Source organism: Rhinatrema bivittatum, chromosome 9 (genome assembly GCF_901001135.1).
Source record: "Rhinatrema bivittatum chromosome 9, aRhiBiv1.1, whole genome shotgun sequence".
NCBI lineage: Eukaryota > Metazoa > Chordata > Amphibia > Gymnophiona > Rhinatrematidae > Rhinatrema > Rhinatrema bivittatum.
In genome coordinates, this window is record NC_042623.1 from 143,618,637 (window position 1) to 143,906,994 (window position 288,358).

General features: G+C 42.5%; 1 protein-coding gene and 1 long non-coding RNA gene across 3 annotated transcripts; both read right to left on the reverse strand.

Annotated features, from left to right (window-relative positions):
* Positions 1-33,223: 33,223 nt before the first annotated feature.
* On the reverse strand, positions 33,224-211,437 carry SLC25A36 (solute carrier family 25 member 36). Of its 2 annotated transcripts, XM_029615153.1 has the most exons (8): positions 211,224-211,437; positions 210,969-211,125; positions 154,364-154,534; positions 107,540-107,617; positions 97,651-97,751; positions 56,045-56,111; positions 48,164-48,456; positions 33,224-38,309 (listed from the first exon to the last, which is right to left on the reverse strand). In XM_029615153.1, exons 2-8 carry the CDS (start codon positions 211,007-211,009, stop codon positions 38,116-38,118), a joined length of 945 nt encoding a protein of 314 aa, XP_029471013.1. In that variant the 5' UTR covers positions 211,010-211,125; positions 211,224-211,437; the 3' UTR covers positions 33,224-38,115. The 2 variants fall into 2 exon arrangements, with proteins under 2 accessions (XP_029471013.1, XP_029471012.1); XM_029615152.1 differs by having other exon boundaries at positions 210,969-211,437.
* Positions 211,438-240,622: 29,185 nt separating this feature from the next.
* LOC115099484 lies at positions 240,623-253,383 on the reverse strand. Its single transcript, XR_003858797.1, has 4 exons — positions 253,267-253,383; positions 245,642-245,830; positions 243,158-243,273; positions 240,623-240,758 (listed from the first exon to the last, which is right to left on the reverse strand). It is a non-coding gene; the product is annotated as an uncharacterized LOC115099484 (long non-coding RNA).
* Positions 253,384-288,358: the final 34,975 nt, after the last annotated feature.

Genomic DNA, 288,358 nt, shown 5'->3' on the forward strand with positions numbered 1-288,358 from the left:
CATCCATTCTCCTGCTCCTCCATGTTTTCCAGTCCTGCAGCCTTCAAAACACATGCGGCCAGTAAGTGCTCTATGCTGATCTTGTGTATCACAAGATCAACATAGAGGACATGCTAGGCCCGAGAGTTTTGAATGCTGCAGAAAGGCACATAAGGAGCAGCAGCAACAGAATAGGCTTCCCCTTTTGCCTGTGTTTTGTGTTTGTCTATGTGTGTGTATGTGAATGATAGTCTGTCCAGGGGAGGGGGGGGGGGAGGAAATGGGAGTCTGCTTGGGTGCAAGTGTGTATGTGGATGGTAGCCTGCCTTGGGTGTTGTGAATGGTAGACTGCCTGGGGGTGGGGGTGGGTGTGGGTGTGTGTCTGAGAGGGGTGGGGGTGATGAGAATGGGAGCCGGCCTGAAGAGCTGGGGGGTGTGAATGGGAGCATGCCAGGGGATGTGCATGCGAATAGAAGCCTATTTGGCCCGGGGGGGGGGGGGGAATGTGAATGGGAGCTTACTGGGGAAAGGGGTGAGAGAGAGAGAGTATGTGGGAGTGGGAGCCTGCATGTGAGAGTGGGAGCCTGCAAAACAGAGTGAAAGCCTATGTGTGTTTGTATTTATGGAAGTGGGAGCAGGAGCCTCCATGTGAGATAGAGCATGTGAAAGCCTGTGTGTTTGTGTGGGAATATGAAGCTGTGTGTGAGAGAGCATGTAAATGCAAGAACCTGTGTGTGTGTCTGTGAGGAAGAATGGGAGACAGAATGTGAGAACCTATGTGTGTCAGCATGTGAGAGTAAGAGCCTCTGTATAGAGATGTGAATCGTGTGATCGATCGTCTTAACGATCGATTTTGGCTGGGGGGGGGGGGGGGAATCGGATCGTCGCGGTTTTGTTTTTTTTAAAATCGTGTAAATCGTAAATCGGGGGAGGGCGGTAAGTGCTTGAAGTAATAGAATTAAAATATTTTAAAATGTCACTCATGATGGCTGTTGCAGACTACTCAGAAATCCAATGTAGGGTGCATGCTAGAGGCATCATTTATTGATAAGAATACAATTAGTAGGGCCTAGATCTGTATGTCTACTGCCCACTCATGTTAACCTTGGACCCCCCCCAAGTAGCTCCAGTCATCAGGGCATCAACCCTGGCTACCGTCCATCCGCAAATCTTTCATTAAAAAAATACTCATAATTCAGTTACCTTTCATACTTATAAAAAAGTTAAAAAAAAAAAAAATCTTACATCCATTCACCTCACTCACTATGTCTGGATCAAAATAAGTTTCTAAAGACCGCTGTTAGGAAATTTAAATATCAGTGGAGTGTGGAGGCCTGTAGGGGAATGTGGAAGCTGGCTTGGGGAATGAAGCTAAAATCATAAAATTACTGTAAGTCCATACATTACTACTGAGTCTGCCGTGATCCCCATTCTATATTTCTAAACTTGTCTAATTATATTTTAGGCTTTTTAGATGGTTCAGTTTAAAATACATTTCCTGGCATTTTCAAAGTCACATGACCAGCAAATAATGACTGTTTGATACTTTAAAACTTGGTTCAGTGTGCCAACTGTGCCCTGATATAAAACAAAAAGGTTTGAGAAGCTCTGCTCTAGAATAGGAGAAGGAGTTCGACAGGGTGGCTCATGGAAATCTGCAAGGTCTGGTTTCCGCCCATACTTTGTGGGTCTTCTCTAGTTTCTGTACAGCTCTGCAGAGTGCTTTCTGAAGGCCACTTGGTCCCTGATGGTGCCAATAGCATTCAGGCAAGGAGTATATCAAGGATGTCCTTTGTCAGGACAACTGCATTCATTGGTGATCAAGCTTTTCCTGCATGTTCTATGCATGAAACAACTTCCCTATGGAGGGGGTGGAGACAAGGACAGTATCTGAATTCAGGAGATCATTGGATCTCTGTAGGGAAGGAAGGACTATAAAGCTGAGCAGGAGATTTAGATAGGGCCATATGATCTTTATTCACGGTCATGTTCAATGTTTCTATGACCTCAAAATTAGTGCTAAAAATTTATTGCTGATTTTTACCATGGTCTTCTTTTATCAGCCTATTATTGTTGTAGCAATTCTATTGACAAAATGTTCCAGAATTTTAACATTCTTTCAGCAAAGAATCCCTTCTGTGGAAAGTAATAAAATCTATTTCCCCTTGTCCTACAAGATGTCCCTTTTATCTTTTTCATTGCTGCTGGGTTAAAATGATCATCTGCAAGAACATGCATTTTCGTAATTGAATTTTCCCCCATTGTCTTTTTTTCATAAGAGAAATATCCCTAGTTTGGATAAAGTCTCTACATACTAATAATAAAAGAAGCAGAAGGATTAATGTATCATTTTCATAAATCATATTACAATTATTCCTTCCTCCAAAAAATTAATTAAAATATTAATTAAATGCAATTCAAGCAGAAACCTGTGCAGGATCCAGACTGTATGTGCTATTAAATATGGCCCACAGGTGACACTACTCCAGCTGCTTTCATACCCCATCTTCCTTAATTTGAAAATCAACTTTTCTGGAGACACTAGATGAAAAGTTATAGTAAAAATTATAGTAGACTATATCAAGAATATCCTGTAACAAGTATGGTGCTAGCATTTTTGAAAAACCCATTAAGGCTGACCTGTCAAAACTTGATAATGCTTAATCCATGCTCATTCTTCTTAATCATATCCTAATCTACGCCCTGTAAGTGCACAATCTCCTCCATTGTATTGCCTTCCAGTACTTTACATGGAATTTTTTTAGGATAACAATAGCTTTGAGAAAGGTAGCAATAAAAAGATATATGGTAGAAACTGCACTAAAATCATTTAACATGTTCCATCTTCTGTCAATAGATCTTCAAGGATAAACATATATAATCCTTCTGAATACTAAAATCAAAAGCTGCTGTAACAATAGTGCTTCCAATGTGCATTTTGCTAGGAGATGTGCCCTAACGGGAAGAAGTAAATTTCATCAAGGGCTTTTAACACTGTTGGGACATTACTAGAAAACAAATGATGATTATAAAGATGTGATGATCGGACAATGAAGATTTATTGTTATTTTGTGAAGATTTATTGTTGTTTTAATTCAGAAAATTTCAAAACACTATCCCCTAAGCAAAAATTAATTTTTTTTCACAGTTTTCACATTTGCATGCACCATCAGGAGATTAGACTGTCACGGTTATCACAATCAGATTCAGAAAGCATCTTCAAACAATGGCTTTGGTTTATTATTAAGGCATAATGGCTATAGGATGACAGATTTCACAGGATAATGGTCTTCTAATACAACAAAGTGCCTAGGCAAAACCAAGGCTATAAATAGGAAATAAATACTGAAACAAACGCTTGAGGCATCTTGACAATGCAGGAGACCATCCTGCCATCTTTGGATTTTCTACTGGTATTATTTCTATGTAGCAATTGACTTTAAGCACAAATTCTCACCAAGCTGTTACTGATCCACCCTTAAACTTACACAAAGAAAAACTGTTTCAATGCAATGGCTGATGTTCACCATCACTATTAGAAATGTGGATTGTGATTAGCTTAGAATATATGAGATTTTTAGTCATCTAACAATCTGTCTTTGATAACAAAACAGCGTTTTTGTATTTTTATTGATGTTCTATTATCAGATAGGTTATGCTTGAATTTTATTGTACTTTTATGATCCAATTGTCTTCTGCTTGAATAAGAATTAGCTTTTATGAGAGAATTAATGATCAGTAACTTAGTAGTTTGTCTGGTAGATTTAATTTAGTATACGTCACAAGAAGAATTTAAAAAAATATAATGAAATGAGGGTTTATGTAAAAGAGTATTGCCCCATAGATTTTAAAAAAGATAATAGACTTTCTTCCATTTTTTTTATTGATACCTTAAAATTATCAATAAAAAAAAAGATAATAGACTTTCTGTGAGCATAAGAACAATCTTGTTATTTTCAAAATCTCTTCTTATCACTGAATAAGAGAAACAAACTTTCATATATCACAGCATCTAGTTTTAGCCTGTTAAACTATGAAGCTCTTATGGCTGAAAGAGCTTTGTTTCTGTGAATAATACAATTAAGAGAATCATAAACAAGATTTTAACTACAGATATGGTATCTTGCTGCAGTTCTATACAAATCTATTCCCACTTGGTACTGAAAATGCTAAAAATAAAGACAAACTGAATTAATCTCATATTATGAGCAAGAAGGCAAACCAGTCGCCCACACCTCAAACTGTAAATGAGCCATTTTCCCTTCGAGGCTTCTTGTGGTCAGCATTAACATTTTCAGTCAATACCTCTTCATACTGACCTTAACAGCAGCCTGCAGTCTTGTTTATTTAATAGATTCGCAACAGTGGTAAATAATAAATTACCTTTCGTTTCATTTGGAAAGAAGTGAGGGATTTAAGGATCATTTCTGAAATGAAAGCCAGCTCAAGTAAATGAATTTGCAATGACTAGTTAGTTTTCATAATGCTGAATGTTTCAAATTTCAAATGTGATAAGGCATGATCAGCAGAGTGCTCACCATTGTTCACAGACTTTACTAGGAATGTGGATTTGCTTAAAACAAATGTACAAAACAGGACAAAGACGACCATTTTTGGTTCGTTCCAAATGGAACGAACCGAAAATGGCCTCTCACAAAAATACCCCCAAATTTGGGGGTATTTTTGTTTTTGTAAGGGCGAAAAAGAAAAGGGCCTCTTGGAGGGCCCCCTCGCCCCAATACAAGCCTCCGAGCCCAATCCAGGTTGAGCTAGGACTTTGCTGGGCCCCTAAGAACTCTCCTCCTGTCTGCCAAAATACCTGCTGAGGTCAGGCCTACCTAGCTAGTCTTAGGTGGGCACAGCCAGAGCCTCCCTGGGCCTTTTTGATTCCCCTCCAGCCTCTTAAAAATGTTAATGGGGCCAGGGATCTCCATAATCCCCACCTATCCCTTCCGTGGGGACTGTGAAGGGCAGAATCGATGATGTCTCAGTCTGTGTTTAAAACTGGTGGCTCCAGCCCTCTTGAGGTGCCATCAACATTTTATGTTGGAAATTTTTCTCCTGGTCAGTGGTGGAGTAAGGTTTCCAGCGCTGGCAGTAGTGTATGGGACTGATTTGAGTTCATGATGCGAGGGACCTGCACTCTAGATTTATGTGATAAATCTTTCCTTCCTCTCTTTTGCTTCTCACATCAACCCCAGATTTAGTGCCCTGCCTAGAGCACCTTCTCTCCAATGCCAGCCCTGCGAGAAGAGACAGCTGGGATGAGAGCATTGTGAGCCTCCCCAGGCATAGCACAGAGACAGCAAGAAATATTATACCCATGTTTGCCTTCCCTCAGCACCTTCCCTCCCTGTCCAACCAGCATTTCCTTTTTCTTCCTGCCCTCCCCCCTCCATGGAACACACTAATAAGAGTTGGGGGGGCCATGGGCTGGTCCATGCAGTGCCATGAGGGAACATTTCCATCACAGGATCGAGCTCTACTGGGAATACCATGGCTCCTGCGAGTCTCACTAGGAGACCAGGTCCTCAGAGCACCTGGAGGTGAAGAGGCAGTACAGCTTTGTGTTGTATCAGCGTTGCCGGCAAGCCAAGTTAAAGCAGGCCGGCAAGCACCGGCAGCAGTCCTCAACCCATGGCAGGGCTCAGGAGCAACCTTGCGGTAGGGGGTGGGGGAGGTGGTAAGAGGACAAGGTGAGGGGTTTGTTACTGTGGGAGATCAAAATTAGGAGCTGGAGCTCCCCCCAATCCCCCAAGTTAAAATGAGTGCTCATCCTATGCAAAGGAATGTGTTACGAGCGCGCGCGGGCACGGTCATCTCGGGCGGGTGGTGAGCCCTTGGGCCACGGCAGGACCCCAGGAGGAGCCCAAGGCCACACCGTGGGAGGTGAGCTGAGCAGGCATGGTGAGCGAGGCAGGCAGGAACAGAAGCAGGGAGTCCGACCCTCAGCCGGACCTGCATGCCCATGGTAGCCAACACGGGGAAGTTGACTAGTGAACGGTCCTCCGACTGTTCCCGACCCTTTCGGACCTGCCGCAGGGAATGGCAATGGGCAGCAGGCCGGACAGAGGCGAGGGCAGACAGAGTCCTTAAACTGAAGACATCAGACGGGGCAGAAGCAGGCTGAAGCAAGACGGAGACATCAGGACAAGGGCTGAAGCGAGACACAGGAAAGGTCCAGGCGAGCAGGAACTCCGATGCTGGGATACTCACATCCGAAGCCCCCTCGGCTGGCAGAAGCTCAAGAGCCCGTGGGATGAATCCCTCCTGTTGGCCACTCCAGGGCCCAACAGGACAGAAGGCTCAGGAACCAGGTCAAGGCAGAGACAGGAAGACATCCGGGCAAGGGCTGAAGCAGACACTGTAGACAAGGCTGGACGGAAACATTGCACTGTCCATCAGGGCGCCCTACTCAGCCCACCCGTGGGACTGAGTCGCGGACCACCCTGTCCCAGACGCGCCCTACACAGCCCAGGAAGGCTGGTCGCGGACCACGCTGAGAAGGAGGGTGCGGGGAAGACCCAGGCGAACAGGAACTCCGATGCTGGGATACTCACATCCGAAGTCCTTACGGCTGGCAGGAACAGGAGCATACATCTAGGCAGAGACACTGGACAGGGATCCATCAAGGCAAAAGTGATCACGGAAGACCTGGATCAGCAAGGATACAGACGACTGTAGGACCTGATCCGCAGCCCTTTGCAAGTGAACAGGCAGTCCTTAAATACTGGAGGTAGAAGGCAACTCCCTGGGAGGAGCTTGCCAGGACCGCCCACCGCTGGTCCTATAACTAGGGTAGAGAGCTGCGGGCCAGCCCCTAGGGAAACGGGCGTGGCTGGAAAGCAGGAAGTCCAAACGCAGAGGCATGCAAGCCACAGGCACAGCTAGGCCTCTCAGGCCCTGGAGCAAGTCCTGGATGATGCGCAGGCGAGGCCCTGGCTTCAGAGCGGCCTCCAGAGGAAGGTAAGAGACCTCCTGTAGCGCAGTAGCAGGGGGGATCGCAACAGAATGAGCACATAACTTGGGTTTGTGTGCAAATGTTTCTGTTAGCACACATTTTTAACTCCTGCTGAATTAGCATAACATTAGCTTACTGCAACAGGAGTTAACATTTTTTAACATGTTAAACTGCACTGAATTTCAGTGAGCAGTTTTAACATACGCATTATTATATCAGTTCCACAAACTGATTTGCCACACCTCAGACTGAAAATGAGCCATTTTCCCCACAAGGCTTCTTGTGGTCATCATTAACTTTTTCAGTCAATACCTCTTGATACTGAACTTAGCAACAGTCTGCAGTCTTATTTATTTAATAGATTCTCAACTGTGGTAAATAATAGATTACTTTTCATTTTATATGGCAAGAAGTGAAGAAATTAAGCATAACTTCTTATTTTATTTATTTATTTAATGGTTTTTTATATACTGCGGCACGTTAGAAAATATCACCTCGGTTTACAATGAACATTAAATTAGCAACAAGCTTTACAATCCAACAACTATAGAATGGTACAGTAAACATTAAATTTGCAACAAGCTTTACAATTCAACAGCTATAGAATGGTACATAATGGATAAAATTAAAACTGTAATATAATTAACATCAAATAATCTATAGGAGGCACATTTAGCCGGTGGATAAAAATAACAATAAAATATTTACACTTTGGGAATATATGGCAGGAAATGTAGATTACTTTTGAGTCAGGAGTTAATTGACAGATTAGAGGATCAATATAGACTTTATAATATTGAGATTATTGCAAGTATATAGGTCAAATAGTCTTTATAATAGTGAGATTATTGCACGTATATAGGTCAAAGAATGTGTTTAGCATTATTGAATAATAACTGTTTTGTATGGATAGATAATGTTGTATGTGTGTCATATAAAAACTTCTGGAATGAAAGCCAGATTAAGTAAATTTGCAATGACTGTTTATTTTATAATTATATATTTTAAATTATTTTATATTGAATATTTCAGCTTTTATGGGCATCTCAGCATATGTTTTGATGAATATTACAAATGAGAATTTCAAGTTTGTGAACCAAAAATGATCTAGAAGAAGAAGATCTTCAAAAATGTAATCCATGGATTAAGTTAAAACACGGATTGAATCATGTATTACCCCTGTATACTGATGCAACAAGGAAAAACCTCTTCTGTTTACCCTTGAATTATTTTCTGCATCCTTACCCCCACCAGCCCATCCCTGCAATTCTGAGCAGGCTTGGCTGACCCAGGCATGAAAAAGAGAAAAAGGACAAAAACTGATGGCGAGAAATGCAATTGATGGACAGTAGAAAAGGTAAATAAGGAAAGAAAGAATAGAAAGGGAAGGGCCATGTAAGCCAGACACACATACACATCTAATTTGTCTGAGTGAACATGTTGAAAAGAATGATCCAGGCCAATTTAAGAGCAGTGAATTTGTTTACATATCCTAGTGAAGAACCGCTGGTATTGTGTGTGCAGCTGCAGAAAAGAAACAGCTACTTCAGTCAGTTAGCAAGTGATGTAATCTTCCATCAGCTAAGATCCATACATAAACAGTGAGTCAGAGAAAAAGAAAATAGAGGAGGATGGTGTGTGGGAAGAAGCATGATGAATTGGCCTTTCAGACTCTAAATTAATGTAACGACCAATAGGATCCATTCTAGGATATAGTTCTCTTGTAGAGAGGGCATGTTACTGAGTAGATAGGTGGACTGAACCATTTGCCAAAGCACCTAGCCTTCCCCATCCCCAAACTTAGAAGTGATCAAATATGGATATCTAATCTAATCCCCCTTTTATACCCCTTTCCCCTGTCCTTAAATCCTACCTTCCCAATAGCAACCCCTGCTAGACTATATATATATATAGTTGCCTTTCTGAACGTAAAATTGTAATGTCATATATAGTGTCTTCTGTATGTACTAGTTAAAGATAATGTATATTGTTGTATATAGTGCTTTTTGGAGTGTATAACTTATATATAGTGTATAAGGTTATCCACAGTCCCTTTTTGAGTGTATAATTTGCAATGTTACATATTATGTTCTTTGGTTCTTTTTCCATCAGGTACTGTTCCTATTCTCCTCTTCCTCTTTTTCCCTCTCTTCTCTCGCCCCTTCTCTCTTCCTAGCTGCATCCCTCCCCCAACCCTGGTTTTTTGTATTTTCCTCCTTCAGTTATATTGTAAACCGGCATGACGTGCCCACGAATGGCGGTATATAAAAGCTAATAAATAAATAAAGTAAATAAATAATCTGATGGACTGAGTGGTGTTTTTTTGCAGGATGGTATCTACCCAGTTTAGTTTAGCATCATAATATCCAGAATTATCAAGGATTATGCAGAGGAGGAGGTATAGGCTAATGGTTAGAGCAGGGGCAGCTTGAGACAATCTGCAGCCTGAGGCGAGGGATGGGATGCTGCCCCCCCTCCCCCTCCCCAAAAGAGCTAAGGAAGAGAGGGCAGGTTTCAGGGTTCCCAAAGGAGTGGCAGATAAACCCTGCCACACTCCCAGGAACCCTACAACCTGCCTCCCACCCTTCTCCAGCATCTGCGGGACATGGGTGAATAGTGGAAGTCTGTGTGTGGCACAATCTTAGGCCCCAGTGCAAGTGTATTAGGGAACCTGGGTGAATCTTACAACCTTGTGCCTTTTCCCCTCTCTGGCTCTCCCTACACACAATTATAGACCCCGAAATCAATCTGAAACAACACATATCACTAAAAGTAAAGGAAGGTTATGCAAAACTCATGGTACTCAGAAAACTTAAACCACTACTAACTCAAAAGGACTTCCGAACAATACTACAGGCACTAATTTTCTCCAGCACAGACTACTGCAGTGCCCTTATGCTTGGACTACCAAATACGACATTAAGACCACTGCAAATACTACAGAACACAGCAGCTAGAATACTAACCGGAAAAAGAAGGCGGGACCATATAACTGAAACCCTAGCAGAGTTACATTGGCTACCAATTGAACACAGAATTAAATACAAAACACTATGTATCATCCACAAACTAATTTATGATGAGAAATCAGATTGGCTAAAAACAGCATTACGGGTACACACACCACACAGGAATCTCCGATCAGCAAATAAAGCACTCCTAACCATTCCATCAGTTAAAACAGCAAGACTGACCCAAGTGAGGGAGAGAGCCCTATCACTAGCAGGACCCATAATCTGGAACACAATGCCTCCAGAGATCAGACTACAAAATGATCTAAAGACATTCAAGAAAAGTTTAAAAACATGGCTTTTTAAACAAGCATTTTACATAGAGACGAAAGAATAGAGAGAAATTATTCAGGAAAAACAGAAAGGCACAGACACACAGTAAGTAGAATTTTACAATAGATTAGTCTATGAACTCTACACCACAACAAACATAACTATAATACTATGTGTGATAAAACTACCCGTGTAAGTACCTTTGGTACAACTGGTCATGAACTACTTCGCGAAATGTCTATGTCTAATGATATATTGTAACTGAACCTTTAACGGCGCCTGTTAGAATGTACTATAGTACGCTTTTACCCTCATTAAATATGTGCCTACATGTAAACCGTTGCGATGGTATTTAACTTAGCAATGGTATAGAAAAGTTTTTTAAATAAAAAAAAAAAAATTAAAAATTATGCATTTATTTTAAAATTTCTTAACCACTTCCCCTACCCAAAAAAGGAGATTTTATAGGAAAAAGGGCATTCAAAATACGGTCTTCTGAGATAACCCCCACCCTCCCATCACTTACAATGTAGATTATATTTATAGGCACTGCTGAGGTGCCAAACCAGAAAACCATGCAATAAAAACACTTGGAATCCTTATGGTATTAGGTCTATTTTAAAGCATGTTGGGTGTAGGCTTGGACTTCAGAAAGCCATGAGTAAGCAGAAATACAATAAAATAAGCCTCACATACCAACATAGCACTAATTGCAAGCACTCAAACAGCAACAACCCTAACTATTAAAAGGCAAAACTGCAAATAATAAAACAAGCTCCAAAACACCAAAACACCTCTTATTAGGAAAACAGAACAAGCAGGGCTGCTATAAATCTCTACACAGAAACTACATGATGGACAGCCGGCGCCATCTTAAAAAAATGGCGTGGGCCATCCAATGCTCCTACCATGTGACAGGGGCCGGTCAATGGCACAGATAGCCCCTGACACATGGTAAGGACAAAGGGCCATCGGCGAGATTTTGATTAGTGGCAGCCGGCGGCCCGAGAGGGGGAGATCGCTCCTGGGACCCCCGCTGGACCACCAGGGACTTTAGGCAAGTTTTGCAGGGATCAGGAGGGTAGGGGATTGTAATTAATTAAATCTGAAGGGTTGGGGTAGATTTGGGGGTTTTTTTGTTTTTTTTTATGTGCCCTTTCTCCCCCCCCAAAAAAAAAACAATAAGAAAACCACATGAAATTTTGTGGGTTTTTCTATTGTTTCGGTGACCCCCCGAAACACGATGAAATAGGAACTATCGTCTATATTTCATATTTCATCGCAAACGAATGCACATCCCTACAAAATAGAGATCAATAGGTATAAATAGAAACTTGTAGCCCAAAGCTGAACTGTAAATCACAAGCCAGCCCCTATATGTAGTGCAACAATGGAAAAACAGAAACATCACCATCCCTCATAAAACAAAATCAAGAAATATAAAATATTCATAATAGTGAACCATATTAATAAAAATGACTTTCAAAATAGCTAGCAAACTGAATAACATCTACTAATTAAAACTAATAAGGAGAAATAAAACTTTGAAATTAAACTTTTAAAATTTCCCAAAAACCATAAAAATATTTCAAGACAGTATATGTATCAAATATTTATATACACATACACACGCATACATACTCTTCCTTTCTTCCACTCACCCCCTTCCCCCTCACACCTTTTTCCCCCTTACTCAAACACCCTCTTTCTTTCCTTTACTCATCCCTTTCTTTTTCCTCCCCGCCCACTCTCTTCCCTCTCAGTCATTCCTTCCCTCCCTGATCGGTCTTTCTTCCTGCCGGCTGATTACCATTGGGCCCATCGGTGTCTTCTACAAGTCTTTCATTGCCAACAAACAGGGGTCTCTTATTGTTGGTGAGGTATGGGAACCCCACCAGTACCTCATCATCTGGCGCCACCACACAGGGACCTCTTTTTGCTGACGAGATAGGAGAAACCCCGCCAGCATGTCAGTTTCTGCTGCTGTCACAGCCACAGCCACCACCGTGCAGGTTCTTTTATTGCTGGCAGGACATGGGAACCCCACTAGCTTCTCATTTTAACACTTGCTGTGCTGGCATTTCAATATAGGTAAAAAGGCATTGAGGTGGCCACCGCAGTGATATTTGGGAGGGGCATTTTCTGCTGCTCCAAAATGTTGCGGCTGCCTCACCCTACCTAATTATAGAATCACCCCTACGTTAGAGATTGAGAACCAGGGAAGCCACAATTTGAATCCTGCTTTTCCAATAGATATGACTTCTGTGGCCCCAGTTTGGCCACTAGGTGGTAGTAAAGTGTAATCTATTGGGAAGTACAAGGAATCTTTCAGCCTGAAGGCTTCAGAAAAAGAGTTAAGGTATTCTGGAGGATGTTCTATCCTTTTAAATGTTGAGGTTTCTGGTTGGGAGGGTTCACTAAGAAGACAGAGGTGTCTTAAAGCAATGTTTCCCACTTCCTTGCCTCCCAAGCAAGGCCCTTCATTCCATGACAAAGCCAAGACTTGGAGAAAATAACTCCAAGGAGAGGTGGGATGGATTTTATAAGGATTGACATCCTCCTGTCCATCAGAGAACCAACAGTACAGGTAACTTTACTTTTTTCAAGGATAAGCAGGATGGCAGTCCTCACATGTAGCGATTTTCAACTACATACTGCCTCAAATAAAAGGGAAAAAATAAACAGTGCCAAAAGCACTACTGTTTTGCGAGGCATCAGGCCCATCTCTCAATATGTTTTTCCTCTTTTTTTTTCTTTTTTGTGGCAGTCTGAGCTTCTAACCACTGTGTGATGTAAACTCACTGTTGGAGGATTTGAACTGTTATGATTTGATGTTTTTACCATATGTCTATCTAAAAAAATAAATAAATAAATAAAAGCAAACCCCTTCCAACAGAAGATTCTCACATGTAGTTGAATTATTCTTTTGTTGCTGCTAGAACAAACCGTTTCCCTGCCATACGTCCAGAATTTTTAGTCTCTATTATCCAGAAGAATTTTTGCATGACTATGGAAAGTCCAAAATCATCCAACTAAGTTATCAGCTACATTAGTTTAGTAGCTTTTTTGAAAAGAAAATAATTATGAACTGTATTTAGGCGCTAAGTCAAGATACACCTTTCTATAACAAACATAAACCCTAGCAAGTGCTATAGTCTCTGTGGCTTTGGGTACAAACAAAAACAAACATGCAACAACGTAGTTTGTTTGTTAGGACAGCCATTCATTCATCCATATCTCATATATATATACTGGCATCTTCCATGTGCAGCCTTGGTGACATGCCTAGGTGAATGGAGTGCAGTGACCACACATGCTGGATGGAGATCCAAACAATGGCCTTCCTCCACCGTGGTTGGAAGATGACAATGGAGAAATCAGCAGCAAAGGTCAGCACAACCAAAAAACTGCTGCCCCTGCAGGCTGTCAGATGTATTAAAACAGCTGTGATGCCTGCATTAGTCTGTGTGGGATGCAGGTACAATGAGATGATAGCTGTAGAAGTAGAGAAACTAGATGACAGTGTTGAGATGGAGAGAGCACAGAAGTAAGGCTGTGCAGGGTGGGGCGGGGGGCTGTGTTTGCTGTAATTCAGCTGAGGCTGTGGAGAGAATGGTGGTAAGCTGGGCTAACAGGGGAGAGCATGCTGGGGAGCTATGGAAAAACTGCTTCATTTGAGCTGGTCAAAAAGGGGAGAGCATTATTTTATTTTATTTAACAGCTCTTATATACCGACATTAAAATACACATCATATCAGTTTACATCTTAACAGTAGGTGGAAATTACAAAGAACGGGGGGGGGGGGGGGGGGAATGCTGAAATCAGACTAGAGAGGGAAAAATATCAATTATTTTCAATAGGTGGAAGCTAGTATTATATATTAAATCAAGGATTCCCAACTGCAGTCTGGAATGGATACAAACATTTCTGATTTTCATGGTAATCAAGCAATACAAATTAACCTTGGTCTTAAACTACATTTGATAAATTCATTCTGAATATCCTGAAAAAGCAGACCTAGTTGTAGCCCTTGAGAACCAATTAGAAACCCTTGTATTAAACAATTTCAAATCAAGATGACCTATGTAGGACCAACTAGGCCCCACTATACTGTAAAAGGATGAACATTCTGGTAAGAGGAGAGGAGGGTCCACCTCCAAAAGGGTGAATCAGTCTGAAAGGAGTATGAAGGCTGCTTCAATGAATCACTAAACGGAGTTCCTGAAAGGAAACCAATGAGATCAACCAAGAGGCTGTGTTTTGCTCAACTCTGGGATATTTTTCTTTGGAACTGCAGGAGATTGTGTTCTCCACTCTTGCTAAAGGGTGCAGAAAGAAGATTCCAAGCCACAGATCAAGGAGAAGAATGTTTCTTGCAAGTGGTCTGACCACCAGATCATTTCCACAGCGCTGGAGATCAAAGATCACCCACCCCAATCCTTCCCTAAAACAATCCAATTCAGAAAACCCTGCTCCTTGGACTACCTCAGCAATCAGCTCTCTAAGGAATTATTCCATCTCGACCTTTCAGATGCAAGTACAGCCACCACTTCCTGGATCAGTATCACCGACAAAGTTGCAGACCAAACCTGCCCAACCATCACTAAAGTTCTACAACTTGCTCTGGACAACAGGAACCATGGTTCACCCCTGAACTGAAGTCACTCAAACAAAGACCTTAGAAGTAAAGAACACAGATGGCGGAAAAATCCCTCCATTTCGACACTAGCTGCTTACAAATCCCTCCTAAACTCATACAGGATCGCCATCCTCAAAGCAAAGAAAGATTTTTTCGCAAAAAAAATCCACCACTCATCTTTGACTCGAAAGCTCTGTTTTTATATGTCGCAGCGCTCACCAGACCTTCCCCACCCATCATTCCGGATGACCAAGCACTAAACAAAGCCGACAAAACTCGCCATATACTTCGAGAAAAAAATCACCAACCTAATCGACCCCCTTACTACAGCCAATTTCTTTTCTACTCTCCCTCTCTCACCCTCGCCTCCAAAAAATTCAAATATTGAAGCTTTTGAGCCCACATCATCGCTGGAGATTGAAAATATTCTCAAAAACTGAAACCTGCCTCACATCCGTCGGACCCAATACCGTCTAACCTTCTCATCGAAATCCCAAATACCATCTCAAAGCCAATCGCGGAAATCATAAATTGCTCCTTAGCTCAAGGTCTAGTCCCAGACCAGCTAAAGCTCGCTATTCTAAAACCTCTACTAAAAAAACCAAACTTGTCCTCAGAGGACCCAACCAACTTCCACCCGATAGCCAACCTGCCTCTGATTGCTAAAATTATGGAAAAAATCGTCAACAAGCAACTTTCGGAATAACTAGATGCATATAGGGAAAAATAACTCATGCTATAATTACACAATGTTGGGTTCCATATTAGGTGCTACAACCCAAGAAAGAGATCTAGGTGTCATAGTGGATAACACATTGAAATTGTCGGTACAGTGTGCTGCAACAATCAAAAAAGCAAACAGAATGTTGGGAATTATTAGAAAGGGAATGGTGAATAAAACGGAAAATGTCATAATGCCTCTGTATCGCTCCATGGTGAGACCGCACCTTGAATATTGTGTACAATTCTGGTCGCCGCATCTCAAAAAAGATATAATTGCGATGGAGAAGGTACAGAGAAGGGCTACCAAAATGATAAGGGGAATGGAACAACTCCCCTATGAGGAAAGACTAAAGAGGTTAGGACTAAAGAGGTTAGGACTTTTCAGCTTGGAGAAGAGACGACTGAGGGGGGATATGATAGAGGTGTTTAAAATCATGAGAGGTCTGGAACGGGTAGATGTGAATCGGTTATTTACTCTTTCGGATAGTAGAAAGACTAGGGGGCACTCCATGAAGTTAGCATGGGGCACATTTAAAACTAATCAGAGAAAGTTCTTTTTTACTCAACGCACAATTAAACTCTGGAATTTGTTGCCAGAGGATGTGGTTAGTGCAGTTAGTATAGCTGTGTTTAAAAAAGGACTGGATAAGTTCTTGGAGGAGAAGCCCATTACCTGTATTAAGTTCACTTAGAGAATAGCCACTGCCATTAGCAATGGTAACATGGAATAGACTTAGTTTTTGGGTACTTGCCAGGTTCTTATGGCCTGGATTGGCCACTGTTGGAAACAGGATGCTGGGCTTGATGGACCCTTGGTCTGACCCAGTATGGCATTTTCTTATAACATTCTCTCCCCTCATCAGTATGGCTTCCGCAAATCTTTAAACACAGAAACCCTCCTTATAACTCTCATGGACACCATCCTTTTAAACCTGGAAAAAACCCAAACAACCATATCTGCTGGCACTACTAGATCTTTCCGCCACCTTTGACAAGGTGAACCATGCAATCCTATTAGATCGGCTCTCAGACATAGGCATAAAGGGAACTGCACTCAATTGGTTTAAATCTTTCCTGTGTAACAGGTTCTTCAAGGTTAGGATCAACAACAAAGAATCTCCCCCCGTCCGCGCCAACCTGGGAGTCCCCCAAGGATCTTCTCTCTCTCCCACCCTTTTCAATATCTACCTTCTCCCGCTCTGCCACCTTCTCACAAATCTAAGGCTAACTCATTATCTCTACACGGACGTTGTACAAATACTCATCCCGATCACAGAATCTCTTCATAAAACCCTGATCCACTGGAACAACTGTCTTCAATCAATTAATCACCTTCTTGCCAGTCTTAACCTAGTCCTCAATAGCAATAAGACAGAGATTCTTATCATTTCTCAAAACGAAAACAACACCAATCTCAACTCACCAATATCTTCTCAATCAGCCAAATTAAATTTAAATCACTCACCTTTCGTGAGAGACCTAGGCGTGTTCCTGGATAACCAGCTTAACCTAAAAAAATTTGTTAACACCACAAAGGAATGCTTTTACAAACTGCAAGTCCTTAGAAACCTGAAACCACTCCTTCACTTCCGTGACTTCCATATGGTGCTGCAAGCCATCATATTGTCGAAAATCGACTATTGCAATTCCCTTCTTCTCGGTCTCCCTGCTAATACCATCAAACCGCTACAGATGGTTCAGAATTCCACTGCCAGGATTCTTACCAATGCCAAAAAAAGAGAACACATCACCTCCATCCTTCAGAACCTCCACTGGCTGCCGATTAAATCCAGGATTCTCTTTAAAGTCCTCATGATTATACACAAATCTGTGCACAACCTCACTCCTCTCAATTTAACCATCCAGCTACGTCCGCATACTTCATCCATACCTATCAGGAGAGCCTACAAAGACACATTGTATGCCCACCAAGCTAAAACATCTTTAGGGAAGCGCGCCTTATCGACAGCTAGCCCCTCTCTATAGAATACTCTCCCCCCGGACCTTCGACAGGAACCTTGCCATTCGGCATTAAAAAAAAAAAAACACAAAACATGGCTATTCAGCCAAGCTTTTCCTGAAACTTAACATACACTCTTTCGCAACTGACATGTCCATTCTTCACTACTTTCTGCCTACGACCACTTTCCCACCAGTTGGTTCACTTCTCCCAGGGGTAGATTTTATAAATGTACGCGCGGGCGTACTTTTGTTCGTGCACCAGGCGTGAACAAAAGTACGCTGGATTTTATAAGATATGCGCGTAGCCGCGCGTGTCTTATAAAATCCGGGGACGGCGCGCGCAAGGGGGTACACATTTGTGCAACCTGCGCGGGCGCTGCCTGTTCCCTCCGTCTCCCTTCACCTACCTAACCCCCCCCCCCCCCCCGGCCCTATCTAAACCCCCCCGTCTACCTTTCAGCTCAATACTGTAAAGTGCGGCTGCGTTTACCCCGCTCCTAACTCGCGTTCTACTCACTTTCCGGCCGCGTTAGCCCTTCCTGCGATACACTATCCCCTTTAACCTACTCCTATCGCGTCCTAAAATCCCCGGGCAACCCCTTCCGCACGCGGCATGTATATTGCATGTAAACGAGCGAATTAGCTATTCCCTACCATCCAGTAACGCGCGCCCCGACTATCCCTTTTTTACCCTGCCGTTTTGCCGCGCGTTTAACCTGCTAACTTACCGCCTACCCCTACCCCTGCGTTAGAGGCAGGGGTAAGGGTAGGCGGCAAACTTTCCCCCAGCCCCCGCTCTCCTGCCCTGGCCGCGTCCATGGGTGCCGGTCTCCGGGGCAGCCCCAGTCCTCTCCCCTCCTCCCGAAGCAAAAAAAAAAAAGTGAAAGAAAAAAAATTGCAAGAGAGAGAGGGGAGAGGACGGGCAATCCTACGCTCGGAATTGCCAGTCCCCCATTCCCCTCCTCCCGAAGCAGGGCGCAAAAAGCAGCCTTGCTCTGGGAGGAGGGGGGAGGGGGAAGGGGGACTGGCAGTATAAAGCGACTTACTTTTTGCAGCCCCCCATCCGGACATCGGCGAAGACGACCGCGGCTCCCCTCCCCTGCCTCCCGGCAAAGATGGACGCCTGCATGGGGGAAAGTGGCCCCTGTGCGTGCAATTGGCAGCTCAAGACGTGACGTCACATGCCGTGACGACAAATGTCGTGACGTCACGTCTTGAGCGGCCAATTGCACGCACAGGGGCCGCTTTCCCCCGTGCAGGCGTCCATCTTCGCCGGGAGCAGTGATCCGTTTCTGCTGATGGCCGTCTCCTCCAGAGGGCTGCAAAAAAAAGTAAGTCGCTTCATCGCTTTACACTGCCAGTCCCCCCTCCCATCCCCCCGGAGGAAGGCTGCTTTTTAGGGATGTGCAGAGCAAAATTTTATGTTCATATTTTTTATGTCCGAAAGGGGGTCCCACTTGCGGCCAATATGGACATAAAAAAAATCCAATGAGTTGGGTATATGTACATATGTGCAAAAAAAAAATTAAACCCCCTCACCCTCCTTAATCCCCCCCCCAGACTTACCACAACTCCCTGGTGATCGAGCGAGGAGTGAGGACGTCATTTCTGCAATCCTTGGCGAGAAGCATGTGACGTCGGTGGCACGTCGAGTGACGCAGCGTCACGTGATTCCCGGCTCGTTCGCGCCGGACGGCTCGTTCGGCCCAAAAAGAACTTTTGGCCAGCTTGGGGGGTCAGGAGGCCCCCCCCAAGCTGGCCAAAAGTTCTTTTTGGGCCGAACGAGCCGTCCGGCGCGAACGAGCCGGGAATCACGTGACGCTGCGTCACTCGACGTGCCACCGACGTCACATGCTTCTCGCCAAGGATTGCAGAAATGACGTCCTCACTCCTCGCTCGATCACCAGGGAGTTGTGGTAAGTCTGGGGGGGGATTAAGGAGGGTGAGGGGGTTTATATTTTTATTTTGGCTCAACAATCGCGATTTCCCACATATCGAACATATCTATGTTCGATATGTGGGAAATCCGATCGTTTATGTCGAATCAATTTTTTAAGTAAAAAAAAAATATGAGTTGCGTTTTACTAATGCGGTCAATCCGAATGCACACCCCTACTGCTTTTCGCGCCTGCCTTGGGAGGAGGGACTGGCAATCCCGAGCGTAGGATTGCCCGCCCTCTCTCCCCTCGCTCTTGCTACTTTTATTTTCGCTTTACACTGCCAGTCCCGTCTCCCCTCCTCCCGGAGCAAGGCTGCTTTCGTGCCTTGCTTCGGGAGGAGGGGAGAGGGCTGACAATCACCCGCCTGCCGGCTCCCACCGCCGCCTGGATAAATGCGCGCCCGCCGGCTCCCGGGAGGGGGGGGAACCATCCACTTCCTGGTACCTGTCATTTCAAATGTCAGTTGAAATGACATTTGAAATGACAGGTACCAGTGCACCCAGGATACTGTATAGGCGCTGTATTAAGCGCCTATACAGTAAAATGGGTTGCGCGGGCCTAACCCTTCGCCTAACGCTTCGCAGACGCGGCTTGCATTTGCAAGCAATTTGAATAGAGTATCGAGCGGTATGTGAGCAGGACTGTGCGTGCGGGGAACGAGGGTGCGCCCGGCACTGCTGCACTCTTTCTAACGCGGCCTTGCTGTATCGACCTGTATGTTGGCAGATTTACACCTGCAGAAAGCAGGCGTAAATCTGTGCGCGCCAGCGGGCTGCTGGCGTGCTATCACCCGACCCGGGGGCTGGTCCGGAGGCCTCGACCATGCCCCCGGGCCGCCACCACGCCCCTGGGCCCGCCCCCAAAACGCCACATCACTCACGGCACGCCCCCGACACGCCCCTCCATGCAAGCCCCGGGACTTACGCGCATCCCAGGGCTTGCGCGTGCCGCAGAGCCTATGCAAAATAGGCTCTGTGCGCGCAGGGGGGTTTGAGGTAGGTTTTCGGGGGGGGTACACGTGTACCCCTTTGAAAATCTACCCCCCAGTCTGTAAAAAAAAAAAAAAAGTGGTACTTAAGTTCTGTTATGTCTAGCAGTTTACAAGTCGTTGTTCAATTCATAAACTTGCAATTTCATTTAAGCTCTCATCTAGCTGTATACTAGCCGCTGCCAAACATTATCTTGCAATTTTATTTAAGTTTGTATTTTAAGGATGGGCTTTATCATGTTTGTTTACAATTAAGGTTGGGCCTTTTCATGTTGCACTCAAAATGTATTTCTTGTCCTGCTATAGTTAAGGATTGTTCTTAGTTTGTTGTCTCTGTGAAGATTTTATAGTTCCTCTCGCCAGTTACTTGTATTCCTTGTATCCGCCATAGCAAATTTGCAGTTTCATTGTAAACCGGTGTGATATGTATTTTATACAGGAACGTTGGTATACAAAAGACAAAAATAAATAAATAAATAAGAGTGAGAAAAGGAGGTGGGGTGTTTCTACAAATTTTTTCCCCACTGGCACAGAAGAGAGATCTTGCTGGGAAAGTACCCAGGAATCTTAGAATGGCTGAAATGTACTTAAGCAGCATAAGGGGAGGCGAACCGGGCTTGTCCCGGTATCGCCGAATATAACGCGGGATCGGGCGGGAGGCAAGGAGACAGGGAGAGTAGGAAAAGGGGGGGGGGGGGGGGGCGGGCGCAAGCAAGGGGGAGGACCGGGGGACCAATGGCAGCGCGGCAATTCGAACTGCCGCGCTGCCATTGAACAAAGACGGGAGCGAGGACAGTCGGGAGCGGGCACTGAGGATTTAGGCAGCGAAGCAAGTGGAGGTGACTTGGTTTGCTCTCCGTTGTTTCGCTGTCTGAGTTCCTCGTTGCTGCGCTTCCGGGATTCCCCTGTTGTGACCTGCGGCTCGGGACCCTATGCGGCGCGCAAAAACGCGGAGTGCGGCAAGGCCAGCCTCGACGTCACGATCTCGCCCGCCGGCGAGGCCTAGGATGCCCCGGGTCCCGGCTCTGCCGGCGGCTTCGGGCCTAAGCGCCGTGAGTACCGGTGCCCTCGTCGGCACACCTCCCTCCGTCCTTCCTCCGGCCCCGCCTATTGCCTGCCTCCTTCCGTACCTCTCCGACTCGGGGGAGAGCGGCCCTGAAGCAGACGCGGGCCCGCCTGCCTCCCCACCTCCTCGCCCCTCCCTTCCTGGCCGCCTGACTGTGCCCCCCGAGTCCGCTCTTACTTTTTCTTTTTTGGGCCCCCCCCCTCGCGACTTCCCGAGCCCCTCAGCCATGCCGGCACTGCAGGCTCCTGCAGCCCTCGCCGCTAGCCTCCCGGGCGCCCGTGTCACTCCCCCCCCTTGCCAGGCCGGCGCTGGCGCACGTGGCCGCCGCCTGAGTACCCCCCAGGCAGCCCGTGGTGGCCGCCCTCCTGCCTCCCCTAGGGCCTCGTCTCGGCGCCATCAGGTGCTTTCAGCCGGGGGTTCAGCTGATAGGAGCAGGGGCCCCCGCGTGCCGACAGGCAGGACTGGCAGGGCTCACACCGCTCGTTCAGCCCTCCCATGCTGTGACCTCAGCATGCACAGCCCCCGTGGCCCTTTGGGTCCTCGCTCCGTACCCTTAGCCCCTACGGCCCCCCAAGAGGCAGCCGTGGTGGAGGCCTTTTTGGAGCGCATGGCTAAGGCTGGGTACGGTTTTTTCCCGGTGGCCGATGCCCCGCCGCACGCGGCTGCTGCGCTGCCACGTGACTGCTTAGGCTTGGGGGCCTGGCAGGGGGGCCCAGCCCCCCTCCCCTCGGGAGGGCTTATTTTTCCCCAAGGTGGGCACCTAGCCCCCTGCGGAGCATCACCCATGGCAGGCAGCCAGAGGGCCCCCCCCAGAGTTGCGGGGGGCTTGCGCCGGGCCGTCGTGTCAAGAGGCCTGGAGGGACCGTGACCCGACCGGTTTCCGCGGAGTCTGGTCTGATCTTGGCGGTGATCCTGCTATTGGTGGTGATCCTGGTGCCGGTGTTCGTGGAGTGTTGCCCGGCCCCCGGGACGGGGAGGTCGTCTGGACTGCGGTGGGGGCAGGTAAGTCTAATGTTGAAACTGGTGCTTTGGGGACGAAAGTTAGGGCCAAGAGGTCCCGGGTGCGTCTACCACCTCGGATTCGGACACCAGCGAGGGTACTGAGCGCTCGAGTTTATTTGCCGCTGAGGGCCAGCAATGTGACGTCGGCCCTCCCGCCTTGGCGTCCTTGACTGAACTGTGGGAGGAAGTGCCCCGGCGGTTGGTTAAACGCATCCGAAAAAGAAAATTTGTCAATATTTTCCGGCTTTTGGAGGGTCGTCGGGGTGGAAAGAAGGGATCCAGGAAGGCCAAGAAGCGTAATCGCCGGCGCGGTGTTGGGCCTCGCATTGCCAAGAACATCGTCAATTGGGTGCGTGGGTTCTTACGGCTGGCCAGCGTAGTTAGCCATTTCGATGCTTCTCAGTATGGCTCCTTGTTATCTTATGCGGATAGTATTTTAGGTGCCTTCAGGGACTACGATGGTTGGGCGTGGCTCAACTACGATGAGAAGTTTCGTGATAAAATGGCGGGTAATCGGTTTATGTCCTGGGGGACTCAGGACATTCACTTGTGGCTCACACAAATGACTAATAAAGGTGTCGTGTCCACCAGGGGTGGCTCGGGGGCGGGAGGCGCGGGCAGTGGCCCCGCGCGTATGGATTCCGTCGGTGTAGCCGCGGTTCAGTCCTTTCGGCCCGGATCCGGGGGCAAAGGCGAGTCTGGGGTCAAACTTGGGGGGGGCGGGTCCAACGTTTGCTGGAGATTCAACAAGCTTACGTGCTTGTTCCCCGAATGTAAATTTCGACACGCGTGCACCACGTGTGGGGGAGCCCATTCCGCCCTTAGATGCCCTCAGGGCCAAAGCGCTGGGGCCGGTAAGGGAGCAAAATGATTTGTCCCTTTACTGCAAAGCCGATTCACCGATACTCTTGGACCAGTTGGAAGCGACGTTACGGCTTTACCCGGATCGTCGGGCGGCTACCCTTTTAGCCGATGGTTTTCGTTATGGTTTTCTCATCCCTTATGTAGGTCCCGGGGTTGGGGGGAGGGCAAGGAATTCTCGATCAGCCTCCAGATTGGCCGCTGTCGTTCGAGACAAGCTGGCAGATGAGCTTGCCTTGGGTAGAATAGTTGGCCCCTTTTTGCGTCGGCCTTTTGAGGCCATGCACCTTTCGCTGCTCGCGGTCATACCAAAAAAGGTTCCGGGCAAATTTAGACTCATACTTAATTTGTCCTCCCCGGATGGTTCTTCCGTCAATGATTTCATTCCCTCGGAGGCTTGTGCCGTCACCTATGCTTCATTCGATGATGCCGTTGCCTTGGTCCGTGCTGCGGGTCCGGGAGCGCTTTTAGCTAAGGCAGACATTGAATCCGCTTTTCGATTGCTCCCCATTCGTCCATGTTGTTTTCCGCTCTTTGGCTTTTATTTTGAAGGTCACTATTTTTTAGATCGCTGCTTGCCCATGGGTTGTGCTGTCTCCTGTGCGTTGTTCGAAGCGTTTAGTACCTTTGTTCATTGGGCCACGAACATGCATAACGCTTGTGAGGCCTCAGTGCATTATTTGGATGACTTTCTATTTGTAGGGCCGGGAACGGACGATACGTGCCGACGACAATTAGATGGTTTCCTGTGCACAGCTGCGCGTCTTGGTGTCCCCATAGCTCCCGATAAGACTGAAGGTCCAGTTACCAAATTAACCTTTCTTGGCATAGAGTTGGATTCTGTGAGCATGTCTTGTCGTCTGCCGGCGGACAAGCTTCTTCAGCTCCAGGGTTTGATCGAGCTCGTCAAAGGGGCGGCGAAAGTCACGTTGCGTCAGATGCAAGCTCTAATCGGCTCCCTTAATTTCGCGTGCAGGGTCATTCCGATTGGTCGGGCATTTATTCGCCGCCTTTCGGCGCGGACGGCGGGGGTCAGGGCGGCCCATTATTTTATTCGGGTTACTAAGGCGGTACGGGATGAGTTGGATATCTGGGCCGCGTTTCTGGTCTCTTTCAACGGAGTTTGCATTATGCAGGAGCCGGAGGTGTCGAATGTCGATCTGGAACTGTACTCGGATGCGGCGGGGGCGGCGGGTTTGGGCCTCTATTTTCAAGGAAGATGGTGCGCCGAGCGTTGGCCGGCTACTTGGGTGACGGCTGGCACGGTCCGGAATATTACGTTCCTGGAACTTTTCCCCATTTTGGTAGCCTTGACTCTGTGGGGCAAGGACTTAGCCAACAGAAGAGTGGTTTGGTGGTGCGATAATTTGGGTGTTGTGCAGGTGGTTAACAAGTTGGCGGCGAAGTGCCCACAGGTATCGAAGTTGGTTCGGGAATTAGTGATGTTATGTCTCCGCTGGAATGTGACCGTCAAAGCGCGCCATATGCCTGGCACTCAGAATTGTCTTGCTGATGCTCTCTCTCGTTTTAAGTGGGATGTCTTCAGAGCTGCGGCTCCACATGCCTGCCCGACGGGGGAGAAGGTGCCCGCTGGCCTCTGGAAGCTCGGCATCCCCTGACGTGGGACCTGATTCGGCACTCTGTGGCGCCAACTACCTGGAACTCATATCTCTCAGGCAGACGTTATGTGGCTGGTTTTCTGTACTCTTCCGGGTGGACGGGGGGGGGGGGGGGGACGTGGGAGTGGACGATCTCGTTCGGTTTATCCTGTGGGCGAAACGGTCGGGGTTTTCGGTCGCCTCGGTCCGGAGCCAGTTAGCGGGCTTTGCCTTTTTCCAGCAATTGGCCGGGTTTGGCAGTCCTTTTCGTAGTTTTTTGGTACGGAAGTTATTGGCGGGCTGGCGCCGCGGTTTGGGTCGCCTGCCAGATCGGCGGCGGCCCATCCGGTTTCCCGATCTGCTTCAACTTTCCGCGGGCCTGCGGGGTATCTGTAGTTCGCCGTTCGAGTTGGCCTTATTCCGGGTGGCCTTCGCTTGGGCCTTCTTTGGTGCGTTTCGCATTGGAGAGCTTGTAGTGCGATCTGCTCGGCCAGGGGGTATGGGGGGGTCTATTAGTTGGGGACGTCTGTTTATACGAGCATAGCGTGACGCTGTGCCTTCGGATCTCTAAAACGGATCAGAGGGGCACTGGGGCGTGGATATCCCTGCGGCGTGCTCCGCACATCCTAGCGTGTCCCGTCCAGACGGCGCTGCGCTACGCGGCTTTGCGGCCTCGCGTTGGGCAGCAATTCCTGGTGCATGAGGACGGGGCCCCGTTGACACGCTATCAGTTTGCAACCGTGCTGCGGAAAGTCGTGGCGTCGTTGGGGTGGAATGTGGGACAGTATACTCCGCATTCCTTCCGAATAGGGGCTGCCACGGTGGCGGCTGAATTCGGGTGGCCGGCAGATCGCATTCGGGCGTTGGGTCGCTGGAAGTCTGCCGTTTATCGCCGATATGTCCGGTAGAGGGGTTCCTTGGCGGTCGCGGGTTTCCCAGGTGGGGGGTTCCGGGGGTCGGCGAGCTCGAGTGGTAATGTATGTGTTTTTCTTTCAGATCGGCATGGACTCGAGTCGCCTGGAGATTGTGCTTGGATCGTGGGCCACTCTTTTGTTCATCGGGCTCAACGTCGAGCTCGGAAGCGCCCGTACGGGGAGAATCTGAACGTGGCTGCACCCGAGGGACTTATGTGCTGGCTGGGAAAAGGGGGAATGCGCTGGGGTAGTCTGTGCGACTTCTTGCAAGGTCAGGTTGATGTTTTGGGCGCACCCAGGTTCATTGTCGTTCACCTGGGCGGGAATGACATTGGTCACCTCACCTGTCGTGAGTTCATTAAAATTATCCGTAAAGACTTTGCGTTTCTCCTGAATCGCTTACCCACTACGAAATTGGGGTGGTCGGACATCATCATTCGCCTGCGCCACCAGGAGGAGCCCATGTGGCGCCATGGCGTCAAAAAATTGAACCGCCAAATTGGCAAATGGTTAGTCCGGGAAGGAGGGTTTTGGATTCGGCATGACTGGTCCTGGGAGGTTTTAGACGGGTACTTCTTGGGTGATGGGGTTCACCTTTCCGACATTGGTATGGATCTCTTCAACAATGCCTTGGAAGAAGGTCTTAAGTTGCAGTTGCAAGTGTGGCCGCAGTGGGGGAACAAGGCCATTTAATTTGCCTTGTTGGTGGCGGAAACCCGAGCCTTATTTGTTGTGTATTATGTTGAATTGGGAAGGGCACGTTGAAAGGGGGGGGGTAATGCTCGTGCAGCTTGGGGTTGCTGCACGGGAAGGCCTAAAGAGCATGGGGTGGACCGATGCTCAGGCCGCAAGCCTACCCTCGCTGATGACGCGGCGGGGTAGGGGTAGGGGGGGGGGGGGGGAAGCTCCAAGCTGCTTACCATTGGGCCGCGATGGTAAGTGAAGAATTGACATGCGGCAGAGGAGGTGGAGGTGGGGGGAGTTGTTTGGAACATTGTTAAGTTGGCTCGGGTTAGGTTTAATAAACTGCGGCCTTTATTTTGTATCCAATCAGTTGTAGTGTCTAATTTGTAATGGTTATGGGGGGCAATGTTGTGTGAGTGCCTGAACGACTGGTCCCGAGTACCTGCGTTAGGGGAGGCGAACCGGGCTTGTCCCGGTATCGCCGAATATAATGCGGGATCGGGCGGGAGGCAAGGAGACAGGGAGAGTAGGAAAAGGGGGGGGGGGGGGGCGGGCGCAAGCAAGGGGGAGGACCGGGGGACCAATGGCAGCGCGGCAATTCGAACTGCCGCGCTGCCATTGGGTAATGAACAAAGACGGGAGCGAGGACAGTCGGGAGCGGGCACTGAGGATTTAGGCAGCGAAGCAAGTGGAGGTGACTTGGTTTCCCTCCCTCCCGCCCTAATGTCGTTCGGCGCTGTTTGGTGTTGTGTTAATGGACTGTCGCAGTAGGCGGAAACCCGAGCCTTATTTGTTGTGTATTATGTTGAATTGGGAAGGGCACGTTGAAAGGGGGGGGGTAATGCTCGTGCAGCTTGGGGTTGCTGCACGGGAAGGCCTAAAGAGCATGGGGTGGACCGATGCTCAGGCCGCAAGCCTACCCTCGCTGATGACGCGGCGGGGTAGGGGTAGGGGGGGGGGGGGGGAAGCTCCAAGCTGCTTACCATTGGGCCGCGATGGTAAGTGAAGAATTGACATGCGGCAGAGGAGGTGGAGGTGGGGGAGTTGTTTGGAACATTGTTAAGTTGGCTCGGGTTAGGTTTAATAAACTGCGGCCTTTATTTTGTATCCAATCAGTTGTAGTGTCTAATTTGTAATGGTTATGGGGGGCAATGTTGTGTGAGTGCCTGAACGACTGGTCCCGAGTACCTGCGTTAAGAACTGCAGCTGCTTTTGAAAGTCAGGAAAATCTGCTCTTAGTCATTGCAATCAGAACTGTATTTATTTTTTGTACCTGCCTAGAATTAAAAGTTGAAGCAAAGACTATTGTTCTGTTTGAAACACATTTTGCAAGTGTGGGCTGTTCGTGATCCCCACGTTTATCCTGTCTCCATCACCGAATCTATGTCCCCCAACCCTGCGCCAAGGGGAATAGTGCTCAGCAAGGATTAGAAGTGTGACTCCCTTGGAAAGGGGGGGGGGGGGGGGGGTATACATTTTTCTTACAAGATTAAAAATGTGAGGGAAATTCCAACCTGGCTACTCTATGACCGGAAATACTTTCTTTATCTGCCCCATTTTTCTTATCACCTGCTCGAGGGAGTGAATGGGCTGTTTGCAAAACTGTTGTCTCTCAAGCCTTTTCCTACCACTGTCCTTTAACTTTGTCCCAATCTTGAATGTCACAGTAATAGTTTCCACCATCTCTACTAGTAAGTTATTCCAGGCACTTATCACTCTTCTCAAAGTGTTTTCTGTGTATGCTCCTTGTCCACCTCTATAATCATGGAGTATTGGCCTTGCAGTACAAGATCTGTGCAGCCTACAAATTTTGAAAATGCATATAGAACTAGCATTATTTAGCAAGCAGTGTATCAGGAGGAAATATTTTTCTGTGCTACTGACATACATACCAGGGGTTGTTGATCCTTGAATCAGAAATGTCTTGCCACAGGCTTTCAAATGTAGTAAAAGCCCAGTTATAGAAACATTTTGTTAATAATTATACTCCTCACACAAGATGTTTAAATTCTGCATAACCCAACACCACCTTCAAGGCAAAATATTTATCCTTATTCCCTCCTAGTCTGTCCCCTCCCCACTCTTTGGTCTCTCAGTCCATCTTCTCTAATCTCCATTTGCCCCATCACTCTTCCTCCAGACCATCCCTATCACCTGTAGGAAGATCAAGGTTTGTTCTGATCTATTACAAAACTGTATAGGAATTGAGCTCAGCCTGTATCAGTGGATTGCCTCCTTCTTAGGGAGACTATTGTCCTGTCTGAAAAGCTTGAATCTTAGCATAGTATGCTGCCACCTCCTGTGAAATTCCTCTTCTTCACCCCCTCATCTTTCCTGGTCTCTTCCATTTATAACAGCACTATATCAGCAAAGGCTCTAGCTTTCCTTGAGAAGTGTATCCATCAGCTATATTTATCTGCCTTTACCAGGAAAGGACTTTTGACTTAATTTTAGCACCATAATTATTGCAGCTTCGAGAATACTGTTAAGTGCTGATATATATGAAAATGTATATGACTTCTAGAAATCAGGACTAAACTTTTCTAAGGAACTACTGTGCTAAGTTTTAAATCCTGACTATAGCTTACAAAGCCCTCAAAGGGAACATCACTCGTCTCACCCAATGTATGCCCTCTTACCCTCTATCAAAGCCATGATGAACTGTACTGGCACCCAAGGAACATAATCTTGCAAACAGAAGAAAAAAAAAAGGTTTTCCTATGTTCAGTTGCAACCTTATGAAACTCTCTACCACCAAATATCAGACAAGCCCCTGATCTTTTAGTTTTCTAAAAACTATTATTAAAATCCTGGCTCTTTCAAGTAGCCTTTGTTCCACAATCATAATTTGAGCAATGATCTAAATTCCCTGCCCATGAACATTACACACTATTAGGTATCCATCTGATATATCCCATCTTCTATCTTAATAGAAATTCTGATGTAATGGGAATCAATCAATATTCTCTATACTAGTTGCTTACTGGCAATATTAGATTGTGAACACTGGCTGTTAATATATTGTGCCTTTTATTTGTAAGATTATGAACGGACTGATGTTCTCTATGTCTTTTACGCGAGTTATTAAAACTGGTACTTTTGTCCTGCAGCAACCTTGTCTCTTACTTTGTTTATGAGATTTTGAATATACACATTAAACTATACCTTTTATCTTATTTGTGAGACTATGCAATAAAACTGACCTGCTGTAACATGCTTTGAACGCATCGACTGGAAAATTGTAAAATAAATGATTAGATTTTTTAAAAAGTATTACATCTTCAGTGCATGTGGTGATAACATTTTCACTTCTAAACCATTTTAGATTTATGCCTCAGTGGCCCCATTACATTATAGAAACTAAAGAGGATGGAACAGCTCCCCTATGAGGAAAGGCTGAAGAGGTTAGGGCTGTTCAGCTTGGAGAAGAGACGGCTGAAGGGGGGGGGTGGGGATATGATAGAGGTCTTTAAGATCATGAGAGGTCTTGAACGAGTAGATGTGACTCGGTTATTTACACTTTCGAATAATAGAAGGACTAGGGAGCATTCCATGAAGTTAGCAAGTAGCACATTTAAGACTAATCGAGAAAATTCTTTTTCACTCAACGCACAATAAAGCTCTGGAATTTGTTGCCAGAGGATATGGTTAGTGCAGTTAGTGTAGCTGGGTTCAAAAAAGGTTTGGATAAGTTCTTGGAGGAGAAGTCCATTAATGGCTATTAATCAATTTTACTTCGGGAATAGCCACTGCTATTAATTGCATCAGTAGCATGGGTTCTTCTTAGTGTTTGGGTAATTGCCAGGTTCTTGTGGCCTGGTTTTGGCCTCTGTTGGAAACAGGATGCTGGGCTTGATGGACCCTTGGTCTGACCCAGCATGGCAATTTCTTATGTTCTTATTTTCAATGTAAGATGAATTTTGAACCCCAGTTAAAGGCTGTGGTAAAAAGGTGTTTTTGTTTTTAAGCTGCAGGTACTGCTACACATTTGTACTATCGACATTAGATTACTGTAATGGATTGTATATAAGCCTGCTAAAAATATATTACTGTTGAATGCAGCTGCCCGAATGGCGGCCAGTTGTTCAATGTGTTCCCTTATTACCTCAGTGTTAAAGAATTTGCACTAGCTCCCCATTGAGTATTGGGTAAAATTTTAAATATTGCTCTTGGTAAATTGAATATTTTACGGTGTGTGTCCACAGTACTTGAAATAATTAATGATACAATACAAACCAGAGAGTACTGCACGCCGATGGTGAAATTTATTTATATTCTTTTACTATACCGATGCTCATATTACTAGTTTTGCCTTCTCCAAAGTCAGTAAGAATAGTTTCTACTATGAGGCATGCTTTTTTTCAGGTGGTGCCATTGCTCTAGAATGCCCTCCCAACAGGTCCATGTACAATTACAGATTATGTATATTAGGAAATCTTTAAAGATACATTTTTTAAAAGAAGCTTTTAACTGGTAATGATATTGTATTGCTGTAATTTTTTTTTTTTTTATATATGACACGAACAAGAATGGGCAATGTAGTGAGCTATAAATTAATGTAAATAAATAAATGCCAAGCTTGCTGTGTGCTACCCTGCTCTTGGCTTTCTAGTCAGTGGCTCTTCTCCTAGAGGAGATTGCTAATGCTGTAAGAGTGTCTAACCACCACATACCTTCCCCTGAGTGGGAGTTTTCACTGAGCCTGATTTCGCAGCAATTGGCTTCCATTGCTCTGCTTCTCCTCTGCTGCAAGAGCAGCAATGTTTGTAATGTCCAGAAGCATGTTCAAAACTTGTGGGCTAGTTTTGCTTTAATTTCATCTATTACCAGGGCCAGCACTTCCCATTAGGTGAACTAGATTGTCGGCTCTGGCAGCACACAGGAACTGCTTCCCCACCAGCTCGGGCCACACTTCCACTGCCATTGCCTCTCCCGAAGACAGCACACCAGCAGCCATCCCCGTTTTACTGGGGGTAATCATGCACAGCGGTGGCGCTGGAGACTGCAGGGGACAGAGAGGTCGGGAGAGGGGAGGGTAACAACCAGCTGAGATGCTGCAGGTTTCGGCCCTGTGCCTAATACCCTTGCACCGGCCCTGTCCATTACGAGATATGGAGAGCAAATTTGTTCAGCAGGCCTGCAAATTTTGAATATGCTCTCAGCATCAGGGGCCCTTCCCTACAGCAGCTTCACTGTCTCAGGACCAGGGAGATTTCACAGGAGCCATAGGGTGGGCTCTGTAATACTGCTGCTTCCTCTGGCGCTAAGGAGGCTTCAGTGGCAATATGAGTGCTGCCAGGCCACCACCACTTATAGGACTGGTGGGACTTCAATAGTGGCAGTAGTTTGGGCTCAGTGGCACATTGGTTAAGAAACACTAAATTCTTAGAGGAGTCCTTGCTGTAAAAGTAACTTACTGTGTTGGTAAATGTAACACATTATAATAAATGAACAAAAAGTGAAGATCGGGGTGGCCAGCTTCGGTCAAGGGCCACAAACAGGTTGGGTTTTCAGGATATCCGCAATGAATATGCATGAGATAGATTTGCATACAATGGAGTTAGTGCATATACATTTATCACATTTATATTCATTGCGGATATCCTGAAAACTGGGCCTGTTTGTGACTCTTGAGGACCGGAATTGGCCATTCCTGGTAAAAATAATCTATACAAAAACACAAGAATGATTAGTTTTTGTGCACAAAACATAAGGTAGGGTAAAATGTATTTAGCTGGGACAGAAAACACCCAAGATTTACAAGTACACGATACTGGATTTTTGATATAATTTCATATACTGAAACCAGTGATATTCTGAAAACCCAGGAAATAAGAAGACATACAGTTTTGAGATTCAAGGAAATAATCTAGAGTAAAGCAGGCCCCTAAATCTGAAGCAGATTGTGTCGAGCAGCTACATCTGGATCATATTGATCATGCATTAAACATCTTTTCTTCCCCCATTTTATGAATGCCAAAACAGTATGGTTCTCATGTTACTATAGGAAATGTGTGGTGGTATATGTGAAATGAGTTGTGATCTAAACTGAGTTCTCATCACAATTTGGTGTTTACTGGCAAGTCTTGAAGGCAATCTCTATAAAGGACTAGGGCTAAACTGGCATGAAAACAGAACTTACATCAGAGGTGGCCTATACAGAGCAGTGTAGAGAACCTTTGGCAGTCTGGTTCCTGTGTCTTCCAGCGCTGGGATAGTCCAGCACTTTTCAAACACACACAATAGACAAGAAAAATATAGATGTGGCGCTCATATGAATGGATTAATGGGAGAGATAGAATTGGAAAAACTGTTTATTATAAATTGTTTCATTAGGCTTCCAAATGCAATCTGAATATTAAACACCTGCAGAGCTTGGTAGCACTGTCCATAAGAAAAAGTCAACCCATAGTTTACATCCATTTCTACCCTTCCACAGCATTCTGGTCACTGTCACACACTGCCTAATTTGTAAGCCATTTAAAGTAAGATCTGCTATCCTCTATACCCAAGTATTGTTACTTTGCAGACTGGTTCTCTTGACTGTATTTTGTATACTAAAGTTTCATATCAATATATTTAAAAATGAGAGAAACTGCAATAAATATAGAGCAGCACAACCATGTTTGCATATTGGCATATTTTAATTTTCCAAGTTTTAATACATCAAAAGAACAAAATGTTTATTAGCTATTTAATATAAATACAGAGTAAATGCACATAGTTTACAGCCACAACCTCACAGATGTGAAGAACTACTGTAGTTATTTTCTTGTATACAACTATAATAGCTATGGCATAGTTAATTACGTTCACATATGCAGGGCAGGCAGACAAACAGAACTTTAAAAACAAAAAAACAGCTTAAGATTTCAGAGAGATGAAATGAAAATAAAAATGGTAGTGTATTTATTCGCCTAGGCACACTTCAGTGTTTCGCTCAGTTTTATTGTGACAAACTCAGGGGGCACATTATAAAAAGGGAAAAGTTTTCACAGAACACCAAAATATAGAATATTCTGCACACAGCCTTGACTGGAAGGGCCTTTTTAATGGAATAGTATTTACTGAGAATTATCAGTTGGTTAAAACTGGTATTTTAGCATCAAATCCCATTTATTTTGAAATTCTAGTTAACTGTGATAATGTTCAGCTTTATTTTGGGAGCTCTCATCTATAGGCATTGCATTTGTTACAGTCAAAGGGAATATAGAATAAGAATGATAAAAACAGATATGCACAGGAAGATAAATTCACAGCAGAACATTCTTTCAGTTTTATGCTGGCTAGGTTTAGCCAAATCTGCAGAATTTAGACATTGAAAGAGAGAGCTTCACCACCGATATTACTCTCTGCCCTTCAATGCACTCGATGTCAAAGTCAGAATGATATATAATAGAAGTTTATATCCTACAATATGCTATCCAACTTACACAATAAAATTTTCTAAATGTCTTTCTTCCTTAAAATAGGATAATCAAGTCACCTATTGAAATGTTACGATGCACACTAAATCCCTTCACTGTTGGTATGCCTTGTATTTTAAACTGTGAAGATTCACACAGATCAGACTGGGTGGTACTATGGCTTTTGCAAGCAAGATAACCCTGAAAAGAACAAGCAGACTTCTTATATGCACCTCTGCAGTTATCGGGTTTTACAAAAAGTACTCTGGCTCCACCTTCTGGCTTAAGACACTGGTATTATCAGTTTGCAAGTTTACTCAGCAAGAACTGCTCTTTTCCAGTAATTAGTCACTGACATTGTATATCAGAAATGAGGAGAATTAAACTGTTTCATAGAAATATAGTTTTATATTCTTCAGCTTGTTCCTTGTGTTCATGAAAAGAGTTAAACCCTAGGGAACAAAAAAAATTGGAACAAAATTTGAAAATTTAGCCTCTGGGAAATATTCCTATTTAAAAAAATATGTAAGTCTAATCACATTAATTCTAAAAGTTTAAGATTTCTCAGGGAATTAAAAGGCTTTTTACTTTCATTGCTGGAGCATGCATTAGTGCTGTGCACATTTTGTCACACTAATTCTAATTTGCAACCTCTGTGGCTGTAGCAGCTATGTGCATCTCACTGACAAACTGGTGATTGTGTGGTGTGATTTAATGCTATGGACAAAAGTGAAGATGAACAAACTCATTCCACTTTAAAAGAAAAAGAAAAAAAAAAAAAAGAAGAATCTGAAGCAAAGTGAGTGTTAAATTTTTTTTAGAAAATTTAAGTTTTAAGAAATGGTCCCTTGGCAGCCATCTTTTTTTTTTAAAGGAACTTCTGCCTACAAGGCTTATTTCACTGAGTTAAGTATTAGCAAAGATTGTGTCTATTACATTTTCCTTATAATCTGAATAACCTACCTAAAAAAGACTAAAGCAAAATTTTTAAGCATCAGTAACTTCCTCTGTCAGTAAATACCCTGGTCTGGGTAAGGATCAGCTCCCCCACATAGCACAGACATGAACAATTAAACCCTATCCAGCAAGGGTTACTGCTTGGTTTAGAACAAGAATGGTAATTTTGTAATCTCATTAGCTAAGGACCCCACCCAAGAAGTGGTTTACATTATAAGCCTTTGACACGAAACATAATTCAGTTTTTAAAATGAATTTACAGGCTGTAAAAAAAAAAAAAAAAGATAAAGTATAATTAGCATTACTGTTGATTTTGTGAGGGCCCACTATTTTCTTATTTCTTTTTAAAATTAGATTCAGATTTCAGTACTGGAAGGCAATGCAGGTGGTGTTTAAGAAACCCAGCTGCAGAGGTGCAAAAAGAAAACATTTCCAAAATGTCCGACAAACAGTCTGAAGTATGTGCCAGAGATATCTGTCTGTAGCAGAAGGCTTTATAATGGAACAAGAAGGCTAGATAACATTAAAAACACTGATAGCGGTCCTTTTTGTCAAGACATGAAACCCCCATTCCCCCAATGTATCAGGCTTAAATAAATTCACTTAAAAAGTGAAGACAAGATGAAATACCCCATTATCTTGAACATTTAAACCCCTCAGGAGTGCTTAAAATTTATGCTGAAAGGGCGCTAGCAAAGACCATCATCCACATATGGAAGAAGTGATCATTTTTATGGAATACTTTTATGTCAAGAAGTCAAAACATTCCTTAGATGATATTGAGTGCCTTAGCAGCAACCCCTATCTTTCTCTTAGAGAAATGCTATAGAGACATCAAAGCATACATAACTGATACATTTTCAGTATGCTTTCCGAATTCTAGAGAAAACTCCAAACCACAGACAGAAATCTTATCGATCTACCACATCTACTCTTCTCTGAAGCAATCTATACACTAAATTAAAACACAGAAGAACCCTATACAATGGTCCTAAAATAAAAAAGCATGTATTTGCTTGCAACGTTATTAACTAAAGCCCTCTCTACACATGATGAATATCTAAAAACCTAAGGGGAAGTTTAAAAAAAAAAAAAAAAAAAAAAAAAAGGTCACTAGCCATAAAAGGCTACAAAGTGCATAAGGAGACATTCTTAAGGTAAAGCCATTTGCACGCAATGCACAGTCTAATATTATAATTAAGGAGCACATGGGTAACTGCAATTAAATTGCTCACATGGGAAAATGTGATGAAATTGCTTTGGATCCCAGTGTGTACCAGCATCCATAGGTAGAAATTAAATGCCACAAATCATTTATGAATGTCTCGCATGAGCCAGTAATGCAAACGTTCTAGAAATATGACCAGTATAAGATGTTTCCTAGAGAGTCTGTCATACATCTAGTATTAATATAAGAAAAGAAATGCAACTGTTTGCCATTGCTCTGAGGTGTAAATGTCCTCAAAGATTCCAGAAAAGCAAATTTTACTGAAATTACTGTTAAATGCATTCTAATACACATTCTAGAGTCAAAGGGAAACAAAATCAAACTGAAAAGACAACCAAGTTAGCAAGAATGGCTCATTCCTCAATGGATGGCAATGTTTTTGTTCCTGTTGTACAATTTTATGCATTGCTTGTGTTGTTTCACTTGAAAAGGATACAGCAAATTGGTAAGGGGAATGCTTCAAAACCATGCTTCTAAATTACCATTTTCTCTGAAATTCCAAATATTTTAAGTTTTCAGATACACATAGACTTCAAATTGTATTGCACATGGGCCTGATTAAAAGAGAAAGGAAGTACAGTAAAGAAGTGGAAAGTCAGGTGGTGGTCCTAAAACTACTACATGTATTACCTAGTCATTTTAAAATCAGGGTACTCAACTATTTCTAATACTGCAACTCATTTTAGGCCATCAGATTAGACTAAATGTAGTCAAGTCACAGCCCTTTCCATTTGAAAACAAGTTATTGCAGAAAGGGCAAGATTATCCAGCATTGACACTAGACTCATCTGCCAGGCCCTTAACAAAAACTGGTACTTCATTCAGTAAAAATACTAGCTATACAAAGCAGATATATTTTTGTATTCCCTTTCATGTGATTTTTCTGTACATTATGTATATCTCCAAGAAATTTTTAGAGAATGCTCCATTCTACTGTGCTGAAAGGCAAGTGCAACCCATACCTCTATAAATGATCTAGCCAAAGACTAAAACAGCTAGATGCGTCCTTTTGATCTGTGCAGCTTAGATTATTATTTTAAAAAATAACTACTTAGTAAAAATGAGTTTCCTCTGGTAAAATTTTTCAAAGAAATCTCGTTTCAAACCTAGCCTGATCTAGCGCTGGTGGTCACATGATTGTCACTGTAAATGCGCCATCATGAAGACCATTTGTAACCTGCTGGGTACGTTGAAACTATTTGCATCAATGTAAACAAATGTAACTGTCAAAACTGACAAAGGGCTTCAAGGTCAGTTACTATACACTGACAGCCAAAGCACAAAGATTCACACCCCCCCCCCCTTATTTTTTAAATAATTTTACCGCCTCTTAAAAAAAACCCATCTTAACCACAGTTCCACAAACGAAGGGAGACACTCAATGCTCTCTTTTAAGTTAATTTTAGGGGGATAATATAGGCACTTCTACACATTAGAGTTCAAAGCCCAGAGACTAGAGCTCTATCCAATAATCCACCAGCTGCCCTCTGCATGTTTCTTGAATGTAAATCCTAAGACTACAGGGGAGAAATCTCATAGTTTGGATAGAAATGTGCTATACATACTTAGCAATGACAATATAATTATTCTCCACAAACAAAGATTTTAATACATTATATTTTTAAGTACTGTGTCGGGTAAGAGAAAATAGTAACTCTGAAATAAAAGGGCATTTGAAAGCATTCCCCTGGAGGCATCATTTCTGTTCTCTCTCACCTGGGGCAAGAGAGGCCACAGAAGTATGACTGCACAATCCCCATTTTTTTTTTTTAAGTTTTCATCTAATTTAACTCTGGCTACAGATTCTTAGTTCTTTTTCTCCTTCCCCCTTAGTTTCTTTAACCATCACAATGTATTTGTTGGTGTTTGGTCCATTGCAATCCTTTGGCCTCCCATTTTCTTGGTGCGACAGCAATAAGTTGCTATCCATTGAGTAAGTAGACTACCAGTTCATAGGTGGACATCATTATAGCTGTATTTGGAATCTGTCTGATCAGATGTGTAGTTAAACCCCGATACAGGGATAAAGACCCTTCTTCCTTGACAACCAATGACAATGTTTGGAAGAATGACCTGTATTTTGTTCCTTCTTCTCGTAGTCTAGTTCGCACAACCTCTATACAGAGAAATAAAACCATAATAAGTTATTAGATTTTCACTTTACAAAGACATCAGGTCATTCAAAACATTACCAAGTTCATCAACTTTTTCACAAACACACTACCAACTACTAAAACGTTGTAGCCCATTCTCAAGAGGTCAGATTCTGCTTCAGCACAGATAAGAGGAAGTTTCATATGGCTTTTAATGCCAAGTCTTAGTGCAAAAATGAGATGACTGTGCAAAAAGGGAAAATTTTTAAAAAGATTTACATGCTTAAAACAGAATTTATGCACATAAATGCACTTTAAATGCATTAATGTCTTTTGAAAATCGCTATGATTTATGCACATAAATACTTTTAAAAATTACCCCATAGTTGTTTTTCAGTTAATTTTGTGTTATTTGTAAAGTAGAACTGAACACCAAATCAATTAAATATATTATCTGCAAGTATTACTAGAATTATTTACCTGTCACTCAATTTCAAAATGTTTTAGTTTCATGGACTCACACTGATGGGTCTCATGACCTGACCTATACATTTGGGAGGCATTGCCTAAGTATACAGTTCAATAATTTAGAGAATTCTTATAGGACTGATTTCTTTAAATGGTTAGATTCTTTTGGGGTACCAGAAGAGTATAGATTTGGAAAGAACTGAGTGTGAAGCTTCCAAAAATAGTTTAGAGGAATCCATTAAAATACTACTGGAGAACAAATTACATGTAAATTATTCTTTTCTCCACAGTATTGCAAGTTTGCTTACCTATATGAATGGTTTTCCATGGACAGCAGAATGAACCAGCAATAATGCATTGGTGATTTCATTCAACAGAGCCTATATGGACCCAGCAATCAGAGCTCAGTAAATACTTTACTAAGCATGTGCAAGAGTTCCAGTGCATGCACACTGCCTCGTGAGACCCTCAGTCTCTTTCAGAGCTTAAGCATTAGGAAGGTAATTGACTCGCCAAGGAGGCAGACTGGTATTAAGCATGGCTATTTCATCCTGCTGCCTATGGAGAACCTTTTTTACAGATAAGCAGAGTTGCTTTCTCCATTGACAAGCAGGCATGAATTAGCCAAAACACGTGGGGTGTCAAGCTGAGACTTGTATAGCAGAACAATTAAAAACAACCTGGCCCCATCAAGTGCAGAATGGACCATTGGGTGAACAGGCTGCACAGAACTACAATGTCCAAAGTTACTGTCTGCTCAGGACATGCTGTCCAGACAGCAGTGACACTTGAATGTGTGAACAACCAACCATGCAGCAGCTTTACAAATTTCTTCAATAGAAGTGGTCCTGAGATAAGCCACTGAAGTTGCCAAGGCTCTCACCTGATGAGCCTCGACAGAATCTGCAATCTAAGCCAGCCAGTGTGGACAGGGGTGCTATAAGGTCTGCCAACTAAACAGTTTGTTTGGTAACTGCCATTGTCAATCTATTGGAATTAAAGGACATGAACACCTGAAAAGCTTGACGGTGAGGTTAAGTCCTCTTTAGTTAACACTCCAAGGCTCTCTTACAGTAGAAAGAGTGAAGAGCCCATTCTCCTGTGTATACATGTGGTCTTGTAAAGAAGCACAGATACACCTTTTGGAAAGAACTTGGGGTGACCTTGTAGAAACATCCTATTAAAAAAAAACCTTGAAAAATATGGTAAATATGATACCAAAGCCTATGGTTCACTTGTTCTTTGGACCAAAGTGGCTTATGAAAATGATACTTTCCAGGTGAGCAATGCCAAGTACACAGATTTGAGAAGGTCACAAAAGAAGAAGTCCTAACATGTTGGAAGTTTACTGACTAGAGATTCTGAATGCCACAGACCTTTCATGAACTTTGATACTAAAGGATAGAGAGAAATCGGAGCCCCTTCCATCTGCTGGTGAAACATTACAATGGCACGGAGATGAACTTTGGTTGAAGCGGTACTATGGCCAGAAGACAACAGGTAGAATAAATACTGAAACAAGTCCCTTGGGCTATAGGAGAAAGGATCTAGCTGGCTAGTACTAAACCAAGTCAAGAACCTCTTCTAATTGAATGTTTACGGTAGAAATCAAAATATCCTCCACCTCCTTGTGAATGAGTAAGGAGGCTACTGCATGTTCAACATTCATGTCAGGAGGTCCAGCAATGGCAAGTTTGGATGGTAGAGCCTGCCTTTCTATGCGATGAGAATCTGAGATGTTACCGATGCAGTCAGAGACTCGAATGACAGATGAACAAGATATGGATACCACCAGAGCTGGCGGAAGTACTAGGTGAACTAGACGGGGGTCTAGGGCACCAGAGTCCCAGGAGAAGAGCCGCAGCATCAAGAGAAGAGACAGCCACTGCCGGTAGGTATTGCTCCATCCGTTGTCATGCTGCCCCCTACTGGCTCGCGCCACCCTCCAGTATAAAGGTACAATCAACTGTTTTAATGATAGGTTTCAAATTACTAGTAATAGGACTGAAATTTCATTTTTTAGTTCTTTTGGAACCCTAGTGATATAATCATCTGGTCCAGGTGATTTGCTACTCTTCACTCTATCAAATCTAGACTTCTTCACCATCCAGATTCACCGTGATTTGGTTCAATTCATTTGAATCATCAGCCTTGAAAACTGTCTTCGAAATGGGTATCTCCCTCAACAGCCTCAAACAAAACAAAAAATTCATTTAGTCTTTCTGCGATGGCCTTATCTTCCCTATGTGCCCCTTTAACCCCTCAACCATCTAACAGTGGAACCAATTTCCTCACAGGCTTCCTGCTTCAGATATATTTTTAAAAGTTTTTATTATGAGGTTTTGCCTCTATGGCAAAATTATTTTCAAATTCTCTTAGCCCGTCTTATAAATGTTTTACATTTAACTGGCCAATGTTTATGCTTTTTCCTATTTTCTTCAGATGGACCCTTTTTCCAGTTTTTGGAGGAAGTTCTTTTGGCTAAAATAGCCTCTTTTACCTTGCCTTTTAATCATACCGTAAATCATTTGGCCTTCCATGCCATAAATTGTTTGGACTTCCTTCAATCTTTCTCAATGCGTGGAATACATCTGGACTGCACTTCTAAGATGATATTTTTAAACAATGCCCGCACCTATTGTAGGCTCTTAACCTCTGTAGCTGCTAAACCCTTCCCCCACACATGGGATTTCTACCCATAAAGATTCTACTGTGCACTTAGTCTCTTGTAGGATCTTTATCCTGTTGACTATTTAATCCCGGACATAAATCCCCACCCAACTAAGTTGATCCTCATCATTATTGTGATACAATTTGTACCCTGGTATAGCACCGTCCCACTGGTTATCCTCCTTCCACCAGGTCTCTAGGATTCCAATTATGTCTGTCTCATCATTCACTGTTATACACTCAACTCTCCCATCTTCCTACTTAGCGCCTTCTGGAATTGGCATACAGACATTTCAAAGCATGTTTTTTGTTTGTATTAATAATCTGCTTTTCAGTTGACAGGGATAATTTGGAATCTTTTAGCTCAGGCAATTCTTCACTTGCAGGCACAAGGACTACAGTTACGGAAAGCAAACTTGTTTTTTCTGTTGACAAGCAGGGCAGAATTAGCCATGATATAGGGATTCTCAAGCTGATGGATGCAGCAGAGAGATTACTGAAAAAACAACCCAGACCACACCATGGAGAGAGGATTAGATGAACAGGCTGTGCAAAACTATGAGAGACTTTCCAGACATTAATGGGAAGTAAAAATGTTAAATGACAACTAAAGTTAAAACTTTGCAGATATCCTCTATAGGCACAGCTCTGAGAAGAGCCACTGATGAAACTATGGTTCTCATCTAATTAGACTTGATAAGAGTTTGTGATCTGGAGGCCAGACAGAGCATAGCAATGAGCAATGCAATCTGCTAGCTAGTTGGACAAAATGTGCTTGGCTACTACTATGCCTACTCTGTTAAGATCATAAGAGAAGATAAGCAGTGAAGCCTGACGATACTATTGTTAGAGAACTCAATGAAACCAAGGTACTTTTGCAGACCAATGAATGAAAGGACTTTTCACTTTCATGTCATGTAAGTCTCAGAAAGAACGTGACCAATATGCTAGCTTGATTTATATGAAAAGCAGACACAACTTTTGGAAGAAATTTGGGGTAAGTGCAAAGCACCATTCTATTGTGGAAATCTGCATGTACGGTGAGTATTGCACCAATGCCTGATGCTCACCAATAATTCTAGCTGGCGTAACTGAAACTAGGACTTGTACTCTACATGTGAGGAATTTCAATAAAGCTGACTACAATGGTTCATTAGTATGTTTCATGAGCTGGGCCAATAACACATTAAGGTATCATGGCACTGGTGGTTTGGCTACCGAAGGCCTCATATTCCATAAGTCCTTCATGAACTTTGATACTAAAGGATGAACAGATAATGATTTTCCATCCACTTGAACATGGTAAACCACTATGGCACTGAGGTGTACTTTGACCGATGATGTACTGCTTTAAGGAAAATTCCCCCCCCCCCCCCCCCCCCCATATTTGATTCCTACTCTCTGATGTGGATTAGTAGGGACAAGATTTTACACAAGATTCCTCTACATGTGAGCAGTGGGGGCAGGTTCCCTCCTCTCTCAGCATCCCCCCCCCCACCTCCTTAATACCCCTCCCCCAACATCTTTGCCTATGTCTCGTCTCCTCAAACCTTTCTCCTAGTATCCTGTCTGTATGAGTGAGGGTGGGTGGGTTCGGTGGGCCAAAAGGCCCAATTCTGGTCTTCAAGATGGAGGAAGGGTTAAGGTCTAGAGGGCCATGTTAATGTGGCTCATATAAGGCTGAAAACGTATTTATGCTTCATAAGCCTTAATTCCTAATGAGGGATTGTAAGGCTGGATTTACAATCAGATGAGGTACGAGAACCACACTTGTCTGAGCCACATTAGTGCAATGAGTATCAAGCAGGACCGATACTTGAGCACTTTTTGCACTGTTCTCGCTAGTAGTGGAAGTAGAGGAAAGCAGAGGAAAAAGTTTATCTGCATCTCATTTGAGTAGAAAAGCATGGATCTGAACTTGCTTCGCAGAATGAAGCAGCAACTTTCTACTTTCCTGTTTGCCTATGACGTGAACAAAATTGTTTGGCAGGCGCCCCCCCAAAGATCAATTATTTGATGCAGAGATCACTTGTGAGGGTGGAATATTCTGCTGAGGCAAGCCACCAAGGTGTTGGAGATCCCAGGAAAGTATGTTGCTTGAAGGGCAGCTTTGTGGCTGCAAGCCTATTCCCAAATTTTCAGGGATTCTTGGTAGAGGGTGCATGATCCACTTCTCCTTGGTAGTTGATGTACAACATTGTTGGTTTGGATTAGAATTCTCTTTCTGCAACAGAGATGTGAAAAAGCTGTTAAGGCATATCTGCTCGAATTTCCAGAAGACTGAACTGAAACAGTTATTCCGCTGATTACCAAGTTCCCTGGGTTCAGAAAAGACCAATGTGTGCACAACCTATCCCTGGTGGAGGCATTCGTTGCTACTGTCACTGATGGAGCAGACACCAAAGGAGGGGAACCCACCCTGCACCAGTGGAGCAACTTCTGCATTTCTGCCATGACCCCCACCAAGGAGTAACTGGTCTCACCGAGTATGGAGGCCCCACTGAAGAATCCACATGTGGAGGCAGGTTAAGGGAGCTACATGAACCACTGCAGTCATGTGATCAAGGCAGCCAACACTGAAACTTGAGCCCTCTGTATCAGCTGTTGGACCATGGATCTGAGGCAGCATGCTTACTCATATATCGGGTGGCAAATTTGGTGAATATTTTCTGTGCCTCCCTAGCAGTTAGAAACTGTACTCTTCATCCTCTCCTGTCCAGGGTGTCAGATGTATTCCCTCAAGTGGGGAGTCCCTCTTGCCTCCATGAGGAGAGATGTTCCATCAGAGATTCCAAGAGTGGAAAGGCTTTTTCCTGTAGAAAGTCTATCCATGCTCCTATAAGCTTGATTTTTTAGATTGGAACAAGTATGATTTTTCAAAATTTATTATGAATCCCAGTGACTGATGAAGATGGATCGTCTTCTGCAAGGAGTGCAACACCTCCGCTTGGGAAGTTCCTCCCACTAACCAGTCGTCTAGAGAGGGTAACATTCAGACGCCCGAATGATGAAGATATGCTGCTACCACTGCCAGGCATTTACTGAAGACTCTCAGAGCTGCCTAGAGGCCATATTTGACTGATCAGGTTCATAAAATCAGAATTAACAAAACTTATCAATGGTATAAAAGATATCCACCTGTGTCCTACAGGGTTCTGCTTTATCTTTTCTTTTTTAACCTTTATCTTGTTTCCAATTGGTAAGATTCTTGCAAGACTCTGCGAGGGTTACTGCATCTATATGGATGACATTCAATTTTTCATTAAATTACAGTCTTCTTGGGCCAATACCATGGGCTTGTTTACCCTCTATTTATGACCATCAATGATTGGCTGTCACATATGAGGCTGTCATTAAACTTGAGGAAAACCAAACTTTTGGTCATTCATTGTTGATTTAATCATGTAATTCCTTCTTATATTAAAGTTGAGAATGTTGATCTGTCTATTTCTCCTTATGTTAAAAGTTTAGGCATATGGATTAACTCCAAACAGAGAACTATCATAAATAATTGCAATTTAGGGAGACAGAAAGCTAACTGAAAATAGGCTTATATTGGATTGTATTAGCTTCAAGCTAGATATGCCGAAAAGTTAGGAATACTGTATTAGATTGTTATATTGCTAAATTTTTATTGTAAACTGTCATGATTGTTCACATTTTTTTCTATTATACTGGCATGTTTTTAAGTCTTTGCTGTAAACTGCTGTAATCGATCACAGACCAACTGTATACAAATAAAATAAATTTCAACAGCAAGTCAAGTCTGTTTTCAGATCTTGGTTTCATAAGTTGAGAGCTGTTTAGGGCCTGAAACCTTTGTACAACTTATATGAAAGTCAAAAGCACCGAATAATCTGTAATGCATCCTTTGCTAGACTTTTGTAATGTGGTCTTGTTAGGTTTGCTTGCCTAGATAATAAAAACCATTCAGTTCCTACAGAACACTGCTGCTTGTCCTGTAATTGGCACAAGCCTAATGTGAACTCCAGTTAAGATGTCTTTACATTGGCTGCCGATCCAGCTGTATGGCTTTATAAAGTTGTGGTTTTGGTCTTTAACCTACTAAGGCTGAACTCTTTTCCATGGGCTAATGCACTCGAAAACACCTGTTCCCACCAGATCTTTTCATTCGGCCCATAGGAGGTTACTTGATGTACCATCACCAAAAAGTCCATCTTGATGAGACTCGAGAGAGGGCTTTCTCGGTAGCTGCGCTTGGAACTGCAGAATTCTGTACCAACTGAGATGAGGCAGATTACCTGCCTTAAACAGTACAAGTCTTCATCGAAGGCTTATCTTTTCAAGCTGGCTTATAGGTAGTCTTTATATCAGTGTAAGGCAGATATTAGTTTACTAATATGTTAGCTATGCATTGTAATTTTTAACCGATTTTTACCTCTAATTTAAGATATTTTAATTTTTGTGTGTTTTATTGTCTTATGTTTTATTTTGTATGTTTTTTGTAAACTGCCTAGGGCTTTGAGCATCAGATGGTATATAAATTCCTAACAAACAAATAAATATACAAAAGGAAGCACCTTGTATTGATTATGAGAGGAATCTACCATGAAACAAAGATCATCTTCTTTGCCCTCATCAGCACAGATTCCACAACAACTGACTGGTGTGGTAGCTGCACCTAAACCTCGAGGTTTGCTGAATTCTGTACTTAAGGTCTAGCTTCCTGGCTACTGGAGGACAGAATGCCAGATTTTCACACACATTCTTGTTTGTAAATCCCACAGGATCGTGTGCACTGGGATTGCTGCGGGTTTGGCCAGTGTCTCCATGTTTCATAGAAGACCTCAGACCTCAGCATAGGGGTCTTTGTCCTTATGCATGTCGACTCCCAAGGCCTTTCCAAAGTTATCCAGAAACTTGGAATAAGAGAAGTCTTCGAGCAGTGAAGAATGTTCCAGAGGATCAGATAGGGAGTCAGCGGAGATGCGATTCAAGGGGCAAGGGAACACTGGCCCAGGACCCCAATGGTGACACAGGCAAAAAGGTTCTGGATCTTGGTCACCTCAGAGGGGAATATTTCTGGGGAATGTCCTCCAACTGGCTGGACTCTGTGGACAGACTGGCAGGCACTAATCTCTAATAGGACATCCCTCAGTGTGAAGGCATGAGAGAGTCCCCATTGAGGGAACAAATCTGACATCCTGGACAGGAGAGGGTGAAGAGTGCCTTCCTTGTGCCTAGCTGCCAGAGAAGCAAGAAAAGTGTTCACCAGCTCTGACACCTGATCTATGAGCTGTCTTGCCCTTTGACTGGGAGCTGGAGAATAAATGTCTTCTTACAAAACCATCATGGGTTCATCCTGTGACTGGGTTTCATCTGGACTCCAGGAGGTGGCCTCTTCCTGGAGCAATTCAGCTGGGGTGCATGGAAACCAGTGGCATCATGGAGCAAATTGGATTTGGTGTCTCCAAATAAAGACCCTGTCCAGAAGTCTCCAAGGAGCCACCACCACCTATCTCCAGGGTGGTAACTGAACTGAATCCCCCCTTAAAGCCTCCTGCCCCTGTGTGTAGAAAAAAATCCAGGAACAAAGCACTGAAGTGACAAAAGGCTGCATCGGCTGCACAGAGATGCATCTCTTCAGTGGAGACAAATGTTTGTGCACTGAGACCTAGAGCTCTGGGGCTGTGTGCCAATAGAGCTAAGGGTTGATGCACTGACAATGCCAAACTGTGATGCATCAATGACACCAGGGCTCGATGTGTCGGCAGTACTTGGTGTGCCGGAGTGGAACTAGACTTCTGCTTTGACCGCCACCAGCTCTGACATGTGGAGCTTTTTCTTCTGGTCACCCCCGAGTCTCATGTTGCTTTCATACCTTGCTTGAACCCAAGAAAGTAGAAGGCTCAAAGAGCTGTACCATGGGATGGGGATACCTGCTTGAGTTGCTCCTGCTTAACTCAAAACGAGGAGCCCAAGGAGGCTCCACTCCGGGAGGTGGATCAGCTGCAGCTCTTTACCAACCAGCTCAACACTTCCATTTTCCAGGTTCTGGACCTCCGCATCATCTGGCCACAGAGTTAAAAATTTGATGCGACAAGGTCTGATCATAGACATTGATGGCAATCATCATGGGAATCAGTGATAGACATTTGCCTGCCACAGATGCAGTCCTTAAAGCTGTTGGAAGCGGTCTACTTTGGGCTGCACATGTTGATCTTCAATCCTCTTTTTTTTTTTTAGTAGCATTGTTGTTAAGGGGCTGCTGAAACAGCAAGGCAAGCCAGCAATAATGCTGGAGTAAGTAAAGAGTTAAATAGGTGCCATGTCTCAAATTTTTAGTCACCATGGCAACCTGATGCCTGGATTTTGTCGAGCCCTGGGTTACACTGATGGTATTTCAAAAGAAAATTTTCTATATTGACTATCAAAAGTATTAAAGTGTAAAACCTTGGCCACAAATCAAATGCTTTTTCCTTGCATTCAAAGATACAAGTGTGTTACTAAGCTGAAACACCAGCTGCATATATACTGTTCAGTAATGTGATTTGGTTGTATATGGAATGCATTATTTATAGCATTAATATAAAAACAAAACACAGATTGCCTTACATTTTAAAGGCTTTAGACTTTTATAACCAATCTTTTCTCTGACCGTTTGAAAATGTACAGTATAAACTATGCATAAAAAGTCCTACTCGCCTTACTTCTATGTATACTTTCAACAACTCAATATGTACTAGGTTCATCATAGAAAAAGGGAAATAAAACTAACCATGTGGATATGCTATGGAGGTGGCACAGGTTTTAGAGGTGGCAGCAGCCATCATCATTCCAACAAAGTCTGATGCCTCTTTCACAGACTCTTCTTCATTATCCATGTTAGCAGTAGAAGTCTTATATTCCAGTAGTTTCCTCTTAATAGTTTCATAAATAACAAAATGAATAACAGTCTCAGAGATGCCAGCATATGATGCAGACATTCCCCTGTAAAAGCCTTTAAATCCATCCACGTGATATACTTTACGTATACATTCAAATGCACTCATTCGCTTTTCTCCACGATTCCTAGAAAAGAGGAAGAACAGTTTAATTGGTTTGCAAGCCCAAATTTAAACTTAAATTAGCAGCTAGACTTCCTTGTAAGCTAAGTAGATGTGGAAATCACTAACAAATCATTACTGATAAAATAATGCTTATTTATAAGATCTTAAGACCTCTGGCAACTGATTTCTGGCTCTTTTTATTGTTCAAAGTCAGCCTTGACCAGAATAATTACAAAATCAATGTGAGCAAACGAAAGGCAAAGATATTCCTGACAGAAAAATAGAATTGAGAACTGAAGTCATCAGATAATGTTCTACATCAAGGAACAAAATACAATTGCTGTAGAGATCAAAAACTGCAAACAAAGTCAAATACAGGCCACTATTAGTATACATAATAGATATACAATTGTATCTGTAGTCTATCTACATATAATTGTTTGCAAGTCTGCAATTGTGTATCCTTTCAAGGCAAAGTTTTTCATTTCCATTGAGATTGCAAGGCAGTATCAAATCATTTGTTAACAGATTAAAACAGAATGGCATTAAAATACCACTTTACTGACAATACAAACCTAGGTAATAAGAGCTGCGCTGAAATCCATGGTGATTTTTCTGCAAGACCAGTAAGGCCTCTTGTGGAAGAATGGTGGCTTGAAGGCACAGAAGTGACATCGTGCTGTGAACTGTTCAGGAGCTATTGAGAGCAATGGCACGGCTGTATTTTGGCCCTTAATCTGGGTGACCATCTCACAGAGCTTTTCACCAAAATGTCTGCTGCTTAAGCAGGGGAGATTCACTAAGTTTTTTTTTTGTAGATGTCCTCATGGATGCTACTCACTCAAAGCCACACCATATATCTAACCCCAACAGAGGTGGATATAGTATGTGAAACAGAATCAAAGGATTCACATTCTGATTAGAGAAGATGGCAGATGCCCTCTTCCACGTCTAGGAGTGATTGTGGATTATAATTACCATGCTCCATGGCAGGTAAGAAAGACTTCAACTTTTGAATGCAGTCATGTATATACTGCATCATGCAGAATTGATGGCTGGCAATGTAAGCACTTTGAAAAATGTTCTTGCCAAAGTTATCTAGATGTTTGTGGTCTTTTCCAGGAGGAGAATTTGAATTAATGTGTATTTTCTTCACTTTTTCATAGTAGAATCAACTACTCAGACAGGTGAGGCACCTGAAGACACCAAAGCCTGGTGATTGTTGGACTCTGAATTTGAGGTCTCTAACTTCCTAGCATTTGGGGTGACCGAAATCGGAGTTTCCCATATTCTCATTTTTATAGCATTGAGAATGTTGTGAACTGGAAGGGCTGCTGGTTCAGTCTGAGTATTCACTATGAGAAGAAGCCCCAGGAGCTCTGATTGGGGGTCTCTGTAGACATGGATACCCAGTGCATTACCCATCATTTCCACAAACTTAGAAAAGGTCAGATCCTCTAGTGGTGAGGTGTGGTCCAGAGGATCTGGAAGAGGTTTGGAGGGTATGCAAGTCCCTGACCTTTTAAGGCTGTCCGAAAGACAGTTTGCTTCAGACTTGGGTACTGAACATTCCATTAACCCTTTATGTCCCAAATATTTTAAGAAGCTGTCTTCTAAATAGGACACTGGGACATAATGGGTTGAAGAGATATTCACTATCTTACTCAAAACCTCAACAAAAATGTCCTTAAAATCATATAAGAGCCTAAAAGTACAAACATCAAGAGGTCCATAATCAAAAGCATTTAGCCAGCTAATTCAGAAGTTAGCCGGCTAAATGAATATTGGGCACTTATCCAGCTAATACAATAGATGAGAATTTAACCGGCTAAGTTAAGGACATTCTGTGGGTGTAACTGGGAGGAGCTGAGTTAGCCAACTAATTCCGATATTCAGAGTTAGCCGGATATTTTAGCCAACTATGTCTGGGCAGGCCAAAGACATCTATTATAGTTAGCTGATTAACTTTAAGATAGTGAACTATATTCAATAGTACAGCTGCACTATTTAATATCCCTCCAAAGTTAGCCTGATAAGTTTATCTGGTTATCTGGACTGTGTCTGAATATGGACCTCCAATTAAACAACCCCAGGCTTTCAACTTGGTCATAAACCTCCTAATCTCTTAAGATAGGCATTGAAATTCAGTCCAAATAATGGGGCAGAATCACTGGAAACAACAGCCAATTTAAAGACGACTGAATACGAGAATTAAAATAAAACGTCTATTTCACAAATTCAGAAATTTACAACTAATTTTGGCCTGAGTTAATGCAGCCTTATCTATACTATTAAGGATTTGCACCATCACTGTTCATCTCGGTGCAATTGTTTTCTATTCATCAGTTCTATATTTAGCCATGGCACACAAGGATGCTTCCACAACTTCTCCTTGCTCCTAAGTGGTGGAACATTCTGGATCACATTAGCCAAGGCCTCAAAATGAGTCCAGTAAAGCAGCACAAAATTTAAAAAGTGAAGACATTTATTCCAATGTTCCCTAAACCTATCCAAATCCACTATGCTGTTGCTGATTATCAGAAAGGGGAATCTCCAACTTAGCTAAGCTAACACAGAAGTCAAATGTAATGAAATGATGATGAGACCATGAAACAGGTTCAATTCACAACCCTGAGACTAGTTGCGGGCTTACCAAACCCTTAAGAATAATCAGCAAATCTAAAATTTGCTCTGCCCGGTGCATGGGAGTTTCAACAATTTGTTCTAAATTCAGGGCTATCAGGAGAGCCAAAAAATCATCCCATTGATTCTTAGGTTTACAATCACCATGTACATTCAAATCACCAATGAATACAATTCTTATCACTTTACATACACACAGTGGTGGTAAAACACCTGCATCAACCCACTGTCCTTAAACCATGGTGGTCAATAAACGGGGACAAAAACCCAACCCCAACTTTAACAGGTATATTACATTTAAAACTAATCGGAGAAAGTTCTTTTTTACTCAACGCACAATTAAACTCTGGAATTTGTTACCAGAGGATGTGGTCAGTGCAGTTAGTATAGCTGTGTTTAAAAAAGGATTGGATAAGTTCTAGGAGGAGAAGTCCATTACCTGCTATTAAGTTCACTTAGAGAATAGCCACTGCCATTAGCAATTGTAACATGGAATAGACTTAGTTTTTGGGTAATTGCCAGGTTCTTGTGGTCTGGTTTTGGCCTCTGTTGGAAACAGGATGCTGGGCTTGATGGACCCTTGGTCTGACCCAGTATGGCATTTTCTTATGTTCTTATCACAGTCATGCGCAGTCTCCATAGGGAGGAACCAAACAGATAAAACATCCTGATAAAAATAACCTCACCCCCTCTTTTACTACACTGCGCTTAGTGAAAATGAGCATAGCCAATAGGAAACAACCTTTTCAATAGCGAAGCATTGGCAATGCCAAGACATGCAGAGTCATGCATATGGGATGCAGTAATCCAGAAGAACTGTATGTGATAGGGGGTAAAAGACTGATGCACACAGACCAAGAGGGATTTTGAGGTGAGAGTGTCTGGCAATCTGAAGGCAGCAAAGTAATGTGATAATGCAATAGGTAAAGCCAGAAGAATGCTGGTCTGCATAGAAAGAGGAATAACCAGTAAGAAAAAGAAGGTGATAATGCCCTTGTACAGGTCCGTGGTGAGGGTTCACTTGGAGTACTGTGTTCAGTTCTGGAGCCCATATCTCAAGAAGTATAGAGAGACAGGATGGATGCGGTCCAGAAAAGGGTGACCAAAATGGTGTGGGTCAGTATAAGACGACTTATGAGAAGCTGAAGGATCTAAATAGGTATACCCTGGAAGACAGGAGGTGCATGGGATATATGATACAGACCTTCAGATACCTGAAAGGTTTTAATGATGCACAAACGTGAAACCTTCTAAGCTGGAAAGAAATCAGGAAAACAAGGGGTTATGAAATGAAACTCAGAACAAACACCAGAAAATATTTCTTCATGGAGAGGGTGGTGGATGTCTGTAATACCCTTCCAGATGAGATGGTGAAGATGAAAACAGTCAAACAACTCAAAGTGGTATGGGATAAACACTGTGACCCCTAAAGACTAGAGAATGGAAATAAAGAAAAGGGTGCATGGGAATAACTTGCTGGTGTGGCGGTTACTACCCTTAACCAATAAGCCTTGATGATTTTGATGTAACTGCAACATTGCTCACTTCAATGGCTTTGGAAAAGGGGAGTTGGATTCAGACAACAACCTACTAAGGCCCCGACTTTTACAGTCTGGGGGACTGATAAGAATTGGAGGTAACCTGCACAGAGCAGCAATCACTAACCTTAACAGAAAGCAATGGAGTATTACCCTTAACCAATAAGCCTTCATGCAACTACAACATCACTCTCCACTTTGATGGTAGTGGGGCGTAGAAGAGGAATTGGATTCAGATGACCACCAACATGGGCCCTGACTTTTATGGTCTGGGGTACTGATACGCAGACATAAGGGAAAGTACAGGACTGCTTCTAAGAACAAGTCCATAAGCAACCCACACCAGCACTGTCTGACAAATAACTGCACAGCAGATAGTACCATAAGAAGCTGACTGGGCAGACTGGATGGACCATTTTGCCCTTTTCTGCCATCATTACCATAGTACTATGTCTCAGACAACAATAAAAGAACCAAGGGCAAACTGAGAAGTAAAACATTATCCTCCTTGTTAACTGAGCAAACATTAAGATTACCTATGGATAACTATGTAAAGCCCTTACACTTGAAGTTAGGATCAAAAGACTTGATCGAACATGGGGGTAGGTTATCACATCAGAGGTCCAACTCCAGGACTGACAGGACTTCCTCCTAGGATAAAAACCATACCTCTCATACCCTGAAATCATAGGAAGAACATCTTTCCTTCCCCTTATCCCAGACAGCAATGAAGTAATCCCAAAGCCCAATTTCTCCCCAAAAGATGCTCAAATAAGATCAACAAATGATTCAAACAATATAACCAAACAAACTAGATAAAATAATCCATCTGCCAGGTCAAGAGAAGGGGTAAAGTCCATTGCCACAGTCCTTCACTGGCAAGCTGTCCCCTGGACCCTAAAAGATGATATGGACAAGGCATGGGTGGAACTGGCAGGCTCCATCAGCGACACAGGAGTGAAGCAACTCACAAGAGAGATGCAGGGGATGCTGCAATAGACTCTCAAACCAGTTCAGCAAACTGGAAAGACAGACATCAGAGCAGGGCTGGTAGGTAAATGGGAACTTGTTTTAGAATAAACTGTCTGAATGGCCAGAAGACCAAGGTGCTCACTGTTAGAAACAGTGATCCACTGATGGTGTCAATCTCTGAGTTTTGATTTCTGTAAAGTGTCTATAGATGCAATGAAATTCCTGGGATTCATTGACTTGACCCTTAATTTACAAAGATGTGACTCAGGTGGTGCATATTGCATTTCTCAAGTAACACATGGTGCATCAATTAAATCCATTAATTTATCTAAAATCATTTAAGAGTATGGGTCATTCTCTAGTAGCATCACACCTGGATTACTGTAACAGCCTGTGCAACCGCCTCTCGACTAACGCGCAGGCTTCAGGTGGTCCAGAATGTGGCTGTGGGAATAGTGCTGGGCTGCTCAAAAGGCATACCTGGGTCTCCATTGTTACACTTTATGGACTTCTGCTAGATTAAGCGTGCAATTTATAATCCTAATGCTGGCTTTGAGTACTGCGAGGAAATGGGCCTTTCTACCTCAGAAATAAGCTGTACATCCTGTTAAGAGTTATGCTCCAGTCAAGCTGCTTTACTGACTATTCCAACTTTCAAGACAGTGGGGAAAACTAAATAAAGAGTTTTCTGTGGTAACCCCTGTATTGTGGAATAAACTCCCAACGGATATTACGACTGGAACGTAACTGAGTTTCCGTAAGGAGGTGTAACCCTGTTTCCCTAGGATGGCTGGTAAAAGACGTAATCTCAGTTTTCATTTTGTAGTCAAGTATGTTTGAGATACAAGTTTCTGGTTTTGTTACCTAAACACAGATTACAAAAACAAATAATGTTAGCTGGATTTATTTTATAATTTTGATGAATACTGGTATGCATTTTTTTATCTACTGCATTTGATTTATATTTAATATTGAACACTGCTTTGGGCAACCTGAAAAGACTGGGAAGGAGGTATAGAAATCTTTAAAATAAATACAGTTTATACATTTTTAGTTGGAGTTAACCAGACCCATTTTAGGTCTCAGCAGGCACCTCCTCTGAAATGAGATGTAACAATATCAAAACAGTTCCTTGTTGGACATAAAATCTGGGTTATTAAGCAGATAGAAGTCAAAATTACAAATTCAACACTTAAAACAAGTTTAGACTTACTACTAAAACAATAATGATCAAGTGTGATTACTAGCAACAAGTTGCCTCTTAAGGGCCGATGTAGTAAGACCTGCGCTGAAAATCGGCGCTATTTTTCTGTGTGTATTTTTTTGAGCATGTGCAGCAAAACCCAGTGGCTCCGCAGGATGTAATAAAGGAAGGGAATGCAAATCAAATACACACTCAAGGCCCTATATGTAGAGACTCGCGCAGAAATCCACACAGAAACCCGCATTAATTATCAGCATGTGGAGACTCACAATTGATTCTTGGGGCGAAAACCTTCCCCTTTTACACAACAATGAAATAGTTAGTAGTACGAGAGTGGGACTGAAGGTGGGTAGAGCAATGTCTAACCCTTTCGTGATCTGACTCTGATCAAGTGGGAGCTATAATGGCGAATGCCTGGTGAGCGCAGGAAATGCAGCAGAGGTTCTTGTCTGTTTAAAGTGACATGTGCTAAATGGATGTGTAAGGCTCCAAGAAGCTTGTAAGGCCTGGAACGGCACATCCACAGTCTTGTTAGAGGATTTCTTCATACAGCCCTGGAGCTCAGACTATAAGTACGCACCAACCCCAGCAGCATTGTCTTCAGGTGGAATATTCATTGCCTGTATTCCCCCTCTGCGAGCAGCTTCAGTCAAGACAACCTGCTCCTCTCAGGCCCTCCCTCTCCTCCTCAGCAAGAAACTGCATTCTCTCAGCCTATTCTCCCCTCCGACCTCTCTCTTCTGCCACTCTGTAAGGCTTCTGCCACTGTTATTCTTTGCCTCCAGACAGGCACTTTAAACTTAACTCCTACCCTGACACAGGCGCTAAAATACCTGCTTAAAAAAAGCCCTCACTAACCATCCTTCCTGCTAGCGTGGCTCCCTGCATTGCAAGTTACGTACTATTTTCACGCACTCATGCTAAACCTGCAACGGTTTTTTGAGTGGATTTGTGTATGCATTTCACACTAAACGTGTTTACATACACACGTAAGCTTAGCACAGAAAACCACACGCAAATACGCATGCAAAAACCTGCGGCATGTTTACCACTGCTTATTACGTCGGCCCCTTAGAGAGGTAACTGCAAAATGCACTGTAGCTGAAGCAGGATTTCCTATGCAAGCAGCCTCTGCTCAAAGCCTTGAAATTACAATTACTCTCAGTGAAATACAACTGGTAATCACCTCCATTTAAAAAAAATAAATAAAAAAAATAAATAAATAAAAAAGATATATATATGTTGTGCGTTACCTTGCATCAAGTTGCAATCTGGTCTTTATTAGCCAAATGGGATTGGTCGTTGTTATCGCAGTAAAACCTAAATAAATATCTCAAAATTAGATTTCACATAACAAGAGGAAAAAAACATAAAATTGAAAAGCGTAATGTATGATGCTGGTATAACAGTAAAAGAAAGAGGAAGATCTTGATCTCGACAGTTTTAAAAACTACTGAAATGCTAGTAGTTGTGCAGATCTCCAACATTTTATGACTTTTACAAGTCCACAGAGCCAATGAACCCTCTTGCATTTTTACCATTTCACATGTTAATGAAAAAAAGAAATAGGATCCCAAACTATTAAAATTCTTCCCGTCAACCTTAACTCCCCAAGATTACTTACAAGAAGTCCAATTTTAACACATTTTGACAATAGGATTCTAGATTGATTTTACCAAAGCACAGTTTTATGATTAAAAGCACATTTAAATGCAATTGGAGTAACCTGAAAACAGTACAGGCTTTTTATTAATCAGATACAATCTAAGTAAGTGAATAAAGTTATAAATTCATATCTGCTGCAAAGTGGCAGCAAAGAGGCACTAATGGTATCCAAAAACCTTTTAAAATGTGCAACTTATGGATATGATCAATTGGAGAGCTTAAAATTTTAAAATATCAATAAAATTGATTTAGATATGAACAAAGATTGTCACTTGGCCCCATGAATACTTGTACAAGCATACAAACATTTCTAAATGTTATGATACTATGTTATCACATAAGTCAGTATCTATGTTGCAGTTAAGAAAAAATGATTTTGGTCTTCCTCAAAACAGAAGAGCACCTCTTATACCTGGCACAACCATCTGAGACAGAAGAGCGAGGTTAAAGGGGGCCCTGCAGTACCACAGAGGGAACTGATATCATCACATAATACATGTCCCACTTCACAGGTGGCAAAACCTGAGGAAGAAAGCTGGGAGGCAGGGAGTATATGGCATTTGCCAGGCAGTAAATACCTCTAAATTGCAAATGTCCACAGTAATTACATTTATATACCTCCTAAGACAACATACATTGTCTGCAAAACTGTTCAATCTTGATGTTTTATTTGGGAGTCAGACACCATCTTGATTTGGCATGGTCTTGAATGTTCAATTACAAGAAACCAAATTTCTGCATGCTTGTTCTTAAAGTTCCTTCAGTTATTACAATAATATAATCTTAATAAGCACAGCTTGTATACCAGTTACTTCTGCTCAATGCACAAGTATGAGAACAAAATAGAAATGGCAAGGGATCTTAACTGTTTTAATGTTTATCTAATGTGGAAGACTAGCAGCAAGATAAGAATATTATGGATTTAACCAGTTTAACTCGTGCCATGAGGTATTGGTCAGTAAGTGCATTTATGCTTTAAAGTATCTGAAAAAATACGGACAAACTCTGCAACCTCACTCACTCTGCACCCCCCCCTCCCCCTACACGCACACAAAGTCAAACATGACAGAAACAGGTCCTAGTTTAAAATGATCTGCATGCATCTATAAAACTTAGAATCTCATAGGTGATCTAATTAATTTTATTCCAAGAAAAAGTTTAAACCAAAATAGATATATTCTCTATATACAAATGCTTGTGTAACACTGGAAGGGTTTCAATGAAGCATTAAGCTCAACATGTAACAAATGTATTCTAGTGGTGTGCTATGTTATTAGTGAGATTTAGCATTGATGACTTACAAAATATATCTGCCATGGCTATTTATGAACAATGGCAGAATATAGGATCAATCAAATTGGACAAAGGGATAACTTGCAGAAGTGAGGAAAAACAGAGTTGCTTACATGTAACAGGTGTTCTCCAAGGACAGTAGGATGCAAACCCTCATACATGGGTGAAATCAGATGGAGCCCAGCAATGAAGCTGGACTTCAAAGTTTCGAGAAACTCTGAGCATGCCCTACTGCAGGGGGTTCGGTAACCTGTGGCATGTGAGATAATATTTACTGGCACAGCAGCAATGGCACAGCATTGAAAAGCTTCCTGATCCCAAGACCATCCCCGCCCAGCAGCCAAAAGCTTGCTGCCAGTTCACCATTCTGCCTGTAGATAGACTGGAATCTTACCTTGCAGCATGCTGCTCATGCCAGCTCCCGCCGTTGTGGATGTTGCAGCTTGCAGCACTTTGAAGTTCCCAGCGACACAGCCTTCTCAGGCTTCAGGAGGGACTCTGCTGCTGTCCAATCCAGAGGGGCCTGATTAGAGGCCTTGCTTACCAAGAAAAGCAGAAGCCTGGAATTCTGCTGCTCCCAGCAGCTGCTGCTGCCATCACTGACTGTGGCAGATTGCATAAATCAAAGGAAAAATGCAAGTAATGCCGATACTACCCTGCCTTTCCCTTCTCCAACATGATGGGGGAGGGGGACCTGAGCCAGAGGTTGAACTTTGAAGAAGAGGAGGCACACTGGAGAGGAGAAAATGCTGGCAGTGGCATAGTGAGGGGGGCGGGGGAACCAATGCCCCTGGGCACTCGCTTAAGTGGAGGCGCAGCAGCAGCAGGAGAGACCCCGGGGGCCGCCGGCAGAGCCCAACCTGCCGGCAGCCGAAGAGGAAGAGAGACCATAGGCCACCAGCAGAGTTCAACCCTCTGGCAGCCAAAAGAGACCGTCATGTTCTCTTTTATCTGCTGGGGCACAGAAGATGTGCACGCCCACGGATAAAGTTGTGCCTGGAAGTGCAGAACTCTGCTTCCCCACCCCCAGCTTAGGAAGGCCGGCAGGCTGTGGTGGAGCTCATCCCACTACAGCCTGAAGTCTGGAGACCTGTGGGGCCATGGTGGAGCTCATTCTACCACAGCTTGAAGTCAGTAGGAAGCCATGTGCATGTGTTTGTGTGAGAGCCTGTATGCATGTGTGTCTATGTGAGAGCCTGTGTATGTGTGTGAGTCTGTGTGACAGCCTGTGTGTCTGAGTGCCTGTGTGCATGCACCTGCAAGAGCCTGTATATCACATATAGGCTCTCATAGGAATGCACACACACGCACATGAAGTGTCTGTGAGAGAGAGAGTCTATGTATGTGAGAGATGTGTGTATGTGAGTATAGGCATGTATATTTGAGAGGAGTGTGGCAGCCTGAAAGTGAGAGCACGTGTGTGTGTGTGTGTGTGTGTGTGCTACTAGTGAAGACAAGACTGTGCCATGGCCCACCCATTTTGGGCTTAGGCCCATCTAATCAGCATTGCCCAGGGCCCAAGACAAGAGGCCCTGTTGCAGGGCCACCGCGGAGCCCATTCCATGGCGGACCGAGAAAAGGAGGCTATGTCACAGGGCCACCGCAGTGTTCATCCTGCAGCAGCCCAAGAAGAGGAGGCCATGCCACAGAACTGCTGTGGAGCTCATTCTGCGGTAGTCCCTGAGAAAAGAGGCTCATCCCAAGAAGAGGAGGCCTTGAGCAAGGAGGCCTGGAAGAGAGGTAGAGTCCCTAAGAGTGTGTGTGTGTGTGTGAGAACATGTGGGAGTGGGAGCCCTAGTGTGAGACAGCATGCAAAAATGAAAGCAAGAGTGAGAGCATTGTGTCTTTGTGTGAGAATAGGTGCCTACATAAGAGCATGTGAGACTAGGAGCCTGCGTGTAAGAGCATGTGAGAGCGTGTATGCGAGAGTGGGAGCCTATGTGCATGTATGAGGAAGGAAGGAAAGAAGACAGGAGAAGAGAGAAGAAACAGAGAATTAGAGAATAAGAGTCCCTGAGAAAGGAATTGGGAAGAGACAGACAAAAAAAAAAAAAAAAAAAAAAAGAGACTGGGACCAACCGATTAGAAAAATAAGATCAGACAATAAAAGGAAAACAAAATTATTCTGACTTTGAGCAACTGGAATATGCCATCTTTAGGCATGGGAATGTGCATTTCTTATACATTTGAATTTTGCTTATTTTTTTTTTCCAGTACTCCACTGTTCAAGAGTCTCTGGTTTCTTCCATTTCAGTTTTGTCTGCATGTTTCTGTTTCTAATTTGTAGACCTTTACTCTGTATTAGGTAAGAATGGATCTGTGCTCTGCGTGCGAGACTGAAATGCAGTATTTCAGCTAGCATGTAGTTCCCTGTAGGAATTTGTAGCAGTCCAGCTTGCTGTTTGTCCACTAGGTGATATATTAGTGTTTTAGGGACTCATATAATATTTGTATTACTGTCTTTTCATAGGTTGTATATTAGTGTTTTAGGGCCTAGAGAATATGTGCATTGCTGCCTTTTCATAGACAAGGCTGCTGCTGTTTTGAGTTCTGAGTTACTGCTTTTATGGCATGGTATGGCAAGGTTCTAGGTGGTTTTATTTATTTGTAGAGGGTGTGTGTTAGTTAATAAAGTGTTTGGCAATAGAGGGAGTTTGTTTTGTTACTGAGGTGACATCAGAATTTGAATATATTTTTTTTGCATGCCCTAGTTCTGAGCTGCACCCATTGCACAACTTAAATTCTTACAATTATGAGTGTTTCTGTTTTGGGAAAAAGGATTCATAAAAAATACATTCATATTTGTTTTATTACATTATTGGATCTGCTGTTTCTCTTAAATGTTCTTTGCTTTTTACATGATATTGTGTATTTATAAACTATAATAAATGAATATACAGATTAGTAAGTAATTTTCAATATTGGTAAGTGCTTGAAATAAGTTGTTAAAATATTTTAAAGTGTCACTCATGATGCATGATGGTTGTTGCATGCTACTTAGAAATCCATTGTCAGGTGTATGCTAAGGCACTATTTAATTATTAAGCGTATAACCGTATGCCTACTGCCCTCTCATGTTAAACTTGGGGGCTCCCTTCCACAAAATCCAGTTCTGGTTACGCCATTTGGCAACAGGCTCCTGCAGGTGGGGTCACTGCTCATGCGCCTGAGTTCAACTGAAGTGAGGGGAGACTGTGGTGACCGTTTTGGCCTTGGCTTGTGGTACTGGGGTAGGGAGTGCAGTACTGCTGGGCTTAGCCTGGGGGAGAAGGGACGGTATAGGTATCAGAACGGGGTGAATCATCTGTGACCTGGCCACACAAAGTTTTCTAGCTGCCAGGCTGCTGAAGATCTTCAGTATTTTGACCAAGCCTACAAATCACTAATGCTGGCATTGAGAAGCTTTCACCCCATAGGCTGTTCACAGCAGTCTCTCGGTTAATTTCTTTTCTGGGGTTTGGTATTAGTGTGACTTTCTGTAAACTTAATACAAGAAGGTTGGAAGTGGGAGGGGGAACAAATGCATTGGCCCCTGGATGCCCTCGCTATGCCACTGAGTGCTGGGTTTGGAACTGGGAGGAGAAGGGAAGGGGGTGTTGGAGGAGGCATGCACTGGGATTGGCTCTGGGGAGGGGAGATGGGGACAGTACTACTGAGGTTCAACCTGGGGGAAGGGGGAAAAAAAGAGTGCTGGGGTTGGGCCTGGGGAGGGAAGGGAAGAGTACTGGCTGGGATTGTAGGGCTGACTTTTTGAGAGAGTGGAGATATGGGAAGGGGAAGGGGAGGGAGAAAATGAGAGAGAGTGGGGAATAAACTAACACAAGACATGAGAGGTGTAATGGTGAGATGCCAAGTATGTGTTGTGCTAGGGTAATGTAAACTGGCACAAACTAAAAAGGAAAACAGCCGGAGTGAGCCAGAGGGTATCTGTGCGTGTGTGTGTATGTGTGAGACTGTATGAGAAAAAGAGGGTGTGCTAAAGTGTTGTGACAGTGACTATGTGGGAGGATGAAACAGAGGAAGACAGAACTTGAGAAGTGTACTTGAGAGTGAGAAGCAAGTTTGTAACTCCTCCATCCCCCCCCCAAAAAAAAAAAAAAAAGGAAATCCACACACACACCCTAAAATAATCTTAAAGTGACTGTAAATCAAAAGCTCACAAGAATGGAGAACAAGGGACATTTTTATCCTGATTAGCTTTAATTAATTATTGGGTGTTATTTGATATCTGATTTTTAAAACAATATTTTATTGGTGTTTTTCATTATTGGATGTTATTCATTTGTAAGTTTTGAAATATTTATTAGTATGATTTTACTTTATAATTGATGTTTTATATTTCTTGATTTTATTCTTTAATGTTTTATAGGGAATGGTATTTTCATTTTTCCATTGTTGCAGTGCACACAGATTCTGCTTCAGTATTTGCTTGCATGTTTTTATTTATATTTAACTTTATGGCCACTTTTTTTTGGTGAGGGTTTGGCTATGTTGTGCATGAGAGACTGGGCTGTGGTAATTCAGCTACATGTGTAATTTCTGTGGAGGGATCTACAGCAGCCTGGCTTGTTCAGTTTTCTTAATATGAGGGGTATTGATGTTTTAGGGGCTGGTGTAACATTCACAGTGTTGCCTTTTCATAGGGAAGATTGTTACTGTTTGAGGACTAGCAGTTAGGGCTGTTTTGGTATAGGTCTCAGTCATATTTTACATAAGAACTTTATTACTAATTATGACAAAATGGCAATTAAAATATTTAAAGTGCTTATGTAAAAATTGAATACTATACGTTTCCTCACATGGTTACAGTACGTTTTTGTGTAACCTGCTGCAAATTATAGGATAGTGATGATTAACAAATGTTGAAATTAAGAAGAGTGTGTCATGTGTGAGAAATAATTATTTTAATGGTTCCACCAAACCATACAGAGAGAAATGAGGCAGACCGTGGGATTCTGTTTTCAAATGGCCCAACCTGAAGACATGCAATGTGTGCCGCTGACCACATTTTTTTACACTTAAGTGGAGGATCAAACATTTTACAGACAAAATGCAGCATTAACAATGATGTGAGCTTCTTAGAAGGCATTCAAGTAATCTCTATGGACTGGAGGTTACAATCCTAAATAGCAATGGTATAACTGAATTGAAACTTCATGAAAGTGGGGTTACCTGTATGGAGGGGCCATGAATAAAGCCAAGGTTTAATGAGTATGGAAAATCTGGATTTTTAACAGGAAGGGGCAGAAATAGTGGAAGCCAACATTATAACAGATTCTGGATGAATATGGAGTGATAACAAAACAGCAGGGAAGTCAATTAAAAGATGTGGGAAGAGGGAGTTGATTTGCATATAGGAACTCATACACATCTACATAAGTGTAGAATAATCAAATGGGCATACTAGATGTGCCATTTTGGTCTTTATCTGCTGTCATTCTCTGCTGCTAGTTGATTTGCCAGAAAACTTTTATGCATGCCATTGATGACATTTTTTACACTTTGGTGAAGGATCAGCCATTAGGGACAAAATGGCAGTTCCTAAGAAAGCAAAGCTAAATATGCGACCATTTTGGCCCTCTTGGAGAGACCAATATGAATTCTTTCAACATAAAGATCTCTATGAGATGCAAGTGCTGCTTGCCCCACATCAAGTATCCAAAGACATTTTCAGAGGAAGCATAAGAAACACCAAGGATGAGGCAGACAAGGCAGAGTCAAATGAACCACTGCAAGAAATAGAAAGCAAAGCAGTACCTTTACTGACGTCTGTGACTTTAAAAAAAATCAAGCCACAGAAGGGAAGTTATAGAATTACACTATGTGTTCTAAAACATGCAGGGCCGGTGGAAGAAGTGGTGACCACCTAGAGCAGCACAGTCCCAGGGGCAGCAGCAAGACCCAGCTGGCAAGATAGAATTCATTGGGCCAACTCGCCGGATGATGAGACCGTTGCGGCAGCTCTCAGGGTATTTATATATCTATCATTTCTTATATACCGCACATCAGATTCCAGATCTGGCCAGAGAAGTATACAATATACAATAAAATATATTAAAAATAAAAGTTCAAAACATTAAAAACTCCCAAATCTGCCTGTACCACTCACAGCGTAAAATTTGTCCAAACTATGATGGGAAAAGCCAGGCACCTTTTGCTTGAAGCTGAGACAATTCTGTTCAGCCCTCACCTCCAAAGGTGCCTCCAACTGAGAACATCCTTTTCCTATTAGACAGTTCACAGATATCCTGTCTAAATGGACCCAACACTAACGCCGTTGATTTAGAGCGTAAATTATGCATAGGGACATAACATATGATCTTTTCTTGTAGGTACCCTGCACCCCTCCCTCCATTTATTGCCTTAAACATCAGAGTAATTAATGTCAAATTTGCCCTCACTTCGATAGGTAACCAATGAAGGTGCCTTAATAATGGTGTCGCATTCTCTCTTCGTCAAAGACCAAAAATCAAATGCGCAGCCATATTTTGTACAACCTGTAAGCGTGACCTGACTGCTGATCTAATGTTTCTCTCTTCTTGGCACCTCCCCCACCCATCCCCAGGAGAGTGGAGTAGCTGCCTGTACCGAGTGGAACAAGTGACATCTAGGTTGAAGGCTGGGAGAGAGAGAGAGAGAGAGAGAGAGAGAGAGAGAGAGAGAGAGAGAGAGATCAGGAGGGTCTGGACAAGAAAGGCTGGGCCAGAGAAAGGGAAGATGTTGAGAGAGAGAGCGAGCAGTTCTGAGAGAACAGGGATTCTGATAAAAAAAAAAAAAGCTTGGGGAGATGGCATGGAATGAGAAAGAAATGGCTGGAGGAGGGATTGAGGGATTAACTGGGGGTGGAAATTTGGGGATTGAGGGGAAGAACAGAGACACAGACTGGATGAGAGGGTGAATGAGGGAGAGAGGGAAGGAGAATGGCCCCAGGTGGAGAGAGAATTGGAATTGGTGGGAGAGAAGCCTAGGGATGGAACAGCAGGGGTTTGGCCTGGGGAGTGGGGACATAACATGAGCAGGAATTGGGAAATTGAGTGGGATAGCAGGAATATTGGAAATAGAGGAAGGGGGAACAAGGATTGGACGATTGGATGACGTGAGGAAGCCCATGGAGGGGGCAACTAAGGTTGTGATTTTGTTATGTGTACAGAGATTTCCATTTTGCAAATCTTTCCTTCTCAATGCAGCATAATATCGAAACATGGACTGTGTCAGGGGATTCACTGTGATTACTGAATTTTAAAAAGTGCATTTTTCTAGTGGAAGATATATTTCTAGACATTTAATAAAGACTCATTCATATTATTGGGACTATATATGAAGATTTTTCCCTCACACACTGTTTTGATACATTATATCAAAATATGAGTTGGTGTTTTCATCTACTAATTGTATTCAGTGATTGGAATGTGTCACTTTGGGAATGTGCATCTTATATTTGTATTTTTTCACAGTATAAAAGGAAATGTTACTCCTGGGACAACATAAAAGTCTGCCTGTCGCCAAGTCAGATCTTCCTCCCCTTCTCAGACATCTTCCCCCCACCCACACAGGCTTGACCCCCTCTACTCCTCTCCCAAACTTTTCCTTGTTCAAATTGACTCTCTGCTCTCTTCTTCCTTCTCTAGTTCTGATTTTTCATTTTTTCTCTCCCTCCCTTCTTCATCTCTCTCAAGCGGACTATTTTCTTCTTCCTCCTCTAGGTCTGAACCCTCTGCTTTCTCTCCCTTTAGCCTTTTCCAGGCCTGGCCCCCTCCATTTTTTCTTCTATCCTTTAGACTGTTATGGGCTCCATTTCAGTGTGTGTGGGCCACTGCAGACACAGCCTCCTCTTACTTACAGCCTGCAAGGGCCAAGGCAATGTGCTGATGCTTCCTTCCAGTCTGCACAGATCATGCTTTCTTCACTATTGCCTACCCACGATTGCAAAGTGTGTGCAGAATTTTAGAATTCTGTGCGGGAGAGGAATTCTGCCCAAATTATGCAGTGTACAGAATTCCCTCAGGAGCAAATGTGTTACTCTTTTTTGAGTGTTGCACTGCTTACAGAGTCTGGCTTCTTGTGGTTTCAATTTCAGTTTTTGTATTCAAGTTTCTAATTTGCGGTTACTTATTTTGCATTTGGTAAGGTTTTGTCTCCATTATGCATGTGTGACCAAGGTGAAGTATTCTGCTATTGTGTCTTCTGTGTAGGGATCTATAACCATCTAACTTGTTCTGTCTTCCAGTAGCTGGTGTATTGATGATCTAGCTAGCACCTGTTGTAATATTTTTCATAGATAGGATTGCTGCTGTTTGAGTCCTGAGAGTTAGTGCTGTTATGGTATGGCATTTTTCCTACATAAGTTCTGAGTGTCTATTTGGAGGGTTTTCAGCATTTAGTCTGGTTGGCACCAGAGTAGTGCATTTAAATGTAATATGCATATCATAAGTGACAGTTATCTCAGAAGCCTGTACTTTGAATGTTTCTTTATTTGTGTGCTATATAGATAAATATGTTTATCTAGAAAAAATATCTATTTGATACAAAATTTAGATTTTTCAGTTGACGTGACATGTAGCATCATGGCAGAGAGAAAAAAACTGGCTGAGGCACTTATTGTAAATAAAGGGTTAAAAAGGAAAAACAGGCGAAGCAAGAAGATTCCTTGCTGAAGTATTTTTGTCCACAGTATCAAGATGAAGGTAGTTCAAGGGATCTGTCTGAGACTGAAGCAGAGATGACAGTTTTGCCTAGCTTCACAGAATGAAGTAGAATTTGAAGAGCATAATATAGAAGATGAATCAGTTGAGGTCCAACAGGATCAAGATTTGAGAGGATGTGAAGAAGAAAGTGCCATCAGTTGAACTATGGTAACTGCTACTTTGCTACCCAAAGGTGATGATCATGTGAGACAAATCTTGGTGGAACATGGACCAGAACAAGTTCTGCAGTTTGATTTCCCTAAAGATATTAATCAAAGAACATTTTCAATAAGTCATTATAAAAGACGACTTGCTAATGGAGATGAAATACACCGTCTGTGGCTTCAGTACTCTGTCTCAAAGGACTCTGTTTTGCTTCTGTGTATACGGTTTACCATTAGCACAATTGGTGCAATACCTCTATTTGATAAAGGTTCCAAAGAGTGGAAGAACATATCTACAATTTTAGCAGCGCACAAGAGAAGCAATGAACACTTTGAGAATTTCTAAAAGTGGAAAAAACTTGAACTGCAAATGAAAAACAAGAAAGTTGATGGAGAAAATGTGCACCTTATTAAACAAGAAAAGAATTGGCAGAAAATCTTGAAATTACTGATTGCTTTAGTGAGAGCTCTTGGTATGCAAAATCTGGCCTTTCAGGGAACACAGAAAGACTACACATCCCTCGTAATGGAAATTTCCTGAAACTTGTAGAATATTTAGCTTTGTTTGATCCACTTATGCATGAGCATCTTCGTAAGGTAAGAAATGCTGAAACATGTCTACTACCTTGGCAAAGATATACTAAATGAACAGATTCAGCTTGTATTCAACACCGTCAAAGAGGAAATCCTAACATCTGCTCATGCTGCCAAGAACGTCTCAATCATTTTAGATTGCGAAGTACCAGATGTAGGCCAAGTTGAACAAATGACCATGATTCTTCACTTTGTTGACACTGATTCAGACCCTGATAATTATCAGTCTGTAAGCATAAATCCAGGAGACATCTGGGGCTGGAATGAGACACTAACCTTCAGTCAGAAGATATGTCATTGCCCATTGAAAATGTATGTGATCAAGACTATGACAATTGAAGCAATATCAAAGGGAAAGAAAATGGTGTGCAACAAAATTCTGGATTTTAGTCCATGAGCTTTGTTTCTTGCAGTGTACATGCTTTGAATTTGGTTGTAAGTGATGCTGCTAAGTGTTGCTTTGAGGTAATGGCTTTCTTTAACTAGTATAACATGTTTATGTAGATTTCTCAGCGTCACAACATCATTGGTAAATTCTAATGCATCATGTGTTTACTCTTAAGGTGAAACCACTGAGTGAAACAGTATGGGAAATTGAAATTCATGCAATGAAACCTCTTCGCGACCAATTAGGTGATATCTATGATGCCCTAAATTCAAATCAATGATGACACTACCCTAACAGGATCATCTAGCAATACCTCACTGGTAAATGTACAAGTTGTTGTAAAAGGTTTTTCAAGCTTCAAATTTGTGGTTTCTCTTGCGTGGCATAACATTTTTTAGATCACTATGACTAGCAAACAACGTCAGGTGAAGTAATTTGACATATACACAAGGCCACTGAGCAAATGAGTGCAACCAAGATGTTTCTTTTAGACTGCCAGATTGATGAAGGGTTTGTGAAAAAAAATGGGAAATGCAGGTGAAGTTGCTGAGGAGTTCGAAGTACCTGCATGTGTTGAACCAGAGCCAGTCTGTATTAGGTGAAAGTAGTTCACATATGAAGCTGATAAGCCTATTTAGATTGCAGAGGAAAAATTCAAAGTAAACTTATTTTGTAGTCCTTGACAGAGCAAATACAATCAGTTGAAGAAGAAAGAGTCACGCAGATGCATCAAATTAGTTCTGTGTTTGGCATCCTCTATAATATTCCTCTATCCTCTATAATATTTGCAAATTGATGTTCTAAATGAAATTCTGGAACAATGCTTGAAACTGGAGCAAGCTTTACAACACGGGGACTCCAATGATATTGTTGCTTCAGATATGTGCAGTGAATGGAAGCCATTGCAAGACTGATTCAAAAGAGACCACCACCATAAGATGTATTATACTTTATATGCAAAGTGACAGATAGTGTCCCTAACATTTACCACCCTTTGGTTTACATTCTCTCATTGTATTTTGTTGAGCAGTAACCAGCCTCATGCCAGTCCAGATAGGGGGGAAATTAAGTAAAAGTAATAGATAATGTACATTTATATTCTCTTTTTCATGAAAAATAAATATAGACTTCTTTATGTGTCTGTGGGTGTGGGTGTGTGTGTGTGTCAGGCACATGGCTGAAGTTTCACATACAGCACCTAATTCCCTTGCACCGGCCCCGAAAACATGGAAAACAATTTACAAATGGACAATATGTAAAAAGGTTTTTCTCAGTTCTTCGGATGTTTTGATTCAGAATAACATTTATCTGTATCTACCAGATCAGTGGAGAGACACAGAAGTGAAACGGCAGAAAACGGACAGTGGCATTAAAGATGTAGTGGTATTTAGTGTGGCGCTTGATCAGAGTGTGGATATAAATCACATACCACAGTTATCAATCTTGCAAGATACTGCGACTCAGATGAAATTCGAGAAGAACTATGTTGTCTAAAAATCCATACGTGACAACAGAAAAAGATGTAACCAAGACATTTGTTAATTATTTTGTAGAAAGAGGAATTGACATCAGAAAATTATTTTCTGTGACAACCGAAGGTGCCCCTGTTAAGGTTGGAATAAAAAAGAGTTTTATAAAGATCATAGAGGATCAAATTGGTCATCTGATGGTAAATTTTCATTTTATTAAGAAAATCTTTTGTACGAAGATTTCTAATTCTGACCTGAACAATGTGACGAATAGTGGTAAAAATAATTAATTTTCTTGTTGCAAATTCAGCCTTGACACACAGGTAGTTTCAAGCACAGCAACATTCGTTGACTAGGCTGTGGGAAGGTTTTGGCACACTTTGTGGACTGTCTTTATGAATCAATACCTTTTTGTCAGAAAAAGGTCAAAACTACCCTGAACTGGATGACGACAAATGGGTTGTGCAACTAAATGCTTCTAGGTTACATCACTATACATCTAAATGAACTCAACCTCTGTCTGTAGAGTACTGGTCAAACTGTTATGGATTTTTTTGAAACATGGAAGGTATTTCTTGCAAAACTTGCAATTTTTTTTTCTCAGGACAATGTTTCTTTAACTTTCCACTATTTCCAACATCTTAATGACTTATTGAAACAGTGCACAGTCAGAGTTGTTGAGATTAGAACGTAAATGTAAGAGCTCACATCAGAATTTTGTCATATTTTATATTTCTAGCATTTTAGCGCAATGTTTTTCCTTTCTAATCAAACTAGACAACATTGATATCAACCTCATGATTTCACAGTTTCAGTGAGAATTTGGAAATACAGCTCGCTGAATTACAATGTTTGAACTTATGAGCCTCAAAGAGTAGGGATCTATGGCACATACTTAAAAATCTCAGGGTTCTCAAGCATGATTTGTTGGAATTCTCCACTTGTGAAATTTTACAGTTGAGAAAAAGTAATATTTTCATTGCCCTCAGCATTTGGATCTACATATCTCTGTGAACAGGTATTTTCACATATGAAGTCAAGTTTTATTCCTCCAAAAGGGTGAATGCTCAGAGGCTTGTGTGCTGCTTAAAGTGTCAAAGTACAAGCCCAAGATCAGAGAACTCAGCAAAGGAAATCAAGGACAAGAATCACACTAAAGAATGGCAAGATAGGCATCTTTATTTATTTATTTTTTTTCATGAGGCTCCAAAATGCAACTAGGGCTATTAACATAGAAACATGACAGTAGAAAAAGACCATATGGCCTAGGTCTGCCCATTCATACCAACTTTATTTAAAAAGTATCAATGGTACGCAGATCTATCAAAAGAAATGAATATGCACGAGATGTATGTCCATGCACTACCTTCTTTCACTGTGTGCAAATATATTACATTGAAATAGTCGGCTTTTTTGATTGCTGTGGTAATCAAAAAAGCAAACAGAATGTTAGGAATTATTAGGAAGGGAATGGAAAATAAAACAAGAGGATGTCATAATGCCTCTGTATAGCTCCATGGTGAGACCGCATCTTGAATACTGTGTGCAATTCTGGTCACCGCATCTCAAAAAGGATATAGCTGCACTGGAGAAAGTGCAGCAAAGGGAGACCAAAATGATATGGGGCATGGAATGGCTGCCCTATGAGGAAAGGCTAAAGAGGTTAGGGCTGTTCAGCTTGGAGAAGAGATGACTGAAAAGGGATATGATAGAAGTCTACAAAATCATGAAAAGACTTGGTTAGTGTAAATCGGTTATTTACTCTCTCAAATAATAGAAGGATTAAGGGGCACTCCATGAAGTTAGTAAGTGCTCATTTAAAACAAACTGAAGAAAATTATTTTTCACTCAGCACAGAGAGAATGTGGTTTCAGCAGTTAGTGGTACTGAGTTTAAAAAATGTTTGGATAAGTTCCTAGAGATTAAATCTATAAATTGCTATTACAGTAATTAATAAGAAATAGTAGCTTGTGATCTATTTAATGTTTGGGTACTTGCCAGGTATTGTGACTTGGTTTGGCCACTGTTGGAAAAAGGACGTTGGGCTTGATGGACCCTTGGTCTGACCCAGTATGGCATTTCTTATTTTCTTATATCTCATGCATATTCATTGTGGATAACCTGAAAACCTGCCCGGCCTGCGACACTAAGGGCCTCATTTTCCAATATCGCATTGGTAACGCATTAGGGGGCGTTTCCAATGCAAATGAGGCTTCTTTCGTGCAGCGGGGAAACATCGCGTGCGGTGATGTTTTCGCCGTTTGTGAAAACATTAGCGCCATTCGCAATGTTTTCCCGGTGCGCGAGAAACACCCGAAGAAACATCGCAGCACACGATATTGTCGGTATCCGAAGGGGGGGGGGGGGGGGGGGGGAAGAGAGAGAGAGAGAGAGAGAGAGAGAGAGAGAGAGAGAGAGAGAGAGAGAGAGAGAGAGAGAGAGAGAGACTTACTATAGTGCCTATGCCCTAGACAGGTATTTGAATCCCTATGGGAGGGCCACCTACTAACTCGGGGTGGGGATTAGGTAAGAGCGTCGGGGGTTGGGGGCCACTTTCGCATTCCACATGAGATGTATGGAAAGAACAGTGGTCCCTAGTGAAGATTTGCTGGCCGTCGGAGTGAGGACGCTCACTCCAAGAAGGCTGTCCGGTGATATCGTGGACCACGATAACCCTTTATTGGCCCGTAGCGCACTCCGTAACGCAAATCAGAGGGTTGTAGTTATCAGCCGCGCTACCACTGCAGCTGTTTCGCCGCACACGATAAACTGGTTCCCGTTTTACATATGCTCCGCCCCAACTCCGCCCCCTGACTACCAAATTACTAATTTGCATTCGCAAATCGCGTTAACGGCTGTTAGCGCGATTTGCGAATTTATCGCACGCGGTAAACTGCTTGGAAAATGAGGCCCTAAGACTGGCGTTACCTACCCCTGAGTTAAATCTTGGCAAACCACTTCAAAAAGATTGCCTATTTCTGCCCTACTGGGCATGTGCAGCATGCTATACCTCCACAAGGGGCCCTCTTCAGTCCTTAATTATGGAGAATCAACTCCAACATGAGACTAGTTTTGTGAGGGCTGACACCTCGCTGTCCTCAGATAACACTTGATATAGGAAGAAATTCTGCTTTCTGTGAAGACAAGGAGGATGGCTGTCCCCACATATGGGGAATTCAGACCTATAGACGAAACTAAAAATGAAAAATAGGGCAAAATCCCAACGGTGCCAGACCAATTTCTGCATTTTCTGGTTTTGTTTTGTTTTTTTTAAATGAGGGAAGCTTGGAACCAAAGTAAAAGACCCTGAAGGAATGGAGTTGGGTTCTACATCTCAAAGAGCCTCCTCAGGAAAGACTGATCAAATGTACTGTTCTGTCCAAGCAACAGTGCAATGTCAATGCGTGGCAATAACTCCTTATCATAGTCTTGCAGATCTCCTCCATGAAAGCCAATCTTACATGGGCTAACGCTGCCGTGGCTCAGACATTTGATGTGACACAACAAACTCAGGCCTGGGCATAAGAGAAGATGATGCAATATTCTAGCCAATTAGAAAGGGTGTGCTTGGCAATGGCAATTTCAGGTTTATTAGTGCCTAAAGAAACGCAGGAGGGTATACTTTCAAGGCTATCGTCTGCTCCAAACAGAAAGACAAGACTCTGCAGCACTTTTTCACCTTTGTGGACATGTAATATGGGAAAGAATATTTAAAGGATGACTGACTGGTTATGGTAAAAATCTGACACCACATTTGGCAGAATACGTGCGCTGAACCACCCTATTGTGAAAAAAAAATGGTATAAAAGGTGGATAAGTCATGAGAGCATGGAGCTCACTGACTGTGAGCTGAAATGACTGCCACCAAACATGACCTTCCGGATCAGGTACTTCAGTTCACAAGAGACCGTAGGCTCAAAGGAAGCTTTTATCAACAGGACTAATGCCATGTTCAGGTCCCATGACATAGCAGAAGGCTTAAAATGAAACAAGCTCACATGAAACAGACACCAAAAGGCTGTACAGAGATGGGTTTACCTAATATATGGTGACTATTAAGTAGCAAATGCACTGAGGTGAACAGAGTGTCTTAAGACCTGATTTGGAAAGATGTAGAAGGAAATTAAGCAATTATTGTGGAGCAGGAGAAAGGATCTAAGGCCTTTTTCTCACATCAAAAGGCAAACTAAGCCCATTTTAACCCACAGGACTTCCTAGTAGAATCCTTCCTCAAAGCCAGAAGAAAACAAAACATACTCAGGAAAATCCAGGCGTTGCAAAGCTACCCTCTCAACATCCAGGTTGTGAAGGCCAGGGATTTTATGTTGGGACAGTGCAACAGATCCTGATCTTACATGATGAGAGTTGAGGAATTCCTCAGCCTGACTGGATTCCTGATGGACATTAGCCACAGAAGTGGAAACCAAATCTATTTTGGTCAATTGGGCACTCTGAGAATCAAAGTTCCCAGTTTGAGTTTCAACACGGACTTTATAACTAGAGGAATTGCATGATGCATGTACAATAGACCCTGACCTCAATTCAGGGTAAAGGCATCTGAGACTAGCTTACCTTGAGTCCCATGTCTGGAACGGAAAAGCAGGACATTTCTGTTCAAAGGTATACAAACAGATCTACCACAGGTAAGTCCCACTTGTGGAATATCTGGTTTGCTAGTCTCTTGTATAGAGACCGTTTTTGGGGTCCCAGGCCCCAACTCAGTCTGTCTGCCAGGACATTCTCCTCTCCCACTAGGTATAAGGCAAGGAGGACCATCCCCTTCGAAATGGTCTTCTGACATAGGAAGTACGATCCTATTCCTCCTGGCTGATGTAAAACATCACTACTTGATTGGCCATCTGGATGAAAATCATTTTGTTGGCTATGCCTTCAAAGAATACTGTACCCTACTTAGGTCTAGGAAATTTATCTAATGAAACTTTTCGTGAGCAGACTAAAGGCCCCGAGTGTACAATACCTCTACAGGGGCTCCCCCACTCAGTTTGGACACATTCATGGTTAGAACAATCTGCATAGGACGAATTTCGAAAGATACTCCCCTGACCAGACTGCAATGAATGAAATCAGCTACTAAGACAATTCTTTAGAGAGTGAGTAATGTGGATGCTGTCTGAAGAATATGAGTGACTTGATTCCATAGCAAGGTGTGGCGCCACTGGGCTCTTATGTGATGAAGTGCCAAGGGAATAACATGCACTGTTGATGCATTGAGGCCAATAACCACAAAATGTCCCGTGCCTGCAAACTCACTCTTCTCTCCACTGTGGATTTCAACATGATAATCTTGTCTTGTGGGAGGAAGGCTCTTGACCAAGCCATATCTAGCAGTACTCCTATAAACTGCAATTGATATAATGGACTCAAGTGGGACTTAGGGTTCTTTATGATGAACCCTAGTAATTCCAGCTCCTGGATGATTTTGCCCACTGACTCTGTAGCACAGACTTGAGAAGTGCTCTTGATCAGCTAATTGTCCAGGTAGGGAAAAACTTCCAATTTGCATAGATGCAGTGTCACCACAAGACAATTTGCAAATACACATGATATGCATGCCAGACCAAAGAGCAATGCATGAGACTAGAGGTGGTGGTTCCCTATTACAAATCAGATTTTCTGTGACCTTGAAATATTTCCATATAGAAGTAGGCATATTTCAGATCTAGAGAGCATATCCAATCCCTCTTGTTGAGAAAAGGAATCAAGATGCAGAGGTAAACCATCTTGAACTTTTCCCTTATCAGGTACTTGATCAAAGCCCTCAGGTCTAGGAATAGTGTGAGGGAGTATACAGAAAATTCTCTCAAACCACCATAAGGGACCAGGCACAGCAGTCTCACCTGGTCCTCCTTAAGGTTCAGACCCACAGAGAATCCTGGGTGAAGGAAGGAGCCCTTCACCAGAGTAATAGGACCTCAAGTCCTAGAAGGGTTAAGTGGGCCCCGGGGAACAGTCCTACCCTATGCTAAAACCTGCTACGTTTAAGATTTGAAAGTGACAAAGTTTAAAGACCTGTTATGTTTAAAGATTGCGCATTGCCTGAAGTCAAGGTTAGCTTCCTATATTGACAGTTTTGCTTGCACTGCTCCTTTATTTGTGAGATACCTGAATTTCAAAGAGAGCTGCCTAATTTATTTTCTTGCTTTGTACTGCAATTTCCACTGTAAATAAAATGCACTTAAGGAACAGCCAGAGGCTGCCTCCTTTTAACTCTTGCTGTTTCCAAGCTGCTACTGCTTGAGTTACCACAGATGGAATGAATTCCCCTGTTTTCTATGAGAGTAAAACTTCCACTTTCTTTCCTCTGATGGAGCAGGCTTGATCACATTTTCCTCTAAAAAGGAAATAACCTTTTGTAGCAAATTCTTCATGCTGAGAAATTGACCAAGTGGGATTCAGTGGGAGATTTGGAGAAACATCCAAAATGTGTAATCTGCAGCCTTTTCGAATTATACAAAGGACAAATGTCTAACGGCATTCTGGGCCAACAGTTTATGTAAACCTCCAACAGAAGTTCCTCTGGTACTGATACTGGGGCCTTTTAATCAGTTGCCAAACAAAAAGAAACTGTCAGAAGTCTCTCACGAGGTACTCTGCCAAATACCTTCTGACAAACAAGGCATATTATAAATTGACTGACTCTCCTCCAGCCATATGTCTATTTATACCTTAAAAATTCCTTATAGATTGGTAAGGCACGCTTCCATTACTAAACCCATATTGGTGATTCCCCATTAATGCATGGCTATCCATGTGTTTGTAATTTTGTTCTCAATTGCTTCCACCATTTTGCTTGGCATCACTAATATGAGGTTTCCACATTGGTTAGAAAACAAGAGATAAAGGAATTGTAGAAATGATTCTTATTCCCTTTGCATGGAAAATAGGCATATGGGGCTCTGTTCCTCAAAGTTATAAATTACCTATTTTGCTACAAAGAATTTTCTGTTTGAAACTTCTGAAGAAAATCCCTATCAATACTGACTTAACTACTTCTGGGGTTAATTTCCAAGGGCTGCTCTGAGGAAGCTGTTCCAGAATGCCTCATTTCAATCATCTTCAAGAAGGAATTAGGGAAAGCATATAGGGGAAGGAAGAGAGAATCTTAGAGCAGTGGCTAAGAAGCCCTTTTAAGCAGAGATGCTTTTTATATTGCTTTTGCAGTATGTCATTTATTATGTGAAGTAAGCACTAATGAAAAGAAATAAACACTTTAAAATGTAGCTCCAAAAGATAAATGAATTTAAATAATGCATATTAACCTTCAGGTACAAATTTAGGGCCTTATTTACTACGCAATAAAAACACAAATTTATTGTGTATAAACGCTGTTTATCGCGCAATATTTAGAGCAAAATAATGCTCCCATGCAATTAGCTCATTTGCAGCATGGTAATACATGCACAGTAGCTAATACATAGGTAATCCTATATAAATACAATAATGCAGGGGTTATGTGGCTGGCCAAAGCCATATTATTTCCTGGAAAGATAGTGACAACTCAGGAGTTGTAACCAATGTTTGGCGGGAGCAATAGGTGTTTAACACATGTCCTGATGCTCCCAGCCTGAAAATTAAAAGACCAGTAGCAACCCTAAATCCCCGCCCCTCCCCCCCCACCTGTTAAAGCGGCTGAAATAAAAAAAAAATAAAAAATGTTGCATAGCAACTCCCCACCCCCTACCTAAACCCCTCCCCTTTTCACCAGAATCTGTGCCCCCCTCCAAATCCCCCCCCCCCCCAGTAGTAGCCTTTCCCACCTCCAACCCACCCTCTTAAACACAACAGATTTCCTGGTAATCTAGTGGTACCCCCTGGATCTCCCCTTAACTAAAAGGAGACAGCCTTGGTTTAGGAATTTTAGTGTGATTATTTTTAAAATGTTTACTATTTTGATGTAATTTTAACAGCTAATTTATTTCTGTGCTTCATCTTTTAGTATTTTTAGCTGTTATCTTTTTTTACGAAGTGATTGTATTTCTTATCTTAAACATAACTGTACGCCGTTGTGAAGGCTACAGCTGATGCGACGGTTTAGAAAAACAAACCATGAACTATCTGGTGGTCCAGTGGCAGCCTGGAGTGCCTTACAGGCCTTACGCCGGTTGATGCCATTTTCCAAAATGGCATCAACCATCCTTTGCTCTATCATGTGATAGGGTAAAGGCGGGCTAGCGCCATTTTGGAAAATTGTGTCAACCGGCCTGGAGCCTTGGGAGTGTGGAGGTGGGGGGGGGGGGGGGGGGGGTGCTCCAGGCCAAGAAGACCACCAAGGTGTCTTCTTTTAGGGGGTGCTGGGAAGAGTGTTTAGATTGAGCAGAATTTACTAAAAAGGGGAGGGGTTTGAGTAGAGGGATGTGGCATCACCTTGCAACCCCATATTTTTAAAAATTTTTTTTTCATTTCAGCCACCTCGACAGATGGCAGAGGGGGACAGGGGTCTAACGAGACCCCTGGAGAGCATTTTGACTATTGGATGGGGGCGGGGGGGGGGGGCCCACACGAGTTTCAGTATATGGAGGCTCCGGGCAAAAGCGGGTCACCAGCATGAGTTTTTCAGCCCTTCCCCAGGATATTTTTTCTCATGGATTGTTTCTGTAAGAAAAAATATTGCAAGGAAACTACTGCAATATTTTCCTAGGGAAGGGCCAGGAATACCCACCCCTTCCCCCCGGCATACTTCACCTCTCCTGTGGTAAAATATCACAGTTTAGTAAAAGACCCCCTTAGAGTGTAAGCCCTGTGAAGAGAAGAAAATACCTACTATACCTGAATGTAATGTGTCTCGAATTACTAAATGAAAGGCGTGCATAAAATATAAATACATTGAAAAATGATAACGAGTAAGCCACGTCAAGGGAAAGCAAGTTTGTTTACTGTAAACAGTGTTTTCTGTAGACAGCAGGATGGATTAGTCATACATGGGGAAACATCATCCAGTGGCACCGAACAGACCCCCCTCTCATAACTAGTAGAGCTGTTTGTTCTACTAAGCATGTGCAGGAATGCCCCTGTGAGCCCCTTCAATTGATTTTATAGCTAGGTAGTCGACTCTCCAGGGAGGTGTGTGGGTATTTAAAATGGCTAATTCATCCTGCTATCTACAGCAAACACCGTATACAGTAAGCAAACTTGCTTTTTCTATCAGTAAGCAGGGCTGAATTAGCCATTGCACGTGGCGAGTTCAAAGCTAAGGACTTCAGAGGAGCGTTTCATTAATAAACAACCCAGTCCCCATCATGGAGAGTAGACTACTGAGTGAACAGGCTACGCAAAACTGCTTGTCTGAATTTACTGTCAGTCTTTGAGAGATTGTCCAGACAGTAACGGGATGTAAAAAGCGTGAGGCATGGCTTGTAGGTGAGCTACTGATACAGCCATGGCTCTAATTTGATGAGCCTTGAGTCTGTAATTTGAATATCTGCCAACTTATAGCAGTGCGCAATGCAGTCTGCTAACCAGTCAGGCAATGTATATTTGGCCACTGCTATGGCCAGTTAGTTGGGATCATAAGAAATTAATAGCTGGTAAGCTTAATGATGAGGCTATGTTCATCTTTTATGGCTTAATACAGTCCAAGATGTGAAGGACTCTCACCTTCATGTGTATGTGGTCTTGGGAAGAACATGAGTAGCATGAAGGCTTGATTAATGTGGAAAGCAGACACAACCATTGGTAAAAACTTTGGGTGGGTGAAGATCACCACTCTATTGCAGAAGAATTGCTAATAATACAGATGAACTAATGCCTGAAGTTTGCTGACTCTTTTGGCTAGCTTACTGCTAGCATGTTAGAAATGTGAAAGAAACAGTCACCAACTGTTCAAAGGGTGGCTTCATTAGTTGTGCCAGAACAATGTTCACATCCCAAGGAATGGGAGGTTTTAGAACTGGTGTTTTAGTATGTCCCAAGTCTTTCATGACCTTGGATTCTAGTGGATGAACAGAAGTAAGCTTACCCTCAGCATGTACATGGTAAGCTGCTATGCCAATGAGATGCATTCTTACTGATGAGATAGCAAGGTCTAAATCAGAAAGTGAGAGCAGGTAATCAGTAACTCTTGGTTTGTATGCAAATGGATCCAAGCAGTTGTGTTGACACCATGTGGCAAATCTTTTCCACTTAAGTCCATAAGCTGTTTTAGTTAATTGTTTTCCGGCAGCCACTCTTATATTGTCTTCAACTTCTTTGAGTAAGAACAATTCTTTATATCACTGAGCATGCAACATCCAGACCATCAGGGTTAGGGAGGGAAAGTTTGGGTGGAATAGATGTCCCTCTTCTTGAATTAACAAGTATGGATCTGAATTGGAAGATGGCTGGAGAATGGAACTAGATTTACATACCAGACTTGTTTGGGACACACTGGAGCTATCAGAATTAGATGAGCCTGGATCTTCAGTATTTTTTGTACAGAGATGGCATAAATGAGAGCTGCATTCCAGTCTAGTACAAAAGCATCCTGGGCAGATCTGAGCATATTTTATGGCTCTTAACTTGAGGAAATTGATCTGGAATTGTTTTTCCTGAAATGACTATGTCCTTTGAGTTTGAACAGGGACAGTTTAGATCCCCCAACCCTTCGTGGAAGTATCCATTACCTGATGAGGAGATAGTAACAGTAGTGCTTCTTCCTGTAGAATGAAGAGTCCAGTCACCAACTCAATTCTTGTTTTAGGGGCTAACGTAATTGGTCCCACTGGAAATGAACGCACCACTGAAGGAAACAAATGTAGACACAGGTCAGCAATATTAAGTAAATTGTTGCTGCCATGTGACCAAGAAAATTCAGCACTTCTTTGGCAGTTGACTGATCTTTGTTCAGCCAATGCCTGCAGAGTTTGAACTCAATCCGAAGGAAGGAAAACTCTTCTGTAGAGAATCTATACAGATAATCTATTTGATTTTTTTGGATGGGAATCAGAGTCAATTTCTCAAAATTTACAAGGAAGCCAAGTGACTATAGGAGATGTATTGATTTCCTTAGGGAGGTGAGAATGCCCTTTGGGGAATTTGCTGTCACAAGCCAGTCATTCAGGTATGGGAAGACCTGGATGATCTAGTGGCTGAGAGGCCAAAGGGAAGCACTTTGTACTGATAATGAGAAGAATCCACCATAAAGGATATATATTGACAAAGGGAGGGGGTGAATAGGAATGTGATCATGAGCATCTTTTAGATCCAGAGCACACATCCACTCACCCTTCTGGATAAAGGGGAGGATTGCATTGATATAATTCATTTTTAATTTCTCTAGAGTATATGCTTGTGCAGGCTTCTTAAATCAGAATTGGTATCAGTACCCTAGATTTCTTGGAGATGAGGAAATAGTGACAGTAGAACCCCTGGTCACAGAGATAGTGAAGAACTAGTTCTATCACCCATTGTTCGAGGAGTGAGTCCATGTTCCGATGGAGCTGAGTTGAGCAAGACTGATCTGGATTGAAGGCTGAGTGATGAGGACGTGTGGGAAGCTAGGAGAAATACAAGCAGTATCTAGATTCCATAATCTTGAGAACCCAGCAATCTTTAGTAATTTTGTGCCACTCTTCTAGGTAGTGATGGATTCTTTCCCCAACAAAAAGGATAGTTGCTGGTCCTGAAGGCTAATCAAAACTTGGCCCAGGCTTGGGCTGGACTTGCTGTGCTACTTTAGGTTGACAGCATTCACACAATGAGCACAAGTCAGAAGCTGCTGCTGCAGAAGTAGGGACAGCATCCAGTATCATTGGAGTTGCTGGAAGGGGAGTCCATGGAAAAATGGTCTTTTAAAAGCATAGAAGGTGTACCTTGCAGAAGACTGCTGTTCTGGTCCCATGAAGAGGGACTGCACTGCCATTGCTGTTCCTTTGTTTCAGCCACTTTTTCTCTGAACTTTTCTCCTAAGAGGTTATCCAGGCAGGGCACACTCGCCAACTTACATAGGATACAGACTCTCAACCAGGCCATGCGGCAAGCTGCAATGGAGCTTGACGAGGAGCATGAGGTAGTATCAATGCCTCGTAGACATAAGAACATAACATAAGAAACTGCCATGCTGGGTCAGACTAAGGGCCATCAAGCCCAGCATCCTGTTTCCAACAGAGGCCAAACCAGATCACAAGAACCTGGCAATTACCCAAACACCAAGAAGATCCCATGCTACTGATGCAATTAATAGCAGTGGCTATTCCCTAAGTAAGCTTGATTAATAGCGGTTAATGGACTTCTCCAAGAACTTATCCAAACCTTTTTTGAACCCAGCTACACTAACTGTACTAACCACATCCTCTGGCAACAAATTTCAGAGCTTAATTGTGCGTTGAGTGAAAAATAATTTTCTCCAATTACTCTTAAACGTGTTACTTGCTAACTTCATGGAATGCCCCCTAGTCCTTCTATTATCCAAAAGTGTAAATAACCAATTCACATCTACTCGTTCAAGACCTCTCATGATCTTAAATACCTCTATCATATCCCCCCTCAGCCGTCTCTTCTCCTTCCTCATAGGGGAGCTGGTTCCATCCCCTTTATCATTTTGGTTGCCCTTCTCTGTACCTTCTCCATCGCAACTATATCTTTAATGAGATGCGGCGACCAGAATTGTACACAGTATTCATGGTGCGGTCTCACCATGGAGCGATACAGAGGCATAATGACATTTCCCATTTTATTAACCATTCCCTTCCTAATAATTCCTAGCATTCTGTTTGCTTTTTTGACTGCTGCAGCATACTGAGCCGATGATTTTAAAGTATTATCCACTATGTTGCCTAGATCTTTTTCCTGGGTGGTATGTTCGTAACATCATGTAACTACAGCAAGGGTAATTTTTCCCTATGTGCAACACCTTGCACTTGTCCACATTAAATGTCATCTGCCATTTGGATGCCCAATCTTCCAGTCTTGCAAGGTCCTCCTGTAATGTATCACAGTCTGCTTGTGATTTAACTACTCTGAATAATTGTGTATCGTCCGCAAATTTGATACCCTCACTCGTCGTATTCTTTTCCACATCATTTATATATATATTGAAAAGCACTGGTCCAAGTACAGATCCCTGAGGCACTCCACTGTTTACCCTTTTCCACTGAGAAAATTGACCATTTAATCCTACTCTGTTTCCTGTCTTTTAACCAGTTTGTAATCCATGAAAGGACATCACCTCCTATCCCATGACTTTTTAGTGTTTTTTTTAGAAGCCTCCCATAAGGGATTTTGTCAAACACCTTCTGAAAATCCAAGTACACTACAGCTACTGGTTTACCTTTGTTAGGCAAGACTTCCCTTGGGTAAATTCATGATGACTGTGTTCCATTAAACCATGTCTTTCTATATGCTCTACGATTTTGATCTTGAGAATAGTTTCCACTATTTTTCTGGGCACTGAAGTCAGGCTCATATAGAAACATAGAAATGATGGCAGAAAAAGACCAATCGGCCCATCTAGTCTGCCCAGCAAGCTTCCACACTTATTTTCCCATACTTATCTATTTCATCAACCAAGTTCCGGGCCCTCGTTGGTAACTGTTTGATTCAAATTTCCTGCCATCCCCTGTCATTGATGCAGAGAGTAATGTTGGAGTTGCATCAAAGGTGTGCATAAGGCTTAATGGTTAAGGGTAGTAACCGCCGCATCAAGTAAGTTACCCCGATGCTTGTTTACCCAGCCTGCACAGATGAATGCCTTGTTGGAAGTTGTCTTAATGTAAATCCTGTTTTCCACATTTCCCCCTGCCGTTGAAGCAGAGAGCAATGCTGAATATGCATTCAAAGTGATGTATCAGGCTTAATTGGTTTAGGGTAGTAACCACTGTAATAAGTAAGCTGCCTCCACGCTTATTTGTTTACCCAGATTGTGAAGTTCAGGCCTTGTTGGTTATCTGGTCTATAGTTACCTGAATATAGTCACTGGATCACCCCTGGAGCCCTTTTTAAATACTGGGGTTACATTGGCTACCCTCCAGTCTTCAGGTACAATGGATGATTTTAATGATAGGTTACAAATTTTAACTAATAGATCAGAAATTTCATTTTTTAGTTCCTTTAGTACCCTAGGATGCATACCATCCGGTCCAGGTGATTTGCTACTCTTTAGTTTGTCAATCTGGCCTACCACATCTTCCAGGTTCACAGTGATTTGGTTTAGTTTGTCTGACTCATCACCCTTGAAAACCATCTCCTCAACATCCTCATTATTTTATTTATTTAAAACTTTTCTATACCATCGTTTAGTGATATACCATCACAACGGTTTACAGATAGGCACGTAAATAAGTTTGTATTGGTTTCTAAATTATCTAGTAGGTGCCAATAAATTTTCGGTTATATGATTCAAATAATATTGCTATATGGAATGTGAATTGGAAAACACGAAGCAAATAATTCATTTAGTCTGTCTGCAATGGCCTTATCTTCCCCTAAGAGCTCCTTTAACCCCTCGGTCATCTAATGGTCCAACCGACTCCCTCACAGGTTTCTTGCTTCGGATATAATTTTAAAAAGTTTTTATTATGAGTTTTTGCCTCTATGGCCAACTTCATTTCAAATTCTCTCTTCGCCTGTCTTATCAATGTTTTACACTTAACTTGACAATGCTTATGTTTTATCCTATTTTCTTCAGATGGATCCTTCTTCCTATTTTTAAAGGATTTTTTTTGGATAAAATAGCCTCTTTCACCTCACCTTTTAACCGTGATAATCGTTTTGCCTTCCTTCCACCTTTCTTAATGCGTAAAATACATCTGGACTGTGCTTCTAGAATTGTATTTTTAAACAATGTCCATGCCTGTTGAACACTTAACCTTTGCAGCTGAACCTTTCATTTTTTTTCTAATTATTTTCCTCATTTTATCAAAGTTTCCCCTTTTGAAAGTTTAGTGTTAGATCTGTAGATTTACTTATTGTCCCCCTTCCAGTTATTAGTTTAAATTTGATCATATTATGATCACTATTGCCAAGTGGCCCCACCACCATTACCTCTCTCACAAAATCCTGCATTCCACTAAGAATTAAATCTAAAATAGTTCCCTCTCATGTTGGTTCCTGAACCAATTGCTCCATGAAGCAGTCATTTATTACATCCAGGAACTTTATGTCTCTAGCAAATCCTGATGTTACCCCAATATTGACTGGGTAAATGTAACTGAAATCTCCCATTATTATTGCACTGCCAAATTGGTTAGCTTCCCTGATTTCTCTTAGCATTTCATCATCTGTCTGACCATTTTGTCCAGGTGGACGGTAGTATACTCCTATCACTATACTCTTACCCAACACACATGGGATTTCTACCCATATAGATTCTACTGAGCATTTAGTCTCTTGTATGATCTTTATCCTGTTGGACTCTATACCTTCCCGGACATAGAGTGCCACACCCCTGCCAGGTTGATCCTCCCTATCATTGCGATATAATTTGTACCCTGATATAGCACTGTCCCATTGGTTATCCTCCTTCCACCAAGTCTCTGTGATGTCAATTATGACAATCTCATCATTTACTACTATACACTCTAACTCTCCCATCTTACTTCTTAGACTTCTGGCATTGGCATACAGACATTTCAAATTGTGTTTTTTGTTTGTTTTAACAACCTGCTTTTCAGTTGTTTGGGATAATTTGGAAATCATTAGCTTCGATGAATTTTTACATATAGGCACAGATCAAAGATGGTGGCATATACACTCTTCAGCATCCGATAGTGGCTGAGGGTATGTGAATCCACCACTGCTGGTCCGAAGAAAAAGTTTTGGTTTTTCTATACAATTGTATAAGTACTGAACCATTTAGAACTGATGAGCAGCAATCCGTGCATTAAGAATGGAGTTTTGAAACATCTTTTTGCCAAAAGGGTCCAATAGCCTGGGATCTTTCCCTGGCAGCATGTTTATTAAAAATGCTTATATTCCACAACCTCCAGAAATCTGTTCGGTGTGGATTACAGTAAAACAATCATAAAAATGACAATGTAAGATACATGTACAACATTAAAAAAAGAACAAAAAAACACAAAATGTAAAAACTTTTTTTAAAAAAATATGATACTTCATGCGAAAACTTCCTCAAAAAGCAATGTTTTAATGTCTTTCTGAACATTTTGAAGTCATGCTGCAATCGAAGATTGACTGGCAGTTTGTTGCATTCATTTGGAGCTATACAGGAAAAAACCCACCCTCATTTGGACCCATATAAATCTTTTAACTGGAGGGATGACTAATAATTGGGCACCTTCAGATCTCAGAGCGCGACCTGGAACATAAGATGCAAAATAGTCTCTCAATATACACGGGAAAAAGGTATTCAAAAGTTTAAAAACAGTTAGCAGTCTAAACCTGCCCCTCCATTTGATTGGGAGCCAGTGCAAATCCTTGAGAATTGAGGTTATATGTTCCCTTCTAGAATTCCCCCATTATAACTCGTGCAGCTGTATTATGCACTAACTGTACAGCACGCAACAATTTATATGGAAGACCTATATAGAGGGTACTACAGTAATCCATTTGAAGATTGGACGATTGACCTGAAAAATATCGGAGGTAACAATTTTTAGGGGTTGACCAGCTTGAGTTTATAGAAAGCAATCTTCATAACATGACAAATTTGTCGTTTCATTGATAAGTGAGAGTCTAAAAAGACTCCTAGACTATCTCTGATTGTAATAGAATTGAAAGCATTTTAGATAAACTTAATTCCTTTTGATTCTTGAGCCTAGCATCTTTTCCTACCCACAGGATCTTTGTTTTCTTCATATTCAAAAATAAAACAATGATTGAATATATTCTTATTTTCGTTGCTCTTTTAAGAGCCGATTCCACCATTACTGAATGAGGTAATTTTATGATTCTAAAACCTGGTGATTTCTGTACTCTGTATTTGAAGCCAAATTTCCTTGCTACTAGGGTAGAAGAAATGGGATTTTCCCACATTCTCATTTGTACATCTTGAAAAATATAATGGACCGTAATAACTGCTGGGTCTGCTAGAGGAGGCAGGACCAAGATGTCTGCACGAGTATCTGTGTGTTTACATACATTTATTTTAGCGCTTTCCCTAATTTGTCCAGACACATGGAGTAGAAAAATTATTCTAGGTAGACTGGTACACAGGAGATTCTGAAGGAGAGTTGGCAGGAATTCCCATTGATCACTCTTTGGAGCTTACGAGTGAGGGAATACTGATCCAGGACTCCAGCTGGTGACTAAGGAGGAGTCCTTGCTCACCTCAAAGGAGTGCACTCCTGGACACGCTCAGAGTGGCTAGAATTAACTGCATGCAAATGCCACGGGCTAGAAGCACCTTGTGGGGGATCTGATGGAAAATCCACATGGATTGGAGATGCTGGGACTTCCTCTCATAGAAGTAAAGATGACATCATGGAAAAGAAAGATTGCATGATTACCTCATTAGAGCCTAATAATGATGAAGTTAAGAAATTTTTCATCAACTCCACTACTTGGATCAAGTGGCTGACATGCTCTCTGACCTAGTGTGAATGGTGGAACATCTTCTTCTGATACTAGAATGGAATCTTATACATCATCTGGACTTTGCAGAATTTGTACCAGAGGCAGACTGAAAATAAGAGGCACCAGATAGCAAACAGGTTCTGATGTTTCTATATGCAGCTCTTGTGATAATTTGTTGGCGAACAGTGCTCTAATAATTGGTAAAGGAAGAGGGATCATGCCCTCTTTTGCTCATTGACCAGCGTATAGCTGCATAGGAAGATTTGTTGTGTGACGCAATGATGCTTCCAATGGCAAAGGCTTTGAAGATTGATGTTCTGGGACTCAATGCTTTGAGGACTTTTGCATAGATAGGGCTCTGTGCACTGGCAGTATTACGCTTGCCGCCCGCGGTAGCCCCACGGTGCAGCCCTCTCACCTCTCTACACAAGCTTCAGGCTCCAGCTCCTCGTCGCTGGCCCACCAGTCTCGACCTCTGACTTCCACCAGCTCCCCTGGCCCTGCTCTGCTTCCCGGGATCACCAGCCAGGATGCCTCCATTCATCGGGCCTCTCCGCAGGGTTCGCGGAGAGACACTACCGGCAGCGCCGCGTTCCTCCCTAGGTGCGTGCGCACCAGTGAAACCTTTGAAGGGCCCACGGCGGGAACCTGGCCACGGACCCGGATGTTGATGTCAGTTCCCTCAACATATAAAAGCTCGGCAGCGCTCCTCAGCGTTTCCTTTGCAACAGGTCACCTTGGTCTCCTGTTCTGGTTTGCAAGTTCTAGTTGCCTTGCGCTTGTCTTGCTCCTGTGATTCCTGGTTCCTGTTCCTTGTGTTCATCTTGTCTGTCTACTGGATCGACTACCTAGTTCTGACCTCGCCTGCCTTCTCCGTGCCTTGACCACTGCCATGCCTGCTTTCTCCGTGCCTTGATCATTGCTATGTCTGACCACGCCTGCCTTCTCTGTGCCCTGATCATTGCTACGTACGACTTCATCTCAGACATTCTTGAGTCCAGAGTTCCACGTTGTTTACTACACCTTCCAAGTGCCACCAGCTTCCATTGAAGCTTGACAGCGACGCCTCTATCCCTATCCTCTGGACACAGACCATTATAAGGCTTCGGCCTTCCTTTGCTCGGGCACCTTCAGTTCTTTGTCCCTTGGTGCTTGAATCCCTGTTCCACATCCCATCCAGGATAGGACCACACCACCTGCTGGCTGCTGTCTCTGGGCTGAACCATCTCTTACCTGTACTCAACCTTGAGGCCCACCTGCCGGCCCCGGCACCTGAAAGCTCAACCCGAGGGGAACGTGTGCTGGTATAGGTGAAGCTCCAGTGGCCTCCAGCTTCAGCCCACTCTGCCTGCTGACGGTGGGGACCCGTAGGCCCTCGCCTATGGGTTGCATCAACCTCACCTCAGCCCAAGGATCCACCTCCTATGCAACAGGCAGCACTGATGTACTATGCATCAATGGTGCTGGTGCCCTCAAGCCTCTATTTCTTTGGTGATTGCTGCTCCAGCAGTTCCACAGAGGTTGCCTCCTTTTCTTCGACACATGGGAGCTATGCCTGACTGAGGATTCAGCCTATTCCAGCAATGGAAGAGAGGAGCTAGTGTTCAACCCTATTCCTTGTGAGGCAGATGTTCCACTTCAGGAAGAGGACAGACTGTAGCTTCTCAAACTTGCACAATTCCTCCATTTTCCAGGCACTGGACCTTTGTGTTCGTGGGGATATCTGTCCATAATTATAACAATTGGCTTGGTCGTGGTCTAGACCCAGGCAACAGTAGCTTAGTTCATATCGATCTGTAATGGACATTTTCCTGATGCAATAAAGTTTTTAAAAACACTTATTGCGGCCTTTTTCTTAGTAGACATTCTGCAGAAATGTTTTTTTTTTTTTTTGAGAAAGGTAGCACTGCAAAGTGCTGTTTGGGAACTGCTGAGGCAGCACTTTTATCTTTAAAGTTTGAGGAATTTTTCAGAAAAACAGAGAGAAAAAGGTGCATAGATGGAAAAAAAGACTGAAGGGCTCAAGAGTTAATGTCTGCGTGGGAATTCCTGCACACAATCAATAGAGAAAAAAGCTCTACTAGTTATGAGAGAGAGATTGTTTTGATATCACTGGATGATGTCACCCCACATACTATGGTTAATTCAGTACTGCTTAGCGATAAAACGTATGTTAAAGTATTTTCTATTTTCAAAACATGTTTAAAAAGATAGAATATTGGTTGTCAAAACATTTTTCATACTTATTTTAATATAACATAGTAGATGACAGCAGAAAAAGATTAATTGGCCCATCTAGTCAGCCTAGTTATCATTCACATTGCTAAGAACCTACCTCTGCTGCCAGAAGGATATCGTTCCTTATTCAAGTCAGTTTTGTTGGCTTCTTCTTTGGTTCTGTACCATTCATCATGGGTAGATAAACATACAAGTCCCCACATTTAATGTACTACCAACCCCCTCCCTCCATGGCATCATGTTTTGTCACCAAGACTGGAATAATCAAAACAGCTACCAAAACTAAACTAGCAAGTCTGTTGTCCAAACATCCTGTCTCCCAGGCTCTCAAGGCCACCTGGACACAATCCCAATTTGTTTCTGGGAATTTGTAGCCTAGCTATGATATTGCATCTTACTTTTTCTGAACACCCAACATGTATGCAAGATTTACAATGCTCCCAGCTATCTGGTTAAAACAAAATTATTTACAAAGCATGCATATTTAAACTATTATATCAATAGTGTAGAAAAGCAACTGTTTTGCTGCAAATACCTATTTGTATTAAAACAAAGAATAGTGTATTTAAACTATAAATTACATATGTAATTTTGAATATTTGAAAATGGTTGATTTATGCATTTTGTACTAAAAGAAGAAAAACAGCTAAGATCCCAAGTATTCCTATTCTGGATCATTTAACATTAGTTTAACCAGACATATGTGTATATTACAAAGTTTGCTTAAAGCTTAAGTGACAACACAGAGGATTTTAGTACAGAACAAACATATGCCATACAAGCTGCAGCATCTTAAATTCTGTTCTAAATTCTGTTGGTGAAAAATGACTGGCTATGATCAAAAAGGGCTCTTCATAATTAGCCAATACAGCTCAATCCTAAGCAGTCACCAGTGAAAGGTATTCTCTACCTTTCCCTGAACTGCAATAAAAATACAATGAACTGAAAAAAAATTATACTTACTACTAAATACTTTTACACTGCATTAAATATAGAAAACAAATTGCTTTACTTTGTTTATTTACCAGATTTTATTTTATTTTTACAAACCCAAAGTGCAGTTCTTACACTAGAGGCTGCAAGAGATGCTCAGTTCAGTACTCACGAGGTTTAAGTTAGTCCATATTTCTGCAGGAAGTGACCTGCGGATGGGGAGCATGAGATGATACGATCTCACTCTTTTCACGGGAGAAATGTACAGTAAATGCCTAAAATAGACACAGGCTTTTCTGTATCATAACAACAAGCAGTGACCTCAGACACATGAGTACAAACAAATCCTACGAGGAGGATTTTCTGAATTTGTTACTGCAAAATTTAACTTTTCCAGGTTACGAATTGTGTGTGCGCTTATTAAAAAAAAAAGTTATTTAGAAAACAAAAATGCTATCAGGCCACAAATTCAAATATTTGTAAAATTCTGAGTACTGAATTTTCTGCCATTTGCAGCATATAAAGCTGTAAATCTGAAATACTTACCTACCTTTTTTTTTTTTTTAATTCCCCCTCACCCCCCAAAAAAATGCTAACCTTGTCAAACATTAATGAAAATTAAACAAGTCTCTTTTTGGTCCAAGAGTCATTTTCTAACTTACATTCAAAATGTGTCAATGATGGAGGCAAAAAAGCTTAAGGGCAAAAAATGTACATTATTTTACAGTCACCCCAGTAGGGCAGAAGAGGGTTTTTTTGTTTTAAATTTTAAAAGTATCCTTCCCATTGTACTATAGCAATTTCAGCTCAAATTTTATACAATATAATAGGGTAGGAATGAAAAGTTGATCTAGGTCCTCTGCATCCTGCCTTCCCACAAGGCTGTGCCAACAATTAAACAATTTATCTTGGAATTCTATTTGAAAAATTTATATGGAAGGAACCTATTTGCATTCTGTCAAAATTAAATGCAATAACTGGACAACATAATATACCAAGCTCTATTTACAGACTGTGCACATTCTGCTTGATATACATACTAAAGCTTGAATTATTTTAGGTTTTGGAATGTGAAGCATTTTGTGGGGCTCAATTTCTGTCTCCATGGACTGCATCCCTTCCTTGAACAGAGCCTTGACATTTGCTATAGTATATTTTTTAACACATACATTTTAAGTACTTCATACAGTGAACCAGTCTAATTTTAAACCAATACCTGGGAGATATCCTTCAAAAAACAGCTTTTGACATGAACAGATCAGATATTCCAGAAGCTAAATTTTGTACTTTGTTTTCATCAAGATCAGTGGTTTTCAACCCTATCATGCAAACACCTAACCAGTCTAGTTTTACAGATATCCATAGTGGCTATGTATAACATTTGCATACACTGGGTTTCAAATGTATGCCTCAGGGATCTGTTTTGGGACCCTTACTTTTCAATATATTTATAAATGATCTGGAAAGAAATACGACAAGTGAGGTAATCAAATTTGCAGACGATACAAAATTGTTCAGAGTAGTTAAATCACAAGCAGATTGTGATAAATTGCAGGAAGACGTTGTGAGGCTGGAAAATTGGGCATCAAAATGGCAGATGAAATTTAATGTGGATAAGTGCAAGGTGATGCATATAGGGAAAAATAACCCATGCTATAGTTACACAATGTTAGGTTCCATATTAGGTGCTACTACCCAAGAAAGAGATCTAGGCGTCATAATGGATAACACATTGAAATCATCGGTTCAGTGTGCTGCGGCAGTCAAAAAAGCAAACAGAATGTTGGGAATTAGAAAGGGAATGGTGAATAAAACGAAAAATGTCATAATGCCTCTGTATCGCTCCATGGTGAGACCGCACCTTGAATACTGTGTACAATTCTGGTCGCCGCATCTCAAAAAATATATAATTGCGATGGAGAAGGTACAGAGAAGGGCAACCAAAATGATAAAGGGAATGGAACAGCTCCCCTATGAGAAAAGGCTGAAGAAGTTAGGACTTTTCAGCTTGGAGAAGAGACAACTGAGGTGGGATATGATAGAGGTTTTTAAAATCATGAGAGGTCTAGAACGGGTAGATGTGAATCGGTTTTTTACTCTTTCGGATAATAGAAACACTAGGGGGCACTCCATGAAGTTAGCATGTGGCACATTTAAAACTAATCGGAGAAAGTTCTTTTTCACTCAACGCACAATTAAACTCTGGAATTTGTTGCCAGAAGATGTGGTTAGTGCAGTTAGTATATCTGTGTTTAAAAAAAAGGACTGGATAAGTTCTTGGAGAAGTCCATTACCTGCTATTAATTGAGTTGACTTAGATAATAACCACCGCTATTACTAGCAATGGTAACATGGAATAGACTTAGATTTTGGGTACTTGCCAGGTTCTTATGGCCTGGATTGGCCACTGGTGGAAACAGGATGCTGGGCTTGATGGACCCTTGGTCTGACCCAGTATGGCATATGTTCTTAAATATACTTCACAAGCATATTCAATAAGGATATCCTGAAAACCTGACTGGTTAGGTATATCTCCAGAAGATTTGAAAACCATTGATCTAGCAGTATTAAATAATTTGGTTTTCTTTTTAAAAAATCATTTATAATCAAAAGGAAGCTAATTTTATGTTACAGATTTCAGTTTTATTCAACATAAAATGCATTCAAGATTTTCTATAATAATTTAAAAACTAGAGGAAATAAAAACCTTGTCGTTAATTGTGTGCTGGGGCAGTGAAAGTCTCAATATTTTTCTAGTAAATATGAGACAGTCATGTGGGCATGATTAAATACAGCCCTATAATATATATTAAAAGGCTGGCACATTGCTTGCTTTTAAGAACAAACTTTTTGGTTGTCATGGGAAATTATTTGATTTATATTCCACTTGAATTGTGTCTCATTTTAATTAAGAAAAAGTTAAAAGATCATTTTTACATGGTGTAAGCAGAAGCTTTACCTCTGATGTAATTTAATGTTAATAAGCTGTACACCCTTAAACTATTCATTTTATACAGTTTTCTATTTAGTTATTTCTTAGTTTAATTTTTTTTTTTTTAGTTTTATACACAAGTTTAATTATAATCAAGGCTAAAAAAAAAAACCACGACCAACATCATAGGATTTAAAGTAACCCCACTGGAAAGGAGTCATGTTGTAAAAATATGGATCTTTGAACCATAAATTAAGCACATATAAATCAAGCAGCTATAAAGTCAGAGTCAATATAATGGTTTTGTTTTTACAGTGAGTCAAACTACTGGTACTAGCCAGCCATCCTCAAAATATCAGCTTGCCTGTTTAGTACATCAGACTAAATGTCACAGGATTCCAAATAGCTGTAGCTAAATAGGAGGAGCTTTTAAAAAAAACCCCCAAAAAAACCTTCTAAATTCAATAGCCCCTCAGGAATGAAAGAAAATTAATTTTTCTTCTGAATTACAATCTTTTATTATTGCTAGCATTGATGTTTTATAGCAGTGGTGTTCTCCACTTGTAACAAAAACAAATTTGATTTCAAAAAGACAACCCTTTCTACCTCAAGGGTTAAAAGCCACAAGAATTTTTTTTTTTTTAAAGAAATCTGAAAGAAAAAAAAAAAAGAGAGGCTGGTGGACTTTCAAGCTCCCAACCCAATTATGCTCTTATGAAACAAATGCTTAATCAGTCATCTAGAATATAAATTAAATTTAAAAAGTGGTGAGCTTCCCAAACAACTTTTTCTCATGCTTCTCAGTCTTTTTCCATGAAGCTCAAACATAAGCTTGAAGTCATGAGCTAAGACCCTCCTTGACCACCCACTGGTTTCCAATGGAGTTAACACCCTACTAAAATCAACCCCCATTGTGGACATGAAGCCATTTGGATTCTAATTAAACTGAGAAGGTTTAAATCTTTTGTATAAAAATACAAAACTAATGTCCTAATTTTGTTTTTAAAGTGTTGCTCCTTCAATATACTTATTTAAAAAAAACTCTCACCTTTTCTACAGTACAGGCTGTTTTCCTACTTATGACAGAAGGCACTGCCATTAAGGACACGTGATAAGAACATTTCATTAAGTTTATGATTATAAACTCCACTTTCAGCAATGTGGTGCAAGTGAGATAAAATGGGAGAAGTCCTTTTGAATAGAGAACGCTATCTTTAACATGATAAACATTTTGTTATTAATTTAAAAAGTTTAACTCATAAGTTATAATTCTGCATAAAGCCCGTGTTGCCTCTCACATGTAATATACTGCAAATAACCTACAGTAAAACGGTTTCAAGCGACTGCCAGGATTCAGGTAGCAATTATATTAAAATGGCCAGCCCCAGTGTCAAAGTTGTTATTCAAGCCTTGTATATAGCGCAAACCAAAAAAAGATCATTGGATTAACAGTCAGTATCAAGACATTTAAACCTGAATTTCAATCTATTCATTTCAAATAATTTTAAGCAATGAAACATTAGAGTAGTGCATTATTCACAGAGACTTGGTTCAATGTATTTTTACACTTTTAAAACAAATACATTGATTTATGGGGGAAAAAAAAAAATCAGCGCACGGTCTATATATGAAGGTTTTGAACGCTCAATTGTTAAAGAGATTAGTGATTTTAAAAAAGTCAATTAGAATTAATATCAATGACAAGGTTAGCATTTACAATATCTATATTAATTCTTTAAAAAGCTCTTCATTAGTTACTGGACTATATATGCTCAATTCTAGAGATAAAAAATTATTTAGATTTAGTAGAGAAATAAGTTCTAAGTAGCTTTTAAAAAAAAAAATCTACAACCTACTAGTTATTTGGATAAGGAAATTGATAGCTACCTGCAAAGTGAATCTGTGTGGTGTATTCAATTTCACCAACCTTGTGGTTTGGGTCTATAACTGCAAAGCTAAATGCCAATTATTATCAATGTTGCAAGGGATCCTCTTGTATCATACAAAAAAAAAATACATCCCAGGAAATATGGACATACTGTTAACATAACTAGTGCAAAAGATGTTGAAACTAAACAAAATTTATCATGCACTCCCATGTAAATAACAATTATTTAGCCTATACAGCAGGGCTTCTCAAACCTATTTTAGGGGCCACACACCTGGTCAAACTTTCAGATTATCCAGAATGAACATGCATGAGAAATCTGTATGCACTTGAAACAGTGCATACAGATTTATCCCATGCATTTTCATTAGGGAACCCTGAAACTCAACTGGCTGTGGGGTCCCTGGGAGAGGTTTGGGAAGTCCTGCTATACCACCATTCCAACACCTCTATTAGTTTTAACCAGAGGGTAAAATATCCTAGACAGTAACACGTAACTGCATTTGCCAGCAAAGAAATAAGTCCACCCGTTAGCTGCAGTGTTTCTAAATAATCCAACATTCACAAGAGCACTGAGAAAGGAGGCTTTTTTTTCCTGAAATATCTATACATTTTTTTGCCGGCAACTGTACTTACTCATATAATTCTGTTGAGATTCCAAATAAAACATAGCAGATTCAGTAGGCTGTACAGGCATAAGACCCAAGTGGCACCAATTTGCATTCAATAATCATGAACACAAATCAGTTCATTGACATTCAAGGTAACAAAATTAAGAAAATGTGTAGATACAGCACTCACTGACAAACCAGGAGTCAGCATCTGCACTCATCAGTACTACATGTCTTCTCAGCACAGCGTTCTGTGGTGGAAAAGTTGACTAGTGTGAATGACTAATCTATCTCGTTTGACAAAATTAAACTAAGTGCAGTAGAGTGGCTCTGAAGGTGGGAGGGGAAGAGGTAGAAGGCAATATACTGAACCCGTATTTATATGTCAAGTATGGAAAGAAAGAAAAATGTAAAAACTATTTTAAAAAGCTGTGCTTGTAAATGGGCTGTTACTTTCATTTTCGTGTCCAATTCAATGAGCAAATTTGGCAAGAAAAAATAAATGAAAGCATGAGAAGAAAGAGAATTTTTGCATTAGCACAATCCTTGAAGCAGTTAATTGACCTAGATGAAGTTCAGCTGAAAGATTTTACTCACACTACCATCTAGCATTCTGATCTTGAAAATGTTAAGTTTATCAGGGATGGTAAATCTTGATAACTGCTTTAACATCTCATATTTCCAAACTCAATACAGGCATTACTGTATGTCCTATTATTATCTGAGGAGACTGACTCTCTCATCTGTGGAAGATTATTAGGCATTCAGTTTTCCCAATGGCATTTTCATTACCAGTCAATTATTTGCTTCAGGATACAGTGTAAATTACACAGTACACTTAATAGCCTGCAATATTAACCACTATAACAAGATATCATCTGACATTTATTGTCTATAGGACCAAGTATTTTAACGGATAGTAATGACCCAGTTTCCCCAATGAGGCATGGGTCGAAAAGTTCTTTGCTAGATCATATACAGGGAAGTTAATGTTCAAAAGCATTTCCATGGTTAAAATGGTGCATTACTACAGAAACGGCCATTTGCAAAACTGCCCACCCGATATGCAGGTAAACTTACGTGCATACGTCCTGTCTGTGTGTAAGTTTACCCGACTGAGAGGAGGTGTTCCTGGGGGCCAAATTTGGGAGGGGTTTGGACTTATGCACATACATTTGCATTTTCGAAAGTATGCAGGTACGTTTTCCTGAAAAAAAAAAAAAATCTGCACACAAATTAGCAGGTTTAATTGTGTGTAGGTTGATTTGATGGAATAATTTTCAAAGTGAACTTACGCACACCAAGTTAACTTTGAAAACTGGTGCAACTTCTTGCATGTATTTGTTGTTAAACTTAGGAAGGTTGTTACAATATTACCTGCTAAATGGTCAGTTCTATGCAGTAAAATTGATCAAATTGGTTCTTGCTAAATTGGTGCATAAGATTTCACAACAGCTCCATTTTATGGTAAAATTAAATACCTACTCAAACATTTTCATAGGAAAAAAAATATTTGCTAAAACCTTTAAGCACAATTCAAACAAGTCCAACATTTTTCAGCATACAAAAAATTGCATAAAACAAGAAGTGATGAGCGAGAAATTACCATCAGTATCAAGTTCTGTTTTAAGGTAAAGCTGAACATTATCTCAAGTTCCTAATAGGAATTCCACTGAGAAAAAAACAAACAAAAAATAAAAGATGACTGCATGAAATGTTTTTAAGGGTATAACTTTACATAAAATTAGCCTGTCTGTACCAGTCTGAGAAGGTACAGACAGGTGTTGTGGGCTAATACCTATATGGTCTCTTTTCTGTATGTACATGAGGCTGCAGAATTAAGAACTACAGATTACTGTAGTCAAGTGTGCCACGTTATGATTAATAGCTAACAGAAGCAGATACAAACAGTGAGGCTACTGCAGAAGTTAAGTGGATCTTCTCTGCCAGGGTTTGGAATCTCAGACATGAGTATAATGGTAGAGGGACTTTTTCATGAACCAATGTTTAAAAACAAATTGTGGACTGTTGAAACTTAAGTATCATTAGGAAAGGCTACTTGTGTAAGGGAGATCCATATATACATAGGGCTCATGTATTCAATCTCTCTTTATAATAAGGCTTCTTTACCTATAACTGAACAGTTAATTCAAGTGCCATGCTGGTGTAGGGGGCATGAATAGGAACAGGAGTCCTGTAGACATAGCACCTAAAGCTTAAATAGATGCAAGCTAAGGTTCTACTTTGGTGCATATTAGTATTGACTTTCATGGCCCACTTTTAGGACCATCTTATCAAGACAGTGTTAATTTAACAGGACAAACAACACACATTTCTCCTGTATTTTAAATTAGCTTCAGAATTACTAAAATATAAAGTTAGTAGCAATAAATAAAATGGCATTCCAGAAATCTATAAAGGTACTTAAATCACAGCAACCAGAAACAGGAAAACACACATTTGTTTATTTTGTTCGCAATTTTGCATTCATAACCTATTTAAAATGCAGTCAGTACAAAGCCATCAATCCTTACCTGCCACACCAGCAGAGACCATGTGTACCGGAGTAGAGTCTGCTGTCAACACATGGTTCAGCCGTTCCTTGCAACCCGAGTAAGCAGCAAAGTATATCGCTCTGAAAGAATGACAAGCTCTTTATTGAAGATCTCACTCTTTTCCCACAAGCACATTATGAATAGAATACTTTCCATTCTAAAAAGATTTACAAAATGCTGCATATAAAAAATAGTTTTAGTTAATAAAATAAAGCATATGTTTATATATTTAAAAAAAAAAAAAGGAAAAAAAACCCTTTTTCAAACCTAAATTTTTAAAGGCATCGAAGACAATATAGGGAAAGTTTTATTGAAATCAAGAGTAAAAAAGTTAGGTGGAAAAGATAAGGCTTGCATCATAGGCTGCACAAGAATGGTGGTATGTATGAGATTTCCTGAGCAGCAAACTTTTTTTTACATAATATATGGGGATCAATTTTCAAAATGCCAACAAGCATCTAATTTAGCTGGCTAGCTAATAACTGGCTACGTTAAAGTGAAATTTTCACCACAACCTAGCCTCTTTGGTTATGGTTGAAAAGGTTCCTCACTCTAGCCAGCCAGCTAGACATAACTGGCTAGGTTTATCCCAGCTTTCTTGGTGCTCAGGGAGAGCTTTAGAAGTTAGCTGACTAGGGAAGCCTTCCTAGGAGAACCGTGCATACCCTTCTGGTGTGCCGGGCTAAAGGACTGAGTGTCGACAGTGCTGAGAACATTTAACTCTGTCGCTCCCCTTTAACATGACTCTACCCGCCTGCTGCACCTATTTAAAGCTTTGTGCAGCGGCGCACAGCTAAAGCCGCATGCCAAAGGGGCACGCCCCGGGTAAAATTGTGGAAAAGCTTTTCTCCTTTTTTTGATGTGAAGAAAAACGAAAGCTAGCGTCATGACTTCAACGCCAGCAGCAAGGGGCTGTGAAGGGACCGATGGACACAACTAGAGAATTTATCCCCGATATTTCTTTTTCGTCAGGGGCTTCTGCTAGTCCTGGCCACAACCAGTCCTCTCAACTCTCTTCTAGATTTACTGGTGCTACTCCACTAATTAATAATCCAGCTGTAGTGGGGATGACATCTCCGTTACCTTCTATCAATGCAGAGAGTTTACAATCCCTACAACCTGAGTGTGGCTTATTACCATCTGTTAACTTGCCATTGGAGTCAGGCACTGGAATAGTTGAACCTGACAAGGTTACCTTAGTGGATGTATGGAGAGCTGTTTTGAAAATGGAAAAGCTGTTATCCCATTCAATATCTCAAGCTGCTAATTTTGCTAAAGAGACTAGGAAAACACTTAAGGATCATGGTAATCAGCTTACACAGCTAGAGTTGTCCACCTTAACTCTAACATCAGAAATTACATCTGTACAAAACCTGTTGGAATGTCTTTATTAAGGACACTTTAATCATATATAAGCAGCTTGAAGGGCTAGAAAATGTTATGAGGCGTAAAAATTTGCCGTTCTTGAATTTCCCCAATATCTAGATCATCATCAGCCCAGGAGTTATTTAAAAAAATATGTAAATGAAATTTTGTGTATTTCTAGTGACAAAGAAATATTAGTTTCAAAAAATGTACTATGTTCCTAGGTTTAAGAAAAGTGGTCAAGGCCCCGAGGGTGATATGGATAGTTTGCAGGCAGAAAGCCCTAATTTAACATCTTTTTTTTTTTTTTAGGCATCTGTCGATGACATACAAGCTAGAGCTACTTTAATAGTTGCTTTTAGTTTAGAGCAAGATAAAAATGTAGTGCTCCAAAAATATTTCAAAAATAAAGATTTTTGCTTTTGTGGCCAGAAAGTTCAAGTGTTTCCTGATGTATCTAGGAATACTCAATCCAGGAGGAAGCAGTTTCTAAATTTGAGGCAGAGAGCTATGTCCCTTGGGGCCACTTTCTTCCTCAAATTCCCTTGTAAATGTTTGATAACATTTCAGAAGAATAAATTTGTGTTTTTAGATCCTGCCCACCTGGAAGTTTTTCTTTCTGACAAGGGTGCTTGATTAGGGAACTTGTAACAGATTGTTAAGGAGAATGTTACTGGTATAATTGTTTACATTTCTCCCTTAATTAGTGCAATGGTTAGTTGTACTTTTCTATTTTATTTTTCCTTTGTTGATTAGCTTCCCAGTTTTAATGTGGACTGTAACATTGGAAATATCTTGTGACTTGGGAATTCTTATTTCTTGAAGTTTATCCTTCAAATAGTCCAATTTGTTTGCCTTTTTCTTTTTCATTGTATAATGGATGGTAAGAATTTAATAAATTGTAAATAAAAAAATAAGTTAGCTGGCTAATACTGAAAATCAGCGATAACCGGTCAACTCTCTCCCTGCTCCAAGCCCAAGCCACCCACATTTTTAGATGTTAGATTTTTATATGTTGAGTCTGGCTAGGAAATAGCCAGCTATTCTGCTTTGAAAATCTACCCTAAATATTTAGCAATTCTAAGTTATACATTAAAGGGGTAATTTTCAAAAGGATTTGTAAATGTAATATACTATCGTAGCAACTTTCAAAAGCCATTTACTCAAGTAAAGTGCACTTATGTGAGTAAATCCTATAGACAATTCAATAGCATATATTGTAACAATTTTCAAAACCCCACTTATTGGCGTAAAGTGCATTTACACGTTTAAAACTCAATTTTAAGTGTGTAAATGTTTTCTAAATCAAGCCTTGAGAGTTCAGTAAGGCAAAAATAAAAAAGCCAATACAGTAATGCAATTTAAATGGTTTTTTTTACTATTGCATAGGCAGACGAGCTACTATAATTTCTCCATCCCTACGGCCCCCAAATATAACCTGTGTGTGAAAAAAATTAGAAGAAAATAGCAAAAATACTGGTGCAGGTATAGGTGATTTCCCTGGGGTGGACAGGCAAGACTAGAAAGAGCTGCCCTTTATAGAAGGGTACAAAATATTATACCCATCCTCTCAAAGAATACTTGATTTAAAAAACTAAGATTTTATTTCACTAAGTTCCCATATAGTGCAGTGACTCACTTAGTTTAATGTGGAAAACAATTTGTATCTAGATTTCAAGGAGAAACGAATGCTTCCGAAAGTAGCTGCAAGTCTACTTCCATAACACATTATTCTTCGATTTTCACTACAAATGTACTCTTATATGCCAACTGTGGCAACAAGGAACATTTGGTTATCCAGCATTAGCTCTGTCCACATATTTGCACGTGCCAAATAAAGTGAAAAATGCTGTAGGTGATGCCTGCATAGTAACCACATAAATGATTTCAGAATTAATCTACTTGTCACATGCTGAAAAATGCACAACTTATTTTGTAGGATACGAACACCACTGAAGCAGCAGAAATAAGATTTTAAGTCAGCCTGAAAATAAATGTTAAACCACCTACAAAATCAGTTAAAAAACAAACAAAAACCATAACAGAAAAAGCAAAACTGAACATCTCAGAACAAAATTACATGGTGATTCATGAGTAGACAATTGAGAAGAGTTAACAGATCTTTTTAAAAAAAAAAAATCCTCGTGCTGAAAATACAGCCTCAATTTCAGGAATGAATAGAAATGTTTGAACAGATATACTACATTTGCTTACATGAAAAAAAATGGAGAAATTACTTACCTGATAATTTCATTTTCCTTAGTGTAGACAGATGGACTCAGGACCAATGGGTATAGTGTGCTCCTGATAGCAGTTGGAGACTGAGTCAGATTTAAATCTGACATCAGCAGTACATATACCCATGCACTCTGTTCTTCAGTTTTCTCCTCGAAAAGCAATTATGGATATATGTTTGGATAATTTTGATTAATTTGGTTAACTTGATTAACTTGATTAACTTGATTACTCTGATTGGATGACTAGGTTTCTAGCTGGAGACCGCTAGGGCATTCAACCAAGAAGCACCGACACCTGGTAATATGGGTGTCTGAAGTAGAAATAAGGTTTGGTTTACCCATGCTTGTGTTGCACTCAGGGGGAGGTTCCCCCAGGGCTTCTCGATTGCGAGGCAGCCATGGGCGGGGTGCTGAGTCCATCTGTCTACACTAAGGAAAACAAAATTATCAGGTAAGTAATTTCTCCATTTCCTAGCGTGTAGCAGATGGACTCAGGACCAATGGTATGTACAAAAGCTACTCCCGAACCGGGTGGGAGGCTGCCCGTGGCCCATTTAGTACTGCCTTTGCGAATGCTGTGTCCTCCTTGGCCTGAACATCCAGGCGATAGAATTTCGAGAAGGTGTGGCTGGAGGACCACGTTGCTGCCAGACAGATCTCTGCGAGTGACAGCATCTTGGTTTCTGCCCAGGACACTGCCTGGGCCCTTGTGGAATAGGCCTTGACTTGTAGGGTCAGGGGCTTGCCTGCCTCTACGTAGACTGCCTTGATTACTTCTTTGACCCAGCGGGCGATGGTTGCCCGCGAGGCCGCTTCCCCTTGCTTCTTTTCGCTGTGAAGAACGAACAGATGGTCCGTCTTTCGTACAGGCTCCAATCTTTCCAGGTATCGGACTAGGAGTCTGCCGACTTTCAAGTGGCGAAGAAGGCGTGAGTCTTCTGAGTCCTTATACTCGTCTGGAGATGGCAGAGAGATGGTTTGGTTTAAATGGAAGTGAGAAACTACCTTTGGCAGGAAGGAGGGTACAGTGCGCAGCTGTATGGATCCCGGCGTGAATCTGAGGAACGGCTCCCGGCATGATAGTGCTTGAAGTTCGGAGATTCGATGGGCTGAGAAAATTGCCACGAGGAACGCAGTCTTCAAGGTCAGAAGCCGTAGGAACAGACCGCGAGTTGGTCTGAACGAGGCTCCCGCTAGGAAGTCTAACACTAGATTGAGATTCCATAAGGGTATCGGCCACTTTAGAGGTGGTCGAATGTGCTTGACCCCTTTTAAGAAGCGGGAGACGTCTGGGTGGGCTGCTAGGCTGTTGCCGACCAACCTGGGTCTGAAGCTCGCCAGGGCGACCAGTTGTACTTTGATGTAGTTGAGAGACAACCCTTTGTTCACACTGTCCTGCAGAAATTCCAGGATCATGGGGATTTTGACTGTCCGTGGAAGGATGTCGTGGTCCTCGCACCAGGCTTCGAATATTTTCCATACTCGTATGTATGTTAAGGAGGTGGAGAACTTGCGCGCTCGGAGCAGTGTGTCAATCACTGGTCCTGAGTATCCACTCTTTCAGGCGAGACTTCTCAATGGCCAGGCCATAAGCAAGAATCTCATTGGGTCTTAGTGGAGGATCGGTCCTTGCTGGAGTAGATCCCTGTGTGGAGGTAGGCGTAGAGGGTTTCCCGCCAGAAGTCTTTGCATATCCACGTACCACGGCCTTCTTGGCCAGTCCGGGGCCACTAGAAGTACCAGCCCTCTGTGGTGTTCTATCTTGCGGATGATTCCGCCCAGTAGTGGCTATGGAGGGAAGGCATACAGCAGATCCTCCTGAGGGCCAGGTCTGGACGAGGGTGTCGATTCCCTGGGACATCTGTTCCTGTCTTCGGCTGAAGAACTTGAGAACCCGGAGTTGGACCCGGTTGCCAGAAGATCCATGGCTGGCGTTCCCCAGTGGTTTACTATCTGCTGGAAGGCTGTTGTCGACAGTGTCCATTCCCCCGGATCCAGACTCTCTCTGCTGAGGTAGTCTGCTGTGACGTTGTCTTTTCCCGCGATGTGGGCAGCTGATATCCCTTGTGGGTTCTATTTCCAGGGACACCTGCTGGCTCCTGGTTCCCCCCTGGCGGTTGATGTAGGCCACTGTTGTGGCATTGTCTGACACGACTGACTGATTTACCCCAGAGTCTGTGACTGAACCGTAAGCAGGCTAGTCTGACTGCTCGGGCTTCCAGTTGGTTTATGTTCCATGACGACTCTTCTTTGTTCCATTGCCCTTGAGCCATTAGCTCCTGTCAGTGGGCTCCCCATCCCCGCAGGCTTGTGTCCGTGGTGAGCAAGGTCCATTTCGGTGGGGATAGGCTTGTTCCCTCGCTCAGGTGGTCTTCTTGTAGCCACCATTGTAGATGGTTCCTAACCTTCGCCGGTAGCCAGAGGGGGGGCGGAGTAGTTTTGAGACATCGGGTTCCATCATGACAGTAGGGAGTGATGTAGGGGCCCGCATGTGGGCCCTTGCCCACAGGACGACTTCTATGGTTGATGCCATGAGTCTGAGGACTTGGAGATAGTCCCATGCCGTGGGGAGAGTGGAATTCATCAATGCTCGTAGTTGTTCCATCAACCTCCTTCTCTTTGTGTGTGTGTGTGTGGGGGGGGGGGTGACTTTGTTCCCTTTGGTGTCAAACCGGACTCCCAGGTATTCCAGGCATTGGGAGGGCTGTAGGTGGCTCTTGGGTGTGTTGACAACCCACCCAAGGTTCTGCAGTAGTTCCTTGACTCTGGTGGTTGCCTGCTGGCTTTCCTCTGGCGATTTTGCTCTGATCAGCCAATCGTCCAGGTATGGATGCACGAGGATTCCCTCTTTCCTCAGTGCTGCCGCTACCACCACCATGATCTTGGTGAACATTCGGGGAGCCGTAGCCAGCCCGAATGGTAGGGCCTGGAACTGGTAGTGATGGCCCAATATCGCGAAGTGTAGGAAACGCTGGTGGGTGCGATGGATCAGTATGTGGAGATAGGCTTCTGATAGATCCAGGGAGGTCAGGAATTCTCCCAGTTGTACCACCTTTATGACTGCACGCAGGGTTTCCATGCGGAAGCGGGGTACCTTCAGGTAGGGATTGACTGTCTTGAGGTCCAGTATGGGCCAAAATGTTCCCTCTTTCTTGGGCATGATGAAGTAGATGGAATAGTGCCCCGAATTTTGTTGGTGTGGAGGCACTGGTGTTATTGTCTTTAGGGCAAGTAGTTTTATTAGTGTGGTTTCCACTGCCTTCCTCTTGGAGGGGTCGTGGCACGGAGAAATCACAAACTTGTACAGAGGGATGCTGTGGAAGTCCAGGTAGCATCCCTCTCGAATGATGGCTAGGACCCAATTGTCTCATGTTAACTCGACCCATCTTTGGTAGAAAAGGGCAAGCCTGCCCCCTATGATCTCTTCCTGTAGATGGGTCTGCTGATTCTCATTGCGTGTTGCAGCTGGGGCCTGGTCCTGAGCCGGCTCCTCTTTTGTTGTGTCTGTTCCGAAAGGACTGCCCCTTGCCAGCTGGGCGGGGGGCTTGGTAAGTGTTTTTGTATGGTCTAACGCTGGGATCCTCTGCCCTTGGGTGCCTGGGGAGAGGGGCATTGGTTCCTCTTGTTCCTGTCCTCCGGTAGACTGGTATTGGGGACTTGCCCCATTTGTCAGCTAGTTTGTCCAGGTCGCTTCTGAAGAGGAGTGATCCTCTAAAGGACATTCTCCTGAGCCTCGACTTAGAGGATACGTCGGCTGACCAGCTTCGGAGCCAGAGCTGTCTTCTGGCTGCCACTATGGACGAGAGGCTCCTGGCTGAGGTGCGCACCAGGTCTGAGGTCGCATCCGTGAGGAATGATATTGCCGGGTCTAATGCCTCGACTGGCGTAGTTGCATCCCTGGCCATCGCCAGGCAGGCGCGTGATACCACGGCGCAGCAAGCAGCGATCTCTAGGGTCATAGTTGATACACTGTAAGTCTGCTTGAGGATGAATTCCTGCCATCTGTCATTGGCATCCTTGAAGGAAATTCCACCCTCGACTGGTATGGTGGTGCGCTTTGTGGTGGCGCAGATCAAGGCGTCGACCTTGGGAAACCTCAGGAGTTCCTTCGTTGCGGGGTCCAAGGGTAGAGAGCTTCTATGGCATGACCCCCCTTGAAGGTGGCCTCTGGGGCATCCCATTCCAGGTCGATCAGTTGTTGTACTGCCTGTAGTGTATGGAAATGGCGTGAGGTTTGGCGGAGCCTGGCCAGGAAGAGGCTCGCTTTGGACTCTGCTGTGTTGCATGTGTCCGGAATGGCCAATGCCTTCAGACTCGTGGCTATGAGATCTGATAATTTGTCTTTTGGGGGAAATGGCGCCAGCGACCATGCGGGCAAGATGGCGGCCCCCCCGGAAGGTATCCATGTGGGAGGACCCTCGAGCCAGATCGGGGGTCTAGCTCGGACGGGGCTGCTCAACCCGATTAGACAGACACCGGAGGGACGATCTGGGCGGTTATCCGAGCCTTGGAGACCAGAGACTTAGAGAAAAGTTTTCTACCTTACCTTGTCTCGGCGCTTCCCGGTCTCTTGCCAGGCGGTCTCCGGCTGCGGGGGGAGAGGGGAATACCTTCACCGCCGCATTCGGTCTTGCGCCCGCTGCCTCTCAGCCGCTCCCTTTTCAGGGGGCTAAGTTCATGCCGGCTCGGCGATCAGACAGAGACTGCCTTTCAGCCACTCCCTTCACCGGGGGCTAAGTCCACGCCAGGACCGAGGCTTACCTCTGAGGGATCTCGGAAATCACCTCAGGAATTCTTGACTGGGGGAGGGACCCTTAGGTATCACCGCAGGAGAGCGGGGCTCGTCTGAAGGTAAGATTCTCTCTCTTTCTTTCTTCTTTGAATTTGGAGTTTGGTTTTCAAACGCTATGCAAGTGTGTGTGAAGACCAAAACTGCTATGGAGACAGAAAAAAGCGAAGAACAGAGCCTCGTGCACAGGTATATGTAGTGCTGACGTCAGATTGAAATCTGACTCAGTCTCCAACTGCTATCAGGAGCACACTATACCCATTGGTCCTGAGTCCATCTGCTACACGCTAGGAAAGGGAAGTTATCAATACTGCATGACAGAGAATGACTTAAAGGATCCAAGTGCATGCCTCATACTTTTTGCAGGGTGTTTTATATTCTCCCCACCCTTTAATTTCCCTTCTCTGCCCAGCATGAAGGCAGCTGCAGAACCCTCACAAATTCGAAGGCTGGCAAGGCGCCGTTGTGGCCTCTGCGCTGCTCATTGGCTGGAAGGGGCCACCATTGCAGCTACAGCCATCCTTCCCTCCTTGGCAGCACAAGAAGCCAAACCGGAGAAGCCACAAAGGTGAGGGAGCACATGGCTGCAAGGTTAAGGAAAGGCTCTTTTCTAAAGGCCAATGTCAACTTTAAATCAACTTAAGTTTCAGAAACGCAAGAGAACACTTTGTTACTGCCTGGTGCATCCTGATGGAAGAATTGTAAGAATAAACTCAATCTAAGAAATCATGCTATCAAGTAACGGAAACGAACCAATTGGTTACCCAGATTAATGGTGTCTAATCACAAGCCCCAATTTCCTGTGGTAATTAAGGGGTAGATTCAACGTCATATTTTGAGATTCTGCAGCAATTATGTGGCACACTAGCATACATTTGCATATGGTTTTTCACATTTTACTTTTTCCAATTAAAAACAAAAAAAATCAAATAGCTTCTTCACATTTCAGTGTTTAATGTTCTCTCCATATCCAACTTCTTTACTGTAACTTTTCATTTTCTCCCCCATAGTTCCTTGCTTTTCCTCCCACATCCCCTTGCAACCTCTTCCTCTCCCAAGCATTCTCTCTTCCCTCTCTACCTAGTCTCTCCCATCCAGCAATCTCTCCTGCCTTTAACCATTCTTTAGTTTTTCCTCCCTTCAAACAATTTTCCTGTCTTGTTTTTCCTCACCATTCCACCCCCACCTAGCCTTTTCCCCTCCTATGCCTTCCAACCTTTGTCTGACCTCAACGAAGTGTATTATGCAACCCTCCTATGCATGTTTCTGCTCACCATGGCACCACACTGACAGGGAAGAGGGAGAGAGTCAATCAGGAAGGGATACAAATTTTAAAAAAGTTGAAGCATTGGCAGTATAAATGAAAGCCACGAAGGAAGGTACCTTCCTGCAATGTCACATCAAAAACCAAATTCTGTGGCAACTATTGTGGTATTAATCTACTGCATACACTGAAACAAATCGAATTTTGGTTTACCTGGAAGGGGCCACGCCTATCAAATTAGGCCCTAACCCTCGGAACAGAGAACGGGGACCTTCCTTCTGCAAGATCATCCTATAAGAAAAATAGAAAATATCAACAAGACAAAAATATTGCTTTGAAATGTGTGCAAAAAGACAAGTGTTGCAAAAAACATAATGAATGAATACCCTTAGAAAAGTTACTGCCAATCACATATATGGTGCTATTATAATGAATTCCAATTCTATTTAATGGATATTTCAGTTCAGGAGGAGGATTTTAAGTGTTCATCAACCAATATTTGAAAATCTAGAAAAGATGCACAGGTTTATGGATATGCACAAGAAAAAAATATTGGACTGTGCAGTATGAGGAAGTTTTTTATAAATATGGGGATTTTTACACGCATACAAAATATACAATAGTACCTGAAAACCAAAGACTTGTGAAATAACTACTATTTTAGTTTCTCCTATTTGGTATATAATATGCTTTTATGCAGTGACAAAATGGACCAAATTATACTAAAATGGAGTACAGTTGCTCCTGTGCCAGCGTGCAGCACTGAAGAGTCTCTTTAGATGCAAGTCCACCATTTGCACAGCTTGCAGGTGAAGAGGAGCCTGACAGGCAAACTGCAGACCCTCACTGCCCATCTGGAGCATTATGAAAGTTCCACGTCACTCCCAAAAGGCTATACCATGGGGGAGCTGGCACAATGGTTCTATTGTGAGTATGTGTGACTTATAGTTCTCAAGTTACAGACTTAATAAACTCATGGAGTTGGAAACCTATCAAGGCAATTTCATATCCCATTTTAGGATGAATGTGTCATAACCTCTGGGAGACCTTCACATACAAGTTAATTGCTTTGTACATTTTTATCTCACTCTGCATGTAAAATTGGCCCCAAAACCCTACACCACCACCAAAACCTCCCCTCGAGTTACTAGCTGGTTCTCTTATAGTGATATAAATAGTTAACTACTATGAAGGCCTATTAAAAAGAGGCTCTCTCTGTTGTTATCAGGCTAACTCCAATATTCAGAGTTAACCAGGTAACTTATCCAGCTAAGTCTGGTGAGGCCAAAGAGCCGTCCTAAAGTTAGCTGTCTACTTTTAAGATAGTGCAGCTGCATGGCCACCATTTGAGGAAGCCACGTGAGAATGCTCTTGCTCCTTGAATTTACTGCTTACCATTTTCCTTAATTCCCATGCCTCATACCAAAAGGAAGGCTAAGGTAAGGGAGATTTCTTCTAACTCTCCCTTACAGATTCTACATCAACCTCGGATTGAGAGCTTCTTTACGCCTATGCCGGTCTCTCTGCCGAGTGCAAGTGCCATTGCGGGAGGAGCTGTGGAGCGGATGCCAGTCCCGCTCCACAGCTCCTCCACACCAAATTCATCATCACCTCCCCACTGGGGGCCATCGGAACATCTGGAGTCTTTGCCTACTTCATGGGACGAGAGTCCAGCAATGCCGGCATTAGAGTGGATAGCTGAGGTGGAAGTTGGAGGTCCTGTATTATCTTTGGAGACAACAAACTGTCTCTGTTGGAGAGAAGAGTCCCCTTTATCGGGGATTATCTTGTACGGCTGGCCCCCTGGCAGGAGTCTCGACTCCAGGCCCCATTGAGATTTTGAGGCAGACTAGTGCATTGAGACTAGGGGCTATTGCCCAGTAAACCACTGTTGTGAAATCTTTGTTATCAAAGCCTTCAGTTATAACTATGGATGCCCTATGGAACGCTTTGGTCTCTCTTGAGACTATTTCCTCATTGACAAACATTTCCTTAGATACTAACCATTGGATTTTGGCTATGGAAAAACAAGTTCAATCCCAGAGTGGGAAAATGGAAATTCTGGAATCTCATATTGCTTCAGTAGAAAAAAAAAAAAATAGAGTGGACTGGTTCAATCTGACTTGGTTTATGCTTAAAAGTTTGAAAATACTTAACATTCAACACTCCTTGAGAAGTTTAAGTCTGAGAGTTCTAAACTTTCCTTTTATTAAATTGATATCACCCATAGAGTTCTTTAAGAATTATTTATCATCTATTCTTAAGATACCAACAGCTGTAATGCCATTTAACTGCAAGGGCTTATTTTCTGCCATGAGTTCAAGAAGCTGTTGATGGGAATCACTCAAAATGCTACCCTTGATCTGTCTAATATTCTTGAATCACAAGAATTAGAGATTACCAACAGAGCTACTTTGTTGGAGTCTATTGCCTTTTTGGCTGATAAGAATACAGTATTCAGATACTATCTTTGTAACAGATCATTGACTTTTTATGGTCAAAAACTGTGGATATATCCTGATATAACTCGAGAGACCCAAGATCGCAGAAAAAAAGTTCTTGATCATGAGATCGGAGAGATTGTTATTGAAGGGTGTCCAGCTTACCTTACGTATCCTTGCAAATGTTTGTTCCAATATATTCATAATACAAATATTTTCTTCGCACCTTCGGATTTTTCTGAACTCTTATACTTAAAGAATACTCTTGCATGTATCAGCTTATTGATGTATAGAGGTGTTTGCTTCCTCCTATGCCTTTTATTTTCTTTCTTAATTGACCACTTTTTTTCTTCTTGACTCCCCCGATTTCCTTTAATAATTTGGGATTTATATAGAAATAATTTCCCTTATTTAATAATGCAATTACTTTATATATATACCTCTGTTTCTGTAACAAGACTCGAGTTAATTGTAAATTTCAGGGGAAAAAAAGCAAGTCTGCTTACCATAAACAGTGTTTCTGTAGATAGCAGGATGAATTAGCCATGCTGTCATGGGACCATCAGTCAGGCGTCTGAGGCAGAGCTTTCTCAAAGCTAACCACAGGAAGGCATAATCTCCTCAGTCTGTATTTTAGCAGTAAGACAAGAGGCTGTCCAGGGAGGTGGGCAGGTCAGCATGGCTAATTCATCCAGCTATCTACGGAAACACCGTTTACGGTAAGCAAACTTGCTTTTTCCCGTCGATAGCAGGGCTGAATTAGCCATGCTGTCATGGGAATCCCAAGCTCCCAGTCACGCTAAATGGTATAATATCTTTTCTTTTCTTTTTTTTTTTTGCGTGACATGCCCGATGTGGACAGCCAATTCTAGAGTTTTGAAGCTAAGGTATCTAAGACTGCTTGTCCTAGTTTCGCATCTTGAGATGTTTGCTGGTCTAAGCAGTAATAGGATGTGAAAGTATATAGAGATGACCAGGTGGCCACTTTATCAGAGGGATTGGTGGGAAGGCATACATCAGGCTTCTCGATCATGGGAGTAAGAAGGCGTCCTGAGCCGTGCGGAGATGACTGGGAAACAGCGAGCAGAACAGAGTTACTTCCATGTTCTGTTCGGTGGCAAAGAGATCTATGGATGGTGTGCCTCAGTGATAGAAAATGTCGGCCACTTGCTGGTGCAAAGACCATTCGTGAGGGTGAAATATTAGACTTAATTTGTCCGCCCGCGTATTGGCTATTCCTGGAAGATAGGTCGCTTGTAGATGGATTGCATGACAAGTCGCCCAATCCCATATGAGCAGTGCTTCCCTGCAAAGTATTCATGAACCTGACTCTCCTTGTTTGATGATATAAAACATGGCTACCTGATTGTCTATGTATACCATGACTTCTGCCAAGCAAGCTTGCATGAAAGGTTTTGAGGGCATAGCGAATTGCTCTGAGTTCGAGAAGGTTGATTTGATAAGACTGTTCACGAAGGGTCCATAGGCCCTGAGTTTGTAAGGTGGTCGAGGTAAGCTCCCCATCCTTTGTGGAAAGCGTCTGTTGTGAGAACTATGTTGTGAGGTGGCATTGTGAAAAGTGCTCCTCTGTGAAGCACTTGCAATCTTAGCCACCAAGTCAAGTCCGTGATCATGCCTGGAGTCAAGTTGAATGTCTGAGACAGAGGTTGGAAGTGTTGTAACCAATGGCGCTTTAGTCCCCATTGGAGTCGACCAATATGAAGGCGGGTGTTCGGAACCATGTGTATGGCTGCCGCCATATGTCCCAATACAGACAGTATTTGGCAGGCTGTCTGTCGTGCCGTTGACCGTAGGTGATTGGTAAGAGTCTGTAGCAATAACCTTCGGTCTTTGGGTAGAAAAGCTCTGCTTTTGGTTGTATCCAACAATGCTCCTATAAATTGAAGTGATCGGGAGGGTTGAAGGTTTGATTTTTCGTAATTGCTTATGAGGCCTAGTTCTTGAAGACACGAAATAGTTTGTTGCAGGTGGGTTAGTAGGGTTTTGCGATTTGATGCTATTATTAATCAATCGTCTAGATAGGGAAATATTTGGATTCCCTGCTTTCGCAGGTGAGCCACCACCACTGCCATGCACTTTGTGAATACACGAGGGGCTGCTGAGAGGCTGAAAGGCAGAACCTTGCATTGGTAATGATGTTTCTTGTAGTGGAAACAAGAGGTTTTGCCATGAAGAGGGGTGCATTGGAATATGTGTGTAAGCATCCTTCAAGTCGAGTGAGCACATCCAATCATTGGGTTGAAGAAGAGGAAGGATTGTTTTTAGGGAGACCATTTTGAATTTTTCTGTGACGAGATGTTTAACTCACGTAAGTCCAGAATCGGGTGAAAACCCCCCATGAAAACCCCCCCAATTTTTTGGGAATTAAGAAGTACGGGGAATAAAAACTTGTTTGTGCAGGTTCGAGGGTAAGACTCGAATTGCTTGTTGATGTTGAAGGGTTGAAATTTATTTGGTCAACTGAAGGTGATTGGCACACATGCCTGTGCTTGGGATGATATGTAGTAGGGAAGGTCTGGATAGGAAGTGTAGTTGATAGCCTTGATGGACTATTTCTAGAACCCAGCGATTGGTTGTTATTTGTGACCAGGCTTGACTGAATGCCATGATCCTTCCTCCCACCTCTGTGGGGGGTGGTGGCCTGGCTGAGGTTAAAAAGAGGGTGGATTCTTTGCGGTAGTAGCAGCTGGTTGATTTTGTGGATGCTGCATGAGTGGCCTCCCACGGCGTTGTTGGTGTTGGGAGGATTGTCGAGGTGGTGGAGGATAAGGAGGCAGTCTATACGATGGGTAGTTCCTGAATGGTAGTCTGTGATAGGAAGCTCGCCGAGCAGGTGCAAAATATCAGTGAGAGAAGGCTCCGTAGGTGTGAGAAGATGTTAGGGCTTGAACTGCTAAGTTCTATTTCCTGGAGACGATTTCCAAAAAGGTTATCTCCTCTGCATGGGAGATTTGCAAGCTTGTCATGGACATCTAACCAACAAGGACTGAATTGCACAGGCTGGGTAAACAAACAAGCATGGAAGTAGCTTGCTTATTGTGGCGGTTACTACCCCTAACCAATTAAGCTTGATACACTTAAGAGCATAAGAAATTGCCATGCTGGGTCAGACCAAGGGTCCATCAAGCCCAGCATCCTGTTTCCAACAGAGGCAAAAACCAGGCCACAAGAACCTGGCAATTACTTAGATGCAGCTCCAGCACTGCTCTCTACATCAATGGTGGGGGTGGAAGGTGGGGGTGGAAGGTAACTAGAACCAAAAAGTTACTAAAAAGGGCCAAGAGTAACAGATAAGTATAAGAAAAAAAATAAGTGTGGAATCTTGCTGGGCAGACTGGATGGGCCATTTGGTCTTCTTCTGCCAACATTTCTATGTTTCTATGTAAGCACTACCTTGGAGCCAAGCTAGGCGTCTGGCTGCTATAGCCGATGTGGAGGCTCTTGAAGACGTCTCGAATCCTTCATATACTGTTTTCAGAAGATGTCTAATGCCTTCCTCCATGTCCTATAAGGATTGTGGTGGTAGGGTTGTGGTATTCATATCTGGAAGGAGACCTTTTAGTTGTTGCAATGACTCATACAAATATTGTGCAATGCAGAATTGATGTTGGTGTATTTTCGCTCCCAAAATTGATGACTGGAAGATCTTTTTTCCCAAATCTAGGTATTTATTATCTCTCCCAGGTGGTGTACTGGAATGCAATCTGGATTTTTTGGCACATTGCATGGTCAATTCCACTACTATGGATGTGTGAGGTAATTGAGTTGATGAATAGAATGTAGATTGCTGCATTTTGTACTTCATGTCAGTTTTCCTAGAGACCGGTGTGATTGAGTATGGTGTTTCCCATGAATTTTCAAGTACTGTGTCTAAGACACAAAGATCTTCAAGAGTCCCATCGTTTCTGATCTCTGGTCAGGCATTTTGTGGACTTCCACGTTGAGAAGTGATCCCACCTCGTCTATAAATTTGGGATACGATAGGTCTTCCGAAAGAGAATAAGGTTCTTGGGGACCTTCTGGCGGGTCAGAGAAATACCCTGTAGAGGAGCCCGGAGGTGACGGAATGGATTCCGATTGTTTAGGAAATGGGGGCGAGTTGGTTGGCCCAGGTAACGTGGGCTGGGGGGGATTGTTGGGTTGACAATGAAGGTTCCTTTGCTGGAGATGGTTGCGGGAGTACTGGTAATGTGTCAGGTGAAGGTTGTGGTAGTTGTAGTGATTGTCTACCAGGACTGACTGGGACCTGGGGGGGGGGGGGGGGGGGGTTTGAGGTAACCCAACTGTAGGGAGGCTAAGAAGCCTGAAAACACAGATAATTGGGTGATGGCTTCTTGTGTTCCTTCCGGTATTTGTGTACGGATAGGTGGGAATGATACTGAACTGCTGCTAACAGTATATCAGTATCTGGTGGTGCTGGTTGGTGTTTATGTAGTTCCAGCGTAGTTTCAACTCTCCTGCATTTCGCTAAGGGTTCTTGTAACTGAGGCAAAGTGCGCTTTTGTCTGGAGATCAAAGAAAGGTCTGAGAAGACCTGACATGAAGAAGATGATGAAGGGGAATACAAGGAAACCCCTATCCAGTCATCTTCCGAGTCCAGAGGGGATTCAGGATTGTGAGTGTCTGAAATATGGGAGGCTACTCCTGAGTCCGAGGGTGAAGTAAGTTCCTCTGGGCCTGATGGTATGGTTTGCGTCTGAGAAGGGGTTTTGGTGGTAACCCTCTGGGAAGACGTCTGAAGCATGGACTTGTGCTTGTGTCGTATGCATCGGAGGATGTTGCTTCAAATGAGGTGATGACATGGATATCCGTTTTGCTGGTTGTGTGGGTAAGCGTTTCGAGGTTTTCATCGAAGAATGCTTCGATCGAGGGATGATGTCTGCGTCTTGGTTCGTGGTATTATTTGAATCGTCTTGTGCGTCGACACCTGCGAACCTGCGCCAGTGTTTGTGTCGAAGCATGCACCGTATTAATTGGCGCACCCTCGTCGGGACTTGCATCGAGCGTTTATCCGGTGCTTTCTCTGAAGCATGCGTCGAAGGTTGCGGTGACAGAGGCATGGGTGGCTGATCCGCTCGACGATTTCAGGGATGCTTCAAGTGCATCGACTGGTGCTTCAGGCGAACGTGCATTGACGGCGCAGCCTCAATTAGATCAAAACTTTTTGATGTGGTAGGCCCTGGTGTCGACGCAGACAGGGAGTCCTCAGAGTCCCTGTGGCGGTGTCTCAATTTTTTTTTCAAAAACTTTCCCTTGTTTTTGGGCTATTTTTGAAGAGCCCAGTTCTAGGGACACTGCCCTTTGAATCAAGAGGGGCAGGTTGCAGCCTCGGCCCCAGAAAAGAGTGAGCCTCTGAAGGGGGCGCATATGAGCCGGCAAGAGAAAGTTTTAATTTCTCTATTTTTGCCATCCTTTGGCGCTGAGCTCGAGGCGACATTCGCCCACAGTGCCTGCACATTAAGGTGTCGTGGTCCAAGCCTAGGCACAGGTAGCAGGCCTCATACCCGTCGGTAATCGACATGATCTTTCCGCACTTACACGGTTTTAAAACTGGATGGCTGGGGGCATCTTCAAGGTGCTGTTACCCTATGTCACCTTTTTATGTTTTTTCTCTTTTTTACTTCCTTTCTGTTGATATCTGTTTGTTCCTGAGGAGTGATGAAGATCCACGTGTGATCCTGCTCGCGGAAAAGACAGACAGATTCTGCCTTCCTACATGGGAACACATGCGCAACCGCACAGAGCTAAGCTCTGTGGTTAGCTTTCAGAAAGCTCCGCCTCAGACACCTGACTGACAGTCCCATGACAGCCTGGCTAATTCAGCCCTGTTATCGATGGGAAAAAATGATAATGCAGCTATACTGAACATACCTCCAAAGTTAGCCAGATAAGTTTATTCTACTAACTTTGCTATATGGACAATGACTGACTATGGATCTAGTGGTATTTAATTTTAGATTTTGATTTTAGCTCTATTCCCCTGGAATGCATCTCAACTACTAAAAATAAATAAAATGTGCTTCTTGCCCAGCCCCCATCTCCTACCTCTCCACACCCATTCCCTGGACAAATCATATGCACCTACTAACTTGTTCACTTAATATTTTAAATTTCCCAAGGCAGTTCCTGAAGATTTACTTCCTCAATGCCATTTCAAATCCAAACAGGAGGTAAGTAAATGAGAGAGAAACGCTATCTAAAGCAGAGGGTATAAGACGATTAAATTATGAATATATATTGAACAGAGTAGCCAGGGTTGAAGCCTTGATGATTGGTACTACTGTTTACAAGTTTCAAACCTGTGCTAATTAAACCCCTTTATGTGTCTGTATTACCATATGTGCAATACAGGTGCACATTTTTCTGTGCAAATTAGCAGAAATACCCATTGTTTGCCCAGGTAGGAGGTTTCTACTTTCTACTTCCTCTCTTCCCTATCCCCTCCCTTCCTATTAAAAGGCAAGACCATAACATATTCCCTACCCAGAGAAGGTGGCTCAAGCATGGACAGACAGCAATTGATTGTTTTTTTTTTTTTTTTAGAGGGAATCCAAGATGGTGAGAGGCAGCTAGAAAGCTGATCTCACTGTATATGTTTAATCTTTGATTTGCAATGGATTGGAAAAGAAAAGGCAAATTAGTAACTTCTTCTGCTGCTCCACTTGCCTCTACCCCGGGGGCACAGCACCATTGACACAAGAACTGTTGGGGAGTTCTGGGAGGGATACAATTACACTGGCTCCCAATCTCAGAGAATCTGGTACAAAATATGCTGTATCCTTCATAATGCAATACACGAACAAAAAACTGATTGGTTGAATTTTTCGATCTGATTACACACTCCACATAGATCACTGAGATTGGCAAATAAAGGCTTACTTCACATCCCCTCAGTAAGCATGGCCCATATGACCATGGTACACAAGAGAGTCATCTCGATTGCAGGGCCAAGTCTCTGGAACACCATGCCTGCAGAGTTAAGGCTTGAAACCAATGTTAAAAAATGTAAAAAAGACCTCAAAACCTGGCTCTTCAAGCAAGCCTATTCAGAACATCTAAAAAAGGTCACAAAATAGAGTTTCTTTTGAAATATTTTTTCATAACTTTATTTTTAACCATTGTTTTGCTTTTTAGATTATAATGTACTCTATATACTATTATGTTTTATCTCCTCTTCCTGTTTAATGTCTCCATGTTGTGAACCGTTGTGATGTATATTCGAACGAGGGTATACAAAATCTTTTAAATAAATAAGTAAATTGCTCCCATCTACCCCAGGCTCGAGGCATCTCGCAGATTGGTGGTTAGAACACCTCCAATTGACCTGGCGGCTACACGGCTCCTTTCTTGGTAGCTGGGGGAGTTGCAGACTGATGATATCAACATGACTACCAGGTGCTGGTGATGCCAAGAGGAGCAGTGCTGCTCTAACGACCAACATGCTGGCCAGTTCAATCCTGCACCCTGACTCTGATGAATATAAGGAGTATGTTGGAAATATTGTAAATTCTGTTCATGTGGCCAGTCAGATTTTCATGCAGAAGAACCTCAGACTGGTGAGACCCAATGCATTTACCTTAGAGTCCAGCTGGGAAGCCATAGAGAGTTTGGGGACTGCCATTATTTCTCAGGTTTCACCTTTATAATCAGAAGAATATGAATTTGGAATCTTATATTTTGGTCTTAAGAGAATTCCAAGGATTTAATGGTTATACAGATCTCTGATATCCAAACTAATGTGACTCATGTTTAAAACTTGCAAGAAAGATGTTTAAAGACCATGTATATCTTTCCAACAAAGTAGAGAGAATGGAATGTTTTGGGTTTTTTTTTTTTTTAGAGATGTCAAAATTTGTGCTTTGTGAATTTTCTGTGTGCCCTTGGTCACACCCAGGGATATGTTTAGAAGATACATGTTGGAAGTACACAAGATCCCTGAATCCGCACTTCCACCCATTGCTAGAAGATTGAGAAGATCTCAGGAACTATATCTGACAATGTCTTGGATACCAAGATGATATTTAGATTTTTAAATTCCGCTTTTCAGCATCACAGCAGATTACATTCAGGTACTATAGGTATTTCCCTAGTCCCACAGGATTTACAATCTAATGTTGTATCTGAGGCCCAAGGTCACAAGGAGCGACAGTGGGATTTGAACCCTAACCACTAGAATGTGGCAAGATCAACCTAAAAGAAAAAGGAAGCAATTTCTTTTCATGAGACCCAGGTTCTTGCAGTTGGGGGTTCAGTTCTCTCTTAAATTCCCCTGCAAATGTTGTATTAAATATAATAGTACTATGTATGTTTTGTTATTTTTAATTGAGCCAACTCGTTTTTTTTCTTGCTATAATTTTGAATCTTCAGATCCTCCTACTTCTGCACCTAGAGTTTCAGTGCAGGTGTAAATTTGCGTTTTTCATTATTTGAAGCTCAGGGGTTAGCTGCCCTTTTTATTGTTTCTTATATATAGTATTTGGGTTAACCAATATCCCAATCTAAAAGGTTTCTTCACATTATGGTCTTGATCTATAGCTGATTGTTAATTTGTTCATGTGCTACAGGATATTTCTTTATATTTTTTTTTATACAGCTTATTTTCTTTTTTCCCCAATTTCTCGATACATGTAATTTGAAACTGAATACATAAAATTTTTTAAAAAGCTATTTTTTATTCTAATCTTTAGGATGGCTGGGTTGTTTCTTTTAGCTGCTGCTGCTAGAGGCACACGTGGCTGCCCAAGGGCTGCTATAACTGCCCAACCCTCATTCAGGGGGAAGTTGGCTGAGGATCTGCTATATCTACCGCTTGGGCAGCTTTGCCCTACTACTACATAGATGTACACATCACATACAGATACACATAAGAGACAGGCTCTACTCCATGATCGTATAATCTCATAAAGACAGACAAAAAAAAAAAAAAGAAGATTACAAGAAATATATTTATTAAACAAAGTCTGGAGAATCAGGATTTAAGATTTAAAAGTGGCCTCACAAAGATGGATTTATAGGTGGGATCTGAATATATCCAGCAAGGCAGTGTGATCTGCCAACTCAAAAGCTACTCCAGGATACAGTTCTACACTCAGTTCTCAGGATGTTGTCAGTCATGCTTTGCTGAAAGATTCAGTTACATGTGATGTTTACTCCTGAAAATTTCAGAAGAATGATCTCAATTTAATCTCCCTGCGGCAGCCTTTGTGGGTGAAATGTAGAGCAGGTTAGAGCTCTGAGATGTGGATGATGGCTCTTTAGCTGCAATTTTTGGAACCTTCAGTTGATATGCACCTGCTGTAGTCATTCTATTGCTGAGAAGTTCATTTATGGGCGGATTTTAAAAACCCTGCTCGCGTAAATCCGCCCGGATTTACGCGAGCAGGGCCTTGCGCGCCGGCGCACCTGCTTTCCATAGGCCGCCGGCGCGCACAGAGCCCCGGGACGTGCGTAGGTCCCGGGGTTTTTCGAAGGGGGCGTGTCAGGGGCGGGACCAGATGATACGGCATTTCGGGGCGGGGCGTGGCGTTTCAGAGGCGGGACCGGGGGCGTGGTCCAGGCCTCTGGACCAGCCCCCGGGTCGGAAGACGGCGTGCCAGCAGTCCGCTGGCGCGCGTAGATTTACGTCTGCTTCTTGCAGGCATAAATCTAGGAACAAAGGTAAGGGGGGGGGGGGCGAAAGAGAGTTCCCTCCGAGGTCGCTCCGATTTCGGAGCGGCCTTGGAGGAAACGGAGGCAGGCTGCTCGGCGCGCACGCAGGCTGCCCAAAATCGGCAGCCTTGCACGCGCCGATCCAGGATTTTAGAGGATACGCGCGGCTATGCGCATCTCTTACAAAAGTACGCGATCGCGCTTTTTTTTTTTAAATCTACCCCTCTGTAAGAAAGCCATCTAGAGAAATTAACGTATAGAAGTGCACTTCTCCATATACATTTCACAAGGAGCTTTTTAAATTATACAATTTTACAGGATTCTGAAATATAAAATGATACAGGTAAGTGTTATATCACTGAAAGTATCTTTTTTGGGGGGTATGTAATTAGGCTAAAGAGATCTATTCTTTTCTCAAGCCTTATGGTTGTGACAGGTTCATGTGAACATTTTTTCATAAATAGTTGATCAGAGGATATTTTTCTTGTTACCATATGCTGTTTTGACATTCTTTTAACTTAATACTCAACATGTGCTTTTTTGAGAAGCCCATAAACCATTATGAGCCAGGTAGATTTAGGAAAGCCACAGATTATCCCCGGGGAATAAGCAATAAGGAATTAGATCTGCCAGGGCCTTGGGACCAGGATTGGGTTCTGGAAAAGACAGAATGATAGACTCTATAAATCTTTTGCCTGACTCAATATGGCAAATCTATGTTCTTATCAACTCCAATTAAAGGGAAACACCAGTATCTCGTTAAAATGAAAAATAACTGGCTGGTGCAACGAGTTAATGTTGCTAGTATTTAATACAATGTATCAGAGAGGAAAAGACCTCAGCACTGGTATCGACTGATCTTTACCTGCATATTTTTTTTAACCAGTAGTTGCAATCATGGGTCATAAAAACCTCTCTTTTTATTATTTTCCAAAAGATTTTTTTTAATTATTTTTAATTTTATTAAAAATGGTTTGTTAAACTGGTTTTATATTTTCCATTTATATGTGGCTATACGTTATTTCTCTTGTTGGGTATAGCTCAAAGGTAAAACCAGATTACAATTGGATATTATCCTAATCAATGTCTCACAAATGTTGTTTTATTATAAGCAACATATTCGCCCGATAGAGACCAATTTTTCACTTTTATCTTAATGTGGAGATTTCTTTGAAGAACCTTTCAGCAAATGCCAGCGATTAAACAGTTTATATACAATGTTCAACCAGTGCTGCTAACAGCTGCTATTCGAGATGCTGATAACATTTCGCCAATGCTGGGTCAGGGAGATGTAATCCAGAAATAATGATATTCTAGGTAAATTAAAATATGACATTGTATTATTTCAATGATAAAAACTTCATTTACTTACATCATGTTTGAGACATGTTGCTTGTAAAGATTCTATTGGACTGTAGCAGTCCTGGCAAAGGCTTACTATTTAAACTTGATTCAGCCACTCACATTGTGTCATGTCATCACGCTTTTGTGTAACCTCGTATTATCCTCTATTCTTTTAAAAGATCACTATCACTATTAAAGTAAGTTATTTCACTCTATTTTACTATTCATCCCATATGGTTCTTCTGTTTTTAATTTAAATATCCACTTTTGTTCACGTAGATATAATAACCACGTGCGATCTCCTCCCCTACTATGAAATTTGATCATATCAATCACAAACCATTTAAATTTGGAGAAAACATGATTGAAGTCTGAACAATGTGTAACTAGAGGTGCATTCTCTCTTTTGTTTAGAATACAGTTTCTCTGTTCCCAAATATGCTGTCTAAATGCGCTAGATGTTTGACCAATATATATATATGAGAACATGGACATATTATGGCGTATACTACAAAAGTTGAAGCACAAGTGGTAACATTTTTGAGTTGATATTTGTATCTGGTAGTAGGACAAATAATCTTTAATTTGTAAAGTTTGGCTACAGATAGAACAATGTCCACATTTGTAATGACCTCTTACTTCCTTGCTATCTATCAGTGTACTTTGTCTTGAAACCTGTTCTGGAAGCATTGCCGGACACAATATGTCTTTCAAGTTTCTATTCCTAGAAAAAGCCATTCTGAAATCCATATCTTCAAATCCCTCTATTGTTTGCACTATTGGCCAATGAGAGTGTATGCTTCTGACAATCTGTCTACCCATTGGCGAATATCGGGTGACACAAGTTGCAATATTGTCATTATTCATAAGTGATGGATCTCTGGTTTTTAATGTCTCCCTATCTTGATATAAGGCTCTTTTATAACCATCTTTAATACATTTCTTAGGATACCCCTTTCATTCTGAATTGTTTTAGTTCTTCTGACTTCATTTTAAAATTTATTTTCTCTGTGCAATTGCGTCGGTACCTGAAGAATTGAGACCCAGGAAGGCTGTTTTTAAGAGGTAGTGGATGAGCACTGGAATAATGGAGGAAAGTGTTCTTATCTGTTAATTTCTTATGAATGCTGGTGGTGAAAATGGAGAAAGACAGTTAAACGATGAAACCGCATATCTGAAATTGAAACATAATCCTACAAAGTCACTGCTGAAAGCAATTAAAGATATCACCGATCATACTAAAGAACAAGGCTATTTAACCAATAAGGAACATCAGTATTTGAATCCTAAATTTCCAAGAACTCCAATCATGTACATATTACCCAAAGTGCATAAGTTTAAATCAACCACCTGGCAGACCTATAATCTCTTCCAACAATTCTGTTTTAAAATCATTGTCACAATATAGATTGTCATCTTAGGAATTATGTCCAACAAGGTACATCATATATACATGATACCTCCCATTGTTGCGGTCCCGGTCGCTAGGCTAGCAACCGGGTCCTTAAGCCGCGAAGGGGAAGGCCTGCCTGGCCGCATGGCAGCGGCGTCTCCCTCGTGGAGACGCCGCCGAGGCCCGAAACAGACTCCTCCCCCTGCTGGGGAACGCACGCGCGTGAGGGCGCACTCTTTGTAGGTCCAGCACCCGGAAGTGCTGAACCGCCCTCTTTCTGATGTCAGACGCCGGCAGAGTATTTAAGCCAGCGTCTGCCTCTCCTACCTTACCTTGCAACGAGGTCGCCCCCAGTGAGTACTTAGTTGCTGTTCCCGCCTGTTCCTGCCTTGCTCTGGTTCCTGCTTTGCTCCGGTTCCAGCTGTTCCTGCCTTGCTCCTTTCTCCACTGTCCCGGACCCGCTCCCGTCCTTGCTACTCCAGTTCCTTGCTTTGCCTTCAGCCAGCCTCGACCACCGGGCCGCATCTAGACTCTCCTCGTCTTCAGCCAGCCTCGACCACCGGATCTCCTAAGTCCCAGCGACCAGGACCCCTACGGGCTCCACCTGGGGGGGGGTCTCGGGTTTCCAGGGCGAAGACAACGTCATCCGCTCCGGCTCTGCTCCACCTTCCTTACCATCCTCTGGAGCCCACGCTCCATCTAGCCGGCCCAAGGGTCCACCATCAGACTCTTTTCACAACACCCATTTTATATCCATGCTTGAAAGAATTGAGGTTGACATCTCGTTTCATTATTTAGTTATGATGGACATCCAGTCCCTACACACTTTTATTCCATAAGATGGTGTTTACAAGTGTTAAAAACTTTTTGGATAATCGAGAACATCCACACAAAGTACCAACGTATTTTATACTTAAGTTGGCTACTTTAGCACTACAAAAGAATCATTTCAAATTTCAAAATGATTATTTTCAACAAATATCAGGTACAGCCATGGGGGCAACGATGGCCCCAAGCATAGCCAACATGTATATGATGGATTTCGAACAGTGGTTGGAACATTCTCCATTTTCAGAAAAAATAACATTCTACAAACGATACAGAGACATATTTTTGATATGGGGTGGTTCAGAACAAGAACTTACTATGTATACATGTGATGAAAACATCAAGTTTACTATGAATTTTGATTTTCAAAAAATTCCATTTTTGGATATATTTTTTTTTTATTTTCTCTTTATTACATTTTTAATCAATAAAATAAAGCATAATTACACACCTTAAATTTCAGGCTGGGCTTACAGGGTTATCACCAAGAAAATCAAGCATTTAATACTAAAACTTTAAATTTTCACAAATTTAAATAATACACTAGAGTATTAATCAATACTCTAGTTCCAAAATTATTATCTCTCACTACTCCTTGCCTGTATATACTATGTAATCAGGGAAGAACAGAAATGGCAATTGGAGCAAAAACTTTTTAACTTTGCTAATACGATGAAAGAAAAAGAGTAGCAAGGTTAACTAAATAATACTGGCATTATTAGATGATCTGCCCTTAATTCACTTCTAGAATCCAGGAAAGCTTCTAACTGATCTGGTTCCATAAATACATATCTATTATTTTCTATAGTGAGTATACATTTGCATGGAAACTTTATCCTTATTTTCACACCAATCTGCCGAGCTCTAGGACAGAGATTAAAACATTTTTTCCTATGCAATTGCGTTGTTCTAACAATGTCCGGATATATCCAGATCTTCCCACCAAGGTAAAGATTCTCCCTATTACAGAAAAAGTTCTTTAGAACCATGTCCCTTTCAGCAGAAATCAGAAACTTCACCAGCAAAACGCCTCTTCTATTTGTTCCTCTTGAGTTGTCTCAAGAAAACCAGATAGATCTTCAAGTGGGGATAATGACTCTGGGCGTTCCCCTCATTCTCCATCACCCCCCTGTCTCTCCACCACTTCTCTGAGGAGATCCAAATAGGAAATCAGCCTTCAAAGTCGTAGGCATTTCTCCACTAGAAAGGGACAATACTTCCTGGAAATATTTTTTTTTTAACTGTTCCTTATGGGAGATTAATTTACATTTGGGGAAATTAATTATCCTCAGATTATTGTATCTGAGGTTATTCTCCAAACTTTCCAGTCTCTTACCTGACCTAGAGTCTCCCTGAATCAGACCGGTTTGAATTACCTTCATCTGATTAATTTGTGAGTCCATTTCCTGAATTTTGGTTGAATTTGCTAGAACCACCGGATTCACCATGTTAATTTGTTCTTGAGAAACCTTTATAGTTGTTGTCAGGGAAATTATAGCTTTTTCAAGTATAGAAATTCCATTCCATAAGGCATCTAATGTAACTACTTCAGGCTTATTTATCAATTTTAATTAGAAACATAGAAATGATGGCAGAAGAAGACCGAACGGCCCATCCAGTCTGCTCAGCAAGCTACGCACTTTATCCTTTTTTTTTTCCATCTTTTACTCTCTCTCACCTGTTACTATTGGCTTCCAGTACCTTCCAGCCCTAATTCCCCTCCACCCCACCACCAATGAAGAGAGCAGCGCCGGATCTGCATCCAAGTGAACATCCAGCTCAATTAGGGGTAGCAACCACTGCAATAAGCAGGCCACACCCCTGCCCCATACTCTTACCCACCCCTGTTTTTTTTTTGGAGATGGCAGCCCTCCATCCTTCCGCTCCGTGAAGGTGGGACACCAACCACTGGCATCCCGCTCCGTGAATGCCTCTGTGGCTACTGCCGCTCCGTGCAGTGTTTTCCTGCCTCCTCTTTATTCACGTCCTCTAGACTTGACAGATCCACGGTGTTTATCCCACGCTCCTTTGAATTTTACCGGTAAATTTACCAGAACCTCGAAACCCCCCCCCCCCCCCTTATGCCTACCCCTGTTCAGACAAAAATTTGTGAGTTCTTCTCCACACCAGGGGATACTCTAGGAGAGTCAACAGGAGTATGAGAGGAGGAGCAAACATCCGTATCCCTCGACAAAACATCTCTGAGCCCTGGAGCACCGGTTACTCCTTCCCCGCTTGCCCATGTTGGTGGAATTTACCGGTAAATTCTGGTAAATTTACCGGTTCATTCTGTGCTGTATTCTCCTGGGCTGTCTGGTCCGCCTGACTTCTTCCTTGAGCGGTAGTAAATGGCAGAGAACTGCCCACCCTGCTCAACACACCGATGTTCAGTTCCTTCAAGGCAATTAAGGTCCCTTCGCCTTGAATTTGCCCCGTCGTGCCTGCAACTGTGCCTGCCTTGAACGCTTCCTCCATTTGATGCAACTTCGGCATCAAGGGTTCCATCGGCACTAGTGCACCAACATGGGCAAGCGGGGAAGGAGTAACCAGTGCTCCAGGGCTCAAAGATGTTTTGTCGAGGGATACGGATGTTTGCTCCTCCTCTCTTACTCCTGCTGACTCTCCTAGAGTATCCCCTGGTGTGGAGAAGAACTCCCGAATTTTTGTCTGAACAGGGGTAGGCATAAGGGGGGGGGGGGTTCGAGGTTCCCGCCTTACCTTCCCCTTTCTTTTGGTATGAGGCATATTGGTAAAAAAGGCAAGTTGAAAACAACAGTCGGGAGCTCGTCTATACGTGTCCTCTCTTCACGACGTCATTTTTCCCTCCTCTCCATTTTTTGATGTAATTGTCAACAAAACAGATGAAGAAGGGATTGCCACCAGCACCACCTCTTAAAAACAGCCTTCCTGGGTCTCAATTCTTCAGGTACCAATGGAATTGCACAGAGAAAATTAATTTTAAAATGAAGTCAGAAGAACTAAAACAATTCAGAATGAAGGGGTATCCTAAGAAATGTATTAAACATGGTTATAAATGAGCCTTATAGCAAGATAGGGAGACATTATTAAAAACCAGAGATCCATCACTTACACGATATTTGCCAACGAGTAGACAGATTGTCAGAAGCATACTCTCTCATTGGCCAATAGTGCAAACAATAGAGGGATTTGAAAATATGGATTTCAGAATGGCTTTTTCTAGGAATAGAAACTTGAAAGACATATTGTGTCCGGCAATGCTTCCAGAACAGGTTTCAAGACAAAGTACGCTGATAGATAGCAAGGAAGTAAGAGGTCATTACAAATGTGGACATTGTTCTATCTGTAGCCAAACTTTACAAATTAAAGAATTCATTTGTCCTACCACCGGATACAAATATCAACTCAAAAATTTAACCCTTGTGCTTCAACTTTTGTAGAAAACGCCATATGTCCATGTTCTCATATATATATATTGGTCAAACATCTAGAGCATTTAGACAGCATATTTGGGAACAGAGAAGCAGTATTCTAAACAAAAGAAAGAATGCACCTCTAGTTACACATTGTTCAGACTTCAATCATGTTTTTTCCGAACTAAAATGGTTTGTGATTGATATGATCAAATTGCATAGTAAGGGAGAAGATCACACGCGGTTATTATATCTATATGAACAACAGTGGATATTTAAATTAAAAACAGAAGAACCATATGGGATGAATAGTACAATGGCTTACTTTAATAGAGTGATAGTGATTTTTTAAAAGAATAGAAGATAGCACATGGTCACGCAAAAGTGGCTGAATCAAGTTTAAATAGTAAGCCTTTGCCAGGACTGCTACAGTCCGATAGAATCTTTACAAGGAACATGTCTCGAAAACATGATGTAAGTAAATGAAGAAGTTTATATCATTGAAATAATACTGTTATGTTTGTGGCATTGTGGACCCTTGGTCGCAATGCAGATGACTCCGCCCATGGGGAGGGGCCCCGTGGGGAGCCACTGCGATAGGCTGAACTCAGACACAGTATGGATAGAGGCTTTATTGTACTGCTGTAGATAGATGCTAAAAGCAGGAAGGTAAGGCACTGATCCAAGAAGTACCAGTACGTTCAACAGGCTCAGATGTGAAGGTTTACCCGGATGTTTCACAATAGGTGGAAGCCCACACTGAGGGTAAGATCGCAGCTGGTGGGTGGAGCACCAGATCAGAGAGGTACTCTCAGGAATGATGGTGTCTTCCTGATGGTAGAAAGTTGGGACCGAAGGTCCATGGTGCAGGATATAATGGCTGGCAGGCCCTCAAGGAGGGAGTACCAGATGGTCCGATATCCTGAAATGTAGGAGAGAGAGAAAGACACCCCCCCCCCCCGAGGAGCAGGTATCTTGAGCTTCTACTGGAGCAAGGCCCTTGGAGTGAAGCAGCGTCTAAGCGTGCAGCTTAGAGCGGTCAGAGTAGTTTAAACCGAAGTCCTTGCTAAGTCAAGGTGGTAGCGGAAGTGGAGGCTAGATATACCCGGAGATACTGACGTCATGCAGTGGGGCCGCCCCCGAGGTTCCCGCCATGACGTGTATTTCAGCGTAGGAGATGTGCGTGATCGCGCCCTAGGAGGCCACGGGAGTGAGCATGGCGGATGGAGATGTGACCGATGGACACAACAAATACAATGTCATATTTGAATTTACCTAGAATATCATTATTTCAGGATTACATCGCCCTGACGCAGCATTGGCAAAATGTTGTCAATGTCAGCTTCTCGAATAGCAGCTGTTAGCAGCGCTGGTTGAGCATTGTATACAAACTGTTTAAATCGCTGGCATTTGCTGAAAGGCTTTCCAAGGCATTTGCTGAAAGGTTCTTCAAAGAAATCTCTATATTAAGATAAGTGTGAAAAATGGGTCTCTATCGGGCGAATATGTTGCTTAGAATAAAACAGCATTTGAGAGACATTCATTAGGATAATATCCAACTGTAATCTGGTTTTACCTTTGAGCTATACCCAAGAGAAATGACTTATAGCCACATAAAAATGGAAAATATAAAACCAGTTTAACAAACCATTTTTAATACAATTAAAAATAATTTTAAAATCTTTTGGAAAATAATAAAAAGAAGAGATTTTTTATAACCCATGATTGCAACTACTGGTTAAAAAAAAATCTGACGGTAAAGTTCAGTCGATACCAGTGCTGAGGTCTTTTTCTCTCTGATACATTGTATTCATGTTAAGGATTCTCTGTATTAAATACTACCGTAGCCACATTAAATCGTTGCACCAGCCAGTTATTTTTAATATCTATGTTCTTAACAAAGATGCAAGGGTCAATAGTATGGAGATTGCTAAAGATAGTGGTAGTGAGGTAAGAGGTGGGAGGTTGATTAAAGTGTGAAAGTGATCAGTTGATGGCGAGAGAAGGAATGCAAAAGTAGCATACCTAAAACCAGTGTTCTCAGAGGACACAGGATATAAGCCTTTACAGGTGGGCAATGCCATGTGCTAGAGCCCAGCTGGTGACTTAATACGAAGCTGCTAGAAAGACATTACACTAAGCATGTGCATAGTCGTCTGCATCAAAAATGCAGGACCCTACTCAGTTCATAAAATAGATATTGAAGATAGAATCAAAACTCCTGGTGGATGTGGGTGGATTCTGGAAGGACTTGCATTCTGCTGTCCTTAGAGAGCCACCATTACAGTTAAGCAACTTCTACTTTAAACAAGGACGAGCTAGATGTAGTAGTCCTCCATGTGGAGAATCCCTAGCTACAGGCAGAAATGAGAAAAAAAAAAAAAAATCAATCAATAGGCAGAAGTACTTTTGGGGCAACATGTCAATCTGTAATTATTTATTTATTTATTAAGGAGACAACCTAGAAATAATAGGCCCTAGGGGGGATAGAGGTGAATTCTAAACCTCAAATAGACTCCGCAGTACAGATTAATGAAACCTGTCAGACTGGGAGACTTTATTTAAATACAGTACCAGGATGTGAATGTATAGACTGAGTTCCAAGTCACACAGCTTTTCAAATCTCTTCAATGGAGGCTCATGACAGGTTGGCTCTAATGCTATGAGCCTTGACATGGCTATCTACAGTCAGATGTGCCAGGGCATAACCACCCCCCCAAAAAAAAACAAACAGCAATACCAGGATTGTTTGGGGGGAGGGGTGCAAAAGAAACAAAAAGCTAAGTGGGCCATCTCCAAGCTTCAGTTCATTCCAGACCTAAGGCCAAGGCTTTTTTGCAATCCAAACTGTGCAAATCATCTTCACTTTTGTGAACATGTGGCCTGGGGAAAAAGGTTGGTAGGCTAACGGAATGGTTGAGGTGGAAGCCCAAAATTATGTTAGGTAGGAATTTTGAATGTATTCACAGAACCACCCTACTAAAAAATAAAATAAAATTTAAAAAATAAGGCAGATAAGTCATGAAGATCTGGAACTTATAGGGCTAAACTTCAAAAGGTTGCTTGGAATCAACACAAGGGGGGGGGGGGGGAGGTTCTGGGGTTAGAACTGTTGAAGCCTGTGTGTATTTTCAGCTGGCTAAAAAACTCTCAAAAGTGGATATAAAGTATGTGCATTACCTGCAAATGAGCATTTTAAAGTCAAGCATGTGTATAATTTTCTTCCCTGAGCAAGCTCTGCCCCTTGGAGGGCCTCTATTTATGGCTGCTAGAAGTACACATTTTGTAAAACCACATGCATACTTTTAGCTAGCCAAAAAGCACACAGATGTTGAGTCAGCCATTCTACGCATGTAGTAACGATTACGGCTTGAAAAATGTAGCTCTACAAATTGTGCAAATCTAACAGTAAAAGTTCTGACCTGGCAAATGCAACAAAACTGATATCTGTATTAATTGAAGTTTTTTGCCCCACATAAGAACATTGTTTCATGTAAATGTGGCTAATTCTGAAATTTTTGATTTATGCCAAGACTATCACAATTTTTTTTAGTATCTGTACATACTGTGAAATGGGTTATTTCTTATGTTTTTTTTTAAACACAGGTGGAAGACAAATGCAACAGAAAGCTATCACATAATGCTTCAGTTCTTATTTATCGCTCATGCAAGTGTTATTAGTGGCAGAAATGTTACAAGTTATAGCATTCTGTAGCAAGAAAGCTAGTGTTTAAGAGACAACGGACAGTTTGATTTTCTTAAATGACAGTTCTTCCCAGGCTTGTTTTCCTAGGAGACTGGCATCAACCACATTTGATTTATATATCAACTAATGTTGGTGTGCGAGTTTAAATATATTGATTCCAAACAAGCCAGTATCTGCCATGGGTCATTCGTGATAAGGTACACAGGTTTATTTCAAGAGAAAAGATAAGAGAACACTGGTCAATTCAGTAATCTTTATAATCATTATGTAAACTGACCTAAGGCACAATTGTTGCAAGCATTGTTTGCACTATAATTTTACAATAGTGAGAAAGGTCAACTGTCATGCTTCATGCTTTGAGAAACTAGTAAACTGCTGTTGATTCCAACATGCTTCCACAGCAAATTTTAATTAGATATTGAGCAGATATACAAGGACTTCAAGATTGATCAGACAATAAAAGATGTCACAGAACAAGGATTTAAGTTATTGCATAAATATTTGTTGAAGATGCATCTAAAATGGATGTTTTTCCTGTTATTTCTCACTTTTAGTTGTGTGCTGGTTACTTCCCAAAATAGCATTTCTTAGCAGGCAGATAGTTTGCTTATTTTATTTATGTATTCTGCTTTTTGCACTTCAAAGTGTACATCAGAGCGGATTATATGCGGGTAATATAGGCATTTCCCTATCACCCACAGTGCTTATAATCTAATGTTGTACCTGAGGCAATGGAGGGTAAAGTGACTTGCCCAATGTCACAAGGAGCGACAGTGGGATGTGAACCCTGGTTTCCCTGGGTCGTAGCCCCCTGCTGTATTACTAGGCTACTCCTCCACTCAGTTATCAATTTTGTAGAATTTTTAACAAACAAGTAGATCACTGGGATTGGATAACATATACCTCAGCATTCTGAAATTGCAGACATATGACTAACAATCTAACTGCTCCTTCACATCAACTACAGTGCCTGAGCACTGGAAAGCAAGTTAGCTTACTTGTAAACAGGGTTCTCCATAGACAGCAGGATGAATTAGCCATGACAAGTGGGTGACATCATCCAATGGTGGTAAAAACAGACCCAGCTCTCCGAACTCATGCACGGTGGTCAGGGGCGGATTGGCCTATCGAGGGATCGGGCATCCCCCGGTGGGCCGATCGCTCCAGTCACGTGGTCTGCCGTGCGTGGCCGTGACAGAGCCACGCTCGGCAGACCACGTGATGTGTCCTGGGCGGCGAATACCAGGGCCAGTCCGACATCGTGAATCTGGTTCCCGAACACTCATGCTGCCTTGGAAACCTTGCTGTCAATTTAAATACTTTAACAAGGTAATCAACTCTCCAGGTTAGCAGACAGATAATAAGTATGGTAATTCTTCATGCTAACTACAGAGAACTCCATTTACAAGTAAGAAAACTTGCTTTCTTCATTGACAAGCAGGGCTCAATTAGCCATGAAATGAGGAGAATCCCAAGCTGAAGGTTGTACAGCAAAGTGCTTATGAAAGACAACCCGGTCCAAATGCTGAAGAGTGGATTTCTAGGAGAACATGTTGCAAAAATACTATTTGCCCAAAATTACTGTTAACACTCAACATGCTGATACAGTCAATTTGACAGCATTCTTTTGGCAACTTCCACTCGTAGTCTATTAGTCACAAAGACCCAAACTGAGAAATCTTGATAAGATTGAGTCCTTTTTGAACAGTAGGCAAAGTAGTCCTGGGGGAATTCTGTGCTACTGAGGGAGAGCGAGAGGGGTGTGAGAAAGGGGAGGGAAGAGTGAGAGAGCAAGCATCGGAGGGGGATGCTTGAGTGTGGGTGCCAGAGAAGGAGCCTAAATGAGGAGATGGTGAGGGAGTGTGTGTATGAAAAAAGGGATTGTGTTTATGTGAGGGTGCTAGCCTGTGTGAAGGGATTGTGTATGTGTGAGACAGAGCCTGTGTGAAGGGCTGTGTGATAGAGAGACATAGATAGCCTGTGTGAGGATGCATGTGTGAGAGAGAAAGGGAGCTTGTGTGGGTGTGTAAGTAAAAGAGAGAGACCATGTATAAGGGGATGTGTGCATGCGAGAGAGTGAAGGAGCCTGTATGAGGGTGTGTGTATGTGTACTAGAGAGGGAGCATGTGTGTGAGAGAGGGAGGAACAGAGGGAGCCTGTGTGAGGGGCAGTACTGAGAATGGGGTCAAACTCTGGGCGTGGCGACAGAGTGGAAGGGGTTGAGCCTAGAGGTATAGGGGAGAGATACTGGCAGGTGAAGGGGTTGGGGCCTGAGAGGGCAAAGTGGCCAGGGGAGTAAGGAAAGTGAGTGGAAAGGACACTTACAGTGAATTTCTAGGGAAATCCTGTTCAAAATATTTAAAGTTCTACATCTTTAAGTAATAATTTTTTTCTGTATTAATTTTAAATGTAAAAATGATGAGATGGACATTGAAATAAGAGAAATCAGGAAAGCTAACCAATCTGGCAGTGCAATAATAATGGGAGATTTCAATTACTCCCAGTATTAACTGGGTAAATGTAACATCAGGACATGCTAGAGAGGTAAAGTTCCTAGATGGAATAATTGACTGCTTCATAGAGCAATTTGTTCAGGAACCAACAAGAGAGGGAGCTATTTTAGATTTAATTCTTAGTGGAATGCAGGATTTGGTGACAGAGGTAATGGTGGTGGGGTCACTTGGCAATAGTGATCATAACATAATTAAATTTGAACTAATGACTGGAAAGGGACAGTATGTAAATCTAGAGCTCTAACATTAAACTTTCAAAAGGGAGAACTTTGATAAAATGAGGAAAACAGTAAGAAAAAAAAAACAAACCTGAAAATTGCAGCTGGAAAGGTTAAGAGTATACAACAGGCGTGAACATTGTTTAAAAATACCATCTTAAGATGCACAGTCCAGATGTATTTCACACATTAAGAAAGGTAGAAGGAAAGCCAAACAATTACCTGCATGATTAAAAGGCAAGGTGAAAGAGGTTATGCTAGCCAAAAAATAATGTCTTTCAAAAACGGAAAGAAGGATTCATCTAAGAAAATATGAAAAGGCATAGCATTGTCAAGTTACATGTAAAACATTGATAAGACAAGCAAAGAGAATTTGAAATGAAGTTGGCCACAGAGATAAAAATTCATAATTTTTTTTTTAAATATATATGAAGCAGGAAACCTGCTAGAGTCTATTGGGCCTTTAGATGATAGAGGGGTTAAAGAGACTCTTAGGGAAGATAAGGCCATCGCGGAAAGACTAAAATACTAAATGCCTCCATGTTTACTAATGAAGATATTGGGGAGATACCAGTCAAACTAAAGAGTAGCAAATCACACCTGGAGTGGATGCTATACACTTCAGGGTTCTGAAAGAACTAAAAAATGAAATATCAGATCTATTAGAGAAGAGGTTGGTGTTTTGCTGTTCCTGTCACCGCTGGTTCAAATGACAGCTCTGCCCATGGCCATGCCATGCTGCTGATGTCAAAAGGCGGGGGCGGGGGGTGTCAAGAACCAGTGAGACACGCCACTGGAGAACTCATTGTTCCTATCTTTTCCCCTCTCTCTGGACTAACTGGCTGCTCTACACCTGCTGGCCCTAGTGAAAGAGATGAGGTTGGCATTTGGCTTTTCCCACTCAGATGACAGCTCAGGCCCATAGCCACGCCCCCCACTGATGTCATCCGAGCGGGTGGGGGTCAAGAACAGGTGAGCAATGCTGGGGCACTACCCACCAGTGGTGCACGCACTGTTGCGTACACGAAGGAACACAATTAAGGAGCTTTTTTGCTCCTTCGTGCACGATAAGTGCTGATAATGCACTGAATTCTGTTCAGATGTCTCCAGACTTTCCTATGACTTTAGTATCAATTTCAGTTATTACTGGTCAAGGCCATTATGGGGATCTGGTAAGTACTAGATGGCACTTCATATCTCGTCGGCCATCTTGTAACATTGATATTACTTGTTCTGCTAATTTGTTTGCCCTGTCTCTGCTAACTTTATCATGTTGATCAACGTTCAAGCTGTTAAGAGGAAATTCCAGATAATTTTTGATCTAATCACGATGGAACAACTAGACTTTTTCTGTATTACTGAAAGTTGGCTTCTTGATTCGGATGCTATCATCCTTAATCAAATTTGCCCATTTAACTATTCTTGTTTTTCATAGCCAAGGAAAAAAGTGCAGATGATGGGGTTTATAGATCATGTTTAAGAAGATTTGGAATCCTAAGTTTGGGCATAACAGAAGGAGATGCAATCTGCTAGCCAATTGGGTAGTGGCTGTTTGGCAACGGCAATGCCCAACCTATTCCTATCAAAAGAAATAAAAAGTTGGGTGGCCTGTCTATGGGCTTCTGTCTGCTAAAGATAGAAGGCTAAGGCTCACTTGCAGTCCAAACTGTGCAGTGCTCATTTGCCTTGGTGAGAATGGGGCCTGGAAAAGAATATTGGCAAGATGACTAACTGGTTAAGATGGAAATCAGTCACCACTTTAGATAGCAACTTAGGGTGCGTACGCAAGACCAACCTGTCATGATAAAACTAAGTATAAGGTGGATAAGTCACTAGGGCCTGGAGCTCATTGACCCTGCACTCTGAAGTGACTGTCACCAAAAATATGACCTTCCAGGTCAGGTACTTCAGGTCACAGGTGTGCAGCAGCTCAAAAGGTGCTTTCATCAACTTAGCTAACTCCACATTGAAGTCCCAAGACACAGCAGGAAGCCTTTTAACTGAAGCAGGCCCACATGAAACAAAGTGATAGATAAAGGGGTAGACGTTAAAAAGGAGCATACACATGGCCATGCTGATCTTATAACATACGTGCGCAGGGGAGGAGGGGGAATTTTAGAAAATTATGTGCGGCGACACAATCAGACCTTCCCCAGTTCCCTCTCAGTCCGCTCCAATTAAGGAGCGGACTGGAAGGGAACTTACCTATCCCTAAACCTACTCTTCCTATGTCTTCCCCTCTCCAGCCTGACGCCTAGCCTAACCTTCCCTATTTTTTTTTTTGGGGGGGGGGGGGCTGTTTGTTTTTACTTACTGCTCCATTGGAGCAGTAAGCAACTTCTGCATGCTGGTCGGCTGCCAGTACACGCTTTCCCAGAATAGCAGCTAGTGGCCAATGTCCCGGCCGACCTCTGTCCCACCCTGCCCCGCCCAGACCATGGCCCCCAGTCTGCCCCTTTTTCAGGGCCTGGCACTTGTGAGCATATCTGGATTTACGCCCATGGCCTGGCCTTTTTTTTTTTTAATGCACACAGCACGCGTAGGACTCGGCCATGCATGCAAGTCCCACTTTTTATGCGTGCGGCCCTTTGAAAATTCGCCCAATAGTGAAGAATAATCCAAACTATAGGTACAAGATGCTGGTTCTGTATTAGGTGCCACCACCCAGAAAAAGGATCTTGGAATAACAGTGGACAATACTTTGAAATCCTTGGCTCAGTGAGTGGCGGTGCTCAAAAAAAAAAAAACCCAAATAGCATTTTAATTATTAGTAAAGGAATGAAAATAAAACATAGGATATCTCAATGCCTCTGTGTCGAACCATGAGGAGACTGCACACCTTGAGTAATGTGTGCATGTCTGGTCACCCCATCTCAGAAAATATATAGCAGAACTAGAAAAAGGTTCAGAAAGGGGCGACCAAAATGATAAAGGGGACTGAATGGCTCCCCAAGAGAAAAAAAAAAAAAAAAGCTAAAACAGGTTAGGGCTCTTCCCCGTGGGAAAGAGACTGCTGAGAAGAGATATTATAAAAGGTCTATAAAATCATGAATGGGGTGGAATGGGTAAATAGAGATTGGTTATTTACCCTTTCAAATAGTACTAGGACTAGGGGACACTTCATGAAACTAATAGGCAGCTCATGTAAAATACACTGAAGAAAGTATTATTTTCATTCAATGCACAATCGAACTATGAAATTTATTACCAGAAGATGTGAAAGCAGATAGAGCTAGGTTTAAAAAGGATTTACACAAGCTCCTAGAAGAAACTACTAGCTATGTAGATTTGGAAAGCCACTCCTTATCCCTGGTTATGATCAAGAAGGACTGGATCTACTCTTTGGTATCCTAATGGGTACTTGGATTGGCCATTGTCAGAAACAGGATAGCATTTTATATTTCAGTCTTTATGCAAAATTAATTTACCCATATCACTAATGCCTTCACCAACTTTAAATAAAAGTGAGAAAAATACATTATGGAAGGCTGAGGTTCTATAGAAAATAAATTTGAGGGTAGCCATCTTATTTTCCCAGCAAAAAAGGGAAAAAAAAGTATAAATACACCAGAGACAAAAAAGTAAAGATTTTTATTGTTTTGTCATTTATGAGACCTTTTCATTTATATTGCATGTTTGGTAGGGACAAATAACCCTTAATGAAGGAAATGTTCTGTCACACATTCCAAGTGAACCCCTTCAAAAACATTTTCTCATCCCATAGAATTAAGATTGAACGAGTACTAAAACTGAATTTTATATACAGGGCTGGATTAAGGGAAAACCAGAAAAAAACAAAAAAAAAACACTGCCATGTGCTATCCCATCCCATTCACACCACCCTTGCTTTTCTAGCGTCACTTAATCCATTATTAAAATGTAGTCAGTTATACATATTTGAACTCATACAAATTATCAATATATTGGTATTTTCCATTCATCCATTATATATGAAATGCTCAAGTTAGCATTTTCATTTTTTTAGCCCACTTTTCCAAATGATGTTCAAGATAACTGTATCTGAATTCTGAAAATATTGTAAGCTAAGTCCCTGCCCTAAACAACTTATAACCTAGGTGGATTGCCTGAGACAAAGAGAAAAGGTCACAAGCAGCAATCAGTAGGGAAAGCAGAATTTGAACATGGGTTTTCCTGGTTCTCACAACCAGGTCACTCCCTCATTTATGGAAGAATGATTCTGGCCCTAGGGACTTCACTGTTTTAATCCAGCTCATATCACATCCATTATGTAAGAGTAAAAATGTTTGAATCCTGTATTAAATGTTAATTGTGTGGTTGCACAATATTTTCTCTAGTCACACGATGCCCGACATTCCAGTTTACATATCAACATAGCTTCTGTGTTTGACAATACAAAGCTTGAATCTGGGGCGTGAACGTAATATCTCTGAACTAAAGAATAATGAAGTAAAGAAATACTTTAAAGAACTGCAGGATATATCTAGTCTAACCATTTCATTAGAATCTACCCAGCTTCAAGTTTTATCCTCACACCTACTCAACAGTAAATCACAGCAGAAAAAAAAAAAAATCTATCCCAAATTAGCCATCAACAGAAAGAAGGATTACAAAAATAATTGTAAAATATTAAAAAATATTTACAAAAATTTGTATCAAACATTCACATAATATAATAATGCATAAATACAATCATATCTTCATATTATAACAAAGCTGCAAGTGCCAACCCCATACCCCTATACTACAAACCTTACTCAAAACCTCACAAATACACAATCATACCAAGCATAAAATCACATAAAAATTAAAATTAATGCTGGATGCTAGAGAATGCTGGAACTGATGAAAAGTGGTCACAACTTCTGAACAGATGGAATTCTCTTCTACGTCTTCAACATTTTTCAAGTATGCAAGTGCACAACGACATTTATAATCATATCTTCCTTGCTCCTTCTAAATGTAACTAAATCCCTCATGTCTGGCGTACCAACTCCCAATTCCCAATAAAGAATTCTTCATTTCCCCCCCTTATTTAGGACTTCTTCAGGGGAAATATAAATCTCATCTATCTACACGACAAACAAACATTATTCAATACCTGATAAACCTTGTCCTTACAGCAATTTCTAAATAAATTAATACATACTTGTCAAATAGAATTCTCCCCACTCAAACGTTCCTCATAATGCCAATTCAAAATCACTAGTGTCATGTGTAGAACATTTCATGTGTTAGTCCTGTCTACACTGTTAAGGATCTATCCTGGCTGTGGAGGTAAGAGCACTTGTAGGATTTTTCTCCTTATCCAAGTCAATTTTTGTCATCTTTTTCATCAATTCATAACCATGCTAGCTAGAATACGCATGTTTCCTTACTTAACCCAGGGTTTGCTCAACAAATACCTGGTGCACAGGACTTAATTTGTGATGGAATGCTGAACAGCAGCATTTCAGCTCCTTTTTCCAACGTCTCTAGAAGGCACCTATAGCTGACTTGGCCATACAGGTGTTACAGGTTCAGACTGCGCATATACTGGTATCCTGCCCAGGGGGGGCTAATCTCATATAAACACATACATACTTACTGGGATTATACCTGGGGGCTTGAAGCCAGGAGCTAATTCCCAACACAAAGAGCCACACACAAACTTTGATTCAGTACATCACGGGTCCAGGTAAGAAAGTAAGTTTATTTGAGCAATAGGAGGAAAGAACAAATAAAATCAGATCGTAAAGAAGTAATGGCCATGACGGGGTGAAACAAATGGTCTGCCAAGTCGTAAGCAATGGTGGTGGGCATCCATGGCCGGCAGGCACAGAGGCACTACCACCACAGGGGGGTGGGGAAGCAACCATGAAAAGAAACACCTGAAACACTGAAAACCCTGACTAGAGACATTATAGGAAGGCACCAGGAGGGCCCCTAGTGACAGAAATCGAAGAAAAAAAAACCCACCAAAATGCAAAGAGCAAAAACATTTTCAACAAGGCTAAAAACAGCCAAAACGGGCTCAATCACACTGTGAGGCTTACAGCTCTGCAGAAAAGAAAAAACTGAAGAGGGACCCTGCATGGAGATGTGGTACAGGGCATGCTCAGTGTGCCTAGTCAAAGTTCTAGAAAATTTGACATAAGTTTTCCACATCGGGATCCATCTGATATCATCACTCATTTGTGAGGACTACCATTCTGCCTGTCCTTGGAGAATTTATGGGACAACCAACCTGTGGCATTTTACCTCTGGAGAAAATACTGCAAGGTTTCCTAACTTGCAGTACCAATTACTGTATCTTAGAAAACCTAGTGGTATTTTCTTTCTCTGGGGTAAAATACCATGGCTAGTAAAGCAGAGTTACTTACCTTTAAAAGGTATTCTCCAAGGATAGCAGAGTGTCAGTCCTCACACATTGGGTAACATCCTTGATGGAGCCCAGCATAAGAACATAAGAACATGTCATACTGGGTCAGACCAAGGGTCCATCAAGCTCAGCATCCTGTTTCCAACAGAGGCCAAACCAGGCCACAAGAACTGGCAATTACCCAAACGCTAAGAAGATCCCATGCTACTCATGCAATTAATAGCAGTGGCTATTCCGTAAGTAAACTTGATTAACAGCAGTTAATGGACTTCTCTTCCAAGAACTTATCCAAACCTTTTTTGAACCCAGCTACACTAACTGCACTAACCAGATCCTCTGGCAACAAATTCCAGAGCTTTATTATGCGTTGAGTGAAAAAGAATTTTCTCCGATTAGTCTTAAATGTGCTACTTGCTAACTTCATGGAATGCCCCCTAGTCCTTCTATTATTCGAAAGTGTAAATAACTGATTCACATCTACTTGTTCAAGACCTCTCATGATCTTAAGGACCTCTATCATATCCCCCCTCAGCAGTCTCTTCTCCAAGCTGAACAGCCCCTAACCTCGTCAGCCTTTCCTCATAGGGGAGCTGTTCCATCCCCTTTATCATTTTGGGTTGCCCTTCTCTGTATCGTCTCCCATCGCAACTATATCTTTTTTGAGATGCGGCGACCAGAATTGTACACAGTATTCCAGGTGCGGTCTCACCATGGAGCGATATAGAGGCATTATGACATTTTCCGTTTTATTAACCAATCCCTTCCTAATAATTCCTAACATTCTGTTTGCTTTTCTGACTGCTGCAGCACACCGAGCCGACGATTTTAAAGTATTGTCCACTATGATGCCTAGATCTCTTTCCTGGGTGGTAGCTCCTAATATGGAACCTATATTGTGTAACTACAGCAAGGGTTATTTTTCCCTATATGCAATACCTTGCACATGTCCACATTAAATTTCATCTGCCATTTGGATGCCCAATCTTCCAGTCTTGCATGGACAACTTATTGTTAAAGTTTTCTAGTTTGTGCCTTACTGAGCACATGTCCATGCAGAGTGCCTTCAGTCTTAAAATAGCATTAAAAAACAGAAAAACCAACTCCAAGTGGGTGGGTTTCATGATATCCTGCTGATCTCTGAGAACACCTGTTACAGGCAAGCAACTCTGCTTTCTCTAAGGACAAGCAAGCTGGCATTCCTTACATATGGGGAATCCATAACTGCAGGCTGCTCCCATATAAAAAAAAAAAAAAGGGGGTGGGGTGGAACAAGTGCCAACAGGCACAATATTTTTGTTAGCAAAAAGTATTTTTTCTATACTTAAAACTTATGAGGGTCAGCCTAGAACAGAAGCGAATAGGCCCTAGAATGAGAAGAAGTTGGATTCTAAACCTCTAATTCAGCAGGACAGACTGGCAAAACCTACTATCACATTGGCCATTCCTGTCCAAATAGTAAGTAGCAAGATGTGAACTGCATGTAGCATCCTTGCAGATTTCTTCTATGGGGACTGATCGCAGGCGAGCTGCTGACACTGCCATGGCTCAGACAGAGTGAGCCTTGCCCTTGCCTTCCAGATTCAGCCCCACCTGGGTATAACAGGAGGAGATAGAATATGCTAGCCAATTAGATGTAGTCTATTTGGCAACAGCAATCTCCAGCCTGTCAAAAGAAACAGAATTAGGTGGACTTTCTATGGGCTTCAGTCCGCTCCGGGTAGAAAGCAAGCCTCTTTTGCAATCCATACTATACAATATTTGTTCACCTTATTGGACATGCAGCCTAGGAAAAAAAAATGTTGGAAGGACGATTGACTGGTTAAGATGGAATTCCAACACCATCTTAAGCATACACTTAGGATGGGTAAGTTACTAAAGCCGGAGCTCACTGTTGAAGTGAACGCCACCCAAACATGGCCTTCCAGGTCAGGTACTTCAGAACCAAGTAGTGCAGTGGCTCAAAGCTGGGACAGAATCACGTTAAGGTCCCAAGACACAGAGAAAGGCCTGACGAGGCTTCAAATGAAGCAGGCCGCATAAACTGACAAACTAAAGGCTGCTTAGAGATGAGCTCACCTTCTACATGATGGTAGGTGTCAACTGCATAAAGGTGAACCCTTACTGAGTTGGTTTTGAGACTAGACTCTGACAAATGAGGAAGGTAATAAAGTAATCTGTGTGTGGAGCAAGGTTCTAGTGTTTTAGGCCTTTTGCTCCCACCACACAGCAAACCACCCTTACTTAAATTCATATGATTTTCTAGTGGAATCCTCTCTTAAAGTGGTGAATGACACGGACAATGGGATGGTAGAACCTGCTCTAATCCTGAGTGATAAGATCCCTGGAAGTTGCCAATCTGATGGACATTTCCCCAGAGGAGTGAGAACCACATCTATCTCAGCCAAGAGGGCTATGAGAATCATGGTCCCCAGAATTCTCTGAATTTCAAAGTTTTCGCAACTAGTGGAACTGGAAGATGTGTACAGCAGTCCCCTGCCCGATTTCTTTAATTTGATTTATATTCTGCTTTTTCAGGCACTTCAAAACTAGGGCAAAAGCATCAGAGGCTAGTTTGGATTAGAAGAGTGGGACCTTTCTATTCAGAGGGAACGTGGACAGATCCACTAACAGCATTCCCCAGTAACAAAAAAATCTGATTTGCTACCGCTGCTTCAGGGACCACTCGTGAGGTTTCAAGGACCGACTCAGCCTGTCTGAGGGCATTCTCCATATTCACCAGGTACATGGCCCCAAGTAACATCTCCTAAGACAGGGGTCGGGAACCCATGGCTCGCGAGCCAGATATGGCTCTTTTGAGGGCTGCATCTGGCTCGCAGACAAGTGTCGCCACACTTCGCGGTTCCCCGCTGACCCAGCTGCTCCCCGGTCCTCCGCAGCCCGGGCGGAACGCGGCAGGACAGCTGGAGTCAGCGGCACCGGCGTGCTCTCTTCTCCTCCCCCCGCGGCCCGGAAGAGGAAGTGGAGAGCATCGGGTGCCTGCGCGGAAGAAGAGACCACGCTAGTGTGGTCTCTTCTTCCCGCACAGGCGGGGGGGAGGAGAAGAGAGCACGCCGGTGCCGCTGACTGGAGTCAGCGGCACGACTGGAGTCATCCCGGTGCCTGCGCGGGAGTCTTCCCGCGCAGGCACCCGATGCTCTCCACTTCCGGGCCGCGGGAAGAAGAGAGCACGCCGGTGCCGCTGACTCAGCGGCACCGGCGTGCTCTCTTCTTCCCGCGGCCCGGAAGAGGAAGTGGAGAGCATCGGGTGCCTGCGCGGGAAGAAGAGGCCACGCTAGTGTCCGACGGGAAGAAGACTGCCGCGCGGCTCGGAGGAAAATGAAGAGTTTCAACCGCGGCCGATGGGACTCCGCCTTCGCCTCCGCGAGGGCTGAAAATGAAGGAGGTAGGACTGGGAGGAGGCTGCTGCTGCCGCGAGTTCCCGGGGTGGGGGGGAGAGAGAGAGAGTGAATGAGTGAGCAAGCATGTGTGTTTGAGATCCTGTGTGTGTGAGTGAGAGATTGCATGTATGTGAATGATTGAGAGCCTGTACATGTGAAAGAGAGTATGTCTGTGATTGAGAGCCTGCCTGTGAGAGAGAGAGAGCATGAATGTAAGTTTACCATTGGGAACCTGTATGTGTAAGTTTGTGATTGAAAACCTGTTTGTGTGAAAGAGTATGTGTGTATGATTGAGATCCTTTGTGTGTGAGAGAGATCATGTGTATGTATGATTAAGAGCCTGTGTGTATAAGTAAGATAGATATCATGTGTGTCTGTGTCCGATTGACAGCTGGTTTAGGTGATGGAGCATGTGAGTATGTGATTGAGAGCCTGTGTTTAAATGAGAGAGAGAGACCATGTGTGTCTGTGTGTGATTGAGAGCTGATTTAGGTGAGGGAGCATGTGAGTATGTGATTGAGAGCCTGTGTGTAAATGAGAGAAAGAGAGGACATGTTTGTAAGCATGTGAATGAGAGTCTGTGTGTGAGAGAAAAAGACAGCATGTATTTATGTGATTGAAAGCCTGTGTGTGTGTGTGTAAGCGTGAAAAGATAGACAGCATGTGTGTAAATGTGTAATTAAGAGCCTATATGAGAGAGAAAAAACATGTGTATATGTGAGTACTGAGAGCATGTGAGTATAGGTGTGTAATTGAGAGCCAGTGTGAGAGAGAGCGCTGGTATGTGACTGAGAGAGGAGAAAGTTCCAAGCAAACCACCCCACCTCCTGCTAATTCAGAACAATCTCAGGACACCTGGATATCAAACGTTCCCAGGTATGCAGAGCAAAAAAATTTTTGTATCATTTTTCATTACTGGATCTTTGTGTCTGCTATTTTGAAATATTTTGTTGGTATCTGGAAATGTTTTATATGAGTTTTTAATTATTGGATATTCCACTCATCAGCTGTTTCGAAATATGTTCTTTTTGTTAGTACAGTTTTACTGCTGATGATTTTATATTTCTTGATTTGTTTTATAAGGATGGGTGATGTTTCTTGTTTCCTTTGTTACACTGCATACAGAGACTCTGGCTTGTTGCAGTTTCCAATTCAGTTTTTTCTGCATGCTTCTTGTTATGCGTTTTGGTCTCTTTATTCTATGTTAGGTGAGGGACAGCACGTGATTCAGGTGAGGTTTTCTGCTGGTGTGTTGTTTCTGTGTAGGACTCTATAGCAGCCTGACTTGGTCCGTTTTCCTAATAGGAAATGTATTGGTGTCTTAAGGCCTGGTGTAATATTTTCAGAAACTTATTGTACTTTAAAAGTATGATCTTACATAAAATGCACACATTTACTTGTATTTAGTTTTAAACATATTGTATGGCTCTCATGGAATTACATTTTAAAATATGTGGCGTTTATGGCTCTCTCAGCCAAAAAGGTTCCTGACCCCTGTCCTAAGACATGGACCAGTCCCACAGCTAGACAGTTTCCTATCACAGGAGATATGAGCCCATACATCCCTGCCTGTTGATGTAGAACACTACAACTTGGTGGTCCATTTAGACAAGCTCTGAAAGCCTTTAGAGCAGGAGTAACCAGCTCCTGTTTACAAGAGCACAAACAGGCCTGGTTTTCAGGATATCCATATTGAATATGCCTGAGAAAGAATTGCATACAAATCTCTCTTGCATATTTATTGTGGATATCCTGAAAACCAGGCCTGTTTGAGGCTCTTGAGGACCAGAGTTAGTTACTCCTGCTTTAGAGCATACCAGATTACTCTGAATTGTAGGAAGTTTATCTGCTAGAATTTTTCCTGAGCAGACCAAAGGCCCTAGGTGCAGAGCCACACTACATGAACTCCCCAGCCTAAGCAGGACGCATCCATTGTGAGGACAATTTGGATCCGAAAGTTTCAGAAGGGGAATCTTCTGATCAGATTGGAATTGTCTCACCACCAAATAGGGAATCTTGAGCAGATATGGGTGCTCTCTCGTCATTCTTGAGTGCTCTGCAGCCACTGAGACCATAAAGTCCATTGGGATCTCCTCATGTTGAGATGTGCCATGGAGGGACATATACGGTTGATGCCATGAGATCCAACAGCCTCAATATCTTCCAAGCCGATTTTGCTAGGGACATCAAGATGGTAGCAGTTTGTTGTGGAAGGAAGGCTTTGCCCGAGCCACATCTAACAAAGCTCGAACAAGCCCCAATTGAGGTGATGGGATCAGGTGAGCCTTGACGTAGTTGACAAACCATAACTTCACTCCCCGCAAGGTCATACACATCAATTCTTCAGTTCCTGCTTGAGATGTGCTCTTGACCAGCAAATCTTCCAGATATGGATATACGTGCACCTCCAGTTTACCAAAGTTTACCACCACCACAGCTAGCATTTTGTGAAGACACGTGAGGCAGAGGTTAGCTTAAAAGACAGACAGACCAACAGCACATAACCAGTCCCCTTTTTGAAGAAAAAGGATTAAGGTGCCTAGGAAGCCATCTTGAAATTGTCTTTTTTGATTAAATTGTTCAAGGCCTTTAAGTCTAAGATGGGATGGAGTCCTTTGTTTTCTTCAGAATCAGGAAATACTTGGAGTAAAATCCCCACCCTCCTTGCACTTGTAGAACAGGCTTGTCCTAGTAAGAGGGAGAAGAGTTCTCCTTGAACTAGTTCCTGATGCAGTGACTGACCCCCAACTGGAGCCTGGAGGATAATTTAGCATGAGACCCAATAATTTTTATCTAGCCCTTTCCTGATGATGCAGAGGCCCCACACACCTAACTGGTCCACTCGTTTATGCAAAATTGTAGCATCATGCTGGATCAGGAGATCCTCTTGCACAGATACCCTGATACTGGCTAGGTTCTCTGTAATCCAGTCAAAATCCATTCCCAGGAGTTGACTGAGTTGCTGTTTGGGACTTAGATTCCATCTGTTGCCTTGGGCAGGCACAAGGGTTCTGTTATGTTTGGGACCAAGAGGGCAAAGAATAGTACCTTCTCAGCTGGAAAAAAAGTGTCTCCTTTGATACCTCCTGGAGATAGCAGCGACCAGGTCTCGTGTGCCAGTGGAGAACTGCTGGAGCACTGCACAGCAATTTCTGATCTGCACAACTGCTTCCTTCCCTCTGTCTCCCAAGAGATTCTCTCCTGTATTCAGAACATCAGTTAAGTCTTTCCTGCAGTTCTGAGCAGACACACACTATCTGGTAATGCTTAAAAGAGCAAAACCCCAAAAAGGGCTCCTACACCACAGAGCTTGCGGCTCCAAAATTCATTAAGAGTAAGCAGCTTAAGCAACATGTCTCTCAGAGGCTCAAATGGATGACCAAGTAGGAATGTTCCCACTAAATTCCTAAGGACAGAGCTGTAAAACAAAACCAAGATGGATGCTCATGAACCACCAGCACCTCAAAAGCAAGCTCTTATCCGGAGTGAACAATAGTGGATCTCATCCAGCATCTTCACTAGATCCACATACCAGGGACAAGTTAGCAAACGAAAGCTACCAACACTAGCCCCCCCAATGCATGAAAATCTTCTGCAAGAATTTGCACTCCAGAGATCATGGAGGCAACACCTAAAGAAAGCACTGAACTGGTTAGTTTTGAATCAGGGCATTCACGCACAATTAAACTCTGGAATTTGTTGCCAGAAAATGTGGTTCGTGCAGTTAGTATAGCTGTGTTTAAAAAAGGATTGGATAAGTTCTTGGAGGAGAAGTCCATTACCTGCTATTAAGTTCACTTAGAGAATAGCCACTGCCATTAGCAATGGTAACATGGAATAGACTTAGTTTTTGGATACTTGCCAGGTTCTTATGGCCTGGATTGGCCACTGTTGGAAACAGGATGCTGGGCTTGATGGACCCTTGGTCTGACCCAGTATGGCATTTTCTTATGTTCTTAACTTTTTTTTAGTTGAAAAAAAATATTTGTACCAATGCATTGCTGCTGAGCACTATGAAGTCCACCACTGGTACTTCCTATTTGGGCACAAACTGGGAGAAAATCTCCTTTGACAGACAATGTTCTCTGGGGTCTAGCCTGTTGTAACTAAGGAAGTTCACTTGCATATTCTCTAGTCTTACTATATGAGTGGCAGAGAGCTTTTTCACGTCTCCGCTCAGTCTTAACAGCAGATCTACTTCTTCTGCCCCACAGACACATTTGTTCCCACCTTGGGGAAAACCACATATATGCCAGCACTGTAGCATTGGGTAACAAGATCCTGATGACCTGACCCTGAAGAATGGGAGCAAACTGAAGGAGTACCTTCCTTATTCTGAGTTCTAACCGATTGATGGACCTTAAAGATATAAGACTTGCCATACTGGGTCAGACCAAAGGTCCATCAAGCCCAGGATCCTGTTTCCAACAGTGGCCAAGCCAAGTCACAAGTACCTGGCAGAATACCATGGGGTAGATATATTCCAAGCTGCTTATCCCAAGAATAAGCACTGGATTTCTGCAACTCTTCTTAATAATGGATTAATAGACTTTTCCTCCAGGAACTTGTCCAAACTTTTAAAAAGAAAAAAAAAACAAAACGCAGCTACACTAATAGCTTTCATCACATCTTCTGGCAACAAATTTCAGAGCTTAAAAAATATTTTCTCTATTAGTTTTAAATGTATTACCTAGTAACTTCATTGTACTTTTCTAAAAGAGTAAAGTACTGATTAACGGTTACTTGTTCCATTCCACTCATTTTCTAGACCTTTATCATATCTCGCCTCAGCCATCTCTTCTCCAAGCTGAAGAGTCCTAACCTCTTTAACCTATTTTCATAGGGGAATTGTTCCATCCCCTTTATCATTTTGGCGGTCCTTCACTATACCTTTCCTAATTCTAATATATGACTTGGTTTCTTTCCAATTTCAAGTACCTTGAGTCACTAAAGCAGGACAGTGAACACCCCAGCCCTAGAGACTAACATCATAGTTCACCTTTATCCATATGGGAGACTCAAGATTAGGGATCCACTCCCGCTTTCAGGTTCTTGCGTACCAGCTACCAAAGCAAAACTCTCTCTGGCTTATGTTTGTCAGAGAGAGCCTCGTGAAATACATCTAGGCCTGAGGAGACCTTTGAGAGTAAAGCTCTATGCAAGGATGGCATGTGTACCCTTGCTCAAGGAACTAAATCCAGGGTAGCTGTTTGGAAGTCAATACCTGAAGATAAAGCCACATCCTGGATCTATGAATCTTCAATAAAACCATGCACCTGGTTTTTCAACTTCCAGATCCTCACATCTGTCAACCAGATCTAGTTTTTCCTGGAATTTAACTGAACCCCCAGGTATTCCTGGGGGGGGGGGGGGGGGGGGTTTGTTCCATTTAGATACCAGGGAAACTGAAAACACAGCACAGATTCTGCAATAACTAACTATATCACTCTGGCCTTTGCCGATCACTTTCCTGGGCTGACTTTGCTCAGATCGCCCAATCATCCAGAAACAAATACACCAAAATACCTTCTCTACACAGGGCTGCCACCTCCACAACCACTTTGGAAAGAGATCTTGGAACTGTGGCGAAGCCAAAATGGAGAGTGGCACTGAAAGTGACCCCCAAATCACAGCAAAGCAAAGAATTCTGAAGCCTCTCTTTCATCAGGAAATGTTGATATGCCTCTGTCAGATCTAACATTAAAAACTCTTGCACTGCTACTATAACAGACTTCAGAGTCTCCATCCTGACGTGGTACACCTTCAGAGCCTTGCTGACCTGTTTCAGATCCAGAATAAGGTGAAAGGTACCTTCCTTCTTAGATACCCAAAGTAAACAGAGTACAAACCCTGACCTTCTTGAGAGGACGGGTCCTGGACATCACACCTATATGCAAAATTCACAAAAACATCCTCCATACGACTTCCTTTTCTGAATGGAGCGACAAGGGGAAACCATAAAACAGCTCAAATAGGACAGGAAACCGCCAGAGCGTAGCCATTCCTGATGACTCTTAAGACTCACTAATCTAAAGTAATGTGGACTCATCTTCCATAAAAGATGACAACAGCCCATCTAGCCTTTCTACTGGAGAGTGGCCTCCCACACTTTAATTGGAAGATCCAGGACTGTGAAATTATGAAAGAGAGTTCCTCTTTATATAACAACCGAACAATAATGAAAACAATAATGAAAACTCTCCCTCCCTGCCACTTACCCCTAAACCCTTAAAGGCCTAAAAGTGACAGAAAACTGCAAGTCTTCCTCCATTCCCAGTCCTCCTGCTCTGAACTCCTAGGAATTCCAAGGGAGGGGTTCACACAGGAGAGAAACCTGGACCTGCACAGCCCTATAGATGCAAACATGTCACAACTCTATGGAAATAAGTGGGCCAGGAAAAAAAAATAAATCACATCTCCACGTGAAGGAAAAGGAGCTGCTCTTCTTGGAAGTCCACCCAGAGTAGCCACAGGCCTGATTGCTGCAGTGTCCAAGACCACTGGAACCAGCACAGGAGATCTTCACTCTGAGCCACTCCCTTCTTGCGTTTCTAATATTGCCATTTTTTCCACCATGGCAGCAAAAGCACCAGTTATAAGAGGCCTGCATATAACCCTGCCAGTACAAGAGGGAGCCTCCCCACTCCAGGATAGATGACCGAGTGCTGCTCCTATTCTCCCTACAACATTTATAGAGGCTTTCCCCTCATAGTGCCTGATGGCATGATGCACATACACTGTAAACAGAGTTGCTTCCCTTGCTCCTGAACAGACTCCACTGCTTCCTTCACTATCTCAGCTCGCAGTCCTTGACCAAACAATACATTTAAAAAAAAAATAACACCCCAATAACTACAATTCACCCTCAGACAATAAATCGTTAATCCACTTTCTTTAAACAGATATTAAAATCAGGAACCAGACACAGCCACAGGGCTCTGGAGAAGGAAATATAGCGAGGGAAGCCTTGTTTAGTGGTTTTTTTTTTGTTTTTTTTTTTGGGGGGGGGGTTCTGAGGAGAGATCATGGAATAGAAGAGAAAAAATGGGGAAGGAGGGAGAAGGGGATAAATTCTAGTAACTATAGCTAGGAAGAACCCTGTTCCAATAACTGGACGCTCTCTGGTCCACTGGCTCTGCTCATCCAAGAGAGTACAATACTTTCATTTTAAGATGCTGCCCAGCCAAGTTTACAATCTTCCTTACCCAGCCTAACCAGGCCTCAGCTAACAGCATGGGATGCTAGCATTCTCTGTCTCCAGCAGATGGAGGCAAGCAGGCCGAGATCAGCATGGGAGCTTATACAGGGTAACACTGCTGTTCTCAGTTACCATCTGTTGGTTGGGAGGCATAAACCCATGTGTCTGAACAGGAAAAGGGGAAGTGAGGTTGGGGAGAAGGGGCAAGTGGATGGCTGAGGGAAGGAACTGAAGCTGGGGGTGGGAGCTGCTGATGCACTTTGCTGAGATAAGGGAATGAGTTGATGAGGTTGGGGGGGGGGGGGGGGGGGGGAGTATTACTGAGATAAGCGTAAATCCAGCAGCGGAAGGGAGAAAGGACTGGGAATTGAGCAGACAAGAAATAATTTAAAGAATACATTCAAAAACTGTACTTCATGGAGTACACCTTTCCAATCATGAGGTAACGAGCTACATGTACTACACTGAGAAATTTTCTAATACTCAAATCATGACAGTTATGAGACACATTCTTCCAGTAAAAGCAATACATTTATGAAAACTTTTCTTTATATTATCTCATAACCAGTTAATTACCTACCATCTGCTAAGAAAAAAAAAATGGTATGCCATTTTTTTTTTAATAGCAACTATGTAAACAATACAAGCCTGGTAGCAAACAAAAAATGCTTCATTAACTTAAGTTTTTGCAAACAGAAACCATGTTTCACTACCCAGGGTGCAAAGGTGACACGTTCACAATAACCAGCAAGGCTATCCGAATCAAATTTTCCACTACAGGACTTAATATATAACTTAATAGAAACAATCACAATACATGCTAAAAACAGTAAAATTATACATTACATGGTAATACATAATTTTCCATCATTTATTGAGAAAGGGTTATTAAAAATATACCTCTCTCTCAAAAATAAACTATAGCCCCCTTTTAATTTTGCTATTTAAGAAACTGAGTGCACTCTTCAGTAACCAAATACTTTTTTGTTTTTCCTGTTTCCAGAATCACCTGTTCACATACTACCAGTTGAAGTGTCTGTATACAAAGCCATGTTTGTTAGCTGGAAGTGACAAAAATCATCCCCAAATATAGTACAGTCATTCTACTTTGAGAAGTAAAATAGATATGTACCTTGATCTCTATTCTAGAGACAATGGCGGAAGGTTGGTGGAAGGTTAGTGGCAGGCAACACTAGTTTTTAAAAAAAGAATTTTTGGGCCTTATTCACAAAACATCTTTTCTATAGGCAAAGAAAGGTGGTAATACCATTATATAAAATACATGACTTTCAAAAAAAGGCTCTAACACAGGCAAACCCACTCCAAAAATTTAAATCAGATTAGACCACTCGAGATCCTAGGCTCCTGAGGGAACATTCCCAGATCTAGCATCCAAAAGCATCCAAGCTGATCTGGAGCAAAGACAATGCAAGTATCTTTTGATAATTTCAACATCTGATACCTCCAGAAAAACAGATAAGTTCCCATAGTAGGTTGAGGCAAATCCAATAAGCCAGTATGAGGTTTGCAGGGGAAGAAATAAACTGTTAAAAAGAGGAATTTGATCTTTGGAAAACATTAGATATGCTTTCTCATCTCTCATTGTGACCTCCAGACATTTTATGAAAGAGTCAGCACAGATGCTTCCTCTCCAGATTATTCACAACTGCTTGAAGACCAGCGAGTCTAAGCCAAATCTATTTTTTTTTTTAAAACAAACAAACACATATGTGTACTTCTGTGAGAGGAAAAAAATAAAACAGTCTACTATTTTGACTGAACTGTGGGACGGTGAGAATTAGTGAAGGTTAATTTAGGGAACAGTTCTCCTAAAAGCACAAGCAAAATACCTAACCTTGTGACTGCCTACTCACTGAAGCATGATATGTACAAGGTTGCATCACCACAGGACCTTCCTTACAGCAGGATAATGCATGACAGGTTCTTCCAGCGCAGTTAATGACTCGTCTCAAGAACAAAAGGGTAAACCCATCTACAAAGTGCTGATTTATCATTCCAAGATCATGATGCAACCACGGTGCATCACATCCAGAACACAGGCAAACAGACAAAAACATGACAAAATGAAAAGATACATGGAGATTAACTGCAAAATATTTAAGGAGGTGGAAATTAGGGACACATACTAGAAAAACATGCAATCATACTACCTGAATAGCTGTAATTTCACAATAGGAAACGAGAGTAGTTTTCCTTCAAGACATAGGCCGGCATCTTCAGAAGCATATAGAACTAAAGTCTTACACTGTTCACTTATGTGAAATTTCAGCCTTGGTGTTCAACATTCTTCCGCACTTATTTTCTTTGTTTTCAATCATTAATCAAGCATATCAGATGCTGTGTTTCAAAAATTAGGTTAAAATTCCTTAAAACCATAATCAAAACATCAAATATACTTTCAACAGGCAGACTACTGCTACCAAAGTGTTTCTTACATTTTGTGAAGATGTTCTGTTAAAAGATATAGTAGTATCCTTTTAAAAAAAAAAATTGCTGCTATCTCAAAATCCCTTTATAATTAGTAATAGGCATCTGGTTATTGTCATGCAATAATTTATTATTTAGATTTAAATAAGCAGCTAAAAGTTCTGCATAACCGTGCCAGTTGCCAATCATAACCATGACTGTGCTTCTAATTCATTTTTAACTCCACTACTGTCCTATCAGCAGCAGAAATAAACACAACCAACATAGGACTCTGGATGCACCCAGATGCTCAGTCACTTCTAGTCGTAAACTTCCGTATATTTTGTTTTTAATTTTTATTTTTTTTTAAGGGACACTGTGCCCCTTCAAAGGAACAACTTAAAATATAAGAAATACTGGATCTTAGCAGCTGTTTGCCTGTAAAAAAAAAATCAATTGATATTTTGCTATAACATGAAGACATTTGAAGTTGTGATTTAATCATTTGTGAGGTGTTTGGTTAACTCGGCCTTCAGTCTCAAGTAAAACAGTAATGCTGTTAATTTTACACTAAGACAGTAAATTCAGGATACACTAAAGCAGAAGTGGGCAAACATTATTTTAGGCAAGGCCACAATTGTGGTTCTCGCTAGCACTAACAGGCAGGAGGAAGGGGGGGGGAGAATATCCCCCCCCCCCCCCGGTACGCCATTTAGGGTGCCTATGTGAAATTCAGTCCCAATTCACATTTTACTGTACTATCTCAGAGTCTTTTATTTTCTAAGAGCCTCCATCTTGCACCACAGAGACCCGAGAGAAGTGCAAGGGAAGGAGTACCACACCGATGTCCTGAGCAGCCTGCCCGCCAATTCTCTGGCTCGACCTCAAAGGCTGAAAATGACATGCACGACATCGGTCCATCACAGACTAGCCTGAGTCAAAGCATTGGCAGGCCAGAGACAAAAATCACATTGAGTAAGGAGGGCCAGAAATAAGGGGGAAGAGGCCAGTTTCAGCCCACGGGCTGTAGTTTGCCCAAGCCTGTACTGAAGTTTCCAGGTAAGCACTCCCTTTGCTGGCTTAATATGTGCATCTCCCATTCACCTTCAATAAATGGTGAAAGGTGATCTAGGGAGCATTTTAGGAGCTCAGTTTAATACAGCACTGCCCACTTGCTACAAAAATGCTTGGGTACTTGCCAGCTAATTGTGACTTGGATTGGCCACTGTTGGAAACAGGATACTGGGCTTGATGGACCCTTGGTCTGACCCAGTATGGCATGTTCTTATGTTCATACTAACATTTGGTTTAGGCAATAATGATGGGCCAGGCCGCTGACTCAGGAGTAGTACCATGTACTGCCAGTCAGAGCACCTGGGGTTGAGTCCCAAGCCAGGACACTCCTCCCTGGGCTAGGGATAGGTGAAGGTGATACCTAATTGCCAAACTCCTGGGCCATGTTCCAAAGGAAGTCATGATCTCTGGCCTCTTGCCCAAGGGTAGTACTGTAATTACTAGGCCAATTAAGTTAAAAAGGCATATAACAATATGGAGGAGAAAACCACAGGTAGATGCAAAGATGGGCTTATTTTGTGTCACTGCTCAATGGAGGCTGGATACAATTAAGCTGGAAACCTAGAAGAAACCCACAACTATAAGTGAAACAAATCTACACAATAAAAACAAACAAAAATGGCACTGCTTGATATATATCTCCCTGTTTTAACTGGTAAAAAAAAAAGGCACCCATAGGAAAGAAAGTGGTGCTTGTACTAATACTTCTATAAGTGAATATGAAAGATACATTGAAATATCTCCAAGTTATAAATAATGCACAAGTTACAAACATTTTTCAGTGGAAAAGATGTTGTAGAACAAGAAGTCATATTATGACACCCAAAAGAGGTTGATACACTGGAGTAGCAGTGAAATTGTTCTTCACAGAAATGGAGGTAAGGAATTCAGAAACAACCTGGGATAAGCACATAGGATCTGTCATTAAAAGGAAGAGAAGGTAAAAAAGTTAGATTAAGTGGAATCTCCAGTATCGCAACAGGAAGGAAACCGGGCAGACTACATGGGCCTTGTTGTCTCTGTCTGCCATGTTTCTAATGTCAACAGCATTACCAGAAAGGTTTCCAGAAAGCTAGAGATCAGTTTTTATATTCACCTCAAACAGTGAAGAGGTCCAGGAGAGACTCTAGTTACTCGATTGACACTAGCACCATTCAAAGTACTGAGCTGAACTTCAGAGATATAGAGAGTAACAGAAGATGATTGTAGCCGCGTTTTCACAACTTCTAGTGGACATGTCAGGATCGCACCAACAGTACCCCCACATCTAGAAATAAAAAAAAAAAAAAAAAAATTAGTAACTTCCCATTCTGGAGAATATGTATCACGCTTCACACGTCAGCAGAATGGTTCACACGTCCAGTAAGGAGTTCTCACATTCTAACGTGTCCATTTTTTCCATAATGCATTACATTAGTTCTGTAATAAATACATAATTTACTTTGATAAGTAAATAAGTAAAATATGAAAGTCAAGGAAGGAAACCATTCAAAGAAATGTTAAAATGACCAAATCTTATTAAGTATATAAAGGGGGTCAGTATTCAATGGCATTTAGCCAGATAAGTTATCCAGCTAAATAAGAAGGTTTTGTATCTGGGAACACTTATCTGGCTAGATAGGATGATAAAAAAAAAAAAAGAAGGAGGCATTCTGAGACAGAATATCCAGCTGTCTTAACCTGATAATTTTAAGCATGCTCTGAGGCAGAACTAAAGTTATCTAGCCACAAGGATAATTGAGCTTAACTGGTTATATTCAAAGCAATACAGCCGGTTAAGTAGTTTTAGTGTAAACTCCCCTACCAAAAATAAATAAATAAATAAGTTGCCTTGCCAATACAGGGTTCTCCTTAATCAGCAGGATGAATTAACCATGACACATGGGCAACAACTGTAGGCTTTAACTAAATGGTTGATTCTCCAGGAGGCCAGTGACAACTGATGTTCTTGTATGCCACAATCCTTTCATGAACTTTGAAATTAGAGGACGTATGGAGATTGGCTTACCATCCATTTGCATGTAGTAAACAGCAATGGCACAGAGATATACCTTGACAGACGAGGAGAAGGAAAATTAGTACTGAATATGATCCTTCAGAGCACATGGAAACTGGTTCAGGGAGCCTGCCTAATACCAAGATGAAAACCATTTCCATTTAAAACTATGTGCTCTCCGGGTAGATGGCTTCCTGGCCAAAATCACAATATCCTCAATTTCTTTGGATAGTGACAGAGAGAAGACTATTGAGCATTCAACATTCATGCTGGCAAGTTGTGGCAAGTTGAGGGAAGGAAGGTTCGGATGACATAGAAGACGAGTCAGAGCCAGAGAGGATCCCAGAGAAGTCTGTGGGCAAATTGACATCCTAATAAAATGAGATAACCACACTTGTTTGGGCCTCGCTGAAGCAAGAAGGATAAAGTGTAGGATAGAGCACCTTCTGCAATGTTCTCACTACCAATGGAAGTGGAGGAAAGAGAGCAGATCTGCATCCCATTTGAGCAGAAAAACATTTGCAGTAGATCTAAACCTTCTTTGAAGAATAGAGCAAAAATGTTTTTGACTTTCCTGTGCTCTGATGCAAGTTAATTGACGGGTGATCACAGAGGTCGAACAACCTGTCTGCTTCCCTTTGATCTAGAAACCACGCATGTAAGTGAAACACTCTTCTGAGAAAATACAACAGCATGTTGCAGATCCTGGGAAAATCAGCTGCCTAACTTCCCTTCTCAAATTCTTAGAGATTCCTGACAGAGAGTCCACAACTCTATGCCCCCTTATGGCTCATGAACAGCATCACTACTTGATTGTTAGTTTGTAATATTTTTTCCCCCAAAGATGACGCAAGAAAACTCTCAACGCATTTTAGATGGCTCATAGCTCCAGGATATTGATTTGAAATAGATACTGTTAGTAGATCTTTTGGGATCGGAAGGAGCTGTGTGCCCCACCCTCTGGTGGACACAGCCGTTGCTAGCGTTACCTCTAGTGACAGAAGTTGAAGAGCAACACCTATCTCCAGGACCTTCAGGTCTAGCTGAAGTAGAGACACAGTAACATAGTAAATGACAGCAGAAAAAAAGTCAATTGGTCCATCCAGTCAGTCCATCCAGTTTATTTTATTTATATTTATTTATTTTAAGGTTAGTAACTGCAGCTCCATGCACATTCCCCCCCCCCCCCAATGCCTTTCATTAAAAGTAGTAACAGTTGCTTCATGTAGAATACCCCCATGCCTCTTAAGGGTAGTAAATGCTTCTCTGTGTAGGTCATCCCAGTTAACACAAGTTAACCCTTTTTTTCCCCATTTCTGTTCTTTAGCCACTAGGAATCCTCTGTTTTTATCCCATGCTCTTTTGATTACCATTCTTATCTTCACCATTTCTTCTGCAAGGGCATGTCATACATCTACCACCCTTTCCATGAAGCAGCATTTCCTGATGTTGTTCCTTGCAGGTACGAGCCAACTGATTTATGCTCCTTGCAGCTCAGTCAAAACCCGTCCCTGGAGTTGACTGAGGAACAGGCTAGGAATTGTGGACTCTCTGCTGCCTGGGCCAGTTGAGGGAGCCCTGATGGCATTGATGGGAGCAAGGAGGCGGAGGATAGTACTTCCTTTGGGGAAAGAAAGACTTCTTTGGCCCCAGTCTCCCCAGCCTCATGGATGAGGAGGATGGGTCTGGAGAACTGGCAGAGAGTTGTATGGTGATCCTGCAGTTGGGCCACAGCATCCTTCACCCTGGCTCCTAAGAAATTCTCTCCAGCACATGGTACATCAGCAAGTCATTCCTGTACTTCCAGTCAGAGATCCAAACCCACAGACAATTCATTCTGCGGGCACCTATTCCCAACGTAGAGACTCTCAATGCCATCTCGAAAACATTATAGGTGGCACAGACCTCATATTTTCCACACTCCAGGCCCTTATGCACCAGTGACATTATGGTGTCCTGCTGTTGTTGAGACAGCTGCACAGCCACCTCCTGCACCTGCTTTCAGATGTCCTGCAAATAGTGGCTCATGTAGAGCTGGTAGGTGGCAATGCAGGCAATGCAGGCAATAACCATGGTGTCTTGAAATACCTTCCTCCCTAGAGTGTCCATCACACTAAGGTCCTCCTTGGGGCATCGAGTCCGAGTGTGCTTGGCCCTCTTAAGGGAGAATTCAAAAGACTGCTAGCTGGTGGGGCAGCTGATGCTTATCTAATCCGGCAGCCCTTCTGGACAAGATAAACTCCCTCTGCCTTTTTATTAATGGGAAGCATTGTGAGAGCGTGTTCCCATATCTTCAGCAACTCTTTAAGGATCTCATGTACCAGGACCACTACGATCGCCTTATGATTCCTTATGAGGCTCCACAAAATTGAGGATCTCAAGCATTTTGTGCCTGGCATCCTCCTCCGTCAATAACTGGTAAGGGATGGCCTCTGCCATCACCCTCACAAAACCTGAGAAGGTCAAGTCCTTAGATGGAGACTTCCTTCGCTCCTCTTGTGGAGAAGGGTCTAAAGTATGGCCCTCTGAGCAGGTCTCCAAAATGTCATCCCCCAGGAGTCACAGGGTTCCTCACCCTCACTTTAGGCAACAGGGAATGGGGCCCTAGGTACTTGGCCTAAGTCAAGAGCTGCAAGCACCTCTAAAACTGGACGGGTGGTGGCAGGCCTCTATGGAGCTTCCTCAGAGGAACTGGTGATAACTACCTTTCGGTAGAAGGAGGCCTCGTTATCCCGCTGGGCACCGATGCTGACCTGGGAACTGATGACAGCTAAGTTGATATTGCACCAATGAGCATGTTGAGCTTCTCCAGAAGTGGTACGAGGATAAACTGTACCGGGTCTGGTGCCATAGGTACCACAGGTCCAAATCCCTGCAGCTCCCGGTCCACCGCTAGCTGGACTATGCGCTCCAGCTCCTCCTTGAACGTTGGCGATGCCAAGATAGACTGGGAGGAAAGAAGGTTAGTCAGATCTTCTTCAGACCCTCGAGGTGGATTGGTGTCTGGCATCAAGACCGGTGGAGACTGTTGCAGACTCCCAGCACAATGGAGGATTGGCACTCTTCACCGTGGGGTCACTTTGGGGGCATCGTGGCAAAAGCTGGTGCATCTCCGTACCCAATACCAAGCATCGACAGGGACCAGTGCAGATGCTTCTTCTGCTTACCTCAATGCTCGGCCCAGTCCTTCCCTGGTGCAGAGGCAGTTGAGGAACCAGACATCCTTGAACTGGAGGAGAGCGACAGTGGTTGGTCTCCAGTGCCACTGTCTGCCAGCATCAACTGAACAGATGGTTGTGCCAATGCAGATGGCTCGGACCTCTTCGACGCAAACAGCTTTTCCATCTTATCGAGTCGAAGCAGAAGTCCTTCAGGGTCATCTGGGCGCCTAAGCAGCAACCCCAGATATTATGTGATGCCCCTAGGCAGAGGATACATGTCTCATGTGGATCTGTAATGGACATTGTCCTCAGGCACTGGGGCATCACAGAAACTGGACATAGTACCTTTAATTTCATCCATCTTGGCTAATAAAAGATGATGGCAGCAGGGCGGCGATAGCTGGTGGGCAGCGATGCACCACCACCACCACCACAGGGGAATCAACTGCTAAAGGAAACTTACCCTAAACCGCCAAAAACCCTGATTAGGAGACACTATGGGAGGGCACCAAGAGGGACACTGTGATGGAACAATGAGGAAAAACCCGCAAAAAAAATCTACAAGGCCAAAAAACAGCCAAAGTGAGCTCACTCATACCGCAAGGCTCACAACTCCATGGAAAGAGAGAAACTGGAGAGGGACCCCATGTGGATGCGTGGTATAAGGCATGCTGGGCATGCTCAGTGTATCTAGTCAAAACACCGACATAAGTTTTCGGCATCGGGGCTCCATCTGATGATGTCACCCATGTGCGAGGACTACCATTCTGCTTGTCCTCTGAGAAATTTCTGTACAGAAAGGGGAGTAGATATATGGAAGAGCCTTCCAGTATAGATTGGGGGGGGGGGGAGGGAGGACAGTATCAAAATTCAAGAAAACATGGGATAAACAGGATCTCTGCAGAAGTGATAGGGATTGTAAAACTGATTAGTTGGTGTGGATTGGCACACTAGATGGTCATAACGGTCTTTTTCTGCCATCATACTTTTATGTTACTATGTTCCAGTAACTATTCTCATGCAGTATAGCTTGTGATGTAAGGTTTGCTTTAATTTGAAATTTAATGATAGAAGCAGGTACATGAAGCTAGATTAATTCTCTGCAAAGAGCAGATCCAGAAAAATCAGGCACAATAAAATATATTTTAGCTAAAAAAGTTAAACCGTTAATTTTAATAAATACTTAATTCACTCTGAATCTGCACTACTAGCTCAGAGGAAACTTAATTAATAGATCCACTGCTAATCAGCACTAACCTTGGGATTTTGAGGGGCTCAGAGCAAATCAATTGCAGTGAGGCCCTCAAACACTGAAATTATAGTGGTGGGAATTGGGCTATCATGGTGGTACAAAGTACAAGGCCCAAGGCAGCTCCTTCTTCTCCTCCAAGGATATCCTGCTGTTAATATGACTTTCATACCTCCTCAAAGCATAAAAACAACTTTCAGGCCATAAACACCCATTTCATTCAGCTAGAGAAGTAACTGTTTAACATGCTCCTAATTAGGGAGCATGAGCAGGGCACGTGCACAGTTCAGCAAGACAATGTCCAAGGTAGATTAAATTTTTTCCAGACTTGTTGGGAAAATAGAAATCAGTAGCCTGTGCCTGGCAAGAGAGAGTCTTGGCTCAATTAGAAATAGTTATTACTTTGCACTCATGATCCTGGCAAGCCCTTAATTGGAGATAAAAAGGTTGCAATCTTGTTTACTTTTGGCTGCATACAGCAGTATTTGGTTTTGCAAAGTACAATGAGGAATATAACTTTTGGGAGGCTGAGATTTAGAAGATGTTAAGTAGGAAGAGGGGGAGAAAAGGAAGCAGAGTGTGTTCATCATTTAACTGAAAATCACAGTATTTAACCACTGCCAGATAATTCCATGTAGCCTATTGAGTACAGATCTGAAATAGCTGTGAGAAATAATAATGCAGAAAATATCTTCCCTCAAGGACCATGAGTCTTTTATGCAAATATGCACCATAATGATATGCAAATGAACCACAAACTGAACACATTTTTGGCCTTGTTTAGCTAGCTGCAACTCTTCCATCCTGTGAAAAAAGGTAAAACTCTTTAGAGTATGATCTATTATGAATCCCTAGCAGGTTTGCTTACCCAGGACAGAGATTAGCCAATGTAAAATAAGAGTAGCATGTCAGTGTGGGAGGTTTAGGCATCATTTACTCTTGGCACCATCAGTACTTATTTAATGAATATTCTACTATAAAAATAACGTGAACTCTAATGTTGTGGGCAAGATCCTATAAGGTCATAGACTTTTGTGGGTTAGAATGCAAAATAATTAAAAATGTAAGAAAGAAAATCATCATTTCCAAACAAATGGGGAAAAGGATCTAATAATTTCTATATAATAGTAGTAAAAGCCCATCCAAGGTCAGGGAAATACTGTCTAGTGTAGGAAGTGTGTAACTGAGATGTGGTGTAGTACAAAGTGCAAGCTGAGCTCAGGTGAACTGTATGGTAGTAGAGAGTGGACTGACTATTCAAACAGAGAGGAACACAGCTGGAGAATACAGCCAGAAAGGGGGACAGAGCTCAAATTTCCCTATGTGATAATAGTGGTTAGAACAATACAGTGAGAGAGAGGGGAGGAGCGAGAGAGGCTGAGCTGAAGAATACAGGCAGATCTCAATTCCCAACAGAGAAAGCGTGGGGTGGAACTGGAGAGTGCAGGGAGTGAGGCAGAGCTCAGTTTGCATTCTGGCTATGCAGGTGCGGGGGCAACTTTCCTCTTTATTATACTTAGATAACTTAATGAAACGTAGTTTGGTCAGACATTGTGTCTGGGAAAAAGTTTGAAAAGTATTTTCTGCATCAATAGTAATTAAATTCAGAATAAAATTAGTATGGATAAACATCGAATTTTAGCATGATTATGCTTAGAACAAAAAGGCAATCCAGTTCTGAATAAGAAACATTTGAACTTCCCATATGCATAAAGGTTCTGTATAAATCATATGAAAACAGAAATAGCACCAATTCATCTTTTTATCATAAAGGAGTAGTAGTTGTCTAAAATATCTAAGAACAATGCTTAAGAAAGATTTCATGTTCATCTCTTCCAGATTCTTATCACCCAGTGTGTAAACAGTTGCCATCAATCAATCAGGCCCTTGGACACGCGTTTTCTTTTACCCCTTATTCAGTAAGGGGAGGTAAACACGCGTCCAACTCGCGGCACCTAATAGCGCTCTCAACATGCAAATGCATGTTGATGGCCCTATTAGGTATGCCCACGCGATACAGTAAGTAAAATGTGCAGCCAAGCCGCACATTTTACTTTAAGAAATTAGCGCCTACTCAAAGGTAGGCGCTAATTTCTGCCGGCACCGGGAAAGTGCACAGAAAAGCAGTAAAAACTGCTTCTCTGTGCACCCTCCGACTTAATATCATGGCGATATTAAGTCGGAGGTCCCGAGGAGTAAAAAAAAAAAAAAAAGTTTAAAAAAGAAAAAAGAAAAAAAAAGAATTAAAACGGGCCCGCGGCTGTCGGGCCGAAAACCGGACGCTCAATTTTGCCGGCGTCCAGTTTCCGAGCCCGTGGCTGTCAGCGGGCTTGAGAACAGACACCGGCAAAATTGAGCGTCGGCTGTCAAACCCGCTGACAGCCACCGCTCCGGACTAAAAGGAGGCGCTATGGACGCGCTAGTGTCCCTAGCGCCTCCTTTTGCCTGTTTCTACCGCACCACCTAATTTGAATACTGAATCGCGCGCACCGGCGACTGGCCGGTGCATGCGCCGGGAGAGCGGGCGTTTGTCCGCTCTCCTGCGGACTTTACTTAAATCGGCCTGTAAGAGAGGAAACATATGCAAGTACTTCCGTATCTGCTAAAAGATGACAGGCAGTAAGGAATATCTAATAAATGTGTGCAGTACACCAGAACAACAGGAATGAAATGGATGTCCAAAATGCAAACGTTGGAAAGTGTGCTGTAACAGAAGGGGCTCAAGAGACTAGAAATTATAAAATGCAAAAATTAAATACAATTTCTTAATAATTGGTACAGGGACATTTAAAGGGCAAAATGAGTATCTAGATTTACTAAATTTAAAAAGCAAAACAAAAAAAAAAAAAAAAAAGAGAAATCTCTACTTACCTGATAATTCCATTTTCCTTAACGTAGACAGATGGCTCAGAACCAGTGATTTATGCTCCCCTGCCAGCAGATGGAGATGGAACGTACTGACGTCACAGTATATATACTCCTGCAGTGACATCAGTCTGCCAGTATTCTCTTCAAAAGCAACTGTGGACAGAATAGCAAAAATCTTGATTAAAAAACAATCATTTCAATACTCAATCAACATGAAACACTGAGCTCGGACAATAAGCACATTAACACTAGTCTAGGGACTGGATGAACACTTACCAGTAATTCCTTGGAGCACGTAGCCACACAAGAGGACTATTAACACAATCATTCAGCAACCAAGGGCAGGAAACTGAGTCTGTCTACACTAAGGAAAATGAAATATCAGGCAAGTAGTAATTTCTCCTTTCCTAGCATGTAGACAGTTGGACTCAGAACCAGTGGGATGTACCCAAGTTACTCCCGAACAGTCCAGTCAACACTGCATGTGCAAGGGCTGCGTCCTCCCAGGCCTGCACATCCAGAGGATAATACCTGGAAAAGGTGTGTATGGAAGACCACATTGCAGCTCGGCAAATGTCGATGGAAGACAACAATCTAACCTTTGCCCATGACACTGCCTGAGCCCTAGTGGAATGAGCCCTAACCCGAGTAGGCAATGGCTTTTCATCATCCACACATGTGGCCTTGACCACCTCCTTAATCCAGCGAGATATTGTAGCCCGTGAAGCTGGTTTGACCTGTTTTCCTCCACCATGAAGGACAAACAGACAATCCGTCTTGCAACAGGCGATAATCTTTCCATACCTCCTTCCTTATCCAAAGATGGCAAGGAAATGAACTGATTCAAGTGAAAATCCGAGACCACTTTAGGCAAGAATGAAGGAACAGTACGCAGCTGCATGGCTCCTGGAGTCACCCGAAGGAACAGCTCCCAGCAAGACAAGGCCTGCAAGCTCAGAAATTTGACACGCAGAACATATCGCCATCAGAAATACTGTTTTCAAAGTCGATAACCACAAGGAAAGGCTATGCAGCGGTCGAAATGTAGGATCCGCCAAGAAATGCAAAACCAGGTTAAGACTCCACAAGAGAGCCAGTAACTGCAAGAGAGGATCAAGATCTTCATCCTCTCTTGCAGTTACTGGCTCTCTTGTGGAGTCTTAACCTGGTTTTGCATCACAATGAGACAACAAGGTTTCACATTCACCTGGCCCCTGAAACAGGCAAGAGCCACAACATGTATCTTCAAGGAATTAAGGGCCAACCCTTTATTTAACTCATATTGCAAAAAATCCAAATTGAACGGGCTCTTAACTGAATGAGAAAGAACACCCTCGATCCTCACACCAAACCTCAAACACTCGCCAAACCCGCACATAGGCTAATGAAGTAGAGAACATTCGAGCTCATAGCAAGGTGACAATCACCACAGAATCATGCTTCAACAAGTGAACCCTCTCACGGGCCATAACGTAAGACAAAATAGAGTCGAATCCTCGTGAAGGACAGGCCCCTGCTACAACTGATTCTTGTGTGGTAGAAGACAAAGGGGGGGGGGGGGGCTCTCTACAGGAGTCTTTGCAGACCTACATCCCATGGTCTTCTGGGCCAATCTGGTGCCACCAGGAGCACCAACCCCATATGGCCTTCGATCCTGCAAATTATTCTTGCCAATGTGGGCCACGGGAGAAAGGAATACAGCAGCTCGTCTTCCACCAGACCTGCCCAACAGCACTGATACCCAAGAATCTCTAATCTCTCCTGCAACTGAAGAAACAAGGAACCTTCACATTGTGAAAAGTCACCAGCATGTCTAGGAACAAAAGGCCCAGCAATCCACTATGAGCTGAAATGCCTCACCCGACAATACCTATTCTCATGGGTCCAGACTCTCCCTGCTGAAAAAGTCTGCTCTTATATGGTCTCTTCCTGCAATGTGAGAGGCCGAGATCTCCTGGAGATGCCCTTCCACCCATTCCATAAGTTGCTCTATTTCCAGCCACACTTGCCAGCTCTTGGTCCTCCCTCCGATTGATGTAAGCCACCATCATTGTGTTGTCAGACATTGTTCTGCAGTCTGCCTGCTTTTGTCGAACCAAACAACCAGGTACTCCAATAACTGAGATGGTTAAAGACTGCTTTTGGCTAAGTTCACCAGTCAACCGAGCTCCTGCAACAGGGAGATCACCTTGCAGGTCACCAGGCATCTCCCTTTCCAGGGACTTGGCTTGAAACAGCCAGTCGTCCAAATAAGGGTGTACTAGGATTCCATCCTCTCTCAGCTCTGCCACCACTACCACCATAACCTTGGAAAAAGTTCTGGGAGCGGTGGCTAAACCAAAAGATAGTGCCCAAAACTGATAATGGCGCCCCAACACCAAAAAACACAGAAAACGGTGTTACAATCTGATGGGGAGGTAAGCTGTGGACAGAATCAAGGAGGTCAGAAATTCCCCCCGACTGCAAGGCCATTATCACTGAATGCAATGTTTCCATGCAAAAATGAGTCACTCACAAATGACTGTTGACTCCTTTGAGATCCAGCCTAGACTATTCAAACACAGATGCAACCATCGCAGACTGGTCCAACATCACAAACTCTGTAGCCAACAAAATTTGCCCCATAACTGCTAAAGAAATTAATCCTGCCCGCAAAAACAAAAAACCCTGGTTCTCGCCTGAACTAAAGAAACTAACAAGAGCTAAGACAAAAAAAGAACATAAGTGGCGGAAAGACCCCTCCCCAAACTCATTTACTGCCTACAAAACCTCCATGCACAGCTACAGGACTAGCATACTACGCACAAAAAGAGACTTCTACTCCCGCAAAATACACAATTTCCACTTCGACGCTAAGGCCCTATTCTCATTTGTTTCAGACCTTATAAAATCCAACCCCCCCATTCATCCCCGATAACTAAGCCCAAACAAAATCCATTGAACTTGCAACCTTCTTCCAAAACAAAATTGCTAACCTCCTAGCCAGTCTCACTTCCACTAACAACCCCACCATACCCCCCCCCCCTACTCCTCCAACCTCAACCAGAGAGCCAATTTTGATACCTTTGAACTCACTTCATCCCTTGAAATCAAATCCATTCTCAAGAACATGAAACCCTCATCCCATCCCTCGGACCACATCCCAACAAAATTACTGCTAACCATTCCTAACACCATCTCTAAGGCTTTGGCCAAAATTATAAACTGCTCCCTGTCTGAAGGAACAGTCCCGGACCCTCTGAAACTTGCCACTGTCAAACCACTACTGATCCAGAAGACCCCTCCAACTTCCGCCCCATCTCTAATCTGCCATTTATCGCCAAACTCTTGGAGAGACTAGTCAACTCCCAACTCTCCGACTACCTAGAAGATCATAACATTCTCTGCCCCATTCAGTTTAGCTTCTGTAAATCTCTAAACACAGAATCTCTTCTAATCTCACTCGTGGACTCACTTCTCACAGGATTAGACAAAGGACAACCTTATCTACTGGCTCTTCTGGATATCTCATCCAGCATTCGATACCGTAAATCACTCTACTCTCCTAAATCACCTCTCAGACATAGGTATCTCAGGAACAGTCCTCAGATGGTTTGAGTCCTTCCTCAGCAATAGATATTACAAGGTCAGAATAAGCAATAAAGAATTTCCCCTCATCGGTGCAACTCTAGGAGTACCCCAAGGCTCCTCCCTTTCCCCCACCCTCTAATATCTACCTCCTACCCCTCTGCCAGCTCCTCGCTAATCTAAATCTAAGTCATTTCACATACGCCGATGATGTAAAGATCCTGATTCCCATAACAGAATCCCTGCCCAAAACCCTCAAGTTCTGGGACAGCTGCCTTCACTTCATCAACCTCCTCCTCTCCAGTCTCAATCTCGTCCTCAACATGCCAAGACTGAACTACTCCTCATCTCTTCAGACTATAACCACCTTTCCCTCCCTGACTCTGCTCCTGCCATAGCCACCCAAGCAAGAGACCTTGGCATAGTACTGGATAACAGACTAAACCTAAAAAAAATTTGTTAACACCACAAAGGACTGCTGCTACAAATTCTGAAAAGACTTAGACCACTCTTTCACTTCCATGACTTCTGGACAGTTCTCCAAGCTACCCTTTTCTCTAAAATAAGACTACTGCAATTGTCTCCTGCTAGGCCTCCCCGCAGATGCTACACAATGCCGCCACCAGAATCCTAACCAACTCTAGCCGAGGAGACCACATCACTCCCATCCTCAGGAATCTCCATTGGCTTCCTATCAGCTTTAGAATCCTTCATAAATCTCTCATTATCAATCACAAAACTATCCACAATCGACACTCGCTCAAGCTAAAAATCCCACTACGACTCCACACCTCAAAAAGACCAATTAGAACCGCATATATAGGAACCCTTCACGTTCCCCCTCTCAAATCCTTTCTTCACACCGCCACTAGGGAACGCGCCTTCTCCATAGCTGGGCCATCCCTTTGGAACACATTGCCCCAAGACCTTCGACAGGAACACTGCCCAACGACCTTTAAAACAAAATTAAAGACTTGGCTGTTCAAACAAGCCTATCCTTAACCTAACAAGCCTGCTCTGTAACCATTCAAATCGGTAACGTTATTTCCTCATTCTATATTGTATATTGTGTTACACTTATTTATATTGTATATTCTATGGTTACAACGGGTACTCTTCATCTGTCCCTCTCACTTTTGGGAAGTTTCTTATCTTATAATTTTACTCAACAGCGCCGCTCTCCCTATATTGCGTTTCACATAGCTGTAGTGTATACCACAATAAGTATCTCTTGTTTCTTTTATTACTACTTCTTCCATCTCTGTTTCATTCCTTACTATTTCATCCACTTCATTCTCATTACCATTGTTAAATTATGTATTTATAGTGTTACCCAACCGTGCCGTGCCATATTTATTTGGTATTTTATTGTGTATATTCTATGACTATTACCCTGTTTCTCCGAAAATAAGACAGTGTCTTATATTAATTTTTGCTACCAAAGATGCACTAGGCCTTATTTTCAGGGGATGTCTTATTTTTCCATGAAGAAGAATTCACATACCGGTATATTGTTGAACAAAAAAATGAACTCGCTCCTCGAGGGCCTGCTCTCCCTGCCTCGGTGCCTGTATTCAACTACTTCTGCCTGCTGGGATCATTTTTAACTTGCTTCCCTTTCTCCATTGGGAAAAACTGAAAGGTGGAGGCTGCTGCTGACTCAAACCTAGAAAATGACCACTGATGTTACTGAATCCTGAGAGAACGGGGCATTGAGCACATTGTCCATTTCCATCCATTCATTTGTTGATCTTTGAGAGAATGCAGAAGAAAGGAAACTCAGACTAATCTGATTAATTTGATTCCTTCCTTCTTATAGCAATTTGTATGAGATTTTATTAATCTAGATGTCCAATTATATCACCAATATATAGGGCAGTTGCTGAACAAAACAAAACAAAGCTTGCATTCTCTTCCCTTTTGGGCTTGCGTGCTCACAGAATCACAGATTGACTGAAAAAGAAGAGTGACGCTCTTTATACAGTAATTTTAAAAAATGCAAGCTGCGTCTAAGGTAAGAAGCGTCCGTGAAGCGTTAGGCCCGTGCAACCCATTTAACTGTATAGAGCGCTATACAGTATCCTGGGTGCGCTGGCCTAACGCTTCACGGCACGCTGGTACCGGTATCTGTCATTTCAAATGACATTTGAAATGACAGGTACCAGGAAGTGGACGGTTCTCCTACGCTTGAGATTGCCAGTCCTCTCTCCTCTCCTCCCGAAGCAAGCAAAGAAAGCGGAAAAAAAAAAAAAGTTGCAAGAGAGAGAGGGGAGAGAGGACGGGCAATCCTACGCTCGGGACTGCCAGTCCTCTCCCCTCCTCCCGAAGCAAGGTGCGAAAAGCAGCCTTGCTCCGGGAGGAGGGGAGAGGACTGGCAGTGTAAAGCAACGAAGTGACTTACTTTTTTCACAGCCCTCCTCCGGAGACGGACATCGACGGATCGCGGCTCCCCTGCCTCCCGAAGGCGAAGATGGATGCCTGCACGGGCAAAAGCGGCCCCTGTGCGTGCGATTGGGCCGCTCAATGCGTGACATCACGACATTTGGCGTCACGGCATGTGACGTCACGCATTGAGCGGCCCAATCGCACGCACAGGGGCCGCTTTTGCCCGTGCAGGCATCCATCTTCGCCTTCGGGAGGCAGGGGAGCCGCGATCCGTCGATGTCCGTCTCCGGAGGAGGGCTGTGAAAAAAGTAAGTCACTTCGTTGCTTTACACTGCCAGTCCTCTCCCCTCCTCCCGGAGCAAGGCTGCTTTTCGCGCCTTGCTTCGGGAGGAGGGGAGAGGACTGGCATTCCCGAGCGTAGGATTGCCCGTCCTCTCTCCCTTGCAACTTTTTTTTTTCGCTTTTTCGATTTTTTTGCGCTTTTGTTGCTTCGGTAGGAGGGGAGAGGACTGGGGCTGCCCCGGAGACCAGCACCCATGGACGTGGCCAGGGCAGGTGAGCGGGGGCTGGGGGAAAGTTTTCCGCCTACCCTTACCCCTGCCTCTAACGCAGGGGTAAGGGTAGATGGTAAGTTAGCAGGTTAAACGCGCGGCAAAACGGCAGGGGCGTGCATTACTGTATGGGAGGGAATACCGTAGCTAATTCGATCGTTTACATGAATTATGTGCTAGGTCTTATTTTCGGGGGAGGTCTTATATTTAGCAATTTGGCAAAACCTCTACGAGGTCTTATTTTCGGGGAAACACGGTACCTGTTTCATTCATCTGTTCCTATTTACTGTTGTGAACCTAAATGCTTCTGCTCTCATTAATCTTTCGCCTGCCTCTAAGTTCCTGTAACCCTCGCCCATTGCAACTTACTTCCTCTATTAATTCTATCAGCAACTCTTTAGCTAGGATGACTGTTAATGTTAATTTCCCATGTTTCATGTAAGCCGATGTGATATGACTTGTGTCATGAACGCCGGCATAGAAAAGAATTAAATAAATTAATTAATTACAGGAGCCCTTCTTGGACACAACGAAATAAATGGAATATTGCCTCGTACTTTGAGATATAGGTACTGGAACCAAAGCCCTCAGACTAAAGAGCCTTCTTCTATGGGGAGTGGTAGGAAGACACCATGAACATGTCTCGAGGAACAGTGCGAAATTCCAGCACATATCCTTCTCATATCACCTCCAGGACCCTCTGATCCCATGTGATTTCGACCCACCTCTTTTTTTTTTTTTTTTTTAACACATCAGAGGCATCCCTATCTCCTGTTCCCGAGGGAGGGTTGGCAAATCTTCATTGTGACGCTCAGGAAGCCTCACTACCCGAGCCAGTGCCTCGCTTGGGCTGTCTGAGATGAAAAGGATGAGACCTGCCGAAAGGCCGAATCCTCTGAACATTCAGCCCTCTATAGGGACAAAACCGCCTGGAACCCTTGAGACGAAGACTCATACCAGAGGGGCATGGTAACTGCTTCTTACCCTCCGGCAACCGGGGAACTGGGGATTCATCCCACTTAATGGCCAGTTTCTGCAATTTCATAAGATTAGCTTTGGAGGTCACGTTGGCTGACCAATTTTGCAGCCGTAACTGAATATGGACCAAATCGCAGCCTGCATCTGCTAAAAAGGCGACGGCAGCAGGTTTCATAACCACTCGAATTCACTCCAGAATCAACCTCCTGAGAGAGAAGCAGGCAACAGCAAGCTATCTGCAATGTTATTGCCACTGCTTTAAATGCTTGCTTAAGGATGCTTCAATCCTCCTATCATGCTCATCCTTCAAGGCTGCTCCTCCCTCCACTGGCATAGTCGTCCATTTAGAAATGGCACAGACAAGCGCATCCACTTTCAGAAAATGCGGATGCTCTCTCATCACTGGATAGAGGGGGGGGGGGGGTACAGGCCTTCCAATGCCCGACCTCTTTTGAAATTTGCCTCCGGGGTATCCCATTAGAGATCAATCAATTCTTGAATGGCTTCTATAACAAGTAAAAAACAAGGGGCTTTATGCAAGGAAACCAAAATGGGATTTTTCTTTGGCTCAGACATGGAATCTGCCCCGGGCACTTCCGGCATCTGCAAGGTCTGGGAAATTAGGGCTGGCAGTTCATCTCTATGATAAACACAACATAGTCCTATATGGTTCCAGTCCTGGAGGAGTTTCCCCCATCTTCCAGAGAGTCGGGAACTGCCTCATCAGTGCCATCCAGATTCCTGACGGGAATACCGGCAGCTAACCGAGGTGTGCTTCAGCACTTAAACACAGTATCAGAAGAGGAAGAGGGCACTGCCTGAGGATCTGACTGACAGGACTGTGCCTAAAGAAAGGATTGCGATCTTTGAAAAAAAAAAAAAGTCTACCCAAGAAAAGGCAGAAGGATCCATGCCAAAACCACAATGCTGTAAAATGCTGACCAGTGAACACCTAAGGTCAGACAGAATGAGCCAGAAGCCCACGAACCCAGTATGTAGAAGTCTGAGTGGGCGAAGGAGAGCTCCAACTGTCAGAAAATGGAAGAAAGAGAAAGGTACTTAGGTTTCTTAGTCACCAGTGCCATTAGTCAGTACAGTTAACAGGCACCTGAAAATGTGCATCCAGCCGATGTACGCAGAAAAAATGTAATTGCACAAGATTTATGCGCCCCAAGACTCTGCACCGCAAAACGTAAGTGCACAATCACTGTGCCAAATCTGGGTACACATCCGATACATGTTAGAATGAACAGACAGGCCGAGTGCCCAAAAGAAACTGGGCGCACAATTTGGACACATAGGTGGGCACACTTGCACACAGACAGTCCTGTAGAGGGCAGCTGAACATGCAGAAAAGCACGTAAACACACTGCCGCGGCCTACCACCTCACAGAAGCGGGCATGAATGTCGGAATGGCGTGTCGAGCATGGAGACCGATGTAAGTCCTGCACAACCCCTCTACTCTGACTTTTTTTTTTTTTAAACTTATCTGAGCTCAGCCCTTCCCAGCTGTGTACAGAGACTGTCTCCGGCTGTTGGCGCGGGGGAGGGGAGAGCATATGCCGTCACCACCGCACTCTGCTTCCGGGACCCCACCCACTGCCTTTCAGCTGTTCAAACATCTAAGTCCTCGCTGGCTGAAAAAAACAGCTACCGGACCAAGGCACTCATCTGAGGGACCACAGAAACCATCTCAGGAATTCTCATCTGGGGGAGGGACCATTTGGTATCCCCAGTAGGGAGATGCACATCCACCCTCTGCTGGAGATGGAGAATACTGGCAGGCTGTCATCTCTGCAGGAGTATATATACTGTGACATCAGTTTACTCCGTCTCCATCTACTGGTAGAGGTGCATAACCCACTGGTCCTGAGTCCATCTGTCTACATGCCGGGGGGGGGGGGGGGGGGGGGAGGATTTAAATCACAGTAGGGATGTTACATTTTTAATGGTGAAACAGCAAGTAAAGACCATTTAGTTTCCCGTTAACCATTTAAAACTTCCCACACTATTGTGGTGAACTGTGAACCCGTTCAAGTTGGTCTATGGCGGACTTTCAGGTCTCCCTTTCTCATAGTGTTGTATGACTCCTCACATTGCATCAGGCTGCCTGCCTGGGGAGCACATGGGCACATTGGGATTGGGGGGGGAGAAAGAGTCCCCCTGCCCCTCCCCAACTATACAGCTGCAGGAAGCTCAATTTAAATATTTCAATGGTTAATTATATGATATATACATTCTTACAACATGGACAATTACTACTTTAGTCTATAAACTCACACATATAGTTTTGTTTGTGGAGCAGTCACCACACAGAGCACACACCCAGATGATTTGCAATCAATCATTTTCATTCTGCCTCTAGCAAATATATTTTACAATAATAACGCGTCTCCTGTCATTGTACTAATTACATTACAGATTTATTCAATGCCAAACACTTTCATCACAGTAAATTCACAACAATCTCTGCAAGTCCTCTAAAATTGCTCCAATAACATTTCTATCACTGGTGTCCCTAGAAGTACAAACTGCATTTGTTTCAATTTCAATGTTCTGCTTTAAGATGGCATAAATATATAACCCAACACCTGCAATCTTAGGAGTCACAGAAAATTTACCAACATGAACAGTTTGTCTGTGTGCACATCATACATGCCCTAACCAAAATAAAGATGGCCTACAAATGCATGTAGTATATACACACAAAGGTGTGGAAAAAAAAAAAAAAAAAGCCTTAAGCACCAGAAAAGTTTTCTTTTCTTAAAACTGTCTTACTGAGGAGGGTAGTTATCTTGCTTATTTTTTATGTCCTCTATTTTTTTCCTTTATTTTTGTCTACTTTATCTTTCTATATAAAATAAACTTCTGTTAAAAAAAAAAAAATAGACAAGCACTAAATAGTAATACAACCTAGGGATGGGTGGCGGAGAATTTGATTATCTTAGGGTAGCCAAACAGGTGGCTAAAGTGATGGCAAAAGCCAGAAAGATGCTAGGCTGTATAAGGAGAGGAATAGTCAGCAGAAAAAAAGGGAGGAGATATCGCATCTGTATAGGTCCCTGGTGAGACCTCACTTGAAATACTGTGCACAATTCTGGAGACTGCACCTTCAAACAGATATAAACAGGATGGAGCTGGTCCAGAGGGTGGCTACTATAAAGGCCAGTAGTCTTCGTGCTAAAGCACATGGGGGATAAACTTAAAGATATAAGCATGTATATCCTAGAGGAAAGAGGAGATAGGTGAGATATGACAGAAACATTTAAATATCTCAAAGGTTTCCATGCACAGGAGAGCCTTTTTCAATGGAAAGGAGGCTCTAAAAGGAGGGGTTATGAGATGAGGTTGAAAGGGGGTAGACTCATGAGTAAGAGGGTAGTGGGTCTATGGAACAGCCTCCTAGTGGAAGTGGTGGTGACAAGAATAGTACCAGAATTCAAGAAAGCATGGGATAAAAACAGGAGATCTCTAAGGAAGTGATAAGAATTATATTGGTGAATTAATTAGGTGGATGGGCAGGCTAGATGGGCCATATGGTCTTTTTCTGCCATCATGTTTCGGTCTGTCTGGGCAGGTGTGAAGTTTGTGGGTATTTCTACCCATGGATTTTTCACCAGTTCTCAAAAAGTAAGTATGAGTATACCTTTGTTTTGCAAGCTGTCTAAAGGAAATAAATATCTACAGATTTTGACAGCATTTACTTTTTCCAGCCAGAATTGCCCTACCATGCCCTGAGAATACCTCCACAAAATGCAGGCAAACGTAGGTATAGTGTGGGACACATAGGTGGGCAATGTACATACAGCCCTTTTACCTGAATGGTGTTTGAAAATTGCCCTCTATGTGCATATACGTACCTACAGGGCAAGATAAGGAAGATATGATAGGTCTTTGCAATATTTAAATGTCTCTAACTATGAACCAAACATGTTAAGAGCAAGACGGGGGAGGAAGTCCATACGGTGCTCTTTTTTTTAATTTAGGATTTTCTCTACACCTCAGTTCAGGTTGCTACTTTCTACTCTTTCCAAGCCGCCTCATTCGTGGAGCCCAGCAGCAAAGGGGGCTGCCACATATTGCAAATTTTAACTGTCCAGGAATTTTCCCCACCCTAGAAAAAAAGACTGACGTATTGGAATCTATGTATATCACTGGGCTATAAAGCTACTGCATGGCATCCTAGTGAGGTCCTTCCTGGCGAAACAGGACATGGCCGTGTCGGGAGACTTTAATGCTTAAAGATTCTGTAACCGATACAGTGATAAATATCAGCATGAAACAAAGATGTTATTTTGAACTTGACAGTTGGATCTCCTATGATTGCACCGTATCATCAAAAAGACTACATCGGGATCTAAATTATTTCCTCACATTTCTTTGTTTACATTAACTTAAAGAACACACAAATGTGTTCATGGCACACTGTTTTCTATTTAAGTTGATTTTTCACAAAAAAAACTTCAGGATTATGCTTGGCTAGGGAAAAAAAGTGGCAAAAATAATACACAGTTAGCAGAAACTTAAACCTCATTACAAAATCAGTCTAAACACATGATTTGCTGCAGTCCAGTCCTAAGTTATGTATGAAGAAGAGACCTAACCTAACAATAAAGCCATAGAAAAATGTGATTCAGTAGCAACATTAATATCAATTCTGATATGGAGTGGGGAAAAATTATATTAAGTCCTTGAAAGCTATGGCAACTCTCATGAACACTGTTTCCTTTCTATATATCCCCTGGTTTCTTGCTGTAAAATTTCATAGAGTGCAGTCTTCAACCTTGCCCAGACCTAGAATTTGTGTTTATGGAATTTCAGCACAGATTTCTAAACGCTGGGCCAACAAGCTCCCATGAGCTAAATTTGGAAATGTCACTTGTGGTTGTTTGCACACAAACTTTTCACTTCTTTAGGGCTAAGAAATTATGGGCCCGATTACTAAGGCTTTTCTCCCATTCTGTGACCATGAGAACAATGCTTAGTAATAACTGAAATTATGAAAAAAAAAAGATAGAAGTAACAGCCCGAACAAACTGAATGCTGAAGGCCAAACCTTCAATGATTATAAACAATTTAGTCAGGCTCCTAGCTGTCCTTGGTCAGAGCGACATTCTTATAAAGTGCCTTAAACTCTGTCAGAGAGGTCCTGAGGATGGTTCAATGTTTTAGATTATCCAGGCAGGCCTTCCCAAACTTTTACCAATGTTACCCCAATTTGAGCACTTGAAACTTCACATAAGCCCAGATGATGACCAAAACCACATGAGCAGGGGATCACTGCCCAGTCTCACCTCCTACTCTCTAACTTTTCTCACATTCCCCCAGTAAATATTCTTTCATGATCCCTCTCTCTCTCCACAGCCAATCCTTCTCCAACTGATCCAAACCTCAAATCCCTTCTGCATCTGATCCCTCCCTAAACATCACTCTGGGCAAAGGCCAGGGGCAACATTTTCCTCTGGGTCCCAGACCAATAGTGGATGACAACTGGTGAAAAAAGGTATACTGATAACAGGGGCAATACTTTTCTTTTGGGTAGATTTAGCAATGGGTAAGAAGAAAGGAGTCAAGGCAATCTTTACCAGTAAGTACATGCATGATCAGTCCTCCACAACACTCAAGGCAGGTCCTGAAACCAACGCTGATCTGCAAGTGGCAGCAGCAATAATAATTAAGTTAGCATGGGAGCAAACTCACAGGCCCAGCAGCAGCTTCAATCCATCCTCAAGTAGGGCTGTTACCACAGAAACTCATTCAAGGGTGGGGCCACTGAGCACGTGCTGGCTTGCAGACCCATGCTGCCTACTACTAATGCTACTTCTGAAGCCTGACAAGCACAGAGGCACTTATGACCCCATCTGAAGTCCCAACCAACAGTTTGGGAAACCCTAATCTAGTCTGCTCAGGCAGTGCTCTCTTTGTAGCAAGCTACCATTTTATATAATACTCCTGAGTAAAAGTTGTATCATTAAGAGCTACAGTTCAGTTGTAAAAGACAACTAATTGTGACATCAACTGTCTGTGGTTATCCCAGGAACGAGTAGTGTGATGTCTGGAGAGGAAAATCCAAGAAGATAATGCTGAAAACAGAGAAGCTGGGTGTCTTCCTCCTATGCCAGCCATTATTCCTGCTGGTCAAGCTTTTAGGTGATGGTGGCCAGTAAGGCATAAGAAACAGAGGTAGCCCCAGTACAAGCAAGGAGCTGGAAACATGGAACAGAGGAGGATGCTAGAGCACACCAGGAACACTGAAGACAGAACCTGGAGACTAAGAATTCTTCTGGATTCAGGGAAGAAGGATAAGAAATCAGGAAGTAGGACCAAGCTCAGACAGCTGATAGAAAACTTGAAAAGAAATACAGGTCTAGGTAGAAAACAAGATAAATGCTGGGGGGGGGGGGGGGGGGGGTGTGAAGTAAAGGGCACAGGGCTGGGAGGACTAGAGATGTAGTCTAAGCAGCTCACAGTACCACCTGCAGACCACAGGTGAAGTTGGCAATGGATCCTCACACTAATGAACTGAATTAGTACGAGATGAATTGTAATTTAACAGCAAACTGAGAAAGCTAAGCAGTTGGGAACTGAGAAAGAATAAGAGAAAAGCATATGCTAAGCAAAGAGGAATCCAGAAGCAGAGGATAAAAACTTGGTAGCAGAAAACAAATTACGAACTTGTATCCTCTGTAAGTTCTTGGTTGCAGTCAAGAGTACTGGCCAGCCAGTGCACTGTGAAATAAAGGCTCCTATTCTGAGCAAACAAGTCAATTGTATCTGTATCATATTCAGAGAATATAAAGCTATACAGAGGTTTCCAGAATCCAAAGAATGGAAAAAAAAAAAACATACCCCAAAACTTGTTACTAGAACTGTTTATCATCCTTCCTATATTTTAAGAAGTCTGATGCACACAATATTTTCATTAACTACATTTGAGGAGTATACATCCGGCAATAACATGGGGCTAAGCGGTAGTCAGTGAGGTCAGTGCCAGTGGAGGAGTCGGCAGTTTTAAACTTAGTATCAAAGGTCCTCAAAAAAAATATTTTTATATACTTGATCTACAGGTGTGTACATTTATTTATTTATAACTTTTTTTATACCGAAGTTCAGGTAACAGAATTACTTATCACTCCGGTTTACATTATAACAAGCAGAAAACAATGACAACATATGTCTTAGAATGAACAAGGGAGTGAACAACTTGGATAACATAACATAACTAGGAACAGTAGCAGTATGCACTATTAGAGCGAAACTAGCACATGGGGAGGGAGGTTTGCTAATGGGGGGGGGAAGGAAGGTTATTCGTGGAGGGGGGGAGGAGGGGGAAATCCTGACATGTACAACTTTGTGATTAAACAAGGCATAGACATGTCAGGCAGACAGGAATGAGCTAGTATACACAAGACTGTTCCTGTGGAAGACAAGATGGCGCTTGAAGTGGGGCCTTCAAGTGAAGGGGGATCTCCGAGGCTCTTCTGAGAGAATTAAGGCAAGCGGTGTCTGCAGCAGACAATGACAGGCTGCAAAAATTGCAATCTCCATTAGATGAGCTGAACAACAAGATGGAACACCATGATATGGTGATTACTGTGATTGACCAAAGAGTCTCAGCATGACAACTCTTTGCAAAATTTGGATTCTGCTGTGCACTAAAAATAAAGTCTTGAAAGATAAGCTAGATCTAGAAAATCACAATATGAAATAACGGGTGGATACTAAGGCTGTCAGAAAAAGTGCAATTTAAGGCCTTGATTAGGCTTCTGAGACCTGGCTTCCAGAAACATTGGGTGTTAGTGTGCAAGACCCCCCATTATGGGCCCTGGCCTACAGAATCCTGACAAGCCACGGCAAGTTATTGTTAAATTTTTCAATTATACCATTAAAATGAAAGTTGTTGAATGCCTACCAGAAGGCTGAGGAATTGCAGTAATGAAACTGTTGCTCTTTCCTGATTTTTCTGCAACAGTTTTGGCGTCTCAGAGAGCTATCCGCATATTGTTCTTAACTTTTTCAGTGAGGAATAAAATTCTCACTACAATTTCCAGGTTGGTAAAAGGCATTTCATAATGATTAAACAGTGTTTCTGATCAGCTTAAGTGACAGAGTTTGCTTGATGTGATGTGCTCTATTTGACGTAGCTGCTTTCTTTCGTTTCTTTTGTGGCCAGCACCTGCGAGACTTGGCAAATTTTTTTGTTTCTTCAGCTGATGATCGATACTGCGATAAGCCTAGATTGGGGCTACCTTTTCTTTTGGGACATGGCTGACTGCATATTGTGCTGCCTTTAGATTATTATTTTTTTGTGTTCCTGGTTAAAATGTTATTTCACTAGTCTGAGTACCACTGTCTACTTTGTTGAACTCAATACTTTTTGCTGCTGTGATGTTTTAAGCTATTGGTCCTGGATTGATCGCTGACTTCTGGAGGCCCTCAAAGCCACACAGGAAAAGAAGAAGGAAGACAGAATAAAAGGAAAGAAAAAAAAATCTTAGAATGTCAGCCCTTTGGGGACGCGGAAATACCTACAATACATGAATACTAGCTGATATAACCTCCTATACTATAGCAAAAATAATTAACCTATCACTTAGTGAAGGACTAATGCCAGACTCTCTTAAAGGTGCAATAATTAAACCAATACTGAAGAAAAAGAACAGTGACCCAAATGTATTAAGCAACTATAGACCTGTTTCAAACTTACCCATTCTTGCGAAATTAATAGAAAAAACAGTACAAAAGCAACTGGCCGAACATCTAGACAATAATAATATACTTTACCCCTCACAACACTGCTTCAGAAAACACTACAGCACTGAAACATTACTAATCTCACTAACAGATAATGTACTACGGGGGTTTGACAGCGGGAAACACTACATCATGATATTACTAGACCTGTCAGCAGCATTTGACACAGTAAATCACAGCATACTAATAAAAAGGCTTGAAGAAATAGGACTACAAAACAAAACAATTGAGTGGTTCCGCTCCTACCTACATAATAGATTTTTTCAGGTACAGATAAAACACACAATATCAGACAAAATCACGCTAATGACTGGGGTCCCACAATGGCCAGCACTTTCGGCAACTCTATTTAATATCTACATGCTGCCTCTATGCCACCTCTTGGCAAGACTAGGTATCAAACATTACATATACGCTGACAACATTCAGCTAATCCTACCAGTAGAGGAAACAATTGAAAAAACACTAAACTTAGCAATGGTGTACCTAGATACAATAAAACAACTATTAAACCAAATGGAACTGGTAATTAATATTGATAAGACAGAATTCATACACCTTGAAAGAAAAACCACTGAATTAATACAGAATCCCAACAAACTTAAAAAGGATCAGATAGTGGAACTAAACGAAAAAGCCAGAAACCTAGGTGTAATAATTGACAATGAACTCAATCTTAAGCAACACATATCAGTAAGTTAGGGAAGGTTATGCCAAACTTATGGTGCTTAGAAGGCTAAAACCCCTATTAACCCAAGCGAACTTTAGAACCGTTCTTCAAGCACTTATATTCGCGAGCACAGACTATTGTAACACACTCTTCCTTGGATTACCATATATGACACTAAGACCACTACAAATCCTACAGAACTCTGCAGCCAGAATTCTAACTGGAAAAAGCAGAAGAGATCACATCACTCAAACACTCGCCGAATTACACTGGCTGCCAATTGAACAAAGAGTGCAATTTAAAACACTATGCACAATCCACAAACTAATCTATGAGGAAAATACTGACTGGCTAAACACTGCACTACGACTGCATGTCCCCCAGAGAAGTCTCAGATCAGCCAATAAAGCTCTACTAACCATACCCTCTGTAAAGACAGCAAAACTGACACAAGTAAGAGAGAGAGCTCTATCCCTAGCCGGTCCAATATTATGGAACACACTACCACTCGAAATAAGACTAATGAAAGATCTAAAACTCTTCAAAAAAAGTTTAAAAACATGGCTCTTCAAAAAAGCTTTTCACAATGAGAGTGGGGAGTAAGGAATACTAGCGGACAAGAGAGAGAACTCCGGCACACTGTTAAAAGTCAACAAATAGCAGTTATCCCCCCTTTATTATTTTTTCTCATACATATAGATTAATTTGAGTACAGTATTCTCATATATGGATATCCTATTATTCATATAAATGGAATTTCCAATCCACAATCAAAATAGCGTATATTATTTGATTCATGTAACCAAAACTTTAATGGCACCTACTAGCTAATTTATAATCCTAACCAAACTTATTTATGTGCCTATATGTAAACCGTTGTGATGGTATACTACTAAACGACGGTATAGAAAAGTTTTTAAATAAATAAATGAATGTAAATCTCTTTGAAGTGTGGAAAAGCAGAATATAAATCAAATAAAATAAAAAATAAGATGAGTTGGAGTGGACATACTGTGGTTCCTGTTTGGTTTTCAGGTCTATGGGGTTGTATGCTTTATGTGTATGGGTACATGGTTTTGTATTGTGTGGCACAAAAAAATTATGCTTGGTCTTAAGCTGAAATTTAGATGGCATGTTGCATGGGGACTCTCTCCCAAAGTATTTTTTTTTTATTCTACTGCATATTTCTTTTCTTTGTTGGAATGCAATTGGTTTACCAGTGTGATCTCTGAATGCAGATGGCCTGTATTTGTCAGTTAAACAGAAGAAAATGCTTCTAGAACTCCACAGAAATTATGCTAATCATTTTCTTCAGAAAACTCATCTGAATGATTTAGCGTATGAAACGTTACTTCGGGAATGGGTGGGACTGGTTTTTTTTTTTCTTATTTTACTACTAGACAGACATGTGGTGCTGCTCTCATAAATAGGAAATGTCCTGTTTGAATTACAGCATCAGTTTAAGGAAATTAATTGTAGATAAGGAGTTGTATTGAGAATACCTTATGGAAATTAAATTTTACTCCCTAACAAATATGCAACAATCAATATTTCCATACATTTTTTCTCTCGTATTTTAACCAAATGCCCCATCGGATGGTTACTCTAGTTGGATGGGTAGCGATCTGTTGATTGATTGTAAACCAACCAGGACCCCTAGGCAAAAGATCAGACATTGGGATTGGGTGATTATGTAAAGAACTAAGCCCGTTTGATTTTTGGAGGTTTAAGCAGATGGAAGACAGAAGAATTTACTTTTCTCTCATCAGTTCATAATGTATAGTCACACCTGGATTATATTCTCTCTAATTTATTTTATAAGCTCCTTGCTAGTGATTTAAATCGATCTTCCCTTTTCAGTCGCTCCACGGTTAAAGTGCAAATCATTTTGATGCAGAAGGGAAAATCATCACAGTCTTGGAAAATGTTTCCCCTTCTATTGAGGATAAAAAGTTTGTAAAGTATCTAAAAGATAAATGGGTGGAGTACATGCAGCATAATTCTGTAGAGGAGGTAGGCCTAGTCACTTACTGGAATGTAACCAGAGCAATCTTGAGTGGGCATATCTCTTACCAGGAGAAACGAAAGTTGAGAAGGTGAGAAATCAAAAATGATTGCCCCACTTGAAACATATCTATACTCAGTTTATCCTCAGATATTAAAAAAAAAAAAAAAAAAAAAACAACTGGACACAACTCTTCATATTCTGCATACTCTCCCTCAGTTGGGTACCAGGATCTGTTTTTCCAAGATTTGAATATCCCTCAACTCACAGAGCCCCAGAACGCAGCTCTAGAGGTTGCCATTCAGGACGTTGAGATTCAAAGTAATTGCTCAGTTGAGACTTGCTGAGACACCTATGTACTCAACTTTACAGGATATTATGTGATTGCTTTCGCTAAATGTTCCAAGCTACTAGGGAATCTAGGTGTTTTGAAACAAAGCAAAATCTTATTACCATTGTGTTGGTTCCAAAACATGGTAAGGACCCTACTAATCCTGAATTATACCGACCAATATCCCTGTTAAATCAATATATCAAAATTCTATCAGCAGTTCTGGCTAACAGATTAAATGAAATAGCCCCTTTTCTCATGCATAAAGATCAGATGGGGTTTGTTAAGGGACAGTTGGCCATTCCCAATATTTTGAAGGCTTTGTTGGCTATCCAAGCTTTTCCCTGTGAATCTAAAAGCAGACTATTGATTGGCCTGGATGCTGAAAAAGCTTTTGACTGCATTTACTAGCATTATCTTCTTGAGGCTGTGTGGTGGTGTAGTTTTAGTCCTACCCTTATTAATTGGATTGAACCATTGTATTGTTCTTTTACCATGTGAATTTTTATGTATGCTATTATGCAACTTGCCCCAAAACTTGGAGGGCGCAAGATAGAAATAAACACTTTTAAAATAACTATAGATTTTAGAGCTCGCAAATCCAAAATTGTTCATAATAATAAAATATATTCAAATAAACAATTATATCACAAAGCATATTAAACTGATCATCCTGAGAAACAAGATAATACTCATGTACCTGCATACACCTTTAAAAATAAAGTTTTAAATGTTTTTGAAAAATCTTTGAGTCATTTTCCTCCTGCAATTCTAAAGGTAACTTGATCCACTGAACAGGACCGATAAATCGAAAAGGCTTTCTTCAGCCTATGGCGCAGAATATGGTTAATGGGCATATTTCCAATCAATTTGTCCACTGTCCCCTTTACTTTAAAACCTTTAGCTATTTAGATAGTTGCGCCTGTTTTTGAGGGGATTTCTGTTGGTAAGGAAATACTTACACATCTCTGCAGGAGGCATGTTGCTGTTTGTGCTTGTCAAGATGGTCAGTGTGCCCGATATTCTTTATTTTTTGCAAATGATTCTGCTCGGAGTTAAAAAAAAAAAAAGTGCAATATTTCTTTTGTATGGAAGAGTAAGAGCTTAGTTATGATTTGATGTTCTTATGGGGCAGGGTATTGGGTGGCTTAGCTTTGACTGACTTGAGACTTTATGTGGCTTGCCTACTCCGCTTTATTCGGGATTGGGTATCTAGAGCCAATAAATCTGATGCTGCAAAGTATTGGATGCCTGTGTTTCTAGTCTAGGATCAGTTTTTGGCTTGGCTTGGCTTGATTAGAAAAGCATGGAGATGGTGGAGACATGAGTGCTAACATTTCCCTTATTTTGTCTTTTACTGGTAATGTTGATTTTTCTGAAGGTTTGGGTCACTTCCTTATTCCAGCAATGGGAGCTTAAAAGACTTAAGAGTCTTGGGCCAATGGTTGTTTATAAACAAACTGCTTTTTTCTTTACAGCAACTTAAGATATCATTAGGAACCCCTGCCTACTCATTTTTTTTGCTTGCCATTACTGTCATCTTTGTTCTACATACTATCCTCAAGTTTCACAAAATTGCTGTCTGGTATGGTGTGTTGAGAGACCAAGGAACTTTACATCATTTATTAGGTTGGTCAGATTATGGGGCGTGAACTTGGGTGTAGAATTGGAATGATCAGATATGAAACAAGTTTTCATTGTAGCATATAAGCACCTCACTTCTGCAGCTATGTGGGCGATACAATTTAAGATAAGTTCATTGAATCTACTTTACAAGAGAGCGTTGGTGCTAAAATGCATTTGTGGGATTCGGAATTGATAAAAATGTCATGTAATCACATGTTTACCGAATATAAGTTAAGCTCTTACTGAAGACACATTTTTGTGTTTCTAGAGTCTATATTGACCTATTCAGTTAACTGGTCTTCTAGTTTGATTTTCTTGAGTCTCCTTAGTATGGATCAAGAGTTACCAGGGAAGGGAGGGCAAAAGATTTTATTGTTTCTGTTATTAGCAAAAACAAATATATATATATATATATATATATATATATTCTTAATTGGAAAGTTGATGGAGTTGCCAGCAATTTAAGGCCTTAATGAAACAAACTGCTATAATGGAATTGATCGAGGCAATATGGGTTACATGATTTAGGAAAACTTTTCTACAACACGCATATTATCAATTATGGTGGAAGATACGCAGAGTACTTTAATTTTACAGTGCTCAAGACTAGTCTTGTGACAACCTTGGCTATCATTAAGCTTTATACTTTTCTGCATACTTGTTATGCTTATTTTGTTGGTTTGTGCTTATATTACTGTGGGGGATGAGCCTTTAAATGGAGATCTTCTCTATACGAATCTTGTTTTGTTTTATCTATTGGGTTAAGATCTACTTGAATTTTACTTTTTATCATAAGATGATGACCTAATTAAAAATAAATAAATAAAAAGCTTGTTTAACAATAGTCGGCTCAGTGTGCTGCAGCAGTCAAAAAAGCAAACAGAATGTTGGGAAATATTATAAAGGGAATGGTTAATAAAACGGAAAATGTCATAATGCCTCTGTATTGCTCCATGGTCAGACCGAACCTTGAATACTGTGTACAATTCTGGTCGCCACATCTCAAAAAAAGATAAGGTACAGAGAAGGGCAACCAAAATGATAAAAGGGAATGGAACAGCTCCCCTATGAGGAAAGGCTGAAGAGGTTAGGGCTGTTCAGCTTGGTGAAGAGATGGCTGAGGAGGGATATGATAGAGGTCTTTAAGATCATGAGAGGTCTTGAACGAGTAGATGTGAATCGGTTATTTACATTTTCGAATAATAGAAGAACTAGGGGGGCATTCCATAAAGTTAGCAAGTAGCACATTTAAGACTAATTGGAGAAAATTATTTTTCACTTAACGCACAATAAAGCTCTGGAATTTGTTGCCAGAGGATGTGGTTAGTGCAGTTAGTATAGCGGTGTTTAAAAAAAGGATTGGATAAGTTCTTGGAAGAGAAGTCCATTACCTGCTATTAAGTTCACTTAGAGAACAGCCACTGCCATTAGCAATGGTAACATGGAATAGACTTAGTATTTGGGTAATTGCCAGGTTCTTATGGCCTGGATTGGCCACTGTTGGAAACAGGATGCTGGGCCTGATGGACCCTTGTCTGACCCAGCATGGCAATTTCTTATGTTCTTAATTATATATGAGGAGAAGGGGAGGCCAGTTTTAAAGAATATTCTGTGTTGTCATGGAAATGCATTTTACAAACTGGATATTGCACAAGAAGCAAAACATTCATATATTTTAAATCCTTCCTTATTCAAGGAAAGCACTAACATCTGTGCTGCAATTAAAGTACGCCTGGCCATTAACCATACTCAATTCAAAAATCTCAAATCCATTTTAAATTCTTTAATGCAAATTCTTCTGAACCGCCTTTGGATAGCCATTAGCATGAAATCGACACACACCTCACTGAGCGGCCAATGTAATAAAACCCACACTAAAGAGTTACATTTTAGTGCACATGTTAAAAACAGGTGTTCCTGCAGGATATAGTACTCAGATGACATGCAAATAGACGAGTTAAAAAAAAAAAAAAAAAAAAAGGTTAAGGTAGGTGGGAGAGAGGTTATGCCACTTGGTGGCTCCAGTGAGGCAGGCACCCTCTTCTCTATTGTGGGAAGCTTAACTCCTGCCTCTGGCCAGGAGTTACATTTCCGGCAGTAAAAGTCACGCTAGGCAGCCTTTACACTATCATGCCTCCTTTGACTGAAAGATAATATTAATAAGCCTACTACTCTGCAATTAGCATGGCGACATGTTAAGCTTGCCTCAACTTTGTACTCCATTTTACATTTGGCACTAAATCCCCCTATACATGGATGTTAGGTTAGTAGCGAAAACCCTGAGCTTAAACAGGAGTAAAAAGCTGTGCTAGAGTCCGTGTAGATTATTACATTGGCCCCTGAATTTGACTGTTCTATACAGACACGGATTTCCAAATAAAATGGTATCCAGTACATGAAACACTGCTATAAACTTGTTTTTTTTCCTAAGAGCTCAAGGGAATTCCAGAGGAACAGTTTAAGAAATAAGAACAGTAAGGTAATGACACCTGTAATGGTTACAAAGGGAGTATTATGTGCTGTGTGCACTCTTCAAATGTTGCCCCAGCTCAGAAAAGCAGTTTTCTTTTAAGAACAATCCCCTGCCAGGTTCAAATTTCTTTACAATTAACATTTTTAGTTTACTGTTTTACTGGGTAATGTGTTTAAGTCATGAATCTTACAATTTTCTTCCCATTTCATCTTCCATAGACCATCTATTTAAAAGACCAACTGGTATATCAATCTCTCAAGCATCTTTGCAACACCTTGAATTATTCTATATCCCAAGAAGCAAAGACCCCACAAAAGGTACAATGAAATCAAACTTCGTTACTGCATGAACACAATGAAGGCTTAACCACTTCAACAAAAATGCAATGTTAATATAGCATTACATGTATTTAGTAATGTATTTTAACAATAAAAATTGGTATGAAAGACAGTTTAAAAAATTATCTTTTAAGATAAAGGACCAAATAACTTCAGTGATCTGTTCTCAAGCCATCAATGAGATACCACCATAAGCTTGCTGGACAGACTGGATGGACTCTCTGGTCCTTTTGTGCCATCATTTCTATGTTTGTGTTTCTATGTAAGAGTTGAGATCACTGAAAAGAGAAAGCAGCAAAGACGAAGTCAAAGTTGATAGAATTTTCAAATAATTTGCTTTGATATAAAAGTGCCAGTTACTATTTACCGCACTGGGTAAAAAATCAACTTTTTCTCACCAAGAACCACACAGGATACGATCACATTTCACAAAACAAACATCCTGGGAAGGGAGCAGAGGAAACATCACTCAGCAGTCTGTGCACCGAGGTTACCATCCCCCTCCATCTGCAGCTACCCAGTGCCTGAAAGGAGGCACACCGAAGACTGCGGCAAGGGGGCGAGTTCTGTCTCTCCGATGGGGAGGGCGAAACATATCCCATCAGTGTCTTCTCCCCTGCCCTCAACTTCGTAGTAGGCGATTCCACCCTTTTTTGCTGCACAAGATATGTTGGGAACTGAGGAACCTGGGACTGTTAGACCCGTTCAAGGTGAGACTGCTGTGTCTCAGCCTCACTGGGCCTATTTCCCCCAAATGTAGGTTTATTTATGTCTGGCGAGCCTCCCAGTGGGGATGAGCAAGTAATAATTTCCCCTGATATCACGGGGAGGTGGGACTAACTGGTCAGTTTTCTCAATGAAGAAAGGTAAGCAGTGGAGCGCCTTGGGGATCTGTACTGGGGAAGATGCTTTTTAATACATTCATAAATAATCTGGAAAAGGGAGTGATGAATGTGGTTATCCAATTTGTAGATGACACAAAATTATTCCAAGTTACTAAATCACAAGTGAATTGTGAGAAATTGCAGGAGGATCTTGCAAGACTGGGAGATTGGACATCCAAATGGCAGATGAAATTTAATGTGGACAAGTGCAAAGTGATGCACATAAAAATCTAGGTGTCATTGTGGACAATACTTGAAATCCTCAGCTAAGGGTATAGTTGCAGTCAAAAAAAGTAAACAGAATGTTAGGAATTATGATGAAAGGAATGGAGAATAAAACAGAGAATGTCATAATGTCTCTGTGTCTGTTATAGTTAGTGAGGTTTGGGTGGACCCTTGGACACTGTGGCAGCTGACCACGCCCATGGGGGGGGGGGGGGGGGGAGTCCCATGAGGGGCCACAGGTCAGGCTCAGCTCTGGACACACAAACACAGATAGTTCTTTATTAGACAGTTTGAGAAACCACCAGAGGTAGCAGTAGTGAGTAGATGTTGTAGCCCGGCTGGGCTAGTGTTCCCCAGGGTGCTCCTTGAGCAGGGAATAACTCGAACTACCAGTTTCTAAACCTGCAGGTATTAATCTAGAAACTTTGTGGTTTGCCATTAGCAAGCTGGATCAATCAATGGCTGTTAGATTTGACACTCTCTGGTATGGTTCAAGATTTTTGGGATTCTGTTAATGATCATTCTCAAACACTGTCTAACCATTTAAGATAAAGATTTTTGAAAATCAGTATTTGAAATTACAAGTAAATGATGCCTCTTTTGATAAGAGATTTACAATTAGTACACCAGAAATTGGAAAATAAAGGGAACTCTGCCCGGTCTCTTCATTTGGGGTTTTTCAATTTCCCCAAAGAAATGCTGAAAACATTTTGCCTTGAGTTTCTAAAGGCCACTAAGGAAAGCGTTCCAGCATGTACAAAGGTATATTATTTACCTGCTAAAGAAAATAATGTTTCTTCTGGAACAGAGGCTCAGAATTAACCTGATGGAATTGACTTGTCTGCGTTCTTGAAATAGACATCCTCGGAGGTCGAGAAAATGGGGAGAGCTACATTCACGCTTATCTTATTAATGAATCTGATGGACTTTACATTTGTTCTTTCCTTTGAAGTGCGCGGTTTTTATGGGAAAAGTTATTTCTATCTTTCCAGATGTTGTAAGGAGAGACAGGCCAAGAGCTTATGAAAAACAGAGAGAAGAGTTTTGGCACGTCTGTTTTATTAAAGATTTCCCAGTTAATCTTTCTGGAGTTAAATGTGTTTACGGACCCAACCCAATTGGAAACTTTTCTTCAAAAATAGAAGTATTAGATAGCTTAATGACTGTTTAACCATTTATTTATTTAAAAACTTGTCTATACCATCATAACGGTTTACAACAAGGCACAAATAATAGTATTGGAAACTATAATAAATCTATCATTAATCAGGTGCCAGGACTTTACGATAACATACTTCACTTCACTCACTCCAACTAATCCAAAATGCAGCAGCACGTATCCTAACAAATTCATCAAAAAAAACCCATATTACTCCAATACTTCAGTCTTTACACTGGTTACCAGTTAAACATAGAATACAATTTAAAATTTTGTCCATTATACATTCTCTTATCTACACTCCCAATTCGGTTACTTTATGCTCCATCCTCCGAATTTACAAACAGACTAGACACCTAAGATCATTGGAAAAAAACCTTCTTGACATTCCCTCACCTAGACAAGCCCGTCTTGATATTACCAGAAAAAGAGCTTTCTCAGTCATAGGTCCCATTCTATGGAATGCTTTACCAGATCCTATCAGATCCATATCCAATCCTAAGCATTTCAAAAAATCTTTAAAAACTCACCTATTTCGAACCGCATTTCAGATACCACCCACTAAATAATCATCTCACACTTCCAGAATACATATCTACAGTTAGGCACCCAACATTCTTTTGTTCTGTGTATTGATTTCTTTTTTGCTACCTATTTTAATTTAAACAATTTGTTATTTTATATTAATGAAAATTTTTGTAATTTATATTTTATATGTCAACCCACTTTCAATCATTATTATTCTTACTTTAACTTTTATTTTAATTTTAATTCGTTTTTATTTTCATTTTTATTATTTTTGATATATGTAAACCGTTTTGACTAAACACTGTTTGTAAAGACGGTATAAAAATACTTTTAAATAAAATAAAATAAATAAATAAATAGTTCATTTATAATTACTCATAATTGGAAGTGTTATATCATAATATATCATGACCATTCTGTATTATAACAGATTTTATAATTCTAAAAATCAAGAGCAAACATGTTTAAAATAAAAATAGAATATATATACCCATGTAGATTGTGGTAGCGTGCTTGAGTGTTTTGTGATCGCTTTCCTTGTTCTCTGTGTTCTACTCTCCTTTCTCTTTGTTGTACGCTTGTTTGAATAACCATGTTTTTTTTTTTTTTTTTTTTTAGTTTAGTTTAGTTTCAGAGGGCCTATTAATTTAAATTGTGCATTTTGTTTTCCTTCAACTGTCCCCCCCATATATGTGGTCTTTGGAATGAAGAATCAATGATCGTTCTTCTGGAATACCGATGGTTTTGATTAAAGATCTATCTTCTTCCTAAGCAAGATTATTCTTGTATTGCAATTCAGTTTGAATATTAAAAATAAAGTAAAAGAAAAAAAAAAAAAAAGAGCACAAATATCCTGGAATACGAAGCGATATGTCAGTGGTTTCCAACCTGGGGTCTGTGAGACCATCGTGGGGTGGGGGTTCCCCAGTAATTATAGCTGATAAAAACATACCACTGAAAGGAGTCAGGCAAACTGCCGCTGTGGAAAGCCCGGTCCCGCACTGCTGAAAGGAGGAAAGGTGACTCTTGTCTAGGGGTGAGAGCGTAATCAGATGGCGCAAGTAGAGGTTGTGACTCCCATCAAATCTTGTTGAATACACTCAACCCTGGTGCATATCATCACAACAAAATCTCAGCCAGGCAACTACTACTATTGAAATATGATAGGAAGCAAAAAGAAAAATTCATAATGGCCTCATGTTGCCCAGGATAAAAAGATGCCCGTGGTTAGTCTAAGCATGGGCTAATGATGGTGGCAGGAATAATGCTGAGTCTTCAGGCAAAGATAAAATCCCTGGTGCAGTTCTAGGCCATTGTAATGCTGTTCATGGATCCAGTGCAGCAGATGGTAAATCACAGAAGCCAACGAAAAAATGGAGAGGATTAACTGCTACTATTAAAAGCAGATGATGCCAGAAACCCCATTTTTCAATCTTTGGGTTACACAGAGAGGAGGAAAGGCAACTCTTAACTAGCAGTGGGAGCTTCCCCGTGCTCCCCTGCTTTGTTTTCTCACATTGACTATGTCGTGGAGGGTGACAATAACAACCTCAACTTTGGGGTTCACAGGCTCAGGAACTCGCCCTCCCACTGGACTGCACCATAGCAGCTGGCGCCTTCCTTGTGCTTCTTGTTGCTTCACTGGCCCCTCTTGTTTTCCCTGGCTCCACAGCAGCAATCTCAGGCGTCGCTGTGATCCAGACCTCACTTCGGGTTTCACGGGTGCCACAGCATTCTCTGCCCTGCTGGCTGACTCCTCTGCAGTGGGAATCTAATAGCAGAGCTCCTGCTGCTCTTCTATCACTGGCCTGACTCTCACTGCAGCTACCAGCTCTCTTCCGAGAACCACTACTGCAATGGGGCCTCAGTCCCAGCTGCCAAACCAGGCACTGCAGTCAGCCCCAAGTCATCTGAGCCATACCACCCTAGAGCCATCTTCACCCAACCTGGGGAACCACTGCAAGGGCACCTGGAGTGCTCCAATTCAGGTAAAACAGTTTTAATATTTATCATTTTTCCACCTAGTCACACTGGCACTAGCAAAGGGGCCATGGGGGGAGGATTGGAGGGAAAGGACATGGAAGGAGACAGGAAGCAGAGGTCAGGGGGGAGGGGCATTAGTGGAAAGAGGCCATTAGTGATGGAAATCAGCGCACGAGGGAAAGAGCCATGGATGGGAGGGAAGTAGTGTAGAAAGCAGGAATGATTTTCTGAAACAATAAAATATAATAGGTACCAAAAATCAAGATGGCTGTGCATCAATCTCATCTCCAGCGCTCCCCTTTGCTGATGTAGGACTCTCTCAAACTCCTTTCCTTCCCCAGTCCATCCTCGCCAGTCTCTCTCCCTCCCCCAGTCCAGTCCCACCCGTTTACATCATTAAGTATTTTTTATATATTATGAATGATTCTAGGATGCATATCATTATTTATTTATTTTTATGTTCATTTTTTCATATGTGGTATGTAACTGTTAAATAGAAACATGGGGGCGGGGTCCATAAAACTTTTGGAAGTTGAAAAGGGGTCCACGTTCTCAAAAAGGTTGGAACATCTGTCATATATGACTCCAAGTAACCCATATCATTCAAAAAGAGGCAAAAAAGAAACTCCAGAACATTAAAATCCTAAGGGGCCAATATTCAAAATGGTTTCTCTGGCTAAGTTTGGGACTAGTATACATAATGTTCAGGTGAACAGGTATTGTTCACATATAAGTAATCATACAATATATACTTGTATATGGTATCAACAATATTTATTCTTTTATTACAAAAACATTTTTAAAAAAAACATTGACATCACAATTTCATATCACTCATACCACATTCATTCGTTTCCCTTATTTAAATAATGAGGAAATAAGGGAAAATGTAAAGAATAAGATCTAAAGGGAAAATTTCAATTGGTATGGGGTAGCAAATAAAAATGTGTTTTAGATTGTAAGTGTATTGCACAACATGTATTGATTGTCTTGTTAAACAATGAATGAATTTTATTTATGTACTTTTATATACCGGCATTCATAGGACACATCAAGCCGGTTTACAATTAACTAGAAGAAAGGAAATTACAATGAATGAGGAAGAGGGGAAGGGAGCAGATTAGAAAAGGGTTGGGGTGGGGGGGGGGGGGGCTAGGAACAAGGAAATGGGAGAGAGAGAGAGAGCAAGTAGGAAGGGAAAGAAAAAAAGAGTAACCAATTTAAATTGTTAAGGAACATAACATATGAAGAACAAGAGTAATAAACTGAATTAATAATATACAGGTATATACAGAACATAATGTGGTATGAGTGATATACAGGTATATAATGTGGTATGAGTGATATGAAATTATGTGATAAAAATGTTTTTGTAATAAAAGAATAAATATTGTTGATACCATATACAGGTATATATTGTATGATTACTTAAGTTTGGGACTAACCAGACATACTTGGGTGTTTTAAACTGTGGGCCGGATTTTAAAAAGTTTACACGCATATGGTACGCATGTAACCCTTTTAAAACTCCCCTGCACACGCCGAGCCTATTTTGATTTGGCTCGGTGGCGCGTGCAAGCCCCGGGGCTTCGCAAGGGGGGCGTTCCGAGGGCGTGGCGCTGGCCCGGGGGCGTGGTTTATAAGATACGCACGTATCTTATAAAATCCGGCGTACATTTATAAAATCTACCCGTGTGCTTATGGTAGTATGGCGGTTACTACCCCAAATCAATCCTGATACTTCACTTAGAACACATATCCAGAGCAGCTCACTGCTTCAACGGCAGTGGGGGATGAAGAAAAGAGGATTTATATTCAAACAACCAACAAGGACTGAATTGCACAGGCTGGGTAAACAAGCATGAGAGTAGCTTGCTTATTACGGCGGTTACTACCCCAAACCAATTAGCTGAATACTTCACTTAGATGCAGCTCCAGCACTGCTATCTACAATGGCGGGAGTGGAAGGGAAATAGAGCCAAAAAAATTATTTAAAGGGACAAGAGTAACAGAAAAGTATGAAAAAAAAAAGTGTAAAACCTTGCTGGGCAGACTGGATGGACCGTTTGGTCTTCTTCTGCCATCATTTCTATGTTTCTATATACATTTTTAGCAGATTAGTCATTACACTGCTAAAACGTATCTGGATTAAAAAAAACAAAACAGGCATTCTGGGGATGAAACGCTGAATATTTATTTACAGACATTTGATATTCCACCTTGAGATCACTCTTGATAAAACCAGATTACAACAAAATAGTCAATACCATTGGAATTACTATACAGTTAATATCAAATTCACAACTGGTTTCTTCACGTTGGCATAGCAGTAAGAATCAAATGGGGCATAATTTAGGGCCTTCAAGATAGGCCCTCAAGTGGTTAGGTTGGCGGACTGGAGATTTCTGCAGGTAAGGTGTGGGTAAAGAGCCATGCTTTGGCTTTTTTTCCCTGACAGTGAGATAGTGTAAGGGACTAGTGCACCTGTATGGTACAAAAAGGATTCTGACTTGCTTGCTTACTTTTTCTTATATACTTTATATTAAAGCTTAAAGGCTAGCAATCATCTTATACAGACCAACAACTACTGCTTACAAAAGTTTCCTGTTTTATTAGATAAAATGCTGCTAAATCAATACATATCTTAAAACTAAGCTTTACAGAATTTGTAAATCTTGGTGGGGGAAGACCAATGAGTGAATTAGTGTAGCTATTTTGAACTGTAACAATGTCTAGACTGTCACAAAAGAAACTGGCGTCATTACAAGCAGTAGCACCTGGATGAATGGATGTGAGCACAGCACATCAGTAAAAGATGTCTAGATGAGACCAACCGCAAAGAAGAACTCAGGCAAGTACCACTGACACTTTCACAAAAAGAAGGCGCCATTTGAGAATGCCAACATGGGCTAAACAAGTAGTGCACGCATTCTAAGACAGCCCTCCAATGGAAATGAGTGAACTCCAAGCAAAGCACTACCTATTTGTATGGTAGTGTCCACCCACAATGCTAGAGCAAAGCCACCTTGATTTTGACTCGTAACTATGAGATACCAGATCAGATCGCAAAGACAGAACAGGAGACAGCAAGGAAACAGAGGACAGAGGCTGTGACAGCTCCATGACTACACCCTGCTGAGACCGCAAAGATTTGGGCAAGATCAACAGATTAAGGCTAATTATACACAGAAGAGAGCTAACTGGTGGAATTCAGGAATGCAAGTTGATTTGAAATTTGTATAATAGATCCTGGTGCTTCCCTAATTTGTCCAACTAGTTAGAAATACTGTACAGAGGTCCAGAGCTGAAAGGTATCAGGGTGCAACTCAAACGCTGCTGCTGTACCCTAAAACATAATCAAAGGTATAAAGTTAGTGGTATTTTCTTCCAAATGTCTGGTGTGTAGCAGCTGAAGGCTCAGAGTCTAGTATAAGACAATCTGGCAGAGGCTAGAAGAGGAAGCAAAGAAGGGCCAAATGGGAGGATCAGAGCTCTCTTATGGGTGTGTAAGAGAGAAGATGAGATAGGAACTCTGGGGCCCGTTTATTAAAGACAAGCAGAGAGTTTTGCTTTTTATCCTGCTTTCAACCGGGAGCCTGTGTAATTAGTGTAATATTGGTTTTATATGGTCTGTTAGTCAGTTCCTGCCAGAATTCTTACACAGCTGTACTCCAAAGGAGCTAGAGGCATTTCATACTATATTGTGAAATGCCACTGATAGAGAGAGTTGCAATAGTCAATTCTGCTGGTGATTAGTTCATGTCAAGATTGCCAACTGCATAACTACCTTGATAAACACAGAGAGGCATGAATGAGGTTCTTATACCTTTGTGATATGAGTTTCCATACAGAGGTTGTAACAGAGATGAATTCCTAGGCTTCATACTGATTCTTTGGGATGCATTGGGGTGCTTAACAGAGTGGGCAGTCATCGTGAAGGATGACCTTGTTGGTTGACTTAGAGAAGTTAGGTCTTCGAGGGGGTCAGTTTGATTTTATGGTTGCTAAGCCACTGAGCCATTACTGAGAGACAATTACTGAGATTAGTAATGGAGGAAGTTTGGTCAGCGCTATCTGGCTAAGGCTATGTCTGTCCATGATGAGAGCAGGTCAAATGTATCCAGGGTACATGTACCTGGATAACTTTAGCCTGAACTGGCTATATTAAGATAAGGAAAGCTACAACTAAAAAAAATAAAATAATGGGTCTAGATGTACACTCAAGACCCGAAACCTATGCCAAATATCCAGGGGGGTCCCAAATCTTCTTTAAAAAATGTCAAGCAATTGTAACGTAAGGCCATGAGAAGTCTAAGCGCTGCTGTTTACATAGATGGTTAACTACAGACTGAAAGGCAGGTACCTCAGAACATCCTAGGTGTTGTGCTCTCCTCCTCCAGAGGGGAGAAGTTAGCAATCTGTTGTCGCTCACTCTGCCAAGAGGGCGGAGTTAGCAATCTGTTCTGCTTTCTTCCTGAAAGGGGGAAGAGTTAGCAATCTGTCATGATCTGCTCCTCCAGAGGGGAGGAGTTAGCTATCTGTAATGCGGACCCTGCCAGGAGGGCGGAGTTAGTAATCTGTTAGCGAACTACTGTTAGATGCTCCTGAAAGGGAAGGAGGTAGCAATCTGTTATGGATCAACTCCCCAGAGAAGAGGAGTTGGCAATCTGTTAAATGATATTTTTCTGAGGAGAGGAGCTAACAATAGATATATTGTACTTCGCTACTGAGATAGCAATCTATCATGCCTCCGCTACGGAGTAGCAATCTGTTATATATAGGCTGCTGGCAAGTCCCATAGAAAGAGAAGTTGGCTATCTATATAATACTTCCGTAAGCGGTGTTAGTGGTCAGTAATGGTTGGCTCCCACAGACTGACAGTAGTGTAAGGAATGACCACTTGGAGGAAATGGTGAATCCCTGGGCCAATGGCAGATGACAGCGCCCCCAGGAGGAGATCCTGAGAAGAACCACTGGCTAGGCTAGAATATGAAATAACACAAATAGTTCTTTATTAGGCTGGAAGCTGAGCCACCAGTGGTGGCAGTAATGAGTTGATGTGTCCAGCAGGGCTGAAGACCTTCTGATACTGGAATATAATCTCTGGGTTGCTGAGCTGTAGAGAGAGACTAGTAGTGAGTAGACAGGGTATACTGGATACAAGATGGTACACTCACAATAGTAGATGTCTGCAATGGTCTCTATGCCATAGAGAGTCTTCAGTACATTCAGGAACAGGAGCCGTAGGCGAGCACTGGTTCCTATAAACAGTCTGTAATAAGAACTCACAATAGCTGTATATGAAATGACTTCTAGAGTAGAAGTCTGTAAAGGATTCTAGGAACATGGGCCCTTGTGGAGCGAGTACTGGTTCCTATCTACAATCTTACCAATGTAACTCACGATCTCCGTACCTGCGATAACGTTTTGGACGGAAGGGAGTCTTCAGAGCTATAGGAATGTAGGCCCTGTGGAGCGAGTACAGATTCCTATCTACAATAGAACTCACTGTGTTCACGTCTGCGATTGCTTCCAGGCATTGAGGAGTCTTCTGAGTATTCAGGGACGTAGGCCCTCGAGGAGCGAGTACCGGATCCCGTCTTGGCAATCTGAAATCAAGAAGAGAGAGTGGAGCCCCCATGGAGCAGGTACTCCTGGTAAGTTTGAAAAGGCAGAGCAGTGGAGAAGGATTCCCCTCGCTGACTCGGATCATTGTTGCAAGTATCGTGGACTGCTGAAGCAAGTCCTGTTGGAGTTCCTTGCTAACTTGTTAGGTTAGCAAACAAAAACCTTTTAAAGTAGAAATGGATGACGTCACTACGGGGGGACGCCCCCGAGGTTCGCGCCCTTGCTGGTACAAAGTCTGGAGCGCGCACGCACATCCTTACGTCATCAGGAACATGGCGGATTCATAGTGTCAAGCCAGCCCGGGGACACCAGGACCAAGAGGCAGGGAGAAGCCACGACTGCATCTGTCCGTCAGAACTGAAGGGAGTTGCTCCCAAGGTAGAGACGGTGGAGCGAGGGCGAGAAGAGGCACGAACGCAACACTAGGCTCTTGGCCCTGATGGCGTTCCCACTTGTTGAGATCTATCATTAGTATACGTGTGCTGGAAATTCTCTGGATGTTCTTCTTGCAAGCTGCACTGGGTAATGTAGACTCGTACTACTTTTGATTTTCTATTATGTGCAGTATGTACTTAAGTGGATATTCACAATTGGTGCGCTAGCGGGAGGGTGGGCTGGAGATAATATTTGTGCAAAACAAACCATCCAGAATTCACAATGTTTTAGTGTTCTACTTTTTTGCAACTATTCAATAAATATTTCTAATTATAAAATTGTGGGCCTGCAGTTCTGATTTTCCAACCTCCACCCTCCTAAAAACACTTACTTACATCCAGCATGGCCCCCAAACCAAACCATTCTCCTGCCGTACCCTCTCATCTCAAGCCCCAAAATGATTTTTTTTTTTTTTATTTTAAGTTTCATGTCCATTGGCCCAAGGAGCATCCTTGTCCATCCCACCTCCACCCCCCAGGATTCTGAAATTTTATCCAGCATCTTGAACCCCAATAATCCCCACCCATTGGCAACCACAACCGGAACCTTTCTGCCCCACCCAGCAGCAACTATAACTCCTATGCCACAGAAGAGCAGTATAATTGTAGCACTCCCGGCATTGCCGCTATGATAGATTTCATTTTACTAGACCTAAACGAAAAGGTTGGAGCTTAATAGTAAAAAAAAGGAGCTTAAACTAGTACCTACAAAGTAAAGAGTAACCTTCCTTATGAGGAAGTAATTCTAAAGTCTCCACAATCAAACTTAGGTCTGGTATATTGTCCACCAGATATATTACAAAAAGAGTGCGTATCACTGATTGAAATATATTCGCTAAGGTGTTTCCATATCCAGATTCTATCTTAACTGTAAGAGACTTTAACCTACATGTAGATAAAATACAGAGAACTGTAGCCTGTGAAATGTTCATAGAGACAATGAAAGCCTTGGGAAAGTCACAATTTGTTTCTAAATCCACTCATAAAGCAAGACATTCTAGACCTAATATTTGCCAATACCAGCAACTGTTTAATCAACACTTCTCACAGTATATTACCCTGGTCTGATCACCAATTAATAAAAGGCAGAAATAACCTTCCTCAAGTCAACTCACAAAATTACAGATAATCATACTTTTGCTTTCAGGAAAAAGAGGAATTACTTGCAGAATCAACAGAAAATAAGCTCCTTGAACTAAATAATGACAATGCCTCCGTGGCATTTGATTCCTAGAATCAGCCTGTCCAGACAAAAACTATTAAAGGAATACCTTTAAACTTAAGAAACCTTGGTACAATGATGAGTTAAGACACACTAAACAGAACCATAGAAAAGTAGAGAAACAATGGCGAAAATGCCCATCTTCTGAATCCCTAGGAAAATACAAATCCCTCGTAACAAAACACGCACTCTAACCAATAAAGCAAAAAAGTTACTATGCGAAACAGATTCATGGGGTAATATTCAATTCTAAATTGCTCTTTGATGTTGTTTAACATTTAATTAAGGACCCATCATCCTCCATTACGAGAAACTATAACTTCTCAAAGGCCGCGTGCAATGAATACACCACAGCCTTTTTAGACAAAATCAATAGATTGAAAACAATTCCCTATCTGTTCTTTCAGAAAATCACCTGAAGATACACATGGGCTGGTTAAATGGCCCACGTTCAATAGAGCAACTAATCTTGAAATTATTCAAATCATTGCTAAAATTAATCCTACTATTCACCCATGTGACCCAGTTTCAGCCAGTTCCTTGAAACAAGTGCAGTGTTCTCACTCCTTCAATCACAACCTCAATTAATCTCTCCCTCTCAGAAGGAATTGTTGCACCTGGGTTAAAGCAAGCTGTGAAAATAAATCCTGAAAAACAAAAACCGGCAGAATCTATGACTAGGACAACCATAGGCCCATATCCAACCTGTCTTTTCTTTCAAAAGTGCTGGCAAGAGCTGATTTATCTCAACCTGTGAATCATTTGGAAGAACACGATATCCTTTCCCTAATCAATTTGGATTACGGAAACCGTTCAACTGAGACTTTACTCCTCTCTTTAGTGGACTCTGTTTTACAAGGGTTTGAGGCTAAGGATTCCTATTTTCTTGTGCTAATCAATTTAACAGACACCTTTGATACAGCGGACCATACCCTGCTATGCCATCAGCTGAGCAACATTGGGATTGACAGTAGTGTTCACAAATGGTTCTCCTCTTTTCTATCTAACAGAACATTCCAAGTCAAACTGGGCAATCACATATTTGATACTTTCCATATTGATAAGTGTGTACCTCAAGGCTCAGCCCTCTCAGCAACACTATTCAGTATTTAGATGCTCCCACTGTTTAATTGCAGATAAAGGAATTACATACTTCTTGTACACTGAAGACAGTTTTATATCCCATTCTCCAAATGACTGGAGAATACAGGATCCACACTTTCAACCTATTTGAAAGCAACAGAGCAGGAGCTATCAAAACTCAATCTAACATTAAACCCTAAAAATATATCATAAATCTCTCACTTAATGAAGGCATTTTCCCAGACAAACTAAAATGTGTTGTAATCAAACCTACTCTTAAAAAATCTCACCTCGATCAATATACTAGAACCAACTTTAGACCTATCTCTAACCTCCCCTTCATAGCTAAAATCGTTAATCACCAACTTCAGGAACATTTAGAACACAAAATTCTTTTCCCAGCTCAACATGGCTTTAGAAGGTCTCTTAGCACTGAAACCCTTTTAATCTCACTCTCTGATTTAATTCTAAAAGGACTAGATAACAACCAAAAATTCATCTTGATATTCCTCGATATCTCAGCAGTTTTTGATACCATAAATCATATTATTCTTTTGAAAAGACTAACAGAAATTGGCTTATGTGATACCACTATTAACTGGTTCACATCATACTTGCATAATATATCATATATTGTTAAAACTAACTACAATGAATCTAAAACTCCCTCTCTTCCACATGGAGTCCCTCAAGTTTCCTCACTATCCTCTACTCTATTTAATATTTATTAGAGATGTGAATCGGAACTGAAATCGGATCCGATTCTGGTTCCGATTCACATCTCTAATATTTATATACTCCCATAATGTAAACTATCAGATCTTAAATTAAATTATATTTACTCAGATGAAGTACAAATTCTCCTCCTGATAACAACTAATATTACTAATACATTTAATCTTTGGAATTCATCTTATTACAATCGAAATCCTATTAATACAAAATGTCCCTCTCACTCAATCATAATAAAACTGAAATACTATATATTTGTAACAAATCCTCACCTGAACCTGACCTACATCTTAATAATTATTTAACTAGCAAAACAATTTTACTCAATGTAAGAGACCTTGGAATTAGTGTAGACTCTGAATTATCTTTTAAGAAGCACATTAACATTATAAAAAATGGCTTTTTCAAACTTCAAATTTTGAAAAGGATTAAACCCCCTCCTTTACCATTTTGACTTCCGCATTGTTCTGTAAACTACTATTTATCAAAATAGACTATTGTGATACATTATTCCTTGGATTACCTGCTTCTTCCATTACTCCTCTTCAACTATTATAAAATGCGGCTGCTAGATTGCTCAATAATCACAAAAGGTCAGATCACATTTCCTCAGTTCTCAAATTTCTACACTGGCTACCAATATTTTATAGCATACAATACAAGACTTTATATCGTATCATAAAGCTTTATACAATAATAAGTCTAACTGGATGGATACAACACTCACTTTTCAATCAAAGAACTTTATGTTCCACAAACACTGGACTCCTCGAAATTCCCTCTCCTCTCAACAAGACAACGTGCCTTCTCAATTGCTGGCCCAATACTATGGAATTCCCTACCAATTGATTTAAGACTTGAGCCTTCTTCACAATCTTTTAAAAAAGAACTGAAAACATGGCTTTTTCAAAAAGCATACTCAACATGATAAATCGTATTCTTCTAATCTCATTTTAACTATTTCTCATTAATTTTTCACACATTTTCTTCTTCTCTTTTTACATTTAGTCTTCTCACTGTTATGATTATTACAATGTAACATTTTTAACTTTTTGTTATATGTACACCGATGTGATGACTCTAGTTGAATATCGGTATATAAAAAACAAAGAAATAAATAAAAAGACTGAAATCATTTAAGAGGAAACGCTTCGACAAGTTAAACCACCGGCTCTAGACCTGGGTTATTTTCAAATTACTCCCTTATCTAGCTGATACTCTAGGTATCAGCTAGATAAGAACCTTACTATGAAAAATACAGGCTACGCCAAGTTGCTTATATTACATCGGTTAAAGCCCCTATTAAACTTTGAGGACTTCTGTACTGTATTGAAAACTCTAATCTTCTCAAACCTAGACTACTGTAACTCATTATTCAGTCTTCCCACAAATATCCTAAAACCATTACAATTACTACAAAATGCATCTGCAAGGCTTCTGTTAGAAACAGGGAAATTTGATCACATTATACCCTTGCTGATTTCTCTACGCTGGCTGACAGTACAATCACAAATCTATTTTAAAGTATTAATGTTAAGGTTCAAAATCATTCATTCCAGTAACACCGGTATGACTGGCATAACATTACAGCCATACACACACCTCAGCGAACACTACGATCTCAAAATAAAGGGCTATTGACTAATCTGTCACAAGTAAGAGATCGTGTTTTCGCCATTGAGGGCCCAAAACTTTGGAATTCACTACGTAAAATGCTACGTTTGATACCAGATAGAAAGAAAGATTTAAATGTGAGCTAAAATCATGGCTAGTCAAAAATGCATACTACCTATCTTAAAATAATCAGAACGCAGAGAACAATAATAAGAAAGACAAAAGAAATCAATTGAAGCATGAGGTATAAAATTAACTAGTGAATGTAAGAACCTCAACACATCGTACTGACTATTATGTGAAATCTGTTGTATTATATGTTCTGTACTTCTCGCCTTACGTCCTAGATCTTTAGTTAATATGTAATGGAACATGTCATTTGATGCCTATTGATGAATACTACCTCTGTAGCCCATCTTTATTTGGTGATACATAGCTATGAATGTTACTTTTATAAACTGTTTCAATCTTTACATGGAACGATGGTATATAAAATAACTAAATAAAATAAATACTGTGACAGCAATGCTGGATGCCACCAAGAGTGTTATAATTATACTACACTCCCAATGGCATGAGGGTTTTGGAGGATGCTGGGTGGGGCAAAAGGGTTCCAGTTGATCGGGGAAGGTGAAAAATAGCTCAGAAGCCAGATAACATTTCTAAATTTGGAGAAGTTGGCATGGAAGGGATGCAGGAAGGCTCCTCAGATCAACAGACCTGCAACTTTTTAAAAGTCTTTTGATGGCTTGGGAGCTAAGACCTGTATTGAACATTTTCCTACACTTAACCAGCTATGTTTTAATATAGCCAGATAAAGCTAAAGTTATCCAGCTGTATGTACTCGAATAGCTTTAAACCTAATGGCTATATTAAAAGATAGCCAGTTAGGTTTGAAAATTATCCAGGTATGAATACCCAAATAGTTTTAAGTGAGTGCATTCAACAGATGTCACTAAATATCCGTGACAAATTATTCATAACACACACCTTTCTGCAATACTGACAACGGTAGACAAAGAATACATAACCACATGGACTATGTGCAGCAGACAAGTGGTTAACTGGAAAGACAGGTAATGCAGGTGTGATTGATATAAGTGCATTAGTTCTTGGCATAGTGCTTTTAATCAGTGCAATTCTTGCTTGCTTATATAGCACTACTTAGCACAATTGATCGCTTTCCTGTTTGAGACACCACAGTGCCATGAATATGTGCTGCTGGTTAGATGATATGTGTGTGTGTGTGTGTCAAAGTGTTTGTGTGCACACAAACGAGCATGGAGTGCAAGTGTAAATGTTAGAATCACAACAGTGCTTTATAGTTAGAGGGAACAAAATAGTGACTGAAAACCAAACTATATTTAAAGAGGTAGTTTGAATTGTTTTACAAAAGGCAAATTCTTTAATCCAACAACAAATAGTGGCATTGACCTGCTAGAAGCAGTTCAGACATAGGAAACCTCATACTGTTGGTAACAGGGTAGTCAAAAATCATTCATATCCATGTAGTGTTTTTCAATGTTTCACATTTATCTAACAGAGCACAGAAAATGAAAGGTGTGACATATCAATATGAAACTTTTTTATATTGTTTACAATGACCACTGACCAGATTCTGATGAATTCCAGGACCATGGTTGGTGTCCAGATAAAATTCTAACAAAAGTTATTAAGCCTCCAGCCAGACACACTAAACGTCCAGACACTTCCAGATGTGTCAAAAAAAAAAAAGTTAAATATGGGAAAATGTTTTCATCTTTGAGGATTTTGTGAATAGGAATAAAAGATTTGCTGCAGGTACCTTTCCTACTTTTTAATATGAAATGTGAAAAGTATCTAAAAAAAACAAACTCCAAAAGGCATTTGAGCTGGCACAGAATGCAGTGGCTTGAATTCTGTCTAACACTAGCATGTGGGAACACATTATACCTGTGATTTTCACTTCACTGGGTTCCCAGATAATGGTGAATAAAATATAAGATAACAACGATCCATATGTTATTACATCATAATGTTACTCCATGGATCTCTTCCGTTCTACAATCCTCCACAGGCCTTAGGGTCATCTTACCATGGGCATCTCGAGATCCCTTCATCCTGACCTGGCCACATGACAGAGACTTGAGAGAGCTTTTGCAATGGCAGGTTCCCTGCTTTGGAACGCATTACCTGTAACTCTACGGCCTTTACGATGTACCCTGATCTTAGGAAAGCAGCTCAAGGCATTTTTATCTGGAAATTTGAACTTGATTTCAGATTTCTATCCTAGGTTATTATTTACTTTGCTGCTAGCAGATAGATATTTTGACTGTGAAACACTTTTTTCTGGGTCATGTTTCCAATATGTGTATTTTTACATACCTTGCTTTGAAAGGGGGATAAGGAAAGAAAAAATGTCTATTATATGTATACTAGCAAAAAGTGTCCGGTGTTGCTTCATTTGTCTAGTCTATAACAGATATAAACTTAAAAAAAAAAAAGTGACAATGTATATTGTTACATTTCATTAAGTAATTAAACTATATAGAAACTTAAATAACCTCTCTATAAAGTATAACAGTATATTAGATATCTCCCATGGTGGCCTCTGCAGGATATCTCACAGAGACTGAAGAGGCCTACAGGGTGGCCGCTGTGGATCCCAGACCAAAGCAACCAAAGAACACGAGGACTGCCCCAGGATCCCATCCTGCAGCGGAGAAAAGAAGGCGGCTACTGCATACCCCATCCCTCATCAAATGAAGGCGCCTGGCGGGAGCTGAAAAGAAAACCTTGTGTGTGTGTATACACGTAGGTATGTGTAGTGTATACGTATCATGTGTCCGCACCTATGTGTTGCCTGCCTGTCCCTGTGTGTGAGGTAGGGCTTTACAGACGAGCATATTAACAAAAGTATCTAGCATTGCTTGGGTTGTCTGCTTCACAGCTGATGTAAATGTTCAAAACAAAACAAAAATGGAAAAGAAAGATTGCTTTCATGTATTAAACTAAGAGCAGAGTGTCTGTGGTGTGCGCAAGACAGTGTGATTGACTGACCGACCTATACACACACACAAATTAATAGGAGATCTGGGCAAAGCTTTAACCTGGAATTATACCAAAATTTATTTTGCCCTGCATGTTTTCTTGATTAGAATGTAAGCTCTATTAAGCAAGGACTGTTTTGTATGTTTTTATACAGCACTTTGTATGTTAAATAGTGTTCTCTAAGTGATAAGTAGTACTAGTAAAAGCTAACTGAAGTAAATCTAAAATGTATGTATTTCAACAAATAAGTATTTATGTACAGGTATGTGGGAGGAGTGGAAGGTGAAAATGAAGATGCCATAGTGGTTCAGCCTTTGGCATGCTCTGAATGTCTATTTTTAAACTATGATGAATTTTTTTTCTTTAGGACGACTCCTTCTCTATAGGTTAAAATCACTTTGGATGAATTAAAACTCATTATTTGCCTCAGTTTAGAAGTCTGCAACACAAAATTAACCAAAAGCCACAGCAATGTTTGTAGTTACATTGCACTGGCCCAATGGCCTAGTGACAGAGCCATAAGCTGCCATGCAGAAACCCAGTGCTGCTCCTTGGGTCAGCAGAAGCTCGAGAAGATGCAGAAAAAGCAATTAAAACCCAAAGAAGGTAATTTTCAAAGGCGTTGTGTGTAAATGTAATATACCATCGTCGCAATTTGCAAGAGTCCATTTACATGCATAAAGTGCACTTGCGCACGTAAAATCCAGTTAAGTGTGGAAATCTTTTTCGAAATGATATAAGTGAAGAACGAATCCTCGATATCACGGAACAGCAACTCCAAGGATAAATGCATTAGCAGTTTCAAAGAGAGCCATAGAGTGTAGAGCAGAGCTGCAAGAGAGAGGAAACCAAAGCTGGGAGAAGCCCCCAGGGAACTGCACATTAAGGGTCAGCACACTGTAATACAAGATGATCAACTCTACAGCACAAGAGGAGAGTAGAGCTGACCACTCCCTCCCCCACCAGAAAAAAGAAAGAAAGAAAAAAAAATTAAAAAAAAAAAAGATTATGTATCAGGTTTCTTTCAAAACGTTCAGTGCTGTAAAAAGCACCTAAATGTGTTAAACTTTATCACATCTTTAATAACCAAAATCAAAACGTTTCTTTTATGGCAGTAGGCTAAGAATAATGCCCTCATTCTGCAAAAGCCAGGAGATTTGAAAATAAAAATTACTTATATACAGTTCTTATAGTCTTTCGGCAATAGATCACAACAGATTACAAATTAATCAGCATATCAAATATAAAACAAGCACAACCAGCATATTTAAGAAAAAAATTGTTAAATATGCATGAATAATCCCTTTGGGACAGCAACAATCTTTCCAAGCCAACTTTAATATCTTTATTCCATGCAGCAAGAAGAAAAAAAATAAAAAACATACTGCATGTCAAATAACTTTCTCAGGAATACTTCAGAACTGACCTCCAAGTGCTTGGGTAAAAGTCAGGTGGCATATGCCAGGATCCAAATGAATGCAAAGTGCTACCAGTAAGTAACACTATTTTCCTCAGATCAAAAACCATGAGATTTGACCCATAATAAGTCTGGAATGCTGGATCCCTTTCTCCTGGTTGGGCCTATTAGTTCTTGCATTATGCTTTCAGGGGTTAATAAAGCAGCAGCAAAGGCATTCCAGCTCTGCATTCTAGAGAAACACTAGACCCTGCTCTCAAGCTCTGCTCAGCGTTACCTTTGACCTACTTTAAAGCACTAAAACGAAAGAAAACCATTTTGCCATGTCTGCTCACTTATTTCTCTCACTGCTATTCGCAATCTTTTCCTGGCCACAAACCTGTTCTTTACTTGCAGTGGTCGATCTTTTGGTTAAGTAGCAGATTTGCACACTATCTTGTTAATATTTTTACACCTTTTTTTTTTGTTTGGTACTCAGTACGCTAGAGACTTTGATGTTTGATTTGGATAGCTACCAAAATAAACAGCATATTTCACATTGCACTCTGAAACATTTCTTCTCTTGAGTTGTTAAAATGCTAAAAGCAGAACACACCCTGAATATATGCATGCCAAATAACTATGGAAGAGATAAAAAGTTATCTTAATAAATTGTATTAAATTAATTTTAAATACTGCAATGTGATGTTTAAACTAACATTTAATTAAAGCAAAAATGTTTTTTGATCTTCAGATCAGCAAACCAAGAAATGAACCCATGCTAAACTAATGAATTAAACACCAGTGAAGTGCACAAGATCAATCTGCCAAGGGTTTGGAAGAAGCCATTTTAGACTAAGATCACACTAAGCCTGCATGAATATTCTCACAAAATCTTGTGGAAAAAGCTAGCCAACAAACTCCAATCCTATTGCTGAGGATTACTGGCTCTTTGAAGGTTCTGGTTGCCCTTATCTGGACCAACTTAAAAATATATTAAAAGCTTGAGAGCATAGTTTTGGAATTCTTTTCTAATCAGACAAATTTTAGTTTGTAGGCAATAGCTGCTGCTGACAAAAATTTCCAACATCTCAAAGTCAGAAGAGAACCATGTTCAAAGGGTAAATAAAATAAAGCCTCAGTATTTGGCAAATACAAAAAGAAGAGATATTCAGTAACCAAAAATACATCCTGCACACACTCTCTGTAAACAGCATGAAAGCTAAGTAGCTGTTGCACTCTGCTGTGCCTCTATTTCCATCCCCTCTAATATAAAAAAAATATTACATTTCTGCATATATGATAAGAAAGACATAGTAACATAGTAATGACAGCAGATAAAAAACAAATGGTTCATCCACTCTACCCAGAAAGCTGCTTAGGGTCAGAACTCCCACTCTGTGCCCCAAGCCTTCTGTTAAGATGACAAAAGGCAAATACCAGTAAGTAGATAATATGCACTTCAGCCACTAAGTATCACGAACTGTACAGTCCTAGTTGGATCCAAGTTTGTTGAAATTTTTGAAAAGGGTTGCCAGAAAACAGGGCTCCAAAGAGAAAAAAAAGTTGTCATCACAAAATGTGCCTGCGGGTTGTCACACGTGTGGAACAGCAGAGGAAGGATAGCTTAGTGCAGAGGCTCCCAACCTTTGAGGAGCATGGACCCCTTTTCAACCTCCAAAGCTTTTATGGACCCCCAATGTTTCTCTCTAATTTTTACATGCAGTTATACACCACATATGGAAAACACAGATGAAATGATATGCACCCTAGAATCATTCATAACGTATAAAAAATAACAAAGCAATCCTTACTGCTATCAACTGGTGGGAATGGACTGGAAATGGACTGGGAAGAGAGACAGACAGGATGAGGGGATGGACTGGGGTAGAGAGAGATTGACGGGGATGGACTGGGGAGACAGACTGGTAGGGATGAATTGCGGACGAGAGAGAGAGACAAATAAGGATGGATGGAGAGAAGAGTGCAGGGGAGTTGAGAGAATGGTGAGGGTGGACAGAGAGAGAAAGAAAGACTGGCAGCGATAGACTGGAGGAAGAGATTGATGAGGATTGCCTGGGGGAAGATAAGGAGAGATGGTGGGGAATGAACTGGAGTAGGGGATGGACTGGAAAAGAGAGCGAGGGCAGAGGGACTGAGGTGGGTCAGAGAGACTGGTGAAAGGGAGAGAGGAAACCGGTGGGAGTGGACCAGGTGAGAGAGAGGCTCCTCAGGACAAAGGAAGAAAATTAGTTCGAGAAAGCCCCATACGACTAAAAGGGGAGAGTTGGAGATGAGGTTGGTACACAGCCATTACTTGTTACCCCTGTCTCCTGCCCTCACCCATGGCTCCTTCCCTCATGCCATGATTTCCATCACCTATGGCCCCTTTCCAAGAGCTGACCCCCACTCCCTTCTCTTCCCATGCCCTCTGCCTGTCTCCTTCCATGTCCTCTCCCTCCCTCCCACCCTGCCCCCATGGTCCCTTCGTTAGTGCCAGAGTGAATAGATGAAAAAAATATAAATAGCTAAATAAAGTTTTACCTGAATTGGAGCACTCCAGGTGCCCTTGCAGTGGTTCCCCAGGTTGGATGAAGATGGCTCTAGGGTGGTATGGCTCAGATGACTTGGGGTTGACTGCAGTGCCTAGTTTGGCAGCTGGGACTGAGGCCCCATTGCAGTAGTGGTTCTCGGAAGAGAGCTGGTAGCTGCAGTGAGAGTCAGGCCAGTGATAGAAGAGCAGCAGGAGCTCTGCTATTAGATTCCCACTGCAGAGGAGTCAGCCAGCAGGGCAGAGAATGCTGTGGCACCCGTGAAACCCGAAGTGAGGTCTGGATCACAGCAACGCCTGAGATTGCTGCTGTGGAGCCAGGGAAAACAAGAGGGGCCAGTGAAGCAACAAGAAGCACAAGGAAGGCGCCAGCTGCTATGCTGCAGTCCAGTGGGAGGGGGAGTTCCTGAGCCTGTGAACCCCAATGTTGAGGTTGTTATTGTCACCCTCCACGACATAGTCAATGTGAGAAAACAAAGCAGGGGAGCACGGGGAAGCTCCCACTGCTAGTTAAGAGTTGCCTTTCCTCCTCTCTGTGTAACCCAAAGATTTAAAAATTGGGTTTCTGGCATCATCTGCTTTTAATAGTAGCAGTTAATCCTCTCCATTTTTTCATTGGCTTCTGTGATTTACCATCTGCTAAACTGGATCCATGAACAGCATTACAATGGCCTAGAACTGCACCAGGGATTTTATCTTCACCTGAAGACTCAGCATTATTCCTGCCACCATCATTAGCCCATGCTTAGACTAACCACGGGCATCTTTTTATCCTGGGCAACATGAGGCCATTATGAATTTTTCTTTTTGCTTCCTATCATATTTCAATAGTAGTAGTTGCCTGGCTGAGATTTTGTTGTGATGATATGCACCAGGGTTGAGTGTATTCAACAAGATTTGATGGGAGTCACAACCTCTACTTGCGCCATCTGATTACGCACTCACCCCTAGACAAGAGTCACCTTTCCTCCTTTCAGCAGTGCAGGACCGGGTTTCCAAAGCAACAATTTGCCCGACTCCTTTCAGTGGTATGTTTTTATCAGCTATAATTACTGGGGAACCCCCACCCCGCAAATGTCTCACAGACCCCAGATTGGGAACCACTGGCCTAGTGCTTAGGTCAGTAGGCTGACAACTAGGGAAGCCAAGGTTCAAATCTCACTTTTCACACATGTTCCTGAGCAAAAACAAGTTATTCCATTGTCCATTGCCTCAGGTACAAACTTAGGACTCAATTTACTAAGGCATTCCCTCTATTGTATTAATAGGAAAAAAAAAACACCTTAGTAAATAAAACCCTTAGAGTGTATGCCTTCTGGAGTTGAGGAATACCCTACTAGTCCTGAATATAAATCATCTTCAGCTTCAATTTGGAAAGGCAAGCAACTAAAACTAAATGCTAGGCACCAAAAATTACCTTTTAGCTCTTTAAGCAAGAAGACTAGAGAAAAGTTAAGTAGAAGTAGTAGCAATAGTAGTAGATCAGCATCTTTCCAGCAAAATTAGTATGAATTCTATATAACATTCAACAGATGCTTACAGACAGGCCTCAGAAAACATGTGAGATTGCAATTAAAATCATTGTTCAATGCATGGAGGCAGATTATGTTCTTTAAGTAGAATTAATAGGGAAAGATTCTATCGAAGCACCGAAATCGTGTACAGATTGGGAACACAAAAAGAGTTGCTAGGTCACACAGGAGATGGCACTAGTAGGAAAGAGGGGAAGGCGTTACCCACAAGAAAAACTGTCCACACTTCTGAGCGAGGGATAAAGGGGCAAAAAAAGCTAGAGTGCATTTACTCCTGAAGTGATGCTGTCAGATACTTTTGTCAGCAGAGACCGAGGAGGATCAGCGAGCGGGGAAGGAAAGAGGAACCCGCAGAAACGGCAGGGTGGGGAGCTCCGCCGGCCTTCACAAGCCCTATGGATCGCGGGTCCCCGGGACAAAACGCCGACACCCAGCAGCTGCAGAGAGGGTCGAAAATGAGCCTTCGGTGCCCACCTGCGAGTGGCAGGCATCGGACAACACAGGCCAGGGGAGGATAATGCAAGCACTCAGAAGCCGCAGCCGGCGCAAAAGACAGATGGAGGAGGCCACAGCTTCAGCGCTCCGAGGACCGCAGGCACCGATCGAACGGGCGTAGTCCCCTCCCCTCCCAACCTTCACACTTTAGCCTTGGGGACCCGAAGGCACCGCGCCCCGAGAGCGTGGTGATGGCGGAGGAGGAGGGGCCTTCCCATTAACCCCGGGGCCGACCCAGCCGCTGTTACTTACCCTCCAGCAAACAGATGCACCAAGGTATCTCTCTGGCTCATTCTCTCTCATTCTTGTCCCCTGCAGCCAAGGCTAAAGAAAAGCGAAGACGCCGTCGTCCTCGGCGGGAGGGGGGGGGGGGGGGGACTTCGTTCAGATCTCCCGGGTAGGCGCGTCACTGTGCGAGGAAAGGAAAAGAAAATAATAATCCGATCACCGCGCGCCTACACAGCCCCTCCTTACCCCGCACACTGCGGAGCGGCCCCCCCTCCCTACCTCCTCACTAACACCGGCCCCGTCGCTCTACACGCTCTTGACACCCGCCACGACCGCTGCCAGCCTATTATTAATAGAAAAAAACTGCACCGACATAAACAGACGCCTTGATTGGCCCGCAGCCATCGGCGGACGTGACGTTCCATCTTGGTTTCCTCGTCCCCCTCCCGCAGCGCGAGGTCAGGCTTCTTTCACGTGATCCGAGCAGAGCGCTTTATCAATGGAAGCGGCGGTGCGAATCCGAGGGGAGATTTCCTTCTTGTACTCATGCACTGGTGTGAAGTGGTCCGATTGCTTTCAGTAAGGCAAGATACTTCCCCCGTGAGTGAAGGTGGGGAAGGGCTTAGTATGAAAAAAAATAAAACGTAACAATGCATTTATTACATCTGTATTAGAACTGTACTGTTTTGAGCATTTTAATATCTATATCTTGATGTCTAAGAGGATTTACAGGAAGACGGCCATAGTGTTCCTTAGTCAGGGCCTGTTAGATCAAGATCCAGCTTCTGTTCTGTGCCCTCAGAAAGTACAGACTGTTGAGTTGGGCTTCCAGCTGGGCTGATTCTATATATAAATGCAATCATAAACAAGAGATGAATAGTATTAACCACCTTTTCAAAATCCCCAGAAATTATAACATTACAACCCCCCCCCCCCCACCACCACCACCACCACCAATTTATTCTAACTATCCTGTCTCATAGAGGGGCCAGTAATTAAACAACCATCTCCTGCATCCCCACACAACAATACTCCTACACAAGGCAGATGGAGAGCCAACAAAACTGAAGATGCAGCAGAGAGCTGTAAATAACTAAAATTAACAAATATGGAAGCACCAACAGATGTCCCCAAAAAAATGGTACAACAAGGAATACTGGATTGCTAAAAACAAAAAAAAATCCACTCAAAAGTGTTCCTCTCAAAGGGGCAGACCCCTTTAGTGGCAACAGCCTGATGGCAACCTAGTCCTGCAGCTGGTTGGACTCTCAAACTCCCCAAAGGGCAGTGACATCAGTAGTGGGCAGGACAACATAGATCAGGGCGTACAAGTATGGGGGACTATTACTGGAACAGGCCCACTCAGCCTGTTGTTAAGAATTTTTTTTAGTAAAGCTAGTCATAAAAACATAAGAAATTGCCATACTGGGTCAGACCAAGGGTCCATCAAGCCCAGCATCCTGTTTCTAACAGTGGCCAGTCCAGGCTATCTTCCACATGATACATTCAGAATTAGTTAAATATTTTTTATTCTGTTTTTTGTGACTGGTCAGCTACTTCAAAATGGATTACATTCAGGTACTATAGGTATTTCTCTGTCCCCACAGAGTTTACAATTGAAGGGAAGCATTTTTCCCCATAGACTTAGAGAGAAAAGCCTTAGTAAATCAGGTTTTTACGTTTGTAACTGAGGCAATTGAGGATGAAGTGACTTTCCTAAAGTGTTAAGTAGTGTTGTCAGGATTTGAACCCTGGCTTCCCTGGTTTGCAGCCTGGGCTTACTCTCCACCTCAGCTATTGGACCTGTCTTTTTGTCGTGTCCCTTTTTTTAGGAGTATACAGGAGAATTTTTTTGTGGTGTTGTTCATTTCTAGGCAGGTTTTGGTTTAAGTGCATGCTAAAACCAAATCCTGACCACCATTTTTAAAATGCCCCCTCAGACTTTCTCCCAGGGACCCCTCCCCACACTGGGTAACACTCCCTGCAGGCCCCCTTGGATATCCCCTTCATGTACATTAAACTAATAACACTGCCCCCCCCCCCCCCCCCCAGGGGAGCAGGAGCAATCCAGTTGATCCTGCCTGCTTATGCTGTTTCTGATAATGGTGCTGACCATTTGCTGAATAATTGTATATGATGTGGACCCCACAGCCAATTCCAAGTAAATCTGAGCGCAACATTGCATTTCCCACAATTCTGGACCCTCCGCGAGTCTGTGGTGATTTTATCACCAAAGAAACTGCACACCCCCATGCTTCTGAATAGAACTTTTATCTGCATTTCCAATAATCTCAAATGTTTCTGCTTTTGCATCTGAATAACTTTACATTAACATTATATAAAGGGCCGAATAAACCATCAATGTTGGGATTAGCTTTACTGTCTTCTTGTTGGATGTATTAACTGATACAGGAGACGATCTATTTACTAAGGTGTATTAATCTATGTATATAAATAAAAATGTTAAATAGTTTGTACAAAATCGCTAATCTCAGAAACCACTGCACCGATTGCTTTCAAATTTGGACACAACCTTCCTTTCGCATACGGGACGGTTCTTCTGTACTTACATTACATATATGTCACACCTGTGACAGGTAAAAAAGGTTTAAAAATTGGTTCCACAAAACAGCGACATCTGGTGGACGTCTGACGTCAGCACAACCTCTTACACCTTTCACAAACACTCACACACCCCACACACATGACAAATGTATTTAATTCACACACCCTCCGAACACACAGAAATCCACACTCCTCACACACCCCCCCCCCACACACACACACACATGCCAACTGGACTTACTTCACACACCCTCCCAAAACGCACCAAATTCCAGGCTGCTACACCGGGGGGCCACGCACATGTCACATGTTGGCAATTCCCACACCCTCCGAACTCACACAAAAACACCCTCCTCACACCCCCAACGCACATGCCTGTTCTACTTACTGCCCACACCCTCCGAACACACACAAAAGCGGAAACAGGTCCGCGCTGCTCCAGCGGGGGGCCAAGAACGGTCCAGGACACATCGCGTACACTACGGCCATCGGCTGCCAGCAATCAAAATGGCGCCGACGGCCCTTTCCCTTATTATGCCACTCGGAGACAACAATGGTGGCAGTAGCCCATGTGACATAGGGCGAGGGCCCGTCAACGCCATTTTCAGGACTGGCAGCCAGTGGACCTTTGCCCTTATTATGTCAGGGACCCTAGCGCTCCCATTACTCCTCCACAGTGACATAGTCAGGTCAAAGGGCCGTCGGAGCCATTTTCATTGCTAGCAGCCGACGGCCCAAACACAAGACTTCGATCCCAAACCGAACACCACCCACTGACTGTTTGCACAGGTATCCGAGGGGGCTGCACGGTGGGGGGCCTTAGTTATTTTCTTGCGCGCATGTTCAGGGTTGGGGGGGTGTTTCGGTCATTCTGCAACTCTCACGGGGGGGGGCGGGAGGGTGGGTTACTGTATTTCGCCGGGGTGGGGGGGTGGGGGATGCGTATTTAAACACTGCGTTTATGGTGGGGTTCTTTTGGGGTGGAAAGACAGAGGGCACACAGAATCACAAACACAAAACGTCCCTGATCTCGGAAAGGCACCAAATTAGCTCTCTACAAAACAATTAACTAAATAGAGAGTGCTAACTTGGTTAGGCACTCCCCTATTTTGATACAGAACACGCACAACCTCCCACTGACGGACCACGTTTACCACCACCAATTTCTATTTTAGTGTTTTTTTTCTCAGTCGGCATCCTAGCTGCTTCTTACAGTCTGGGTCCTCTTACCTAAGAAAGCATACATTTCAGGGGAGGGAGAATGAGGGGAGAGGTGAGTGTGAGGGGAGAGAGTTGGAGTGGGGACAGGGGAGGGAAGGGGGGGTGAGTGACCAAGGGGGAGGAGGATGAGTGACTGAGGTAAATGAGCAAGGGGAAGGGGGAGGGAGGGTAAGGAACCTGACTCTGCCACTGCAACGCGTGGCTGGGTACCGCTAGTGTGCAATAAATACCAAATTTAACACATATTAAGTATGCGATAACATGCATTACTGGTAAAGTTAGAAAAAACAGATTAGGATGAGCAACATATTAATGAGCTCCGTCACATACAAAGGAGGAAGTGTAGAGGGGGAATTACAACCCAGGAGAAAAATAGGACTGTCGAGGGTGATGAGGGAAAAGCAGAAATGGTAAACAAATAGTTTTGTTCGTATTCACTAAAGAAGGAATTGGAGATGAGCCGTCAGTTGTTGGTAGAGGTACATATGGTAGTGGGGTAAAGGCCAAAACATTTACTGAAGAGATAATGTGTATGTTTTTATTGTCTGGCCCCAGCAAATGATTCTGTGGGGGGGGGGGGGGGTTAGGGATCTGGGGAGATCCAGCTGGGTAAGTCAAGGCCCCAGGCTTCATTTTTATTTGTTGGAGAGAGGTTGGAGGGGCTTGGAGAAGCCCTAGATGGGCCCCGCTCAGCCCAGCTGAGTAAGCCCAAGCCCCATGTCTTTCTTGGAGGCAGGAGGGGGTTGAAGGGATTCCAGGAAGCCCCATTTGGGTTGTGTTTTGTTGTTTTGTTGTTGTTTTTTTGTTTTTTAATGGGGCTTTTATCATTTCAGGAAATGAACCAAACAAAAAAAAAAAACAAAAACAAGAAACCCATGAAATGAACCGAAAAAACAAACAACCAAGAATGTTTTATTGCTGCACATCCCTAAAAAACACCAGCAATATTTATTTCATTTTGTGTCATTTCCCATCCGAAATAACACAAAAAGCAACTAAATATCATTGCTGTAATTTGTTTTATTATCAGTGGAGGCACTGGAAATCCAGATTCTCAGTGCCATGCTGGTTAAAGGGGCAGTAAGCCCCAAATAAGACATCCTGCACCCCCTCCAGCATTCCTATGGTCCCCCCCAAAAGCCCCCTTACAAAATCAGTGGTCTTCTATTCTTCATCCCCTATCCCACTGAGAAATGTCTGATGTAAAACCCTACCTCCAACCTTAAAGTCTAGAAATGCCCCCCCACCCTTGCCCCCATCCTTACCCTAAGTCCAGAGTCTTGGGTCCCCTTGGGGACAGAAGCGATCCCCAGTCACTCCTGCTCCACTGGCACTGCCATTTAGAATGGCTTTGGCTGATGTCAGCCATTCTGAGACTGCTGACATTTTCTTTGAATCTATATGAAGACCTTCTGGTGAAATTATATATCCCAATAATCCAATTGTCCTTTTCTGAAAGGCACATTTTTCTGTTTTGAGAATTTTTATATTCTGAGTCATTGTAATACCCTTCACACATTAATTTAATAGTTTGCCTGAAAAAAATGAGATTATTATCTAGATAACTGATTACAATTTGACCCAGTTTACCCCGGAAGATGTCACTGAGGAAGTCTTGAGATGTAGCTGGTGCATTATGGAGTCCAAAAAGCATTCCCTGTTCGTACCCGGATCAGTCCAGACTCCTGGGTTTGCCCCCCCCCCCCCACCCCCTAGCAGATGGAGACAGAAGTTTACTAAACAAAACTCCGCCTCATATAGGCTGATGCCACCTACAGTCTGGCAGTATTCTTCTGTCTCCAGCAGGTGGAGGACGTGCAAAAAAGGATTTTGGGTTTAAGTCTTCTTTCATCAGGAGTGTACGGGACTGCAGTGTGTGCCTGCACTTTCCAGTCTTGCCTCCCAGGGGGGTGGGAGGTCCTGAAGGGACCATCCCCCTCTGGTTTCAGAGGCCACTGAGGTACTGGGGGTTTCTCCCTTCATTTTCCAGCGAGAGGTCAACTGGGGGTGATACTGGGGAGCCCGGCTCATTCCCCCCCAGTGGATCCAGGACCCGGAGGTGATTCGGAAGGTATTTAAAAAAAAAAAATACTAAATATTTCTTTTTACTTGTTGATACTCGACTCTCCCTTCCCTCCGGTTGCATTGGGGACGGGGGTGCCCTGTTTCACCGCGAGTAGGAGGGATGTTAGTGAGTTTGTTGAGGGCAGTCATGCCGAATTGGGCCGCATGTAGGGCCTGCGGGGACGCACGTTAGCTTATGTAGTGCTTGCCTCCCCGGGGGGAGGGTGCTTCCGCGACCTCTGGAAGGGTCCTGGTCTGGGTCCAGACCATTACAGGTGCTTTTGGTGAGCTTCAGTCAGCTCCTGAGGCTTTCCCGTGGAGTGCGGGAACAGGCGCCATTTTGAGCGCACTGGGGTCTGTCTGAGTCAGCGGGCGCCATTTTGCCTCCGTTCCCACCAGCGGCCCCGGCACCGCGCAAAACAGCATTCGGGGGGGAGGACCCTCCTCCACGCTTGTCCCCGCAGCGCAGGGTCCCTGAAGGGGACAGACCTGCAAGGCCTGATTTGAATAGGTCTGCGGAAGTCCCTAAGGAGGATGGGGATGATTTGTCTTCAGATTCTTCTTTTTCTTCAGACTTTGTCTTACTAATGCATAAGACCTTTAAGGCCCAGAAGGCGGGCAGAAAAAGGCCTCACAGTCAGGATGTTATATCTGTGCCCCGGAAGAGAGCCAGGGCCTGCAGAGGGGTCAGCGTCCTGCCAGCGTCCGAGTGCCTCAGGCAGATCCGGATACTTCTATGGACTCGGATGACCAAGTTGACCCAGAAGTACCTTTCCCTTCCCCCGAGGGGGGTTGAGGGAGAAGCCGAACCCCAGCAGGGGGGTCTGAAGGGGTCTCATGGGACTGATGGAGATGATCTGAAGGTCGTCCGTCTTTTTTGGAGGGATGAGCTGGGTCCCCTCATCCCGGCTATTTTAGGGGAGTTGGGGATCCAGCTCCCCCCGGAGGAATCTAGATTGGGGGTTACGGACCTGGTTGTTTTAGCTCTTAGGGGACCGCCGTCAGCTTTCCCTTTCCATTTTTCGGCAACGGATTTGATAGTTAAGGAATGGGATACTCCGGATATGGGGCTTAAGGTCGCAAAGGCGATGGACAAGCTGTACCCCCTACCTGAGGAGGCTTTAGAGTTGTTACGGGTGCCCAAGGTGGATGCAGTAGTGGCCGCAGTCACTAAGAGGATGACTATTCTGGTCACTGGGGGAACGGCCCTTAAGGATTTACAGGATCGGAAGCTGGAGGTACAGCTTAAGAAGATCTTCGAGATCTCCGCCTTGGGAATTCGTGCAGCCATGTGTAATAATTTTCCCTTACGCGCAGGTCTTCGCTGGGTCCAACAGCTCCTAGCCAATGAGTCGCTATCCCAAGAGGAAGCTCGTCAAGCGGGACAGCTGGAAGCGGTGATCGCCTACAGTGCGGATGCCTTCCATGATTTGCTTCGCACATCGGCTAGAACTGTGGTATCGGCGGTGTCAGCCAGACACATCCGCTGCTCAGCTATGGAGCATAGCTGGGCAGCGGATGTGTCTTCCAAATCTCAGCTGGGATCCTTGCCCTTTAAGGGTAAGCTGCTCTTTGGCAAGGAGCTGGAGGATCTAGTTCAATCTTTAGGTGAAAATAAGGTGCATCGCTTGCCAGAGGATAGGTCGAAGTCAAGAGGATCCTTTGCTTCCCGGTCGCAATTTCGTGGAGGGCGGAGACCTCGGCCTCCCCAGGGGACCGCGTCATCTTTTCATCACAATGCTAGCAGACAACAGACATACTCGCAGGCCTTTCGTGGGCGCCGGTTCGGTAGACCTGGCTCCAACCAGAATGCCCTGGGCGGCAAGCCCTCTCAATGATGGGCGGCCGGTACATTCCTCGGTGCCACTGGTAGGAGGTTGACTGTCCCTATTTTATGAGGAATGGGCCAAGATCACGTCAGATCAGTGGGTCCTCGAGGTGATAAGACACGGTTATGCGTTAGATTTTGCACGCCAACCCCGATCGCAGTTCCTAGTATCACCCTGTGGGCTAGCAACAAAGTGAAGGGCAATCACCGGGACTCTACAGCGGCTTCTAGACCTCTGCGTTGTTGTTCCGGTGCCGTCCGCGGAACTGTGAAGAGGCCATTATTCCATTTACTTCGTGGTGCCCAAGAAAGAGGGAGCCTTCCGACTCATACTCGATTTAAAACGGGTCAACAGATGTCTGCAGATCCCTCGGTTCCGTATGGAGACTCTTCGCTCAGTAATTGCTTCAGTCAGACCGGGGGAGTTCCTGGCGTCCCTAGATCTCACAGAAGCATATTTATACATCAGGATCAGGACAGATCATCAACGGTTCCTGAGGTTCTCTGTGATGGGGTGGCATTTTCAGTTCCAGGCCTTAGCGTTCGGACTAGCCACTGCTCCCAGGACCTTCACCAAGATTATGGTGGTGGTAGCTGCTCAGTTGCGCAGGGAAGGATTGTTCGTACATCCGTATCTGCACGATTGGCTTGTTCGAGCCAAGTCGGAAGTGCTATGTCAGCAGGCGGTTTCCCGGGTGCTTCAGTTGTTGCGATCACTGGGTTGGATAGTCAACGAGGCCAAAAGTCATCTGTGGCCGTCGCAGTCTCTGGAATTTTTGGGAGCTTTATTTGACACCCGTCAAGGGACGGTGTCTCTCCCGGCGGGGCAAATAATCAAACTGCAAGCCCAAGTACGAGCCTTGTTATTCCAACCTATACCAACGGTCTGGGATTACCTTCAGGTCCTGGGCTCTATGGCCTCGATGCTGGAATTGGTTCTGTGGGCTTTCACTCATCTACGACCTTTACAGTCAGCATTACTGTCCCGATGGAGTCCGGTTTCCGAACAGTTCCATCTCGAGCTCCCGCTCACAGAGCAAGCGCGGTCCAGCCTGGATTGGTGGTTGTCCCCGGTCAATTTGGCGAGGGGAGTCCCCTTGGTGGTTCCGATTTGGACGGTGATCACGACGGATGCTAGCTTGTCCGGTTGGGGAGAGTTATGTTTGGGAAAGTCAGTACAGGGGCTGTGGTCTCCGGAGGAAGCGCATTGGTCCATCAATCGTCTGGAGACCAGAGCTGTCCAGCTGGCTTTGCAAGAGCTCGTATTGCTTCTCCGGGGCAAGGCAGTCAAGAGTCCTGCCAACAATGCGACGCCGGTGGCTTATATCAACCGTCAAGGAGGAACCAGGAGTCAACCGGTAGCATGGGAAGCCCAACTCTTGATTCAATGGGCGGAGCAACACTTGGCCTGCATAGTGGCTTCTCACATCGCCGGGGTCAAGAATGTTCAGGCAGATTTTCTCAGTCGACATATTCTTGATCCAGGAGAATGGGAATTGGCAGACGATGTGTTTCAGCAGTGTCTCGATGGCGACATTCCAGAATGCCAAGGCGCCGCTGTTCTTCGCCCGCTGCAGGAACACGGGGACCGAGGGTGTGGACGCGCTGGTCCTGCCCTGGCCGACAGATGTTCTGCTTTACGTGTTTCCACCTTGGCCTCTCATAGGCAGAGTTCTTCACCAGATAGCGTTACACCCGTCAGAGGTAGTTTTAATAGCTCCCGAGTGGCCTCGGCGCCCCTGGTTTGCGGATCTGGTAAATCTGGCGATAGTGCCTCCATTGCGTTTCCCAGACTGGACGAATCTGTTTCATCAGGGACCCGTCTGTTTCAACCAGGCCAACCACTTCTGTCTAGGGCACGGCTTTTGAGAGGAAGCGGCTGAAGTCTCGGGGATACTCAGATGCCGTGGTGTCTACTTTGTTACGTTCTCGTAAGATCTCTATGTCCAGGTCCTATGTCAGAGTCTGGAAGGTCTTTGAGACCTGGGGTCTCGACAGAGATATTGTTCCTACTCGGGTGACCGTTCCGTAGATCTTGAGCATTCTTCAGGCTGGATTGGCGAAGGGCTTGTCGTGTAGTTCCTTGCGGGTACAGGTAGCAGCCCTCTGTTCTCTGCGTGGTAACATTCAGGGTACGTCCTTGGCGACTCATCCCGATGTTTCTCGTTTTCTTCGGGGGGCAAAACATTTACGGCCTCCTATGTGGCAGCCCTGTCCTTCTTGGAATTTGAACCTAGTTCATAAGGCTTTGTGTCGGGCTCCATTTGAACCGTTACGCCGGGCAACCTTGAAGGATCTTACTTTGAAGGTGGTGTTTCTTGTGGCCATCGCTTCGGCGCGTAGGATATCGGAGCTTCAGGCTCTCTCTTGTAGGGAGCCCTTTTTACACATCTCTGATTTTGGAGTTTCTTTGCGTACTGTTCCCTCGTTTCTGCCTAAAGTGGTGTCTTCCTTCCATTTAAACCAGTCGGTTGAACTCCCGTCTTTTTCAGATGTGGATAATTCGGATCCGCCTGCCAAGGATCTTCGCAAGCTTGATGTTCGTAGGGCATTGTTGCAATACGTGGAGGTAACCAATGCATTTTGAGTTTCAGATCATCTTTTTGTACTATGGAATGGTCCCCAGAGGGGCAATATGGCTTCCAAGACGACCATCGCTAGGTGGCTTAAGGAATCCATCATCACTTCTGCCTGTCTGTTGGAAGGCAGGTCTTCACCCGAAGGTCTGCGGGCTCATTCCACTCGTTCTCAGGCTTCCTCCTGGGCGCAAAGTCACCAGGTATCCACGGAGGAGATTTGCCGGGCGGCTACGTGAAAGTCCCTACATACATTTGCTCGACATTATCGCTTGGATGTTCGGGCAACTGGGGTCGGTGGATTTGGAGAAGGTGTGCTTAGAGCGGGCCTCTCTGGATCCCATCCCAATTAAGGTAAGCTCTGGTACATCCCAGGAGTCTGGACTGATCCGGGTACGTACAGGGAAAAGAAAATTAGGTCTTACCTTTGATAATTTTTGTTCCTGTAGTACCACGGATCAGTCCAGAGTCCCACCCCTGTCTTCTTCTTGGAAGGGAATGGAGAGTCCGCTTTCTTTGCTGATTATCTTGACCATTCGATTCGGCGCTGTTTTTTAATTCCTTTCTTAGCACGGATTCTGTATCCCTTTGGGGACTCGTTATGCCCAGTGGCGATTGTTAGGTTACTGTATATAGTTAGTTTGTTCAATTCTGCTTTGACATTCGTAATACTGCCAGACTGTAGGTGGCATCAACCTATATGAGGTGGAGTTTTGTTTAGTAAACTTCTGTCTCCATCTGCTAGAGGGGGGGCCAAACCCAGGAGTCTGGACTGATCCGTGGTACTACAGGAACGAAAATTATCAAAGGTAAGACCTAATTTTCTTTTACTTTGTATTCAAAATGCCCATAATGAGTGCTGAATGCCATCATCTCATTTTCTGTCCCTTAATTTGTGGTATATTGTATGCTTCTTGAAAGTCTAATTTTGTAAAGATTCTGGTCATTCATAATCATTCAAATAGTTCACTGGCATTTTGAATGGTAATTGCATTCAAGACACGATAACCAATCCATGGAAAGTGTGAGCCATGCTTCTTAAGGATGAAAAGAATAGGGTACACCTGCAGAGGAGGTAGATGGTTTAATGAGCCAGGGAGTTCATTAAACCATCTATCTCCTCTGCAGAAGAACCCTATACTTTTCATCCCATATTAGCATCTTTAATACTGGCTCAAGCATCAAATAGGTTCTTCTAAATGGAATTTCCACCACAGGTTGAAGATTGATGGAACTATCATGTGGTCTATGCCAGGGGTAGGCAATGTCGATCCTGGGATGCCACAACCAGATCTGGTTTTCAGGATATCCACAATGAATATGCATGAGGTATATTTGCATGCACTGCTTCCATTGTATGCAAATATATTTCCTAAATATCCATTGTGGATGTTCTGAAAACTAGACCTGTTTGTGGCACTCCAGGACCAGAGCTGCCTACCTCTTGTCTTTGAAAATGATTCTACTGCTCCGCTGTTGAAAATATCTCAAACATCCCAGATTAAAACTTTTGCATAGGAAGTTTTGGTCTTCTGTTCATGTTAAGAAGGTCCTTTAGAAATGATGGAGGGTTCATTTCATGGTCTCTCAGGGTAGTTGTTCACCTATTAAGTTAGATAAATTGTATGTAATTTTGGTATTCCTTTTGGGAATATTTCTCAGGTATGCGATAAGGATTTGTTTTGGGAACATAACATTCTTCCTGCATAACGTAAGCTGAATAGGAGTCCTACCAACTGTTCTAAGTTAGGCAAACAGTTCAAATAAAAATTTGAAAGAAAGGGTATCATCATTTTCAGTTAATCTGGAGACAGTGTTATTCATGCCAAGTTATTACCAATAGTATTAAAATATAAGAGACTTGAATTAGGACAAATTGGATGAGTTTTTGATTACTTTGGTTGGTGCTAATGATTATCTAACCAGTCCAGATACTAGCAACAAACCATTATTCCTGAACATACCCAGATCAGTCCAGACCAGTGGTTATGCACTCCCACCAGCAGATGGAGGCAGAGAAAAAAACTTTGAGGCACTGCTATAAATACCACTAGTGCCGCCTGCAGCTCCTCAGTATTTCTCTGCCTCCAGCAGATAGTGGTCGTGCATCCTGCAGCTCTGGACTGAGTTTTAGCAGGGCTCCCCGAGGTGTGAGGTTCCGATCGCGGGCCATCCCTTAGGTGGAGCAGGGTGAACGTGGGATTGGATACCCCCGGCTGTAGAGCCCACGGATTCCAGGGAGTTGGATAGCCAGGACTGGTTCTCTCCACACCCCGAAGCCCTTTTCCAGCACCTCCTAAAGGAAAGTACCCATGTGGGGATTTTTTTTTTTTTTTTTTTTGCTACTTACAGAGTTTAAAAAAAAAAAAAAAAAAGGATTTTTGCCTTCATTTTTTTTTCTCTGCAGGGGCTTTTCTCTGAGGCTTGCCGTTTCAGGCAGTGCTCGGCTGGGGGGGGAGGGGGGGAGCATTCTAGTGCCCGGAGCCTCTTCAGGTCGGGGAAGCAGCTCCTGGGTGGTTTTGGCCTCAGGGCAGGCGTTCTGAGGGCCTGGGCAGTCAAATCGGAGGTTTGCAATCATTTTCAACTGCTTCCTTCCTCCTCCGCGGAGTGCTGAACCCGGGCTAGTTTTGGAGTGGGCGCCGTTTTGTTTTTTTGCGGGTCCCACGCGAGTGCTCAGCCCGACCGATTGTCTTCCTTCTTGGACTCCAGGGGAGCTGGGGGAAGGACTGCCATGTCTGAAAGTGCCCTGGTGAAGGTCTGTAGGGCCTGTGGCCTGGTTTTAGAATTGGATGCTCAATCTCTCTGTGCCTCATGTGCTGTGGGGGGGGGGGTGGGTCATCTGCCAAGGGCCAGAAGCCCAGAAAGTCTAAGTGCATGCCTGGGGGAAGATCGGGAACAAAAAGTAAACCCCCAGGGTTGTTGGAAGCTCAGGTAGTCGTCCCCCTCCCTCCACTTTCTCCAGCAGAGGTAGAACCGGGCCAGGGAGCCCCGAAGGATACAACTTTGGATTCCAGTAGCAATGATGTGGGTACCGGAGGTTTCTTCCCAGAGTTTGTGCTACTAATACATGAAGCCTTCCTGGCCAGGAAGGCTGCAAAGAGGAGGTCTCAGGACAGCGCTAGTTGCTCTGCCAAGCATCTGAAGTCACAGGTTCTACCTTCTCCGGGCCCTCAGGCACAAGGGAGCCGTGGAAATGCGGGGACCATGGGGGAACCCCTGATGGGGGATCTTGCCATGCCCCAGGGTGACCCTGACCCCGATCTGGACCCAGATGCCGGCAGGGACGATCCGTTGTTGCTGGACACCTCTGGGGGGGTGATGACCCTTTGGTGGTCTGGCTGTTCAAACAGGAGGACTTGCATCCCCTTATTCCCCAGGTCCTGGAGGAACTGGGGCTCAAACTGTCACAGGAGGATTCGGATAGCGAAGGGGGCAACCCGGTCCTGGACGGGCTGCTAGGACCCCCCCCCCCCCCTCGGCTTTCCCAATTCCAAAGAAAATTCAGAAGCTTATCAGCAGGGAGTGGGATGCTCCAGAGGCCGGTTTCAAGGTGGGACAGGCCATGGCCAAGCTGTACCCGCTGTCGGAAAAGCATTGGGAGCCCTTATGGAACCCCAAGGTGGACGCTGCGGTGGCAGCAGTTACTAGGAAAACTACCATTCCGGTGGCAGGGTCAGCCGCTCTGAAGGACGCTCAGGACCGCAAATTGGAGGTCCACCTGAAGCACCTTTTTAAAGTTTCGGCTTTGAGCCTCAGAGTGGCAGTCTGTGCCAGTATGATGCAGCTCGCTTGCCTGTGTTGGATCCAGCAGCCACAGGACCCGTCCTCCGCGGGGATCATGTCCCAGGCGCAGGCGGTTCGCCTGGAGGCAGAGCTAGCATACACAGCAGATGCTCTGTATGACCTGGTATGAACAGCGGCGCGTTCCATGGTCTCTTCAGTGGCGGTCCGACACCTGCTGTGGCTCCAGAATTGATCGGCTGACTCTTCTTCTAAAGCTCGCTTGTGGAATCTCCCCTTCAGGGGGAAGCTCCTGTTTGGTGAGGACCTGGACCAGCTGGTGAAGTCGCTGGAAAGCCCTTCCGGAAAGCATTTGCCCCAAGGAGCCGGATTAGAGATTCCAGGAGATTTAAGTCAGGAAGGGGGGGGTTCCTCCTCTTCCTATAGATCCAGACCTTTCTCATGGTGACAACAGTCCTTTTGGGGAGCAACCGAGCAGCAAGGGGAGGTGCCGGCCAGGGCTCTGGGGCTGGAAAATCTTCACAATGAAATCAGGATCACCCACTCCTCGGAGATAGCCGTAGGAGGACGGCTATCCCAATTTTACGAGGAGTGGGCAAGGATTCCATCCGACCAGTGGGTTCTCCGGGTGATCCGCGTAGGCTACGCCTTAGAATTTTCACACCCTCCCAGGGACGCCTTCCTGGTATCGCGCTGTTCTTCCCGAAACAAGCATGCCACGGTGGAGGACACACTACGCCATCTGTTAAGCCTGCAGGCCATCGTTCCAGGGGTGGAACAGGGTGCCCTTCAGTACTCCGTGTACATTGTGGTGCCAAAGAAAGAAGGAACCTTTCGCCCCATCCTGGACCTCCAGCAAGTGAACCGGAGTCTGAAGGGACCGCGCTTTTGAATGGAAACCCTGCGCACAGTGATTGCGGCGGTGCACAAGGAAGAGTTCTTCACCTCCCTGGACCTAACAGAGGCTTACCTCCATATCCCGATTTGGAGCGAACATCAGCAATTTCTGCGGTTCTCGATTCTGGGGCAGCATTTTTAGTTTCATGCGCTCCCCTTCGGTCTAGTATCAGCGCCCCGCACTTTCACCAAGGTTATGATAGTCGTGGCGGCAGCCCTCAGGCAGGAAGGGGTGTTGGTGCACCCGTACCTAGATGACTGGCTCCTCCGGGCGAAGTCGGAGGAAGATTGTCAGCGGACTATTCTTCTTTGACTCACATGCTGCAGTCGTTGGGCTGGGTGATCAACCTTCCCAAGAGTCACTTGATTTTTTTCCCAGGTCCTGGAATATCTGGAGGCTCGCTTCAACACTCACCTGGGCCGGGTGTTTCTAACGGAGAACCGGAGGCGCAAACTACAACAGCAGGTGACCAGTTTTTGGGGGCCGCGGACTCCAACGGCCTGGGACTATCTACAGGTTCTGGGATCCATGGCTTTGACGCTAGAGCTCGTCCCTTGGGCCTTTGCTCACATGAGACCATTGTAGCGGGCTCTCCTGTCCTGGTGGAGCCCAGTGATGGAGCAATATCAGGTGCGCCTGCCCTTGACCTCGCAGTCCAGATCCAGCCTGGAGTGGTGGTTAGTAGATGTCAATCTGCAGAAAGGAATGTCCCTCAAAACCCCGGACTGGGTGGTGGTTTCCACAGACGCCAGCCTGCGAGGCTGGGGTGCGGTATGCTTAGGCAAAGCGGCACAAGGCGTAAGGTTGGAATCAGAACGCCTTTGGTCCATCAACCACCTGGAGACCAGGGCAGTTGATCTGGTACAGGGGCGAATGGTTCGCGTGTTTTCAGACAACGCCACCATGGTGGCATACCTCAACCGTTAGGGAGGAACCAAGAGCTTAGCCATAGCCTGGGAAGCCCATCTCCTCTTCAACTGGGCCGAGCACCATTTGGAAGGCATCACTGCCTCGCACGTGGCGGGTGTCGACAACGTCCAAGTGGACATCCTAAGCAGGCAACAGCTGGGCCCAGGAGAGTGGGAGCTGTCCGGAGAGGCGTGGAACCTCATTTGTGCCCGATGGGGAACTCCCCAGTTGGACCTCATGGCGACCCGACTCAACGCGAAGATGTCACGATTTTTCAGTCAACGGAAGGAATTGGGGTCCATGGGTCTCGACGCACTGGTGTCCAAATGGCCTTCGGGGATCCTATTGTATGCTTTCCTCCTTGGCCTTTCATAAGTCAAGTTCTCAGACGAGTGGAACAGCACCCGGGTCAGAAGGTGCTGGTGGCTCTGGAGTGGCCTCGGCGCCCTTGGTTCATGGATCTGATACGACTAGCCACGGACGGTTCCTTACGGCTGGCGCATTTGCCGGATCTGTTGAGTCAGGGACCCATCTTTTCGGATCGGGAGGATTGCTTCTCTCTCATGGCTTGGCTTTTGAGAGGTGACGCCTACGACTGAAAGGGTATTTGGAGGCAGTGATTGCCACTCTGCTGCAAGCCAGGCGGCCTTCCACTTCCATGGCTTACGTGCGAGTATGGAGGGTGTTTGAGTCCTGGTGTGCGCAACAAGGAGTTGGGCCGGGGTCAGCATCCGTTCCCCATATTCTGGCTTTTCTACAGCAGGGACTTTCCAAGGGCCTGGCGTACAACTCCATCCAGGTTCAAGTTTCAGCTGTGGGGTGCTTCAGGGGGCGAATAGACGGCAAATCTCTGACTTGCCACTCGGATATGGTTTGCTTCCTCAAAGGGGTAAAGCATTTGAGGCTGCATGTTCGGAAACTGTGCCCGGAGTGGAACCTGAACCTTGTCCTGCGGGCTTTATGAGTATCGTCTTTTGAGCCGGTGGGGCAGGCTTCGGTCATGGACCTGACACTGAAAACGGTCTTTTTAGTGGCGATCTGTTTGGTGCGGCGCATTTCGGAATTGCAGGCCCTGTCCTGCCGGGACCCGTTTTTACGAATTTCGGCAGGTAGGGTGTCTTTGCTCACGGTGCCGTCCTTTCTGCCGAAGGTGGTGTTGGCGTTTCATGTTAATCAGTGAGTAGAGCTTCCTGGCTTCCCGGACTGGTCTTGTGGCTCGGCGACGGATAGAGACCTGCACTATTTGGTCACCAATCCTTTTCAGAAGTCAGATCATTTGTTTGTCCTGTTTGGTGGTCCTAGGCGGGGGGACAAGGCATCCAAGGCCACTCTGTCTCGGCTGAAGGAGACCATTGGTTCAGCGTACATTAGCCGGATGGTTTGAAAGCTCATTCCACGCGGGCACAGGCGGCCTCCTAGGCAGAGTGCCAGCTGGTTTCTCCTCAAGAGATCTGTAGAGCTGCGTTCTGGTCCTCTCTGCATACCTTTCCAAGCATTACTGCTTGGATGTAAGGGCGCCGGAGGAATCCAATTTTGGAGAACGGGTTCTAAGAGCGGGTCTTTCGGGATCCCTCCACAGTAGTGTGGCTTTGGTACATCCCATTGGTCTTGACTAATCTGGGTATGTTCAGGAAAGGAAAATTGGTTCTTACCTGCTAATTTTTGTTCCTGTAATTCCACAATTCAGTCCAGAGGCCCGCCCAGACGTGACTGCCGAAAGATGGGCTGGCCTTTGGGTTAGCTACTGTATTGAAGAATTCTGAAGGAAATAGTTTTGATGCCTATATTAACGAAGATCTGGGGTAGGGTTTCCTACTTTAGGGGAATCCAACCCTCCTGTTTTTTGATGTTCGCCTTGTTCGGGGTGAATAGTTGTTTAAGTTGTTTTGAAGTTGGTTCCAGTGGTTTTTTGGCTTGGGGATCAACCAATACTGAGGAACTGCAGGTGGCACTAGTGGTATTTATAGCAGTGCCTCGAAGTTTTTTTCTCTGCCTCCATCTTCTGGTGGGAGTGCATAACCCACTGGTCTGGACTGATCTGTGGTATTACAGGAACGAAAATTAGCAGGTAAGAACCAATTTTCCTATAATTTCCACTGTAATGATAACCTAGGATCAAATAGGAATACCATGTTGCTTCCTGAAGGTGATGTTCATGAAACTGCAAGATGCTCCAGAGTCAATGTAGGTGTTTTGAACTTCCTACATGATTTGGGAGAGGGGATGCAGTTGAAAGGTCATAGTCATGCTACGCAGGCTATGTGATAGTACATGCTCCTTCCTGAGGATAGGATGGTTCATTTCCCATATGACATGCCTTGATTTTTCATAGTCAGGAAAAATAGGTGTTCAGCATGTAGTCAGCCTCTCCACGGTAGAAGCACAGCCCTTGCCATCATTGATTCTCTTTCTCTGCATAGCTAAGACATTGTTGGGTCATATCAATTAACCCAGTGTTTCCCATCTTATGGTCTGCAGATTCCTAGGTCTCCAAGACCATCGCAGGTATTCCACCACAACTGCAGCAGCTAAGAAAAAGAGCAGGCTCTGCTCTAAAAGGTTGCTGCGGCCTGTGAATGGTGAGCTACTTGACTGCCTAATCTCACACTGTGCATGTCAATAGGAGCTTGATCCTGTGCTGAAAAGAGGAGAGAAAAAGCACTGTGAAGCATATATAGGATAGTTTATTTGAAAGGGTAGACTATAGCGATATGTGGTTGAAGTAAACATTTTGGAAATTTTCAATTAATGAGGGGATAACATAACACATAGCTCTACATCGTGACCGTAAGTCCACCTTCTCTCACCTCTTCTTCTGAAAGAGCACTATTATGGCATCTGATAACCTATTTGAGCAGGATGGATCATCCCTCAGGTGTTTGAATGCACCTGCCAGGGGCACAGACATGTCCACAAAACATTTCTTATAAAAGTCTGTCGGGAATCCATCAGGTCCCAGACTCTTGCCCGCTGGTAGAAGTTTGACATCCCTGGCCATCTCCTCCAGCATGATGGGTCCCCTCTATGAGAATATACATGCCCTCTGGATCTTTTTGAGTTTTATGCACCTGTAGAGGCAAAGTCCTGTGTATAAGGATGCAGACCTTATGAGGCACAACACACTTGACCCACCTGCTCTCTTTTAATCTTATCACGCTCCTGATTAGTTAAGCGGGTCTCTTGCAGCAGAGCTATTTGCATCAAGGGCTTCTTCAGGAAGTGAAATATGTTTTCTTTTAATGGGAGAAGAAATACTCCAAACACTCCAGGACACCAAGCTGATCTTAGAGCTAGCCATTATAAAGCACCATGCAAGTCAACTGAAAGCTCAGACCCATGATCCCACAATGCCAGTTTGCATAGCCCAGAGATACATACAAATGTCTGCCCATTTTTTGTTTCTTTTCAACCTGTATTTAAACACCCAAAAAAATTCCCCCCTCAAAATATCCTCACCCCCAGGGCTTAGGAAAGGCAAGCCCTTGCTCATCTATACCTATTGCTGTCGGGCCCACCTTCCCACACCCCCCCCCCTCCCCCACCAAGAAGTGACTCTCTGGCAAGAGCTCCTTTGGGGCCCCCTTGGGGCCAAAGTTCTGCTACCTCACTCCAAACAAACTTCCTCTTCCCCACCTCATAACTTCAAACATCAACCCCAAAGCCCACTCCACATCCTTACCCAATAAATCCTGCCTACACCACCCCTCTCCCCCCAGCTTCTCCCACCTTGCCCTATCTGCCCTCACAGTGATAACCCAACAATAAGAAAACCAAAGGCATAGATAAATATATACTAAGACATTGAGTCATATGAAAGCAGCCTGCTTGTTGAGGCCACCCTACAATATTTCCATCAAAAGAGGGAGGCATGGACAGGGCAAGCGCACCCAACAGCCACTGATACTGTAAAGGAGAATCCAAGTGCCATGATGCCCTAACCCACCATGGCAGAACCAGAGTTCATACAGACCCCAACGGGTCTGTATTCAGTCTTCTGGCAACCAAACATTTGGCGCTCTTATCTGATGCAGGCAACATCCGCTTCCAAGTGGCCCACCATCCTCCACACATCTGAATAAGTGATCGAATAATAAAACAGAGTTCAGCCGTAGTCCCATCAGTGTAATATTGGCCAAACAAATGCTGTACCAAGTATTCCCCCTTCCCACCCACCCATTCACACCCCAGTCCCAACCATCAGGTTCCAGAAAAAAAAAAAAACATCCGAGCAAGAACACAGCAAGGTAGAAAAAAAAAAAGCAAAAAAGCAGCAGAAAGAAAACGACGGGAAATCACTGATGCATTGACCAATCCCAGAAATGGTACACGCTCAATCAGTCATATCTCAGCTGAGGTGTCAGCACTCCTTTGTCTCTGAGCAGGCAAGGTCTTCCTGACCTGCTCTAGGAATCTCTGCACCTCTGCCGGCGAGTCAAAAATCTTGGACTTATTTTTAATGAAAATCTGCAGGAGAGAAGAATATAGCAATGTGTATGGGAAAGCCTCATTGCTGCAGCATTTTTTTTAATTGCGGCATAGCCGGCTCTCTCTTTTTGCACAGCTACCACGAAATCCTGAAAAAACATCATCTTTTGTTTCTTATACATAATCTCTAGAGATGTGCAATCGTTTTTCACGATTTAGTCAATGCCAACGACATTGTCTAAATCGTCATTGTTGGGGAAGTTGGGAAAAAGAATCAAAATTCCACGAATTTTCGGGTTAAAGTCGGTTTTTTATTACTGCGCACTAACGGATGTTAGTGCGCATGGACTATCCGTTAGCGCGCAGTCGCTGGACGTAGTGCGCAGTACATGGCGCCTCACCATACTGCGCACTAACGGATTATTAGTGCGCGCTCAGTACATGGCAGTGCGCGGTGATATATGTTAGTGCGCACTAACGTAAATTGATACTAAATTGACACTTTTTTTTAAATTGAAGGTTGAATATGTATTCCTATTGGGTGTCTTCTTGTTTTTTATTCATTACCAAGGTTACCAACAGCCAAGGTGCTGTTTTTTACAGATTGTTTTATATGGGGGATGGGGAATGGGAATGGGGGATAGAGCTATTAGCTTTTAGCTTGAAGTTCTAATCCTACTGTAGTAGTGTGTCTGTGGATATTGTGATTAGGTCATCAATCATGTGACTAGAATTTGTTTGATATATTATGCATAATATTCATTTGCATCATTTTTGAATTGGCCACTTAAATTAATAGGTTTATTTTCCCTCCTACTTTTAGTCAATAGGTAGCTATAATAGCTATATAATAAGGGGTGCTCTGCTTATGTGTTGCTTTTGTTTTGTGGGTTTGAGGAGAAAACATCAGTCAATCAGTCATTATAGCTAGCTGCAGCTGTTGATTGATAGCTAATATTATACAGCCTTTATTGTTATTAATAAGGGGTAGCTGCTAGCTGGCTTAGCTAGCTGATACTAGTATCAGCCTATGATACTAGCCAGCCAGCCAGCCAGCCAGTAGCCATTGCCACTAGCCACAGTAGCATATAGCTACTGCTAGCAGCCAAGTACCACTAGCCAAAATAGCCAATAGCCACAACCAGTGAGCTGAGCTGAGCTCTACTCTTTTTTTCTGTTTCTTGAGTGAGCTCTTCGTTCGCAGCATTCCTAGCCTAGGCATAGGCAGGCACCAGCACTCCAGTCCAGCAGCAGTGCTTGCTTATAAAGGACAAGGTAGGTGCTTTGACTGCTTTCTGAACATTGTAGCAGTAGAGTTTTAATAGATTTATAAATATATAAAATTATATAATATTATATTTATCAATATTATATAGATGTATGTGTAATCTACTAGATTTATCACTAATAGTGTTTATAGCTAGCTAGCCAATATAGCCAGTGACACTAGGCTAATAGCTAGCTTGGCTATTAGCCTAGTGTCACTGGCTATGGCTAGCTATTAAAGCCAGTGAGTCACTACTATCAAATCAATTCTACTACTAAACCTATAATTGGCCAATAGTCTGTCCAATATCCTATATTATGTTTCTTGTGCTTGGCTTAAGGCTTCTGCTCCTGTGTGTGAGATTTGTGGGTAAGACTTGAAGTGGGAGGGAGAAGTTATTTTAGTCCAAAGAACAGAATAGGCCTGAAAAGGATATGAAAAAATAAGAATAGGACTTCTCTAACCTCAATGCTTGGCTTGCATGTAGTATTAACAGAAAAGCCTAGCCAGTCCTGCCAGGAGGCTAATGTAATGAGTGAACTGAAGTATTGCAGCCTAGTTTCAGTCTCAGTCTGCTGCAGTTTGATGCTCTGGCCAATGCATGGTATAAATTGCAATATAATATATTAGTAAGTATACTATATCAAATTATCACTTGTCAGTGTCACTCACTGACTAATAAAAAATAATCACTATATCCTTCTTTGTCCTGTGGTCTGGGGGTAGCCTTAGCAATAGCTAGCTAGCTAATGCTATTAGCTCAATAAAGTTTTAAAAATGAATACCAAACTAATTTATTAACTTGTTTAATGTACTATATTTATTATATATTTCTTTGACCACAGGATCATAATGCCCCTACCAGTACCCTCTGGAAAAAAACGTGTTGCTAGTGATAGTGCTACTGGAAAGAGCTGTCTGCCAGTCCCTAGGAAAAAACTGCGATTTTTTGAGAAGAAAGAGGATGTAGAAGTGCAAGGAAACTTGTTGCAAGGGAAGGAACGAGCAGAATTTGAGGGAAAGGTGAAAAGATTAGATGAAAGAATGGTGATACAGAAAATATTTGATGATGATGAAGAATCAGATATTGAGGAGGAGGAGGAGGAGGAGGAGGATGATGATCAGGAGTTTTTGGCTAGTAAACATTCAGAGGAGAAGGAGGAGGAGGAGAACAGAAGCAATGACAATGTTAGTCAGATTGCAAAACAAACAACTACTGCCAGTGCCAGCAGTATTGCTGGTACCCTGTCCCCTACACCATTTGAACATCCACGTGTGACTACTACTACTACTACTATTTCTACTACTAGTATGAAAATGACAAGTATCCAGCCTAGAGTAAGGAACAGTACAAGGACATCAAAGATTTGGAATCATTATCATGTTGTGGCTGACCAGAGATTTGGACAATGTATCCATTGTAAAAAGATGGTGAGCCGTGGAAGAATTATTGGACATCTTACTAACAGCAACATGAAATATCACCTTGAAAGAGAACATAGAGCACTGTTGCTTGCAGAAGAAGCTGGTCCCACCGTGCTTGCCCAGGCTTCAAGTAAAGCAACAGGGAAGCAGCCACAGAAGGAAAGTAGTAGTACTAAAGAAGATACAGATTGTGTGCATCTGCAGAAGCAGCAGTCTCCTCTTCCTCATCCCCAGCAGCAGCGGCAAGCTACCATGGAGCAGATGGGGTGGTGTTCTTCTGCAATGTCACAGAGCAGGAAGCAGGCAATGTCTAAAGTGGGTACACGACATATTGCTCTAATGATTGCTTTGGATGATCAGCCACTGCAGATTGTAGAAAATGAGGGATTTAAGCGGATGCTCCATTATTTCGCCCCTTACTACAAACTTCCTTCAAGAAGTACATTTAGCCGTCAGGTGCTTCCTTCCCTATACAGAAAATGTCGTGCTGAAATGCAGATTATGATGGCAAGGGCAAAGGGGAGGAGCATCCATCTCACCACTGATGTTTGGACTAGTATGAATGCAATGCATGCATATTTGTCTCTAACAGCACATTGGTGGCAGCTGGATGAGGCATTAATACCTGTAAGCACTAGCAGCATTGGCAGTGGCAGTGGCAGCAGCTCCAAAAAGGTTTCGCCAGGATACCATTGGGCTTTACTGCATGCTCAAGTGCTAGACAAGAGACATACTTCAGAAAATATCTTACACGCAATTCAGGGGATGATGGAAAAATGGAATGGGCTCCTTAGAAGCAGTGATATGGAATGCTTAAATGGATTTTTCATTACTGACAATGGTTCCAATATTATTAAGGCTCTGGCTGATGGCAGATTCAGCGGCATCCGATGCTTTGCACATACCCTGCATCTGATAGTGAGGGATGCTTTGGGGCTTAGTGGCAAGGAAGGTGGTACTACTACTAGTTGTAGTAGTCAACTCCTGAAGCGGTTGATTGAAAAGTGTCGCAAAATAGCTGGGCATTTCAATCGTAGTGTAAAAAGTGGGAAGCAACTCAGAAAGAGGCAAATAGCAGTTGGCGCACCTTTGCACAACCTTCTTCAGGATGTGCCTACCAGATGGAATTCCACCTATCTTATGTTGGAGAGGTTGTCTGAACAGCAGACACCTCTTCATGATTTGGCAATGGCAACTGAAATTGGATTGGAAAATCCTCTTGGATGTCAGGACTGGACAAACATTGCACACATGGTGCATGTCCTCAAGCCTTTCAAAGTATATACTGATGCATTGAGTTCAGCTAATGCCACTTTGGGTGGTGTCATCCCTGTAATAAACTATCTGGAGGAGGTATTACAGGAATTTCTGCATCATCCAGATTTCTCTAAGGAAGTGTTAATGCTTGTTAAATGCTTAAAAGAGCAAGTTGAAAAAAGATTGAAACCTCTCATGCAAAGGGATTGCTATATGTTAGCCACGATGTGTGACCCACGTGTGAAAGGCAGTATTGCTCTCAAGAACAATGCTCTTACACATTGGAAAAAAAAGTTGATTAAAATGGTTGAAAACATAATGTCTAACAGGGTCTGTTCCACTGGTAACGATGAAAAAGAATTAGTATTATCCTCTCAGTCTCCAACTCCATCCTGCTCAAGTACTAGTATGATCAGCTGCTCCCCTACCCCTTCCATAACACATCAAAATATGAGTCATTCCACATTTAATGAACTGCCTGCCATGTCACAAGCAATCGCATCAGCTGTTGGCAGAAGAGTTACTACTACTGAGTCCTACCTGCAGGAGAATGTTTCAGAACTGCATGTTAAGAGTTTTCTGTCTGAGCCAATTCAGAGCATGGACTCAGATCCCTTGAGATATTGGGCACAGAAAGCTTCAATGTGGCCTGATCTTGCAATACTAGCACAGCACTTTCTTTCCTGCCCGCCAACAAGTGTGCAAAGTGAAAGAGTATTTTCAATGACAGGGAACATAGTGAGTCCACACCGTGCACGTTTGTCTCCAGACTTAGTCGAGCAATTGGTTTTTATCAAAACGAACTTTCCACAGCTTGGGTATCCGAACTTTCCCTGTGACTGGGAGGAGTGAGCCTCTTGTCGAGGGCCGAGATCCAAGGTCAAGGGGTGGAAGAGAGGCTTGGCTCTATGCAGCTGTGCTCCCCGCATCGCTTGCTGGGGTGCCCGGCCACAAGAGGCAGCAGCGGCCACAACACTGCCGCTGCTGCCTCTTGTGGCCCACAGGAGAAGCCAGTCTGGGAGTCACAAGACATGAACACTCTGTCCTGCTGCGTCTCCAACACAGGCTTCTCACTCCCAGGCTCCTTTCCCCCAGTGTCCACCTCTGAGGCAGGCAAGTCCTCGCTGGGTTCTTCTGCCTCAGCGTCCATCTCCGACAGCATGATTGTGTGAATGAAGTATGAAAGAATTTCAGGCCAATACAATATAAAATTGCACTTACAGTGCACAGAGAGGTTGATACTCTAACTAAGTAGCTAGTGGTTGTACTAGTAGTAGCTAGCTACTAGCTAGCTACTACTACTAGCTACTACTTGGATATCCAGTTTATATCCAACTAGTAGCTACTACTACTAGCTACTAGTTGGATATAAACTGTTACTGTTATATCCACTACTGTAACAATATATTGATTAACCAAATATATACAAACACCCTTGAGTGTAATAAAAAGAGAAAACTGAGCACCCAGAAGTTGTACATTTCTGAAGGATTTTTTGTTCATGAGTCTGCTTTCTCCTAGTCCTTACTCCTACTTTAGTATCACAAGCATTAAAGTTTTTGCTTCAAATGGCTGTCTTGGTCATGGAGCAATTTTTGGCATTGACGTGTGAGTCATTGCAGTAGCTTGAGTGCTGCACACACTGCACACAGTGCACAATATTGTATTGGCCAGGTTGAAAGATGTGTGAATGGTCAGTAGCCACGATTGAAGCCTTGACGTTGGCGCTACTGCTCACAAGTATACAACTTGTGCTAATTCAGCCAGACTGAATGTTGTATGGAAGTGTATGACTAACTTAGTTACTACTAAAACAATGAAATATGTTGGATTATAATAGACATACATCCGTACATGTCTGCTCTTTGTAATTTAGTAGTACCATACTATATTATTTTTGAATAATTATTATTAGTTAAATGACTAATAAAATAATATATAAAAAAGAACAAACAAACATTTTGCACAATGTTAAAACATTTATTTTTTTTTACATATATTTAACTATTAGACATAGACATTAACAATAGTAGACAAACATTTTTGTCAAAAAAAATAAATTAAAATAAAAAAAAACCAGCCCAGCAGCCCAGGTCAAGGCGAAATATGATGCCTTGACTTCATGATGTTGCAGCAGGGTCAGGCTCATGTGGAGAGGAGGGTGCCACCACTGGAGAAACCTGCTCTGAAGCAGAGGGAACTGGCACCTCCTCCTCATGAGGCATCTCATGAGGAGGAGAAGCCATTTCCCTCTGCTCCTGAGGGGCCTCCTCCAGGGCTAACAACCTCCTCTCCACATTGCTGACACTGGCCTGCACCTCTCCGACCCTCTGCTGCAACATCATGAAGTCGGCATCATATTTCGCCTTGAACTGCCGTACTTCCTGCAGGATCTCCTCCAACTTTGAATATTGTGCACAGCAGCACTTACAGGTTGGAGGAGATCCTGGAGGAAGTACGGCAGTGCTGGTGCTGGCACTGGCGCTGGCGCTGGTGGTGGTGCTGGTTGCAGTGGTGGGCCGCTGGCTGCTGGCAGCTTTATCTTGGCCTGTAAAGAAATTAAAAAAAAATAATAATTCAACATGAGACACAGAACTATACATTATACATACATTACACAGTCAGATATGACAAATAAAAAAGCAAATACTGGATGCGTGCGAGCAAGTTTATAAAATAATCTACCCCTTATTTAGTTTATTGACCTTGAGGATTATAGAAAAATGAGGAGTCCATTGCAGGGGAGAAGGAGTGAGGGGGAGAGTGGAGGGATATCAAATCTATCAACATAGATTAGAGAGAATACATAATTTGAAGGATTGGAAGGAGAAATAATAGTCAATCTCAGGTTACACAGAATATGATGGTAGGAGATACACTACAAACCTCTTCTTTTTTTTCACCTTCAATTCTTTAGTTTACTATCATAGCCACTCAGTGTCATTTAATATATACAAATAAATAAATACACACTTCCCCCCATTCCCAATCCCCAGCCACTAAAACTGATTGATATAAAAAAAAAAAGATTTTGTTTTTCAGCCTCAGATAATATATACTACTTTACTGGCCGTGCCAAGAGATATATTATTTCCTACCTAGACCACTACTGGTTGCTGCCTCCGTCCTCCTCTGGTGACAGCTCTGCCTCCCACTAGGCCCAGGAAGCCCCGCCTCGTCCCTGCCTGGGTGTGGTTCTGTACAAGACAAATCAAAATTCAGAGAACAGTTAGAATTTTAAAAACAAGAATGAGATCAGACACAATGATTCATTCACTGTTATAGTAAAGAAACATTTTTAAACACAAATTCCATTACAATTAATTGAATACTTGTGTAATGTGTGTTGTTCTTGTGTAGTATTCTGAAAACAACTTACCAGGCACGGAACGGGCCACGGTTCGGCGGACCTCCTCGAGCCACCTACCCTCGTGCAATCGCAGATGGCGACCTGAAAATTAGAGGGATATACAGGAAAAAGAATAACATTGATTAATTTTTACAACATGCCCATGTTTTGCCTTGACCTACTAGATTATTTTTTATGCAACATACAAAAGTTAGTTATACATAAATACTATTTTATTTATATTTCAATGTGGCTTTCAAAAAAATCCCAAATACCACCATTTCAAAACGATTAATATATAAATATCAATAATATACCACAGATAATTTTATTTCCTTTGTAGTCTAGTTATTAAGTATTAATACTAGTATAGTATAGGGTAAGGGTGGTACACTAGTAGCTAGCTAGCTAGTAGCTAGCTACTAGTATTTCTGTTTTTTTAAAATATATTTACTTAACATTATAACTTTTACTTATAGTAGTTAATTATTACATTATAATTATATAACTCAATGTATGCTACTAGTAGCTACTGTAGCTAGTATTACTATCATACTCTATTTAATTTTCAATGACAAAATAATATACATAATTTATAATTGAATATTATGATCAACATTATTATTTTCACCTTTCTTTTTCAGGTCTTCCACCTCACGAGGGTAGGAGGCCCGCCGGCAAAACTCCTCCTGGAGAGAGGCCCAGGCAGCAGTCTCCCTTTGCAGGTTAGGCCTGCTGCCTGGGGGGGTGTAAAGGTTCCCCTCATCCAGGAGCATGAGCCGGGCTAGGAGGTCCACGTCGGCCTGGGTAAAGCGGGGCTTCCTGGACCTTGCTGCCACCTTGGAGGAGGACGGTGGGGAGGAGTCAGACTCCCTCCCCCTGTCACCACCAGACTCCCTTTCACGTTCCATCCTACCATGAGAAAATAAAAAAGGAGATGAAAAAAAGTATGTGCTATAGGACAGGTGTTTGTTCAGAAGCTCACACACTAATGCAGGGAGGGGCTAGGCAGCTCCCCCCTGTCTGTGAAGCCAGCCCTCAGCCCTCACCCTCACAGTGACAGTACACTATTCAGTTCAGTGGCAGGGACATGGGGGGAGGGGAGGAGTGAGGGTCAGGCAGCTGAGCTCCCCCCCCCCCCCCCTGTCTGTGAAGCCAGCAAGCCTCTCACTACGTAATGCAGGCAGGGAGGGAGCTGTCTCAGCCCTCACTGTGAGGGTGAGGGCTGAGACAGCTCCCTCCCTGCCTGCATTACGTAGGGGGGGGGGAGCTCAGCTGCCTGACCCTCACTCCTCCCCTCCCTCCATGTCCCTGCCACTGAACTGAATAGTGTACTGTCACTGTGAGGGTGAGGGCTGAGACAGCTCCCTCCCTCCCTGTCTCAGCCCTCACCCTCACAGTGACAGTACACTATTCAGTTCAGTGGCAGGGACATGGGGGGAGGGGAGGAGTGAGGGTCAGGCAGCTGAGCTTCCCCCCCCCCCCTGTCTGTGAAGCCAGCAAGCCTCTCACTACGTAATGCAGGCAGGGAGGGAGCTGTCTCAGCCCTCACTGTGAGGGTGAGGGCTGAGACAGCTCCCTCCCTGCATGAGAGGCTTGCTGGCTTCACAGACAGGGGGGGGGGGAGCTCAGCTGCCTGACCCTCACTCCTCCCCTCCCCCCATGTCCCTGCCACTGAACTGAATAGTGTACTGTCACTGTGAGGGTGAGGGCTGAGACAGCTCCCTCCCTCCCTGTCTCAGCCCTCACCCTCACAGTGACAGTACACTATTCAGTTCAGTGGCAGGGACATGGAGGGAGGGGAGGAGTGAGGGTCAGGCAGCTGAGCTCCCCCCCCCCTGTCTGTGAAGCCAGCCAGCCTCTCATGCAGAGAGGGAGCTGTCTGACACTGACAATCTCTGTTAAACTTTTTTTTCACTAAATTAGCATAAAATTAAATGAAGTACTTTTGTGTGTTAAACTTTTAATTTCCCCTAATGTAAGTAACTTCATTTAATATTATTTTTATATTATTTTATGCTACTTCACCGAAAAAAAGTGCATTAACTATTTAACTTAACCAACTAAGTAACTACTAGTAAAGTAATACTGTATAAAAACTAAAACAAAATCTTATATATTTATTATATTATACACTTACAGTGGTAGAGTTGATGATATAATGTGGTGAAGAATGAATCAACGATAACGTTGTGTCTGTTGATTAGGTGTACTGTACTACTGCTGCTCACTGCTCAGTGCTCAGCTCACTGCGTGCTGCTCAGCTCACTCAGCTAGCTCTGTCAGAGACTGCACGTAGTAAGAAAATAATTATTAGTGCGTGTATTTTAAGCAAAATGGCCTCCCGGGACCTCACAGAGCATGCTCAAGGTAGTGCGCACTAATCCGCGTTAGTGCGCACTAGCCAGCGGTAGTGCGCACTACCTACGGATGATTTAAAATACTGGTTCTACATTCCCATTGCCTGTTTTCCAGGTGGTGCGAACCAGTGGGAGCAGGGAACCGTACATTTAGCTAACGAACTCCTTAAAAATTGATACGTTTTACTTAAAAGTTGCAATTTTTGGCCGTGCGCACTAACTTTAGGTAGTGCACACTAACGGTAACATTGAGCGCACTAACCCCGTTAGTGCGCACTAACTACGGATGATTTAAAATACTGGTTCTACATTCCCATTGCCTGTTTTCCAGGTGGTGCGAACCAGTGGGAGCTGGGAACCGTACATTTAGCTAACGAACTCCTTAAAAATTGATACGTTTTACTTAAAAGTTGCAATTTTTGGCAGTGCGCACTAACTTTAGGTAGTGCGCACTAACGGTAACATTGAGCGCACTAACCCCGTTAGTGCGCACTAACTCCGTTCGTAAAAAAACCCAAAACACACGCGAAAAACTAAATTTTTAAACGACTCGGTCGACCGAAGCCAGACCCGATACCTAAACACGAAGCACATCTCTAATAATCTCCCCCTTTGTACGACGCCTTGTCCACTACGCAAACTTTGTCAAGGAAAGTATGGAGCTGCATAATTACCATGCGTGGCCACCCGCCTGGACCCGGAGCCAGCACCAACGCACGATGTGCTCTCTCCAACTTTATGCAGCCCTCAGTTGCTGGCAGCCCCAATATCTCCAGCAGTATCTTTCAAAGAGTGCACTGAGCCTTCCTCGCTATCCGGGAGGCCTATCAGGTGAATGTTTCTACTCAGTTGTCTCATAAGACACCGCTCCAGAAAATACACCTTGCGTTTGGCCTCTGTCAACGATAACTCAAGGTCCTCCACCCGAGTTTCTACTGACTCAAGCCTCAAGGAGTTTTCCTGCTTGGATGCCACAAGCTCAGCAACTTTTTCCACCATTACTGCCAGCTCCCAATTGATGTTTGCGGTAAGTTTTGTAGGAAAAGAATCAGTTTCTGCAATTGCTTCAGAGTTTCAGCTGGTATAGCTAGTGCAGGCCACTCATCATTTGAAGCCTGTTCCTCGGACTGCTGCCATTCAGTGACTTTAAACCAGATTTTTGTGATTTGCCTGCCTTATCAGCCCCCACATATCTGGCAGCGATTTAGAGGGCATGTCTTTAGACATGTTTTAGTCCCGATAACAATAAAGAGTGCTTAGGATGACACAAGATTCTGCACTGGGGATTCAGGAGCACCAGCCACAAGCGTCCTCACCCTTCCGCACAGCATGTGTTCTATGGCTCAAATTAGATTTATCCTCACCAGTTCAAGTCCATTGTAAAAGGGATTTTCTTTAAGGTACACATGGTGCGCTGCCATTACTAAACATGGAAGATTTTTGGACTGTAGTATAGGCATGCTACCTCTAACAGAAGGCACGGGGATTACTACCCTTGACCAATTAGCTTACCTGATTTTGATGCAACTGCAGCATCACTCTCTGTTTCGGGGGAAGGGGGGGGGGTTCAAATGATAGCCAACTCTAGGCTCTGAATTTTACAGTCCAGGATACTGATACACAGATATTAGGGAAAAAGCGCAGGACTGCTTCTACAGCCAAGTCCAAAAGCAAAGCATGTTCAAGCAACAGCAGTGTACAATTATCAAGAAGGCTGCTCACCCCATAAAAATGTTGCTAGCAGTAATTTTGTTATGGGTTTGACAGTTGATTAGTTTTGATTGTTTATAATACTACCCTTAACAGAAGGCTTAGGAGTATCCTGCACAGAGCGGCAGTTGTAACCATAAGAAACTTGCTGGGCAGACTGGATGGACTATTTGGTCTTTTTGTGCCATCATTACTGTTACTATGTATTATATTGTGTTATTTGCCAAATGTATGAAAATTTTTCAGAATTAGTAAATATTCAGTTTAATTTTCAAAGGAGTTATATCCTTTTTCAAGCTTCAGCTTCTTTGTTCTGTCAAACCTTTCTTGAATGTATTAGATTTCCAGCTCGTGACCCAAGCTTTCATTTTATCACCTCTCAACTACTGTAATTCTCTCCATTTGGACTTGCTTAAGTCCTTGCTGAAGGCGTTAACAATTAATACAAAATTCTGCATATCTGCTGATTACTGGTCTTCCATTATGCCCCATCTTACTCCCATGCTTATGACTCTCCACTGGCTTCTAGTCTGTTGGCATGTGAAATTAAAAATCACCACACTCGTCTAGTCCATTAATGGGCTTTTACCTCAACGTTTCCCTGCACCGATTACTTACCAACTGGCTCGCCCATTATAATCTGCATCTCAACAGCTGCTCAGGATACCATCTCAAAAAAACAATAAGACTGAAGGAATCTCAGGACCAGTTGTTTCAGCTCTGGAATGAGCGCCCTGAATTTTTAAAAAAGGAACGTGATTACATGTGTTTTAGAAAAATTCTACCTGTTTTCTGCAGCATTTAATAGTGTTGATGCAGGGCTAGCATCCCAAAGAGAGAGGTAGGGCAGCAGGATCTCTTAGTATAACCAGCTCTCTTTAGTGACGCTTTAATGTCTGTATTTTAATTATTGTGGTGTCGTCCTTTTGGGTTACTCATTTTATGTATGTTCTCTTGTAACCTGTTGAGTTTTGTAAATAAGCGGGATATAGACGCTTATAAATAAATACTATCAAAGCAATTTTCAAAAGCCATTTAGCAGTGTTAAGTGCACTTAAAACAAGTGAAACCTATTTACAATTCAATAGCATATATTGTAGCAATTTTCAAAATTCCACTTACATGTGTACAGTGCATTTACAGCTGTAAAACCCAGTTTTAAGTGTGTAAATGCTTTTGAAAATCAGGCCTATTGTACAGAATTTTAATTTTTTTTCACAGAATTTTACATTTTATTGCACAAAATTGCCCTGTTAATAGGAAATGTAACATTATAAGCTCAATGCATATGATAAACAGTTCAAGAATCCATGTAATCAGTTCTTATGTCTTCATTTATATTTGATACACATTACTTTCTTTGGTTACAAGAATCTTACAGGTCACAGAACTGTAATTAGTTATATTAGAAACTATGAAATAGAGTATTTGTTTTTTCATCGTGAGATGAAAACTGGAGAAATCTAAGTACGTCTCTTGATTGGTGGGTTTACAGGAAATAGATTAAACTAAATTTCTGGCCCACTAAAGTAATGGAAATATCAAGGAAAGCTACAGAATACTGATCTACCGACAAATCTACTATTACTATCACTTAACATTTCTATAGCGCTACACAACATACGCAGTGCTGTATAAACCTGTGTAAAAAGGTAATATTTTATGGACTTATGTTACCCCTAGGATATACAAATACATGACACAAATACATGATTACTGATTGTGGTCCAAGATTGTCAAGTACTAATTTGTTAGTTTTTTTACTTATTGGTTTGAAGGTTATTTTCCTTTGTGAAAATAATTATTTGAATTTGTTTTTGTAAATATTTTATTAATTTTGGATTAATAAATATTTTGTAGTAAAGTATTTCTTATATTTGTACCCCAAGATGATTTATAATTTAGTGCTGCATGTAATTTGATTTTTGGATCACCACAGTTTTTTTGTCTATTCATGAAGTAAAATACATGAAGAAGGGCTGACCCATGCTTCAGGCTATAGTGCTGTGTGCTGCAGGGGATCTGTCAAGTTTGTCAGGTCTGGGTATACCATGAGAATGGATGAGAAAAAGACAAAACAAAATACATTTTCAACTACGTGCATGTATATATAATATATAGATATAAATATATGACCCTTGTCTGTTTCAATATATTGTGCTATGTTTTTAACATGAGAAAAGTTCTAGCATTCGAAGGTCCAAGGGTATGTATAGAAGATACTGTGTAAAGGAAGGACCTTCCCACAAAGGGGATGAGTTTTGGATGTGGTATAAGAGAAGGCTCCATTGAGTTATAGGGAGGAGTTTGGAGTCTAATCTGGGAATTGTTGAAGGGAGTTCTGCAGAAGAGTCTTGGGAAGTTAAGGGCTTGTTTGTTAATGTTTGTACTAATCTGCTGGAGGAATAAGAAATTGCCATGCTGGGTCAGACCCAAGAGTCCATCAAGCCCAGCATCCTGCTTCCAACAGAGGCCAAACCAGGCCACAAGAACCTGGCAATTACCCAAACAACAAGAAGATCCCATGCTACTGATGCAATTAATAGCAGTGGCTATTCCCTAAGTAAACTTGATTAATAGCAGTTAATGGACTTCTCCTCCAAGAACGTATCCAAACCTTTTTTGAACCCAGCTACACTAACTGCAGTAACCAAAGCCTCTGGCAACAAATTCCAGAGCTTAATTGTGGCGCTGAGTGAAGAAGAATTTTCTCTGATTAGTCTTAAATGTGCTTCTTGCTAACTTCATGGAATGCCCCCCTAGTCATTGGAAGCTCACACCAGTGCCAACTAGGAAGAAAAGGATCACATCCATTGGGGACTCCATCAGCCTGGGGAAGCCTGCAGCCAGAATGCTGTGTGAAAGTTAAGCGGGTTTTATTCCAATTTCCACTGAAACTTGAAGAGACTTAGAGGTTGCAGGAGAATCCTCATATCTAAGAAGATATATTTCAAACAAATATGCTCGGCGGCATATATGTGTGTATATAGCTGTGCATAGTTTTATCTTAGTAGTTTTATAACCCATGCATATGATATACTTATATATAATGAAATTTGGCATAAAGGACCATCATATTAAGCACTACCGGCATATACACACCTTTGTTGCTTTACATATAATCATTTTTTAAAGATTTTTTATGCAAATAAAATATCACTTTTCTCAAATCTGAGGCTGACACGTTTTCTTTTAAGTAGCAGCCGTAACAAACTCCATCAGTCCCAACACCTGCCATGTTTCAAGTAAGAAACTCTGCCTCAGGGGATGGTGTTGCTAGTTTCCAAGGAACTGAAATAAGAAAAAAAAAGATATCAAGACAGAACACTAGCACACAGCTCACTGAGCAGCAGTGCATATATACCTTCCTTTTAAACTGCATTATGTTCACAGGTTCAAACCTGACCCCAGGAAGAGCTCTATCTTATATTGACCTGTAATAAATCACTGATTGGCTCATATGTTTCCTAATATGACATCATTAGTTACTATGTGAACCAAGCACAGTTTCAAAAACGTTTTTTGATTGGTGCTTAAAATCACAGAATGACATCATCAGTCACTAGGCAGAATCAAACCAATGAATACCAGTCAATCTCTGCATTTAGTCTGTGGGGAAATACAGACTTAGCCATGTAAATTCAGAATTGCTCTCTTAAATTAAGTTTGTAGTCCAAAAACAAATTGCAGCTAGAGCCTACCACCTGTTCTATAATCCACCAATGTAAATCCGAAAAAGAATGAGATTTCTCCAAACAATGATGAACTATGGGTACTTGTAGCTTTTTTGTAGCTAGGCAGCTTTTATGTTCTAATAATCAAGTCTTGACCATCCGGTGAGTATGTCCAATATATAACATGTCACAAGGGCAATGAATAGAATATATTATATTTTTAGATGTACAGCTTGTGTGACCTTTCAGATAAAATATCTGCTTTAAATTTGGATTTTGTCAGGATGTCATAGAGCTAGTCATAGCACATACTGTACATTGACCACAAGGAGCATGTCCCAAAGGCAATGGGGAAGAATTCAAGACTGTAGCTATATAATAATTAGATTTTACCAAAATATCCCTCAGACATTTACCTCTGGTATAAGCAAAAATAGGAAACTCCTGAAAAATAGAATGTAATTGTAAAACATGCCAGTGCTTTCGAAGGATAGCTGTCAATCCTTGTGCTTTATTGGAAAATGGAATAGTACAGACAAGATTTATTTTTATTATCTTTATCAATCTGTTGGTTGAGCAACCAGTATCTATGGCATTCAGCGCCCTCTTAAAGGCTGGTCTTAAGACATGCATAGGGTAACCACGTTGTACGAAACAGTGGCAGAGAATATTAGTGTGTTTAATATAATCTTCTTTTGTAGAAAAATTCTGCGTAGATGTAAAAATTGGACAACAGGTAGATTAGATCGACAAGGGTATGGATGAAATCTGTCAAAGCTTAAAAAGTTATTTATTTATTTGTTTTTTGTATACCGGCATTCAACTAAAGTCATCACATCGGTTTACATATAACAAAAATTAGAGAGGTTACATTGTAATAGAAAGTAAAACAGAAAATAATAAAACAGAGAAGGAGAAATAAAAAGAGAGATAAGTAAGTTAGAATTAGGTGTTAATTCTTCTTATCATGTTATAAATGCTTTTTGAAAAAAACATGTTTTTAGATTCTTTTTAAAAGTTTGTGAGGATGATTCAAGTCTCAGATCAGTTGGAAAGGTATTCCATAAGAGTGGTCAATCAGTAGGTTTTCTGACTAATGATGTCTGTAATTTATCTTTTTGTTTAATAATCAGAATGTCCAGAAATGGTAAGCATTCTGCATGAAAGGACATAGTAAATTGTAAATGTGAATCAAGGGAATTGAGCCAAGTTAAAAAAAAACAAAACAAAAAAAAAAACAGGTTAGCTGATCTGTAGATGACTGCCATAAGAAAAAAATGCCATCAATGTATCTTGACCATCCTATAATATCTTCTTTATAAAAAAGCAAAAGGGTATAGGAATTGTTCAAATTTGGCAACATACAAGTTAGCCATACTAGGGACCATGGTAGCCCCCATGGCTATTCCATGTTTTTGTAAATAAAATGATTTATTGAAAAGAAAATAAGAACAAAAGAAATTGCCATGCTGGGTCAGACCAAGGGTCCATCAAGCCCAGCATCCTGTTTCGAACAGAGGCCAAACCAGGCCACAAGAACCTGGCAATTACCCAAATTTTTAGACAAATCTGTGCCAACTGCATTACCCACATTTTTAGACAAAGAAATCTGTGCCAACTGCATTATGAAAGAAGTAGGAATGTGATGGGGTCTTGGTCTGTCTTCCAAAATATTTTCAATAATTGTCAGTGACTCTTCTTGAGGTATGTTCGTATAAAGTGACTGAATGTCAAGAGAAACCAGGAGACAAGACGAAAAATCTAAATGAAGGGAATCCAATTTGGATAACATGGGTAGTGCTTTGATGTAAGATGGAGCAGATTGCATAGCATCATGTAAGAAAAAAATCAACAAAAGAGACTAAACAGAAGAGACAATAGGTCATCCTGGAGGATGTTGAAAATCTTTATGAATTTTTGGAATAGTGTAGAAAGCCGGGATTTTTGGAGATTTTTGATTCAAAAAAAGTCTTTTCCCCGCTAGTTAAGAAATCTTGGCTTACCACTTTTTCTAAAGTAATAGCAATAAGATTCTGAATTTCATGTGACGAGTCAATATCCAGTTTTGTATAATATTTTTCAACGGATTGCTGACGGAGGGCTTCTGATTCATACTGCATAGAATTTAGCAAAACAGTTCCACTATCTTTATCTGCTGGTTTTATGATAAGTGATGTTTCACAAGCTAATTGTTGAACAGCATTCCATTCAGATTTGGACATATTAAAAGTGTAAGAAATCATTTTTTGATTCCAACAAATTAAGATTAAAATTGCACCAAACTAGAAATTGTTATTTGTAACCTACAAATGCACATTAAGGTTAAGTTCTTTCCATCTAATATGCTCCCTACAGACAAACTTAATGTACACACATAGTTTATTGAAGTGAATTGTTACCGCACTATGGGGGTCATTTTTCAAAATGCGATAAGGCGTTTTTGCATGCGTTAAGGGCTTATCGCATGCGAAAGGCCCTTACCGCATGCGAAAACGGGTTTACCGCATGCGATTGCACCATACGATATGGTGCGATGCAAATTCCGAAAATAGGAGGAGTTAGGGGCGGAGAGTGGGCTGGGTTAGCCTGTCTGCGAAGAGCTATCGCACAGCCGTAACGCCGATTTTAACTACACCTCTTTCGATTGCGTTAGCTGCCGTGACCATGCGGTAAGGTTTCATCGCCATTTGCGATGTCTCCCGTAAGTCTGATTTCAGCTGAATTGACAGCTTCAGAGCCGGGGGGGGGGGGAGGGAGAGAGAGATTGGCTATAATATCATGGCCCATAGGCAGGTATTTGTATCCCTATGGTAGGCCCACCTAGTAAGTCGAGGTGGGGGTTAGGTAAGAGTGTAGGGGGTTAGGGGCCACTTTGACATTCTACGTGACACCTACGAACAGAACAGTGGTCTCTTGTGAAGATTTGCTGGCCTTCGGAGTGAGGAAACTCACTCCAAGATGAGATTTGGGCAAGGTTCTCTCAACCTAGCTTGATGGACTACAATCATGCTAGGTTGAGAGAACCTTGCCCAAATCTCATCTTGGAGTGAGTTGCCTCACTCCGAAGGCCAGCAAATCTTCACAAGCAATGCTTTCCTATTGCCATTACTTTCTTTCTTTCAATATCATTTCTCATGTTATACTCTTTGGGCTGAATTTTCAAAATGTTTCACGTGTAAAAATTAACATATATGCATGTAAGTCACATCTATTCGTGTATTCTGTATTTTATAAAAAAATACATGATTTTCACTTTCATGTGCATAAGAAAGGGGCAGTCTAATAGTGTCCATAGGGTCTAATAGGCCAACACTTAATATGCATATGTTGCTATTTTAAAAGACACACACATACATTTGCCAACTTACTTGCAGATTTTTACTCCTGCTAATAATCTGTCATGATATTAAATGTTTATTGTTTAGTAAGGACTGGATGGGAGGTCTGTGTGAACTGGAGAGAGATCTGGCTGAAGAACAAGGGAACATTTCTTCTTTCCCCCCCCCCCCCCACCTTCTCCTCCCTTCCCCTATCTAACCCACCCCCAGCCTTACCTAAATCCCCCACCTTTATTTTTTTATTTACGCCTGCCTCTGGGCAGGCGTAGATTGCGCGCACCGGCCAAGTGCCGGCGCACGATCCCCCAGCACAGTCACTGTGCCGAAGGCCTCGGTCCCACCCCCGGACCTCCCCGCCCACTCCCTGCCCCTTTTTTTCAAGCCCCGGGACATACGTGCGTCCCGGGGCTTGTGCGCATCCCAGGCCTATGCAAAATAGGCTCGGCGCGCGCAGGAGCGGGTTTTAAAAGTTTACATGCGTATCCCTTTTAAAATCCGTCCCTAAGTGCAAAAGCCATCCTCATTAAGGCTATCTTTACACTGATATTGTTATGTTATCATCTCAAACATGGACTTTAACATGACCTCAAGAATTGAAATTATCAACACAGAAATGAGATGTCCGAGAATAGCATTACAAGTTTACTTATTCTATGGTCCCATTGAGCAAACTCAAAGCGTGGAACAAAAAATAAATATAATGAAAAGTTTATACCCTATTTAGCACTTTATAAAACCCAGGATAAAAAATACAAAATATTACACTTATGAAGAAAAATAAATAATTATACAATAACTATGCCATAGCTAAAGAACACAGCCTTATATTTTATGCATGTTTTTTGGTCAGTGGCTGTTAATTTATGAATGAACAGGGTATACTTGTTTAAATAAAATACAGATCATATAAAAAGAAATTAAATAAAATTATGAATTAAATAAAATCTATAAAATTATAAAATCAAGAAAACAAAAAAGATGTCACCCTTTCTACTCCTGCTTAATCTCCAAACGCCTGTGTAAATAGTAAGGTTTGTAAACCTCACTTCATCTGACAAGGTATTTCAGGAAACGGGGAGGGGGGGGGGAGTGACAGCCCGAGTATGACAATAGGCATTCTCCTATGCGGGCAAACCTAGGAGAGGAAACCACAAAAAACAACAGTCTGTGATGACCTAATAAAGTGAGAAGGCGTATACAGTGCAATCAATGAATACAAATACGAAGGCCCAACTGAATGAAGAGTCTTAAAGGCTAGTCTCAAACACTTGTACTGAATTCGCCAAAAGAGAGGGAGCCAGTGTAAAGTGGACAATTCAGAGCTAAAATGCTCTCGCACCCAAAATAACTCTGGCAGTCAAATGTTCAATAAATTAAAAATGTCAAATAACTTTAACCGGAAGCCCTGCTAATAGATTATTGCAATAATCCAGATGGATCGTAATCACCATCTGAATCACTGAGGTCAGATCAGTAGCATCTTTTTAAAGATAGAATTGTTTAATAGATTTCATAAGGAAAAAAAACATTTTGGAGATTTTCATTATCACCCGAATTTTAAAAGCCCGGAGTGCATAAAATCCGGGAAATAAGCATGAAACTGCCAGACCATCCAAAAGGGGTGGGCAAGGGACAGGGGCTGGCCGGGACAGTGCCATTAGACTCTGTCTCGCGGAAACACGTACCAGCAGCTAGCCGACACGCGGAACTTACTTCATCTATTCAGATGAAGTAAGTTCCGGAAAAAAAAAAAAAGGTAGGGAAAGGGGTTTTAGGGGTCGGGAAGAAGAGGGGAAAAGGGAGGCAGAGTAGGAAGGGGTTATAGGGAAGTTCCCTCCCAGTCCACTCCTTAATTGGAGTGAACTGGAAGGGAACTGGGAATGGGCTGATTGTCGCCACGTAAAATTTTTCAAAAATCCCTCCCCCAACACGCACGACCAGTCACCTGCGAATATTAAAATCCGGCACGCATGTGCACGTAGGAATCATATTTTATAACATTCGCGTGGTGAATCCAGCTTTAAACCTGCATCCGAGACTGCTCACAGAAATGCTAGGTGATAATGCAACTCCTGCTAAAGTTAAGCAAGTTATTTGACTGCTATCATCAAGAAAGCAGCCAAACCTCATAAATTGTTTTATTTGCATTTAAACACAGATTATTCCTTAAGAATCAATCCCAGACTTCCTTTAGGCCCTTATTAATAGACGGCCAAATTTTTTAAGCCCAGCATGCGCATTTTAAAAATGGCCCAGTCACACGCATACCTCCCAATACGCGCAGAAGTGCCGGACTTGATGAAGGGGGCAAGCTGGGGGGCAGGGTCTGAGCAGGACAGTGGCATTAGGCCCTGTCCTGAGGAAGCGCGCGCCAGCAGCCGGCCGGCGCACCAAAGTTATTTCTGCTCGGAAGGAGCAGTAAGTAGTGAAACAAAACAATTTGGACTAGCTAGGGGTAGGGGTTAGGGATCAGGGAGGTAGTTAGGTGGCTAGGGAAGTATCATTGCTCTCTGCTTTAACGGCAGGGAGAAAGGAGGAAAAGTGAATTAAATATAGACAGCAAATAACTAGGACATTGAATTTTGCGATCTGGTAACTTGCTGATCTGGCTGTTACTACCCTTAACCAATAAGCCTGAAACTCTTGATGCAACTCCAACAGTACTCTCAACTCCAACATTACTCTCTGCTCCTATGGCAGAAGGTAACAGGGAATTGGACTCTAACAGCAACCAACAAGGTCCCTGTCTTTGATGGCCTGGGAAACTTGTATGGCTCAAAAGAAACTGGCATAAACTTGCTGGGCAGACTGAATGGACCGTTGGTCCTTTTCTGCCATCATTTCTATGTTTCTATGTAACCTGACCATGCTTGCCTGCCTCCTGGACCTGACTTCGTGTATTGGACCTGACTAAACCTGTCTGCTGCGTGCCCCAACTCTTGGCCTGTTTCCAGTATCTCCAGCCTGCTGCCTGTCCTGATCCTTGTGTGCCCTCGGATTCTTGCTCTCCTTACGACCCTAGAAACCCACCTAAGTCCTTCCGGTTACCAGAAGCCAAGGGCTCAACCTGTGGGGGAGGCAGCTAGTATAGGGCACATTCCCCAGCTGTCTGCACATCGATTATACCACAGCACCAAGGACCCACTTCCATGCCACATATCACACTACAGCTTCAGATCACCAGGGCAGGCTGGTAATGAAATGAACTAGTTAAATGGAGTGCTCCTGTGTAATGGGTGGGAGAAATCGATGCCCCACACCCGATAGCAATGGTGCTCAAACTGGACCTTGGCACCTCCCCCTCTCCAACCAGTCATGATTTCCCTAATGAATAATCATGAGATATATTTGCATGCATTTTCTCCATAGCCTTATCAATCCTAATAGAAAATCATGTCTCCAGGTTAGATACTGCTATCCATAAGGTCTCCAGAGTGATTGTAGATGACTGAACTGAGGTGTAAATATTGATTGGAGCTTTCAAAGTTTCAGAAATGGTTCTTGTGATGACAACAGAAACTAAACTATTCCCACCAGCAGCGCTGGACCTAGTTTGAAAAATAGAACCCTTATCCATTCCAGGTAAGGTCCTGTACCAGAACTGCAAGCCTGTCCTGCTTTAGAGACCGCACAAGCTTGCAGTAAGAGCTGAAGGAGAGAGAAAACTCAGGAGGAACAGAATCTAAAGAAATACTGGAAAAAAAAAGTCTCTAACCTTATTTGGAGAGAACATGGAGTTTTTGTGCTGGTTGGGTCCAAGTGTATGAGCACCTTACTCTTCTTCACCATGCAAGCAAAACAAACTAGCTAGGGCAGAGCGGGGATATAAGGGTGAGGTCCTTTGGTGTATTGGTGATAGCACGCTGCAAGGGCACTGCTTTTAGATATTCTGGAAGGCACCCAAGATGATGTCAGCTGCAGCTCCAGAGTCAGAATATCGCACCAGGAACAGCTTTCCTGTGCAGGCACAAGCAAGGCTTCCCTATAAGCTCTGCAAGGGCGCTGCTTTTAGATTTTCCAGGAGACATCCAAAGATAACATCAGCTGCAGCTCCAGAGTCAGAATATCGGAGCAGGAATAGCTCTCTCGTGTGGCTACCCCCATCGGGATATTCTAAAAACCTGACTGACTTGGGGGATGGGAGAGGAGAGGATGCCAAAGACTACTTTGTGTATCACTACCCTAGTGGGTATTATATTGAGAAATAGAAACCTTCTGCTTGAACATTGGTGGTCTGAATCATTTACATTTATTAAAATTTATTAGTTGCTTAACACAAAAAAGGTCTAAGCGACATACAATATAAAACATTCATAAAATCAAAATGCTGTATATAACATAGCACAATCTAGCCCTATTAATAAACTGAGACAACCCGCTCACTTTGTGCCAAGATTTGAAACATGGCACAATCCGTATGTGGCCAAAAATATCTTTACATGACAGACCAGCTGATTTATTACTGAATGATATAGAGTTCAGAGCACAAAAGCCCAAACTGACTGTGTCAGGTTTTCTGGGTAGCTAGCTGAGGTAAAATAAAACTCTGGGGGAACAGTCAGCATTTCAGAATTCCAGGCATTTATGTATAATAGTTTTTCAGGAAACTGTCTCTTCTCTCTCCCTCCAAGGATTGTTTAGATAATCAAAACATAAAGAGTTCCATATTCAGACATAGCCAGCTAAGTAAGTTAGTCAGATAAGACTTCTCCAGGTAACTTAGCTGGTATATTCAGTGGTGCAGTCATGCTGATGATTACCTGGATAAGTTTAAAATTAGCCAAATACAATAACCAGCTAATTTTACTTAGCCAGATAAGTTTGACTATCACTTCTTATCCGGCTAAGGTGGCAGGATAAGTAGCTCCTCCCAGTTACACTCCCAGAATACCTCTTATTTCATGGGCTGAATATGGCAAAACTTGACATTTAGACATATAACTTTTTTATCCTTCTAAATGGCTTTTGAATATGTACCTCACAATATTCAAAATTGAAATCCTGTCTCCTTTTGCCAGATTACTAAGCCAAAAATTCTCCAAAACGTTTTCTCTCTTCTTTAGGTCTGATAAGTAAGCAAATACAATCCATAAGCATCCCCTCCTTCACAGAACTAAGAAGTAAATACAACAAGGAAAATTCTTTAACAATTGCAGCTCAAAATAAATTAGTTAAGAAACCAGGCATGCTATTTTTCCTTTGTTTCTCTTGATTTCTGTTTTTCAAGTTTTCTGGCTTCATAGCATCAGATGTTCTACCTTCATTCAACTCCCTAATTACCTCCACCATGAAAGAAAGAAGCTCTGATTTTAGAAAGATCCTGCCGGAACAGCCAACAGCCCATAGTAGATACGAAGTGTGTGAGCCCTTAGTGCCGCGGCGCAGTTGATGCAACCTCGAAAGTGAGCCCCCAAGGCCCACGCCAGCAGCTGGCAACCACGCCCTGTATCGGGACAGTCTGGAGCTTCACCTTTACCTCCTCCACAGGTTGGGCCCTTGCATTCTGGCGGCTGGCAGGACTTAGGTGGTCCCTAGAGCAGTAGTGGTGGTTAGAGTCCAGAGACATACCAGAGACAAGGTTAACAGCAGGCTTACGGAAGTGAGAGGAGAGCCAAGGTCAAGGCAAGCAGCGAGAAAGAGTAGTTGGGTCCAGGCAGCAAGCAAATTTGACCAGGTCCAGAGCAGCAAGCCGAGGAAGACGTGGGCACACAGGAGACACTGAGAATGGGAACAAGGAAGACGGGCTAGATGAGGCTAGACTAGAAGACAAGATGAGGCTGGACGAGGCAAGGCTGGAAGAAGGAACAAGGAACAGGAACTCTGGCAAAATACACTGCAGGGAATGTAGGAGACCCGTTGCTGAGACGAGGTCTGGACATCCGAAAGACCCTTTTAAAGGCTGAAGCCTCTGACATCATCCAAGAGCGCCGTGGCCTATTTCCTGCCGCAGGCTCTTTAAGTCTGGGTGATTGGCATGTGCACACGCCTAAAGAAAGTGGGGCCAGTGCAAGGATGTCTGTGCTGCGCGAGTGAGGCCTGCTGTTGTGGTGTTTGGGGATGTTTATGCCGGCTTGCGGGGACATCCCACAAACTCGTAAATGTAACATGGTCACTTCCTCAGATTCACCTGGCTACAACTCCTGCAACCAGTGCAGTTATCAACAACTCTTCTAGTCTCTCAAGCATATGTAGTTTGTTCACTCTATCACATAGACCGGCTACACTGAATAGGGCCCTTTAGTTGGAAAGATCTACAACTTGCATGTAAAACCTTCAGCAGTTCACCCACATGCTCCACCACTTGCTCCAGATCCACCACCCAAAAACTACAGTCCAAATAAAAGTCAGATTTAATTTTTGCAACTTGATTAGCAAATATAAAAGCATGGGTGCATATATGATGATTATGCATACATACTCCATTTATGAAATACAAAACTATGCATGTGCCTCCAAACCCAACCCATATACCCTTGAAATGCCCTCTTTGTAAACACATACTTGAAAAAAAAAAAGTGGCCAATGTTTTATGTTTACAAGTTGTCTTACATAGTAAATGATACAGGCTGTCTCCCCCACCTTTGCTTTTGTTACAGTCCATAATGCTAAGTGATACTCTTCTCTCTCCAACTACTGTCATGCCATAGTGCATTATTAATAGTAATTTTACTGCTTTAGACTTCCTGAACACATATGAAATTAAAACGATATCCCAATCAAAAGCAAACATGAGTTTCAATATTTTGGCATCAGGTTGCATTTAATTTGGAAAGTCAGCCTTGTTTCTCCTGCTGGTGCCCAGGTAGGTCAGGTTTTTACTTTGCAATTTTTCTGCTAGGTCTGTGCTGATGAAAATGATATCCCCTACAACATTACTTCCTGATTTGTACCAAAGCCTAACAAAATTATGGGCCTCATTTTCCAAAGCTATTGCAGGCTTGCGCTGTTAGCGCAAGCCTGCAATAGCTAGTGAAAGTAGCACAGGCCTGCGCTACTGAAATCGGGGCGGAGTCAGCCCCGGAAGAGGAGGAGTCGGGGGCGTCATTGGGGCCGATTCCGCAAGGACGGCGAGCACATCGGAAAGGTAAGGCCTTTTTCGCTGGCTATTTCGCGCCCAATAACTACACCTTCTATGGTGTAGTTATTGGGCGCGATGCCGGCAGCGATCGCATCGCGGAAGTGCGATCGCTACCAGACTGTTCCCCCGCTTCGGCCCCCCCTCCCCCCCCGTTAGTCCGATTTTCTAAAGTATCGCAGGCCTGCGATACTTTAGAAAATGAGGCCCTATGTACAGCATAGTTACCTATCTGTGCCATTATTCTCCAGCTTGTTCGCTCAAGTAGATATTCCCATCAGGGAGTATTTATTTATGTATTTGAAATTTATTAACCACATCTCCAACTGAAAAGGGTTACCCAATGTGGTTTACAATTAAAACACACATAATAAAAAATTCACAGATCAATCAGGTAAACAAAACTAAATGATACAAATCACATATCAAGAGCTGCATTTTGGAAACCACACCGAAACGCCCTCTCTCCCCAGTCAGCAGAACCTAGAATCGCTCTGCATAGCGTTTTATCAGCCATCACTAGGGATAAGCCAGGACTTAACTTTTATACAAAAGACATAAAACTACCACCAAATCTTGATGCCATATTTTGAGAGTTTGCTATGCATATAAGCCCAAATTTTCAAAGCTCGGCACGTGCAAAAGCCGGGGGATACACACATGGCCAGGCCTTGTGCGCACCAAGCGCATTTTAGAAACGGGCCAGCCATGCGTGTATCTCCCGATACGAGCCGAAGTGCCGGGCTCCTTGAAACGGGTGGGGCAGGGGGTCTGGGTGGGGCAGGGACCGACCAGGGCAGCAGCCATTAGGCTTAATTGGAGCAGACTGGGAAGGAACTGCGCAAAGGCCTGATCGCGTCGCTGCGCATACTTTAAAAAATTCCCCTCCTGTGCGTGAGCTGCGACCCGCCCGCACATGCACGTGCCGATATTAAAATCAGGCGCGCATGTGCGCAGGTATCGTATTTTATAGCAAGCGAGCGGCGACACGCACGTGTTATAAAATCGGCACGTCCGTGTGCTCGCACCGGGACAGTTCTCCCTCTGTCATGCGGGCCCCCAGGATGCTTCTCTGCTCCGTATCACTGGAGGACTCGGTATCTTGGCTGCTGGCACTATAAACTTCTCAGTAAATAACCAAATGAACACCTCCTCTTGTTTGCAATCGAGACAGTGGATTACAGAATAGTCCCAAAACGTATTCCTCCCCGAATCTCTTTTACACCACCATAATGCAATGTAAAGTGACCGTCATACTAGGTGTCATTGAAAATGCAGTTGACATTTTTTAATCTCTGCCTTATATTTAATCATAGGTCAGTGTATGTTTTGGGGTTTTTTTTGCAAATAATAAACTAAATGACTTCAATGTTATACCACTAATACTTATTCGAAAAAAATGCCACCTTTTTTGTTTAGTTTCCTCTATGCACTTCCTAAGCCTTCTTATATGCACCTTTTAAACCCGTCAAGTGTCTGTATCGTACAAATGTCCTTCATCAGGCATTTTTCTGCAAAGAATATGTAATACATTAATACATTCTTAAAATCAACAGTTTAAAGTAATCAGTACATTGCGCTGGCGGTAAAACCTATGCTTAACATTTTACCCTTTTTTTTGTTTGTTGATGCTGCACCAGAAATGTTGTCATCTGCTGTGACTCCTCTTCCCTTTATATTAAGAATTCCATGTCAAATCATGTTTTTCACAAGAGTTATACAAAATTTTATATAACCATATATACAAAATATTTTCAGCTCTCATACAACATCATTTATTGTAATATCAAAAAAGATTTTTGTATTTTTTTACTTAGTTGTACATTAACATATAACCTTTATTCTATCAATAATACAATATGGCATCACACCCCCACCTATAACCCTACAGATACCCATACCAAAAACCTTAAAAAACATACATACATACTATATACACACATACCTCATTCATACATTTTTTTAAAAATCCCCATACTAAAACCACTAATACAAATATTGATACATCTCTTGCTGTAAATCTTCAAAACCATAGAAGTACACTGTATTTTCGATCAACCCCAATTCTGCTTCCAATGTCTTCAATCAATCTTCAATCAATTAGTGGTTTTAGTATGGGGATTTTTTAAAATGTATGAATGAGGTATGTGTGTATAGTATGTATAGTATGTGTGTATGGTATGTATGTATGTTTTTTTAAGGTTCTTGGTGTGGGTATCTGTAAGGTTATAGGATGGTGTGTGATGCCATATTGTATTATTAATAGAATAAAGGTTATATGTTAATGTACAACTATGTAAAAAAAATACAAAAATCTTTTTTGATATTACAATAAATGATGTTATATGTAAGCTGAAATTATTTTGTGTATGGTTATATAGAATTTTGTATAACTCTGGGGAGTGTAGTTCTCATTAGTATACAGAGGGGATTATTTTCTCTCAATTGTTGTTTCACAAGAAAGTGCCAGTCTACCTCAATGTTAAAACCATTAGGCTGGACTGAATTAAAATGATACATCCAAAATCGCTCCTTGTAGTTCAAAACAGATGAATGATCGCCTCCTTGAGAACTGTCTGTTGCATGTTCCGGCCGCGGCAGGCCCGCGGCCTGCCCTCTTACCCTCTGCTGCCTGCTCCACCGTCTGGCTCAGTCTCTCCTGAGGCCATGGGCCACTACCTGCGACCTCGGGCCTGTCCCATTGCTCCTGCCTCTGCTATGAGTGCCCATGTTTCTGCCTCTGCTACGGATGTCCATGCTCCTGCCTCACCTACAGGTGTCCATGTTCCGCGGCAAGCCTCCCTGTGCAGTCCGTGGGGAGACACCACCACGCCCCTCCTATTCGTTTAAAGGGGCCGCGATGGAAACCAGCCCGTGGCCCGGATGATGAAGTCACTGGGTCCCGGTATATAAGGCCGGGCCCAGCCACAGTTAGTTGCCTTTGCAACAGGTCTCCATGCTGGTCGTGTCCTTCATTGCTTCCCTGGTGACTCCGTCGTGTTCCTGGTTCCTGTCTTGTCCATGTTCCTGTTCCAAGTTCCAGTGTTCTCTTTGTTCCTGTGTGATTGTACTTGCTCTATGGATTGAATCCCGGACTCGACCTCTGCTTGCCCAACCACGCTACTGATCATTTCCTGGACCCAACCTCTGCTTTGCCTGACCACGCTACTGATCATCTCCTGGACCCGACCTCTGCTTTGCCTGACTTCACTATTGATAATCTCCTGGACCTGACCATTGCCTTGCCTCTCCGTTCTACCTTGCCAGCCTTGACTCCTGCTAGTTCTACGACGCCTCTCAGGCTTCGGCCTGTTTTTACTCGAGCACCTCCTGTCTGCCTCTCATTTCATTTGGCACTCGGGTCTCTGAGACTCTGCCTCGTCCAGATCAGATCTGCAACTCCTACTACTGCTGGCCCCTGGCTGACTTCATCCTCATCCTCTTGAAGACATCGGATGGAGGCCCACCTAATTCCAACCGGCTACGATACCCAAGGGCTCAACCTGCGGGGAACAAGGGCTGGTACTGGGGGAGATCCAGCTGGCCTCCATCAGCCAGCTCCGTCTACCGATGGTGGGGACCCGTAGAGCTTGCCCTACGGGTAGCGCCAAGGGTCCACCTCCGGCGCAACACAGCGCAACACTAGGGATGTGAATCGTTTTTCTGACGATTGAAAATATTGGAAGATATTTTCAAACTCGTCAGAATTCGGGGGGCCCCCGAACCCAATAGGAAAACCCCACAAAAGTTTTCATGGGGTTCTCTTATCGTTTTGGAGGGGGGGGGGAGAAAGGGCACTTAAAAATAAACCCCAAACCCACCCCGACCCTTTAAATTTAATCCTTTCGCATCCCCCACCCTCCCAACCCCCCCCCCCCCAAATTTTTAAAGTACCTGGTGGTCTAGCAGGGGTCCCTGGAGCGATCTCCTGTGCTCGGGCCGTCGGCTGCCACTAATCAAAATGGCGCCGATGGCCCTTTGCCCTTAGCATGTGACAGGGTATCCGTCACATGCGCGGGCCATCCAGTGCTCCTACCATGTGACAGGGGCCTGCCAATGGCACGGATATCCTGTCACATGCTAAGGGCAAAGGACCATCAGTGGTTATCAGGATTGATAGGACTACGTAGGGGATACGTCATGAATATTTCACGTAATTAATGATGTCAGAAAACTGTTGAACATTTAAAGAGATGCGAGACTTGGCTTCAATCCCTCCTCTTCGTTCCGGTTATAATTGCTGAGACGCTATGTCCTGATAAACGGGTAGCTTGATCATTCTAAAGATAAATATATTCATCTTCTATGTGATAATATTCTAAAGGTACTTTATTTTTCATGCTTGTAGGAGAGAGACTCTTACAATTGTTAAGACGCTATGTCTTGATAAACGGGAGAAAGACTCTTATCTGCACAATTTTTCACATGCCCCTGAAGATGCTTAAGAGTGAAACACTGGCCGTGTTTGGCTGTCATATGTAAAGCAAAAATTGGTTGAGTCTATTTTTCATTGATGGAGGACTGTTTTAAGTAAAAATAGAAAACTTTAACAAAAAATATTTTTGAATTCAATAAAGTATATAGAAGGTGAATGATTGAGAAGACCGGTTGGTGTCTTGAATAAGTCACACAACATCAGGCTTGCTGACACCTTCTTAGGCTATCATTATTAAATTTCATTTTGTTCCACCTTGATATTGCTAGATTTTGGTTGTGGTGGTTAAGCTACGACTCCTTGTGTTAATAGTTGTGTATCACAGACTTCAATTACCCCAATATTGACTGGGTAAATGTATCATCGGGTCACACTAGAGAGATAACGTTCCTGGATGGAATAAATGATAGCTTTATGGAGCAATTGGTTCAGGAACCGATGAGAGAGGGAGCAATTTTAGATCTAATTCTCAGTGGAGCACAGGACTTGGTGAGAGAGGTAACGGTGGTGGGGCCGCTTGGCAATAGTGATCATAATATGATCAAATTTGATTTAATGACTGGAAGAGGAACAGTGTGCAAATCCACAGCTCTCGTGCTAAACTTTCAAAGGGAAACTTTGATAAAATGAGAAAAATTGTTAGAAAAAACTGAAAGGAGCAGCTACAAAAGTAAAAAATGTCCAAGAGGCGTGGTCATTGTTAAAAAATACCATTCTAGAAGCACAGTCCAGATGTATCCACACATTAAGAAAGGTGGAAAGAAGGCAAAACGATTACCGGCATGGTTAAAAGGGGAGGTGAAAGAAGCTATTTTAGCCAAAAGATCTTCATTCAAAAATTGGAAGAAGGATCCAACAGAAGAAAATAGGATAAAGCATAAACATTGGCAAGTTAAATGTAAAACATTGATAAGACAGGCTAAGAGAGAATTTGAAAAGAAGTTGGCTGTAGAGGCAAAAACTCACAGTAAAAACTTTTTTAAATATATCCGAAGCAGAAAGCCTGTGAGGGAGTCAGTTGGACCATTAGATGATCGAGGGGTTAAAGGGGCACTTAGAGAAGATAAGGCCATCGCGGAAAGATTAAATGATTTCTTTGCTTTGGTGTTTACTAAAGAGGATGTTGGGGAGGTACCCGTAATGGAGAAGGTTTTCATGGGTAAAGATTCAGATGGACTGAATCAAATCACGGTGAACCTAGAAGATGTGGTAGGCCTGATTGACAAACTGAAGAGTAGTAAATCACCCGGACCGGATGGTATACACCCCAGCGTTCTGAAGGAACTAAAAAATGAAATTTCAGACCTATTAGTAAAAATGTGTAACTTATTAAAATCATCCATTGTACCTGAAGACTGGAGGATAGCAAATGTAACCCCAATATTTAAAAAGGGCTCCAGGGGTGATCCGGGAAACTACAGACTGGTTAGCCTGACTTCAGTGCCAGGAAAAATAGTGGAAAGTGTTCTAAACATCAAAATCACAGAACATATAGAAAGACATGGTTTAATGGAACAAAGTCAGCATGGCTTTACCCAGGGCAAGTCTTGCCTCACAAATCTGCTTCACTTTTTCGAAGGAGTTAATAAACATGTGGATAAAGGTGAACCGGTAAATATAGTATACTTGGATTTTCAGAAGGCGTTTGACAAAGTTCCTCATGAGAAGCTTCTAGGAAAAGTAAAAAGTCATGGGATAGGTGGCGATGTCCTTTCATGGATTGCAAACTGGCTAAAAGACAGGAAACAGAGAGTAGGATTAAATGGACAATTTTCTCAGTGGAAGGGAGTGGACAGTGGAGTGCCTCAGGGATCTGTTTTGGGACCCTTACTTTTCAATATATTTATAAATGATCTGGAAAGAAATACGACGAGTGAGATAATCAAATTTGCAGATGACACAAAATTGTTCAGAGTAGTTAAATCACAAGCAGATTGTGATAAATTGCAGGAAGACCTTGTGAGACTGGAAAATTGGGCATCCAAATAGCAGATGAAATTTAATGTGGATAAGTGCAAGGTGATGCATATAGGGAAAAATAACCCATGCTATAGTTACACAATGTTGGGTTCCATATTAGGTGCCAGAACCCATGAAAGAGATCTAGGTGTCATAGTGGATAACACATTGAAATCGTCGGTTCAGTGTGCTGCGGCAGTCAAAAAAGCAAACAGAATGTTGGGAATTATTAGAAAGGGAATGGTGAATAAAACGGAAAATGTCATAATGCCTCTGTATCGCTCCATGGTGAGACCGCACCTTGAATACTGTGTACAATTCTGGTCGCCGCATCTCAAAAAGGATATAATTGCGATGGAGAAGGTACAGAGAAGGGCGACCAAAATGATAAGGGGAATGGAACAACTTCCCTACGAGGAAAGACTAAAGAGGTTAGGACTTTTCAGCTTGGAGAAGAGACGACTGAGGGGGGGATATGATAGAGGTGTTTAAAATCATGAGAGGTCTAGAACGGGTAGATGTGAATCGGTTATTTTCTCTTTCGAATAGTAGAAAGACTAGGGGGCACTCCATGAAGTTAGCATGGGGCACATTTAAAACTAATCGGAGAAAGTTCATTTTTACTCAACGCACAATTAAACTCTGGAATTTGTTGCCAGAGGATGTGGTTAGTGCAGTTAGTATAGCTGTGTTTAAAAAAGGATTGGATAAGTTCTTGGAGGAGAAGTCCATTACCTGCTATTAAGTTCACTTAGAGAATAGCCACTGACATTAGCAAAGGTAACATGGAATAGACTTAGTTTTTGGTTACTTGCCAGGTTCTTATGGCCTGGATTGGCCACTGTTGGAAACAGGATGCTGGGCTTGATGGACCCTTGGTCTGACCCAGTATGGCATTTTCTTATGTTCTTAAAAGTATATATTATATTACATAAAGGTGGTGTAAAAATAGAGTCAGGCAGGAATTATTTTTGAGACCATCAACTCATCTCCATCACTGCTGGATGAACTTTGATGGGATATGTGATCTTAAGGTTCAGAGCAGTCATCACTCCCTGGAAAAAAGGCTGCATCATCATCAGTGGGCTATCCCTCAAAAGATGATGAGTCACTGTTATCTGTGAAAAATACTCTGATCTTTTCTTCCAGCATGCAGATCCATTTCCTTGATTTTCTGGACTTTAGATGTCAGAGACTGGGGAAATTAGGAATAAGATTATATAACAATGCTAACAATAATTAGAACATCTAAAAGTAAATTAGATGATATTAAAATATTTTATTACAAAACCAAATTACATGTATATACAATTGCAAATGATAGTGACTTCTGCTAGTGCAGAGAATAATTGCACTGCTTAGCTTTTGTTTCAGATCTTTTGTGAAGTATATGAATTAAGAAGAAAGATTTGAAAATATTATCCCTGGCTGCAAATGAATGCTCAGAACAAACTTCCTGCAGGAGTTGGTAACTAGTCAAGTCACATTCTGTAGAGCTGGAATCTCAGAGACGAGATCAATCTTTGTGCAGGGTGTGTGTGCACAGTCCCTTGGTTCAGGCCATAATTCCACCTTTTTTGCAGCAGGGCTGCTGTCATTCACGACCAGCATACATGGCCACTGGAGTTCAGGCTTAGACTGTAGACTCAGAATGACCCGGCTACTTTGTTACTAATGGTTCTAGGATCAGTAGACCATCCTTGTGTGATTTGTACATAGCAGTCTGTATTTTTCCATTATGGTTCATAGAGAAATCGCTGATCTTGCTTTTTTGTTCATAGTCAGCATTTTCAGTATCTGACAGTTTGTCAGCTTGGCATACATCTTTTAGGTAGCAGAACTTCCACTTTGCAGTCATCTCTTATAGCCTGCCTGCATAACTGGTTTGCATGCCCAAGCATTAGCGTTGGCAGTGCTATATAACCAATCTAGCTGTAACAGCACAATGAAATGTCAGAAATAGGACACCGCTGCGCCTGCCCCTCCCTTCCATGATAAACTTCAGCTTTGCCAAGCCAGAAATAAAACAGGATGCCAATCCATCTCCTGGAAAGTGCAGGGAAAAAGAGACTACAACGTTGTCCCCTTCAGCTCATGGCAGAGAAACAGTCAGGCGTACTTACTGTTGAGGCAGTGAAAAGATCTGCCATCTTTCTGTATAGATTCCTTCTTCTTTCTTGCTTCTCTTTTCTGGATGCACTAATGGGGCAAAGAAATCCATACTTATATCAGAAGGAAATAATGCGTGTGGCTTTTTTTTTTTTTTTTTGAGAGAGATATCAGAAAGTTGATGATGTGGCTTCCTGGAATCCTGAAGGCCTTCATGAAGCAATTGTTGATATCTTCCAAGATGTTGAAACACTCAAGGAGAGGGGATAATGAATATTTCTGAGGATAGAGGTGACGCAGGGTTCAGATGAGATAAGCAGCTGATTAGAGGCAGAAATGCAAGGTTTTGTTTCCTGCAAAAAGGCAGTTATTTTCTAAACACAGCAGAACAAAACTGAGGTTATGGCGAACATTTAACACACCCTGATAGGTCACCCACAAGAAACAAAAAATCCACATGCTGAGTCATCTCTAGAAGCAGAAGCATACTTTTGATTGGAATACTGAGTGTTAAACAAGTTAACCCTTATGGGAAAATGCATTTAGATGACAGTACGGATGATTCCATTTGGACTCTGGCAGTTTTTCAAATGCAGAGGCCAAACTATTTGTGTTAATTAAATGAGACTTGGTATTATGTGCTGGGGAGTCAGTGACTAACGCTTAAAAGGACAAAGTTTTAGAATCAAAACTAAAATATTTATTCAGTGTATAATGGGTTCCTGTGATTAGGATTTTAACTAAGGTATTATGTATTTTTTATTTTCTATCATTTTTCCTTTTTTTATACACTTGGGCTCAACAAAATTAAGTTTGTTTTTTTTGGGGTTTTTTTTAATACTGTTTTATTGGGAAGCAGTCACAATACATGCAATTGAACATATCAAGACACAGTGCATGTGACAAACCCCCATTTTCCAACTTTTCTAGACAAGAACAGAGTATCCTGAAGAATATAATACGTTTTTATTTTTTAAATATAATCTGATTTTTCTGCTTTCTATGATCACTTAATGGTTGCTGTTTTGTCATAGGAATGAATATTCATTGTGTAAAAAAAGAAGTGTCAATGTTTTTTTTAACTGAAGACAAAATAGAAGGAAAAAATGATCCTCATTGTTATAACCTAAGAAACATTAAGGGCCTGATATAGTAAAAGGTTTTTCCTATTTTGTATCTATGGGAAAATGTGCATAGTCCATAGGTTCCTAAGTGGCAAAAGAACTTAGTTATGATTGCACCAGAGAGAAAGAGAGAGTCAAATAACCTGACAGAGCACATTCCAGATATGATAGACTCTTTTGTAAGGACCATTAAAGTGTCAAACACTGACAGCTACAATTTTATGAATATGTTTAGCTCTTTGTAGTAAACTGGCAAAATATATTACATTACATATTATTACCTGCCTGAGCATGAAGATGGCAATTACTAGACAAGTTGGTTATCTAGAGAACAAAATTAATTTTCAGCTTCTAGTTGGTGCTGTAGGGCTGTTATTTTGGACCCTGAGGAGTTACCCTGAGAGTTTTCATGTTTACACACAGAAGTACTTGTCTTTGTCATAGTATATTTGATTTAACTATGAAGTAAATGCAGAAGAGATGGGGGATAATATATAGTTGATGTATCTTATCGGTACATAATATAATAATAATATGTTATGACCCGCTGCTCGCGGGCCCCCCCCACGAGCAGAACTACTCACCCATGCTGCCTTTCTTCACCCGACGCGGCAGGACGCTGCCGTCGAGCCTCTTGCGCGGCTGGAGCCGCGGTCTGTCGGTTGCCCCATGCGGCCCAGAGGCCACCCTGGATCTTCTTCTTCCCCAAGGTCAGAGCCGCGACTTTCCTGCCCCTTACCACGGGCCGAGGCTGCCCCCGACGTCACCGGCATCTTTGCGGCACTAAGGCCGCATCCCCGGGTTGGTCCGGCGGCTGGAGCCGCCCCCGGGTCTCCTCGCAGCAGCTGGAGCCGCTGCCGACGTCAGGGCCTGCGTTCAGGCCAGCTCTGCCTTCTCAGCGTCTCTACATCGGTGCAGGCCGCTGTCTACGGTCCTGCACAGCTTCCTGCTTGCTTCTTAGGTGCCGGCCCGCACCTCTTCCAGATTTAAAGGGCCAGACACAGGAAGTGTGCTGGCCCCACCTTTAAGTGGACTTCCTGCTTTAGCCCTATAAAGGGCTGCTCCGTCAGTCTGTTCATTGCCTTGCATCGCAGTGTCATCCTTCTGGGGGCTCTCACCTGCCAGAGCTCCGTCAGGCCTTCTTGTCTTCTCCATGGAGTTCCTGTTGCCTCGCTATTTCAAGTCTTGTCTTCGTGCCTGAGGTCCCTGTCCAGATGTCCTGTCCAGGTATCCTGATGTTCCTGTCCTGATCTTCGTCCTGATGTCCTGCCATGACCTTCTACGTCTTACTGTTCCTGCCTTCCTGGATGTTCTTCCCTGCGTCTTCGTATGTGCTCCTGGCCTTCTGACCTGCTGGGTCTTCGAGTGGCCAACAGGTGGGATCCGTCCCTGCGCTCTGGAGCATCTGTTCCTGCCAGCCATCAGAGCTTCGGATGTCATTGGTCCTGACATCGGAGTTCCTCTTAGCCTGGATCTTCCCTGTGCATGTCCCGCTCTCCTCGTGGTCTGTGACCAGCCTTCGGGCTGTGTAGGGCGCGCAGTGGGACAGGGTGGTCCGTGACTCAGTCCCGCGGGTGGGCTGAGTAGGGTGCCCTGAGAGACTGTCCCTCTGCCCAAGTGTCTTCTGTGATGTCTTCTCACCAGCCCTCGTCTGTGATGCTGTTGCATCCCCACCGGTTCCAGTACCCGAGTCTTGGTACAGTTCCTGCCTGGTTCCAGTACCCGAGTCTTGCTACAGTTCTTGTCTACTGTTCTAGTCTGGTTCCAGTTTTCAGTCCAGCTTCTGCCCTCAACCTCAGGCCAGGCCTGCTGCTCCGTGCTGTTCCTCGCAGCAGGTCTGAAAGGGTTCAGAATGGTCGGAGGACCATTCACATTCCAACATCTTCTTGTTGTTGGCCGTGGGAGCTTGCAGGCCTGGTGGAGGGTAGCCCGCCAGTCACACTGGAATACACCATCAACCCTCGGGTCGGCCCTGGGTGCGCCTGGGGTCGGGCTGAGGCCCAAGGGCACACTAAACCTGTCCTGCAACAGAATGCAAGGCCTTCGAGGTCATAACAGTAAGCAAGGTCTCGAGGCCGCAACATAATGCAAGGCCTCGAGGCCGCAACATAATGCAAGGCCCCGAGGTCGCAACAGAATGCAAGGCCTCGTAGGATACAACATAATATTCACTTTTATATACCACCTTCTTCAATGGAAGGAGGCCCAAGGCAGTTTACACAAAAAGAATAGATGCCTTTATCTTTTCCAAATACTTTATTGGTGCAGAGACGTTCCAGATATATTGCCCGACTCAGGCCGAGTTTCGCGGCTTTCTAGCCGCTGCCTCAGGGGCTACAAATAGACAATCAGCATTAAACAAATAAATATCTCACAACAAATATGTTATTAAGATCTTATAAATATTAAAAAGAAATTTATATAAATTAATAAACATCCTTTTTAAGCATTATAAAGATCTAAAATTAAAACAACAAATTTAGTGATAAAATTAAAATACATAAATAGACACAAAGATGAATACATAAATGAATGACAGTGACGTTAGACAATGACATTAAATAATACTTTACCTCCAGAATTCAAATCATTGATAATGTTTGATCAACTCAGAACAAATAATGTGCCAACGATGATAAAGCAACTAAAAGAGAAACAACCACCATTGCAACATATGTGAAATTCATAAAAAACTTAATAATTAATTTCATATAACAACCACCATACATGCAAATCTGACTGAAAAACTAAGACTATTGATTATAAATTTATGAAGATTTTTGAAAATGTAGTACATAATAATAATATTTGTCTTGCTATAATTAGTATAATTGGTGTGGTGTCTTAGTTTTTTCAGTCAGATTTGCATGTATGGTGGTTGTTATATGAAATTAATTATTAAGTTTTTTATGAATTTCACATATGTTGCAATGGTGGTTGTTTCTCTTTTAGTTGCTTTATCATCGTTGGCACATTATTTGTTCTGAGTTGATCAAACATTATCAATGATTTGAATTCTGGAGGTAAAGTATTATTTAATGTCATTGTCTAACGTCACTGTCATTCATTTATGTATTCATCTTTGTGTCTATTTATGTATTTTAATTTTATCACTAAATTTGTTGTTTTAATTTTAGATCTTTATAATGCTTAAAAAGGATGTTTATTAATTTATATAAATTTCTTTTTAATATTTATAAGATCTTAATAACATATTTGTTGTGAGATATTTATTTGTTTAATGCTGATTGTCTATTTGTAGCCCCTGAGGCAGCGGCTAGAAAGCCGCGAAACTCGGCCTGAGTCGGGCAATGTATCTGGAACGTCTCTGCACCAATAAAGTATTTGGAAAAGATAAAGGCATCTATTCTTTTTGTGTTCACCTGACGGTATCATAGATCGCCTACCTCTTTGTTTTCTTGGACCAAGGCAGTTTACTACAATGATTATAAAGAATAAAATATTTAAAAATACATCAGCATAATTAACAAAATTCCAACCTTAATCCATATGACTGTATATAGTACTGAGTCTTCAGTGTGATTAAATCCCGCTTGCTAATGTATGAGAACCTGTGTTTTCAGTTTTTATGTTATTTTTCCCAGGAATTTATTACAAGATCAAAAATGGGAGGAGAAAGTGGAAAAAATTACATTTTTTCAGGTGAATAATATTTTTGTTCTTGTAATAAACACTGACAAATTCCTGGGAAAAATAAAATAAAAACTGAAAACAACAATCCCTGTTAATGGAGAGATGCAGTTAGAAACATAGAAACATGACCGCAGAAAAAACAACATCATATGGCATATCTAATCTGCCTGTCTAATTTATTTAGCCCTTACAATTCCCATCCCACCCTCAGAGATCCCCTGCAGTTATCCCATGCTTTCTTGAATTCAATACAATATCTGTCTCCAGCACCTCCACTGGGGGTCATTCCATGCATCCCGCTACTCTCTCTGTAAATAAATATTTCCTAATTCTTCCCCCTTTCTCCTCATCCCATGGTCCCCTTGTTCTAGAGCCTCCTTTTGATAGAAACCTTTGAGATATATAAATGTCTCTATCATATCTCCCCTAGCTCGCCTTTCCTCTGAAGTATACATCTTTAGAACTTTGTCCAGTGTCCACATATGCTTTAGAATGAAGACCACTGACAATTTTAGTAGCCACCTTCTGGACCAACTCCAACCGGTTTATATCCTTTTGAAGGTGCGGTCTCCAGAATTGTACAAACCAATCTAAATGAAGTCTCACCAGGGACCAGGTACATATATACGACTTTTGATATCCATACACAGTAAAAACTCTATTATCTGTTATTCATGCGGAATGCAGGGTGCCGGTTAATCAAATTATGATGGTTATCTAAGAGCTGTTGGTTTCCTTTCTAGCCCATCCCCTCCCAGGTAGCAGCATGCAGGGAACAGGAGAGGAGGGGGATGAGACTGCAGTGAGTACAAAACAAAGATGAGAAGAGCTATTCTGCTTTCTAATTTGGCCCCTCCCTTCCTGTCATGTCCCCTCTCCTCCTATCCCTTGCTATCATTCTCCCCCATCAAATATTATACCTAGGCAAGCTACCAGTAAATAGAGCATTCCAGATAGTAAAGTGTTAGAAAGTGGAACTTTTATTTTGATACTGGGGATCCATAGTGCATTGGATTTGTGCTGTGCCAGGCTTCTCAAACCTGCCCTGGTGATTCCACTGCCAGTTAGGTTTTTAGGATATCATCGAAGAATTAAGCACAAGATATATTTGCACCCACTGTGTCTCCAGTGTATGAAAATGAATCTTAGACTTATTTATGGTGGATATCCTGAAAACTAGACCACCAAGTCACCAGGGCAGGTTGGGAAGCCCTGGTGCTGTGTGAGAGAGAAAAAGTATGGATCCAGGTAATATTTTGTTCAAGGAAGGACAGGGGAGGTAGAAAAGGAGAAGTAGCAGTATATGTACAAATAACATTAAAGCAGCTGAAATGCAAGAGGTATGGGCAAGAGAGAAGGCACTGTTATTTTGGAAAGGGGAGATCACATTTCCATTTACACCAGTGTAATATAAATCTGTAGCCCAGGCAGAAGAGCTGGAAAGAGATTTAATCAGAGACATACAGGAGACTGCAATAAAAGAGGTATTGTGAATGGGAGATTTTCATCTGTTGGATGTGGATTGGAGTATCCCATATGCAGAAACAGAAGTAGAGAGATTCTGGACTCTTTCAAACTGCTCTCTTGGGAGAAATGGTAACAGAACTTAGAAAGAAGGGGGTGATACTCACAGATGGGGAAAGGTGGCCACCAGAGCTCTAATCATTAGATATTGTGATTTAATATAAAAGAAACAGCTGGAATAGGACACAGGGAGCCTAAATTTCAAAGCTAACCACACACTTTAGTGGACACAAGGAGATTAATGCTAATAAATTATAAATTGTGCGGCAGGAGCTGCAAAGTTTATAAAATGCCATGTATTTCTGCTCTGAAAGTATGCATGTATGTTTCAGTACATATATACACTGTAGTCCCTCCATTTCTGCCATGCCACCTTAAAGACCTCTCTCTTTTCCTAATGTGGTCGGTTAGGGCATCCAGTCTCTTTTCCCTGCCAACAGAACTTGGAGAAAATATCTGTCACAAGCTTTCTTCCAGTTGTAGCTCTCAATAGTCTTAAATGCAAGCAAACAATTATCACTGGAGAGCATGCTTTACTTGGTAGCAGGGCCAGTGCTAGGCTAACTGGTACCCTGTGTGAAAACTAAAATTAGCGCCCCCTCTCCCCAGCCAACAAAAAACCACAAACAAACACAGGCTAGCTCTAGGACAAACAAATGGAAGGAACACAGACTGGGGGACGGGGAAGGCAGAAGGGCAAACACCCCCTTAACATGGATTAGCTGTAGTGGGCACAGTTTCTCTCCCCCTGACTTCAGCACTCTTCTCTTTTCCCCCTACCACACCAGTGCTGACTGTAAAAATATAGAAATATGCATTCTCTAGATATAAAAATGCTGCATCTACAGAATCAAAGGACATTGTTTCATTTTCTATCAATCATGTATCCCTGGATTATATATCACCAGTAGAACTGAGCCAAAAAATCTCCAACATAAATTTCAAATTTTGTCTAAATAACCAAGAAATAGAACACATCCCTAGACTATGCATATCTTGGCCTGTATCTGGCAACGTGGTATTACAAGAATGATTTTACAAGACAAACTCCTAAGGGCCTTATATGTAATAAAGAAAGTCCTGGCCAATGTTAGTAACCCAGAAAAAAACTATTTTTAAAATTATCTGATGGCATTGCATCAACAATTTTAGAAAATGGATACAGGATCTCATTCAGATAATATATAACACCTCATAGAATACACAAAATACACTCACAGGTGTCAGTTAATTGTTGGAGACAAATACAATATAAAGAGATCATAAAGCAGAAACAGAAATGTGCAAGCAAAAGATGAACTGGAAATATCAACAAAACAGATGCTGTATGCATTGCAACATTACCATTCCTCATAAAACATCAAACAATAAAATCAAGAAATATAAATCATGAATCATAATAGTAAAACTATACTAATAAAAATAATACATATTTCAAAACATCTTATGAATAGAACATCTAATAATTTCAAAATGCTATAAATCTTCCAAAATATTAATAAAATGTTTCAAAATAGCAACATCAATTAATACTCAATAATTAAAACTAAGAAAGATTAACAATATCTCTTGCTTTCCATTCCTGGGATCTTTTGATTTCCAGTCATCCTGAGATTGTCGTGGATTGGAGGAGGGGACTACACAAACTTTATTCTCTCTCACACACATACTTACACATGTTTATTTTCTCACACACACTCCCTTTCTCATACACATGCCCATGCTCTCTCTCACATACTCCCTCTTACATAATTAGGCTATCTCTCTCCCTTACTCAAACACACATATGCATATAGTCTCTCTCTCTCTCTTTTTCTCTCTCACACATACACACAGGCTCTCACATACACCCTCTCTGTTTAGTATACACACACACACACACATACATATATTATGGTATGTGTGAGAATGCCTAAATGTGTGTTTATGTGAAAGCCATGTTTTACACATAGGCTCATACTCATGCACACAAGTGCTCATGTTCTCCCTCTCCTTCACACGTGCATTTGCACACAGGCTCTCCCTCTCACACACAGATACACACAGGCTCTCTCTTTCTCATACACACATATACATTATGAATGTGTGTGAACCTGTGTGCATGTGAGAGCCTGTGTGTGACACTGAGGCTCATGTACACAGGCGCTCATGCTCTCTCACACATATATACTTATACATGTTCATTCTTTCACACACTCCCTCTCTAATACACATGCCCATACATTCTCACACACACTACCTCTCTCTCTCATATACAGGCTTTCTCTCCCTCACACACACATTCAGGCATTTACACAGGCACACAAGCGCTCTCACTTTCATACATATTCACATTATGTGTGTGTTAGCATATGTTTATGTGTCTGTTTGTGATATCCTGTAAATGACACACAGGCTCACATAAACACACATGCATACAGACTCTTTCACACATACTCACACATGTATGTATGTATATGAGAAAGATCCTATGTGTGTGTGTGTATGAGAGTATGAGAGCCTATATGTGACACACAGGTGCTCTTTCTCACACAAACACACACAGGCTCATAAACATTCACATATACACACTCTCAGGGCCTCCCCCTCTCTTCAGTCTGCCATGTCCCTTCTGGCTTTTTATCTTTGGGTTGTGGTGGGATGAGGTTTGCCATGGCCCTGCTAGCCTTCTCTCTTCAAGCCATTGTGGGATGGAAGAAGGAGGGTAAAGATTTACATTTAACACCAGGTGAGTAGTTAATGAGTGAGGCAGTTCAGAGTGAAAGAAAAGGAGAAGATCACACCCAGGAAGTGTGCCTCTGTTAATTGCTTGCATTTAAAAGACTTTTGGAAAGCTGCACAGGAAAAGGCCTGCTAAGTAAAACCTGTGCTACTATTAATTGTCTGCTCTCATGTAAAAGACTTTTGGAAAACTGCATAAGAGAAGAGCTACCAAGCAAAGACAGCTTTTGGGAGTATGACTCGTGTGACAGTGTAAGGCCTAAATGACTGAGAGGGCACCATGGCCTGCTGAAAGGCCCAGTGACAGACTCCATCCTGTCATGGCACAAACAGAGAGAAGAACCAATGGGGCTATGGTAGACCTCATCCTGCTGTGGCCCTGCCCAGCCTCCTGTCTTTTCGGCCCATAGCGGGATGGAGATTCGCTGATCCTCCTCTCTCTTCAGGCCATGGCAGAATGGAGTCCACTGTGGCCGCTCTGGGCCTCTCCTCAGGCCATTGCCCCCTCTTTCACAGTGCCCTGTACGGTCACTTGGGTTGTACATCCCAAAAGCAGGCTATGCTTGGTAACCCTTCTCCTGTGTAGCTTTTAAAAAGTCTTTTAAATGCAAGCAGACAATTAACAGTGGCACACTTCCTGGGTGAGTTCTCCTTTTCTTTCACTCTAAGCTGGTTTATTCATTAGCTGCTCACCTGTATGAGTGCATGAAAAACGGGCGCTCATGATTGAGTGCCTGCTTTCGTAATGCGCACACATCCACCACGTCTGGGCACACAATGCAGTATGCTAATGAGCTGCTGCGTTAAAAAGGAAGTGCTAGGGGAAATTGTGTTTCCCTAATGCCTCCTCAGCATCAGGTGCCCAGGAGAATTGGCTGTGTGTGGGTTAGGAAAACAGACACGTAATTTTATGAGCGTCTGTTTTCTTAAATTGTGCATAGCCACAGGTTAGGAAAATGGATGCTTGTAAATTTTGCATCCATTTTCTGAACCTGATCGCCGTCGAGACTTATTTTTTAACATTTTTTCCATGTTGCTGCTTTCTGTGGTTCCACTTAATATCACAACAATAATATTTTCTTCTTTTCTGTTCGATTTTTGAGGGTTAAAATGTGCACTTCGGGCGCATGTTTATTTTTTACATCAGGGGTACTGGCTAATAGCGCTCATCAACATGATATTTACATGTGATGAGCGCTATTAGCTACGTGCTGGTTTGGACATGGGTTTTGGATGCATTGATCCCCTTATTGCATCTGGGGTTATGGATGCACGTCCAACTGTGGGTTAACCTGTGCTCTAGCCTGAGCACATGCTTTTGCATTGGCCTGCTGATGTTAACTGGGAATCTCCTTCCTTCCTACTCTTGGAGACTCCTTATCCAGGACCCCTTGACATTCTGGGAGTTGTAGTTTTCCATCCTTTTCTTTCTCCTACTTGTCTTGGAGGCTTTCCACAGCCAATCTGCATTCTCCTGAGATTTATTGCTTTTTTCCATGTTCTCTTCCAGTTAAAATATAGATTCCATCACAATATACAAAACAAGAAACCATATATTTTCTCTATCCATTTTATAAACACACATGCATATATTTTACATGCGAAATAATTGTGACATTGTGTGAATAACCACCCAGAATAAAACGTGGAGCCAGATTTCTTATGAAATATGCTTCAGTACTTGGAACCACCAATTCGCCTATACCTCCACTAGTTTACCAAGTCCTCCTCCAGTTCTCTTAGACCATCTAGCACGTCACTTTAAATCCCCACCAGTTCTCCCAAACCTTCCACCCAAAAATTGAACACAGCAAAGTCCGATTTCACTTGCGTGAGTCAATTAGCAGATGCAAAAGGGTACAAACAAGTTTAGTCATGTGTATGTGTATGTCTCTTACAAAATAGTAGCTACTGTGCATACTTCTGGAACCACCCTGGAATGCCCCTAGATCGCCCTTTTTTTTTCTCCCAGTAAAATGAACACTTGAAACCAAAAGTATGCACAAATTCATGATGCTTATAAAATAGCATATATGTGCATATGTGCAGCTTTTAAACTAGACTATGGGGAAAAGCCATCAGACACTTAGAAGCCCATAGTTCAGATAGAGATATCTTACAAGGATATCTGCAGAACAGAGAAGTTAGAATATCCTAGTAGAGAGATTGTTGTTAAGGCTGAAGGAGCCCAGATCATTGTAGATAAAGAGCACACCGACACTACATTTCCTATATCATTTGCTAATAAAGAAGACACATAGAAATATACTTTAAAATGTCAGTATGTGAGGGTTAAAAGTCTGAATAGTAAGACAGGTGAATTAGAATGTATAGTATTATATGAGGATATTGACATTGTAGGCATTTCAGAGACATAGGGGGAAAGTGGATAACTAATGAGGCACAGTAATTCCAGGATATAAATTATATCAATGTGATAGGGCAGATCTAATTGGTAGAGGTGGTGACACTATATATTAACAAAATGCACTGTGGAAACCTTATGGAAAGAAATTCCATGTGCGATGGGTAAGCTTTTCAAAAATGATGGGTAAGAGTATAGCAGTGGGGGTACACTACCGGCCACCTGGGCCAAGATGAAGAAATAGACGAAGAAGCCCTAACTGAAATTTTAAAAGCAAATAATTTTGGAAATACAATAATGGGAGATTTCAATTAAGCTAGTACTGATTAGGTCAGTGTCTCATTTGGCCATGCTAGAAAGGCTAAGATTTTAGATGGCATTAATAACCACTTCATGGATGGCAAGCTGCTTTAGAGCTAATCCTCAGTGGAATACATGACCTGATACAAGGGGTTATATGGAGGGACACTGAACAATAACGATCATAATGTAATCAAATTTTACATTATAATTGGAGGGAGAACATTAAGTAAAACCACCGCAGCAGCATATAACTTTAAAAAAGGAGACTATGGACCTCATTTACTGATATCATTTACCACACGGTAAATGACCTAAAACAGTGATAAAGAGCAGAATTTAAAATATCATTAATTATTCTGCCCCTAGCACTTGAGGCATGCTAATTTATTTATTTTAATTTAACAATTCTTGTATCCCGCGATCTCCAGAAATTGACCAGTGCAGATCAAAATTAAAATACACAATAAAAAAGTAAAACAATAAAACATTACATCAATCAGCTCATTGCTACCCTACTTCAATCAAATCAAATAACACAGCTTGCCTCAAAAATCACAAGCCACATTGTTTGATTCAAAGTTGGTTACAACTGGAAAGTTGTAGCTAATTTACCTTGGAAGCATTGGGACAGAAACACAAGTGCCAGTGCTTCTAGGGTCATTCATTAAAGGAGCTGATTATTAGCCCTAACTTCCCAAAACAAAGTGTCCAAGACCACTGGGGTGTTCAGACACCCTCAGTTCCACCCCTCATCACTACCACCCTGAAAAGTGGCCAATGTTCCCCCAGAAAAGCTTTCTTTTAGACAAATTCTAGATGCAGACTCAATCCCAACTCCCAACACCTTTGTTCAAAATTAGCCCCCATGGAGGCTGGTCCCCTACCTTCTCCCAGCCTCCTAGCCCCCCTGAATTTACCAAATTTGTCATGGTGATCTAGTTAGGACCAGAGCAGCCCCTAGGCTCTGGGCTTATGGCTATTTTTTGTTAGTGCCAGCTGACTACTAGTTAGACTTTAGCCATATCATGTGATGGAGGGTGGGGGGTTCTGGCATCTGGGGGAGCTATTTTTTAACAAAGAGAAGGGATTAGAGATTGGGAGTATGGCATGCACCCTGGGGTTTGTCTAAATGAAAACTGTTAAAGGGGCAACAGGAGAGGGGAAGTGATGTGGGAATGGGGTCCCTGGAGAGCCTTATGGTCTTGGACCTTTTTGAGGGGGTGTTAATTAGGGCCAATTTGTCCTTTTAAAGCATGGTGTCCCCAAATATCTAGGGCCATCATTGCGTAGTATTGGCAGGGGCAGAAAAGTCATGTTCTTTTTCCCAGTGGTATTTTGCCACCTGGAAAAATACCACAGGGTTTATAAAGCTGTGCCATCTAGTAGCACAGCATAGTAACCCCCACAGTATATTCCCCTCTAGAAAAAGTATTGCAGTTTAGTAAATGAGGCCCTATGATAAAATGAGGAAAATATTTGAAAAAAAACTAAAAGTAGTTGCAAAAGTTAAAAGTTTGTATGAAGTGTGGACACCATTTAAAAATCCCATTTTGGAAGCCCAGCTAAAATGTATTCCATGCAATAAAAAAAGGTCTAAGAAATGTATTCCATGCAATAAAAAAAGGTCTAAGAAACAATTGCCAGCATCATTTAATGGTGAGGTAAAGGAGGCAGTTAAAGCTAAAAAGGCATTGTTAAAAATGGAAAGCAGACCAAGATGATGAAAATAGGAAAGAGCATAAGCACTGGCAAGTAAGATGTAAAACAGCAGTAAGACAGGCCAAGAGAGAATTTGAGAAGAAACTTGCCAGAGAGGCAAAAAGTAATAAGAAAACCTTTTTCAAGTACATTTAAAGCAAAAAGTCTGTGAGGAATTCAGTTGGGCTGCTAGATGACCACAGGGCAAAAGAGGTACTCAAGAAGTACAAGGAAAAAAGGTGGGGCCAAGATGACGGCACTCAGATTGGCTGTGTATGGTCTGCTCCTCGATCTTCCTTAAGTTTACCTTCAACTTTTTTCTTTTGCCTTGTTGGCCAAAAGAAAAGGAAAAGTGAGAGTTTTTTCCCTTGATTCCTCCCACCTTGTTCATGAGCATCTTACCATTGCCTTCATGGCCGTCAGCACTACCTCTTCGGGAGGGGGAATCCCCATTGTGAACAGTGTCGAAGGAGCAGCTAGTCTACCAGAGGAGGAGGTCTCTCTCAGCCCTCTCGATATGCATCCACCACTGGCGAAGCGAGGACAACTTTGCAAGTCGCCCCTGCAGCTGTTTGGTAATCTCACAGCTGCGATAGAGGTAGAGGGGACTCATGTTAGCATGCCATCAGAGCAGAAAGGACTCACAGCTACCCCTGAGAATTATTGGTCACTCTGCTATCAGTGGATGAAGGTGCGGTGGGGATCTTCTTAATGTCGGATTTTTTATCACCCCTCTTCTCTCATCTGGGTGAATCAACTTCTTCCCCAGTTAGGCTGGCTAAGGTATCTCTGGATGCTCTATGGGAGCTAATGGCAAGTCTTGGCATTTCTATCAAGGAGTGTTCTGCCAAGGTTGATTCCTTGTCCTCGGTTACAGCCAGCAGCATAATCAGATTTCTGGAATCTAGGCAAAAAATTCAGTCTGTGGAGTCTGAGATTAAGGACATACATACTTTTGAGCTAGCTGTTACTAAAGATAGAATATCCCTCTCCCATCGTATTAAAGCTATTGAAAGTTGGAATCAACATTTCAGCTTAAGGTTGGTTAGTTTTCCCAAGATTATGCGGGAAATTCCAACCTTTCCTTGAGAAGGTACTTTCCTAAAATTCTAGCTATTCCTGAGGATCATTTTCATTCTATAAATAAATAAAGCTTTTTTTTTCTTTCCAACTTCTATTCATCCTATGGATTCAAGTCCTGGTCAATCTCCGGCTGGCATAGATCTCTCTAATTTGATGGCTTTCTTAGAATGTTCTGGACTGGAAGTTATTGTGCTTGGTACATTGCTTGTCTCGTTTGTTATTGAGCAAAACATCGGGAAAATTTTGAAATCATATTTTTGTAATATTAATTCTACTTTTCATACCAAGTGGTCAAGATTTTTCCCAATATTTCCTGCTGTACACAGGATAGGGGACGCGGCTTTCTTTCCCTGTGGCAAGAAACAGTGCTTGGCGCATCCTTTACTTTGCACTATCCTTGTAAATGTATCATAACATTTCATGATTGCTTTATATTTTTTTGTACGTGAACAACTAAGGGCTTATTTAAACACCAAGAAATTGCCTGTGAGCACCTAGCTATCCATAGTACACACTTATATTATTAATGACAGTTTCAGTGTAAAGCCTGTCTCCTATTTTCAACTTTATTGTTCTTTCTCCTATGTATATTGCCCCATTCTCTGCTAGTTTTGTGTACCAAGATGAGGTTTTCATATATAATTTTTATTTATATGCTTTATTGAGACTATGTCATATGAATGAGCCTCTTATTCATTTTTACAAGTATTTTAGTCTTGTATTAATTGGAAAACATAAAATGAAAAAAAGAAAATAAGTACAAGGAAATAGCAGGAAAACTGAATACATTCTTTTCATTGGTCTACACCTAAAACATTCTTTAATGATAGAAATTCTGAGCAGCTAAAACAAATATCTGTGATAACAGAGGATGTAATATATCAGATTGACAATATTCTGGGACTGGATGGTATCCAACTTAGAGTTCTAAAATAACAAAAACATGAAATTGTAAACCTATTACTAGTAACCTGTAATCCATAATATAATATAGGCATAATACCTGAAGACTGGAAGCTGACCAATGTGACATGGATTTTTACAAAGGGCTCCAAGGGTGATCAGGAAACTATTGACCAGTGAGCCAGACATTGGTGCCAGGCAAAATGGTAGTAGCCATTCTTAAAAACAAAATCACTGGAGGAGTAGCCCAGTGGTTAGTGCAGCATGCTGCAAACCAGGGAAGCTAGGGATATGTCCGCTGCTGTTCCTTGTGAACTCGGGCAAGTTATTTCATCCTCCATGACCTCAGGTACAAACTAGGGCCTAGATTCACAAAGCTATGATATTTTATTGCTCGAGGGGCCCGATATCAAGGAGGGGGGCGGTTCCGTGATATTTTAACCCTTTCTGATAAACTATCGCAGTAGAAATTCCACTTTCTTATATCTTGCAGGAAAAATCCATGAGATAAAAGAACATAGCAGGGGCCTAGAAAAAGTGTGATAATGGCCCCCAATGCATGGGGTTGCCATTGCTTTAAAGGGCCATACAGCTCAACACGACACCCCTCTCTCCATAAAGTCCACCAAAAGCCACTTGGGGTCTAACTAGATCCCCCGCCTACCTGGGGGCAGCCTTTTGAGGCGGCCCTGCAAAGTAAAGTTTAAAAATAGAAAAAAATCCACTACACAGTGATGACCCACTGCCCTACCCAAACCCCTCCCCATTCACACAAATTCACCCCCCCCCCTCCGGTCCAATAGCTTACAGCCCCTCCTTTAGGTATACTTCCCCACCTCCAAAAGCTGGCACCCTAACCCCAGTCCCCCCTTTTCAATTAATATTAAGGCTGATAGGGCCCCCTCCCCCAAAATATTACCTGGTGGGCTAGTGGGCCCCATCCTGGACCCCTTGGATCCCTCTGATCCCCTCTTTAAAATAATTAATTGTAGTCAGAGGTAGGGGAAAAGACCTATCAGTGCCATTTTGGAAAATTGCACCAACCAGGGCTAGGGGGCAATTCTGACTCTCCTACCGGCCACCAGTAATTCTTTTAAAGGTAAGGGGGAATCTGGGGTGGGGCCACTAGCCCATCAGGTAATTTTTTTGGGGGTGGGGGGTGTCCTACCAGCATTAACATTTATTGGAAAGAAAGGACAGCGGAGTGGGGAGCTAGCTTTTGGGGATGGGGCATTTGCCGAAAGATACACTGGCCCAGGCCTTGCCATCAACCCCAGCCTTATCTCCAACCCAGTCTGTACCTAGTCTCAGCTCCCACTCTGTACCTGTATCCTGCTCCCAGCCAGTGCTTTATCTCCATTTTCCAGCCAGTATCTGAAGCACCATAATAATCTTTGCCAGGAGGAAAATCCTATTGGTCCCCAGAATTCAAAGGCTTAACCAGCAAGGGAGGGGGGGGGGGAGGGGGCTGGATCGGCAGAAGACCAGCTCCAGTCTTGCCCTGCAGCCCTGTATCACTCCTATGGAGGCGCTTCCTGATTCTAGCCTGCCAGACTGTGACAGTTGGACTTATTGAAGTCTGAAGGCTAATTTAAAGCAAGTGTACTTTTTTCCATTTTTTTTTTTTTAGTTTAGGTAGGATAGAATTACAATGAGAACTTCCTACCTTTCAGGGAGATAGACTATTGGAAATGGATGCTGGTGCCGTGGAGAGAAGAACTTCAAGGAGGAGTGGACGAGACCCATTGGTTTGCTTTTTTTTTTTTCTAATGTTGATTTTCCTAATGCTGTTTTTTATTTTTTCAGTTCTTGCATGGATTTTGATTTTTGAAATGAAGTAAAGATTTTGTTGAACACTATTTTATAATTAGTGAGGTTTGGGTGGACCAATGGACACTGTGGCAGCTGACCACGCCCACAGGGGGAGGTCCCGTGAGGGGCCACTTGTCAGGCTTAGATCTGGACACACAAACACAGATATTTCTTTATTTAGACAGTTTGAGAAGCCACCAGAGGTGGCAGTAGTGAATAGAAGATGTAGCCCGGCTGGGCTAGTATTCCCCAGGGCGCTGGAACAGCAGTTCCTCTGGTAGCAGTGCTATAGTGGAGAGAACTGAGGAAATGAGTACAATAGAACATTCACAGAGTCCCAAATATGGAGACGCCCCGAGATAGGGAGAGCTGGCCCTCGAGGAGCGAGTACCAGATCCCTGGAAGCAGAGAGGCTCATTGGCAAAGTACTCACACAGCGGTTCCACTTAGGAGATGGCACTGGAATGGAGGGAGGCCCTCGAGGAGTGAGTACCTGGTTCCAGGGAGACAGCTCTGAGGAGTAGATGACAATAGTACTCACTGATGGTGTCTGTAGTGAATTCTTCCAAGTAGAAGAGGAGACAGATGCAGGCAGCGGGTCAGGGAACATGGGCCCTCAAGGAGCGAGTACCGGTTACCTGATAGCGACCTGAAAGAAGCAAAAGAGGCCCCCGAGGACAGGTACCCCCTTAGCAGAAAGAGACCAATAGAAGTTGGAAAGGCAGAGTAGCTGGGTACGGAGAGCGAATCCCATCCGTAAGAATTCCCCTTGCTAACTCAACGGCTAGCAATAAACTGTAGGCTTAAATATCCAGGCAGCGTGACATCATCACAGGGGGATGTCCCTGAGGAACGCGCAATGAGGAAATAAAAAGGAGGGCCACGCAGTGCGCACGCCCTAAGGTACCTGTAGAACATGGTGAGAGGCAGCGCCCAAGCCGGTACAGGGACGCCGGAGAGGATGGCAGGCGGACACCTCGGCAGCCAGGCATCCACGAAGAGCAGGAGGAGCCGCAAAAAAGGAAAGGTAGGCGGAGTGAAGCCGTCGGGAAGTGACAGTCGCAACACACTAGTGCTGGACTTTGTGATTTTTTTGTTTTCCTTTGCCTTGGATCGCAGGACTGTGCATGAGAGAGTCAGTGTGTTTTCCCTTTTGTCTTCTTCTCTCTCCTGGAGGCCCTCCCCTGCCCAGTGACTATAGTAGTAGATTGTGAATTAATGAGGAGGACCTCAGAAATGACCACACCAAGGGCCCTGGAAGTCAAGCTTTTCCCCCACTGGATGAATCCCAGCTTGGCAGCTCCCCAGTTCCTGCCAGACAGCCAAACTGGTGGTTTTGCTGCAGAAACATTATTGAAGATGGGTTAGTGGTGGCTTGTGTATATGTAAAATGGTAAGATCTACTATCATTCTACATATTCACAAGCCAAAAATAAATTGATCAAAAACCCTAGTGGGAAAAAATAGTGACTAGTGCACCACTCACTTTTGTCCTACCAGTCACCACTGCCTGCGATGAGTGTGCACATACTCTGTATTAACTGCTAAGACCTTTGTTTAAGCAGTAGAAACCAACTGTTTGCTTCACTTGCCCATTAAGGATTTTCCATGACCAACAATTAACTTTGTATTTTTTTTTAACTTTGTTAATGATGAATACTAATCTGTTATTGTGTTCAAAACTTTTGAAAATGAAGCATTCCATCTGCTAACACAGGCCTTACAGTTGTGTTATTTTGCAAATAGGAATGCCATGACTTCTTTTAAGGGTTTATTTTATCTATTTGTTGAGACCACCAGTGAAAAGTGAAATTAACAGTGTTAAAGGACATCAAAATGCGTGTAAGTCCCGGGGCTTGAAAAAAGGGGTGGGGCGTGGGCGGGGCTGGGCGAGGTGAGGGCGGCACCAGAGGCCTCCGACAGAACGGCCATTGCAGCTCTGTTGGAGGATCGTGTGCCGGCAGCCTGCTGGCACGTGCAACCTGTGCCTGCCTCCAGGCATAAAAGGTGAAATAAAGATTTTGGGTGGGGGTTAGAGTAGGGCTGGGGGTGGAAAGATTAGGGGAAGGGGTGGGAAGGTTATGTTAGGTTAGGGGGAAGAGAAGTTCCCTTCCAGGCTGATCCGATTTCAGAGTGGCCTGGGAGGGAACGGAGGAAGGCAGCGCGGCTCGGTGCACGCAAGGTGCACAATTGTGAAGCCCCTTGCGCACGCCGATTCTGGATTTTATAACCTGCACGCGCAAGTTACAAAATCAGGTGTACATGTTATAAAATCTACCCCTATGTATGTAAAGATTAGCTTATACACACATAGGCCTGAACTTGTATATTCCGTATTTTATAGAAGTAAACAATGCACATGTATTTTCATTTTTGCACGCATATAAATGCACATAAAGGGGCGGTCTCGGTGCATTCTAGGGCAGGGCCAACATTTATGTGTATAAGCTGCTATTAAAAAAAAGATTTATGTACATAGATTTGCTAACTTACATAAATTTACAACTGATAATTATCTGGCTTAAATGATATTAAACTTGTTTATTGTGTAGTTCTGACTGGATGGGAGGTCTGGAGGAACTGAGACCTCCATGCTGAAGAACCAGGTCTCGATGACTTGGAGAAGGACTGGGTGAACTGATTGACTAATTGTTAAAATTGGTAATTTCCTTGACATGTGCCTATTTTAGAATACAATAACTTACACGTGCATATTCTGATATACACAAGTAAGTCCTACTTTATTTTCGCTCGTAAAATATACATTTGTATATTTCTAAAATAGTTAGGAAAAGGTTGTGCATTCAGTGCATTGATATACATTGCTTTAATGCATTGCATGTATTCGCACACAAGCCTACATATATGTGTATATTGCGAGGTAGAGAAACACATAAATTATAAAATAGGCATATATCATATGTGCAGGTTATAAAATACTAGTGTAGATCTACTTACGTCCATATATGTGCCTATATGCCAATGAATGCATTTTCATTTTCTGTGGGTTTCTAATTAAAGTTACTCAAGCTCAATTTTCTTAAAAAGCATACTAATTAACTTAGCATTAACTTCTTAAAATTCCTTAAAAATTATTCAGTATGATTTGAAGATTTAGATGCTACTTACAGGTAACATCTGTCCAGAAACATCTGTGTCTAAATCTATCCCATGCTAATTTAAAGTGGCTGACATTGCATAAAATCTTGTGCTGTTAAGCTATCTCACAATGTATTTCTTTACTTATATTCTGTTTTTCAGGCACTTCAAAGTGGATTACTTTCAGGTACTTTAGGTGTTTTCCCTATCCCCAGAGGGCTCACAATCTAAAAGTCTGATTCACTGAGCTTTTTCACATAGACACAGAATGGAAGAAAAGTTTTAGTGAATTAGGACCTAAGTTTGCACCTGAGGCAATGGAGGATAAAGTTGAGAAAGGAATATTCTAGAGACAGTATTGTACAGTGCAATGCCATAGCATCTCTGTTGATGATTTCATAAAATGGCTGCTTCTATTAATCAAATTAGGGAAAACAGATAGGGGAACATTTTTTAAAAAAGCATGAGTGCGTATTTTTGTTCGTGCACCAGGTGCAAACAAAAGTACGCCGGATTTCAATAGATACGCATGTAGCCGCGAGTAGCTTTTAAAATCCAGGGTTGGTGCGCTGCCCGTTCCGCGCCCCCCCCCCCCCCCCAGCCCTATCTAAACCCCCCCACCTTTATCTCAAAAGTTACTCCTGCTCAAGGCAGGCGTAACTCGCATGCGCCGGTGGCCTGCTGGCCCACCATCACCTGACCCGGGGGCTGGTCCGGAGGCCTCGGCCATGTCCCCGTAATGCCCCAGGCTGGCACCACGCCCCCCGGAATGCCCCTAACATCGCGCCACCCCCCAACACACACCCCTAGGAAAGCCCCGGGATGCATGCGTGCGCCAAGCCTATGCAAAATAAGCTCGGCGCACGCAGGGTTTTTTTTTAAGCGTTACGTGTGTAACTTATGCACGTAACCCTTTTAAAATCCGTCCCATAATTTTTTTTAAACTGCAGGTTTAATTCCTCTATTTTTGCCATGGACTTGGTATTATCATATTTTCAGAGGTGCCAGGTAGCAAGACAATCCCCCAAATTGTACAGGTTCTGAATCTTGGCAAAAAGGATAAGACGGGATCATCCTTAACTCTTGGTTCAGGCCTTACATTTGATTTTAACCAAAAGACACTGAGAAGTAATCAGATACCTACTGAAAAACTGAATGTCTTACATAAGTATTTCTGTGCTACAGCTTTCCAAAGTTTCCTAATTAACTTACTGAAGGCTTTGTTTTCTTTCAAAAACAATAAAACAAATACAGTGATAAGGTGAAACTTTAGCATGTGGTTTCAAAGTAATAATTCCTGTTCTTTCTATTGCTTGAACTGTACCTTCTAATAATTGAGTTAAAAGTTAACAATGGGTGTATTTTCCTTTTAGTACCCTTTTTCAGATGAATGAATTCACAATTGGTAGATAACACAATATTTATTTTATTTATTTTATTTTTAATTTTTATATACCGGTGTTCCTGTATGACATACAAATCACATCGGTTTACATTGAAACAGAGAAAAAGAATTCACCCGGAGGCGGTACATGGAACAAGGGGTACATAAAACTTGGATAGGGGAAACTATTCTAGCTAAGTTATGGATTGGTCCATAAAAACAAACAAACAGTTAACTGTGTAAAGTAATTTGTACAATGATAATGGGGAGTAGATGAAAAATACAGCTTGTGTGAGTAACAATCAGTAACCTGCGGTAGTGAAATACTAGTAGGGTACATCGTGCCTAGAATGACCTTAATTAGTTCAGAAAGTGAGAATAAGCAGAGGAACAAGCAAGCTGGTTGCGAACAAGGGCTTATGTTCCTGGAAAAGCTTGGCAGAAAAGCCAAGTTTTGAGTTTCTTTCTGAAAATCGAGTGGCAAGGTTCTTGTCGGATGTCTGGAGGGAGCGTGTTCCACTGTGTGGGGCCTGCTGTAGATAAGGCGCGTTTCCTAAGGGAAGATTTTGCTGGGGGGGCATAGAGTGTGCCTTTGTATGCTCCCCTGATAGGTCTGGTTGAAGTATGAGGATGCAGTTGGGAGCTTAGGTGGAGCGGGGAGATGTTGTGCATAGCTTTATGGATAGTTGTGAGAACTTTAAAGAGGATCCTGTATTTAATGGGCAGCCAGTGGAGGTTCTTAAGGATGGGGGTGATGTGTTCTCTTTTGTTGGTGTTGGTAAGAATTCTGGCTGTGGAGTTCTGAACCATCTGGAGAGGTTTGATGGTGCTGGCCGGGAGCCCAAGCAGGAGAGAGTTGCAATAGTCGATTTTGGATAGGACGATGGATTGTAGTACCATAGGGAAGTCGTTGAAGTGAAGTAGTGGTTTCAGCTTTCTAAGGACTTGCAGTTTGTAGAAGCAATCCTTAGTGATGGTGTTTACAATTTTTTTTAAGTTTAGCTGGTTGTCGAGCATGACTCCTAGATCTCTCACATAAGGAGATTGATTAAATTTTGGTATGGTTTTTAGGAGGGTGCCAGTTGGGTTGAGAAGCCCATTGTTGTCATCTTGTGAGATGATTAGGATCTCCGTCTTGTTCTTGAATATGAATATGAATGACTATGTAGAACACCCTTGTTCCTGATGGTTTCTTATCCATTGTTACATGGGGGGTAACCTGCACAGTGTGGCAGACTACCATAAAAAACTTGCTGGGCAGACCGGTTGGACCATTTAGTCCTTTTCTGCAATCATTACTATGTTATATATGTCCTTTTTATCTAAAGCTGTTTTTTATATCATGATAAAAATATGTATTGCTGTAGTCATCCCAGGAAAGATAGAACAACACTTTTCCCAGCTGATGACTTAATAATATTAGTACTTAATGGGCTCTTTACAACACACAGGACAAAAACAAATGGCAATCAAAATTCATAAACCTACTTGACTCAAAAAGTAATGAGCTCTATCAAGTTATACGATGTATGACACTTTAAGAACCTGTGATTTTTCCA

Bases quoted from the DNA above. Each gene is read 5' to 3' on its own strand.
- SLC25A36 (XM_029615153.1), bottom strand. From the start codon at position 211,009: ATGAGCCAGAGAGATACCTTGGTGCATCTGTTTGCTGGAGG. The intron at 56,112-97,650 runs GTAAGGATTGAT...ATATTTATTTAG, and splicing joins GGTCTCTGCTGGTGTGGCAG to GTTTTACTGCGATAACAACG. The intron at 38,310-48,163 runs GTTAGTTTTATT...TTCTCTGTATAG, and splicing joins CTCCATAGCATATCCACATG to AGGTTGTGCGAACTAGACTA.